Genomic DNA, 242,207 nt, shown 5'->3' on the forward strand with positions numbered 1-242,207 from the left:
AGAGCCTTCCTGTCTGGATGGACTGAAAAGCAGGCAGGAGAATGATTTCCAGTTATAGCAGAGAGGGCATTCACACTTGACAAATCCTGACATTCTTCCCATGCTCTGAATGGTCCTTTTCTGCCATTTCAATGTCCCAAAGTGCACTAGCTGCCTCTCTTGGCACAAAGGCCAAGTCAGACACGGAGGCTCCTCTAAGCACAACCAAAGGATGTGTGAATGTGGACATAAGTTGGCATAAATGGATGCTTTTTTATAGCTAGTTTCTTTATAGAGACTTCTAGTTTATGCTTGCAGAAAAACACTTCCCACCAGATGTTTTGGATGTGGAGGAATATGGAAACACTCATCCCTTTACTTTGCCTCTTGGAATGACCCTAAAGTGAGTCAAGGAGAGGAGAGGCAGAAGAGATGCAGAGCAGTTTGGCTTCTCTCTGTAGCCATGAATTACTCTTGAACTAAAAGCCAATGTGAGCACCCCATGCCCCATAATTTCATAACCCCATACCTATGCACTTGCTGATAAAGGATTTCTGTCCTGTTGTTGACTCATGCTTGTGATTAGTTTGGTGGAGACAGAGAGCAGGTTTGAATTTTTCTATAATTTAATCCTGTAAAAGAAAAACCTGGACTGCTAAACCTTTTTACTCAAAGAGTTAAGGCTGCTCATCCAGTCTGAATAAATTAGAATTTAAAAAAATAAAGCCCCAGTGAGGTTTTCACAACAGTAAAAACAGTAACCATTTCTTTGGTGCCTGAAGAGCAGCAGCCCTGTCCATATAAATGGCAGCTACAAATGGGAGATACCAGAGGAAGAAAATGCAGAATTCTTTGATATCTTCTAACCTACAAATAGGTTAATTTTTAAAAGTTGTTGGCTGACTTCCATCACAAGAATAGAAATAAAATGGTCTACAAGTATTTTGTCCCAGCTGTATGTAAGAGAAGGTCTTTCTGAACAACCTCTTCTTCTCAGGCTGCCTCAGGTGTGGGACACGTTTCTGATGACACCAGTGCTCTCATCTCATCTGAATGTAGTGCTGGCATCCTCACCCCTCCGGTGCAGCCCGGGGACTCCCGCTGAATTACTTATCTGCTGGCATTTTGACCAGGAAGTTTGCGTTTCCTCTCGAGCCTCCAATTCCTGCAGTCATTGCCAAAATCCTGTCAGAGAGGCTGGACAAGGTCACGACTGCAATTCCTCTGTGGCTGGAGAAACCATGCTTCTCAGCTCATTGCTAGACTCCTTAGTTGTCTTTAGGAAGGTTATCATCTCAGGGAATCGCTGCTATCAAAAAGATTATTCTTAAAAGCTGCGGAGTTACTTATTCAGTCTGTCAAGCCTCGTTACATTAGAAGACTCCATGACAGAATATCTAAGAAATTTATCTTTTTGTTCATGGAAGGAAAAGATGGTCCCACTAAGGAAACTGCAAATTTAATTATACAGTAGATTTCCTCACAGACAAAATTTCCAAGGACCTCAGTATGTCAGCACTTACTTTCAAATCTTAATCCTCAGCGCTGACTTTGGTTTTCGCTTGCTAAAACACTTCAAGTGCCACTCTTCACCCAAAGCAGCCCTCCAGGTCCCAGGTCTGCACCCCTAATTCGCTCCAAACTGTATTTGCTTCCCAAGGAGGCCAGGGGATTCCTCATTTAATGTGGAGTTGGTAGGAGCGTGCCCTTAATTGCTGTTTTAAATTCTTTATTAAGCATTATCTGTTGCTGCTGAGCCGAGAGACCCGTGTGCTATTCCTGGCGCCGCTCTGCCTCGCTGTGTGCCTGCAGATAAGTCACTCAGCTGCTCAGAGCCTCACCTCCCAAAATAGAGGCACTTTCCCTTTGCAAGCACTTTCCATCCGTGGTGTGCGCTGGAGTCAAGGGAAAGACTTCCCAAGGTCACTGTCACTGCTCCTGTTTTGTCACAGAGAAACTGAGGCAGGCAAGGGCACAGACCTGCCCGGCGCTGGCGATGCAGCTCCAGGCTCACCTCCCACCCTTTCCAGCACCCATGAGGTCAACCACGTCCCCAAATTATTCCTTATGTGCTAAATCATCAAACTCGGGTGAGGAGTCACTGTTAAACTTCACGTCTTGTTCCCTGCATCCTTTCTTTGGGTATGACTCTGACTTTTGCAATATCCAAGCAGACACTTTTTGAATAGCTGAAAGAATTTCCTGACAGGTTTGAAAGAGAGCCCCTTTGGACAGCAATTGCAAAGCTTGAGCTAACGACCTCCCAGTTGTATTTGCCAGTTTCTTTCTCTCTAGAGAGGTCTAGATTTTTCTCTTGGCTCAAAATCATTATTAATAGATCCTTTTCAATTTGGGTGAGAAAGGTTTAGCCTCTGTATTTGTAATTCTGGCCTTTCAGAGAAAGCCAGTATAAACAGTGCTGTGTCGTGGCCCAAATCCATCCTGTGTTATTAGGGTGGCATTGATTTGAAATCTCACTCCATTAAAATTTGAAGTCTAAAGCAGTTCCTGCTACAAATGGGGTCTCTCAAGATTTATACATTAGCTTAGCCCTCAACACTGCCAGATGGTCAAAAACTGGAATGTTTCACAAATGCTACCAGTGCCCTTCACGAAGGGACACTTTCAAATTAGTCCCCACTTCCATCCATTTACTGTAAGGTGGTACTTCCCATATGTAAGTAAATGGTGATTCATTACTCTAGCAAGAAGAAAACATATTTTGTTGAAAGAGGTTGCTGGGATTTTCTTTTTTTAAGCACACGAATAAGCATTTTTCCACCTTCCATTGGGTTTTTTTTTTTTTTCAGATCCCTTTGCATGCTGATTATCCTGTCCCTTCCCAGTGTATCAGAAGAGAAAGGCGGGCAGGAACTCCCCAGTTCCTTCTGCAGTGGGTACAGAGGAGGGTGGTCTCCAGGCAGGGGGACCTGCTCCCTCCCTCACCCCAATTCCCTGGAGACCTTGGTCTGACCAGGCTCAGTGCTCCCAAATAATCTCATTTACTTTTCTTCACTATGAAGTTCATGTTTGAAATCTACATAAAATTAATTTGAACAGAGTAGATTCCGCTCTATTTCACAGGTTATCATGATGAGTTTTTTTAATTTTTAGTTTATATTACTTATTTCTATATATTTACATTATTTCCATAAAAATTTGTTTTTTTATTTTATTGGTTTTAATTTTTTTTTTTTTTTTCCACAATGGTCCCACTGTGACTGTGGATCCTCCCCAGAACTCTTCTCCAGGACAAGTGGATCCTCTATGTTGACAAAGCGATGCTGGTATCACATTTATTCCTGTCATATTCCCTCATTTCCACTCAAGCCACAGAGCCCAAATGCTGAAGCTAAAAAACTCGGAGTATGTTTGCTACCCCTTCCCCATTTACAGCTCCTACCTGATAACCTCTGTGTTGATGAGGTCTGACCTTAATGCAAGCAGACATATTGTCAAGTTCCCAAAAAATTCAGCACTCCAAAATGTAGAGAAGCTGTAATTCTGAGTAGGTTAGTGTATACCTGTGTTGGTTTCTTTCTTTTAAAAACCATTATATACTGTGTGGTATGTGATGAAGCAAGAAATTCCTGAGCTTTCACTGTGTCTAGCTCATTGATTTTTAAGAGTCTGGGAGTTTGGAGCCTCTGGAAGCAGCTTGACACGTAACGTGAAACCTGCAAATCCTGCCAATCGCCACGGAAATGTGAGAGAGGTGAAAAAAATCATTTTACACTGTAGACTTTGGCTCATTTTTTGACACTGAGAAAACAACTTCTGCCAGCAAAAGCTGCAGAGCATGGGGTGGGGAAGAGAAAGCCAGATAGATGGAGTTGCACTTGCTGCAGTCCCAGGACCGGCCATGTGTGCCTTGTGCACCCTGAGCACTGCAGCGAGGGCAGCCAAACGTTCTCATGCAGACCCCAACTGCTTTTCAGACCTCAGCAAGATTTTATTTGCAGAAGGAGCCTCTGAGACAAGAAGGTGACAGGGGCTCTCAGAGCCTGACACACTGCAAGGACAAGTGCACCACATTTCTGCCACGGGAGCTCCGTGTGGCTTCGTTCAGTTCAGCATTAACCTAATATTGTCTTTAACAACCACGTGCTGGGCTGCTTCCCTCTTTGAAACAGCTCAGGTTATGTTTCTATAATCTTCCTGCTGACAAGGACTGTATCATTCCTTAACCCCTACTTTCAGCATTATCCCAGTGTCTACCTTTGACCCCTACTGATGACAAACCTTGCTGCAGCCCCTTTAGGACACAGGTGGGACAGTGTGTGTAGGCAGTGATGAGATCTTTCTTTACATCCAGTGGAAGAGCTGAAAAACATTATGCAAACTTTTTAGTGCACAGGTAAAAAAATGCATATGTTGCACTAATGAACCTGTCTCCTTGTGGAACTCAAAGCACTCCACAGAGACGAGTAAAATGACTCAGCCATTTCTGTGTGATTTGCTCACCCACCAAAATGCATGGAAATTTTTGTCTCCTGCTTCTCCAGGACCAAATTTCCACTGCTGTGCAGTAAAGCTTTATTTCCTATCTCGCTGCAATGCCAGGGAGAGAGGAACAAGATAGAATCTCTTATGTGTAGGGTGACTCCTCTGACAGTACATTAGGAGGGGAAAGGAACACCAGTTCCAAGGTGCATCTAAGATGAAAAATGGAAGACTCTTTTCTTCTTAGGGTAGAGGGAACTCAAAATCAAGACCCAACTCAAAAAATCTGAGAGCAAAGTATGCTCCTTTCACAAGAATTATGAAATGGTTCCTGTTGGTACAGGGAATGGCATCATTCAGGTGCTGAGTTCCCTGTTTAAGTTTCCCACCCCTGCCTAATTTGGCACATCTTTCCATGTATCTGCTTTTAACAACTGAAGATCTTTGGGGCAGGGTGTGTAACATGTCACATTGATACTAATTTCAATGGCATTTTAGCATGAAGCCAAATGACTGTACAGCATTTAAACAGTACTGATAACTACACAATTGTAGGCAATAATATGATTTCTAAGAGCAGACTAATGCTGAGTATCCTTTAAGGCTGTCATCTTCATCTAGAACTCCTGGATCTGTGTGTGCCATGCAGGATAAAACCCTCTTGTTGCAGAGCTTTGAGAAATCCCCACTAGAAAACGCTGCAGTCGCACATATGGCAGACGTAACCATTCATGTCCCAACTCCAAATCCACTGAACGGATTGTTCTTGAGACATCTTTTGTTTTTCCTTCCTCAAGAAGGGCAATAAATCAAGCTAAGTTAAAAATTTTATAGCTACAGCTGGTTTTGACTTATGCAAATGCAACATTTCAATCACAACATATGGGAAAAGCATATTTTTTCTGTTCTCTCACATAACTCAAAAGCTGTTATCCTGATTTTTTTCTGAAGCTCTTCAGAAATTATCATATTTGGGTGGAAGCTTCAGACAGGAGGTACAACCCAGCTCAATTTTTTTTCAATTGAAAGACCACTGGGCAAATGAAGGGAGTGGAATTGGAGATTTTAACTACTATTTGTTTGCTGACAAGAACTGTAACCAGGAAATATTTGTACGAGAGCTCAATTTCAGATTTCAAAATTATGATAATTTATTTCCTGGGCTTCTCCATAACAGAGCACGCTTGAAAGAGTTGCAGCAGATCAGTTTGATTTTCATTACTTCTCCATCTCCTCCATTGCTCATTGTGCTTAAAGATGCTTTGTGATGAGATTTCTTTGTTGCAGACACAATTCAGAACCACACAAACTGAATTGCTTCTTGATGGAAGTGACTTGTCACTGTCTGCTCTTTTCCTTTTGAGGCATCAGTACATCAGAGGGTCTGGGAGCAGTGGGGATGGAGTGTGTCCTGACTGCTGCCCCACTTTAGGGAGCACTGGGGCTGCAAAAAGCTGTAGGACCAGCACACATCCAAAGCTCACTTGACTCCATGGGTTTTTTTCTCCTCTCTCTTATTATTTGATTATTCCAGAGCTATTCTGGAGGATCAAACCCTGCAGCACTGGAGCACATTCAATTACAGGTGGACTAATCCTGAATAAACTTGTGCTAAAACCTCATTCCTGGGAAACTCCTCCACAAGCTCACCCAGCCCTGGCTGACAGTACATTAGGAGGGGAAAGGAACACCAGTTCCAAGGTGCATCTAAGATGAAAAATGGAAGATTCTTTTTTTCTTAGGGTAGAGGGAACTAAAAATCAAGACCCAATTCAAAAAATCTGAGAGAAAAGTATGCTCCTTTCACAGGAATTATGAAATGGTTCCTGTTGGTACAGGAAATGGTGTCATTCAGGTGCTGAGCTCCCTAAAGATTCATTCCTGGGAATCTCCTCCACAAGCTCATCCAGCCCTGGCTGTCTCCTCCAGCCTGCACAGGGAGAACAAGGGACAGCTGGAGCTCGTTGGGAGGGGATGGTGGCACGAGGGGAAAATCCACAGAATAAACCTGTTTCTGGAATTACAATGGTACGATTTATCATTCCTTTGCACCAACAAAAATCCCTATACTTTTCTCTGTGCCAGAGAAGTGGCTTTTCCTGAGAAAACCTCCTGGTGACAGTCCAAGGGCTGGTGCTTTCACTAGGAGTTCAGCAAAGTCAGCTCTGGGGCAGAGAGAGGAGGGCAGGAGGTCATTAACCACCAGACACCTTCAGAGATTAAGCAGAATATGCCCAGCACAGGAAACCCAGTCCCCAAAATCTGTTCCTTCGGCTGCCTGTCTCAGGACACTAGCCAGTGGTCTGGGTTTCACCAGCCACAGCTTCTGGGCAATTCTGGATGAGTGAGGCTGAGACTGCGAAGAGGGGTTGATGTCCTTGGTTCTCACTCTCCAACCCTATTTTGACTGGCAATAAGTTATATTCATTTTCCCCAAGTTAAATCCAGTTTGCCCATGAAATTGGTAAGAGATCCCGAGAGATCCCGTAAGTTTTCCATCTCCATTTCTCTCCTGCCTCGTCCAGGAGGTGTTGGAGCAGTTGGGTGGTCAGCAGCGGACAGCAGTGCCCAGCCCAGCATGTTCCCCTGTTCTCCCAGTGTCTCTTGGGAGAGTCCAGCTGGACTCCAGGCCCAGCTGAAGCACTAATCATTGGGAATGCAGAGCACATGCTCACGAACTCCTTGGTACAGGTTAGAGGAGAAACTGCATCTCAGGTTTCTTCTACACGTCTCATTAGCTTGTAACACATAATCAAAGCGTGGGGCCCGTTCTCTGAGGCTGCCATTTGTTTGTGGGTCCAGATGGAATTTAAACAGGCATAAAAGGCACAGGTCTGGCCGCATGCTGTGGGCTGGAGGCAGCTGCTGCCTCAGGAAATGCTGAAACACCGACAGGGGAAGAAGATCACTGTCTAGAATGGGGACAGCATGCGAGGGAGGCTGCTCAGGACCATCCTGCCCTTGCAGGATGCCTTCAGCATCACATATCAGCCCATGCCAGCAGCACGATGCTGAGCTAGACAGACCTTTGATCCTGCAGTTTTATAGCTGATCTTGCAGTCTGGTATTGAACAAGAAGGTTTCTGTATGGCTTTTTGTACATCCCTCCACTTGGAGCAATAGGGTTCAGCCTCTCTAAGATGATTTTTGGGAATTTTCTGTTTGTCATCCATAATACTGCGAGAGTCCCATTTGGGACCTGGAATTACAAAATAATATCTTCATAAAAATATTAGTATTGATTTCTTATTGTCAGAACTAAAAAGCACATGAGACATCCAGAGTCACACAGGCACGTGCATTCCAGGTTTGCCTGGCTCCGGCCAGCTCCCATTCTGTGATGGATCACACAGATCTGTGTCTGTGGGCAGCTGAACGCCCGTGTCCAAAGTGCTGCCACCATGGGAGTGCCTGTTCCTCCAGCACACACCTGCTCCAGCACAGGCTGCTGTGCTGCTGTCAGCATGAACCCTCTCTGGCTGCTTATTCCCAGCTCCAGAGCCTGAATGTTAGTCCCTTTCCTCTCTTTTCTTCTCAGCTTTGGAAATTATCATGGTTGGAACCATAGGGCTGTGTCTTCACAGCTGCTGTTGAAATATTATTTAGCTAAGCCAGTGTTAATTTGTCCCTTACAGGTGAATCTCATACCACACCTGTGTTTTCACATTTGTCACAAACCTGAGGAATTAGCAACTTGCAAAGGATCTGCAAGACCAGCTGATCTTCATGTGGAGCAAACATTCTGTGTTTTGGAGGGTGTCAGCTTGCACATCCTCTTCCCCCACCACACACCCCAAATGCTGGTGCTGAAGTGATGCTGCCAGAGCCCATCCCCGGCCACTCTACCTCTGGCTACAGCTCACTGCTCCAGTTAAAAAAAAACTCCCCACATTTTTACCTCCCTGTTTTTCCCTCTTTCTTTGCTCACTATTAAGAAATGGCAGAATTTTCCCCACAAAAGTAATATCTAGCTCCTCACATAATAGAACAGCTGTATTTACTTGACTTACGAGTCTCTTTACTGACAGATTTATCCTTTGAATCATAAAATACCTATTTGGGCTTTAAAAAGTGCACTGGCTGCTTCTTTGAAGCTTGCAGCAATAGACCATTCTCATTTGAAAGACATATTATTATCCCAAAACTAAACATATTATTTTATACATCCCAGCCACCCTGATCCTTTGTGCCTGAGGGCCTCTGAGCAAAAGGTGTCATTTGGAGCATGCAGCAGAGAAAACTCGGTTATGTAGATATTCCATTTCTCTGCTCCTTCTGTTCCAGAAGAGCCAGATCCACACCCCTCGCTGGGAAGCTGCTGGGTTTTTCCTGTCTGTGTTATTTTTGCCGGGCACACACTTCACACTCTTAGTGCGAAGAGCGGGAGCTGGCAGCCTCTCATGGCTTGGGTTTGCCATGAGCCAGGTCCTCAGGGGTCAGGGTGGAGCATCATGAGGCTGAGGGGGAAACCAGGGCAGAGGGACGTGGGGGAAGAGGCTGGGCAGGCTGGGGCAAAGACAAGGCTTGGCTGGAGCCAGGGGCTTGGCCTGAGTGCTGGGAGCTCTATGGTCAGTGTGGCACTCGCCTGAACCCCGCTGCCCCCAGAGCCACAGCCCTGCCTGTCCAGCCCCACCCCTGCAGGGGGGATGCCACAGAGACCCCAAAACCCGGCAGATTTCCAGCACAAGTGATCCCATGGATCCCTACGGCCACAGAAGGGAGGGAGTGGGGTTGGACACCCTCCGGCTCCGGGCCAGAGCGAGAGCGCGGATGCTGCTGGTGAACTGCTTTGCCTAATGAACTGCTCCTTTCCTCTGCAGCAGCAGATAAGAGCAATTAAACCCTAGATAGCAGATTAATGATTACTGCAACATCATGCTAGCTCATGGTGACAAATCTGTATAAATATTCACCACAGTGGTAGGCGAGGTGTTCAGGCGGTGATGTGCCCTCTGTGTGGCGAATCACTCAGAGACGATGCAAAGAGAGAGCGTCTGCTGCTTGTCACACACATTAATTTTCACTGCAGATGAAACTGGAGGAAAGACCAGCTCAAGTGGATTACATTGCATTTGCCAAGGGTTGTTTTGGGCCCAGCTGCCACCCAGCAAACAAGGCAGGCTCTGGAGGTGGAATTTCCACCTTGGGAGGATGCTTGTTTTTGTGGGGTGAGGGTATGCAGCCGTGGAGTAGCAGCTTTCCTTACAGCTGGCTTGAATCTTTGGGGTTTTTTTTGGAAAATATGAGGAGAGTTATGTGATGACACATTACACCCATGGCCTCTGGCTCCTACCTTCCTTTCTGCTCACTTCTTGCTTGCTGTTCCTGCAGACAACAAGCTGGACTAAGTAGATTTGGGGTCTGATGCCATCTAAGAATGCCTGTTAATAAAGAATGGAATGAAAGAGTTGAACTTTCTGTCACTTAAATTGAAGTGCTGGCTAAATTATCTCTCTGGATTTTAGGGACTCTGATATACAGCCCTAGTAGTGTTTGAGATACCCAGAGGGTGAGACATCACCTGTGCAGAAATTTAGAGAAACAGACTTGATTGTAGCCTGTTTCTTATTGCACACAAAACACCTCCAGAATACTGGCAAGGCAGAGAAAGTAAAACGATAGCTGGACTGAAGAAATCTGGATTCCTGAGCTGAAATCTCTGTTTGATCAAGAGATTTTACAGAGCAGCTCTATTCTGAGGATTCTGGATTTTGTTCCCTGAAGAGTGATTTGCTAGAGTTGACAAAAACCATGTGTGAAACATGGGTAAAGAAAATGATAGATTTCTCTAATGTGTTTAAAATATTCAAAAATAATTCAATTATTTTAGCTGAGTTTATGTCTGAAAAGCCTCTATAACAGTGTCCTGGTGTGCAAGACATGGGTTTCAGCACACTTTGTCACACTGGCTGCTGGAACATCTCACAGGCTGGACAGGGCAGCCAAAAGCATGAAGGGTTATTTACAGCATTATTTATAAATCTTGCCTTTTTTTTTTTTTTTTTTTTTTTTTTTTTTTTTTTTTTTTTTTTTTTTTTTTTTTTACAGCAGAAACTTCACCAGTGGTTCACCAACAACCACAGACAGCAGCTGGGTTTGAACCAACATCACAGTCACCTCCCAGAACATTTTATGCACCTATATTCATATATATTCCATGTAACAGAGAATTTAATTAGATTTATTTCTTTACGTGTCAGCTACGTCCCACATCAAAGGCATTTAAGTCTTTGCAATATCTCCAGTCGTGTTTGGATCTGCCCTGTGATGGGCACAGCACTGAAAACAGGCAGCCCCTGAACAGTGGCTGGTAATAGTATTTGAAAAGATGATTGCATTTCAGAATGAATCATTAGATCCTATAAAATGCATCTGTCACTGTGGTGTTTAAACTCTGCTTTCCCCACCCTCTCCCCACCCCCCCCATTTGCACTAATTAGTGTAGGATGAGCTGTTGCCTAAAAATTAAGAATCCTCGAATATTTAATTGCTCCTAGTCCCAGTGAGTGCCACGCCTGAGGAGTCAGGAGCAGGGAGCCACGTGAGCATGGCACACACAGGGGCTGCACTCCTGGTGCCCCCGGAGCCAGGGAGCCCAGGGTGGGGCTGGGAGCCCTGCCAGGCACCCGCTGGTCCATGGCCCAGCTCCATCAGCCCCACTGGCTCTCCTCCCGCTCCCCACCCAGCCCCAGCTCTCAGAGTCCTCACACTGCAGGTGAGGGTGCCTCACCCAAAGCCCCCCGAGGGAGGAGTTACCTGAGCAGAAACGGCCTCCTGGAGGGAGGAGGTGTTTCAGTGTAGTAACTTTTCAAACCCTGCTCTTTAGGATGCAGAAGTTGCCCAGGATTATGAAGTTTTCCTCTTAAAAGTGGCACAGCGTGGAATCATGCTTATTGCACCCCAGTGGCTCTCCCCTGAATGTGCTCAGCCGGCACATAAAGATGTGAGCTGTTTTTCACTCATCAGCCCTGAAAATTTACCTTGGCTTCTTGCTTTACCATCCGTAATTACCCTCCTTGGCTTCTTGCTTTACCCTCCGTTTTAAGGGCTCCTCTGGTCAGGTCGTTAGCGGGAGCCTCATCCCGGAGCGCAGCGCACAGAAAGCACTGTGTGTTTTCTGTGTGTGTGCCCCAGCTCCCCTCCGCAGCGCTCCTGTCTGACAGCCAACATCCCCAATGCCCGGTGCCCTCCTGCCGGGCACACCCCGGTGCTGCTCCATCTGTCACCCCCCGGCACCCACGGGGGACCTGCAGGAGTTATTTGTGATTGGGGGTGGCTGTCCCTACGCCCGACAGCCCCAGCTGGCGGAGTGCGAGCAGGCAGGAGGCGCCGAGCACGGGAGAGGAGGATGAGGAGGATGGTTTGCTCTGCTCAGTCCCCATTCCTAGCAGGGCAAATGGACCCCCAAGCCCTGTGGTGGTGAGGACCACAGCAGAGGTAAGAGCAGACTCATCTTGCCAGTGACTCCACAGTGCAGAGCTGAGCACCTGCAGGCTGCTTCCCAGAGAGCCCAGAGCACGAGCACCCCGAGATGGCAAAGTGGAAATGCCACACAAATTGGGCTTGGTCTTCTGTTTGCGTTCGGCTCAGGCTCTCTGCAGACCTAACCCCCACAAAGGCGACGGAGCAAACAGTTTGGCAATTTGATTTCATTTAAATTCTTGTCAGGGCTTTTTGCTGGCCTCCTTGGCGTCCCTGCTCCCCTTGCTGGGACAGCTGCTTAGCTGGGCTGACAGGGCGTGGGGCTAAGAGGGCAGGCCCAATTAACTCTGCGGTGATCACTTCTTCTGTCTTAAAATCCCACACGCTTCCAAATTAATTTAGAATAAATTCAATCATAGTCATTTACAAGGTCTGTTGCTGGGCGCTGCGAGGAGCAATTTGCTGGTGGGATTCTCATTCTTTGCAGCGGCAAATTGCCTGAGTTCACCACACCACAGGGATAAAAAGCTGGAATTTAGACCTGAAGTGGCTAAATGCTAAATACGTGCATCTGTTTACACTGAAGCATACCTCTGGTACCCAGGTGAGGTCAGAGGCTAATGCCAGACAAGGTCATAGAAGAACAGTTTAATTTTCCTTTATCTGCAGCTAGGAAGGGGCAGACATAAACTCTTGGAGGAATATGTCTTGTAGCACAGCAACCTTCCCAAAAGTCCTCACTCATACCTCCATTTCCTTAAGCTGTGACTGTCCACAAAACAAAGCCATGCACAGCTCGGCATGTGCTATCTTCTTTTTTCATTACACCACTGTCTTCAGTAAATCTCAGGCTGAATGCCCATGTGTGTGCTTTGATTGCAAATGCCTGTGCTTTGCCCTATAAAAGAGAAGTGCCCTATCCAGCCCAGCTTTCCTCTTTATGTGCTGCTCAAGTATCACTTCTGCTCTGCCGTGTCCAGGCAGGTTGACCAGCTTGGGCCTCTCCTGTGATATGAAACAATTCCAAAATAGAAACGTCTTCCTTGTGAAATTGATCTCCTCGCCACAACCCTTATTGTTCGATTCCCCTGTTGCCTTTTGTTCCTTCAGGGTCTTTCAGCATGTGAATTCAAGGGTAAATAATCTCTTTTTTTGTTTGGTTGGGTTTTTTATATGTTTTATACCCAACTGATGGCAAAGCTCTAGTTCAGGACACAGAACTTCTCTGGACATCAACCAGCACAAAACATGTGCATTGGAATTGCCTTCTCAGATTAATAATTATCATCTAATTTCTACTATTTCATCTGCCACGTAGCTACTGAAGTAAGGAAAGATCATTCATCCTATCTTAAGCAGAAAGACTGTTAAGCAGACGTAGGTAAGGCAAGTCATCCTACTTGCACAAGGAAATATTTCCCACCTCTGCTCCTGACCCCTTCCCTCACACTTTAAGTGCTGGATGGGAGGCAGGGGGTGCCTGGAGGCTGCTGTGAGAGGGGGTGTCCCTGGCAGTCGGGGTGCACAGGGAATCCCCACTGCCTTGGACGTGCGGACAGTGACAACGGGCTCAGGTTTAGGGCTTCTCTCTGATCAGCTCTAATGGCTTCGAAGAATTTGCATCCACTTGGCTGAGAAAATGGCCAGGGGTGAATGAATGAATGTAAATGAGGCAACTCCTCATCCTGTATTTCTTTATCTGAGGAGCAGTTTATAAATTCAAGGTAAGTATATCTTTCCACCAGCTTTGCACATTTCTACTCTCTCAGGGTGAATAAATTTTTTTGATGGGTGAGTTAAAACACCATTATTTTTTTCATTATCATTGTCATCAGTATAAATGACAGAGGTGTAGGGGTTTTGCCCAAGCTTTTAAATTTTCATGACAATTTTACTAAGCTGTTTTATACGTTATTAAACACACTCGTGATTTGTTTCAACCTATACCTTAATAGGATGTTTTAAGAGAGTGTTCCCAGAAGAGGGCAAAGGTATCCTGCACACCAGGGACTCAGCTCCAGCCTTGGGCTTCTCCCCTGCTGGGGCCCACAGACAGGGATGGCCAAGAGTGCTTATTTCTTTCACTGAGGTTTTTCTTTTGAGATTCTTTTGAAAATCCCAGCCTAAAGGATTAACAGTGTTCATCATTCTTGAGAATCAGGACACTGGTGTTGTTAAGACTCAAAGCTATGGGGTTTTGCAGGTTTCTGCTGGGAAAAGGAAAAAAAAAAAGGGCTGCAAATCGAAGGTCTCATTTACCCAAACACAAGTAACTCCTTCTTGTGGCCATTTCTAGAAACTGAGGTCAATTCTTGTACTTATTTTTTGAACAAGACTCTTTAATGAGTTTTTATAGACAGCTGCTTTTTTGTAAACCACTGTGAGAGAGCATGGCCACCCAAATTTCAGCACAACTCACACAGTCACGTTTGGCTCGGGAGGAGCTGAATGGCCCCCACTCCTGAGAGAAAGTCTGTTTGCATGACATGATGCTGTCCTCAATACTCTAATGGCCATATTTTTTGGTAAAATACTGATTTCTGTAATTTGCAATGAGCTTTAACACACCAAACCCTGAATAGTGCAGTTGTTTGTCATAAATCTCTGAGCACTCCAGATCTGCCTCTCTGCATTGTTCCAACCACACTTTCCAAATGTTGGCTAGTGCTCTCTGTGACTGATGCACGTGGAACTTTGCTAGGATCTAATTTTTATTTGTTTGTAAAGGAAACTGACAATAAATTTAGATTCCTGCTTTCTGTAATTTTTCAACTATACTAAATCTGAGTATTTCTTTTAACTGTTGTTGTGTAAAAAATGTCATCTTGCACGTACAAATTACTGCCCCTTCCCCTCTCCCCAGCCCTGATTGCTCAGAAATGACCAAATCCTGAGCATTTTTCTCAACTCTGCCTGCAGTTAATATGAGGTTTTTTCTGTTAAAAACTTTCTGAAATGTTTAGGGACTTCAGGATTAGATTTGAGTAGTGTTCAGAGGGCAGGATAATGCATCATGCTAGAGGCAGATTCTGGCCTCCTAATCTAACTGGACATGTCTCCAGTCTAAATATAGAAGCTTCCCCATACTCACCCAAGTTATTATTTAATTTTCACCACATTTCTCCTTCCTTCCCCATGTATTTTTGTACAGGCACTCAAAACACGTGTCCCGTTTCATTACAAAAGTGCCGGTTTTCTATCAGATTATTCCACTCCCCTTCACCCCTATAATGTCTTGGGTTTTTTTGGTAAGAGATTTCAGGCATAAAGGTATTTTCCTCTTCTTTTATGCTGTGTGCCACGGTGCGTCCACCAGGCCCTTCAGATCTCAGGCACACCATTAGAAAAACCTAACACTCCGTATCCCAAATGGGTCACTTCCCAAGCCTAGTGCTGAAATCCTTTTAGCTAATACTGTTCAGGTGACTTAGTACTAAATTATATTTCAGAAAGATATGGTCTGCCCTTTACTTTTTCATGGGGCTACCATTCAGTCAGTTTTAAAGCCGTAATTCTTTTTCAGGTTGCCATGGAAACAAGTTAGTGTTCCACTGCCGCCTTGTGCAAACGAGCAGAGTGCTCGTACATCATGTTACTGCTGCTGGCTCCTTGTGCGGCATGGCTGCTCTGGGTTTCTCCTCTCCCACGCCCACCTTGGCAGGGCCAGAGCCCTGTGCTGCTTTAGCTCCTCTCCCCTCCATTCCCTCAGCGGAACCAAAGGAATATTGGAACTGTGGATGCTCCGCTCGTCCTCACTGTTGTCACCAATCAACGCTGGCCCCAGTTTGGGGATTCCTGGCCTTTGAAGAGCGGCTCTGGGAGGCCTGGGCTTCACGGCCCGTAGGGAAGGGATTGCACTTCACAGCAGGTTCCATCCGCGCGGCGATGGGGGCGAGTCCCCGTCCCCAGCAGGATGAAATGTCCTCAGCATAAACCACGTGCCTACCACACAGCACACGCACTTCAGCAGCAGGCAGACCATGAGCCCAGTGGTAAATAACCTGTTGACCCAGCTGACCACTGTAACAGCAGCTTAGCAAATGCTCAAAGTTCGTAGCCTTGACCTAACTATTCAAAAACTGACAAAGCTTTGAACAAGAAGCTTTGCCAAACACTAAACTTTAGAAAGAAAGCCCCGCAGTTATCTCCACTATCTCTGTGTGTGCTAGACATACATCTAGTGTGATAGACATACCTCTAGTTTATATATGCCTTTTCAAAATTTATCTCTAAATACATATATTAAATATATCATCCTGATAGTCCATTATAGACTGATACCCTGCCTAACACCGCAGCAATTAAATTCTTCAAATGGCAGGGTTAACACTCATTATCACACCCTATTGTTTTTAACTTTATCTCAGAAAAAAAATTATGCAGGGGAATATTTTGTAATTTGATTATTTTATTTCTTCTTGACATACTACTATAAAAAGACATGGTCAAAGAAAGGTTGTTGTAGTTTTAGGATTTCATGCCATAGACCTGAGGCTTCTGGGAACCTGGGGTTTCCTCAGAAATCTTCCAAGAAAATACCTGATTAAAATCTTTTCAATGCATTGCCAAAACTCTGTTACTATTTAAGATGACAAGAAATTATTCAGGGTACAGTTGTGACATTACTCTTATACTAGTGCTGGTTAGGACTGCAGTTAAGGTAAGAATAGGAGCTATTTGTAGGGAAGGTGCCACATTCAAAGACCAGGCTTGAAAGCATTATTGAATGTAGACACACACAGCCAAATGAAGTTCTTTCCTGGGCCCCTCAGCAAGGAACCATCAATGAGATACATTAATATTTTATCCTCTCGTCTTACCATTAAACTGATGGCTTCCATTGCGCTGGTTACTGATGATCAGATGTGAGGCACCCCTGTGAAGGACTGCTTTAGCACGAGCAATCTCACTGCTTTTGCAAAAAATGATTAACAAATGAAAGGCATGGTGAGGCAACATGGCCATGTGCTGCAGTACAGACACAAAGCTCCCCCAGACATGGCTTAAACAAGGAGAGTGCTCCCTGTTCTTTTCCATTTCGTTTCATGCCCAGAGTGCTCCTCTCTTACAGGAATGTGCAATACCTGTGACTTTGACGCAAACACTCCAGTTACCCTGGCCTCTGTGTAAGAGGAGCAGGCTGATGGCTGCATCACGTGGATGCTGTAGTCTTAGACTTAGTTAAAAGTTTTAGAGCTGACCAAGCGGTTTTGGACCCAAAAGGTAGAGCTGTACCAAAGCTGTACACAGAATAGTTGGGAAGCCAAAACGCTCGGAATGGGACATTGCCTGTTCACCTGAGCTGCAGGATGAAGTTTTCCTGCACCTAGGAGGGAAACTTGACCCTCACAGAAAGTGACTACCTTCATTTTATGATTGTAATGTACTAATAGCAACTCATGGTATAACCTGCAGGGCTGGAAATAATGAGGGAACCGAATACAATACTCCCAGGGCATGGGCTTAAAGTGATAACTATTCAAGCGTAGCCTTTGACTAATGCAGCTGCTCTTGCGCACCAAATAATGTCAGAAATGCCACGCTCCATAAGAAAGGGCTATAAAGCTTCATTGTGATCCTTCAGCCCAAAAATTCACGCTCAAAAAGCTAAAAAAGTTTTTAAATGTGCTGTATATCATGTAGGGAAATGGACACAGGATTGGAAAACATTCCAGGTCACCTGTGTTACGTTAAAAATGTGTTCTCCTTGTCAGTGTTTTCACAGAAACGTGTCCGCACACATTGCTTTTTTACTTTAATCTCTACAGTTTTGTTTCTGCAGTATTAGATTAGCCAGATAAGGCTACTGGAGGGCAGCCAACAGTGATACCTGGAGAGCAGCATGGATGCCTCTTAAAGCATTTGGATGGTTTTCTCCTAGCAAGCATCTTGCAGCAGTGACTGATCCATCATGAGTTTAGCCATGTTGGCAGCCAGGACAGTAACAGCTGAGGAAAATGCAAGCACAAGCATTTTCTGCTCGGCAAAGGACTAGGACACCAAAATGAGACCTCAGCACTGATTCTTGCAAGGAAAACCACCTGCTTTTGTTGTGCTTTCTGGGGCAATTCCCACGATAATGATGGTGTAACAGAAATAGTCATTCAAGGGAAAAAACACATCTCAAGCATGGGTGAAGCAGCACGTGTGCTTGCCTGGGGTTCAGGGAGCACAAAGTTCCCCTGTCACTTGCTTTCCAAACCAGCTGCTAACTGTGCCTGTGGATGGAGCAGGTATTTCTGAGGGCATGCTGGCCAGCCTGGGAGCTTAATAAGACATTGCAACCCCTGTTCCTGGTAAATGGCCTTGAAGTCAATTAAATGCAGATGTTGATTTTTCTCTTTTGTAAAAAGATATTCTGGTTTCTTTTGTTTTTTTGTACCTGGTAATTTGTATTTTAAAACCATTTATAACTGCTAGTACAGGTAAATGAATTTTCATGTTTACCAAAACTCAGAGGTTCCAGTCTGGAATAGAGAGTGCCTTTTTATTTCATTAAGAAAGTTCAGGCAAGCTGTTTTTTGCCAGTTGGCTGCCGCTGGGAAAGCAGCACTTCCCTAAAGGATGGTGGAGCACGTTTAGAGCTGCCGTGGCAGGCAGGCGCCCTGACTGCTGCACCATGCACAAAGCTCCTCTCCTGGGCCCATACAACCCAGGTGAACTGGGCAGCTTTCCAGAAATACAATGGAATGATCCTAAAAGGCCACAATTTACCAACACTTGCATTGCATCTTAAATATCCAGCTTTCCCTAGAGATGAAATAGGCAAGCTCTTATTCTACCTTAATGTCTGACTTCTGTTGTCATACAATGCGCCCTATTCAGCAACACTCCAAATACTCAGGTCCAAAAACACAATTTATTTACCCCTCAAGGGTGATTTGCAGTAACTTCAAACAACTAAACAACTGCTTGCTCTTCTCTGCAAGTCATCTACTGCAAACAACCCTTAACCTCTTCTTCCTTCCCCAACACGTAACCACGGGTTGCTGCAGTTCTGGCTCCTGCTACCATCAGTAAACACCATGACTTCCTAAATCACTGCTCCTGAGAGGCATTTCCCAGACTTCTACGTGCTCCATAGGATGGAGTCAGAGGATTCTCTTGCTTGTTTCTTTTTTTTTCTTTTTTTTTTCTTGTTTTTGACAAAGCAAAAAAACATTTCAATGTGCCTTTATTGTTGGTTAACGAACTACTTTTTGCAAAATAAGCATTTCACAAGAATGAGCTCAAAATCTGTTTCAAACAATCCATTTTAGCATCCAAACACATTCCATTCCCAGCAAGAGGTTATTCAGCTCTCTCCCTGCAGCCCCAGGAGGAGGGCAAGGCTCTGCCCAGGAGTTTGGGGAACCCTCTGAGGAACTCTGGGGATGCAGAGCATGTCAGGAGTCCAAATCTTGTTTTCACCTTTCACTCCTCTACATTTTTTTTCCTGGAAAATATTCAATACTGAGGCAATCATTTGCTCTCTTTTTTATTACCGTTGGCTCTTCTCTGTTATATAAACCAGCTAATTTTCAAAGTCATCTTCTGACACAAAGACATAGACAAGCTGTGCACAAAAATGCTCTGGGCAACATTTCAAAGCAGTGGCAAGGCTTCTTGATGGTAAAAAAAAAAAAAAAAAAAATTTAAAATAAAGGCTCTCTTACTCTTCCATGCAGTGCCCAATTTTTTGTTTTGCTGTATAATACAAAGAAAAAATTATTTTACCACTAATGCTATCAGTAGTGCATTAAGTAAGAAGAAAAACAGTGGTACCTTTGAAGGGCTGTTCTTCTCAGAATCATGAACATATATGGGTGGTACAGTGACTCAAATTCATGCTTGGCCAATACTTGCTGGTGTTTACCCTAGACCATTGCTACAGAGACAGGGTTCTCTGTGTTCTGCATATATGTGCATATATATAAATTTTATGGAGTTTTCTGGGTGAAATAAAACCAAATACTCCCTAAGAGCTTAAAGCAGAAACCTCATTTCAAACCTTCCCTTTAGGACAGTGAGTTAAAACCACCCTGATGGTCACATCCTATGTATTAATACACTTTTTCATTTGAAGAGCTGCTAAGCTGGGCTAAGGGACTAAACCTATTGGAAGTGCTACCTTTCAAACACTGCTTCTTATTATTGCTGCTTTCTTTTATTGTTGTTGGTGTCTTGGTGTGTACCAGGTGTCATCATGGTGGAGAAAAGAGAATGGCAAAAATCTAAACCTTTCTTCTCAAAGGACCTTGTTATAAAATACCAACTCTTGAAGACCCAGTAAGGGAAAAACTTTTAGGAACATGATTGACTAGAAGGCTGCAGCCAGAAAAGCTTTCAAAGCATCCAAGCTGGGCCAGTGACTTGTAAAATAATATTTGTATGCCCTAGAAAATGCAGGAGAAAACATATTTATTTGTGCATGATTGTTTCTTTCACTGACTTTTCTTATATGCCATCAAATATATATGGCTTTGTAAAAAATTAGTGTGTCTATACAGGCATTTACAAAAAAATGCCTCATTTTAAGGAAAAAAAAAATAATTCCAGACTACTAGTGGGCTGAGTGCAGTCATTAAGGATTATACACTGATAGCTTATTGTTCACTTATGTGATAATTTTACTTCCAATTATATCTGGGTAATGAATAAAGACAGTTAAGACTTTAACCTATTTTCAGAAACCAGAGTTCTATCAACACGCAGTTATTTATGCTAATGAAAATAATGATCTTTTTATAGTGCTTGTCACTGAAACGGAATGATGTCCTGCCAACTGTGCATGTTTGCCAGTGGCTACAAATTAATCAGCTAAACTGGAGTGGTAATTGGAGTAGAGACAAGTCAAGGGGCAGCCAGGCCAGCTCTGGCAGAAAAAGCTTTTGAAGATGAATGCCCTGTTCAGCACACAAAACAAAAGAACTTGTTTATATAATGCTGTTGTTTAATTAAATCTAAGCAGCTGTTTCATTAAGAGGTCTCTGAAGATGAATGTGGAAGGTGATGGGCAGGGGAATCAAAATGTGATGATGATTGTGTTATACAGGATTAGGCTGTACATTTACCTCACACCTCACACCTGCCTAATGAAATTATTTCATCGAGCTCCCGATTATAAACTGCAGACAGACAGCAGAGTGCAACCCCTGGCACAGAACACACACATTTGGAGGGGCTGACTGAGCCTGTGCACAGCTCCACCTCGGTGGTCCACGAGTGACTGCCCATGGCAGATGTCCTTGTGTACCAGCTGACATCCTCACTATCCTCCCCTGGTTTATTTTGGCTCCCTGTTGTAGTGGTAAAACATGGGAAGTGCTTGGGCCTTGCTTTGCTCAGCTTTTTTTTTTTTTTTAACCTTTCTTCTTTTCACCTTTTTAACTTCTTGCCACCTTCTCTGCTGTTTATTTACCTTGTAGGCACAACTAGCAGTTGCTCTGTGCGAAATGTGTGACTGTGCTGGACATTTCTCTGCATCAGGGGTGGATTCCTCCTGACAGCCACAGCACCGTGGCTTGGGGAGAAGCTGGCACACAGTTCCATAATGTGCTGCAGAAGAGGGACAGAGGAAACCTCCAGAAATGTATCCTCATGGGCTGAAAACCACTCTGTTCTCCTTGAAGTTGACCCAGTCTGGAAAATTCCTTACTTTTCATCCCACCCTGTGCTTGTGCCAAGAGCTTAAGCAATTATATAGGGAACGTTCCTCAGCTGCAGGCTCAGAAGCTCTGGTTGGCTGGGTTGGAATGAGCAGCCATGGACAGGAGCCTGGAAATGTCACAGGAATAGAAGGAATTTGATAATTATTCAGGCATATGGCATTTTAAAATACACTGTTAACCTCCACAGTTACAAAGGAAAAACTGGAAAACACGGCAGTAGTCTCCTGTAAGGACTCAGAAACCATAAGACAGAGAAAAAATACACCAGACTTTCACATTTCTAAAGCATCCTGTGATTTTCTGCACTGACTTTCTATTAACACAAAATTCAGAATTTTGCCTCCAAAGGAGTTTGGGATCTGGATGGTGAAGGCTTCCCTTGATTTTTGGTCCAGGCTGCAGCTCAGATCTCATCAGTAACTGCAGACTCCCTGCCTTGAGAGCCACAGGCAGCAAGGATGCTCACTGACACCCTGCTCCTTGCAGCCTCTGATGTGCAGGTCTTGCCACATCTAATGAATATTTTGAAGAGTTTTCATGGGCCCATTAGTAAAAAATACCCACATTTTGTTGAAGGGTCTGGTCTTGAATTATGAGATCCTTAAGTATTTTTGCAGTATAAATAATATAATATTTAAAAACTGGCACTGGTTGAAAAAGTTTTCACAAGGGTTTAAATTTCATCCAGAAAAATGTATTTTATAACATTCAAGGCACATTATGGGAGTATTCCATTTTTACTTTCTTTTATACAGTGCAGACTCAAAGAATATTTCCTCAATGACAGATGTGGAAGCATTTTGCCTAAAGATGAAAAATAAATTTACAAATTTTAATTTTCCAATGAAATGTATTACAAGCAATTTATCTGCGAGTCATTCAGCCACTTCCTCTTGACAAAATGCTTACATGATGAGAAACTTACCCCGGCCAGATTCAATAGGATCTTTGTAATTCCTTCCCATTTAAGAGCTTTCTATAGCCCCATTAAGACCTTCCACTGCTGTGTGTTGTTAAAGGCAGAGGCCCCATTGCATCCCAGAAGACATTGCAAGGCATTCCTTTGGGAATGTCTTTCTTTCCTTAATAGGTCAACAATTTTGATCTGCTCTGGATGGGAAGGAGAGCAGGAAAAGGAGCTCACCATCCCTATTTAAAGAATGTTTAACAGGCTATTGACAAGCCACCTTTCATCAGGGATCACCAGGAGTCTTCTGCTGTTAGAACGCAAATCCTGTTCCTCTTGCCATACAACACCACTCCATTTCAGAGGTGCTTTGTGATCCTGAAGTTGAAGTGCCTTTCCCAGTGTCTCAGGGTGGAGAACAGCAGGTATCCCCCAGCCCCGTGCTCAGCGAGACCGTGCTGTCCTTTGTGGGCATGAAGGTGAACTTCTGAAGGATCCGGCCCTATTTGAGTAAAGCACCGTACCATATCCTATTAAATTGGCACCCCTGACTGCTTCTGTGAGCTTGGCCCTGTGGAATTTTCAATAAAATGTAATTATTTTGTAAGGTGTATAAAGAGCTTATTCATGGCACATGCTCATTAAGCTCTTTCAGTCGTCATTAACATCAGCCCCTAAAGGACAACAATGGCAATAATGCGAGATGGGGCTCAGGATTGTGGCATTTCTTAGGAGAGCACAGCAGAGGGATTCAACAGCACTCATCCTCTCTCCCAGCCTTCTTTCTGCTAAGGCCAGGAGAACATGGATGCTCAGAATTTTTTAATGATTCTTTTAATGCTCTTGGACTAATCTGGAAGCTTGGCATTTAACTGGGAAGAACCTAGCATTCCAGATGGATCTGATGGTGATACACGAGAATGAGTGGTCATTTCAGACCAATTTGAGAGGCCAGGTGAGCGATGCTCTGTTCAGACAGCAGAACGAGCCACCATCGCTCCAGGGGCCTTTGGGGGCCCTTCAGCTGCAGAAGGGCTGGGGGACAGCTCTGCATGTGCAGGAGTGTGGAAAGGCTTCACCCAGCGAATTCAGGGAGAGATGGAAGGCTGACTGCACACGGAGGCTGGATGTGCTGCCATTGGTTCTTCTCCACATCTCAGAATTAACAGGCTGTTCTGGGTTTGCACTGCTGTAACTGGGACCAGGTTCAGCCCTTCAGAGCTCTGTATCATGGTGGTCCCCAAATCATCATGGCTCAATGTCCTCATAGCTCTCTGCTGTGAGCTCTCAGGGACTAGAATGAGGTCCTGGACCTTCTCTTCCTTCCAGTTTGGAATTGGAGTCTCTCAGCTTGTTCTCCTCTGCCATTCCAGAAAGGGAAGAGAACACCATCATGGGTGTTATATCCTCCTGACCAAATTGATCTGACTCATTTGATCCACTGCTCTCAGGAAAAAAAAGCAAGGTAATTCCTCCTTGGCTCAGAATCTGTAAACATTAAGACTCCCTGAAGACTTCTCAATGAGTTATGTACTTCAGAGGAAAAGAAAAACACATGTACATTTCATTTCCTTGCATTCCTGCCACCAGAGCAGTGTCCATGGCCTGAACCCCCTGCTCTCCCACTGCCTAATCAGATACACCAGGCACGCCTGGCACCCCAAACCTGACTGCCTCCTTCACTGGGGACTTGGAAATGTATTTTGATTCCTGTACTCACAACATGGACTTCCTCTCTTGCCAAATGTTCCTAACAGACCCTGCAGGCATCCAAGCCCTGACCTCCTCCCCTGGCTGCTCAAAGGAGAGTCCCTGTGTGAGCTGGCTCAGAAAGAGCTACAGAAAATTGTACCCCTGAAAAGGAGAATTGTTCTCTCTGTGTGAGCATTGATCCCCAAGCCCACTGGGATGTTATCTACAATGAGAGCTGCCTGGCCACCATCCAGGCCTGTACCACAGCTTTGACCACTCAGTGAAAAGCAGAGGCCAAGGCGCAGACCTCATTCTGCAGGGACAGCTCTCTGGGTATTACAAGTTTAACAAAAAGTCTGGATGTTTTTTATTAAAAGATGAGGAAGGAATAGAGAAGGCAGGGGAGGACCATTAGAAATGGCTGAGACAGGAGAAGTAGCAAGACCTGCCAAGCCCTGTGCCTGTCCAGCACCTCCAGCAGCACCCAAGAGACCTGCAGACACCTTCACCTGCAGCTCAGCACTCACCTGGCCTCACTCCCTGCTGCCTCCCTCTCTCCCATCAGGATCAGCAGCACAGCCTCTCCTGCACATCACAAGGAGGAGGTGGCTGCCAGGGAGCGTGCAGCCCTCATTAAGGAGGGTGGACTAATAACGAAAGAGTGGGAAGAAACCTCCGCACTGCTCAACTCTAGCAGAGCTTACAAACCCTCTCCCATGACTGAGAGTGTCCTGCCAGAGGACCCACCAGAGCCCAGAAGGAGAAGCAGCACTATTTCCCCACCTGCCTCCTCTCCCTCCCCAGCCAAAACTCCCTGCCCAGCAGAGCCTGAGCACAAAAGCCACTCATCAAGTTAAAAGCCAGGCTGCAGAGCCAGAGGAGGGGCTGGCAAGAATCATGTAGGATTAAATTCAGCAACAGGAAGGGACAAGTAATGAGGGTTAGGAGCTGAACCGAAGGGTCTCTACCCATTTGGCTGCTCCAAGGTTGGCCTCTTTTTTTGTTTCCTCCGGTGTATCTTTAATATCCTCCTACCTCCCTGATACAAATCATTGATTCCTGCTTGGGTACTCAGCTCCTGTAAGATTTTCGAGCAGAGCTGAAGGCTACAAGGTTACTGAACAACAAGTAGAAACTGCTTTATTGCCAAGCATTTAATATCCTGTTTCCAGCAGTGGAGGCTTAGGGGGAAAGTATGGCATGAGACTTCTGCCAGCATATCCACTGTGCCTCCAGCACAAAGGTGAGGAGAGAGGGTAGGTTCAGAGCCATCAAATAAGTCCCTTTCTCAAATAAATCTGCCCCTGAAAAGCCTTTCACAGTCAAACAAGGCCAAAACTGTTTTCAGTTATGTCCCTCACTCTCGATCTCCCCTCTTGCAAATTTATTGCATATGTGCAGTATTGGATAGTGAGTGCAATGGGACAAAGAACTATTAGTCTCAGAGTTGCCCACAAAATACCTAAAAATTTGAACCATTTTTAAAACAAATTATAAATACATTGTGTGAAAAAAAAAAAAAAAAAAAGCTTTTTCTTTCTTTCTTTTTCTGTTTCTACTAACTGATTCTAGTTTTCCACTTTTTGCTTATATTATGTCTAGCTTTTGGGAAAGTCTTTCACCTTCAAAATAGAGGTCACGTTGTCCAAAAATAATTTTAATTTTATTACTTCCAGGCCACATGCCGGTTTGTAACACGGTAAGGTGTGCATATTGCACATTCACCACAGCTCGCCAGTAGCCTTCCCTGGCACACCAGCATTACCACAAAATCTGTTGTGTTTTAGGAAAGGGTTTGTAGGGGTCTGAATGAGAAAACTGCTTGTATTAGTGAGACTGTAGACTGAGGAATGAATAGTTAAAGATGGCTGGGGGTTAGATTTTGTAATGCTGTGGGTTTGCAGCAGCTCGTGGTCCCTGGAGCTCGTTTCCTGGTGGGATGCTGCCCGGGATGCTCCTGCTCTGCTGCCTGTTGGTTCCAGCTCAGCCCTGCACCCCTGGCACACGAAGTTCCCTCTGTGTCCCGGTGCCCGGGGCAGCTGCACCCCAGCCCCAGGCAGGGGCTCCCCACAGCGCCTGCACATGGCCCTGTGCCTGTCAGAATCATCCCCAAGCGATTTCCCCAAGTGCAGCCATCGGGGATGGCTCTGTTTCAACAAGGTATTTAACCATCTGCTGAACTAATCAGTTCCTTCAGCTGCAGTGTGCAGCCTTTGGTGCAGGGGAAGCACTGCACCCCACGGCAGATCACATCTGACCTTCCCAGAGGAGAACTTGCCAAGTTCAGCAGGGATTTTGTGACCCCTCTGGAGCAGCTGCCTGGCCTGCAGGGGAGTCCCCTGTGGCACTGGCACCACGTTGGTTGGTGTTGCAGATCATGGATTTAACTCTGGAAAGCTCCAGCTCATGGTCTTGGCCAAAATGATTCACCACATCTGAATCAGAACTCCCTGGGTCACTGCTTCCCTGCAGACTCCTCTGCACTCAATTTCTGCTCGGCTGAAGGGGCTTCTACAGCTGAAAAAAAAAATAAAAAAAGCTTACTTTGAGTAACATCTCCATTGATATTCAAAACAAAGCTATGTATGTAGTTTGTTGTAGCTAAAGATTTTTATTATTAAAAATATTTTCGGCTTACCACTTTCCATTCTCAAGGTGTTCATTTATGGACAGGCCATTATGGACTGTATTTAGCAGTAAAAGTGAATTTGGAAAAAATTACATTTTAAAGTAAAATGTGGTGAAATTTATTACCCAGAGAAATATTTATATAGCTATAGATTAACAGGCAAAAGAGATTGTAACATCTCAGGGCACGTGTGTGTGTGAAAAGCTATGCATGAGTCTAAAGAGACAGTGCTGAATAATACAAATACAGCTATATGCAGAAATCCAAGGAGTAAAGACATCCAGGCCTGAAACAATGCATATATTTTTGCTTGTGCTTCCATTGTATTTGGAAAGGATCACTCTAAAACATGAGACAACCCAAGAGACACAGGTGCACATGTAGATGCAAGTCTGCACACAGCAGTGGTGGCAAATTGACTCAGCCACTAAGGAAAAACCCCTTGCATGTTACATGCTGTCTTGGTTTGGGACAAATTTGGGAGAAAACTCAATATACAGCACAAACAGAACAGACGATTGGGGTTACAGGCATCATAAAGTTACCCTAGGACACATGCCGAGTGGTTTTCCTTGCCCTTTGTTGAAAGTATCTTTTCCTGGTTATAAAACCACAAAACTGGGGCAGTGTTTGTCCTGTTAACACTTTGAAACCTGTACAGGCAGGTGGTGGTGAGAGAGATGTTCTGCAGGAGTTGGATTCAGATTCTGGGTATGTTTGCCGATCCTGAGCCCCTCTAAAATCAGGCCCACCTTTAAAGCAAGCAGATTTTTCAGGGAATGAGCATTTAGCTAAATTAATAAATAATGCTTTCTAAATTGTTGCTGTTTTTCCAGCAAATTCCCCACTTCTTTCCGAGGAAATTAAGTCCTTAGAGCTTGGACTTCCTTGCAGTTCTCCCAGCAGATTCACAAGCAATCCCACTGGAGCTCTGGGCACACTGGGGGATGTCTGAGGGTGCCACAGATGAGATGCTTTTGTTCCCTTTCCTCACCTGTGAGCCCCTAAATACTGTGAGCACCAGCTGGGCATGGCCTGCCTGTCTCAGCCCTTACTATCTATTAGTTAGATGGGGAAGAGAGCACGAGGAGCTCCATGCCATGCAATATCCCCAATAAACTGGTCAGTTATAGACAATAAATAATAACTTATAGGAATAATTTAAAAAGAAGCATATAAGTCCATACTGACAGCAGAAATATTCAGAATTTACCATACTGAAATCCAGCTTAGTCCCAACTTGCCATAGCAGACAGAGAAATCTCAGGGAGCTCTAGAGAATGTTGAGTTCTAGGAGGCCAGGTCTCCTTTAGATCTGGACATCCTAATTCAGCACCAGCTAGTGCCTGGGGTATGAATAATTCATTAGTATTTCTCAGTTTGGAACTAAACTTCTCAGAGAATTTAGTAAGTGTGAATGTTGCTGCAGTAAACATATGCCGATTATTTTTTTTTAGAAGCTAGAAAATGAGGTTACTCCCAAAAAAAGTGGGTAAAATAATTAAAATGTAAATTGAAATAAATTATTCACACTACTAAATTTAAATAAATGACTCGAACACCTAAACTCAATTAAGGCAGTGGCATGTTGTTAGTTAGAATACTCAGTATTGTACAGCAGATGTACAAAGCCAAGAACTGGCACCAAAAAAGTGTTCAATGTGCATGAATGTTTTATAGGTAACTGAGTGTATACCCTAAGGGCCTTGAATATTACATTAAATTATAAATTTCTAATAAAGCAAACATAAATGAATATGGAAAAAAAGTCAACTTTCAGCTAAAAACCCCAAACACTTCTTTCAAGTGAGAGCTTTACCATTGCATAACAGTTGCAATATTATCTTGTTTAATAGCTTAAGCACTGTTGTCAGCTAAATAACTGTGTGTATGCTCGACAAGGCATAAGTGCCATTGGCAACTGTTGCGTAGTGTTATGGAAACCATTCTAAAATAAGACCACATTTACTGTCACTTAAAAATCTTTTAAAATTTTAATAGAAGTAACATATTCAGCAAAACAGACTTATTAATTTGCTGTAACTCTTCCTGGTTTTTTGCTGTGTTTTTCTTTTTTTTTCTTTTATGGCTCACTTGCAATCCCAAAAGGAAGCTACTGTCAAAGCCTAGCTGTAGGGATGGAATATTCCTGGCTCTACAACAAGCTCCTAGTGTCAGGAGCAGGACTGAGGGGGAGGAACCTGGCAAGCAATCAGAATATTTTCTTTGACATGGTTTTATAAAATACAGAATCACATGGTGAAAGTTCATGTATATGTACTATTTAAGCCTAGAGCCTAAGCTCCAAAATAGAACAATTTTTTTTTTTTTTTCTTTTGGCTGAAGAGGGGGAAGAGCAGCTCTAGGGAAGCTTTGTTAATATTTTTTTGACATATTTGGATGCTCAGCCTGACTCCACACTTTCAGTGGGATGGGATGTTCCAGGTGTGCAGAGTGAGCAGAGAAGGAGCCCACGTCAGAGAGGGGAGTGCAGAGCTGGGCATGCCATGGCCCAGGAACAGCTCCAGGGACCACTGAGGCACTGCAAAGGGCCAGGAAACGTGTGTTCCCTCAGGCAGCAGGGCTGGGGGTTGGTGGTGTGGCATGGCAGGGGCAGCACTCACTGTCCCGCCGTGAAGGGACCGAGCAGCCCCTCTGCGTGTTTGCCTTGACGCCCACCTCCTGAAGGCACACACGAAAACCCAAGAACTTCCAGACACAGAGGAGATGGTGCACTGGGAAAGAGCTGCTAAAAGAGTTATTTTTCTCTCTCTCTCTCTAATCAGTTAAGATGTAAGCCAGTTTTGTCCTTGCAAAGCAACAGAACAGATATTGACCTGGGCCCTAATTGGATCTGTTAACCGCCTAACGAAGCCACTGCACGTTAACCAGCTTCCATTACAGCAGCTTGGAGTAAAGCGTGTGGGAGAAAATCTGTGTGCAGACACTTCAGTCCAGGGTCCCAGACTGAACAGGGTCTTTGTTTTGAGACCATAATATTGGGCCATAAGGAGAGGAGGAAATGGGGAACATCAGCCCTTTCTCTCCCTCAAAAGAGCAGGATCCCAAACCTGCTCCACACAGATACAAAGCCTTAAAGTGGTTGTGCTGTTGGCCAGCAGCTGAGTGAATAACTGCAAAGAAACCTGCAAAATGCAGCCCTCTAGAAAGCCAAGCTCTGATCCTTTACCTCCACCATTAGCAGAGACTGGAAGCCAGCCCAGTGCAGAATTCACTGAGGAGAGCTTTCCCCTGACACCAGGAACCTTGGGGTAGAACCCATGGGTTGAGAATGATTCCTTCCTAAGTCCTACGGCCCCCATCAGACGGGTGATCAGAGGAGAGTTAGTGTTCTTTGCCTTGGCAGAGGACACCTCCCAGCTGCCTGTCCTCATTTCAGGGGCTGCCAGGGAAGCCTGCCATGGCGGAAGGAGGAGGGAGGGGGAATTTGTGCCTGGGCCCAGCTGGAGGGATTTGCCATATCCCACAGGGAGCTATAAAACTCCTCTGGTGAGGCTGGCATTTCTCCTGGTTTAACTCTGCAGCCAGGTCTTTCCCGTAGGAAAGATGAGGAACCTTTCCCAGAAAGGAATAGCTCAGTGTTAGGAGTGAATGAATCAGTTTTATGTGTAATTTTTGCCTAGCTTTGATGTGGCCTTCACTAAAGGGGAAACACCTACACCAAGTACCAATCTTGGCTTCATTATTGACATATGAGGGGTAATAATTCAACTAATATTGCTATATGCAAGGAAATTGAAGTTTGAACCAGTACAGAGTACAGTGGTGCCTTAAGAAAGTTGGCTTATAAAGCCAAAAAGCATTATGAGCAAGATCAACTGGCAGAAGGAAATAAGGCAGAAAATATGAGAGCTTTGTAAGAGCAACTTAAGGATATCTTATTTAAACAGGAGAAAGAAGGCTGTATCTGTGTAAAAAAACCAACAGAATAAACTCAGCATAATAAATCAAAAAAACTCTGCAGTAGGAAGTAAATGCAGCCATAAAAGTAAGTCTTACCGATAAGGACAAAAAAAGATGAATGCGATAGTAAAAGAGGATAGATAATTGACAACAGAAACAAAAATGTGTCATTGAGAACATTAATAAAGGAGCAGGTTTTGCAAAACATTTCTGGAGTGGAAAAAAACTCACTTGAAAGACACCAATAGGTCTGTTCCCAAACAGAACAAACAGCAACAACAGATACTTCCTTTTTTATTTAGCAAAAATGAAAAACAAAAAAAATTGATAAAGATGTCTATTCTGTATTTGGAGGAAAAGATGAAGTATTTGTTAGATGATGATGGTAATATACTTTCTATTCCTACTGTAACTAAAGAGGAAATTAATCAACAACTACTGTAGTTAGACATACTTAAATCAGAAGTTCTGGGTAATTTGCATTGAGAAATTTTAGCACAGCTGGCTGAGAAGCTTTTTTGGCAGGTAGTGTTCATTTTTCAGTAACCCATGGACAGGAGAGAAATACAGAAAACTTTAAAAATGCTAGTTCCTTGTTAGTTCATTAAAAAGTATGGGCAAGGTGGCTGAGACAACAGAGCCTGACAGGCTGAGTCAGTGTGGGACGACAAAGGAAAAGCTCATATTTAATTCAATTAACAGAGACTGGAAAGTGCATACTATTGTTAATGCTGATCAAGGATAGAAAATATATCTGCTCAAGGTAATCGTAGAGATTATTAGCCTGGTTCACTTAGGAAGAGCATTTAATAAATACACTAAAGAAAACATTGCTATACAGCTGACAAAATAAAACCATGGGCTTGGGAAGTTTAAAAGAAAATAAATCAATAGGTGTACTAAAGGTCAAACAGAAAAGAAAGACACACAATAACTTGGCTGTAGAGTAAATAACTGGAAAGGTAAAAGCCACCAGAAAGCAGAAACCTCCGCTTTCCTGCTGAAAAGGAAATCTGTGGTGGAACCAAAATTGCTTCAACTTCAGGCAACCTAAATTTTGTATGTGCTAGCCATGCATTTCAGGCTGCTAACAGCGATGCCTCCTAAGTAGAGGAGCAATTCGATGAAGGTTGTGATAGTTTTCAGCCATCTTTCTATTAGAGGTGGATATTTTCCCATCTCAGGCTTTAGTTCCACTGTCACTCCTGGAAGGTAATAAAGCAAACAAAAAGTTCCAAGCCCAGCAGGACCTGCAGTTTGCCCCTGTGGCTCTAGATGCTCTGCAGGGTTACAACATGTGTATTCCACTCAGAGATTCTCACCTCTCCTCACTTTCTTTTCTTCTAATTGCCTTTTTTACAGCCTGTGGCATTGAATCTTGCAACAGTATCCTGAAAAGTTTATTTAAAATGTACTAAAAGTTGCAATCTTTGTAGCTGAACCATATTTACAGTAGCAGCATTCTGGGTGATGAAACTGTAGTCCTCCAAGCTTTGTGAGTGATTCTTTACTTGGCTTGGGTTTTTTATTTGAACTCAAATAGAAAAATGTTACTTGTTTTGCATCAAACAGTGGGAGCAGAATAATATTCTTCAGTGCTAGGAGATACAAATTTCAGCCAGCCATACAAAATCCGACCTCTTTCCCGGGTGCATTTCACTGCCACAATTTGTGACTCTTAAGAGGTAAACAGATGCTGAGCATATGAGCTTTAGGGACAAATCAGCTGACCTTTAATGATTCCCTAAGTCCTTCCCTCACTTTCCATCAATAGCATACTTATTGATCACAGAGCTGGCTGGTACTGAATTTCTCTGGAGAAATTCTGTATCAGAAAGGCTAAGAAAAATCTTTAAAGTGCATAGCTTAATTCTCTGGTCTGTTGTCATCAAAACTGAACATCTGAAACTAACTTTGCTAAGCAAAATGGAGTCTCTTCCCTTACCTTACCCTCTTGGTATTGCTGCTTTGGCTTCCAAAGTAAAATCTTCCCTTCTACTTAAACCTGTTTGTAGGCAGGTGATTCAGCACGACTTCCCAAACTCACATCGCTGTTTGGGAGCTGGGATGCATCAGTTCTTCAGGGAATCTCACGGGAGAGTTATCTATGAATTATGTTCATCTGAGAAGCTCCAGAGAAAATGCCACTGCTGTGATGACTTGCATCTGTATAAGCTTCCCGTGAAGACAGCTGACAAATAAAAGAAATAATGAATAATTAGGGATGAGAAATATCTCTAATTTTTCCCTCCAATTACTTGTCCATCTGCATGCATACCAGGTGTAATATCATACCATTATTGCAGAAGAGTTGGTTGGCACTCCCTAAATAGTTTACAAGCCTTCTGGCAGTAATCACTGCCTTAGGAACAGGCTGAGAAGCAGTCACAAATTAAATTGAAAGCCTCCTGACCCTGACCTATCATGCCAGGGCCCTACATATCATTTTACTGTATTAATACTACAGAGGTAATCAGCCGACATCCCCACATGGCAGAGCATGATGTTGAAAACCTGGAGAGCTGATTCCCAAGCAGTTCCATTGCTCCAGGGTCATAGGAGTCCAGCCTAAATAATCCTGTGATCCTACTCTATAATGGTTTGCACACTCACATTCCCTTTAGATTTTAAGTGTCCAGTGAGTAAGCAGAGCCCCTTTCTGCAGTAGACATTCCATATGCAGTCCCTGCTCTGTTCCATATGCACGTGCTGCATTATGTCAAACCCCGTGTTCAGAGGATGTACAACGAAATTTGCCTCTCCCACTAATGCCTAAACTCCATTGCCTGCTGATGTATGGGCACAGTGCATGGCTGGAGTGATGAGGATCTGATGGGATATTGCCATCATTTATTACTGGAATATTATCACTGGCATATTATTGCAATGTATCACCAGAGCAGCAGCCAGCAGGGATGGAGCTGCAAGAGAGCCTTGTATGTTTTATTAATTCCTAAGTGATAGCTGTTGGATTAGGATGTCACAGAATCAGCAAATGCCCTGCTTTCCTCTCCTTCACGTGTTTGCAACATCAACTGGAATATTTTGTTTGCTGCTTTGTAGGTGTGGATCATTTCCTTGCTGAAGTTTTAGATTGAGACCTTTAGTCTGGAAGCTTTGTTAGCAATTATGAAATAACGAGGACCAAAAGAAAATGGAAATCTGATCTTGTCTGTCTTGTTTTATCATGTGTTTTATCATGGTCTCTATCATACATTTTAGGATTATTTTGTGGCTCTGATTATTAATACCCAAGGTATTATACAAAGACTTAGAAAATGGACAGTTCATTAAGGTATGACATCTATTTTACAATGATTTTTTTTTTTTTTTTTTTTTTTTGTATTTGCATGAGCATTTTAATATTCAGTATCTCATTTGCTGCCAAAATAATATACAGTATCTTCCTGCCACTCAGCCCCTCAAACTGGCAAAATGACATCAGGTATTTAACCATCTTGATGAAACCTGCATGTTCCTCCTCCCATCAGTGTTAATTCTGCCTGTCTCACCATGCTTTGCACAAAGCAAGAGTCTACTTATATTACAGTGTCTCTTCCACAGTCATTGCCTGGAGGAATTCTGAAAGCTCTCCTGCAAATGTCCCCTGGATTTATTTCATTGTACGACCAGAAAATAACATTTGCTGCAAGCTTTATATAGAGCAACTTCTGCAAAGTGATGCCAGTGTCAGCCTGTCTGATTCAGTCAGGACTCTGTTTTAGTTAGTGATAAGGCTCCTATCTGCATCCCACTAGGATCAGACAGAGATATTGGATAACTACAGTTAGTTCTTGCTACTCACTGGAGGATTGTATTCATCATATCTCTGCTACTTCTGGCCATTATCTATCAGTACATAAATATCTTCATCTTCCTTAGTATCACAGGTTTTCAGGATAAAAATGTCTCTCTGGTAGACCCCTTCAAATTTCCATCATTCATTCTTCCATCCCTGACCTATTGTAGTAGAACATTAGGGATGAAATGTAGAGCTGCATTTTTTTTTAAATGCTGATCTAGTTTCAAGTTGCTGCCCCAGGTGAGACACTCAGCTTGCTTGACCAGGGCTGTTCAGACACACAGAGCCAGGACTAGACAACCCCGGAGAGGAGCCCCCTGTGTGCTTGATAAGCTGTGATCCCAAGTTAGAGGTAATCCATAAGAGCACAGCACCTTCTCTGGAGTTTGTTTTTGGGTAAACCTGGTACTGTAATAAACCCCAGCCCCCAGAAGATCCTGAGCAGTAGAGCAAACTGTGAAAGAAGGGGTGGGCAGCAGTAGATGAGGAGCCAGGGGGGCACAGACTCCCTGGAGAGATGCTGAGGAGCACTTTGGCAGGAAGGAGACTTTTCAGTGGCACATTTGTGTCACCAGCTCCCTCAGAGCACCACCCAGGGCTGGCCATCGTCACTGAAAACACAGGGCATGGTAGTGGTGGAAGTGAAATGTCAGAGGTTATACCTGGCTGGCTGAAAACAATTTCTTATTTCTGGAGAGACTGCACACAAAGCTTTTTAATCCTTCCTTCCTCTCTCCCAAGAAATGGTTAATGCTCATGTAGCAGCATGTAGATCAGGAGGTTAATCCTAGAATGTGCAGTGTATTAGGCACGATAAAAGTGAACAAAACAGCAACATCTGTTTCAAATGACAGCTTCTCATTAATCTGCACAGCCACAGCTGAAAAATATGGATTACACTCAGCAAGAACTCTACCTAGATTAGTAGTTTGGAAGCCCAAGTCCTCTTGCCTATTTTCAGCTAGACTGCCCCTTGCTGAACACATTGACTTTCCCAGGACTGACTGCAATAATAATGGACATTCATTTAATCACGTTGCCTGACACATTGCAGGGAATTCAGTAAAAAATGGTGGAAGGGATACAGAACTAGCAAAGATTTAATGTCTTGCTCTTCTTTTTGCATATGTTGGCTGGAGGAAAGTGTTTAAGCTCAGCCTCAGATGTTGATGTCATTCTCTGACCAGAAGTAGCTGTTCTCTTAAAACACAGTGTGACTTCTGCCATCACAAGAAAACATCTGCAGGATGGCATAAGTTTTGGCATCCCTTCAGAAGGGTGTTTAAAACCTTTTGTCTCCTTTCCCCTCAAGAACTCAGTGCAAGACTAAGAAATGCTGGGTTGGGAATTGAAGGCAAGTCCTGAAGCAAGTCTGATTAGAACTAGGGGAAAAAAAAAATCCCTAAACCCATACAACATAATTTGTACACTGCTACCACCTAGTGAATTAAAAGAAAACAAAATCTCCCTCTAAACTAAGATGAACCAAATCTAAGGGTGTGAACCTTCCTCACTGAGGTCACTGGGACTTTTGCCATTGACTTTACTTGCAACAATACTTAATGGGATAGGCCATATCAAACATCAGACATTTGAACTTGAAGGGCAATTACAGAGAGTACCAAAGAACTTTACATATATTTGTGATCTAGATAATTGCTATAATTTGTCCAGAATAACACTGAACCAAAAGCAGCGTTAGCACTTATTGCTGTAACTCAGTGCAAGTAGGTTGAACAGGATGAAAACACCTTTTTGAAGACTGGGAAAAAAAAAAAAAAAAAGGAGTTTTTCATGAGTACTGCATTTTATTTTTCAAATTAGGTGAAACCTTAAGAAAGAAGTTTACACAGCAGCTCTGAAAACCTCGGTTCTACACTGGTGCAAAGAATTTCTCCAGAGAGTTTGGCCAGCTTGCCTTCTCACTCCCTGGTGCTTCCCCAGAGAGGGAAGGAACCAGTCACTCCCACTCAGTCTTCAGCTCTGATTTAGTGGGCATTTTTCTCAGTTAGATTGGCACGTGGTAACTCATCTCCCAAGTCAGTCATGCTGAAATGTCAGTGCTAACATCCAGTGCTATTAAAATCCACACTGATTTTGACACTTCCTCCTGCAGAGTCAGCATTTTATTTACCCCAAGGCATACTTTCACTTGCAATGTGAATCACAGTACAAAGTGTCAGGATTAAATGATTCATACCTTATTTGCAGTACTTGATCCTTCCTTCCCTATGCTATGCCAAGAGAAATCCCTTCCAAACTGATCTGCAGGATAGATATGAAACCAGCTGACTTATGCCCCTGCTCTGCTGCCCTGTGACTGTCTGGAGATGCTAAATGTAATCATGGCACACGGCAAAGAGTGCAGAAGAGGGTTTTCAGCACTTCTGGAAATGAAGGTATCAGTGTCACTGTGATTCCTCTCACTATCTGTAATAACAGCTGGGAAGAATGCAAGGGCCTTAATTACCTAATATTAATAATACAAATGCATTTCTGTGCAACCGTGCTTTAATCACTTTCACAATATTTATCATCGTTAGGCTCATGTCATAGTTCAGCAAAGATCTGAAGTGCATTCATAACTCAAAGCACCAGTGTTTTACCCTTTATTTCTCAGCCTTAGAATGATGGGCATTATTTGAGGCTGAGCCTAGAGTCAGACCTCACAGCAGCCCTACTTCTGTCCCGGTTTGGCTGTGTTTATTTGGAGCTCAGATATATTCAGAAGAGAATCTTTCTAACAGTAGAACACCCAATTAATTACCTCTCTCTTTTTTTGTTAACAATGGAAATTGCTCATGTTAAAGCCAGTTGCAAAAGAGCTCTGTGGAACCTTCTGCAAAGCAGTTTTTGGTCACAGAAAAAATAAATTAATCTTGCAGTAATTAAACCTTCCATAGGTTTACTATTTTAGAAAGATTAAAATTTATGTATCATAAAAATCATGCTTTAGAGGAAGAAAAGAATGCTAACATTTTTTCAGTATTAGTCTCAATTTGAAAGCAGCTTCTTAAATGGTGTGTATTAGAGAACATGATGTTGAAAATAAAACCAAACCTTTGTTGGTTTGGCTTTTTTTTCTGATTTTGTTGTAATGTAGGTTTCATAATATAGGCTGTGTCTCAAAAACCTAATTGTGATAACTTAAAATTTCAGGGGGAATTATAGAGTGTACAATGCTCCTTGCATCGTCCTCCCAGCTTCCTTTAAAAATCCTCTGCTTTAAGCATCTCCTTCAAGCCTGTTAAACACCTTCCCAGCGGCTGCTGTGCCATTTCACGGCAGCCCTGGCTCGCTGGCTGCCTCCCCCAGAGCCTCCTGCGGTGCCTCACCCACGTTCGTTTCAACTTGTACTTTGTGTTGCTACATAAAGCATTATTCTTTTTTTTTCCCTTTCTTCAGGGCAAATGGATGGGATCTGTAAAGCAAGTGATTCTGAAATGCATTTTAACTTTCAGATCAGCCTTTGAGAAATTAATTTCCACTTAGTTTTTGGAGTCGTTCCAACTCATCCTCATGAGTGAAATATGGGCATCAGAAGGTGGAACAGAAAATACAAAGCTAATGATCTGGTTCATGTTAGTTAGTTCTCTCTTAATCCTTTGAAAGATTGCATTTCCCGTCTCTGGAATTTCCTCTCACTGACGGTTTTTAAAAGAAACAAGACAATATTTGCCATGCATTATATATCAAGATTAACTCAAGAAGCGAAGATGATCTATTCACCATCCCTCTAAGCCTCTCATAATTAGGTCTACCAGCTTTCAAGGACAGTACTGTCTGAGCTTTAAGAATAAGAATTCCCATTGAAATCTAAAATGTCTCACAGAGTAAAGGTTAGAAAGGACAAAAGGGACCTAGCCTTCACCCCTTATCCACTCTGGCTGGCCTGAGCTGTGAGTACACAAGGGCTGCAGTCACTCTGCTCCTGGAAGGGGACCCTGCTCCTCCCCCGGCAGCCTTGGGCCACAGATTCTTCATTTCTGCTCAGCCCCATAGCAGGGACATTTAAATTCCCACCCACTGCAAGCCTCCCAAGCATTGTAGGATTTTCACCCCACTTTTTTGTAAACTTGCATTACCTTCAGCTGAGCTACCTACAGTGTTTTTGACAGGGAGGTAGGAGGGGAGGTGGGAGTCCATGCCCAGCCTTCCAGCAGTGCTTGGGGGTATTTGCAGGGTGACCCTGTGCAAGGCTAGGAGCTGATAGCAGCAGTACCTGAGGACATCTCTGCATTCCTGCCCTCGGTGGGTACAAGAGCAGGTGACACAGCACGCTGTGGCTTGGTGGCCCCCAGTCCTGCAGAAGGCTTTCCTGCACCCAGCATTTCCCAGAGAAAATGGGAACTTTCCAGTCGCTCAGGGGAGTATCCTGACAAGTCCTGTCCCCTGCCAAGGCCCACAGGCTGCTGCTGTGACACAGGCTGGACAGCAGTGGCCTCTGGAAGAGATGGGGTTTCAACCCACACTGCTCACTCTGTTTTCCTCTGCAGCTGGCTCTCCCCAGCCCCGTGTCAGTCCCAGCAATGCAGAGCAGAGCAGCCACCCCCATCCTGTCCTTCTCCAGGAGCAGCCACCCTCATCCTGTCCTTGTCCAGGAGCAGCCACCCCCATCCTGTCCTTGTCCAGGAGCAGCCACCCCCATCCTGTCCTTGTCCAGGAGCAGCCACCCTCATCCTGTCCTTGTCCAGGAGCAGCCACCCTCATCTTGTCCTTCTCCAGGAGCAGCCACCCTCATCCTGTCCTTGTCCAGGAGCAGCCACCCCCATCCTGTCCTTGTCCAGGAGCAGCCACCCTCATCTTGTCCTTGTCCAGGAGCAGCCACCCCCATCCTGTCCTTGTCCAGGAGCAGCCACCCTCATCTGGTCCTTCTCCAGGAGCAGCCACCCCCATCTTGTCCTTCTCCAGGAGCAGCCACCCCCATCCTGTCCTTGTCCAGGAGCAGCCACCCCCATCCTGTCCTTGTCCAGGAGCAGCCACCCCCATCCTGTCCTTGTCCAGGAGCAGCCACCCTCTCCTGTCTTGTCCAGGAGCAGCTCTGCTCCCTGGAGCACATCTGCTGCTGCCTTCAGAAGGTCCAGTGCAAACCCCAGGTACAATTCTTAGGAGGTTTGAAACACCCCTGCAGGTTGGACAGAGTTGGTTTTGATGGGTATCATGGAAATATATTTATTAGGAGTGTATCTGAATGAGAAAGGAGAATTTAAATAGTATCAAGTATTTTTTCCTGCTGTCCCCGAGTTTCCTTTACTGTCTAGCCAGTTCTACCCTCAGAGGTACAAAAATAATCTAGGAATGTAAGTTAGCAGCAGTATTACTGATATGTAAATATAATAACCAACATTTGGTGATGTTCTGAAATGAAGAGTGGATTTAAAGGGATAGCAGGATCTTCTGTTTACTCACAAATATGTATGCAGGGAGGGGGGATATTTGCATGAAGCCATCCCAGACATCATATTTTAACTGCCATGTTTACAGTCCTGCAGAACATTTTCAGACAACTATCCTCTTAAAGAAATAGCATCCTATCACAGTCAGCTGAAAAGGGGTAAATTTGAAGAGACGGTCTATTCAATTTTGTTCCAATAGAATTGCAAACACTTTGCTTTTGTCTACTCTTATTGCAAATGTTGGGCTGCAAAATTCAGTCCAGTTCCCAGTTCTGGAAATCAGAAGCTGCAAAGAAAATGCATTCATTTCTTCCCAAAGAGTAAGGAAGATTTGGGGTTTTAAGTGAATGAAAGTTTCTTGTAAACAGCAAATTTCAGTGTTTATTACTGCAGATCAAGATTTAGCATGGAGAGGCTTTTGTAATTTCTCTCAAAAAAAGTAGCATGTTTAGAATTTCAGAATTTCTCATCTTTTTCCTCCCTCCTCCCCCCACCCTTAGAAGATACAGGTAGTGTCTAAGACTATAAAATAAGGCATTAAATCAGAGAGCCTGCATTTGTCCTATTTCCTTCTCTTTTCTACATTCAATTCCACGCTTAATAGGAGGGAAGACAAAAGAAGGGGACATTTTCAATACTCAGACCCTAATAATATCCCTCTGGGATTACCTGCAGCTCAATACATCTTTCAAAAGCAAAGATTAAAAGTAATAGTCACGTTAATATCATTTCAAAATCCACAAACATAAATCCTCATTTGTTATTCATGAGCTTAACACACACACCTCTTAAGGAGCAAAATATTGCAGCATGTGCAGAAAAAGGGAACACAAAGTAAACAGTGAAGGGGAGGCAGACAACTTTATAGCTCATTTAAGGTAAAGATATTGCAGGTATGTTTGCAAGCAGAGTGGAAGTGTTCCTGCCTGCCTTTGATGATGCCATCTTGCAGAAGCGCTTACTGTTTCCCTAATCATGACTTAATCAGATCCTGAAGTGCCCACATCCTAAGTGTGTTGTTTTAAAGTGATGGGTGCTTGTGGGATGGGGTGCTGGAGGGCAGCAGTGCCGTGCACATCCCCTTCTTCTGGGGTGACAGACCCAGGAGTGGCACACGATGCCGTGGGTGAGATGGACTCCCCTGCTGGAGGAAACTCACCCTCCACCTGCCAGGGTATTTCTGCTTTCTGCATGGGCAGGAGCTGCTGGTCCTGAGCTCTGAGTGCCTCCTGGGCTCAGAACACACTGCTCCCAGGCACAGGGCTGTTCCCACAGAGCCTGCAAGCAGCAGAGGTCACAAGGATCACTCACAGGCAGCCATGGCTGGGTCCAAACGCCCCATCAGAGGCACTTACAAATTCAGAGCTGAATTTTATTTCACAAGTGTCCTCCTCCAGGTGTTAGCCCATCCCTCCACTGCCCACTGTGTGACCCCCTGAGCTCTGAGGAGTTTGAGACAAAGCCGTGGGGTCTGTAGGTGACACACACAGCCTGCCATGGCTCTGGAGCAGTCCAAGCTTGAACCCCAGCCAGGAAACACGTGCACAGTCCTCCTGATGGTGGTTACTGTAGAAACAGAGAGGAAACTTTCTCTCTTATTTCCCAATAAATAGCAGCATCTCCCCTAGAAACTATATCGATCTCTAGTTGTTCAAATAACTACTATTACAGAAGTAGATGAACTCTCCCCTGATAGACCTGTCAGACTCCCTGCTGATGAGAAGCCTTCCATGCAATCCATATCCACAATTGCTTTGGAAGTCGACAACTGATGTTCCCTCCCTTTTCCCCCTCCAGCTATATCCCTGTAGCTTTCTTCAGTTTCAACCTCCTATGCTTTTTTAAGCTGATACTTGTTTTGAGAAACTGCTGGAGTTGTGACAGAAACTCTTGAGCTCTCCCCGTAATTGGCCTGTCTGTGTGCAAGGGAGGGGTTGAGAATGACAGTGCAAGGGAAGAGAACCTTGAGAACTTCTCGTCTTGGGAAGCTCCTGCCACAAATCAGGTGGCGTTTGCACGAGCTTGCCTTGCACGTGCAGTGCTCTGTGAGCATTTCCTCTCAGTGTCTTCTCACATATTCATAGATACATGGTTTGATTTTACACATTAAATCTATTATGTCCATGTTTTTTATTTCTATAGCTATTGCAAACCACTTCCTCTGGCTCAGAGGAAAAAGGCATTAAACACACAATTTGTTCAGCTGGAACAGTTGCAAGTTTGCTGACGAAGACTCACACAGCAAGAGTTACCCGGTTCAAGCAGAATCTCATTATTACCTGGAACTACCGAGAAACCTAATGAGTTAAAGCATTTTGTTGTACAAGGCTTAAGCAAGCATTAGCACAGGCTGTCTCCTCAGCTGTCACAGGCTGCCAAGGTTGCACTGATTGCTCTGGAACAGCGCTGCTTTATGGAGCACAGACTCTGGCCTGCAGCAGCCCTGTCCCAGGCGAAGACAATCTGCATTCCTCCTAAAAATAATTAATTGAAAGCTGTTTGGTAGCTTTCCTGACAGATGGGTAACACAGTCCACTGCCTGATTTTCTGATGCTCATGGAGTGACCTGACTGAGCCAGCAAAGTTCTTAATACTTCACCAGCTCGGCACTCAGGGAGCATCCAGCTTTCACACGTGTTCTTGTTTTGTTAACTGTTGAGTGTGGGAAACAGAAAATGAGCTCTGCTCATGCTCCTCTCTTCTTCTGACACAAGGGATGGATGAAGAACACCCTCCTGAGCAGCTTTAATGGCACAGTCTGAAGGTGGCTGAGCTAGAGCTGCCAGGTTTGCTGTGCTCTTGTTCAGCCCTCCCACATCTGCCCTGATGTGGCTCAGGAGGGCAAGGGAAGCTGCTGGACACCATCACCTCAGCTTCCCAACAGCTGTCACCACACTGAGCAGTCAGCATCCTGAACCTCCCCACAGAAACAGCTGCCAGTGAGGTAACTGGAAAAATCAGTGTACTCATCTGTCACCTCTAAGTGTAGGTAACAAGAACCTTGGGAACTCACCTTGATGCTGTTACCTCTGCGATTGTCCTCAAACGGTGCAGAAAACTGGGTGTGTGCTGGAAATTTATTAACTTGCAAAGGAGGAGGATACATTGATTATCCAGTCTCAAACATCGTTGTATGGAGTTGGGCAAAGAGGAGATTGGAACAATACCATCACAATAAAGGTTTCAAATTCCTCAGGTATGAGCCACCTGCTGACAAGCTCCCTACTTAAATGTCACTTAGCAAAGCTTTTGGCACTGGTGTTTTCCTAAGTGTATTTCCCTATTCGTCTTCCAGATAATTTCATTATCTGCCTGAGTGAGGCTCAAAGAAGGGCTTATGTAAAGGTTTCTCCTATCAAGACACATCCCAGTTTGAAGCTGGCTATTCCAGATGTTTTTAGGATTAAAACCAAGTTCTCACTCCCAAATTTTCCTTTTCCAACATAACAGGCATCCCTTTTCCACGTTTCTGTTTTCAAATGTAAAGAATATTGCTGCCAGTCAGCTATTGCAGCCTGTCCCTCTCTTACTTTACAAATGAACAGCTCTAGTGTAGAAATTACTGCTTTCAGACACCAGAAAGGATCAGCAGATACCTCTCCAAGTTTTTTGGTTTTGTTTAAAGTGACATCTGCTTGAAAATTTTCAAGTGTCTGGAAAATTGCAATAGGTCTCCTGGGAATGGATTAATAGGCTGCAGACATGCAAGGCAAAGCTAAATGCTGAATAAAATACCTCACCTAGCACTGCAGTTCATCAGCCGGGTTCCCATACCTGCAATAAACCTCTCCCATCTGTGCCTGCCCATGCAGCTTTCAACCTTCACCAAGGAGGGAACTCAGTCACAATCGACCTGGCACAAATTCCTTGATATTATGAAGTACTCAACCCATTTAGCAGAGAAATGTTGACTGTGTCTCTCAAAAGTAGAATAAGCAGGCAAGGATTAGGTTTTTTAGTCACTAAATACTCCAGAAAACAGAGCTCCAAAGCCTCTGCATGTTAATGAGCTCTGGTTTTGCCAAAAGGCTACCAAAGTGTGCAGGCTGTAATCTGAAAAATGCTGTCTCAATATTTGGTACTTGATTACTGAGTGGAGATGGGGAACAAGCTCTGAAAAGGAAGACAAGCTGTAGGAGGAAAGGCGAGAGAAACTGTCCCTACAGACAGACCTAAATGAATGGACAAAAATCAAGGCTTAGGTCAGAGCTGCAGGAAAGAGTAGGGCTCTTTTCCTCCTTTAGTTTAGTAAGTACAATTAAAATAATTACCAGTTAAAACTTTGTTCATTCTATGGTGACCACAACAGAGCAGCTTGGTAACCCAACTCTAATGTCACATGGTTTGTAACACCCTGCCACTCCTTGGAGAACGGCAGGAATTGTGGCTGCTGGTTGAGATGCTTGGCTTGGCAATTCAGAAAACTGAGATGTGAACATCAGAGCAAAGTGCACACACAGAGAGCACAGGGAAACTGGGCTGAGCCTGCCTCAGGCAGCCCAAGCCCATAAGAAAAAGGAGAGTATTTATCCTGAAGAATGCTCAATGCATCCATCCCCACACCAAGAGCCTATTCACATCCTTGTATTTAAAATCTGTATATAAGTACCTTTCTAGACTAAGCACTACAGTGCACATTCCATGTCAAATTAAACCTTTACTATGTGATTTACTGCTCTATTTTGCGAATATTTAAAAAAAAAAAAAAATCCCTTCTACTCTTATGTCTTTTTGTGTTTTTATATATCTATCTTGTAAGATTCTTTGTGATTCCCATATAAAATGCTTCATATGAGAGAGATTTCAACCTGACAGGAAAATTCTTAACTCAATCCTTATCTGCATCACTGGTCTGCTTTAAAAGCCATCCTTAGCCTGCTGTTTTGTCATGTACCTCTAGAGAGTGATGCCACATGGACACAACTGCACAGACCATGTGGCAGGAGCCACCAGGTGACACTGGGAGATGTCAGCAAGGAAGGGAAGGGACGGGAAAGGGAAAGGGAAGGGACAGGAAAGGGAAAGGGAAGGGATGGGAATGGGAGAGGGAAGGGATGGGAATGGGAAAGGGAAGGGATGGGAATGGGAAAGGGAAAAGGACAGGGGTAAAATGGAAAGGGAAAGGGAAAATGATAGGGGGAAAATGGAAAGGGAAAAATTGAAGAAAGGTAAAGGGAAAAAAGGGAAAGGGAAAAAAGGGAAAGGGGAAAAAAAAAGGAAAGGGAAAGCAGATTAAGATGCTTGAAGAAGATAAAAACCACTGGATTTTATGTGTAAATCTCAGTGCAAATAAGAGACAGGCAGAGAGAAGATTTTTTGGTAAATTCAGTTTGGAAGCCAGCTCTGTGATTTATTTGATGATGGCCATCACACAGGTTATGCATAACTAAGTGCACGTGTGGGTGCATGTGTATATAATACATAACTTTTTAGTTTGACAATATTGATTGAAATCCTTTTGGTTTGATGAATGAGTGCATTATGCAGTGAACAGTGAAACCAGCCTTGATAAGTCATTGGCAGGATTTTCCCAACTTTTTGAAGGCATCCTCTCCTGTGGGCTGAAAGTCAGAAATGTCCTCCCAGTGTGTCTGATTGAGTTCAGTTTTTGACTGTGACAAGACAAGCCCAGGTATTACTTCAAGTCTGTCAGTTCCTCCCACCTCTCCAAATCCCTCTACACCTACCCTGATCACACATGGAGGATCAAGGGATGGAAAGTCTCTCAGGGTTCATTTGAACTTGCAATGCAGCTCTTTCATGTTAATTTTCCTTTTCGTTTTCCTTCACCTCAATTCACTCTGACGCCTTGCCACAATATTGTCAGTCTCAGAGAAAACAACAAGCCAAAGCAGATGTGCTGAACACATGGTCACCAACAGGAGCAGTTCCCAAGCAAAGTTAGCATGTGAAATCATTCCAAAAGAGGGATGTCTTATCCAAAAAATAATCGACATCTGCTCCTGTTGTTTGGTGTATTGAAAAAAAAACCCAAACAACTTCCATGTCTAAGTTTACAGTTTGAATTTACCCAATGCTCTTACATTAGGAGTGCTATGATTTTAGGCAGTCTGATACCATTATAATGGGTTTCTGTTTCGTTGATTAACAGAGATATATTTCCAGTGTTTTTTTAAAAATAAATGTTATCATATTGCAAAGGTCCCTTATGTTTTGGTGCCACAGAGCTGATGAAGGGTAACACCATAATTCTGTAGAAATTCTAAGAAAAAGAAATCTGATAAAAAAAAATCTTTGAAAGAAAGATGTGGTTTTTCAATTTAAAAAAAAAAAAAAAAAAGGCTACTTTACTTACAATGTTTCTTTATTAATTTCTTTTGTCCTATAGAATTTAGGCAATAACGTTAGACTGAGCTGTGACCTGATCCAAAGACAATCTATGGAACAGCAATTGGACATTTTACTGCCGCTTCTGTTCTGTCTGGGGGGATATGAGTAAACACCTGGAGAAAAAGATACATCTGGCCAGCTCTAAAGACAAGCTCAGCCTGCCAAGGAGAGAGCACAGTGCCAAGGCCTGGCTTGGGTCTGAGGCTGAGCAGGACATTTCCTATCCAAATCTTGACCTTTCAGCTGAAGGTTTGCACTGGATCAGCCCATTCACTGTTCTCCCTGATAAGAGCCACCCCTGCCCTGCAATACAAATAAAACAGGTACGGGAAAACAAATAACAGTTAAAGAAATGTGACAGCAAAATCCATGCCCGTGTTTGGGAGGAGCGGCCAGGAAACTCAGACAATCAAAGCCTGAAGCCTCTGAGTCACTGAGAACTTGTCCAACTTGAACACTCCGCCCTGAGACACTTGCTCTGCTTTGATTACCCACACGTTCACACTGAGTACATCCCACCTGTTAACACAGAGAACAAAGCACTTCCACCAAGAGCATTTGGTAAATAAATGACTTGGAAAATATTATTAAGCTCAAACCCAACATTTTACCGTGTTTGATTTGCCACCAGATGCTGTGGGATCTGAAGATACAGAGAGAATAAAAAAATGGCAAACAATGGCAAAGAGAGACTAAAATACAAGAAAAAGGGGGGGTTTGTTACAGTCAGAAATAAATGCAAAGCTCTTGTTCTACCCTGGACTATGTCACGTACAACGAATATTGCCTTTTCAAGGAAGGTGAGAGTCCCTGGCCGTCCTTATACCTTATGGAGGGTATTGTGTCTCACTCAAAAAGCAAATAATACATGAAATTGATATTATTTTCTGTAGTGCATTACCCTACATGCCCAGACATGCTGATGTACAGATTAGTGGCAAGAAGGCAGTTTCTCCCACTGAAGGCAGGAAATAAGCCTTCGAAGAGTTTTTTACTGAGAAGACAGATGCCAGAAAGAGCAGCTGGTGCTAATGCCAGCTAAACTTTCATCTTTTTTCCCCTTCCCCTTTCCTTGAGGAGGAGGGACTGTTAGTATGAGCAAGCAGCAACATTCCTCTTAAATGCCCTCTTTCAGTCTTAGGGGCTCCTTCCTTCAACTGACAAACATTTCCAGCCTCCCTTTGAGAATGACAAGTGTCTGTGATTAGTGGAAAATTCGATTAAAAGTGTTAATAACCTGTCAAAGCCTGTGGCTAAAAATGAGCAATGGCCATTGGAAGGATCCAGTCAAAGCTGATTGAGTCTTCCCAGGTAATCCTGCTTGGGGTCTTTTCACCCTAAACTGAGTGGGGCCAAAACCCCATCCCATTCCAGAGAGAACCTTTGGAAAGGCCAGGGTCCAACTGATGTGCTGCAGCCTGGGGAGGGAGATTCCCCCATCCAACACCTCTCCCATTCTTCACAGGCACTGTGCCTTCTCCAGCAGAGGAGTGTTAGTATTGGACAACTCAGCCATAGTATCACTGAATTCTTTCACAATTCTTAGCCTAAATCTGGGCCCCAAATTCAGCTAGAGCTCTAAGCACCAACAGCAAATTGAGTGAAATCCACCAAATAGCTTCAAACTGAGACATGTATTAAGGTGTTTTATTTTAAGCTGATATTCTGTTTTGCAGGATCACACCAGAGAGCACCAAAAGCTCTGCCCAGGAGCATGTGCTTCTCATCCAGCTCAGCTGGCTGCAGAGACCAACACCAGCTACTGTGCCAGTTTATTTCCTCTCTTTTTATTATTTTTGAGCTGAAAGTTACTCCAAATCAAACCACTGATGGGGAGATGAGGCACAGTGAACGTGTGCTAAGCAAATCCATGAAAACCAAAACCCTCGCTGGAGTCCTTGCTGTTTCCAGGTCATGGAGTACTGCACAAGCATCCTGGTCCCCAGCAGAGATGACACTAAGAAATAATATTGCTTCAAGTATCCAAGTTTTAAAGTTATCCAGTCACTTGGGAAGGGGAGGTTTTTTTTTTCCCTCCCCCTTTTGCTTTCAAGCAAGTGCAGGACGAGGTTATATGACTACTTGGAATCAATGCAGGTTCTTAATGACGCGTGAAATGAAATATTGCTGTCCAGTGCACAGTGAATATTCAGAGTTCTGCTCTATGATAGATACATCCTGTGCTGCTCTGACAGGGCAGAAACGCCCCCCACAGCAGCTGCAGCTCTGCCCTGCACCCCAGCCTGGATTTTGTGTCAGATGAGTTGCCATCTTCTGTTGCTCCTCTCTATTCTCCAGGCTCATACATCTGGCAGCCAGTTAAATTCCTTTAGCCAAGGGGTAAATAGCATTTTCCATGTTGTGATTCCTGCCTAGGGAAACAACAAAAAAAGTCATGGGCCTTACAGAATTTCTAAACAACCACATATTATCTGGGACCTCCGGAATTCTGGCCTGATTATTTGTAGATGGTAGTCCCGGTTTTTGCTCTCTAATAATAGTGATAACATGGCCTGTTGAAGCTGGACCAAGATGAATTAAAGCACTGCTCAGTCGGGGCACACACATCTGTAGCTCAGATACTGAGTTTCTGAAAGCTTTTCACGTCAGAAGGGAGAAGCAGCATGGAAAAGATTGAGTATTTATAATTCTTGTGGAGATGAATTTGGTATAAGTGAAAAAATAAATAAATGAGAAGAGAAAGGTGTAGATTTCCCTTCAGCAGAGCCCCATCTCCGGTGTAATTTCCTTCTTCCTAAGAGTGGACACAAGCAGCCAGGGAAGACAAGCTCTTCAGGAGCTAGTACCAAAACCAGCCCCCTCACCTGATGCAGGTTGCTGTGTTATTTAGATTTGTTACCTGTGCATGGCCAGATGGCTCTGAAGATCTGCAGTCAAATCCTAAAGTGAAGGCAGGGAGTTCAGAAGGAATCCACACGAATTTCAGAAAGAAGAATTATTGCCTTTTCGCCTGGGGTGTACCGAGGCAGACTGGGGCAACTGCAGCAGAAATCTCTGCCTGCACGTCTTTGCCTTGATTTTGTGGGATTCAGCTGCCCAGGGCAGCCAGGCAGGACTGTCAGAGCTGGGAGGAGCAGGTGTGGGGCAGGCAGTGGGGCAGGCAGGGGCACGGAGCACTGCCTTCAGCTCTTTCCCGAAGCAGCAGGACTGCTCCATCTGATAAAGCCTTTGATCAGTGGATGGTGCAGCACCTAACACAACGGGAGAACCTATTCCCGGTGCCTTTCATGTTTAATGGTACACACAGATTTCCATATTCCTCCTGCTCCTGTTGATAAATAATCTGGATGCTCCTTCCCGTTGCTTTTATCCAGACACAAAGGACAGTGCAAGCTGCCTGCTGTGCCTCATCTTTTCTCCTGATCGGCTCTATTTAAAATGAAAATCCAGCCAGCAAAAGGACACCGAGGGCTGCTTGTTCAGTATTCCCTCTGTGCTTAGATGATTACACCAGGGAAGAAAAAAAAGAGGGACAGCAAAACCAAACAGTAGGAAGCCAGGATCCAGCAGTAGGAGAGAAGAAACTTTTTATCCCCCAACTATTGCGGAAAGTCAGAAGAGGATCTGTTAGTGAATTGCAATTTGTTCTCTCCTGACCCTTATCCAGGGAGGACTGTAGTTTTACCACCTCATTTTCAAGTATTTCAGCCAGTCTATGTTAATGTTCCTCTCCACCCCCACCAAATCTTGTTCCTACACACCTGACTTCAGCTTTATCTTCATCTCTTAAAGCAGCTTGAATCACCATTCCAGACCCACCAGATTTATGGTTAAAATTAAAGCTTTGGCAAGCTTCTGTCACTACGTTGCCCATTACCGCGGTACAATATAATGTAATTAATGTTTTTATGTTTAAGGAAGAGGAGGCACATATGTTCCTCAGCTGCTGATGAACAGATTTATAGGTAACACGTCTGAGTCAGTGCCCATGTTTAGACGTAAGCCTGACAGACCACTAATCATTTTCTAAAGGCTGTGCACCGCTGCCTTGCTTCCCTGGATTTGCAGGCAGGACTGTGCTGGGATGCCGTAGTGAGATGATAGATTTCAGGTGACACAGGGGGAGGAAGCAAAACATCAGTAAATGTTTCAGCATATCTATCTCTTCATAAGCAGATGTTCTTGCTTAACACGTACCATTAAGCTGGAGCACACCGTGTGCCTTCTTAAAGAGAAACCCAGCCTGCTCAGGGCAGGCAGCTTGCAAAGGCACCCCAGGCAGCCTCTCTTCGGGCCTCAGAAATTCAATTTGCTGCTCTATTCCCAACAAAATCCTTTGCATGGAGGAGGGGAAGCTGTCCCATCCAGAGCAAGCCAAGAGGACTGAGCTTGTAACCTGGAGAGACCTTTCCCACCCCTTGTTACCATTGCCATTTGGGCTGCACTCAGCTGGGGAGGACAACTGCTGGAGCCAGGTGGCACCAGTGACCCTGGGCAGGAAGGCAGGGCACACTGGTGTGGATAACCAAGCCTCCAGCTGCCTCAGCAGGATGTTCCAGGTGAGCACCAGAGCACTGCCCGATGCCCGTGTGAGGGGTGGGGATGTTCAACCACCCCCAGTGTTCACAGCATTTCTCAGACCTGCCCTGACCTGAGCAAGGTGAGGCTCAGCAGTGGCCCAGGCCACTGTCACACCTCCCTCCTCCACAGGGAATAGAATGGAGTTCATGGCTCAAGATGAAGAAGGGAGATCCCTTCCCAGCTGCCATCACAGGCAAAAAAAGTCTTCGCTTGGGGAAGATTAATCTGATTTATTGCCAAATAAAAATAGGATTGTGAGAAATGAAGAGAAACTAACACACACACACACCCCTAGCCCCCTTCCTCAGCTTCAGTCCTTAATCCAGGACCCTGCACCCCCTGTGCCCTGCCCTGCTTGGCTCTGCTGCCCCTTCTGCCATGCCCCAGCCAGGGCTCCTCGGGTGGGATGGACACGTGTGGCACCCACAGCTGAGCACGAGAAAAGGGTGGAGCTTCCATCTCATTTCCAACAGTCAAGTTTTCCTTTAGATTTGGGGAGGTTTATGAACTCCAATAACAGGAGTCAGTAGCACAGGAGTTCCTTTCCCTTCCTGCTCTGTTCCTAGGGATCAGGGTACGGATGAAAGGGGAAGATCCAAGGCCCCAGCCCACTGTCCTGGACTTCAGAGAAAGGAATTCCTCTTCTTTTGAAAAGTGCAAGACTAAGCTCTCCTTCAGGGATTTAATTAGCCTGAAAAATGTGAGTTTTCTCCTTTACTTATAGCTGGGGGCTGCTTATGCATTTTGGTGAGTCATGCTCTACTTCCAAGCACAGGCTCTCTTTCAGAGCCCACTGTATTCAATCTACTGGCTACTGACTTAATGGCATTAAGAAAAAATAACGCAGTTTAAGAAAATCTTTGCACAGAGCAGATTTTTTAACCTATACTAAAGCCCATTCTGGGCACTCTCATTCAAAATTAAAGTGGTTTTAATTCAAGTTAGTGTTTGAGTTAAATCTAAATTAAATTTGAATTTAAATCATTAAGTCTGCGCAGGGATTTAATGCAGTTTACATAATCAATTTTAGGTTCATACCCTTCATTAATTTGGATGACTATCATCCAGTCTTTGCTTACTTAAAAATAGTTCTAATGCATTTATTAGCATTATACTTCTCAAACTGGGTTATTCTTGAAGAAACAGGGAGTTTTGAGCTTTCTTTGAAGTTTCACAAAATGAGAGTATCTTGCTGAATAAAGTAATTTTGTCCTCACGCATATTAAGGGCAGGGAGGGCTTTTAATTCCACTTAAAGAGCTTCTGTGTTGTCACAGGCAGTAAAGCAGGCACAAGGAGCAGGGCTCTTCCCTCATTAGCAGCAGCAGGGGAGCCCAGGCGTGTGCTGCACCCACGGGGGACATCCCAGCCCAAGGACCAAACACAGCAGTGTGCACCAGGGTGGGCAAACAGCACATCTGCCACCTCCTGAATGAGGGTGTCTGTGAGCACTGGGGATCCCACAGCACATCTGCCATGTCCTGCAGCAGCCCCCAGACCAGAATGAGGGTGTTTGTGAGCACTGGGGATCCCCTCTGACATGGTTTGTGGTGCATTTGTGGTGAGATTTTACCCCAGCCAGCAGCAAAGAACCAGCCTGTCCCTCCCTGTCTGCCCCTGGGCAGCCTGCAGCAGGACTGGCAGAGAAAGGGAGCAGTAAAAGTGAAAAAGCTCATGGGTTGAGATAAAGAAGACAAATCAAAAGCCACGTGTGCAAGGAAAGCCAAACAAGGAATTTGTTCCCCATTTCACATGGGCAGGCAGATCTTCAGCCATCCCAGGAAAGCAGGGCTGTGTCACAGGTTTGGGAGGACAAACTGTATCCCTCTGAAGGTCCCTTCTTCCCCCTTTTCTTCCCCAGTTTTGTCCACTGAGCATGATGCCATATAGTCTGGAATTATCCCTGGCCATCCTGTGTGCCCCAAAGTTCTTGTGCACCCTCATCCACTTCACTGGGTGGGGTGAGAAGCAGAAAATACCTCGATGCTGTGAAAGCACTGCTCAGCAGGAACAAAAACATCTCTACAGTATCAATTCTGCTTTCAGGGCAGACCCAAAACACAGCCCACCACCAGCTACCGTGGAGAAAACTGACCCTGCCCCAGCCAAAGGCGGCACATTTGGAAAATGCAGCCATTCATGTAGAGTCCCTTCTCCTTCCCCTTCTCCATGAAGTGCCAGCCATTTGTGATTAGACTCCCTCCTGTCACCAGATTTCAGAGGAATGCAGAGTGGATTCATTTTACAGTATCAGAACCAGCTGCTCACAAAAAATAGCTTTTGCTCTCCCAAGGTCTAGTAATCACTTCAGGAGACAAGCAGAGAAGAGGATATCTCAGCTGACACCGGAGAGCACAAATGTTGACACAAATATGAATCTGAATTTTCTGACAGTAGCTGATTGTGTTGCTTTAGAAGGTTTAACAGACATGCCACTCAGCTGACAAGGCCCTGTTTAATGCTTCACTTTAAGTATTTGTACGATCTTTGGGGTTGTCAGCTCTGGGAATTGCAGCGCTTTGAGAGCCGCTGCAGCAATCTCCCCGTGCGCTACACCTGCTAGAGCACAATGCCCGCTTCCTTCTCAGCCTGGGCTGCTGCTCATCTGTGCTGCTAATCTTTTCCATGCTTTCCCTGCTTCCTAGCAGCTCATTTTTGCTGAGGCCAAGTGCCCACGGCACCAGCCAGGTGTGTGCAAATGCAGGTGTGTCACAGAGGAGGTGCCTGGCCACAGGCTCCAGAACTTCAGCTCAGATCGCACATCCTCAGGGCCTGTCACTAGGAATCTACTAACCTGCTCTGCGTTGCTTCTTATTGTCAGTTGATTGGAGAAATCTAATTTCAAACAGTACAGTCAACATTGGAATATTTCAATACAGTGTGTTTTGTTCTGCCATTTTATTTTTTTTTTTCATAAATTCACAGATAGTCCGCTCAAATTAGAATTTGGGGGAACTAGAACGTTTGGATGAAGGCTGGACTGCTCCTAGGAGAACTGAACTGCTCTGTTATACTTGCAAGCTGCATTTGTATATTGCTTGCTTCTGGGGATCTGAAATTTCATGGGAATGCATTGAAAATTATTAAAAATTAAACTTTGTATCTTCTCTGTGTGTTCAGCATTAATGTTGTCTTTCATTGTCTTCTAATAGCGATAATTAGGTGTTGCATTACTCTTGGGTATGTCTTGTAGCACCCCTGGGAGGGCTTTTATGCACAAGATAAATACTGAATCCTGTATACATGAAACTAAACTTTGTTGAGATAAAGCCTCTGTTGGTTTCATTTTTATAATGCTCACTTTCAACTTCTCCTTCCAGACCCACAAGGCTGTCCTAGAATTTTCCTTTATCAGCTGTTTTTTATTCCTTCTACATCCAAGGTGCTGTTTATCTCAGGCCTTTCATTCTGCACCAGTGTCATCCTCACCACAAAATGAGAAGCAAACTCTTCTCTCAGTAAATACAGCAGCATTTTAAGTGCCAAGGAGTGAGAGCTGTGAAAAGTGATTTGGGGACAGGCTGGGCCATCTCTGTATGGATGAGCATCTTCTACTGCAGTCCTCGTGGTCAGCAGTGCTCTTCACTGGGGACAAAAAATAGAAATTTTGCTGTATGCAATAATAATAATTACAATGATGTTGATGATGATGGAAATAAAAATACGAAATAGAAGAAGAAGATAGGCCAACAGTGATGGGTATATATAAATTTTCAGCATTTCTGGGCATTTAGAGATTTTCTTAGCCTAACTTCTGGCCTCCAGTTTAAAATTGCCAGTTGTTACATGGCAATCTAAATTCCTCACATATACCTACACAGACACAGTGTCATAAAATGCTCCAACTGAGTGACTGTAGAGTTCTTCTGCCAGGAGTGGTGGACACAGGGAAGCCAAGTAGAGAGTTAATGTTTAGTGAAGCCAGGATAAATGCTCTAAGAATGCTGCTGTCATACATCCCTATTTTAGAAATTATTGCTATAATTCCTAGATGTTTTAAAATGGGTCGTGTATTCCTACTTTTAGGGTTTACAATGCTCTAGACCAAACTAGGTGCTGCAGTCAGGTACAATAAAAAGGCACCCTGGAGCTCCATGAAAGTATCTATCTGATCTGAAGGTCTTGACTACAGGGATACAGGGATATAAATCCTAACCTTCAACAACAGAAAAATGGAGAAAATGATGATTTAAAAAAAAAAAAAAAAAAAAAAAAAAAAAAAAAAAAAAAAAAAGCTGCAGCAGTAATTGTCTGAGGTGACTTGTAAAAATGGGCCTTCAGCATTCAACCCCCCCCACTCCATGATAAAGCACATGGGCTGCTGGGTGCTATTTATTTAGCATTATTACTGCAGCTATTGTTATAACATGGAAGCCTGAGTGACCACCTGCTGTTCCTGTTGATGCTCAATTTGCAAACAGTCAAGTAGCATTTGGTTTGTGCCAGCTTGCTGCATTACTTCAGCCATAAAAGATATTGTGTAACCTAACAGCAGCTTTTTAACTAAAAATAGGTGTTCTGCTTATATCCAGCGGAAACTGGTATTTAATGATTACAATACAATGTATTCAGATTCTTTCAGCTGCTTCAAGCTGTAAGAACAGCTTTTTCAGCTGCAACAAATGGGGCAAACCTCCTTAAAGAAAAATTTAGTAACAGCAGCAAACTGAGAGACAAGACAATTGGCCAAATTTACTGCTGCCATAGCTCTGCAAAAGGCTGCCCGTGTGACCTTGGGCAAGCCTTCACAGGTGGCTTTAGAGAGGTTAAGGATTTAAAACTCCTCCTGAAGTTACTAGCAGGCCCTGGGTCTGAGCACCTATGAAAAGCAGAGCCTTTAATCCTCCTCATTTGTCATTCTGATACCACGGAAGGCTAAAAGGGATCTTCTGCTTTGCCCTCAGAGAGCCAGACCAGGCCCCCGCTTACAGGGTCCCGTCTGAATTCCAGGGGTTTTATTTTGCTTATTATGACAGATCACCTGTCCACAAAGAGGTCACTGAGTGCAGTTACCTGCGAAAGGAAGGGTGATCTTCTGTTTACAGGGAGAAGCTGTCAGTCAGAGCTCTCGGGAGCTGCTGTTATATCACATTATGGCTTTGGGCAAGAGGCTTTAGCTCCTGTCTTTCATCCAACCCCCCTGCAATGCTTCCAGCCCCCGGGTGTGGTGATACTTCATCGTTATTTATAAAGTGCTCAGGGATCGCCGGAGCTTTAACCACCCCATAATTAAACCCACAATTATTTGCCGGGAAGGCGCAGAAGAAGGGATGTGTGTCAGGGCAGGCAGAAAGGCCGCTCAGCCGGGTGAACTGCACAGACCGTGTTCAACCGCAGCAGCAGACGCCTTCCTCATTCATTATCAGCCTCATCGTGTGATGAAAGGAAAGGCAAACTCTGCGACCATTTTTTGCTGATGTTAAGGATTTCATGCACATAATAAATTACACGTGAACCTTGTTGCCACGCATCCATCCCAGAATGCAGCCCCGGGGGGACTCAATCACGCTGCTCTCCTGTAGCTGGGAATACCAATGCACGGGAACAACGAGCTAAACCTTGGTGTATCTCAGCAGGGCAGGCGACGAAGAACACAAAAGGGGAGTGAAGGAGGGTGGCCCTGGCTCCCCACCTGCCCGGGGGAGAAGGTTCTGCCCTCATCACCTCGTGTAATAGACACCGTGCAGGTGGGGAGCTGCGGCACAGCCCTGAGCAATGGCAATGAAATACAGCACAGCACATGCAACTTTCATAAAGATTTCTGGGCGGGCAGGTTCTGGTTTTGATGAGAAGGAAGGAGGAGGTTGTGTGCCCAGGGAGATCGGGGCTGGCAGCACCAAGCCCTTTCTCACAGCACCCTCGTGTGCTCCCTGCAGAAAATGCTCTGTGTCGCTGAAGGACTGCTGTGTCTTTCAGCAGCGCAGTAACTTGTTGAAAAAAACTAATTTAAATTAAATAGGACAGCCAGTACATATTAATTAAGTATCAATTGATTCTTAAAAGAGTACTTATTGAGGGTTCTCAAGTTGGGAAGGGATAAATCTGGTTGTCATGTAATTAATTCAGAATGACACAGGCAACAAATGCATATTACATGGTTTTCTTCTGAATATTAACTTGTAAAGAATGTTTACATATTCAATTAACATTTAACAAGATAACCTTATACCACGTTAATTAGCTATCTGCTAATTAAAAATGTACCAAAATTAATATAGACATTAGAGTCAAGTCAACTGTATAACTGCTTATGCATATGGGGAAATCAACATGAAATATCTAAAAAGGTTCTTTGAGAGAAAATACGTGAGACTATAGACCTATTATGTCCCTGCTAATGACTCTGGAAGCCATCATCTGACCAAAGTAAACAAGGAGGGTGGAGTTTATTTTGCCTTATGTACACAATTAATAAAGTCCTTTCCGGCCACACCTCAGCCCAGTGCTTTTGTGTCCAGGTTTTGAAGGTTTATGAAATTAGACTGGATGCTTCTCTTTGGCTTTGGAGGATCAAAAAGTGGGGATTTTCAGAGATATGCAAAAGAGAGCTAAGCAATAGTAAACAAGAAGCTAAACAATGGCTTGACCCCTTCAGAAGATGACCGCTGCACACATCTGCCCAGCCCTGTGTTCGCAGTAATGCATCCTCCACACAGGCTGCAATAAGCCAAATGCTCAGTGAACAATAAAAGGAAAATGAGTGGTTGTCACCGTGCTTTAAAGGACAGAAACAGTTCTTACCCATTAAAATAAGACATTGGATAACACTCATGTTTGTGCCTCTTGCAGTGATTTTACTATCTGACCATGTGTTTTGGCACCTGTGAAGAATTGTAGGAGGTCATCCTCTGAGGCATTCTGCCTTGCCTTTACCAGTAATTGCAGCTAACTGGAAAATCAAGCCTGTTTCGATTCTAAAATGGGCTGTGGTATTCTGAAACAGTGTAGATTGTCCTATTTTTAAATTAATTAACTCTGACAAGCAAAGCAGAACTACAAAAATAAAAAATCACCTCTCTTGCACATAACAAACCTCCTGCTTCCGAAGGCCCACATAGCAGCAGTGCAGCTTCCAGCCAGCACACAGATGGGAATATTTGCCTGTGTGGATATTTCAGTGCGCCAGAAACCTTTGAAAAATGTCTTAAACTCATCAGTTTAACAGTCAGCTGCATGGGGTTTATTTCTGGGTGTGTATCTGCACACATGCATGTGTACTAACACACACATGATCTTTCGGCACAGTCACCCTTTCCAAACTGTAGCACTCAGTAAAGTGCTTTGAGATACAACTGGTCTCTTGTAATGCAATTGTTGAGCCATTTACATTCAAACATTCCCATATTTGGTTTTCATCTGAGTTTAATCATAATATGGATATAATTTAATCCCTCTTGTAATAATTTTAAGACCTGTGTAGTTCAAAACGATGAACTATAATAGAAGTGAAGAAGAGCAAATGCAAAGCAAAGGGAGAATTAGGATTTCATAAGGAAATAATAAAAACAATTAAGGACAGGCGTAGCAGTGAAAGGGAGTGGGGAAAGATGCCACAGAAAGTGAAAGCAACCGGGATGAGAACAAGACAGGAGGTGGAAGATGTGTGCAAAAATAATGGGAGAAGCTGAAAATAGAAAGTGGTTCTGCAGACTTTGAGTGATCAGCAGAAAGACAAGGAGGACATGGGAGGGAAAGACAGATGTCATGTTCTTGTAATGGAACTGACTGTGCTAATACCCCTGCGAAGCCTCTCAGCACGCCCCTTGTAAATGAGATGTTTTCAGAAGCCTGAGATGATTCAGACAGAGCTGACAGCCTCTGTGGTCAGAAAAAAAACCCTGGGTAGAATCTGTGGCCCCTCTCTGCAGCCTGCTGCTCCCCAAATCTTACAGGAAAGCACAGTCCTCCTCAAAAGCCTTTCCTGAGCTATAGGGACCTGGGAAGAAATGTGAGGATTCCCAGATGCACTGCTGAAGAAGCCTCTCAGCCATTCCACTGCCATATTTTCAGCTGTGTTAATAAGCCAGTGACCAGCTCGGTTCCAGCTCAGTGAAATTCAAGCAGCTGGGTTAAACAGCAGTGTCAGGCTGGAGAAATGTAACCAGATGTTGGAAAGTTACAGAGCAGTGCTGAGCCCAGAGAGCGAACAAAGGCTGCTAGTCAGTAGCTCTGAAAAGACAGAGATTAAGGCTGGCACTTGGAAGGACTTGACTAACAGAAACATCATTCTCCAGGGAATAGCAGGGACCAGCAGGCTTAGCTGGGGTTAGAGCAGCACCAACATTTCTGCAGGGCCAAGCATCATCTGCCTGTTTTCTGACAGCAGAGCAAAATTACTTGAAACAACACGAAGAGCTAAAGCACAAACCGAAATTAGAAACAGACCCCAGATAAAACCATGGCAGCAAGTATGAGGAGGAAGCAAAACTCAGCAATTCCATACAACAACAGACAAAAGTGCTTTCATAAATGGTGAGGGCATGATTTGGGAAATCCCTTCCTGGAGGCAGTTAGTGGAAAAGGCATCTTTGTTAAGGTTCCACTAGGTTCATGTGGCTGCTTGAGGTGAATATGACAGTGGGCACGCTAGACCTCTGGCCAGAAGAAAACAATTTTTCACTTCTCTAAATGAGGAAGGAGAAAATATACAAAGCAAGCCTTGGCCTTTCCCCTGAGGAGCTGCTAAATCCTGATTATACATTTGTAAGTATTGCATATATTATATCAATGATATTGATATTATTGTATTATATCAATACAGTTTGTGAGTGTTACCTAGGACTGCTATGTAGGATGAGATTCTAGCGCTCAAAACTCCAAGAGCAAAATCATTTTTATTGAGAAGAAAGATGCAGACAAATATCTTAATCTGAAGTCTCTTACACACCTTAGAAGGTTTTACCATCTTCTTGTAAGAGCAGTTTTGTCCTTCACCAAACTCACCGCAAAATTCAGCTTTCAGCTGGGTGGCAGCCTTCTCATGGACCTTTCAAAGTATGCAACAGTTCAGTGGTCAGTAATGTAGGAATTAATCTAGAAGATTGTGCCTTTCTAAAACACTGCTTCAGAACCATGGAACTCAGTATGCTCCCCTTTGAGGGATTAAGCACCCATTCGGAAAACAGCAAGGAGGCAACAGGATCTACAGTGTTGAATTCTCTTACTAGGTCTAGGAGAGAAATACTGAAAGAAACTGTCATGTAACTGGGCATGGATACTGCAGTGGGGAAGCATGTTAGCTTTTGGAGGGTTGCTAAAGGTTTTGTTACAACTGAGCCTGGTCTGAGAATTGAGATCATCTCAAAAATCTTTGGTGCTCTTTACAGCCTCTGAATTAAATTATTTCTATTTTCCTTGGGGTGTTCTTGTTCTGTGTATTGCAGTGTGAAACATGATCCTGGAATTTTTGGGTGTGTTATTATTCCAATAATTTCAGGCAGTGAACTGAGGTAACAAGATCATTTAGTAGTCTGTTGGGGTTTTTTGGGGGTTTTTTTTTGCCTTAACACATGCTGCTTATTTGAGTTTCTTGGTCTCTCTGGATGCCACTTCCCCCAGCTGAAGAAAAGAAATAATGATATCTACTTACAGATGAGTCATCAAGAATAGTTATGCTCATGTTTGTAAAATTCTTTACAGACACAGAGTGTCTTGGCTTATAAAACCCTTTCCTATTATTAGATGTTCTGCGATCCTTTTTTCCAGAAATATACGTGAACATTTTAAAACAAAGAGGGTGAGCTGCTAAGCATTTTTAAAACATAATATATGTACATAATCTGCTGGATTCCTCACTTCTCAGCTGTTCTATCCACTTTCTTATACTCCTACCAATCCCAAAAATGGCACAATGAGGGATTTTCAATTGTATCTTTACTTGGGGGGAAAAATTCAAATGAGAATGTCCCTGGAAACAAGGGAGCAAGAAGTAGAGTGGAAAGACAGAAAAATAACAACATTTTTCAGTCCTAACACACCAGCAATTATTGCCTGTCAGGGGTTTTTAAACATGGAATAGCTGGGAGGAGCAGGCTGCTGGGGATTTTGAAAGTGTCATTACTGCTTTTAGGCAAAACTGTGTAAACTGAAGCAATCTAAGATTCCAGGCTAAATGATGCATGTTCCAGTGTTTTCCCCCGGAATTTACGGTAGGTGTGTGGTCTCTCACACCCCAGCACAGAGCAGGAGGTCTCCTGTTTGGAAGCATGATAGCTGTGGTCCCAGAGGAGACAACAGTCGTTTGCTATTTACTGTTACAGACGCTGCATTACAGCGGGGATTTAAGGACATTTAGCACAACATTTGCACTCCATGAGTGAGTGAAGATGCCCTTTTGCAAACACATCTTCCCCTCTGAGGTCTGCCTGGAGCGCTGAAACTTTCAGGCGTTTCCTGACCCATGAGTGCTGATACCTGTTCCAGGGGAGCAGATAATTCCAGAAAGCTGTCATTTCCTTCTGCAGCTGCCATCTCACCTCCCGGGCTCCTAAGGGCACTGTCACCTTCATCACGGCTTGCACTCTGATGGAAACCACAGGTGAAGAACCAGACAGGTTCCAGACTTGCCCAGAGCAGAACTCTTTATTCCCTGGGAAAAGGATGGGGGGAAAGTGGGGAGACAAGGGAGAAAATGCAAATGTGCTACAATAGACAGCTACACCAAAAGCAAGTGAGCATGAATAACTCTGCTGTTGGATTTTCTTCCTCATTAATTCCTTTCTCCATGTGGAGTTCAGGCATACTCCCACTCCAGGCAAGAATCATGGTGTCATAAGGGTTGGGTTGAATTAAATGCTTGACTTTGCAAGACAGAGAAATGGATTTTCATCCAAGGACTCCAAACCTACCTATGCCGGCTCCGTTCGGGCCAACAACAGCAAAACTCTGATTTTCCTCATATTTTCAGGTGCTCACCTTACATTAAAACTTTTCTTCCACTTGGGTATCTCCATGGAAACAAAAAACAAAGTCCAGAAGCCAGTGTTAGGACAGTGTAGGCCAGACTCCTCCATCCACATCCATTAAATATTTGGCAACTATGGCTCTGCTGAAGATGGTAAACCTTTTTGTGGAATCTAGGCGTCAATAATAATTCATTACTTCTAAATTAGGGCTTAATCTAATGTACAGATTTTGGGACAGTTACATGCCTCTCAGAAGATAAAATTAGATTTTGTAGAGACAAGGGTCAGTGAGATAAAGAATTCCCTCAAATTTTGCAGAGTGGAGCTTGGACGGGCTATATGTTACATTAATCATTTTTCAGGTTCACAGGTTTGGCATCAGAACTCAAATGTTTTATTTGATCAAATCCAGCATTCGATGAAGGATTCTGCAGACACAGCAAACTTCACCCAATAGCTATTGAAAATAATGTTCAGCCCAGGCCTGCTCAGGATTCAGACCTCAGCCCCATGTAATCATTTGTGCTGGGAGTTGAATACAGTTTTCAGGGTCTAACCTTACTGCAGGAAAAGCTAAGGTAGAGAGAGATACCCTTCTCTGAATGTCACTCTAAACCATATTTTCATTCTGTGACATTAAAAAAAAAATAATATAAAAGGCACATTCTGGAGAATAGTTTGCCTAATTTAACAAAATCTGTAAGAAAATGCTCCCACCCCAGGATTATGTGAATTTGCTGAAACTATACAGTGCTTGTGAATGACTTGGTAAAGACTCGTGTTACCTTCAGTGGTCTCTGGATCTGATGCTAAGTGAGGCAGCATAAATAGATCAGTATCTGGAGGAAGGTTTATCTGTGCACCGTCAATTTCATAGCACCTTTAAACCAATATTTACAATAGCTAGTATCAAGTGATTCACTACTTAAAAGGCTCCCAAACACACTATTGACAAACCTACAATCTGCCTTCCATTTCCAGACTCCTGATGGGTATTTCTAGCACCCCTCCCCACCCCCCTTTTCTTTTTAAATATATATTGACACTTAACTTTTTCAGCACAGAATATATATTGACGGAGCCATCAAGACAGCAGACACATTAAACATAAAACAACAAGAAAAAGCTCTAAATAACACAAAGCTGGACCTACAAGCATGCATGCTGAAGAGCTTTAGGTAACTGGGTCTGCAAAGAGACCCTCAAGCTTCCATTTGGGCTTTTATAGCAAACAAAGCAAAAATAAATCTTGCAATTATACAGACACCAACAATTTATGGTGTCAGGTAAAGACCAGACTTGGCTTCTCTGGCTCCAGCCATCCAGGAGTTTGTCAGTCACACAAAGAACTTGAAGCTGTTCTGAGCTGCCTTGCTAAAAACTTCTCCAGCAAAACCTCTGCAAAGATTCTCATCCCGTAAGACCAGGTATGACTGGTTTAAATGCTAATTCCCAGCTCAGCCAATGGACAAGGCAAAGCACAGCTCTCCCCTTGCCCAGGATGGACCTGCAGTCAGTCAGGCTCAGGAGCCAGAGGGCATCAGCACTCTATTATGCAGCATCTGTGGCTCCCCAAGGCCCCGCTTTCTCTGCCAAGGCTTTTGCCTGAGAGGAGAATCTGGCCCGTGGTTTTTGTCAGATTTCTCTCATCTGTTACTTGTGGGAAAGAAAACAGCTGCAGGCCAAGAGTTCTCGGGGCAGTGCAGCAGCAGGGATCACCCCGATGCTGCGAGGGGAGAGCAGGACATCTGCCAGGACTCGCCCCTGGGCAGCACAGGAGGAGCACACCACAGCACAACACAAAATGCAGGCAAAGGTAAAGCCATTTTCTCACAATGCCTGAAGGAGGACGGACATTTTCAATCCTCTGCCTTCAGTTCTGGTCTTTGATTCGCTTCTGCGCCTTTTCAGTCCTTCACTCCGCTCGGCAATCCTGAGGCAACCGTTTTGATTGCCCAGCCGTGTGTCTCTTCTCCTTTATAGCTCATCCCTGTCTCAGTAGGATGCAGTGTTACAGCCCAGCCATTTGCTTCAGGAAAGGGTTTCCTTCCCTCTGGCAGTATGATTCTCCTCTCATGTTTGTGGATCTGGGCTTATGAAATAAACATTGGTTTCGTAACCTCAGAAACAAAATTCCTTGTTCTTAAGCTGCATGAGGAATTCTGGCCTGATTTTAGGCCTCTCAAAGGATAAAGATTATAGCTGGAGGTTACAGGATATTTTCTTTTTGGCATTTTCTTCATTTCTGTGGCACAGGATCTACAGGTTGAGCATGCAGAGGCGCAGCTTCTTCATGCAGCCAGAGAGGTGCAGGTATTTCTGTGTCAGCGCAGGCATTCCCAGGGTGGGGACTGGCAGGGCTCAACATTACAAAGTTGGCATCTGAGCCCTACTACCGTTAGTGGGGCCCTAGGGAAGGAGAGCAGAATGCTTTTCTCAGATTTTATCTCTTCTGCAGACTGGAGATGCGGGAAAGCATCTGTGAAAGAACTGTAATCATCACAAATCAGGGCAGCAATATCAGGAAAAGCGCAGTGGCATGGGAGTCATCGTGCACCACACAAACCTGGCAGGAACACAGCCACTCCACGCTGCAATGTGTCCCTCAGCTGGGTGGCTGGAAGTGGAACTAGATGAGTAAACCTGGCTTGAGAATGTACACACAGCACCTCGGCGTCACCTGCAGATGAAGTGTGGCTTCCTCCTTCTGATCCCAAGCCCATGGACAGCCAGCCAGGTAATGAATTGCCTTGCCAGCAGAGTCCAGTCAGGCTGCAGCAGGAGGATCTGGTCACTGCAGCAGGAGGATCTGGTCACTGCAGCAGGAGGATCTGGTCGCTGCAGCAGGAGGATCTGGTCACTGCAGCAGGAGGATCTGGTCGCTGCAGCAGTCACTGGTGGGTTGGAAGCACAGTACGAACACCCATGGATGGGGAACAATTGCTTTCAGAGTGTTGAGTGCCACAGAAGGTCTGTACTCGATAAATAATTTTCAGACAATGTGGGAATTGCTGAAAACCTAGGGAAAAGCTGTGAAGAACTAGAAACATGTCTGTACTTTTAGTGGCAGGTACTGGAAGGGAGTGCTCAGTGCTACACAGCTTACGTGACCTGACATAGCTGATGACAAAGCTTCCTTGGAATGTCATGTTTCTAGAAAAACACCTTTCAACCTTCTGGCTCTACAGTTATGCCAAACTTGAACACTTTAAAATCACAACATAGCACTCCAAAATCTCCCCTTTTCCTGAACGGAATAAATGTTCCAAATCTAAGAAGAACACGATGTTGCTCTTGCAGTTATGTCTGAGCACTTAGTGCCTTTGGTCTCAGCTCCCACAATAACACCATCAGCAGGTGTCATTGCTGCAGGACTTCGGCATCAAGAGGTTCAGTGCCCTGTCACACTTCCCATGGAGAGCTGGCAATTCCCAAAGGATCCGTGATCCCTGCCTAGCGACCACTCTTTTTTACACCTTTAAGGGAAAAAAGTTGGATGGGTATTTTTCTACACAGGCAAAGGAAAAAGGGAAAGCGAAACATGTATGGATGACCTCTCCTCTGGGGAGAAAAAAACTGCCCCTCGGCTTCATCCCTTGGTGTGTAGCACATTTTCCACCCTCGAGTGACAAGGCGAACAGAGCTCTCCCAGGAGCGAGGCTCTCTTGTGTGGAACAACAGTGACGTGCAGTGGCTGCTCGGGCACGGCACAGCAGCGCAGGGCTGCCATCCATCACCGGGGCTGCTTCTCCGCGGAAAATTACATTCACACACAACAGCTCCCACTAAGCCGGGCTCCCCACGCCGTGATAACAGCTCACAAATGAGTTTGGTGAAATGCCAAGTTATGATTATGTGCGTTGCAAACCCCATTTCAAGCACTAATTTATACTGTATGCTTCTCTCTCATGTAACAGTGCTATTTAGAGGGTAATCACGTTTTAACCTAATTTCCAAATTAGTAGAAAATATTTGTATTGACTTGCAGTATATGTATGGGTTGCAGCTGACAGTGCAGACTGAAGTCTCCACATAAAATGAAAGAAAATCTGATTGAAGTTATTCAATCTTTAAATGACCTGGGGGTGGGCTTAGTAAAGCCAGTTATCCAGCTTGAGGCAGTTCATTGGGTAGGAACACTGCCATTAGAGGTGGTGAAGCACAGAAACTGATTCCGTTAGTCCTGGGTCAAAAAGATAGTAGCTGAGTAATATTTTGGGGTTATACTTGTCATTTTGGAGAGACATGCTGCTTTCTAAGAGTCTTTAGTGTTTTAATGCTTGTCATGTCGCTAGATTCCAAAAGGAATCTGCAGTTACAAAGGCGATTTACCGTGTGAGAGGTTTGCTCTCTGTGGGGTCATTTTCTGGACTCCTTGGGGCACTGCTCCCCCGGGCAAACCCACGACGACAGGGTTAATCACAGGCTGAGCTGGTCATTGAAAAGACTAAAGCTTTCCTGTATCCAATTCTCTTTCCAAATGGGTGAGTAAATGGTTCATCAGGCTTTTGGAGATAAAATGGCAGAGGCAGCTTTAGAAGGAGCGGGTGTGGGAGTTACTACTCCAATAAAGAATGGAGAATTGCTCAGGGAAGGATTGATGAGCTCTGGATGGTGTGTAGGAAGAAGCCCTTGAAGTTAGAGAGGGCAGTTTGAATTATAAGACAAATAGCCCCGTTGTTATGGTGACGGAGGGTCCCCATGCACTGCTATCACTGCCAAGGAGGAGTGAAAGTACTTTCTGGTGAACAGGAAAGCAGGAAAGTGAGAACTTCTGAAGGACAGACCTGTGTCCAGGAGAGACTTGGAAGCAGGAGAGTGGTTTTCCTGCTGGATAGCTGTATGGGGAGTAGATTTTTTTCTGATATTGCTGACGTTCCTGCCTACCCACACAGACACCCCTGAGGGGGAATAACAAATCCTGTTTTCAGGGAAGCCAGCCCACCAGAGATCCCTGCACAGACTTACAGTCCTGTGTCTCTCTGCATGCTAATGTGATAAGCAAGTGGTCACTAAAGAAGGACCCTAAAGGCACTGCACTGTCCCCTTTCTGTTAGTGAGCCCATCCAGCAAAGGTGTGGATCAGCTGGATTAGTAGCAGCCCCTTCCACTGCCAGGTTCACCCGTGGCAAGGCACAGCAGTCAGGCAGAGCAGTTCTCCCAGGATGTGATCACCAGTGGTGGAGTTCCCTCTGCAGCTGCTGGCAGCTGTTATTGCAGTGGTGCCTCAGGACAGCCCGGAAGAGCTGCACCAAACCCTCCCTGCTAGGAGGTGCTGGGTACCTGCAAGTGACTCCAGTGGGTCTGGGGCATGCACGTGGGCAGGGGGCTGGGAGATTGAAGGAAAGACCTGCCACCTGTTCAGCAAAATGAAACTGCCAGCAGTGAGTGCTGTCACTTGGGCTTTTGCTTACATTCTAATAGGCGCTCAAACAATGAATGGATGGGTTTGAATCAAAAAGACAAGACTGGGAATGTCGTGATTTTCATTGGCTGAGAAAGCAGCCGTTTGTTTCTTCTTTTATTTTCATTAAATATTGTGTTATTCTTGTGTTCTGAAAAATAAATATTTACACTTTTTCATTGCACACTGTATTAAATAGGCGCCTTATCTGTCTCATAACTGAAGGAACCAGACCTGGGCTTCTCAGCAACTTATGTAGAACTTCTCTGTTTTGTCAGACGTGCCTTGGAACTAATAAAGGTCTTGTCATCCATGAATTTTGCCACAGATAAGAAGGAGATGCTGCTGCCAAGTCTGCTGGCTACAGCTGTTGCCATGCCTGAAGGTACTGTTCATAAAAACAGAAAGACAGACAACTCAAAAGACTTGTTATTGCACATCCTAAAAAGTTTGTTCCATCTGTGGATATTGCTTGACAGTTACAAAATTCTTTTTTATGGTGGGTGGTTTTGTTTGGCTTTTTGGTGGGGTTTTTTTTGCATAATTAAATGTTTCACTGTATAATACTAGTCAAGTGGGAACTGTGGCAATAAATGGTTTATGATGCCAAAGGATTTTCACAGCACTAATGCAGTCAGTTCCAAAAGGCTGTGAAAATAGAGACTCCTCCACAGTGCAATTTAGTTCAGCCTCTCTGGATGCTACAGGCATTACATAGAACATTAGCTTATAAATATTTGAGAAGGCCAGGTTGGATGGAGAAATATGTTGGCCCCATCAGCAGCCAGATGTGTTGTCCAGAAGCACAAGCCATTAGCAAATGCTCTTCAGCTGTTGGCACAAAGATTCCTTTCAACACCTAGGGAGTATTACACTGAGAGGATCCCAGCCTTCCACGACAAGTGTTTGCTTTGTCCTTGGCAAAAACAAAAATGGTAAAATTACGAGCCAAAAGCTCTTCAGGGAGCTGTCTCCCATCCCTTCAACCCAAACCAAGGTGTCTTTCAGCTGCCTTTGAAATGAGGCAAACAAGCAGATTACCACCAGCACTAAAGTGTTACTTTTTAATGCTTCACCGCTCATCAGCTCTGGTCTGTTCCAAATGAAATATTAAACCCAATAGCTTAAACCATTATGTGAACAGGACCAGACTGGAGAGACGCTGCGCTGAATGAATGCATTTTAACATCCAAGAGTGATGGGAGGTGGCTTGGGAGCATAAATGCATTCAGTTGTGACAGCTTGGCTGATAAGCAGTAACACATTAACTGATGAAAACTTGCCTTCTTAAAGTCCCATATCCCTTTCTTTCTGGCAGTTTTACAAGTACTGACTTTAGTGCCTTTTCCTCAATGTTTATGGAACCTGAAAGGTTCCTGTAAGATCACAAGGATGGGTTTTCTTCACCAGTAGACTGAGAAACTTGATCACACAGAAGAAGAGATTTCAATCTGTCAATGACACTTCAGTTACAGTGGGGTATGGCACTGCTTCCCTCTTCCTTTCCCTCTAATACCTGCAGATTCTAAACCAACTGCTGTTCTTCTTCCTGGGGACCACAGTCCAGGGATAAAGGAATTATCCCAAATAGTGCTCATCCAACATGTAAGTCTGGCAAATCAGTGCTGCACCACAGCTAAGAATATTTGGTTTTTTGGGGTTTTTTTCAGGAGATGCTCTACCCTAGTCATTGGGCTTGGGAGAATTACAGCTCTGTCTGAAGAGTCTGTGCAGATATATTCATAGCTCCAGAGTGGATAATGCTGCCACAGTTACTAGGAAGAGAAGACTGAATCTTATAAATGTGAGAGACTAGATTTGGTATCTCCTGCTTTGACAGTTGCTTCATAGTTTCAAAATTTAGTAATGTTGGGGTGTTGCTCAGCTCATACTGGGAGCACAACTTCCTGACTGTCTTTATTTAAAAAAAAAAAAAAAAAAAAGGTAATTATTAAGAGCTACAATAAAATGTAGCACATTGTTTCCTCCAGAACTTCTCTTAGATTGTCTGGACCAATCCTGGAGTCAGGTTCAATTGTTCAATTCTTAGACAGTCTGTCTATAATTATATATTATAATATATATATATAATATTATAATATATGACTATTTTTATATAACTATATTATATATAAGTATATGTATAATTAATATCATGATTATAGTTATTATAGTTTTTGTAATAATTATTTATATTGTTATAGATAATAAAAATATTATGAAAATAAGCTTTTATATAAAGCGGGGGAGAGGGGTTATTGTTTGCATCCTCAGATATTCAATTTTATTGGCTCCCAGTAATAATGTCAACATTTATGCCACAAATGTATTAAAAAACTGCTGGCTGATAAAATCAAAACATAACCATCCTTGGAACAGCTATATCTCCTAAGAACAGCAGCATAAAAACCTTTAAGAACATTTTGTGTTTATTTTGTTTCAAAAAGATGATGGCTAACGGCACATTTTCCAACACCTGACATTTTAACTCCAGATGGCCAGCAGCTCAGAGGTGTTGCTGACTGGGATTCAGCAGTTCCTAGATGAGAATTTCTCACACCGTGTTTAAAACAGAGGAGCAAGGCTGTAGCGAGCATGACAGTCTCTCCTGCTCTTCCAACCATACAAAAATTAGCACAGCATCACAGAATAGTTCAGGTTGGAGAAGACCTTGAAGATCACGAAGCCCCCTGCCTTTCATTAACCCACGGTGGCTGTGCCCGCCTGGCTGTCCTGCCGGTGCTGCAGGCACAGAAATGAACGGGCTCCTCTGAAATAGAGCCAAGCTCCAGCGCAGCCATGAGATGTCAGCACAGACCACTGTTTGTGTGCAAACCTGGCCAAAGTCACACTGATCAGCGCCAGTACAAATGCCGAAGTGGGATGTGACCCCGCAGGACAAACTGCGAGCACCCAAAATTGGGTGTCACAGGGACACGGCTGCTGAAAACACTGGCCAAAAGGGAGGGGGGAGTTTGAGGGCCTCATTAGGGTTAGAGCTGACGTGTAAAGCAGAGAAAGCTACTGCAGTTAAACAGCACTATAATGCTTTAGTAACAGGAAAAAGACATCATTTTTGCAACTTAACTAGAATGTAATTTAGTAATTAAAGACCTGTCATCTAAACCAGGGATAGATAAAATTCTGGACAGAACCTGGCCTTTAAGAACACCTGACCAAATTCCTGCCAGCCCATCATTGCTGTGCTAACAGCTGTGCCCACTTAGAAGCACCAGGGAACATCTCTTGATCATGGTTATATCAACTCTCAGGACAGTTTGACTCTCTAACACAAAGCCAGAGCATTTTTTTCTAACTTTTTTCATCCTGAGATTAGGTAATTAAGTCTGTTAATATGGAAATGACAGGAGGCCAGGGGACATGGGGTTTTTTTTAATTGATATATCTTGGTTAACAAGGCACTGCTTCACTGCAACGAATTTACAAAAGGAACCAGAAAAAGGACATCTTCATTTATGAAGGAGGCTCAGATTTCTTCAGGTTTTGTTTTTCTGCTTTAAATAGTTGAGACCGTTGAATTTCATTTGCAAAACAGTGCAAACAAGCAGTAGAATTGTTTTGGTCTCTGTAATAAATACGATTCACCAAATTCGATAAATCAAAATTTTGGAATTTTATTGAGAGACAAAATGACAGTCTCGGACAGCCACAATTAAAAGGACAGCGTGGAGCCCGGGATCGGCGCTGGGTGAACACAGTAACACACTTAGCTATTATGTTACCCCCCAAGTTCACATTTCTGGTTTGGAGCAGTCTCTTTTTATACACTGGATCGCTGAGAGAAACTCGGGACTTCGAGGTTCCTCCTTCTGAGGCAGCCTCATTAGACATTCATGTTCCAGTTCTGGGATTCTGAATAGGGTTGCCCAAGAAGACAATGCCTTTAATCGTCGGATCCAGGTGTGGCGTGAAGATGTTAATTTCAGGAGGAGACGGATGAGATATCGATCTGATGTAATCATCTGGTTCTCTGGGCTCCCATCTCCTTTTTCCGTTGTCTTTGTTCTCTCCTTAACGATTCCCGGCAGAGGCATCCTTGTGTCCCCCTTTTTGTTTTGGTAATTCCGATCATAGTTTCCTCGTGTCCCTCTTATGTCTTTTCTGGCAAAAGAAATTCCTGTACCGTTCTCTGGGCCGCTTTCGTCTGAGTTAACTCTCAGTATACTGGATTAGAAACAAAACTTATATTTATAGGGGTTGAATTACATCTTACATCATTTAACACGAACTAACTTTAGGACATATATCACAGTCTCCAACCTGGATTGCTTCTCCATCTGGTAGCAGGAAACTTTGAACCGCCTGTGTCTGCAGAGTCAATTGTGTTGTATTGGTTTTACACGGCAAGGTTTGATGGCAGGGGGCTGCAGGGGTGGTTTCTGTGAGAAGCTGCCAGAAGCTCCCCCATGTCCGGCAGAGCCAAGGCCGGCGGCTCCAGGCCGGGCCCAGCAGGGCCGGGGCAGCGGCCCAGGGACGGCAGATTTGGGACCGGGGACGAGCGGCCGCGCAAGGGCAAATGGCAGCCCGAGAGAGGAGCGAGAGCTGCGGAGGAAGGGCTCTGCAGAGCCCGGGGCAGGGCAGAGGAGGGGCGGGAGGAGCTGCGGGGCCCGGGCTGAGATTGCCTTGCTGTGGCCCCGCAGCCCGTGGAGCTGCCCGGGGTGCAGAGATCCAGCCGGGGCTGTGGAGGAGCCCACGCTGGGGCAGGAGCAGGCCCAGGGGAGGCTGTGATCTCCTGGGGGGGCCCTGCTGGAGCAGGCTCCTGGCAGGACCCAGGGAGAGAGGAGCCCAGGCTGGAGCAGGCTCTTGGCAGGACGCAGGGAGAGAGGAGCCCAGGCTGGAGCAGGCTCCTGGCAGGACCCAGGGAGAGAGGAGCCCAGGCTGGAGCAGGCTCCTGGCAGGGTTTGTGACCTCACAGGGGAGCCCAGGCTGGAGCAGCCTGTCCCTGAAGGGCTGCAGCCTTTGGAAGAGCCCCGCACTGGAGTAGTTTGTGAAGAACTGCAGCCGTGGGAAGAACTCACATTGGAGAAGTTCACGGAAGGCTTTGTCCTTTGGGAGGCACCCCATGCTGGAGCAGGGGAGAGTGTGAGGGGTCCACTCCCTTCACTCCATCGCTTCACGAGCAATGTGTGATGGCCAGACTGAGCCCCCATTCTCTGTCCCACTGTGCCATTCAGGCGGCAGGAGGTAGAGAATTGCATAAAGTTCAGCCTGGAAAGAAGGCAGGGGTGGGGAGAAGGTGTTTTTAAGTTTTGGGTTTATTTCTCATTCTCCTACCCTGGTTGTAATAAATTAAACTAACTTCCTCAAGTTGAGTCTGTTTTACCCGTGACTCAAGTTGAGGAAATCAGTTTAATTTATTTTTTACCCAAGACCTCTCCCTGCCTTTATCTTGACCCAAACTTAGTAGATTTTCCGTGCCCTGTCCAGTTGAGAAGGGTGTGACAGAGTGACTTCAACAAGCACCTGGCATTCCCACAGGAATTACTGGCTGTGGATCAGTGATAACAAATTTGTGGGGCTCCTTTAATTGAAGCTGTGTCCAAACGAGTGCTGTCCCCCTGGCCATCAGATGTGGGGACACTCTGCAGGAGCCAGCTGGGGGTCAGCACAGACACACACTGAATCCTTGTGGATTCATGTCTGCATTACATTCACCAGCACGGCCTCTAAATATCTTGTGTATCTCCACATTTCTCATGCTCAAGGATTCTTCTGATTTCCCCCATCCTTCCCTGCCACCCCTCAAGGAAGTCCCTAAAGGAGTGCCTGGGGTTGGGCAGGAGCTGTGTGCCCCCTCAGACACGGCTGCTCTGCTCTGTACATCTGTTTTTCTTCACTTTCGATGCGGCAAATTACCAATGAGTTTGCAATTCACCAGAAAGTAATGGGAGCAGTCTCTCTCCTCATCTCAGTAAATTATTTGGGGGATAACACAACAAAGAACATGGCATTAAATAAACATTCATTTCAGTCAGAGGAAGAAGCTGATAAAATAATTTGTTTCAAATTACATAAAGTCCTTTCTAGGATGTTTCCTCTTCCCAGTATAATTTTTCAAAATGTTCAATGCTAATTTAACTATTCCAAACCATATTTTGTTCTTTGTATTCAGAAGGAATTTCAGAGAAATTCAGGGGTTATGCAAATGTTCAGGAGCAGAAGATACTCTTTATTATCATTGTGCCAGATATTGCAGGAAGCCAGAATAAGAAATTTAGGAAAGCCATGGAAATGAGAATTGCTCTAATTCAATAACAGATTCATTGGCTTTCTAATTAGATTTGATCACTTCAGTATTTTATATTGTAGCTGTGTAAATATCTTTTAAATACCTACCACATCTGACACAGGAACTTCAAAAGCATCATAAAAAACAGTAGAATAAATCTGCAGAAAAAGTTAAAGAAAAATAAATATCTTAGTTCTTTCATGTCTTGGTAAATAATTCCTGTTCTGAGACACCATTTTATTTAATTTTATAACACTCAAAACCACTTTAAAATGACATCTGTAATAAATATTCAAAAAATAACTCAGATGATATTTTATTATTACACCTTACAGTATTGTCTGAGTAACATCATACAAATTGCATTATTAATAGTTTCACCAGCACCAAAACAGAGAATTAAATTTTACATAATTCGCTTAAGCACATGGAATTTTGACTACAAAGGATTTTTTCTTACAGTTCTTATAGAGCTGATTTGGTATGCTTTAACTTGTAAAATGACTCAAATACATGGTCCCAACATAAGGCAACATAGAAAACACCTGAAAACCAATGTTGGAGCAACTAAGAATTACAAAATTACAGACTAGTCACAGAATTTCTTCTGCTCACTCCATTCAGGATTTTGAGCCTTATTTAATTCTGACAACAAGCAAGATCTGACAAGTAAAGTCTTAGCCCAGGATTCAGAAACTCAGGTTTCATGTGACCTTGGATAAGTTTCCTGGCTCAGTTCTTCATTCACAACATGGCATTAAAATGATCCCTTATATCTCCAAAGACTGTCAGCTCTCAGGAGCTCCCTGCCATGATTTTTTCACAAAAGAATTGGTACTTTGGGAGCAAGATTAGAGCCAAGCTCAGTAAGAGTGAATGTGCAATCTTTAACACAGGGCACACTGATAAAATTGTTCTGGTGTTTAACAGAGGTAGGTGAATGATGCCCTTTGTGCTGCTGGAGAGTGTACTAGGGACTTGCCCAATGACAGAGAGTGCCTGACACAGCTCCTGAGTCACAGTCCTGCACTGCAGTGTGCTGAGGGCCTCCAGAAATACGTGATCTAACAGAAATGTAGTGAAGCTGTTATCACATTCCAGTCTCTATTCAGCACAGCAGTCAGGAGGAATTTTCTTCAGTAACTTCAGTGGGCACTGAAGTAAATGTTCTCTTAGATGCTGCTACCCAGAGGAAAAGCTAGAATGCTTGGCACCCAAAATTAAATTCATGTGTCCTGCCTGATCAGTTTACTCAGCAGTTTCAGCACAAGATAAACATTCTAGCACAAAGCATGTGCACAAACTTTGTGAAAAAGAAGCATCAATCATCACAAAACTGCAAAGTGAAAACTGGAAAATCCATCAGATATGTCTTCTGCATTGAAGAGTTGAAAAAGCAGTTAGTAATAAGCTGAAGGAGAGAAGTATGTAGCCTGATCACTGAGAGATTGGGGCTGTCTCCAGCAGTTAAACATCTGGAAACAGCTGTATCCTCCTCTTGCAGTGCACTCACCACTGCACCGCACTCAAGAACCTCAGCATCACAGCCACTACCATCCGCTGGACTGCAGGATCCTGGAATGGTTTGGGTGGGTAAGGATGTGACATATCATCTAGTTCCAACCACCAGACCCCTGTCCAAAGTCCAGCTCTCCTGGAGCCCCTTTAGGCATTGGGAAGGGCTTTAAGGTCTCCTCAGAGTCTCCTCTTGTCCAAGCTGAACAGCCCTAGCTCTCTCAGTCCATCTCCAGAGCAGAGGTGCTGAGTCCTCTGAGAATCTTCATGGCCTCCTCTGGACTCAATCCAACAGCTCCACGTCCTTCTTAGAACTCTCAGGAGAACCCAAAATCTGGCCTGCAAGGTACTCTGAGGCACTTTGCTGAGACAGCAGAAAAGAGAAAAGAAAGCAAGAGATCTGCCTTGTTCTAAGCAATGAATGGAGATGTCTGATGAGCTGCCAGCTGAACTTATTCTGGGAATACAAACACTGCAATGCACTTTCTTCTAAGGACACAAGAGTTTCCTAATTGACACCACCTGGAATGTTTCACTGATTTACCAGAATCTTTGTGTTTTATAGCCACCTGTGAGGAAAAAGGCTTACAACAGCTCACAAGATGCTAAACCTTGCCACTCTCATTACCCCTAGTGGCCAGATGGACCAAATAATCCAAATTATCAGGCTCTGCAGGGCTCTGTTGTTGCAAAGGCACCTGTTGCTCATAAAGCCTGTTCACGATGCCGTTTCAGACCCACCACTCTTGCTGCCAGGAGGAACACGGCCCCAGTGAGCACTTCTGCCACAAAGGAGATCCAGACTAGTGCCAGGGACCAGCCAAACCTGATATCGATTTCCACCAGGAGATCCTTGCTCCTCAGGAGGCAAACAGCTTCTTGGAAGGCAGCGGCTGAATATGCAATATAGACACTGATTCCTGTAAGGGTAACAAGAGCTGAAAAGAGAAACATGTTCAGCTACTTAGCAGCCACTGAAGAAACTGAAAACAGTCAATTGGATAGATCTTAGAGTCTCTTTGTCACTCCTTCTATTCTAGCCAGGCTAGATTTACAGATTATCTTTGAAATCTAGCTGAGGTGGCTTCTTGTGGAATGAGGGTGAGAGGGAAGTAAAGGCAGGGTTATTTGTGTCCATGGAGGATAACATGCTCCCACTGTTAAAAACTGAATCACAATGTCTGGCAGTAAGCCTCCCACAATAAAATTCAAGTCCTATATTTTACAGATACCTAATGCATGTGCATCTCTGTTTTCAGTACTGTATTATAATATATCCTGATTCCTCACTGCTGAGCACCATGTACAGTTGTGTCCCTGTATGCAATAAAGCCCATGGAGACCCAGATTCTTGTATTTCAGGTCACTGAATTGAGGCTGTTTTCTGAGTATTGTCAGTTTTGAGTGTTTAATGTCAATTTCTTGGTCTTTACTATCACCTCCCACCAAGGGTTGTGCTGTCACAACTATCCATCACTTCCAGATACCCGAGTCAAAGACATCTTTGGGACGGACTAAAAATAAATTAATAAGGGCACCCAAACAAGGAGCCAGATGTGTTCAGAATGAAAGGACTGTTCAAAAGGTGGTAAATCTAGGGAATGGCTTTACTGGGTCAGCAGCAAAAAAAATCCAGTAACAGGGCCCTGGATAAAAGGACTGCAGCCCAGAGAAAGTAAATACTGAAACACATTCAGGACAAGACAGTGTCTTATCTGATATTGAGGGAGAAAATTTTGCTAAAGCTTTCTGTTAAATTACAGTCGATCTTCATGAGTCTGCCTTTTTGCCAGAAATATATATTTGATTGGGGCAAACCAAGACAAAAGAATATTGGGCTATCCATCAGTCCAAATTCATACTCATATTCCTGATTTTAACCATCCTATGATGCCTGTACTTTATTCTAGCCCACTGCAAGGAGGGGAAAAAACAAAAAAATCACTTCATACCTTTTGTTAGCAGAAATGGAAAAGACTGATTTGTTGACATTTGTTGACATTTTCAACAAGGTGCATTGAATTCTGTGATTCGCTTTCTTAAAAATGGGGAAACATATGGGATGTCCTGACATGTGGAACAGTTCTGAGGGCTTAAAACCCCACAAACCTGGAATAGCATCTCCAAATATCTCTTTCTGCTGAGACAGAACTATCTAATACTCAACTTTGTGAATCTGAGTGTCCTACAAAACCGTTCTGTGCATCCAGCCAGAGCAGGATGGGGGGCTGGTCTCAACCAAAGGCCACCCCACACTCTGTCCATGTTCTCCTGGGAAACTGCTCCAGCTGCACACCCAGAAACTCCTCAAGCACCCCTCTCCTGACACTGTCTCTGTTTCCTTTCCCTCTTTGCAGCCCCAAATGGCTCAGAAATGCCCCTGGGATAATCATGCTTGGCACTTCACAGCTTTTCATTTTTCACTGACTATCTGGAGCAGTTTTCCACCAGCCTTTTCAGTGAATACAGCTTTCTGCTGTTCCGAGGAATTAGAACTTGCTCTTCTTTTTAGGAGGCAATCACAATGGGGAATGGTTGGTCTGTGTTACAGCATTTCAGGCTAAAAAGCTCAGTCAAGGATTTGAGACAGCAGCATTTGCTTCCAGCAATCTTTTAGCATTTTCTTCTTAAAAATAGAACTGTATGAGCCGTTGATGAGAGCCAATTCTGAGGATCCCCTTTTCTGTCAGGAAAATATTCTGTTTTAAGTTACATTGTAAAACAGCACTGAAAATCTGTTTGGAACAGAAAATGCAGATTTAAATACAGCTTTCCTACAGTGACAGAATGTGTTTAGGTTTTTCAATTCATAAATTACCTTCTAAAACACAGTGGGTTTGGATACAGCAAAAAAAAAAAAAAAAAAGGAAAAAAAAAAAAGAAAAACAAGTGTAAAAGCATTTTGCTTGCTTCAACTTGAAATGCTACACTCTAACTAAAATAACTTCTGGGGGTTTTCTTTTGTGGCCCACAGTTTGGGGACACCGCTCTAGATCAAAACTAGCAGTGAGGCTAACCCAGGAATACCTAACAAGACCCTTTTCAGGAACTCAATGCAAATGCCTTTTCAAAAACATCCATTTTCTTAACAGTTGCAAAATCTGTGCAACCTTACAATGTAGTAATTCCACAGTCTCTTTTCCATCACCCCATTACCCCATCTGTAAGGAATTTGTGCAGCGTGCTCAAAAGTCATTAAATCTTTTGTGTTAATGAGCACAGAAAACACAGATTGTTCGAAGGGTGCCTCCCTCCCCAAGGAGGGATATTTGCCTCTCCTAAGCAGCTCTATTCCAGAATCAGGACCCCAGCAGGCACCAGGTAAATGAACACCAGCATTATTCTGAAAGAAAATTCCGGCTTGGCTTTTATTCCCTGGGAAACAAAGTGATGTTTCCCAGATACAAGCTCTTGTTATCTAAAACAGTTAGGCCAGGAGTTTGATTGAGTACCTCCAAAAAGGAAAAGCAGTCCTGTCATTAGGAGCAGTAGGTAGGCCCTGGCAAGAATACTGATGAATCCAGTCATTCCTCCAAAAATCATCAGTATCAGGCTGAGGGGCATCAGGATGACAAATGTTCCATGCATGTCTGAGGAAAAATGAAGAATGTTAATATTGTAATATTTTATTATGGTGTCAGTGGATGTACCAATAATTATTAAGTGCAGATCCTCTGATCAGGATCAAAGCCTCATTCTGTGCTGCACAAACAAGAAACTGGACAACCCCTTGGGTTTTCAGAGTAAATCAGCAGGACAAACACATGGTATGGAGGAAAAGGTAACAAGCAAAACAAACCCTCACAGGATCACAGCCTGTGTTTCAAACAGAGACCACAGATAAAAAGGATATGTCTACACGGATATATATGAGCAATTAAACTGTTCCCAGCCCTTGAGCCAGCTGGATATCAGGTGATGCACTGCATACCAGGTAGGCACTGGCAACCTTAACAAAAAGTAACCCTGTTATGTGAATCACACCGTTCTGTTTGGGAGGTGACATCCAGCCATGCTTTGATTAAAGGTTTCTCTTCTGTCACGTGTCTTCTGCTGCACTGATGTAGCAAATTGTTGACCTTTTCTTTTGCTGCAGCTGACCATCAACTACAGGTAAATTTTCCCAGCCAGCTCTGATGCTGTCACTGCTTTCTACAACAGCTTCACTAAGTGCATTAACCTCCCCTGCTTGCTTCCTCCCATGCTAAATGTTTTACATTAGTCTTTCTTGATCCCTATAACATTTTAATAGCTGTGTAAACAGAGGGTTGCTATGTATTTTTTCATATCACCCTGTTTTTTCCATCATAAACCATTATTGAATCATTGTTACCTCTGATGCAATCTATCCACAACATTCAACCCAACCTTTTCTTCAAAATAACCAAAAAAAAGAAAAAAAAAAGTAATTCCAGTATCATTTTGTTTCATACCAGAGTAAAGTGCAGAGTAACTGAGAAAAGAAAATGTAAAATCCATATTCTGAAGAGGTCTACGCTTCATTGTCTCATTTAATTTCACAGAGAAACAATACACCATTAGCTCAGGAAAAGGAATCACTTACAAGCTCACAGTTGATGTGTGATCAAATGATCAATTTTTTTCAAGTCACTGTAACTGCCCACAGAATTGGAGGTACTGCATCTGCCGCTGGCTAAGGATCCAGCTCATCCTCTACAGCAGCATTATAAAGATCAGACACAATTGTGTTCATGTCTCTGCTCAGTTCCAGAACCCTGGAAGGTTAGGAAGGGTCTGCATGGCATCAAGGCAGACACCATTGATGTCTTTACTTCAGTAGAATGTGGTTTCCAGACATAATTATTTGTTTTGTGTAGCACAGAACATGCTCACAAAAAAAAAAAAAAAAAAAAAAAAAAAAAAAAAAAAAAAAAAAAAGTGGCAAATGACAAAGTTTTGGGAGGTGACCCCTTTTTTTTTTTTTTTCTTTCTTTTCCCCCTGCTTATTTACACTGGTATTATATTTTCATATTCAGTCCCAAAAATTGCTCTCATCAGGACCAGCTGATGCACAGAAATCATGAATTCAACATTCTGCATTGAAGAGAGCACTTACCCTCTTTGATTCTAAAGCTGAGGACACTCCCTGAGCCTTCCTTCAGCAAAACTGGCCACGGCTGCTGTTCCTGGCTAAGGAACACAGACCTAAAGCAACTCTCAGTGCTGACAGCCAGATCAGTCCTCAGCTCACTGGGAACAAACCAGCATGTCAAAACTGCCTGCAAATCTTAGCCAAATTCCAAGATGAGAAATAGCCATGGAACTTAGTTCAGGAAGGTTAAAAGTGGGTGTTGGGGATGTGCTGAAACTCGATGTGACAGAATAGAGGCTGGGCACCCAATTCAGTTCTCATATTCTAGAGAGGCAGCGTGGTCTTCAGCCACATTGGAGCTTGCTGAGTGTTATTTGGTCTCATTTTGATTATTCCCCACCATTCTGACACCCATGTGTCCTCTTAGATTTGGTCTTGCATGTAAAAGATGAAAAAGCCTTGGGAGAATAAAATCTTCAGAGGCTGCAATTAACATCTCAAAAGTATGAATGTGAGAATGGTGCAACCCTGTGCTCAGCCTGGCCTTGCTGAGAGAGAACAAACACACACAAATTCATGGCTGGCTCCCAGCTTTGTGATTTTTCAGGTGTCCCTCACCAGTCCAAGCCGCTGCTAACAAACTCCAGCTCAGGCCAGCAGCACTAACTTGCCATTTTTTTGACTTTTCTTGACATGGTGTGATTTCAGCTACTGCAGCCCGAGCCAGGACACGTGTGGGTGAGCAAAACACAACTCTGAATGGAACCTTGTGAAGGAAAGGGAAAGGAAAACGATTCCAGAGCATCCTTGGGAGCGTCCTAGATTACATTAATGATCTGTGACAGTTGCAATATCAGAATAACTCTGACTGTTATGCCCTCTTTGGTGAAAATATAGGGTTTAGGGACAGCTCAGATGAAACCCACAAACACCACTGTGACAGAGCCTCACTTTTCCGACACATTTCTCATTAATCACCTGCAGCTTTTTAAAAATCAAATATTTAGTGAATTCTATTTGGTCAAACAGTACTTTTATAATCTCCAGTGTTCTAGTTCAATATCTAATACTTATTTGTATTATGAAATCTGCAACTGCCTGGAAAACTTATTCTAAAATGCTGCCATGGAAACCACTCTGGAATCTGAATTCATGCCATCTGGCATATGATATTATGCCATTATATTCCTTGATTAGAGGAACAGAATTAGTTTATAGAAGAACATGACTTAAAATATCTTTACTGTGTTTCTGTCTTCAATAATAATCTGTGAAATAAGTTAAAACATTAATTTTGCAGTCATTTTAGTGATTTTTTAGTTTCTGTTGAAATATGCATTTATTCATTATGTATTAAACATATAACTGTCTTCGTATTGATGAAATTAATCCAGTATTGGAAAAAAAACACCCTAAGCATTTTGCAAAAGAAGAAGCATGCGCACTTTCTTGTAAAACAGAATTTAGTTTCCCACATCTCTTCCTCAACACCTGAGTTCCCTGTTGGTCCAACATGAAAGATCCAATGGTTTAATCTTGGAAATACTGAAACAAACTCAAAAACTTTTGAAAAACACTCCCTGTTTTTGAAACAAAAAATAATCAAATTGTTCAATCATAGTTACTGAAGTTGCACATTATCTAGCCAAACCTCTTTTACTAGAGGTCTGGCCAAGTATCTGTAAGAGTGACATCTGCAGTGTGTGTCCAGATCTGAGAATTTGGCAGGCATTTCTAAATTACCACTCAACGCAGTTGTTGAGGAGTTGTTTGTGAGAGAAATCTGTGGAATGAAATAGAAACACTGAGTGGTGTCAGAAGTAACCAAGTGCAAGCCCAGCAGTTTTGTTAATCATCTCCTGTTAACATCCTGGAGCTTAATTGCTTCAAACTAACTTTGGATTTGTTTGCACAGCTTATAACAGCAAATAGTGCCTGGAAATCTGTAATATCACCTCATCAAAAACACTCCAAACGGCATCGGCTCAGAAAGCTTAATTAAGGGCCTGTTTATCTTACCCAGCAGTAACTAAAGAGCCAGTTAGAAAGAAAAAGCCTCCAGCTGAAACAGACTCCTGGCAGTTGTTAAAACCAATGGGGCTGCTCCAGAAGGGCTTGATAAAGCCAGGAAGAAGCAGTGCACAGAGGAAAGCCTGACCACCTTGCTAGGAAAAAAGCAAGGGAACAAGTTAGAAAACCAATAAACAACTGAAGAGAACTCGTCTGTAGCTAAATGTGTGTCTTCTGGGCTTGGGCCACAGGGACAGGAAGGCCTGGATTCCCTCCTGTTCAACAGAGAAAAGGTGGCAGAGGAGGATTGCTCATAGAGTTCGGGGTCAACAGGATGATTAGCCAGGCTCTGGTCTGTGGGTAGTATGTCTGGGCTTCATGCTTGTCTCAAAAAATCCCTGAGCTAAACGGGGAGACCAATTGCCGATAGCAGAAATAAAATTATGCTAGACCTGCAGCTGGTGGCACTGACAAAAAACTCCAGTAGCAGGAATGGGTAGAATGATGAATGCGAGCGATGCGCCGTGGCTCACATTCTGCTGCTGTGGTACCAATGAATCTGAAAATGAGAACATTCATCAGAACTTGTCACTTGTTAGGCCTCAGCTGCAATGGTGCTGCAGTTATCTCAGATTTCTGTATATATTTACTGTAATATCTACAGTAAGTACTGAAGCAGATGTTCACTGGCACCTCTCAGAAGGAACAGCGCACTGTTGCTCAGAAACAGGTACACACCTGCCAGATCAATTAAACCAGAATTTCTATGTGCATCATCTGGGTCTTATTTCACTTGGCCTCTGAAACGGCTCTTGCTCCAGCCCCAGCTGTTCCCTTCTGGTAGCTTAAAACCAAAAGAAAATTTGCAAAGATCTATAAATCCCTCAGGAAAAAATGTCACGGTGGCGAAAGAATAAAGCATTCCTTATAACATTATAAACTGCAACCCAGTAAAAATGAAGCAGGACCATGAGGAGCAGGGTGAAGTGTGAAAGCAGCTGGTGCATGACAGGTTACAGGGTCCATCCACATGCTGTAAGGAGACCCAGACAAGTTTATCTGTACTATTAAACTCATTTTGTTGAGGAAGAAACCAAGGCAGCTGTCACATTATCAGCTGAGGTATCAGCTGAAACGGGCTGCCTCTGCTGCAAAGATTGTTTCCCTGCAGGAAGCATGAACTTGTCTGCAGCCTCATGGTTCCGGTTACATTAATGTCTAAAAAAAAAAAAAAATAAAAATACTCTCGGGAGAATACTTGAAAGCAGTTGTGCATGGGCACAATGGGCACAACTGGATTTTATAACAGGAAAAACAATATGAATGGAAAGCACATCCATTAAGTACTCATTTCTGGATGGGTCAGGAAGAGAGGAGAGCACTAAAAATGGACTTGTAAAAGGAACCCAATCACTGGCCCTGTTGTTCAAGTCTCTGACGAAAAATCAGGATTGCCAGAGGCTTAATCATACCTTGTACCTAATGCAGATGGTTTGTGTGTCACACAGACTGTAAGAAAGAGCAGCAGTTCCTCTCACATTATTTTTCACAACTCCAGTCCCAGCTTTGCAGCAGCCGAAGTACAAAGCTGAGATTCAAGAGAAATTGCCTGGTTTTGATTAGAAATATTTACAATATTTTTCATTTTGCAGAGATTATACTGGTGTTGCCTTCAGCTAAATCTGTACTGGTATTTACCCATTATTAACAACACAGTCTTTGGCAAATGGAAAATATATATATGACAAAAATGCCTAAGAGCAACTTTTCACCAGTGTAACATGTTAAGGTTTCTTGTTTGGGTTTTTCTTTCCTTTTAAGAAATTCTTTTAAAAAGTTCAAACTCTTGGGGAAAAGTTTTCAGCTGATAAAGCACTGCCATTCTTTCTATTCAGCAGCTTCCCTCCCTGTGTGACCCTCAACATCTAGATTTGGGACATTACATTTCTGCTACTGGAAAATGGCGAAGCTGCTCAGAAGTCGATGCAGCTGCCTTTGCAGTCACTGCTATCCTTATTTTGTCATTTAGAGAGAGATAGATTTGGCTCACCATGACAAATGTTGCTCTTGCAGCTTGTCTGCCGTAGCTGGCACAGGAAAACATATGGCAAGACAAAATACTAGACGTGTCTTTGCTGACAAATTTAAATTCTAAGGGAATTTTTGGAGGGCTGTCTTCAATCCTAGTAGTCACCAAGAGACTCTAATAACTGTCTAAATTACAGAAAGTGATACACTCATTTTACTCCTGTTTGGGCCAGAGGAAAGTGTCCATCTCCAGTGAAAAACAATTTTATTAATGTAGAACTTTCAGAAAAGCTAGTGGTAGGCAGTGGAGTGGTGTTTTTCTTTAGACAGTGGCTGATGTTTTAAACAAATAAATAACCAGGCTATGCTGTAATCTGTAATAGGGAAATAATTTATCCATCGTGGGTTTGAGGGGGAGAGAGGGTACACACTGCATGTTCAGCTGGGGGGAGTGGTAAGAGAAGAAGTGGAAGGCTGATGTAGAGGAGAGAGTGTGTTTGTGTGCAATCCATTAGAGGAGTAGCTCAAGACTGCTGCTGTGATATGGAAAGACATCATAGTCCCAGGCTTAACTAGGCCTAGGTTGATTGCCTGGGTAATATTGCTGCTGGCACAGGATTTTAACTTGGGCACCCAATTATTTCAATTTGCCAGGAGCTCGATTTGAAGTACACAATAAGCCTAAAAGGAATCTGCTGGGATGAATAGGGGAGATATTGGAAATGTGGAGGAAAGGACTGTGAGGGCTTTTAATTCCCTAATGAAGGGTTTGTCTTCTGGCAGTGGCCAGCACTTTTGTTCCCACTCAGGCCCAGCTCTTTGCATTCACATACAGACTTTCTCCAACCTCTATGGCACTTGTGTCTAATTAAGATGTGACAGAAAGTGCATTCAAACTCAGAAAAATTAGGGATGTGACCAAGGTGTTACTTAAGAGCCTACTTTAGGAGACAGTCTTTTTAAGTCCTTTTAGGAACAATCAGAAAGAAACATGTTTGATGTTGCCAGAGCTCATGAAATTCAGTGCCAATCAGTGAGAAATACGTGTGTACAGCTAGATGGAATGAGATTAATCCCATGTGACTGTGCCTCACAGACACCTTCACAGGCACACAGAGAGAAAAATGTAATTTTTTTGAAGTAACCTATTAAAGCTGTGCAATTAGCTTGTTTCCCACATACAGCAGCAGATGAAGAAACTGCTGTAACTACACTGCAATCCATGACCACAGAATTTTCCTCTAAAATTCTTGTTAAAATATGGTGTAGATGAAGATGTTTTGCCATGATCTGCCTAAATATGATGCAGTGGCCACAGTCAGAAACATTTAAGTGATAAGAGTAAGGCTGATGTAGAAGGTACTATCTCAGGACCTGATGAATCTAGATCTCACTCAGAAATATCTGTATTTCCTAGAAGGAAGAAGTACTGACATGCTACTTTCTATGTTCAGCTGCTGATGCAGAGGATCTGTAGCCTCACCACAGTGAAACTGCATTGAAGCTGAGCAAAAAAAAAAAAAATCAAAAATTTAACTCAGTAGGGCATTCCAATCAAACCTAGCAGGTTCTTTCAATTGAGGTATCTTTGATTTCTTCTCTCATCATTTTTAGGCAGATTACACCTGGTTAAAATAAAATATACAAGTGTCTTTGCAGACCTGAAGTCTTTTTCCAGGAACACAAAAATAGTACTTGATGTGAAAGTGAGAGAAAAAAAAATCTCCAAGGCCCTGAAGAGTCTGTAAACATAATTATTAATCAAATTTTTATTCATTTCCACTATTTTCTCACACTTCATGGCTCACAAAGAGCCGTCCTTTGTTTCCAAGCCAACAACATTTTTACAACCAAAAGAGCACTGCTTTGTGGTTTTGTTTTGTAATTTAAGTAAAGAGCTGCACTCTCTCACCTGAGAAAAATAACAGCCGTACCTTTTGCAAATATGCAGACAACTTTTGGAAGGCAAATTGTTTTATCTTGAAATGCTGAGCTACCACCAGCATAAGAGTGGAGGTGCTGACACCTAAAACATGATCAGGCAGGTTCAGTAAATGCTGACCCCTCACTGGCTCGAGCGATCCGGCAGACAATCACTCCCACTGATTTCAGTACCATCAAGCAGCTACAGCCCTCTCTTTTGAGGATGGAAGATGAAAGAAATGGCACTTCCTATTTGAAAGCACAGAGAGACACCCTGGGCTGTAAGAAGTGAACCTGTTGATGTGTTTATCTGGCTGCTTCAGCAGCCCACTGGCATCTGCCCCTCCTGTTCCTTCCCTGTGACACAGCCCCAGCAGCACCAGCACCTCCCAGGCTTCCTTTGTGTGCTGCACCTGCAGCTCGATCATGAGATGCTGCTCCAAGAAGCTAAAGACACTCTAAGCCACTCTGGAGCCCAGGGAATGGCTGGTTTTGAGGGAAAAAGTTCCATCTTAAACAGGACAAATGCATGTGTTCTGCAGAGTCAGGCAGAAGAGATGGGTAAATTAAAAAAATTATAAAAAGCGAGCCCACACACGAGGATGTCTAAGGAAAGGATTGTGCTGAATATATGATGCAAAGCCAGTAAATCATCTTCTAGGAGATGCCTGTAAGTATTTGAAAATGTTCTATTTGGACTTTTTGAAAACATTCTGGCATTGACAAATGAATCTAAAGAAAAAGAAGTAAATATATTACAAGCTTAATGTTTTTGAACACCATGTTCTTCAAAGACTTTGAACACTGCTTTTGGTCACTGATTTATTTTCTTAAATTCTCACATAGTTAAGTCGTTTATCAGTGCCAGGAATCCCACTGAAAAGCTAGAAAAGTAGCTGTGATAAAGATTAGTTTAAATGTGTTCTTAAGCATTTTCAGTGACCAGACTCCTTTGAGGTGATTGTGAACACTTTCATTTTTAACAATTGTGTACCTTCCTGTGCCATTCCAGTCAGAGAAGTCTTGTTCCTGTGGAAGAAATTAGCTGAACTTGTCATGAAATAGATGGTTATTTCAACAGTAAACACACTTAAAGACCACAGGCAGTGATGGATATTGTACAGAAGCAGAGTCAAAACACTTTCTCATTGAATTCCCCCTCTGAATCAGAAATGAGTCCCTGTAAGTGGCCAGGGGGGAGGGAAGGGTGAAAGGAAATATAAAATAATATAAATGCTACTCACACAAAAGCTGTTTGTGTGAATCGGTGATGTTCGCATTCTCGTGCCAGAAGGGGTTTATCAAAGGGTAACATTCACTCCTCACTATTAGAAGAAGGGGAAAAACAATGAGGAAAACATTATATCTGTTTGCTATACATAAATTTGATTTTTTGCATGTACATATAGTTCATATAATACTAGCTGCTTCTAAAACAGCCATTCCAAGGAAAGAAATGAGAGGATTTTTAGCATGCAGCATCAGCTGCTCCCATGGGGCCTGACCACTGGAGTCTACAGGGAAACGTCTGCTCATTGCAGTGGGGCTCAGTGCACAGCAAAGAGAGAATTCCTGTAACCTGCTCTTTCTCCTTGCTCCTCTGGAAGCAACGTCCTTTCTTGCCTATGGCAAACATTACTCACTCCTGGCTTTTAAAAGTGGAATCAAAGCCAAAAGTTAAATGCCTAGCATATCAATAAACTACATGGGGAGAATCCTATATATTGATATATAGGATTATAATAATCCTATATTATGATACATAATAATACTTACATTTAAATTAATTGTATTGTATTGTTTATGTAAATAAACAATCGTGTTTCTATTTCTATTCTTTATATTATTATTTATCATTTCAGTGGCTTTAACCCAGAACTTTCGCCCCTTAATTTCCTGAACCAAATGAAAAGACATCTCCTTCCTTCTAAATGGTTAACGTTTATTAGATTATCTTGAATTAAAAGTTAATGTAAAATTAGGTTACCGTAGCAGAAAATTCGCTCTCCCAATGTCTCCTTCGGCAAGTGACACGGGAGGCATTGACAGGGCACTGCCTACGGGTCCCGGGCACGGCCGGGGAGCGCCGGAGCTCCGCGGGCAGCGGGCACAGCCCCCGAGCCAGACCCCGCAGGCGGACGGACACCCGCATCCCCATCCCCGCATCCCCGCATCCCCGCATCCTCGCATCCCCGCAGCCGGACGGAGCACCGCATCCCTGCACCCGCATCCCGCACCGGAGCCCGCAGCCCCTCAGCCTCATCCCCGCACCGGAGCCCGCAGCCCCTCAGCCTCATCCCGGCACCGGAGCCCGCAGCCCCTCAGCCTCATCCCGGCACCGGAGCGCTCCGCTGCCCCGGCCCGCACTCACCGCGGCAGGTCCGCCAGAGCCCCGAGTGCGAGCTGAGCGCGTCCGTGCCGTTCCGGGACGCCTCCAGCTTGGAGGCATCGATGATGTACCAGAAGTCGGTCGCGATGGCCACCACGAGGAAGATGAAGCTCGAAAGTCCCACCAGGGCCACGAAGAGGGAGAGCGCGCCCAAGTTAACCCTCATGGTGCCGCCGCCGCCGCGCCTCGCCCGGCCCCGCGGCAGCGCAGGTAGCGCGCCCCGAGCCCCGCCCCGGCTGCTCCGCGCCCCGCGGGCGGACCGGGGACCCCCCGCCGCCGGTCCGGCTCCGCAGAGACCCCGCTGCCCCCCGGCCCCCAGCCCCGAGCCCCCGTGTGCGGAGCGAGCGCGGAGCCCCGTGCGGTCGGGCGGGCCAGCGCTGCCTCGCGGAAAGGGAAAAGCCGTCCGAAGCACGGCCGTGGGGATCCCCAGGGATCCCACAGCTCCGGCATGGGCTCACCTCCGAGGGGAGAAAGCTCCCGCACTCCAAACACCGCTGCCTTTGAGGGGAGGAGGAAGCAGAAGCCGAGGTGTGGGGAGCAGAGGCAGTGTTGGTGTTCCTGCAGCCTTTCTGGTATATTTACAAGAGATTCCCTCTTGTTCCGTGCCTTCCAGATGCCGGCCCCAAAAGGCCAGTTCTAACCTAATTTGGAAGGGGTTGTGAGAGAAGGCAGTAGCGTGGCATTTACTACCTGCTGCAGTGATGTCTCTACCCTGCTCAGATCATTTTCCTGTCACGATGGAGGGAAGGACACAAGCTCCTTCTTCCAGAAGCTATAGTTATGAAGGTGTTCATGTTTGAGCCCTGAAGCCACACTTCACCCAGCCTCCTGCTCATCTTCAGCCTGCTGAAATCTGTTGAGTAACAAAGTGGATTTCAGTTATAGAACCTTGTTTTCAAACCTGCAGAGAATTTACTCTGGTGTTTTACTGTGTTTCTTCACTGGCATAAAGATACTGTGCAGGTAGGGTCAACAGGGCATCTTGTTTTCTTCTTTGTAATTCACTTCAGGCCTTCCAGGGAATTACTAAGTAACTCTGAGTAATTAAAAAAGTCATTCTCATTTATTTTCTGGCATGGACACTGGGCAGAATGTGTGACATCATTACCCATCCATGGCAACAAGCTATCGTGAACCAGTAGGGTTTCAGCAGTAGGATCAGTTGAAAGGAACATTTTCCTTGAGAGAGAGTGTTTAAATAAACACAGAAATCATCAACACTACAGAACACATTTTGCTCTGCAAAACTACTGAAATATGTATATGGCTGGGAATATAACAGTCTTTATACTCAGGAATACACTGTTAAGCAGCTATAGCATTATTCTGAGGTCTTGCCATCTATTTCTCACATCTCCAAGTTGTATTTGTAATCTGTGAAAATGCCTCTGTAGTTCCACAAACCAGGCAGCTGCTAGCTCCTTGTAATTGCAATGTTTGGGTAATACAAAGTTCATTAAGTGAAATGTTTTGTTAGACTAGTTAATGCAGTGAGACAAAATGAACAAGCCTCGGGGCACCAGTCTCAACTGGGATCCCAAGCTTGTCTCTTTTTTTTTTCCAACTACATTTGCAGAGTTACTTGAAAGTTTCAATTATGCCCACAAATACCATGTGTTAGACAGAGGTTTTATCAGTTCTCTTCTTATAAATCTGCACCAGAAGCACTCATACACCTGAATCATCACTCCCCTGCAATGATCTGCCACTGTCATCTCCCAGTTAAATCCAAGGGAAAGCAGAGGGTATAAAACTGGAGGAACATTTAACCCAGCTGGGCACAAGCTGTTAATTGGGTGTTGTGCAAGATGCTTATCAGAGCTTGGAGAGCTGTTGTTCTAACCTTGGGGTGCAAAAGGTTTGTACATGTGCATATTTTTAGAAACATTCTTAAATAATCTATTTTAGCCATCAAGATGTGTGGAGGTCCTTGCAGACTCTGTCTCGACTAACTTTACAGTAAACCTAAGTTAGAGCCTACTAAGCCCAAATCCTTTTTTGACCAGACTCCAATGACAAACATTTATATCAAGAGTAAATCATCTCTACAAAAAGGTTTCATTTCCACATCACCATAATTTTTTTAGGCCTTCATTCCCATGCTAGGGAACAAATAATTCCTGCAAAGTGAGAAAACTAAAAACATAGTTAACAAAACAATTTCATGTATTCATTGGGAAATGTCTATAATGAAAGGGAAAAGCCAGTAGTGCAAATTAGTTTCTGTAGAGACTCCTGAGGTCTTTGAATGTTAAACTAGGATCTTTAGCATAAAAGATTCAAAATTTTACTCTGGGCTTAGCTTTATGGAGAAGGAACATTTTTCTTTGCATAGACTAGGTGTTGGTTTTATCAGCCAACATCAATCTGCTACTCGGAATAACAAAGATAATTCAGAATATGCTCTCAAAGTTTCAGTCAATTATCACTCCCCAGAGTGTGATGCAGTGAAATTATCAGCCTCTTCCAGCCTGAGCATGGCAAAGCTTGTGTAAGTAACTTCTATGCTCTCTGTTCTGCTTGCAGGGTTACTTGGGTGCTGTGGGATCCAGAGGGCATTGTGCTCTGGGAATCACCAGCTTTGCTTCCCAGGACTTTTCCCAGATAAAATGCATCTCTAAGGCAGTTCCTTCTCAACTTTTCTGAACCTGTGCTGTTCAGGGGAAGCAGAATCCCACTGAATTCCTCAGTTTTCCTCACTGTTTCTTTATTTCATTTCCTCTGCCCTGTCTGTATTTGTGAAGAGGTGACAGCATTACTAGAAGTAAAGTATTTGTAAACTACATAAGGGAGGGATTCCCACAATGTTTAGCCACCTAACTGTAGGAAAGCTAGTCAGTGCAAGTGTGCACCAATGACTGTAATTAATCGCTGCCATAACAACAATCATAATCAACACACCTAATTTCTTTCACAATCCCTTTCCAGGAAATATCAGGGGTTTTTCTCCTGTTTGTTTGTTTGAGGGGGGTTGTTTGTTTATTTTGGGGTTTTGTTTTGTTTTTGTTGGGTTTTTTCTTGTTCTTTTTGTGGAATGAAGAATTAAATTCAAACGCAGTTTTACCATTCAGCCTTCCAGTAAAGCTAATGGGATTCTGGAGTTTATGGTTCTTTTAAACTTACCACAATTACTTCCCCTGTGGTTCAAAAGAGAAAAGCTGTTAGACAATATACACAATTACGATTTTCAGATTCACTGCGCTTGGAAATTACAAGTTATTGGCTGGTTTGGCTATTCCTTCTCAGATTTAATCTTTTCATCATGCACTAGTACACATCCAGTTTGGAAGAGTCACAACCCGCAATGAATTCTAAAAAAAGACTGACCAGTCACAATCTATCAAGGATGAGAGACTACAAGACATACAATGTCCTGACTCTTACTCAATATTACCTGATCTGCAAAAAAAACCCATAAAGCAAAGCATCAACACATGACATTGAATTCAAAAGGGGATTACAGGAGGGACATACCTGAAGCAACCAGCACAGCCAACTTCTTGGGACTTGATCAATGGATGAAATGGGACTGGCCCAATTCATCATTTCAAACAAGCAGTTAAACCTCAGTAAAGTCTGGCATGTGAGGTAAAGTTGTCTGGCATGTGAGGTAAATTTAAACAAATTCCTAGGTCACATGGCTGTGAGGAAGACAGGAAATGTAACTGGGGTGCATCCTTAAAAGAGGTACATCTCAGGAATTTGCTGTCGAAGCCTTCTTGTGTGTAGTACAGAAACTGCAGCTCCCTAAACTATTTTCATTATCACCCATGTTACAACATCTGCAGTCACAGACCTTCTGCAGCCACAAGATATTCCTGCTTTGCCCAAATATTATGCATATGTATCAGCACTTCTTAGAAAAGCAATTGCAGCAGCTCCATTTCTCACGTAATGTACCTTTGTGTTTAAAAGCCCTCATGTAATGCAGCTTTTTAGCTACTCCTCTAATTATACTAAGCCCGTGTACCAGTAAGTGCCTCTTGGTGCAGAATGGTGAGATTTTGTGACAAATATAATCTGCTTTGCCTGCTTAGCACTCCATAGCAGTGAGGAACATGCCAGCAGAGAGAGACATTGCAGTAATAATTTATGTGGTCGTGTATCACCACGGGAAGTAAAATAATGTTCTGCTCTTTCACAAGAGCCAGATAAAAGGAGAACAAATCTCCAATGAATTTCTATCAGATATTCATCCAACAGAATTCCCCACAGAAACTCCAATGAGATATCTGAATGGCTTCTGTGTTTTCCATTTCATTGCCACTCAAAATTCTTGACTGTAAAAATAGGGAAAGATTATTTCATTCTTTTAATAATTATATTAATAATTATTAGTTATTGTTGAGGGAGGCAGATGATGATGAGACATCTAGAAATAGATACAGACTATATCTTATATTCCCAAGTTTTTTTAAGCATTGACTAATACTTCCTACTACTCAAGAAAAATACAAGGATCATCTATAGCAATTCACATTAGCATCATTTGACAAGTAATTAATATGTAAATTCCCACTTTTGAACACGACTCTCCTGCTAAAAGATAAAACATCAACAGCCCCGGCAGACTTGCCAAGGACGCAAGGAACTAGCCCTCAGATGGGAGTTTGGAGGGCACCTCCGTGTAATTTTGCAGAGGGCTGGTCAGCGTGTGCAGCTGCTGAGGTGTCCTGTGCCCACATCATCTGCGTGCTCTGCACTGAGCACACAGCCCCAGGGCCGCGCCAGCCGCCAGCTCTCACTGTAGATGAGCTCAGATGGGAAACGACTGCCTAAAACACCACGGTCCAAAATGCAGATACTAAAATCTAACTAGCTAACTCTGTTAGACAAATTTCTGTTGTTAAAACCCCCCAAAGACTTTGATTATGATGTTTCCACTCAATGCTTAATTCAGTCTCATTTATTTTATCTGGTTTATATGTAATTAAAAACTCTTCAGATTTAAGTAACTAAGCCCCCAGTCCCCAAACAAGTGAACAGATGTTGCTTCAGCTAATCTTACAGTGGTACCAGAATTCTGGTATCATCTGGACTAAGGAAGAAACGCCTATTTATCTCCGCAGAGGTTTTCCGACTTTGTTTTTCAAGCCATTTGTAGATTTTGCATGCAATTACAGATGAACCGAGACAGGGCAAGTGATGTTAAAAACAACAAAAGAACTCGAGTAGGACACGCGCGTTGAAACTCCGAGCAAGCCCTGCGGAGGCTTCGGCGCAAGCCTGAACTGCGCCGCTGGCGCTGCCTCTCTCCGCCTCCCCTGGCAGGGTTTTACCGAGGCTTTCGTGCTGGCTAATTCTCAAACACAGCCGATCCCCCCAGCACAGCGCGCACCCCGCAGCACCCGCGGGGGCCGCCGGGCAGCGGCGTCAGCGGAAGGAGCCGGAAGGAGCCGCCACCTCCGCAGCGACAGCGGGGCGGCCGGAGCGGCCGGGAGAGGCGGGACCCGAGCGGGGAACCGGGAGAGGCGGGACACGAGCGGGGAACCGGGAGAGGTAGGACACGAGCGGGGAACCGGGAGAGGTGGGATCCGAGCGGGGAACCGGGAGAGGTAGGACACGAACGGGGAACCGGGAGAGGTAGGACACGAGCGGGGAACCGGGAGAGGTGGGATCCGAGCGGGGAACCGGGAGAGGCGGGACACGAGCCGGGAAAAACGGGAGAGGTGGAATCTGAGCGGGGAACGGGGAGAGAGGTGGGATCTGTGCGGGAGGAAGGCGGGACGGGCGGGTCCCACCGTAGGGACGTGGATCCTGTCGGGGGTCGCGGGTCCCGCCGTGGGCACACGGGACGGACTGGTCCCTCCTGTGCTCCTGCTGCCGTCCGGTGCCCGTGGAGCCTCAGCCGGGCCGCGCTGAGCCCCGCGGGGGCTCCGGTGGATCCCGCCGCAGGGACGGGAGCCCCGCAGCAGGGACGGGAGCCCCGCAGCAGGAACGGGAGCCCCGCCGCAGGAACGGGAGCCCCGCCGCAGGGACGGGAGCCCCGCCGCAGGGACGGGAGCCCCGCCGCAGGAACGGGAGCCCCGCCGCAGGAACGGGAGCCCCGGAGCAGGGACGGGAGCCCCGCCGCAGGGACGGGAGCCCCGGAGCAGGGACGGGAGCCCCGCCGCAGGAACGGGAGCCCCGCCGCAGGAACGGGAGCCCCGGAGCAGGGACGGGAGCCCCGCCGCAGGGACGGGAGCCCCGGAGCAGGGACGGGAGCCCCGCCGCAGGAACGGGAGCCCCGCCACACGCACTGCACCCGGTGCGGCCCCAGGGCACTGCCCGGCAGGATTGCGCTGGCTCCTGCACCGAGCCCCGCCGGGAAAGGACAGGTTTGGAGCTGGCAGAGGTTAACAGAACGGCACAGCTACAGATTGACACTGCTTCTAAAGCCTGCCGTGTTTGGGGTGTGGATACATGTATGATGGTCCAGCAGGGAGCTAAGTTGATCACGGGTCTGGAGCATCTCTCTTTACGAGGAGAGGCTGAAGTTGAGGAGAGATGACTGAGGGAGACCTTCTTAATGTGTATAAATATCAAAGGGAGGGCTCAGATCTGCTCCCTGGGGCCCAGCATTGGGGCAGGAGCGAGGGGCAGGAACTGATGCCCAGGAAGCTCCACCTGAACATGAGGAAGAACTTCCCTGTGCAGGGACCAAGAACTGGGATGGATTGTCCACAGGGAGTGTGGAGCATCCCTCGCTGGAGATATTCCAGAACCATCTGAAGCTGATCCTGTGCTCCAGAATGACCCTGCCTGAGCAGGGATGTGGGACCCGATGTGCCACTGTGGTCCCTTCCAGCCTGAACCATTCGGTGATCTTGTTCAAGCACAACTGGATAATAGCAAATTTAGCATAATTATTCAAGATGTTAATGCCAACAGAGGAAATGGCCTTAATCCCTTTGAAGACCTTGATTTAGCATTGTACTTCTCGCAGTCATAGTAATGTTTGGTTTTTTCAGAGGAGGTTGTTTGTAACACAAGCAATTTAGTAGCTCTTCCTAAAATACACAGTGGCTGCCACTGAACTGCTAACAGTTAAATACTTGAGGATTCTGTAGAAGAGAGTATTGGAGCATTGCTACTTTATTGAACAATGTTATCTGATTTTTATCTTCTGAAATACTGCTGGAGCAATGTTCAGACAGTGTCAGGCTACCACTAAAAGCTGCCTGTGTTTGGTTTTAGGTTGAATATCCTCATGAGTAACTTGTCTGGGAGCATGGTGGAGTTTGCACGGTGAAGTTCACACGATCACACCTTCTCAGAAATTATGTCCTGAGGTTCCCTTGGTGAGCAAAACTTGCTGGATACCTGTGAATGGAAGAGGATGGAATCCCTTTGTGGCAGCACTGCATAAGGCACTGTTTGAGCACTGCAGATGTTCCTCTCACCAGCACCCCATGGTAGATCTGGCAGAGAAGGAGATGGATAACCCCACGTTTAGAAGTGACACTGTGCTGTCTGATGTTCACTTGCACTGCCCAAGCAAAAGACACCTCATGGTGCGACTGAATGCAGTTGGACAGCCAGGTAAGGGGTGCTGACACTGATGGAGCTGTAGTTTGACTCTACTCATAGCTTTGTAAGGCTGAGTCCTACGCTAAGTGGTTGATATTAATAGTTACATATTTTATTCCAGTTATAAGCAGAATCACCTCCTACTCAGGCTGTAGAAAGAGGGCTAGCTAATGATGAAACTAACTCCAGAAATGAAAACTTGTAGACAGCCTGTCTTAAAAATTCAGCTTTAAATTTCTGAGAAAAAGTAACCAGATTTACTCACTTGCAGGTTTAGTTTAATGCATTTGTTCATTGAGCAATAGGGTCAATATAACACTTTGGGAATCATGATTGAAAATAAGGTTGTGATGTTTTTTATACACAAACAAAGTATGAGAAACCAGGAGTTTTAAATAGTTTAACTTAAGTTTAAAATAAAAACTATCAGTAATTAATTTATCAAGTTTAAATAAATGTTTATGTGATGATTTACCATCTATTCCAGGGGAGCATAACAGCTTTCTTTGGGTTTTGTGGTGTTTTTTTTTTTAATTTTGAATTTGTTTGTTTGTTTGTTTGTTTGTGGGGTTGGGTTGGGTTTTTTTGGAGGGGGTGTTTTCTTCAAAAAAAATGTGGACATGAAAACTCAAAGTAGCAGTGGCTTTTATGGACATAGAATTTGAAGAGTCAAGGTTGTAGAGGAAATGAGTTGGCAAATGCCTCTGGCTGATTGCCAGCTTGTAGGTTGCTATAAAGTTGTCAAGGGAATTGACCTTAAAGCTGGTGGCATAATGTTCTGTACCAAAGTCCTGCTGTGACAGAAGCGTTAATTGTTTTTTCAAACCCAGCTGTGACATAAAAAGAGCAACTTCTGCAGCTGTTCTGTTGTATGACAATGTGAAAAATTATCAAAGTAGGCCTGACAAAGAACTGAATAATAATTCTGACCCTGTTCAGTTCAAAACCCAGGTAATTAATTAATTAATAATTAATGCTATGGTGGGTCTTCATGCTCTTTGACATGTGTTTGCTGTGATTGTACTTGGTGCAAAGAATCTTTCAACAGAAAGAAGTGACCATGTGTTCCACCTCGTCTGAATGAGCTCTGTCTGGGAAATTCCTCTGCTTACTGAGACAGGAATTGGATTATAGTATGACAGCCTTTAATGCCATAACAATCTACCAGTGCCACTTGGCTGTGTTTTGGGGAAGTTTATGGGGGTTTAATCTCTTCCCCTTTGAGTCAGCTTGACTTTCCACCTTTTGAATGCTGTAGAAATGCAGAGGATCAGAGTGGACTTGGACAACCAAGTATTTCATTCACTGATGGCATCCTCTAGTCCAATCAGTTTCATCTGGCTGTCATGCAAACAGTGGAGACTTGAAAAATTTCTCATGCTAGGACAGGCATTAAAGATTTTATTAGATCTAGCTAAAAATGGTCTCACTGGAGAGGAACCTCAGTCAGATTTCAGTGGGCCACCTTGGAACATCTTGCCTACTAAAGAAACTGGAATAGAACTCCATAAATTGTGAAGTTGTTGAAAGCAGTGGTGGCAAGGACTTTATCTCTTCCCTTTTGTCGGGAATGAACATAGATGGAAGGACTACAGAATGTTTGTTCTTCCTTATGTATGATATTCAGGCAGTACAGATTCCTGTAATTATAATTGCCAGGTCCATATTTCAATAACTTAATTTTTTAATAGATGCTGATGTCACTGAGTGATTGTTGTAAAAGATTTTTAATTAATTGGTCACTGAGAATAGCTTCAGTTGTTTAATCTCTGCATAATCAGTTTGAACACTTCAAAAAAGATCATAGAAATGTCAGCTTTGCCTCCTGTGCGCTTATTTCTGCTCTTACATCTTGAGCTAATTTCAAGGCTTGAAGTTGCTTGAATTCCTAAAGACTTTCAAAGCAGTAAACAAAAATTCAACTTGCATTTTACTAGAACATGCTTCTTTCTTACAAGATAGGAATCTTAACCAAAAGAAATTAATTCTAACTTATATTAATATTGCTTTCAACTTAGTTTGAACTTCTGTCAACAGAATTTTTGGAGGATGTAAGAAAGCATCCCCTCTGCTAGTAGTTAAAATAAATATTACTAAATCAGATGAACGTGGCTGTTGTGGCTGTGCAGATGCTGGGTCAGCCAGTGAACTGTGAAAGTGCTTCATTAATTTCTGCTGACAGGACTAGAAAATACAAGTATTTCTTCATAGCAAATAAAACTATATTTCAAGTTACCTTGAAATAAATAAAACTATATTTCAAGTAACTGTTTTCAAGTTATCACCTTTTACTCTATGGATTTTTAATACATGTAATGCATACCAAAATCTCATGCATGTGGAAGTTGTGCACAGATTCTGCCTCATCTGGTGTTTAACCTTTGCCCCCCACACTGTGTCCTTGCAGTATTCCTGTCATATTTCAAACTCCTTTGGAGCACAGAAGATTTGGCATCTGGGAAACACGTGAGAGAAATTCCCACAGGAGGAGAACACCAGTGCAGAAGTGGAGATGAGCTGTGTGACGAGGACAGGAGTAACGTAAAAAAAGAAGGAGAATTAAATAGCGAAGGAGTAGAAGCTCTGCTAGATGATGATGGAGACTTGGAAGTGGTCAGAAGGCCTCGAAGTGCCTCTGATTTGCAAGCAGAGGATCCTTTGAGGGATATAGTGTGCCCTGTAATTCTGATGAAAGGGAAAGAAGATGCTTTTGAAGATGAAAAGCAGGAGTGCGCTTCCAGTGATGTTGTTAAAATAGGTAAATAATAAGTTTTCAGTCAGGGAGAAATGCGGCAAATATGTTTCTGTAAAACAAAAGAGTAATAGGCTTTCTTTAGAAATAGAACAGCAGTTTGTTAAGTGGAAGAGAATAATGAACACAGTTCTGTGATATTGCAAATAAAAAATTACCTTTTTTCTCTGGAAGTGATTGGGGCAGTTGTAAACCATGGGAAACTCAGTGCTCCTTAGTTCAAGTGGGTGTTTGGCATTATCTAGCATTATTATATGGAATGAAGTGTTTAGTTCTATATTTGAAAGGGAAGCACAGCCTTAGTTTCAAACTTGCCACTGTGGAACTTGATGTGAACAGTTTAGAGATAATTATTTTCTGCTCTACTCTCATTTCCACAGAACACACTATGGCAACCCCCTTAGAAGACGTTGGTAAACAAGTACGTGTTCTGCCTTGAAGTATCTTGATTTTCATGGAACGTGCTTCAGAACTGACTGAGTTTTAAGTGCTTCCCTTGTCCCCAGGTGTGGCGTGCTGCCTTCCTTCTGGCTGATTACATTCTCTTTAAAAGGGAAACGTTCAGGCGTTGCTCTGTGCTGGAGCTTGGAGGTGGCACTGGAATTACCAGCATTATCATGGGAACAGTTGCCAAGAGAGTTTATTGCACAGGTAAGGTAGCTCTTTTCAGTTAAACATTTTCATGAAACTTCCCAAAGCAGTGCTTTCATCATGGTATTTTCAGACTCATCTGTTCAGTTATAGCTAATCCTTTTTTATTAATGCATATCAATTTGTGTTATTTACTGAAAAATAATAGGAACTTTCTCAAGGGGCTGAGAAGGCTCAAGAGTTCAAAAGCAAGATATGTTGCAGTGAACTCAAGATAGTGTGTCCAGATTAAAATAGGTAGTGTAGGGATCCAGCTTTTTTCTTCAAGGGCTGCTCAGAGCTTAGAACTGAAAGACAGAAGGAAGAAGATACTAAGGAAGCACTCATCAGTGGACAGAGTGGCTCTGAATTTTCCTTAATCTCATGGACTTGAGGGAAAATTTGAGTATTAGTCCGAGAGGCATACATGGCCCACAAAAAATATTCTTGGTTTTAATATTGTTGTTGCTTCTTTTCCAGATGTTGGTGAAGATCTTCTGGGCATGTGTGAGCAAAATATTGCATTAAACAAGCACCTGATGGAGTCAGGAGGTAGGTGCTGTATGGTCAGATTTTGACTCTTTAGCCCAGGTGCTGTCTGAAAGGCCATTTGTGACTGATGTGATCTTTCTTCACCTCCAGGAGGGGAAATTAAAGTGAAAGAACTGGATTGGCTGAAAGATGAATTCTGCACTGGTAGGTGTTTATAATGGGTTAGATTGGGCTTGGTGTTTGGTGTTACATATTCAAAAGCCTCTTCTTGGGACTCAAAGACAATTCTGGTTAATGATAATATTTGATACTGCCAGTCGAAAAGATTTTATGTTTATTAGACTTTCATATAAAGATTCTTTTAATGAAGAATAAATTTTAAAAAGCATTATAAAATAGGAAGATTAATCAAAACTTATATAAGGGTATCTGGGGTTTTGTTTAAAGGTGTGTTTGCTTTAATGTATTTAAAGTTATGATCTTGCTACAGGACTATGAATTCTGAAGTGAAAGAAAACTTTTTCTTGCCAGTCAGCCTTGGGAGGGTTGGACATAGTAACACAGAGAAAGCAGAGCACTGGGGGAACTTCAGAAAATGAACAGGGAAGATTTTGATTTCCCTTGAGTGGTGTGCTCTGTTTATGGAGTAGCAGCTGCCCACAGGAGCTATGAACTTTTCTCCAGTCATTTGAGATATTTAATCATGTACAGCAAAGCCATCTTCTTTCTTACAGATCCTGAAGCTCCTTACAGCTGGTCTGAAGAAGAGATTGCTGATCTGCTTGATCACTGTTCTGTGATAATGGCAGCTGATGGTAGGGAAATATAAACAGTAAGCTTTTACCTCAAACCCTGCAGCATTGTGAATAATAATTGAAACATACCTAGTTTGCTTTTTAAAATCTAATAGGTCAGATCCTTATCTAATTTGCCAAAGCTCTGCCCTAAGTGTTCCTGCCCGTATTTTTCTTTTCTAAAGGCTTATATTTACATTCTGAATTAACAATTATGGGAACAGATATTGCAAGCTAGTAGCTCTTCCTTTCCTTTGGTGTGTTAATTCTTTGTGACTAAATAAATTGCTCAACACAATCAAAAGTAACTAAGGAATCAGAAGAGTTGTGTTGTCCTATCCTTGTCTTGTATTACGTAACTTCTGTGCAAATAATGATAAACTAGATGATAGACTAAGATTTTCTATAATGTGCATAACAGTTCCAGATGCTGCGCTTTCACATGGAGTCTATGCCTTTGGATATCGCTTTTCTGCTTTTTTACTTGCTTCTGTGAAGGACTTTAAAATTACAGGCTAGCTCATCGGTATAGGAAAACCATTATTTTGATCTATAAAGGAGATAAAGGATAAAGGAGAATTGGGTTTAGTTATGATACTGAAAGGAGTTGCAAGACTGCTTTCAAAGGAGATTTGGTTATAATGGTAAATTATGGCCTGGTGTGGGTTTTTTGTAAGAAAAGAGACCCTCTAATATCCTGGGTTTTTTTAGTTTTGTAGTAAGATTATTTGCAGGCTGAGAGAATTCTTGTCAAAGCTTGTAAATTGTCTGACAAATGATTCCCATTCTGATGAGAGAAAGCTTAAAGAAAGCCTGGCATAAATAGCAGCAGTGAATACTCTTACTGGGTCAGTTCTTGCTATTAAAAATGTACTTTGCACTTAGATAAAAGAGAGTCTTGTTTGACTGGAGTAATCAAACTAAGACCTGTTGTTTCATAATGGACACTTAAGTAAATTCTATCCTTAATTATACATATGCTGTTAATCTTGTTTTTTTATAGTGTTCTATGATGATGACCTGACAGATGCCTTGTTCAGAACTCTGTATAGAATCACACACAACTTGAGAAATTCTTGCACAGTTTACTTAGCACTGGAAAAGAGGTGAGTATTACCAAGAACTTAATATAAAAAGCACTGAACACTTTGTGTCTTTTAATTAAAGGTTGGCTTCTGATTTTCATCGTATCAGATTATTACAAGCTGCAGTATATGCTCAGGACAAGCTTTTTTTTTTTTTTTTTTTTTTCCCCTACATGCTTAATTTTTATCAGTTCAGAATTTGAGTTTTAACAAGAGTTTGCCTTTTGTTGTCCCACCTTTGCCTCACCTGAGATAACCTCTGTGCAAATAGGAATAAATAGGTGGCTAGATTGATGTGTTCTATAATGCCTGACAACATTTGCTATATATTTTTGAGGTCACAGGGTGGAATGAAGTGGCTTAGAATTAGGGTATTTATTTCCTAGCTTGAGCAACGCGAGAACAGTTTCTCTAGTTTGCTTTAAAGAAATCAATGAATGTTTTTAAGTAGTTGTGCCTTGGAGTCCATTCAAAAGCTGATACATCTCTAGAGATATGTAAGCAATAACTCTTCCTGTGGTTTGTTGCCAGGTGTTTGAACAGGAAGCCAAGCCAATGATTCTGTTGTGGCAAAGTGCCCTAAAAGCAATGGAAAGATTCATCCGAGAGTTATTGTGTATCGATGCTGACATAACATCTTTTCTGCTTTTCAGGAATGGGGGATGTACATTATTTTGGCTGCTGAAGGGAGTTAATTATGCTGACAAGACCTATTTTTTCATTAGCTGAGGGATGTTACACACCCACTTAAGATGCCAGTGCAAGAGAGATATTCTAAATGAAGTACTCTTTTGCCAGGCTGAACTTCACTTTAAGACATATGGATGTTACCTGTGAAGCCTACAGCCACTTTAGAAATACTTTAAATGATTTGGAGAACCTTCAAGATGGAAAAATGAAATATACAGTGGAGCCCATTAAGCTTGATTTCTGCCAGTTCCTTGTTTATGAGCGAATTGAGCAGTTGGTAAGTGGCATTCATGAAAATAAATGTAATGTGTCAGGCTAATCATCTCAAATTAATTATCAGCTGTTTATGTAACATGAAGTAAGAACAGGAGAATAAACATTATCTTTTATTTCCATTTAGCTTTTTTGATTTAAAATTATCTTTGTTTGTGCTTCCATAATCTGTACTAGATTGACGTGTCCTGGTTTTGGCTGGGACAGAGTTGATTTTCTATCAGCACCAGTGGAGTGGCTGAGATTGCACTCAGTTCCTCAAAGGATAAGAGCCTTCTACTTTGTAAAATGTCATTTTTGTGACTGAACTGGAAAATGGGACCAATATCTCTTCTCATTTATTTTCTTGTAGGAGAGCTTTCATTTCACACTTGTAGTAATTCCTTTCCCAGTTCAGAGTTCAGAAAATAATATTCTAATATCTGTGAAGAAGTCAATTAGCTATAAACTTCTGTTATTGAGAAATATGCCAGATATAATATTTCTGGTTATCTAATTGCCTCTGTATTTTTTCTGCTCCTACAGGAATTGTGGAAGATCATGGCTGAACACCTGACATGACAGGCCCACGAGAAAAGAGAAGATCTTTACCTAAGAAGGGCTATTTGATGTTCAGTTAAGACAAGGAATTTCATCCTAAGAAAAGCATCTTCCTGCTGGAGTTCTGTTCTCAGAAAGTATTGCACTGCAGTTTTGCTTTACTTTTTGGTTTTGGCGCTTCATTTTTTGGACTTGTACACTTGGACATGATTTCTTTGATATTTCTGAGTACCTGCTGGATGTCAGACAGTGGCAGTGACACAATGACTTGCTCTTTGGGATTGATGACTTCCCTTAGAGTCTGGCAAAGAAGTATTTAGCCTTTTCCATGTGACTGATTTGCAGATGTCATGCAGTTTCCTTTTTAGTTTACACAACATGGACACCGTTCTCAGTCTTAACCCAGTTCCACACGTTATTTGTATTTATGGACACTTGTGAAAAAATGTTCTGGACAGGAATTGTTTGTCATGAATGAAGTTTTCTTTAAGAAATTTGTTTATGAAACTTGGCCCTTAATTCTCAGTTTGTCCTATATATATCACTCTAGTTTAGGGCCACTGTCCGAATTGAAAGGAGACAAGGTGCATTTTGTTTGAGCCTCTGAAAATACTCCACAGAGGTTTTGGAGTATAGGAAGTCAACCCTATATTGTCCTGCAGGAGTTTTAAGCTCTTCTGTCCTAGGTAGGTTGAGGGTGAGAAGGTACCACATAGAGGGAGATGGTACAGCTCTTGGAATAGTTGGAATTCTACCCTCAGCATATACATGTGAGGTTGGGGATAAGGAAGTGGCCAAGAATGTCTTGCCCACATGAAAGGCATTTTTCAACATCTTACTTCTGGATTAAAATAAAATATATTTATTAAATCTCTCCTATGTTATTAATGAAACCAAAAATCTGCTTGTACTTTTATAAATGTTCTGTGCCCTGTTGTGTTTATATCACTTTGCCATATGTACACTGCCATGGAAATCCTTGTGCCCACTGCATTCCCCAGCACCAGGAGAGTGTCAGTGATGGAGCTTTTCCTCCTTTGTGGGAGTGTGCAAGATGCTCATTAGAAGCATCTGATGGACTTCCTGAAAGCCTGTTTTACATTTGGTGTAAGTTCTTTCATAATGTGTGTGAAGACCTATTTATTTGTGTTCTTTAATGGGATGAAAGGTGATTAGATGATGGTGGCCATTCAGTACAGTCAAAGTAAAAATTACATTATGTTAGTACATATCTGCATAGATTAATATAAAACTTCTCTCTCAGAATCCTCATTTGAACTTCAAAGATAAAAAACTGTATTTTAATCCAAAGATTCCCAAACTGGTGTTTGTTGGTTTGTTATGTAATGGTAATAACTTTGGTAGATTCAGCTGTTTTTGAATGTAGCTGCTTATTTCAGTAGTGATTTTTTGAAGGCTGTAGAAGAATCAGTTTGAACTGATGTGAAATAGCGTGGGGAGTTAGGGAATCCCGTGGTTTTTCTCACACAGGATTTCTCAAAGTCTCCTTGGAATTATCAACAGAAACTCAACTGCAATTCCTTCATTTCTATGAAGGAAGGAAAACTAGGCACTTAATTTAAAACCCGTGAATATTCCTACTCGGCTGTGGAGATAAAGTTTTCATTTGGAAAAGTGACTTTCTCTTTTGCTAAATAAAATCAGGCAGATGGGAACATTCCTGGATCTGGTTGGCAAATCCAGTGGTCATCCAGATGCATCATTTTCTGGAGAGAGGAACATAGAGGAGGTGAAGGGGAACCTGCGGAACCCTTGTAGTGCACTTAGTTCTGATAAAAGGGAGGAGTGTCCAAATCTTCTTGGGAAGTATGGTAATGGGTAGATAAATGATCTTCCAGGATGAATCTGGTTGGAAACATTGATTTTCACTTTTGTCACTGCCATATGGTGAAACAACAAATACCTTTTCTCAGTTCCCACTCCTCTCCTTTTATCTGTCTTAAGAGAAGCAAAGGTGACACAATTATAGATACTGTTCAGGAGAAGACATTGAACTTTCATGTGACACCCAAATAAACATTACAAACTAACTGCATTTCTTTTAAATCTTGGTTGATGTGAAACTGAGAGTTGCTTTGTTGTGAATGTCAGGGTGTCATTTTGCAGTAGAAAAAAGTTGAAGACACTCCCTTGGTGGGATAGATTCTGTATATTTGTCATTGGTGGGTGTTCTCAAGTGTAGGTGGCTATTTGTAGGCCTTCCTTGTAGCTCCATCTGCTGTACAACACTTCGAGTCAAAACATTTTACAGTTTGTTCAACACCCTGCTCCTTTCTAGTTTGACAATACTGTATTTTGGAGTAACAGTTTAGGTGGCATGCGTGGTCCTGCACTTCTCACCTAGACTTGCAGGTGAAGTTACAGTGGAAATAATCCTGGAAAAAAGGTGGTGATAATTGCCTACTTTTTGACAGTAGCTTTGCCTCCAGCAGTTTGGGGTTTTCAGGAAACATTGTATGAAAAAGTGGATGTACTTTGTGTTTGTATGTGGTGGGGACTTAAACTGGATCTCAAAGTTTTATAGAAGATAACTATCACAAGATTGTCTGTTAATTAACTCGACTGTTTGTGGACTTCAACATCCACCACTAGTTCCAGTCCTTTTCCATTTTCACCAGAGGATTAAGGGCTTTGTCTCTGGCAATTGCATTTCTGGCTTTTGTTTTGTTCGCTTTGTTTTTTTTCATTCTGGTAGACAACACCTTAAAACTTGGAGAAATAGTTTTGTGTGTCTGAGATTTCTACTTGCTGAGCATATTTTGTGTTCCAGTTGTATATTTCCCCTGTTGGTTATAGCAGTTTGCAATGTGAATTCTGATGTTTTTGATTCCCAGGAAACCTAATTGCAAGTGTACTTCTGGATTGGATCAATGAGACGTAATCCTACTGACTCCTGTGATCCACTCAGGGCCATCAGGGGGATCTGTTGCGGGGGTGTAAGGAAAGAGCAGACCAACTATTTTGATGGCAGTGGATATCTAGGTCCACTTTGGACTTAGGTGTAACTGTGCTCCCAATGTGGCAGTGCAGGGTGTATTAACAAAGCTGATTTTCCTCAGTCCTGTGCCTGAAACCACATTGTCCAGAGTCAGACTGCCATGACCGTGACAGCCAAATGCTGCTGCTGATTTTAAAGACAGTTACTAGTGCTGAGTGTTGGGTACAGGAAACTGAAGGCTGCTTCTGAAAAGTGGGTGCTGAATTTCTGTCTGCTTGTTACGGCATGGCAAGGACAGCTGCCTGTCTCATAAGCTTGCAGAGATTTTTCAATCTGCAAGTAAATCGAGAATTATTCACTTAATGCGTAGCAATTTGTCTTTAAAATGCAGTTCACCTCCTGTGTGTGATCATGGTATTTGTAACCTGAACGTTTTAGAAGTTCAAGTGAAGTAGGATTTGAAAATGAGCTACTTCTTGCTGCCACACTGTCATGCTGTGATATAGGTCCAGAGGTTTGTGTTCTTTTACAGACTCATCTTGACCCTGACTTTTTGTGTGTCCTTTGCATCTGTGCTGGAAGTTGGTGCATTAAGAGAATAAAGCTTCCTGTTGAGAAATAACTGCCTCTCTGCTGCCGGCAGTGCAGTCAGCTGTGTCAGTACAGCACACTGCCTGAGAGGAAGTTTCCCCCAGCAGATGGCACATGGAATTTCTTTAACAATACCAGCATCTAAAGGCACTAATAAAATGGCTACATATATATGTGTGTGTGTGTGTGTACATGTGTTTATTCACACATTTCCCAGGCCAGCCCCACTTGTGTGAGCAAGAAGAGATGCAAAGGAACACTTCTAGCTTGGGAGCAAGTGTGTTCTCAAAGCTGCTTGAGCAAATATTTAAAGGGGATACTTGTCAGATAGAGAGTAAGATATGTAAGATGTTAATAAGAATTAGATGTAACATAATTTCTGCCTCAAAGTTAAGTAAACATACATATAATAAATTAGGCAAGAAAGTTGACAGAGAATTGGACATAAGATAGCATGAAAAAAAGTAAAGTTTACTGCTCTGTTCTTGTTCTGTGGGTTGTCAGTTGCAGGTTTACATTGTAGGATGATCAGAATGGGCACCAAGAAATTATCTGCTCTATATTCCTCTCAAAGCAGAATCATTTTCATATGAGAATACCTTGTTAAGTGTTTGTTATCAAAGTCTCCCATCATGGAGATCCTGTACTTCTCCCAGTAATATGTTCTAGTGCTTCCTTATCCTTTATCATACAAATGGCTTACTGCCATCTGAATGGCTAAACTGCCGCCTCTCTTGAGATTTTGGGACAATTAAATCTTTCTTACTGGAATAAACTGACAGACATAAGGGTTCTGGGCAGGGTAAGTGGAAATGAGGAGGCGTAGATAGCCTAGCCTTGAGTGGTGTGTGCAGGGACAGAAGGATGCTGTAACACCATCTGCAAATTGATGGTGTTGCAGCACAAGAGAACAGCTCTGGCCTCTCAGAGCCCGCAGCGTTCCTGCCTTGTGTCCTCTCCAGCTCTCCTGTCTAGGGGCCTTCAGCTGCTCTGCCACAATAGCTGCTCCAGGATACTCCCTGGAGCCTTCCATGGGGGTACTGGAGGGCTGAGCAGGGTCTGACAGCTCCCATCTCTTGTGACCGAGCGTTCAATCGTTATGAATCCCGGTTCTGGGAAGTCACCTGCACAGGGAGAGGGTGTGTGTGTGTGTGTGTGCTGCTCACAGGAGAGAGGATGGAGGTCTACATTTCAGAAGCTTACTGGCCCTTTGTAGCCAGTTCTTAGGTTTTGAAGAAAACCAAGACTGTGAATGAAACGTGGAATTCTGTAAGATGAGAGTCCAGGTAGGGTGCAACACACTTGCCATAGGCTCTGTTGTGGACGAGGTACATCATAATATTTATTACTGGGTTGGAGTTTCAAGGGCAGCACTGTGGCTGCACATTGCTGTAGCAGAACCAAGAAGCAGCTGAGAAGGGCTCATTATGGGATTTGAGCTGCTTCAGTCCACTACTGTGCACAACAAAAACAGGTTTTGTCTAGGCCGGGTTTAAATGTTGGTGAAGCTTTGGGTTTCAAATTTGGAGTTTGACATCACACTAGGTTTAATTGGAATTTCTAATCAGAGTTAGAAGATCAAGAGACTTTCTCAGCTGCTGCCTTTGCTAAATGAAGTATGTCCCAAGTGGCAGCAGGTAAATACGAGGCAATAAGGACGGTGGGTCTTTGTGGAGCTGTAACAGTGCAGGCAGGGATTCCCATGCGGTCAGGAAAAAGGCTCCGCTCCGCTGCCCTTGTCGCGAATGCATGGTGGCTCACGGAGCAAGCGGAGAGGAGGGCGGGCAGCCCCTTGCCCAGGGGCCACCGACGCTCTGAGTCTCGGGCCCCGCCGGCTCTGAGGGTCCCTGCCGGCCCTGAGGGTCCCCGCCGGCTCTGAGGGTCCCCACCGGCCCTGCGGCGCCCCGCCGCCCCCTGAGGCTCCCCACCGGCCCTGCGGCGCCCCGCCGCCCCCTGAGGCGCCCCGCCGCCTCTGAGGCTCCCCACCGGCCCCGCCGGCTCTGAGGCGCCCCGCTGGCCCCGCCCCTCCCAGCGGGTGCGAGCCGCCGCCGCGCTCTCCCATTGGCCACGGCGGGCGCGGGGCCGCAGACGGCGGCGCTGATTGGCTGCGCGGCAGGGCGGGGCCGGGCGGCGGCGGGGCCGGCGGGAGCGCGGCCGGCCCAGCCCAGCGCAGCCCGGCTCAGCCCGGCGCGGCCGCCGCAGGAGGCGCAGCCCCGCAGGACGCGCAGCCCGCACCTCCCGGTGAGCGCCCCGACCGCGCGGGGCCGCGGACGGGCCGCCGCTTTCGCCGCCCGTCGCTCCCGCCCGGCAGCGGGACTCCCCGCGGGCCGCCGTCTCCCGCCTCCTCCATCCCCGCATGCGGCGATGTCCGCGTTGCCGGGCCAGCCCCGCGTCCCCCGCCGGTCTCCGATGCCCTTCGGCCGGGTCCCCGGCCCGGCGCACTCTGCGGGGAGCGGGGCGGAGCCGGGCTGCTACCGCGGAGCTTTTGCCGGCGGGCAGGGGTCGCGGGGGCCGGTGCCGTGCTGGCCGCTCGGGGGCCTGCCCTGCCCCGCCGGACCCGAGCCGGGGGCTGGACCGTCCCCGCAGACCCTGGGGACCGCGGAGCGCAGGAGGGTTCGTTGTTCCCCGCGCGTTCGGCCGCACCGGGAGGCGGGTTTGGGATGCTCCGCGCCCGGGCAGCGGCACCGCCGACAGGCGGCTGGGCCCCGGCACGGACCTGCAGCGGGCAAAGGGGGAAAAGGGAACGCGAGGGCACAAACCCGTGAGAAAACAGCTGCGTGCCGTGGGGAGAACGGCACTGCCTTTGCGTGGAGGGCGCCCCTGGTTGAGGTGATGCCGGCAGCTGAGTAATGGTGTTAGTGGAGGCCTGGTGCTGCACTTCAGCTGGGGTTCAGCTGGGCTTTTCAGTTTCCTGTTCTCCAGCTGGTGATGCAAAACCCAAGCCAATATCTCATGTATTGGTTTGATACATCTTTAGCATCGCTTCCCTTACAGTGCTTAAAGTAGCACGGGGCTCTTTGGGCAGAGCTTTGCCTCTGCTTAGCCTGCCTTTTGCTTGTGTGGTTGTCCATCTCTGTTTATGAAATAAACAGAGAAGGAAATGATATGTAAAGAAACTGAACTACTGTGGGAGATTTCCAAGTAATTTTGTAATCAGTAATGAATGTTCAGCCTTACAAATACTGGATTTTGCCCTGCAGTTCAAAGGCACACTTGATGGGTATGGGCTCTTAAAAGGGTCTTTGCTTTTACAGTATGAAGCAAGGGATTTGGTAAAGGTTGAAAGCTGACTGGTATACAAGGAGGGTAATAGGGTTACCTTCTGGAAGCTCTACAGTAAGGAAATTACCTATTGAATCATGTTATGATCTCTTTATTGCATTATAAATTGAATTGGCAGATTTGCAGTGCTTGTTACATTGGTTTCTCATAATTGCCTTTTCTGTAGTGTGAGTATTGGGCAAATTCTGTCTGGCAGGCGGTCTGTCTTCTCTGACTGGAGTTATAAATGGAGACTTGGAGGTCAGTGATTCAAATGCTGGATCACAGCTCACCATACCGAAGCACAGCATATGCAAAGAAGGACAATACCTGGATTTTGTAGTGTTTCTCATCCTTAGTGTTTAAGGCACTCCTCAGACATCACTGGTCTGTGCACATAGGGAGGCTGACAGAGATACAGGGAAAGAAAGCTGTTACTGCAAGTTACAGGCTGGGTAGCCTTGTGGGCTGGGAATCAGTGTTCAGGTCTTCTGTGTCTGCAGTCTCTGTGTGGCTCCTCCTGGACAATCCTGAGTGCAGAGGACAGTGATTCAGAGATCTGCAGATAAGTGGAGACCTGAGTCAGTATGTGTGCAGTGTTATTGGATGAGCTGACCTCTTGTAAAATATATGTGGAAAAGTGCAATAAAATTGTTTTATTAATCTTTCATTAGGCCTTTAGTCTTCTGAGGGATGACAGCCTCGGAGGCATGCTGTACAGTGAAGTGTGTTGTGCATCCAGACACAAAGTAAACTCAAATAAGTGGATAAAATTGGATATTTATGCCCAGAGGCAGTAAGCAAGCACAGCATGCAAATAAACACCAAGCAGATCAGTAGGTGTCCTGCTGGCAGCTGAGCTGTCATTGGGCAAGGAGAACGTCCTGATCTGGATTTTTTCAGAAGCAGAGAGGAATTCGTATTCTTGCCTGCCACGTGTATGTTCATTCAAACCAGCTCTTGCTGCCCCTGCCAGCAGCTTGGGGGTCTCCAGGTGGTTCCCCTTGCCCTGTCTGTGGTGCTTAACAGCCAACTTTGAGGGCAATTTATCCAATGCCTTGTGTCCCCACAGGCACACTGGGCAGCAGCCCAGCTGTAGCTGCCTGTGTGTGCAGGTGCAGCTGCACAGGCACCACTCCTGCCCTGGGAGTGCAGAGTCTTCCTCTGGGTTTGTGCTGAGTGTTGGGCCTGAATTAAAACAGCTCAGGTGATATCATGATGTACCTCTGCCACTGCTTAGCCTCAAAAATTCAGGGATTATTAGAATTCACAGCTGCTCTGTGGCCAGCTGGATCTGTTTCTTGGCTTCTGAGCTTTGTTTCATGAATTCTAGGATTGAGAATCCATTCCAGAAACACTGTTAAATTTTTTTGTCTGTTTCAATTGCAAATGAAATTCCCTTCTTCTCTTACCCAAATGAAAACAGCTTGTGGAAGTGTCTCGAGAAGGAGGCTGTTGAGTGGCAGTATATGTGTGTGCTATATGAACAGGGTAGCGCTCATTGTTGTATCTCTGTTGTAAAGATACAACCCAGTTGTATCTTTAAATCTTGCTGTATATCAGAAACTTTAAATCAAATGGGGACTCTGAACTTGGGTGAATCTCCTTTGCTTTTGGCTTTGCCTTTGTCAGAAGGAACAGGGAGGAGAAAGGAATAGATCTTGAGTAATTCTCAGATTTCATCTAAGACCTTTCTCGTCTTTATTGTTTTCAAATACATTTCTGTTCCTCCTTGTAGGTTGCACCTTGTCCGTGTTCATGACTTTTGTTTGAGCAGGCTTTTCCAGTAGTGCCTGTTCTTTTGCCGTTCTTCTTAAGCTCTTAAGAGTTTTTCAGGCATACTGATAAGTCTGAATCAAATAGTGAGGTATCTTATCCCATTTGAAAGAATAAGTAACATGAGGAGCTGGGTTCCATCAGAAGGAAGGCAGCTGGGGCTGGTGTAGGGAGCTGTAAAAGTACAGGTAAGTAATGCAAAAATGACACATCAGGAGCAGTGAAGCTTAGAGACCAAGAATCCACCACACAGATAATTATCACAGTGGGCCCATTGCCTGTGGAAGGATGGATATGCTTTAAAAGTTATGTAACAGATTTATCTTTCCAGAGGCTGAAAACACCCTATTCTTTTTACAGATGAATCTGCTTTCAGATTTCTTTATGTACAAAAGAGGTTGCCTTAGGGGTCAGAGCTGCTAACAACTAAAAGTAGATTAATTCTTCCAGCCACTGTTCTGTGGCTTGAAAACCACCTCTGTCCCCTCTTGGTTTTCTGAATGTTGTGATCTGTTTTATCAGATCACAGTCCTGTTGCCTGGAATGACAGCTATGGTCCAGGAAAACAGAGAAAGTGATATTTTCTTAGCCATATGGTGTTTGTGCAAAAATAACAGTATTCTGGGGGTTTTCCAAAGCATGCAAAACAGAGAATATTGTTGTAAACTATTTCTGTGGCTTTCAGGCTCTCTTCAGATCTGTGGGAGTAAGGTTCTGTACTGTATCCTTGTACTAGATTGTTTGTCTTTCACAAAATATTTTACTCTTCATTTTCCATATTTGGCCAGTGCTAGAAATTCAGAAGAAGAATGAGGCAGGAACCTTGCTTTTGTGTTGCAGCTCTTGGCTGTGTGGAAGAAGCAGCTTGTTTCTCTTGCTGTCCAGTAGAGATAACGTCTACCTGGAGCAGGGAGAATATTTTCGAAGGGTATGATTTTCTTTTTGAAAATAAATCCCACTTTTTGTAGCATGAATTTAGGTTCTCTTTTCCTAGTTTTTGCCTTTGGATTATTTTGAATTTTGTGTGTGACATCTTCTATGGCCATGAATTCTGGAGATGGATGCATGTCCTAGCAAGGCTGGACAGTCATGGCACCAGCAAGGAACTGATCTCACTAAGTGCCTTTGTGAAGGGTTAGGGTTGGGCACCTGCAGTGTCCAGGACACAGGTCTGCCCTAGTGATGTACTCAGCTTTTATAAAATGATAAAGCTGTGCTCTCCTGTTTGATGTGAGAAAGCACTGAAGTCACTCAACTAAAAGTACTGCCTTCAGTAAGTGAATGCTGTCAGCTTGCAGAAATGTGAACTTAGTTTTTCATACTTAATTCCCCTTTGTAATGTCTTCTGCCATTATTTCAGTGAACGTCTCTCAGTTTTTATGCAGGAGATAAAGTATTTGTGTAGGAAGTGCTTGTATTGTATCCAACTCCTTGGGGCTCTGGCTGAAAGGCAGTGTACTATAGAACTTCCATGGCAAGGTGCAAGGCACTCTGAAGGCAATAAAACTTCAGATTTGGTGACTTTCCCATTAAGATTTTGTGATTTTCCTGAAATGCAACTTGGCATTGGCAGGGAGTGTTTGCCTTCTTGTGACTCTTGGGAAACTCGGTCGTTTAAACACTAACATCTAGTTCTGCTGGTATTTCTGGGGGATGTTCTGCAGTTTGCTAAAGAATTCATGTAAAAAGTCAGTATGTCTCAAATACACTGCAGGTGACAGGATGAAGTGCCAAATTTACTGGTTTAACTGTGTAGCTGTAATTCTGAGAGTAGAAAAAACTTCTAAGCCTATCTCATGCTTTCCCTTATCTCAAACACTTTAAAATATTCCTTATTCCGGCAGGAATTTCCCTTGATGTTTCCAAGCAAAGTTGTTTTAATTTTACAAATGAAAATAATATTGTTTTGTAGCTGTTGTGCCCATATATAATTCTGTTTTGCTTAGGAATTTTTTAGCAATGGCCTCAAAATGCCTGAAGTATGAAACCTGGTGAGTTCAAGTACCTTGAAAATTGGCTGGATAACAGCAAAGAAATTGGGCAATCCTTACCTGGCACCTGCTGGAATATACTAATCCAATTTAACCCTGGCCTGCTTGGGTTGTGACTTTTCCAAGGTGTGGGCAGCTGATGGAACCCATAATAGGATCACTGTTGTGGGAGCGCATCCCTGAGATGTCTTCCCAAGCAGAAAGCTGTTCCTTTGCCTCAGGAGGGGGCTGCTGCTGTGGGAGAAACCTGTACGTGCTTCCTTTGCTTTATAGTGCATTTGTATTCGGTGCTGCCTCCCTTAGGGTGCCTTCTGCTGGGTCCCTGGAGAGGTTTGGGTTCAGGTTCCCATGTCAGAGTCTGCTCCCTGTTCCGCACAGACAGTGTCGTTGTCCCAGCTGTATGGGCCATGCTTGGGAGCATGGATGATCCTGGAATTGGGATCAGAGCTTCTCTCATGCATTTCCTCTCATCTTTTCTGCCATCTGCATGTCATGAGCCCCAGATTCCCTCTCTGGGAGCCTTTCAGCCTGCCCACAGTGTCAGTGTGGTGTGCTCTCCCCTTCCGCTGTTCTTCCCACACAGCTTTCCAGCCCTTGTGTCTATGGTGTCTCAGGTCTGTTTTAAGAGCTCTTAGTCCTACCTGTCAGCTCTAAAAACAGATGCTTCTGCCTAGAAGACCATGATGGCTCTGCAGGAGGCACGGCAGAACATGCACTGTCCTGCTGGGTGAGGGAGCTGCTGGTGTGAAAGGGAAGCAGCGGTGGGAGAGGTGCTGCCCTGCCCGTGGTGTCAGTGGGCAGTTCAGCCTGGAGCACACAGCCTGCCTGTGGGTGGACTGTTTGCAGGAAACGTGGAAAAGTGTTACCCAAGAGTGTGGATTGCCAGCACGAGGTTTTATTTCTAGATGTTCGTTGGGGTATTGGGCTTTATTCAGGCCTTTTTTCTTTTTTTTTTTTTTTTCCCCTCCCCTTGTAACCTTGGTTTCATCACTGGTTTCTCACAGAACAGAACAGTGGATGTTGAGAAAACACATAAATTAGTGATGATGTTTTTGTAGTGTCCTATTTTTGATGTTTGGCTCAATTTTTAAGCATCCAGGTTCCATCAGTAAGCGTTGCACTGGGCAAAGCAACAGGGCAGCAAATTCCTCATGGAAATTTCTTCCCCAGTGCTGCCTGATTTCATGCTGGCTTTGTTGCCTATACTCTTTGATATAAAACCACCTCTTCCTCTTTCCTCCCAGCAAATTAATAACCCCACAGATTTATTTTTTTTCACAACAGATACCGCCTCTTGACCATCCAAGCCTTTTCCTTTCTGAATGAGGTAGTGCAGGAATACCGGCTTAAGAAGCCACTGAGGAAAACAGGAAAAGAAAATGAATTTGCAGGGAAAGGAAAGAATAATATCTCTCATTTGTATTTGTAACTCATCAAGCTCAATTTTGATTAAAGACTTTGAACATCACCACAGCACGCCAATTTTGGCTTCCTCTTTTAGTGAGAGATGGAGTGTGCGGAGGTTCTTGGCAGCATCTCTTGCCAACAAACACAAATGAAATCAACTCATATGTTTTAATTGGTGTGGCAATACTATAGAAATGTGCATAAGTAACAAAAATATCATGAAAATTAAGTGTTTTAAATAAACTTGGTGTAACCTAATAGCAATAATAACTTCTGTTTGTATTATGTTTCCTCCCAATTTCTCTGTCAGGTTCCTTATCAAATAATGGGAACCAGCCATCTTGTTCTTCTCTGTTAACTCTCTTCCACATCTGTCATGAATACACATTTTTTTTGCAAGGTTTTTGTTTCATATTGATGTTGTGATGTTCACAAAAAAAGAATTAGGACACTGGGAGCAGGATGGAGGTAGTAAGTTTGTATTGAAGCATTTTTAACAGCTCTCACTGTATATATTTGATTATATAAATGATTGCCTCGGTGGGAATTAGAGAACATGAAGGTAAAAAAGCTGTTAGAAACCAAGCCAATGGTTTGGATGGATTTCAGGCATAAGATGCTTTATGGCAACTGGCCAGAGGGTAATCCTGCCACAGAGTGCTGTGGCCAGGCTGCAAGCCGTGACTTCTCCATCCTTAACAGCTTCATCACTTCAGGCAAAGCTGAGCACACACACACTGATGTTCCCCTGTGGCAGGTGTGAGGGATGGGATTTACCTGTATGGACCATACTGCAGGTGTGAGGGATGGGGTTTACCTGTATGGACTGAGCTGCAGGTGTGAGGGATGGGATTTACCTGTATGGACTGAGCTGCAGGTGTGAGGGATGGGATTTACCTGTATGGAGTGTGCTGCAGGTGTGAGGGATGGGATGTACCTGTATGGACTGAGCTGCAGGTGTGAGGGATGGGATTTACCTGTATGGACCATACTGCAGGTGTGAGGGATGGGATTTACCTGTATGGACCATACTGCAGGTGTGAGGGATGGGATTTACCTGTATGGACCATACTGCAGGTGTGAGGGATGGGATTTACCTGTGTGGACCATACTGCAGGTGTGAGGGATGGGATTTACCTGTATGGAGTGTGCTGCAGGTGTGAGGGATGGGATTTACCTGTATGGACCATACTGCAGGTGTGAGGGATGGGATTTACCTGTATGGACCATACTGCAGGTGTGAGGGATGGGATTTACCTGTATGGACCATACTGCAGATGTGAGGGATGTGGTTTACCTGTATGGAGTGAGCTGCAGGTGTGAGGGATGGGGTTTACCCTGTATCGGCTGAGCTATTCTCTGTCGAGTTCTCCCCTCTCAGTTCCAGTATAAAGCAAGCCTTGTTTTTTGCTCCACAGCTATTGCTGCAATGCAGCTTCCTGGAGAGAGAAATAGGATTACACAATCAGAGTGTGCTGGTGAAGGTAGGAAAGCAGAGGATGAGCTGGGCTCGGATGAACACCACATTCCTTGTTTGCAGGGTGGTTTTGCCAGGTAATGGATCTACAGGGGAGCAAATCTTTGTTCTGTGGTTTGGGCACTGGGTATTGGAAGGGGCTGCTGGAACATGCTGCTTCTGCCTTGGCTGTTGTGAAAAGCAGCTGAAGCACAGCATGGAAAGAGCTTGTTAGTGTTACAAAGGGAGGGAGTAGGGGCAAGTGGGGGAGACAAGTGAGACAGTGACAAGCAGTGCTGGGGGCTGCATTCATGTTATGGGGCCTTTGGCTGGCAAGGACTTTACTGATTGCAGCAGCAATCTGTGCATTGCAGTAACTATCACTGACAAATCTTGTGCTTTTCTTCTTTCAATCATGAAATTCAAATGCCATTTCCTTTTAGCAGTAACAGGAGACTGCTGCCTAATTTCTCATCAGTAATTTATGTTTTTCCTTGGCCAAGAATGTGTTTGGAAAACACCTCTTGTTTCTGATGCAGGCTGTAAGATTCCTGCTGTTCATTTATTCATAAAAGTTGGACTGTTACCTGACTGTGTATCAGTTTAGAGTTTGTTGTTTTGCTTCTCTGTAGATTTTGGTGTAGTGGGACTTGATTCAGTCTAAGTGGTAGGACTGACCATGGCCATGGATTTCAATAGGGAGTCAACTGTGGTGGCTCCTCAGGGTGGACTTCTTGTTCCTCATGCTTCCTTTCAGTGGTTTGCTCTGAGCTGAACTTGTGACTCCACTGGACACCAAGAAAGGTTTGGTGATTTTTCTTTCCCAAATTAGGAGTCACTCTGGTGTGGATGGGAGACTGAGTGGTGGGAGCAGGTGTCAGGCAAGCTAGCTCAAAGTGGGGCTCTTCAGAAAAGAAGCTCAGAAGGTGCAACTACCCTGCAAACCCTAGGCCGGTTGCATCATTTTGGGATGCAACATTTGCATAAAGGATCTTTTTTCCTCAGAAAATATGCAGAGAAAATGAGTTTCCAGAGTGATCTGATAAATGACAGGAAATGGCTCACAGCTTCACTTTTGTTGTTCCAAACGGAAAAAAGAGGAGAAAGGAACTGTTTGTTATATCTGGTCAAAATCCACATGCAGCCTTGCATAACTGATCCTCTGCTCTGGCTGGTGAGCAAGATTAGCAGGCTTGTAGTCACATTCCTCTCATCTCTTGCGAAACTCCAACCTCTGAATATCTTTTACTGTCACTAGTTAATAGCAAAGAGGGAAAAGGGGCAGCTTAACGTGATACTGACACTAACCAAGCACGTGATGTATCTTCTGTGAAGAATTACTTGATTACTGATAAATCCTGCAATTGCATCCATTTGGTAAAACCCTGATTTTATGAAGGAGAAGGGAAATGTGCTGAGTTTATTTTCCTGAGCTTTTGTGACAGGGCCCTGTTGTGAGAGGTTAAATACCAGTGAGGGGAGCACTCTGAAGGGAACCACTCCCTGTCCCATTGTGCTAATGCTGCTTACTTTTATAAGCTTCCCTTAGGACAATAAACATCTCCCATTAAAGGTTTTTGTTAAATAAATTTAAAAAGCTGTTTAACCTAATTACTAGCTTGTTATCCCATACTGATTGTACTCATCCTTGAGTAATTATCCTGGGTTCAGCATCGTTCATCAGTTTCTTGATTCCAGGTCCCTCTTCTCTTACCCCAGCAAGTAAGCTGGACTTGTATTAGAACTTCTATAAAGATTTGTCCAGATCTTTTTGGAATTTTTGCCAAAACTGGTGAACACTTTTTAACTACCTAAATGGTGCGCAAAATCTCCACTTGGATGTGCCAGGCTGAAGAGCAGAGCACAGTTTCTTGTGGGTGTCAGTGTTACCATGAGAGCTGAGGGTGCAGGAGAGATGTACCTCGATGGGCCTTCACCAGTCAGTTTAGCCATTAGCACACTTAGTAAGGTCCAATTTATCTCCTCAAATTTGTATCCAGGTATTTAGTACCAGTGTGATAATGCAGCTGATTCATTAGTTTGGTTAAACAGGCAACATATAAGGAGCAAATAAACACAGATCATGCAGCAGCCTTGTGGATTTTTCCCTGGTGGGTAACTTTCAGGTTTTGATCACAAGAGAGTCTTCCAGTTCCCAGTTTTTCTACCTTGCCTTTATTTCAGCAGAGTCCTTTGGCTCATTCCCAACTCTAGTTTTTGTGAATGGGCCCAGTGAAGTAAAAGGGACCACTCGAGAAACATATATCTTGCTGAATCAGATTGGCACTAGTTTCTTTCTCCATCTGGAGCCCAAAAATGATGTTCTAAACATACTAGAGAATTTAGTAACAGAGTCTTTTTAACACTGTGTACATAATCTGTGTTTTCGTAACTGTTTTGAAAGCTCCTCAACTGCTGTTAAAGGAAAACGAAGACTCCTTTTTGCCTGTTGCCTGAATAAACAGGAAATAATAGGACTTTTGAATAGTAGAATTTCGTATTAATTGTGCTTAATTCCTATATCCCTTTCCTTCAGAATGTGCAATTCTCATGTTTAATGGGAATTAAAGCAGTTGACATCTGAAGAACAAAGGGAGGTGATCCCCCTGTCCCTGGGTCAGTGTGAGTTAAGCAGTTAGTGACCAGTGAGTAGTGCAGGTGCAGTTCAGGTGTGCCCTGCACACGTGCAACCTCTGACTTTTTCAAGCTCAACATCTGCCCACCAAATGAAATCCCTACAGTTAGTGGTATTGATTGTGCTGAATTCCACTCTGTTCATAAGCCTTTTAACTTCTTTCACAAAAGAAAAACTGCCTCTGTACATGGAGTGTAACATTATCGGATGTGCTAGGGTAGGAAGCAGCCTTCTGTCTAGCCACAGGCTGGAAAGCTGCAGTGTGCTGGCCTTCCCACAAAGCTAAGCAATCCCAGTTGTCCTTTTTTATTTTGTTTTGCCCTTCATGGTATTCCTCTTTGGCCAAATAAGATCCTTATCCTACTGTATGCAAATAATTTGCTCAGATTTTTGTAATTAACTTGAGGTCAACATTTATATAGTCTTAGTTTGTTTCCTTCCTATATTTTTAGGTGAACTTAGTGATTACTGTTCACAATACCTACAAGCTGATATGACACTCCAGCTTGTGCTATCTTCCTTTTCCAAATACAAGCTCTTAAGAGAGGCATTGATTTCCCTCTTTATGCAGGTTTGGGGTCCTGAGACCCTGCTGCTGAGTCTTGTGGCACTTCTGTTTTTTGAAGGAGGACGAAGACTTGGTGCTGAGTATCCTGTGTGCTTTGCTCTTTGCTTTGTGATTCTGATGTGTTCTGTTCCCATTTCTTGCAGACATGTATGACATTTAGGATTTTGACATCTTGTGTTTACCCTGGAGCTGCTATTTCTGAATACTGAGTTCTTCTCAAGTATTGTAGCTATGTTTTTTTAAATGTTTTGTTTTTCTTAACAAAGTGTAGCAGATGCTTTCTAGGGTGTGAGGCAGGGGTTAAGGAGGGCTGTAGAGTTGCTGCTGGAATTTGCCATCATTTGCAGTGAAATGCCCTGGTAACATTGTAAACCTTCCAATATTTTCCATAAAAACAAAATATCTTTGATAGTAGCGATGTGTTTTGACTTGGTGTTGTGGACCAGCCTGGCCCGAATCTGATCCCCATTTTGCTTTGCATCATCATCATGTATTTCAGAAGGATGTTTGTAGCATTGATACAGAGAAATATACTAACAGTTGGTTCTACTGAAGCTGGAGATTACTTTTTTAACAGTGGAGGATTGTGTCATGAGTGAGTCTTCCCTTGACAACTGCAAATCAGAGCAGAACTTGAAGGTAGTGCAGGTGGTTGGCCACATCCTTTCCAAGGACAGACTGTTCAAATAGATTTGATTACCATTGTTCTCTTGATTAAATCAAATGCAAGTCCATGGGGTTTTTGTTACAGCTCCCACTTTTGTGAGCTGCAATAATACATCTTAGATAATTTTAATACACCTTAGATAATTTTTTAGTAGTTATAGTTGCTTCAAATCACTGACATGGGACTTCTAAGTTTTTTGCCCTGCAACAGGATGTAAATGGTCATTATCATCCTCTTTGTGCATCCAGCCTGCCAAGTGGGGTAATTGTGGATATGGGGGATTGAAAGCAGCCAAACAGAACAGCAGGGATTTAGGCTCTGCCCAGGAAAGGGCACTTTGGTGTTAAGCCATTTGATGCAAGGGTTAAAGCAAAAGAAATCCACTACAAAGAAGAGTCTACAATGGATTTGTTGTCTCTCTGCAGGATGGGTTTCCAAGCAGTTGGACACAACATGACTCAGCACGATGGGGCACAGTGCTGACTGGAGTCTCTAGGTGATGTTGCCATATAACTTGTTAGCAGCACAAAGTACTTTTCATCTAGCATCATTTTGTTTAATGAGTTTAGCCTCACACCATCCAAGGCAGCCTTCAGCAAAGGCACAAGAGCCTGAGTCTTCTTTAGGAGCTGTAATCCTGATTATTACTACACTGAGTAAGTGTTGTGATAAATCACTGCCAAATGAATTGATCTTGGTTTCAGTGTTTTATACATGATGTGTCTAAGCACCTATAGCTTTTCTCAGTCCTTCCCCCTCTGTTTTGTGATGTGTACCTGCATTAACCATCTGTCTGAACAGGACTGTGGTAATTTCTGTGGTAGATTATCTGGCTAACAGGTTCAATTTAGAGCCGCCAGTTTGCTCTAATGACTGGTATAGGCCAGTTTAAATGTGTTATTTACAGTCTGTGTATGTAATTAATAACATTTTAAATTATGAAGAAGGTGAGGGATGAGGTTCAGTTCTTATTTTGGATCAAATCAACTGCTTGTTATGGGATCTGTCTTAAAAATAACTGCAGTCTCAGCTCCTTTCTTGGCCGTTGGTCACAGTACTCACATGAGATCCTATGCTACAGTCTCCAGCAAAGGAGAGAGGAACTAGAACAGGATTAACCATGTTGAATTCTCCTCCTTGTTGATGTTAGTGGCATTTTGATTGGCAGTTTGTCTGGATGCTGATCAATTGTCCATTTTGTTTAGAAGAGCTCTAGAAAACAACATGGTGACTTTAAAACTTGTACTCCTGCAAAGGGTGTAAATGGGTTGTGTGGATGCTGGTGTGGCATCTGTTGGTGTGTAAATGACCTGGGGCAGTAGTGTTACAACAGAGACACTGCGGAGTGTGTCTGCTCTGCCTGAACAACTTTGTCCCTCACTGTTCCTGTGTTAGCACAGTGGCCATCACACCACCCACCCCAACCGAACCAGTGCTGCTGCTGTGGCTGCTCTGAGGGAGGGGGGAGAGGAAAGTGAGATGCTGCAGGAGCAGCACACACTGGAGTCACTCTGTTTCCAGGGTCACTATCTGCTTCCTGTAAGCATTGCATCTTCCATCTTTGTCCCTCGCTGCTGCTGTCTGTCCTTGCCTCTGCCTGCCTCTGCCTTGTGCCCCACTCTGCTCGTGCTGAACCAGCAGCACAAGTGTGGGGCTCACTCTGGCTGCTCCCTCATCTCCCCCCTTGCAGGTGGGGTGCAACATCTCAGTCTGAACCTTCCTGTGCTGAGGAAGCATCCTGCCCAAGTGTTGCATCCTGCAGCTGGAGCCTGCAGAGGCTAAAGCAGGACCCCCAGTTCAGATCTCGTGCCTGGCTCCCTGCTGCACTGCAGCTCTGCCTGTTGGGGGGCACGAGCACCCCCTCCTCTGCTCGAGCCCTTTTAATGCCCTGATTACTGAAGTGGGTAAGTCACCACCTCGCTTGTAATAATTACAGATATCCTCTGTGATTTTTCACTCGTCGGTTGCCACAGCAACCGTGCAGTGGCTCGGCCGAAATGCTGTCACAGGGATTTAAATCTGAAGCGGCTCAGCCTCTCTGCGTTCTGGCACATCTTCCCCCTTGCCCCCCGGCACCATGGCAACCTGGCGATGGTAGCCCAGCCTCGGCCGTGCTGCTCTTCCCTGCATCCCCGTGCCTGAAGGGGTCTGCTGGTGTTCTGTGGGTATCCACATCCCCCCATTCCCGTCAGGAGCAGTGTGCAGCGGGAGGTGCCGCTGGGATGCGTGCTGCCTGCCGTGCTGCCTGCGCACCACCTGAAGGGAATCGACCAAACCAAGGTTATTTTGTGACAGTCGTGTGCTTGGCTGTCACCCTCAGGATATTTTCAAACCAGAGTAAAAATAAGGGGTTTAGGGACAAAACCTGTTCTTCAACTTCCACAGTTGTTGGAAACTAAGGAGCCATTTCAAACCTTAACACAGTCTGGCTGTGTGTCTCAGAATTTGTTCTCGGAAAGCTGCCGAGGAGGCTTTCGGATGAACTCGGACACCCACATTCCAGAGGCAGATGCTCTCAGGTTTGAGGTGAGTCGGGTGTTCCTCTCTGCTGGCTTTGGCTGAGCACAGGCTGTAGCTGCCAGGAGCTGGTTCCATTAACCTTCATTAACTGGGGCATCCCCCCAGCTGAGCTGCAGGGCTGCGGCTCAGGGCTTCCTCTGGGTGATGCCTGTCCCCGCTGCGCGGCTGCTGGAAGGAGCTGGCAGCAATGGCATTCCTCACCAGCGCAACCAGCAGCAGCCTGCGCTGAAGGGAAGCAGGCAGTGAAGCAGGGAGCAGCACTTCCAACCCAGGAGCTGCCTGTGGGGAGCTTGGGAGCAGCACTTCCAACGGGAGAGCTGGAGTTGGCATCCAAGTCCTGTAAGTGCCTTTGCCGTGTGCCCGCGGGCGGTGGGGTGGGCACAGAGACCGGCCACACTCTGTGCCCAGGGGGGAACGTGGGAATTGGTGTTTGAGCAGGAGGTGTGTGTGCTTTTACATGCCATGGTTATGCAGGGATAGCTGCTCCTGGTTTATTTTCTGGACCCCTTGAACAAGGAATCTCCTGCATGGCTCTGCCTTTCCATGTCCTCGGCTGGAATGGGGGTCACCTTGAGAAACCAGAGCTCTCGCCCCGGCTTGTTTCCCTTGGTTTGGTGCAGGCTGTCTCCAAATGGGCTGTTTTATGTCTTACGACACAGGAAAATAAATCGTGCTTTTATTTGATGCTATTTATCTATCTATTTTCCTGGTCTCTGAGGAGGCAGCAGTATGATGCTACGAATAAAATCTTACAAGGAGTATAACTGAATTTCCTTAGAAATACCACTTGAGGGTATTTTGCAATACTTTCATTTTTTCCAAGCTACAAAATGCTTGTGGAGCAACTAATCTGAAAAGCACGGCTGTGCCATATTTTGTTTAATCCATTGTGAGCTGGGCTGCTTTGGTCTGGGAAATGTGTGGAAATTAACAGGCATGGTTTGGATATGTTGTTGCCATCTGCATTTAAAATAATGGATTTAAAATATGCTTGAAAAGATGTTTAATGTAGGCTTTAAGAGATGTTTTTATATGTACCTTACTGGTAAAGTTCACTGAAATATCAATGTGCAGGTTTTTTTAGAGGGGGGAAAACTACTATGAAATTCCTAAAAAAAGTTTAGAATTTTTTAGCTAATGTAAGTTTAGTTGTTCTTGGCTTTGATCAGCATTTCTGTACCATTATGCCATTTATGTAGGTATTGCTGGCTTTGCATCTGGAATTTAGCCAATTTCTAGCAGGTGCTTTTTGAATTCCATTTTTTCTTTTCCTGAGACAATGTATTTCTTTCACAGGGAAGGTATAGGCACATCTCATCCTACCTTAGCTGTGCCAATAGTTCTTGGATCAAAAATGAGCTGCTCAGAAGTTTAGTGGATCACCTGGCTCCTAGTGTGCCATAATCACAACATTCCTACCTGTTCATATTCATTAGTTTAGGGACCAGGAACCTTGCCTTGACCCAATATTTTTTGGAGTGAGGGTAAACAGAGACAAAGGCAGAAAGATTTTATTTTTAGAAAAAAGAAAATAATATATTCATATCCAGCCATCAAACCCTGCTTAGAGGGCACCTGAAGAGGAGAATCTAGACACATGAGTGTAGTGAGACTTTAGACTGTAAATGAATTTTAAAACTTGATGGAAGTTTTAAGATGAGCCTGTTCTGGATTTGCTGCTGGTTCAGCCCTCACCTGAGTGCAGGTACCATGAAGCAGGTAGGGATTGCTGTGTCCTGGTGGATACTGGGCAGTACTTCCAAGCTGTAGGTGTGAGGTTTTCATTTTGTGCAGTGCAGCTTGGTTTGTGCTTTTGCTGCAGTGCTCACAGCAGACTGACTTTAATGCCAGCTGCATGTGGAGGGAGAGAAGGGAGCTGTGCAAGAAAAGCAGTTTATTATGCTTGTTTACTGTTATGTCAAGACTTGAAGGACAAAACCTCTCTCCATTTCCATTCTTCTGAAGACTTGGGGGACTGTCCAATGCTGTTGGTGTCGATAAATAAACAGGCAACCCTGAATATCCGACACTTGAGCTTTACTTGTAACTATGACAACTGTGTCCTTGACAACTTAAGTACAATCATGGAGTTTTCAATTACATCCTGTTCTACACAAAGCCATTAAGATTATTAGAGGCATAAACAGCCTGTCAGCGTGTGAAGTGGTTTTTGGCAGAATCCGTGTAGGTGGTAGGTACACGTTTCCATTGCAGGTCTGGTCCTGGTGGGAATTGCCTTGGTGAGCTCTGCAGGCACAGGCTCGCCAGGCCTTGGGCAGAGCCACATTTTGCTCTTTCTCAGCTGCTGCACGTGAAATTGGGCCACAGAAATGTTGAGCTTCAAAGTGCTCAGGGCTCTCTCTTGGCTGACTCCTGCAGACCCAGCACACCTCCTGAGTGTCCATCTCTGTGCTGACCCTGCTGTGTGGGCTCCATGTTGTGGGGTGCTTGTAGCCACCTTCCCTTTTGGAGTACGAGGCTGTGGCCCTCGGTTGGCCAAGGTGGGGGATGAGCAGCTTCCTTTTCTTTGCTGTGCCCTCTCATGAGGATGCTGCCAGGTACTGTTCTCATCAAAGCTAAGGGTTCCAGCTCTGTTTTGTGCTGAGTTTGTATAGACACTTAATGAAAAAATCGAATGCCGGCCTTTTATTAACACTAGATGTGAATTTTCTTACAACTTCCTCTTAGCAGGACTTTTCGTTTCTATTTTATTTTATTTGAGATAACTTTAGCCGAGCTTTGACTGAATTTCTAAATTCATGGTGTTTTTCTTACAGACTTCTGCAAATGCTGTTGTAAGCTAATTCAAATTTGTTTTAGAACTATAGTCTGGGATAAAACCCCAGCTGAAGTAAAAGGACCTGTTGTGTTTCATTGTGTGTACCCAGGCTTTCATAAATGCATAGTCTATACTGGCCTCTTAACTCTGCTTCTGGGACCATGTGAACTGCAGTTAAATACATCAATATATTGCCAGGCCTCTTTATTTGTATTGTTTACTACATTTAAGTGGCTAAAGCTGCAAGTCAGGATTTCTAACGTCACCCTGTGCTCTGTCACTAACTGGTGAACTCATTCAGATGTTTCCTGCTTTGATCTGGATATTGACCCCCAAAGAAGGGTGGGGCTGTGCATTTTCAAACAGTAAGTGCTGTGTCCTTTGGATCTTTTTATGCAGACCCCGTGATGACATTACATTATCTGACTCTTCCTCAGGTGCAGGGTAAGGACAGACATGGTTATGTTTAACAGATGACAGCCTTGACTGTCTTCTACCTTGACCATACTTACGTTTCTTTGTGAAACTGTGGGGATCTTCCAGACTCTGGGATCTCCTTGAGCTGTTCATAGAAGTAAAATACCTGAGCTAAATCACCTATGTCATTAAAGATGCTTGTTGGAACACTACAAACCAGGAGATTTGCACCCCTTTAACAGGTCCAGGATGGACCTGGGTCCTGCCTGACTTTTCAACACTGGCCTTTTTAGTCTCAGGAACCACTTGGTTCCTCAATTTGCAGTCCCCTCCACTGTTACAGGGCAGATGCAGAAAGGGCAGTGTTAAAGCACTCGAGCTGTGAAATAAAGACCCTCGGAGGGACTTGCAGCCTGTCTGTGCCAGGGCAGGCTAGCTGTGGGGAGGGAGGCTTGGCATTCAGGGACAGCGCTGGTGCTGCCAAGAGAGGGACAGGGCTCTGCAGCCCCTGCACCCACCAGCAGCCCCTGTGCAGCTCAGTGTGCGAGCCTAGGCCTGGGTGCACATCCAGGTGGATCCAAGCAAACAGGACCAAGAGATAGAGATGCTTGAAATTTCACAAGTAGCACTTAGCATGGCTATACCCTTGCTGTGCAGCCTAGAAAAGTCAAGCAAAGGAAAACAGTAAAAAAAGGAAGGCATTTGTCTTTAGGTCCCCCCCTGCTCCCCAGCTCCCCAAATCCACTTTTTGGAAGCCTTGTGAAGTAATTGCCCAATGCAGCTTGTGCTGCCGTTTCTAAACCACTTAATTGTTCCTGGTTAAATGGGTTTGGAGCAGCTGAGGGACAGATGAATGTGCCCCCATGAATTTCAAGCAGATTTCTGTGTCATTGGCAGAGTTGCAAGAAAGAGATGCAAATTTGCGGTGCTGACTTCTCCTACGTTTGCAGAGCTGACTTCTCCTCCCATCCTGCTGGGTCTGAGTTTTGCCTTTACCTTTGCGCCTCCCCAGAGGATGTTTTCCAGGGCAGGTTTTGTGAGCTGCAGCCTGGCATACGATGTCATGCTGCATTAGGTTCTCTGCTAGGGAGTAAGATTGCTGCAGGAACTCCTAGTTTGTCTATTTTCACTCTTGTATCTGGATCAAGCCCCTCTTTCGAAAACTTTTTCCTGTGTTTCCCCCCCAAGAAACACAATTTTGTTTGCTCATAGAAACAATACTTCTTTCTGTGTTCCCAATAGGCTGTTGCTGCTGAATGACTTTCGTTGTCCCTAGTAACTAGTATTATCTGTCAGAAATAATCTCTTGGTACAGAAATTTAGCAGCTGCTGTTTAAAAATAATACATCCAGTTTCACAGCATGCATTTAAAAAATCCACATATCCTTATGTTTCATGGGTGATAAACTGGACTGAGCTTCCTCTTTGAAAATGAAAATAATTTTTCTTACTAGAACAATGTGGCTGTGACTTAAACACATGCAGTGGCAAACACAGTTTATGTAATGCAAAATTACAGAGAAAATTATGCGAATGCCTTTGGAAAATTAAGGTGCTGAGATTCACTTCAGAATAGCAGTTCTGTGGAGTCATCTGCACCGATGCCCTGCTCCAGCTCAGACCATTGCCCATAAAGAAAAAATGTTTGGGGAAGATTTGTGGCTTTTTCTGGAAGGGTGTCACATCTTTGGGGTCTGATGGTCCTTTGCATCCCATTTCCTGTCAGATATCTGAAATTGGTGGCTGTATTTTGCCTGGATTTCGGGAGTTGGTGTGTCCGCAGTGGCTCCGGAGCAGCAGCGGTGGTGGAGCGTGGCATGGCTGTGGCTCTGCCACGTGCAGGAGAGCTGATTTCTGCTGGATTGCAGACTCTGCTGCTGCTGCTGCTGCTTGCAATGCTGGATCGGGCTGGGCCTGTGGGAATCGATCAGGAGATGGGTTATGGAAGCAAAACTCAATTGGTTATTGCGATAACCAAATAATGCGTGCTTAGACGGAGATAGCAATCACATCAGCTGATCTCCTGTGAGAGCCTGTGTGCATAATGGAGATGGAAAGGCACTGGGTTTAGTTACACTCACATGTGATATTACATGATTTATTCTGACTCTGCACTAGAAAATGGTAAAATTTTTTATATAAGAACTGTCAAGGAAAATCAGGGCTAAGCTACTTTATTTTTAAGCCTCATGCAGTAATTTTTTTTCCTACGAGTAGTTCAGAAAGCCAATATCATTTCCAATTATATTTTTCAGCCTCTAATGAATACTGTAGTTTAGCTATTAAAGGACTCGAGATAAACAGTAAATATAATTAGAAATAAATAACATTCTGGAAGCAGGCATAGGTATGGTTCACCTAGGGAAGGAAGAAGAGGAGAAACCTGGACACTGGTGGGTACATCTGTGGAGTGTGACTGGAAGGTGTGTTTGATTTGGATGTGAAGAGGCATCTCATCCTTGTGGAGCAGGAAAGTTGGGCAGCTGGCAGCAAAACCCCCATGAGGGGTGACTGAAGGGCATGAGAACAAGGAGTGAACCTCTGTGGGTCATTAAGCATGTTCGTACTGCTCCTTTTGTGAGTTCCTGCAAAGCTATGTTCACCTTTTAACAGCTTCCTAAAGACTGAAAAAGTAATACAGAGCAAACTTACAGAGAGAATTGGAGATTGAGAAGTATAGACCAGATAAACAGCTCTGAGCAGAGGATATCAATCGTGGTGCTGGGCATTTTCCTCCTGACTTAGACTGGCATTTGGTTTTTGTTAGAGTGTGGTCGTGAGATAAGAAATCCATGGTGTTGGGATATTTCTTCACACACTGGTTGTGCAAAAGTTAACACAAGTAAAGAAAGAAGCTGAGAGAGAAAGCATAATGAATGAATTAAACTAATCTTGTCTTATAAGTGAAGTTACTCTTTTCTGAAAGCAAAGTTAACTAGTTCCCTCTGTACTTGTGACCCAAAGCCTTAGGAAGCTAATCTTGCTTTTCCAGCGTGTGCACAAATGTTGTGCAAGTGTTTGCTCATCTTGGCGCATTGCAAATTACCTTGAATTTTAACTTGAACTTAGTGAAACCAAGTGCTATGTCAGCTGTCTGGGGAGGCACAGGGAATTGGTTTTGTTCCCAAGTCTTAATAGGTCTATGAATTTATAAATCTCTGTAGGCAAGGAGTTTTTTTTTTCTTTTATATATTTTGAAAATGCTCAAGTGTGAAGGAGAACAGATAGTATTTTGCATAAAGACAGTACAGAAACTAAATTTCTGATGTTTTAGTTTTGGATAAGAGACACTTACTATCATGGTAGCAATAGTTCAGCTACTTCCCTGCATCTGGTCATGAACATCTGCTGGCATGTTTTATTGATGGCATAGGACTGATGGAAGCTGTAAACTGTGATCTCCTTCTGCTGAAAGATCAGCTCTACACTGAGTGTCTTTGTTAAATAGAATTTTTTCCAGGTTTATGGATAATAGTGACATTTTGTCACTTGGACTGCAAGCCTCGGTCCACTGCCGCTCCATGCTCTGCGTCCAGCAAGGTGCAAATGCCAGGCAAAGGGCTCCAGTGTCCTACACAGAACACAGGGGGCCATGCTGATAAGTGGGAAGTTTGAGTTTAACCTGTGTCCTGGATAATAATTCAATGACAGGTTTTATCTATTCCTGACTTCTAGCCAGGCTTTCTGCACAAGTGAAAAGGGAGTCATGTTATCTTTCATGCTGTTTGACTTTCCAAGGTATGTAAGCAGCTGAGGTAAAACCACAAAATGGCTGAGGTTGGGAGGGAGCTGAGGGATGTCTGGTCCAGCCCTCTGCTCAAGCAGTGACACCTAAAGCAATCTGCTCTGCACCATTTGGGTTGTGGATATCTCCAGGCGTGGTGATTCCATGTCCTCTCTGGGCAACCTGCCAGGGGTTTTCCTGTGTTTAGGTGGAGCTCAGAATATTTTAGTTTGTGCCCATTGCCTCTTCCCCCATCACTGGACACTCCTGAGAAGCTCCTGCCTCCTTCTTTACTCCCTCCCATCAAGTATTTATTACACATTGTTGGGATGCAACCTGAGCCTTCTTCAGGCTGGACAGTCTCAGCTCTCACATTCTCTCTTCACAGAGTTGTGATTAATGGGTAAAAACTGGTTTTTCAGGGGTTGATTTTCTTTTATTTCCTAATGCTTGCTCTGCTGTCTTTTGTATTGGATTAGATTTTTCTCCTAAACTTAAGTCAAAACAAAAACAACAGCTTTGGCTTGAGTGACTGACTGGAAACAATTTTTTAAAAGTTCAACATAGTCTACATATACAGAGAAAGTAGAGAGGAAGAGTAGGGAAAAATAGGTACTGACCTTTACCCCTGGCCCTGCTGAAGCTAGGACATCAACTTTAGCCTGGAAGTCATTTTCCTTAGCAAGACCAAGCCAAGAATCAGATGCGAGGCTCAATTCTGAGACTGCTCTGAACATCAGCATTAATCTGTCAAACCATGCTCTTGGTGTGTTTAGATGGAAATTAATCAAAGGGGGAGTTGAAATGAACAGTAATAGTGGCTGCATCTATAGGGACGTGAATAAGTGTTTCCTTCTTTTTTTTTTTTTTTTTTTTTTCAGAACATCAAACGGAAAGGAATCTCTCAAGATTGAGTCTTTTTCAGTAAAGAAAGGATAAAATGGCAGCAATGTTGCTTAGTCGACAGCTCACCTGTTGTCTGCAGCAAAACTCCAGACTGCTGATATTTGGTAAGTGTTTCCTTACATTTTCTTGCTTAGTATTTGGTAAGTGTGTCCTTGCATTTTCCTGCTTTGTATTTGGTGTTAACTTTACACTGGCGGGACAGAATTCCAATTTGAACATTGCTGGGATTTGTCCTATGGTGTTGAGTCTTTCAAAACCTGAGGAATATGGATGTTCTCCTCTTAGATAATGATGCAGTTGTAGTCCAAAGTGGACCACAATTGTAGTCCAAAGTGTATCTGATTTTTTTTCATTCTTCAAACAAGAATGTATCAAGTTAATAATTTGCTCTGTGAGCATGCTAACTGAAGTAAAGCTCTTCAGCCCTTGGAACTCTGCTTTTACTCTCTGGCACTACATGGTGCAGAGATGAGACAATCATCCATCAAAATGAGCGTCTCTTTGTGCTGTGTAGCACAACTTTACCTGTCTTCCCTTGTGAAGAGGTTTTGTGTGACTGGCATGAAGATGTGACCCTCACTGGGGTTATGTGTTTCTGCCTTGAGTGAGCTCTAGTGTGAAATAAAATCTGCCACATGGCATCAAACTACTTCCTCCTAAGTGAATAGCAAGTTTTGGCTTGGTTCTTCCTTGAAATTTAGCAGGTGTATGTGTATATTAAACCTGTAGTCTTTGTGAAATAGATAAAAAAGCTAAATTCCTGTTGATTGTGTTGGACGAAGTGGTGTGGTGTCTTAAGATCATCTATTCCATGTACTGTTACACTGAGTACAGTATGGCTGAATGGCTTTTTTGTGACTGAGTAAATCTTAATTTCTCCTGTCCTTCCACCCTCCTTCTGCAATGCCATTGTGCTCCTTCTGCCACTGCCAGGATAAACCAAGCACACCCTTCCACTTGCTCAGAAACTTGAACATCATTGATTTCCTTTTAAATAATACACTTCAGGGAGCAACTGACCTTTGACTAAAGAGCACCGAGTCTGGTCTTATAACAATTAGAAAAGATTAGGTCAGTGTTTCAGTGCAGGATGCGCTTCTATTTATGGGAGTGACGCACTGATTATCCACTCTGGGCAGGAGCAGGGATCGGTCGCTCGATCGTGGGCAATGGAAAGTGCTTGCAGCAAGCAGGCCTCGTTAGCTGTCAGTCCTTTGAGCTAATCTGTCACCTCAGCATCACCTAATGCTCCCTGTCCCTCCCAGTGCACAATTCCATGCTGCTTCCCAAGCACTGTAGGTGGGCAGTGGAGGGCAGGTGCACAAGCTCCTCTTCCTTTCTCACCGTCACTGGGGGAGTGTAGATCCTCGTAAGAAAGGAAAACAGCCCTGGACTCCATTAATCCATCCTTGCTTCCAGGAAACTTCCAAGCCTGCTGAAACACTGAAGCAAATCATAGAGGGCCTTGGCTGCATGTTGTATAAGGGACCATGGCCTTTGGGTCTGAACAGTGTGTGAGTGAGCAGATGGAAAGATGGAACAAGGGGAGAGCCGTCCCCTGGAGGAGCTGTGTCCTGTGACAGTGCCGCCTCTCACAACAGGCAGGAGGCTCTGATGGCTGTAGCCAAAGCTGGAGCTCCAGGCCTTTTTCCTGAGCCCCAGTTCAGGTTGCAGTGCTGCTGAGCTCTGTGGCTTTTAGGGGAGTGCTGAGGGTGACATCCAGGAGCTCCCTGCTCCAGAGTGCTTGCCTCCAAGGTATTTTTAAGCACTCAAGTTCAGAGCTTTACAGGCTAAAAAAGTGACTTGTACATTACTCCCACAGAAATCCTGCGGTGCCATTTGGGCTGATGCTTTTTATTTTTTTGTGAATAATGAAATGACAGGGTTGCCAAGAGGGGATGAAGGTGGAGAGGAGGGTATAGATTGCCTCTCGGTAGGTCTCTGTGTCTGTAGGCTGTCGTGTTTCAGTTGTATGTGTGCATTAAGCAAATCATCCTGTTCATCTTGAATCTATGATAAATTTATTTGCACAAAGAGATTTTTTCATCCTTGACTATTTCTCTAGCTGGAAATTCCTTATTACTTAACCATTGCATACTGTTCTCCTCACTTACACAATGCTAATTCCTGCCAAACAAACTAGAAACAGAAAATGCAAATCATTTAAGTTGATCAAAATGCAAAAGCTAAGCAAAACACATGAAAGTAATATGCAACTTAAATCTTACCCAAAAAGGTGAAGCCTGTAAGTATCATGCCCCTCTTGAAAATAAGCTCTTAATCAGGTGTGCTTTTGTTTCGTTCTCTGTTTGATCTGCTTGATAGTTTGCCCTCAAAGATAAAGTTCACTAGAGTTTGAAGGGTGGCAGAATGACAATAGAGTGAGTAACCAATGTAATCTTCCTTTTCCAAAGCCTTCTGCATTGTTCTGTCCCTGGGTGTCAGCCAGGCAGGGCCAGGAGAGGCTGCTGATCATGGAGAAATGAGGGTGTATCTTGGTAACCATCTCACCTGAATTGAGTCATGTTGTTCCTGTCAGCCTGGTGTGCTGCAAGTTGATCACAACTGGTAGTGTGCATGTAAATGTTTATTCCCTTTGTGCCAGCTGTGTTTTTATCAGCTGGGCACTGCAGCAGGAAAGCTATTCTGGCTCCATGCTTTGGAGGCAGCTGGTTGTTGGCTGGTAGGGCAGTACCATAGCTATGAGGACAGGCTGGCACTCCAGAGACGTAGTTCAGTTTCCTGCTGATTACCCAAAGGGGTTGAATTTGCCTTTGAATCCAGCTCTGAAAGCATGGCAGAAGGTCAGGCTGCTGCCTGAAGGTAGCATCAGTTTGCATTAGTGCATGCCCATGCCCTTCTAGGATGCTGATCTCTTCTGCAGCTTCTTCAGCCTCCCCAGGCAATTTGCTTATTGCTGAACTGACCTTACCTTTAAAACTTCTTTTCTAGTATTTAGCCTAAGTTTCAAAACAGGAAAAATAATCAAGTCCTTACTATTTGTCCTGCCCTCAAAGGACCTGGAGGCTGGAGTGTTTATTTTTTCTTTGCAGCAGCCTTTTACATGTTTGATAACTATTGTCTCCCCCTAGACCTCATACTTTTCCCTCTGCCGAATACTCTTTGAGTCTCTCCTTGTAGGTCCAATTTTTCTCCTCCAGAGTCTGTGCCCTTCCATTGCAGTGCACTAAGTAGACTAGCAATTGTTGAGGCTGTGCCTCACCTAACTCAGCCTGTTTGTTGTCTCTCTGGAGAGGATAATAATGTTTAGCTGCAGTAAAGTCTGAGAGATGTTCATACTAGTTATTGACTTGTCCCCATCACAGTTACCACAAAGAGGCTGAAAGCCATGAGAATGATTGATTCTCAGTCACACTTTTGTCTCCAGTATTGATCCTTGCTAAGACTTTTTACTTTTTTTTTATTTGGTTTGTACATTAAGAGCCTCCCTAAGGAAATCAGAGAGAACAGCCTGGATTTGTGTGAGGGATGTGTGGCAGAAGCAGAGAACAATCCCCTTCTTGGGATTGTGGAGGTCAGTTTGAGGTCAGCTTCAACTGAAGCCGTGGAAACTGGAGTGCCACCTCTCCTGCTGGACCGAGGAACCTTTACTTTTCTGTCTGATCAAACACTTCCACAAAAAGCTGAGCTATATAAAAACAATCACATAAGAGCTGTTGTTGTAAGCAGGCTCTGGTACAAGGCAGAGTCCAAGCTGGGACTGCTGTTCTCGGTTCCTTGAGTGAATGGGATGTTTCTATGCAGTTTTCTTGTTCCTTCTGTGCCACAAAGGGTGGCCGTAGCAATGCTGGCTGTTCTCCCACCTGGGTGTTCCTGTGGTTGGTTGTTCGCCTCCAGAGGTGTCCTGATGAGCTCTGTAGCTGTTGAACTGTTGAAAGAGGGTAGATGTTATGAGTGGTCCAGATCACAAGAACTATGAGACCAGTGGTTGGATGCTCTTGTAACTCCTGAGGAGTTGATCTGGAATTGTGCTGGGATGGCAAAGGGGAACTTCTCTTGTCCTTTCTTACAGAAGTTTCCACTTCTTTATGGCCTATGTGGTATTAGATTTTTTCCTTCATCTTTGGAGACTCCAAAGTGTGTATGTGGGAGTGCTGAAACACAGATAATCTCATGTGGAAGAGCTTCTGATCTTGCAGCATAAGCACTCTGTAAATAGCAATCTCAGTTTTCACAATGTTGTGCAATAGTGATGTTCATTTCCCAAACATCTCTAGCTAGCCTGGCCTTTTGCCATTCCCTTTCAAGATCTGTTAGTAACAGATTCTACTTGTAACACATAAAAGAGGACTCGGAGGAAATCACAGTCCTCCTACCTTTGGCTGTCAGGGCCCCCATGCTCTAAAAATTCTGTCTGGAGGGTGGTTTGATCGGCACTGTGGAAGGGAAGTTAAAGGCAAGGGAGATTGCCTGTGTGCACTTGCACAGGGCAGCAGTGATGTGGCACATGGCATGTGCCTCCCTGGGGACTGCAGAGCTTTCCCTCTGCACCCCTTCACAGCAAGACACTTGTGCTTGAGAGCTCTAGTTGTGCCAGCAGGGACTTTCATTCCTCTTTTCCTTTTCCTTGGAATTGTTCCTCGTGTTCACTACACCGATGTCCTTTCAGTGCCTCCACTGGAGTTTCTCCCAGGTAATATCCAGCTGTACACTCAGGCACTGTGCTAACGTGAGTGTTATTTTTGGTCAGACACGTGAGAGGTTCAAGATCTTTCTAGCCCTGCCTTGTTTGTAGCTCTGTTATCAGAGAGCAGCACTCAGCACAGACCTGCCAACAGAGGTGCTTTTTGTGACTGCCAGCATCACCAAATTAGCAGGGTGCATTTATATTAATTATGTTGCTATAGCAATGTGGTACTTTGTTAAAATTGCTGACTGGGACTCCTGGTGAGCACTGGGGGCAGCGAGGGGAAGCAAAGTTGGGAAATGAGCTTTTCTGACTGCTAGCAAGTGATGACATCCTGTTGGATGAAAAGGAAGGATGTGATAATTTTCTGATGTTATTCAAGTGTTCAGAAAGATGGTGTGTGATGAGAGCTTTGAGAAGTCTGCAAGAAAAGTAGAATTTAACTTATTGTGCCCACCTTCTTTAAATGGGATGGGTAGAAAATTCTTTGCAAATTGTTCAGCCCTTGTGCTCTCTGAAATGATGTTCATTAACAACACCTATGCTTGTGTTTTGACTTTTGCCATGATAAGAAGAGACAGCTTTGTTTACCAGGGAAAAAGGGTGTTGTTCTTGGTCATGTTAGCTAAATGTAATTTAAGAGCTTTGGTAATGCTTTTTTAGAGAAGGACACTTGATTGGAGCCCATTAGCTAGACACCCTTTTAAGATGAGAGCCGAGGTTATGTCATTTGTTCCTGTTCTTAAGATAATATAACAGAAAATCCACTTTTTCTAAGTCAGTTTGTTCAGATGTCAACAAAAAAATCAAAGGATTACCTTTTATTACAAAGTTAATGCTGTTAGTTGGCTGTAGGACCAGCCACCAGGGATTCTCAATTCTTGAGAATCTCAGTTTCTACCTGTCGCATTTCTACTGTCTTTTTGGGAGACAAAAACCCAGACCTGGCCTGCAAATGCCCAAAACTCCTAAATATCAAGTTGGAGTAGCCTGAATTACATTGTGCCTTGTATCTTCAGGGTTTCTGTTGCAGGGTAAGTTGATATTAAAAAGTCAAATGGGAAAAATTTGGGCTGAGTTGCAAAGCTCATTGATTGAGTACCTTCAAGACAGAAATGCCAGCTGAGCAGAGCCTGCTGCAGTTTCCCAGGGGATGAAGCACTACAGTGAGTGACCTGATTTATTTGCATTTTCTTGCACCATTAGCAGACTGTGGTACTGATGCTGGGGGGAAGCAAGGGAGACAGAGCATGGCCTGAAATCCTCCTCCAGGCTAAACAAAGCAGGTATTGATGCAGCCATCCATCACCATGACCAAGTGCCTGGAAAAGCCTTTGCAGGAGAGCAGCCACATCCCAGAGCTGTGCCGTGAGCAGGAGGCAGCACCCATGTCCTGCCATTCTTTGGGGCCTGGAGAACAAAGCATTGCAGGGGGTGTGGAGAGAGGGGTGCCAGAAAGCCAGGAGTGCCCAGGCAGGGGTGCCCAGGCTGCCTTTGGCAGGGCTCTGATGTCCTCTGTGCCTTTGGAGAGTGGCCTGAGCCCTTGTTTGGCCTGCAGAGCAAGGGCAGGGGTGGGGCTGGGAGGGAATGGGCTGTGGGAAGGGGAGCAGTGCTGGGGCCATACCTGTGCTCAGAAAACTTGTCTGCAGCTGAGCTGGAGTTCTCAACTGCTCCAGACTGCTGGGCTTCTTTGCCTTTGTCACTACAGGACTTTGGACAGGTTCCTGAGCACCAAGGGAGCACTGGGCTGCAAAAGTCTCAGGCTGTGTGGCAGTAAGAGAGTTTTTGTCTGTGCTTTTCGGGTGCCCTTAGCCAGGAGAGTTCCTTGTGTGTGAGTGCTGTGGCTGGCACAGCCTGGGTGTGCCCTCAGTGTCCCCTGGGTGTGCCCACAGTGTCCCCTGGATGTGCCAATAGAGTCACATAGAGACAGCTCAGGAGCCACCGATTTCACTCTCAGTACAATTTCTGATCAGAGTCCCAATTCACTTGAGTAAGAGTAGGGAAAGAAATAAAAAGAGTTAAGAGGGGGGAAGCAGAGAAACTTTTTTGTGTTCTTAAAATTTGGGTTGTTTTGTTTATTTTTAATCAGTGAACAAGTATACCTATCTGATGAGTAGTGGAGTGAGGTATTTGGAACAAATCCACTGACCTTGCTCGAAATTGTGTGAGTTTATGCCAATCATTTATTATGCTCTCTCAGGGAGAAGAGCTTCACTAAAAGAGAAAGTTTGAGGATTTACTCCGCTTTGATGTAGCTTTTACTACCAAAGACTTTACTAGTATATTGCAGTGTTGGCTTTTGATGAATAATATATTATTCGTCTTATACCTAAGGAAAAAAAAACTCACCACTTTTCAAAATCCTTTGATCTGATGACACAGGGCATTTTTTGTTTTGTTTCTAGCAAGCTGTTCCTTCAGATGCCAGCCACAGTATTTGCCTGAGCCAGGGAGGTGGAACAATGCTGTGGCAAGTGTAAGGTCAATAAATGTGTCCAGTGCCATTATACTGGAGTTAATAAAATGAGACATTCTGTGGGCTCCTGAAAACAAGTATGTGAAATTAAATTTGTATCAGTAAATCAGCCTAGAAATCATTTGCCTGTAGAGCCTGATGACCTCTAGTGTGCTTTAGGAGAAAACAAGCAAGAGCAGGGAAACCTATTCACCTCTGTTGCTAAGTTTTTAACTGGCTCTGGTTCACAGACTTACTGAAAATTATTGTGGTTTGGAGAAGCTGCTCCTGAAACCTTTGCTTAAAAAAAAAACCTCACAAATTGACCAACATGACTAATTTGATGAAAAATATCTTTAAATCAACTCTTCTCCTAGGAAAACCTGTATGTTTTGGTTTCACTTGATCAGTCTGAAAGCCTCTCTGTTGACAGACATGAGCTATGCCGGTGTGAAGTAGTGCAGCACTGCACAGCAAGGTGCTCTTCAGTTTTGATAACTCAGATGTACCTGGTTCAATGTACCTGTGCAAAAGAGACTGTGGCATAACCTGTTGCAATAAATGCTGAATAAAAATTTACAAAGCAGACTGACCCACTTGGGTGTTTGTTACCCAGCCTGGCTGAAAGAAGCAACCTCCTCTTGACTTGTGCTGTTAAACAAGTTAGGGCAAGATTAAAATATTCTCCAACTTAAGTCCCTGTTATACAGCTCTGTAAATATGAATTTATTTGTAAGAGAGGTCATGCCGTTTGCAGTATCAACAACAAAACTTGCTTAGAGAAATAATTGAACTTGTGTTCAAGTTAGCGTCCTTATCTGTTACAATATTTCACAGATCATCCTTCAGGGAAGCAGAAGAGGGGGAATGTCATTCAACCCTCCCAGGTGGTGGCCAGGACTACTGCTTTTGAGCCTGGCAGTCAGGATCTTGCAGGAATGGCATGGATGTTTGCAGAAGAGGAAATCTTTAATCATGGTCCAAACAAGTGTATTTTTGTGAGAACTCAGTTGAAAAGAGTAAGGAAGGAGGTGTTCTCCAGATGAGAGGATCCTGGGAGATGAGCAGAGAGGTTGTGGTGGCACCAGGCAGGGTGGGGAGGAGGAGGGTGAGGTCTGTGCATGCAGGTTATAGCTCACCTGTCTTAAATCTGTAGCTGTGTCAAACAATTCCAAGTCCAATGCTGGGTTTCTGTATATTTCCTGTTAGTGCTGACTCCCAAAATGTCCTTTACATTCTGTGCCTCTGGGTGCTTTCCTCTTTGTCACAAGAAATAGCACCCAGAGCCTGGGGGAGGGAGAGAAGGGGACATAGGAGAGGCAGAAATGTTTGCAGGTGGTTTGGTGGGATCTCCATTGGAGAAGGAGTGGGTGCACAAAAGGGTAAGTTTGGTCTCTTCTCCTTTTAGACTTTAGAGTGTGTCCACAAAACCTGCAGCCTTATTGCCTATGAATTGAGGAGATTTTGATTTTTTGTATAGAGTAGCTTTTTCCCCCTCAGTGGAGCAGTTGCCATGCAGTCTCCAATATACATGAATGCTAAAGAGAATGACACAAAAATGGTGCTGCTGTAACAAAACCTATTAATAGCTTTGCAGAGAGGCACTGACACATCTGAATTAAAGCCGGGGAGAATAATCATCTTTGCAGGCTAAGTTTTCCCAGGATGAGCAGTGACTTTAAATGCTTAGAGATGCTTTCAAAGGGTGGTGATTTTCCAGATACTTTCTTGAAATCAGGCTTGCTTGAGACATCCCAGCTTGGGCTGACACAAGCTGAGGCAATTGTCACAAGTCACCGTTGGAAATTTCGGCTGAATGGCTGTGCTCGGAGCACTGCCGAGCACTATCACAGGATACCTTCCGTTTTCCTTGATAAATATTTGGTTTATTTAACAACTGTTACTTCCAAACACAAACCATGTTCAGTACATTGCTGGAATAGAGCTCTGGCAGTGAGAGGTGGGTATGGAGGGAAGTGCAGAGGGGCTGGTGCTGCCAGGGTTTCTGGTGGCAGTGCTGCACCCCAGGGATTTCCATGTGTTTGGCTGCTGGCCTGCCTGCACAGGCATCTCCCTCCCTGCACCTCTGCCAAACTGGGGTGCACTTGAGTGGTTTAGCACCTGGCAGCACGGCCCTGGCACAGCAGGATATGGTGAGTGGCACCTTCAGACCCTGCTGCTCTGAGTGCCCTGGGCAAGAGCTGGTGTTTCCTGACTTCCCATGCTGAGCCTGGATCTGAACTGCAGCTTGTGACAAGGAGAGATAAGGACCTTCATTTTGGGCCATCCAAATTGCTCCAGCTTAAAAATGCCTATCACAGATATTAAAAGAAGTTACACTCTCTTTTTTCAGGTCCAAGTGTGATACCCCCAAGTTAAGAGCATTAAGATCAGTTTGTTGTTGATACCATGCTTGGGTAGAGGCTTGCAGATGCTCCATGACAAAAATGTAATTTCCAAGAATGTTGGTTTAGTTCAACTACAGCTTGCAGAACAAGTTCATAGTCTTGCTCATCGTCTTGGTAGAGCTTTGGTGTCTGTAATCCTGTTTTTGCAAATGTACAATCCCCATTTTTTCCCATAACTCCCTTAATGGAATATGTACCTATTTGGAATGCGTGCTTACCAGAACCGTCTCTGTCATAGGAGGTTTGCCTAAACACTGTGTATTAAAGCAGTTATTTCCAAAAGGGAAGCAGAGTTTGTTATTGGTGAAGCACAGGAGATTTTTGCATTTTTGTTTTGATTAAAGTGTCAAGTTTATTATGATTCCCTACGCATGTGGATAAAATCAGCAAGATCAGAAGGGAATTTGGCACTGATTGATTGGCACTCAGATTTCAGAGCTGCACTGCAGAATGCTGGTTTCATGTGCAACAAGGCCATTTACCTTTCTGAGACCAATCTTTCCCAAAGAGTGTTCTTTGAGCTATTGAAAAACATCACATTGGATTTTTCCGGTAGACTCCATCAGGCTTTTTGGTTATTACTGGTGGTTAACAAAATTATCTCTGTATAGGAGTGGGGAATTTATGGCACAGGCTTGCACAGGGCATAATGGACAGACTCAACAAAAGAGATGGAAAGAGATGTGCTCTCTATTCCTCCTGTGCTTTACAGGAGGATTTGCCTCTGTTTCTCTAGGGTTGCCTTGTCATTTCCCTTGGAGTTTTTTGCTTTTATTCTTTTTTAAGCCACCTCACTGGTATTGGCTTTATTTTAAGACTGGTCAAAGATGAGATACGAAGTTCATTGCAGACAGTTCAATGTAATTGGTCTCATCTGCCAAGTGTTCTCAGTCAGGCAAGGTATGGATGTATCTTCTGGTAGGAGAGCACAGAAGATATGGTCTGTACTCAGGTTTTCATTATTTCTTGCAGGACACAGGTATATCAGTCAAGCTGCAGCTAAAATTGATGTGGATTTTGATTATGATGGACCTCTGATGAAGACAGAAGTTCCTGGACCACGATCTAGAGTAAGTTTCCAAAGTATAGTAACTCGGTTTTGCATCTTTAGCTGTGGTCTAACTTGCTAGAAAACAGATTTCATTTCAAACCTTAAATCTGACATGAATAAACATGATTCCACTTTTATCAGGAGGTTGAGAACGAAAAGCTCATGAATGAAATACTGCTCTCTGAGAGGAAGATCTGAATCTCAATTGCAAAGTTCCCATATGGAATAATTCAAAGCAAAAGAGCATCATTTTCATAAAACTTCTCATCAGGCTTGGTCACTTGTGTTCCTGCTAAAATAGAAACCTCTTATGATGTGAAATAATGCTTTGGTTCTGAAATGAGGCAAGAGTTTTAATTTTCTGGATGTTGTTTTACTCTGGCAGTTAGCATCTATACTTGTGGTGGGTTTTGGTTTTTATGAGTTTTTTTCTGTTGTTATTTTTAATAAAAAAGAGCAGCCTTTCTAGAACCAATGTACCAGTATGCATTCGGTGTGACTCTGCTTCCTTTTATTTTCTGATTCCTCTCTTGTTCACTCAGTTCAGTTGGTCAATATAGAAGAGGCAGCTTTTCCTTTTTGGAGATTTACAGTTAAACTATGTTTGCAGCCCCTCTGCATGCCACAGGTCATAATCTTGACTGTAATATTTGCAAGATGTGCCAGGAAAGTTCCTGTGGCAGGTAGAGTTGCCTGGTAAGCATACAGGACTACAAAGTTTACATATGATTTATGGGGTCATAAAAAAAAGCATACATTCTCAATCAGTATTTGCTAATTACACACCTGAGACTCTGACATTTGCTTTTCTGCAGGAATTAATGAAGAAGCTGAATGGCATTCAGGTAATTTGTCAAGTTTTCTGTGTTTTGGGGGGTGTTAATACTTTGGTTTCAGAGCTTGTTTTAAAATCCTCATTTGTATGTTTGTGCCACCAAGAAAGGTGAAACACTTACTCTGGGTTTCCACACTGAAAACACATTATGTGTGGTTTATATGTGCATTTGAATAAAATCTTTTGTGGTATATTTTCAATACTGCAGGATCATTTTGCTGGTATCAGGGGTTTTTCTTTCAACGTGTGTTTAAACTGTGTGTGTTTAAAGGAAAACCTTGGAGTTGTTACAGGGTGGCCAGTGAAAGCAAGGTTTATTAGGGCTTGAGTTTAAAAGTATGTCAGCCTTAGTACATAGTGCCTTCCTAAGATGAGCAATTTCTCCAAGTCTGGGCTTCATTTCTGTAGAAAAATTAAAGACTTGCCCTTTTAACAGTCATTATAAAAATAGCTGTACAGTTATTCCCATGCAGTGAATATAATGTGTCCTTTTATCCTAGCATTAGATATTTTTATCAGATTTTGCTGTATAACCGTTAGTTGCACCTTCCTACATACTGCCACTTTTTAAAGCAGTAATTGGTTTTTTTTTCCTTGAAGAATGCAGAAGCTGTGCATTTCTTTTGCAATTATGAAGAAAGCCGAGGGAACTACCTCGTTGATGTAGATGGCAATCGTATGTTGGATCTCTACTCTCAGATTTCTTCCATCCCAATAGGTAGGAGACAGTTGTACCAAAATGTTTTGTTTTGTCCTCAACCTGTCATTTCTTATCTCAGACACTACCAGGGAAGTTGGTTGATTAATTAAAAAACCCAGAGGTGACATAATAAATACCTTGTTGTGATCAAACAGCTCACTGCTGTGTATTGTGTAGTGCTGGGTTTGGATACCTGAAGAAACTGCAAATTCAATACCTAAAGCTCACTTAAAGTGCATATAGTGGTGCCAGGAAGAAGCTCAGGTATTAATCTCAGTTTGAATGTGCAAGTTCCACAATTCAGGTTGTGTTTGTTGGCTTGGATTCATGCACTTGGTGATTCTGTAACAATATGCTACTGTTTTAAACATTAACAACCATAATGTAGACATTTTAACGTGAAATTTTATGCTTCAGTTAACATTTATATCTCAAAATAAGGGAAAAAAAAAAAAAGAAAAGGGAGTGGGCCGTGTGGACTGCAGCAGGATGAAACAAGGCCAGCACTGAGCTGTGGTACTGACTGAAAGCAAAGGTGGCAGCTCATTTGTCTGAGGGCCTGGCAAGAGACTCAGCTGATTGCTTTGGGAAGCCTTTCAAGCAGAGGCAAGGCACAAATGTGAGCCCCAGCTGCAAGGCATACAGGCTTCAGTAGGAGTTCAGTTCAGTCCAGTTTGTTTGCACCTCATCCATGGTTCCTCTCAGCTGCTTAAAAATACACCTCTGCAGAAGCAAAAAGAGCAGAAGTGCTGGGATAATTTCAAAGGTAGATCTTGTGCTATGTATAGAAACTGTGATGATTCAAAATCATCCCTACAGGCCTCCTTTCCTGGGAAACAATTTGATGATACTCAAGTTATGGCCAAACTTTTGGCATCTAAGACCTTGTGACTGGGATGGATGTTCACTTATCCCAGTCTTCTCTGCAGCCAATGGTTTTGCTGTCCTAAAGCACTCCATCAGTGTAATCATTCCAGAACCCTACAAGGTCTGTAGCTTATTTCCCCCAACACAAGTTCTCACTACTTCGAATCTTCCAGGAGCATAATGCTTGTATGCCAGTGAGCTTGGATTTTAGGTTTCTAGGAAGGGAGATGCATTTAGTGTTTAGGCTTCCCATTCTTCACACAAGAAATTGATTTGGAGAAACAAGTCTTGGTCATGTAGTCAAATGCACACTCCAAAGTGTGAAAGTCAGTGCATACTCCAAAAGAATGAAATTATACAGACTGTGCACTGAGGCTTTCTGACCTTCTGGTGCTGGATGCTGCAAGAATACCTCCTTTAATATAGTCTTGTGTGTAAAATATTGAAGTGTTATGGAGGAAATATCTTCTTAATGGGCAAGGGCTCTGCACTTTACTTTCTCTGGTTGATTGAAAACGGTGACACAGGACAAGACTGCAGTGCTGTGACTGACCCTCCTAAGCCATGTAGTTCCTCCTTCACACGAGGCAATGCCTTCCTGAGGACAAGCTGGGTTTTTATTCTAGGGAACATGTTCCTCAGTCCCAAAGGAGCTGCAGTACAGTGCTTCTTGCTCCTTCTCAGGTAATGGCTCTGGGATGTGCAGCACCCCAGAGTAGATGGAAATTTAATACTTACAGGCTGACCTAAGTCCAACACACAACATTAATTTATATGTTTCAGTTGTGCTGAATGACAAGATTATCTGAAGCTGCCCAGGTTACTAATAATGTCCCTCTTGGTGACAGAGGTAGGGCCTGGATTGGGAAAGCAAAACAAGATCAAAAGGTGCTTGTTAGTCATCTGTGCTTATCTTTCTGCAAGTAAATCCAATAAAACCTTGCATGAATCTGTCAGGACTCCCCAAGATTTAATAATGATCTGTTACGCTAGAATATATTTATCAGCAGAGGTTGAGAAGTAATAAGTGCTTGCGTGGAGAGATAAGAAATAAAGTATAAAAAACCTCTAGGCAAAGATGCTCTGGGCTCTCTCTTGCTGAAAAACAAAAATTAAAATAGTTTTTTACCACACTTTCATGGGCAGTTGTAGCACAGCATAGTTCCTTTCATCCTGCATCTATTCTGTCTAATAGAGTTAGAAACCCCATAGAGCCAAATGCAAGAGGGATGTTATTGACGTGTTTGCCAGCAAACATCCTGGAATAACAAATGAAACAATGCGTTTGTCAGTGCTGGGAAGGTCACTTATGTTTGGGGAGATGCAGAGAGGTGTCGTTTGATATTATTGACAGCAGCCTGCTGCTCAGTTCAGATGATTCTTTGGGCTTTCTCCATCTCATTATTTTAGCAGGCTCCAGTTGTTTTTCCTTTTGCAGACAGGCACATTCATGAGCCTGGAGGCCATGTACGTTCCTGTCACACTGCTCCAGACACACAGCAAGAGTGATGGAGCAGGTGCCCTTCCTCAGAGCCAGCTCAGTCACCTCTGAGAGCGCATTTGTAACTCTGCAGACTCTCGTGCTGGTCATGGCATTGAAACGAGTCAGTGCCTGTTTGCCTTGCCAGCCTGGAGCTGTTTGACTTCTCTGCCACAGTTATATAATGGTTATTCAAGCATTTAGCTCTTCCTGGTGTTAGCTCCTGACTGTGAACCCACATGCCAGCTCAGCTTCTGTCACGCTGCCTGACTGCCTCGGCGGCTGGGCTTTGAGGATCCTCCCTCCCTTCACTGGAGCCCCTCTGAGGAGGCACAAGGATGAGGACCAGACCACCTGGCCTGAAGGGAAGAGAATGGAAAAGAGATTCTGTGTGTGTGCAAAAGGGTAAATCAGGGGTAATAGAAGTTGGTGGTATAATAAGAGAGGATACAAAGATTTTTCACATATGGTAACACTAACAGCAGCATTACAAATCCTCACAAGCAACACCAGAGCTGATCCTTGAGCTTCCTAAACAATAGCAGCTGTTTATAACAAACTTCTGTGCACTTTGAAGATTTCTTAAACACTTGATTTACTCTCAAAGGGGCTCTCAGGGACAGCCACAGGTGCAGTTCTCAAGCATGCAGCTCTCAATGTGTCATTCCCTCTAGCTGAACAACAGCTCTTCCCATGACAGCAGATGCCATGCAGATTTAGTTGATCTGTGTCCCAAATAGCCACTGTTATTATCTCTTCATAATAATTTGAACAGATTCATCAGCACAACATGCTGCTAAAACAATATGGATAGTCTCTTGTTTTCAGCTAAAATATTCAAAATTGAATTTATAATGGATTTGTTAACACAGTCAGCTAATGCTCCATTGCTCAAACAGGATAATCAGGGCTGTTGTCATTCCACTGGAATGGGGATTCAGAAGCACATAAAGCTTTTGTAACAAAATTACTGTGGTCTGACTTCTTGAGCAGTAGGGAAGATGAGATTTCCAACTGTTTCTACAAGGAAATTTAAAACATTATGTTAATCTCTGGCACTGGCATTTTCGTACATTAGAGATCAGGCTTAAAATGAATTTTTTGGCTTCCTTTGAAGATTATTTTTTTTTAACAGCAAATAAATTGGTTTTGCCTCTAAGCAAGCAAGTTACCCTGTAGACTGTCAATGGGTATAAATTAAGCACCTTCATTGCATTAAAACTGAAGCTATCTTAGTTTCTTAGTAAGAAATATAAACGGTTGCATCTTTTTCCAAGCAAAACTGTGTCAAAGTAAGAAAATGGGTGTGCCACAGCTCCCAAGAGCAGTGCTGTGCTGGGCCCTGCATCCAGCCAGGCTGCTGAGGAACAGAGAGCCCAGAGCTTTGTCCTACTTCAAAAGAAATCCCATTATTAGTAGTTAAAAATACACAAGTTACACATAAACAGTCAAGCATTAGCTTATGGTTATTCTCTTGACTATGCTTTGCATTGAAATTGGATAAAAACTGCTTGCTTTCTTCCTTTGTTCTTTTTAATTAGGTTACAGCCATCCCTCTCTGATAAAGCTTTTACAGCAGCCACAGAACTTGGTAAGTGAATTAGAACATGAAGTACGTGAAGGAGTTCTCTCTCTCTTTGTTGTGGGCTTTCTCTTTTTTTTCTTAGATTGATAGTGAATGCTAATGGTTCCATTTAATGTATGATAGGAACTGCTTGCTTTACTTCTCAATAGATGAAAAGGGCTTTGTAGTGTTTAAGAAGACACCAAAGCCTCTGGGAAGTTTTACAAAAAGTAAACATTTGGGTGGTGCAAGTACTTGATATATTTGCAGCCACATTTAAATCATAGTTCAGATATACTGTCTCAAGTTAACCATTTAAGGTTTTCTGACGATTTTTGAGCCTGAAAGCAAGCCCAAAACCTTGAGAGAGGATGCAGTGTCTTGGCCATGGTGCCCTACATCTGGAATGCTGTGGGAAGTTCAGGGGTTTTTTTGAAGCTGGGGATAGTGGCTGATTCCCATCTCCTAAGTGCATTCCAGCAGGACAAAGAAATGCAGACATTTGACTTTCCTGAGCTGATTTCCTTTATGGAGCAGTCATGTCTTCAGGTGAGAAATTCTGCCTTTCCCAGGACTAAAGTACTTCAAGAAAAAAAAAAAAAAAAAAAGTACCAGGACTAGAAATGCTGGAGTTATCAGAGGTATTAAAGGCAGATCTGGATATTTTAGAAGGTCTAGTATTTATGAATATTTATATTAACTCATAAAGTTGATTCCTGAGAATATCTTCACTATAATGCAGCAGTGGGCAAAGTCAGATTTAAAAAACAAACAGAAAAAAAACCCAAAAATCTCCAAACCAATTAAAAAAATCAAAAAGCCCTGTTACTGGTGGCAGTTGTTGATCTGCCCACTGGGTGACACTCCTGGAAGCCTGCAGTGAAGGAACTCCTCCAAAGTTCCACACGAGTGGCACAACTTCAGTTAGTGTTAGCAGAGGGATTGTGGTGTTTTCCTGGAGGAAGATTTTATTTGGTTTGTCTGGAATGCTCCACATACCCTCTCTATAGCCAGCTATAAACACAGAATGTGCATCTGTTTCTTTGAGCCCTTGGCAGCTTGATGTCAATGTTCTATTTTTCTCAGTTCTGGGTACCTCATTAACTACAAAAGAAAAGAACACTTCTCTGCTTAATGGCAAATGTTGTCAGTTGACTGTGACAACCCATAATCAAATTCACAACAAATTTGTGGTCTTCTCTTTTTGACTTGATATGAAAATTTACTTCTGAACTGAGATAAAAAGTCAAGTAATATTTCTCATAGCCACTAAACAAAAAAATTGTGTTAACCTGTCATTAACGTCCTTGCTTAGGTTTTCTTTTGAGCCTGAGTCTGTTGAAACTGTGTTTTTGAAGTAAGACACTTAGTTTAGAAATTCCTAGCTCATCCAGAGTTGTGTCTTGTGTGATACTTGGTTTTTCCTAAGAATCCTGAGGAAATATCCTTACAGGTGCGGTGTGACCACTTACACCTCTTGCTGTGCCTCACACGTCTTGGAATGAATATTTGTGTTGAGGAGGAGGACTGAAGGATGCTGATAAATGTGCAAGCTTGAGCTGCACTGAAAATATGAGTGTTTTGGGAGAGGCTGTGTGTCCCCTCTGGAGACACATTGAGACTTAACTTATCAAAGCTCAACCTTTAATTTCAGCCATTACTTGTTCAACAAGAAAGGCAACAAACAAAAGAAAAGGGCAAATAAAGCTGCTTGGCAGTTGGCAAATTTATTGAGCATGTCCTTCTCTGAGAAAATTTAATTTAAAATAAAGAGTAGCACGGTATGATCAAATAAGATTACCCACAAAGACTAAGAGCAGCAATGAATCAACTTTAATCCGTGACACAATTTAAATTAATGGTGTAAATGTGACATTCATCTCCATTAGGGGACTGGGGAGGCTGAGGGGCTTTTTCCAGAGCTGCTCCTTAGAACCCCCTGTGTGGGCTGCAGGCTGCTGTTCCCTGACACCAGAATTACCTTTCCCAAAGGTGTGAATCCTGATGTGGCCAGTTCACAGCACCACTGAAGCTGGGAGGAACCTCAGGTGGTCTCTTGGCCAACCTCCTGCTCCAAGATGGGTGGCTGTGAGATGAGACCAGGGTGCTCAGGGCTTTGTCTGGGACCTTGAAGACCTCCGAAAGAGCAGCTTATTTCACTGCTTCACTGTTCTCTTCCTGCAAAACCTTTTCCCTATACCCAAATCAGTACTAATGATGCTTTGATTCGTGCCCATGGCTTCTCATCTTCCATTGAAGAGCCTGGAGCCTGGTTCCGCCTTCCCAGTGTTCCAAAATGGTCTGTCTTGAAGTTCAACAAGGATGAAAGTGCTGCTAGCCTAACTTAATTTAGCTACTCAAACTGAAAGCAAATAATAAAGATTTTAAAGCATATTTGCTGTGTATAAGGAAAACTGAGATTGAGCAGCTAAAATGGCAATATTGAAGAGGAAATTCCAGTGTGAGTTAGTGTGCACCTTTCCTAAGGGGTCCTGCAAGAATAAAGTAGTAAGGATTAGACAGAAAAACATATGCTAAGGCAGGAATAGTATTCGCTAGCTTAAAACTACTTGTGCCATGATACAGATTTCTGCCTGGTATTTATAATCTGCTTTGATATCAACATATTTTCCATGTGATAGTAAGACCTAACAATTCCTCTTCCTTTGTCTTTTTAGAGCACTTTTATCAACAGACCTGCCCTAGGGATTTTACCTCCAGAGAACTTTACAGAAAAGCTGAAGGAGTCTTTGCTATCAGTAAGTTTGAGATACCTGTGGACTGATCACTATTATTGTCATTGCTGTTCTTTTCACTTTGCACTACACTTGTGCTCAATATTTCAAGAGTAATTTTCTGTCTTTGCTGACAGGTGGCTCCTAAGGGTTTGTCACAGGTGATAACCATGTCTTGTGGATCGTGCTCTAATGAAAATGCCTTTAAAACAATATTCATGTGGTACAGAGTAAGTAAAACATTAGGATATTTTTGTAGGTGTAGATGTAGAAATGATGTACTTACTCATAATCAGAATTGTTACTGCAAAACAGAGTGAGGCTTGGGGGTTGTCTTGCTCATGATGTTCTTTATATTCAATCTAGTATAAAATCTTTATTAAAATGTCTTTATCTAAGCTTTTACTTTTTATCGACACAACTTTAGAAGTTATAAAGGAAAGGAAATAAAGAAAATGCAGATTGTAGTCAGCGTGTGAAAGTCATAGTCAGGGTCTTCCTTGACTCCAGTCTTGAATACCAGCATTACAGGTTTGTGGTTCAGCCATAAATGCATTGGTTACAGCTACAAGAACACTCACGTTGGGTTGTTTGGGTTTTTTGCAGAACAAGGAGAGGGGCCATAATAATGTCACGAAAGAAGAACTAGAATCTTGCATGATTAACCAGGTAACATTTGTTCTTTACCACACCTACAGATGTATCAGTGGTTTGGGCTTGGAAGGGAAGATTGGGAGGAAACGTTTGGTTTGCGACGTGTGAAGTGGGATCTGGGCTTTGTGCATTTAGGAAATGGTGAAATACAGACTGCTCCCAGCAAATATCAGGGACTCGTCAGGAATGCATGGGGTGCAGCACAGGGGAGCCCCAGCCTCTCCTCACTGAGCCCCCACAGCCCCAGTGCCACCCCACAAACCTGTGCTCCTAATCTCTGTAAAAGGGGGGTGTGAGCTCACCTGTGCAGTGATGTCAGGCCAACATAAACCACCAGGGATTCATCCGCATGAGTGCCGGGGTCTGGGAGCTGGGGTGGGTTTAGGGGTGACCAATGTACAGGGTTTGGGAGCTGGGGTGGGTTTAGGGGTGACCAATGTACGGGGTCTGGGAGCTGGGGTGGGTTTAGGGGTGACCAATGTACGGGGTTTGGGAGCTGGGGTGGGTTTAGGGGTGACCCATGTACTTGTTGAAGGGGAGGCTGTAACAGTTTGTGGTGCCTGGTGGAAGAGGGGCTCGGGGGGCAGTGAGGGGGATGTGAGCTCCTCGCTGACCCCACTGTGTGCTCTGCTTGCAGCCCCCTGGCTGCCCTGACTACGCCATGCTCTCCTTCATGGGCGGCTTCCACGGCAGGACCCTGGGTAAGCTGTCCCCTGTCCCCCCTCGCCCCTCAGCCTGCTGTGCTTGTCCTTAGACACATTGTACCAGTGGAGAAGCTGTGGGCTCATTAGGTTTGCCTTGGAAGCCCCACCAGTACTGGAATGTTTGAGTGACAGTAGAAATTGATTTTATGGTTTTTGAAAAATTCTTTTCAGACACGGTCTGACTTTCATTCTGAATCCACAGTTTCCTGTCTGTACTCATGAAAATCTAACTCCTGGGGTAAAATCACCACAAACATGCTGTCATTTACGTTTACTGGTTTATATCAGCTGAGTCCCTGTTCTAAGCATGTTACCTTGAGAGTGCTGTAACTGTGAGCTTGGTGAGCAGTTGTCTTTGGAGGGATGAAACCCACCTCATCTGAGCAACCTGTTCAGACTGACAGAGGTTCTCCTGCTCTTCTGGAGCAGCACATGTGGAAACTGGTGCTTAAAATCTAGAGCAATCCATTTGAGTCTGACTAAATCCAACTACCCAGTATTTCAGAAGACAGTAAAAACAGAGCAGTTAAGAGAATTCTACAGTCTGGCCATTTTTCACCTCTTGGTAGCTTTTTTCTTGTATTGGCCCTAGATGGGTATTATTTTAATTTTTCCCTCTCTGGGCTTAGGTTGCTTAGCTACAACTCACTCTAAAGCAATTCACAAACTGGACATTCCCTCACTGGACTGGCCTATTGCTCCATTTCCAAGGCTAAAGTATCCCCTGGAAGACTTTGTGAAAGAGAATCAACAGGAAGAAGCCCGTTGTTTAGAGGAGGTAAAAAATTCCCTGGCAGCTCTCTGTTGTTTTTGATTGGAAATAATGAATAGTGTTGGTGGGATTAGAGCTTTTCACTAAAAGAATGTTTTCAGGATTGGAACAGCCTGTGATTGGACCAGCATTCAGTGTTGTTTACAGTCAGACCCTTCTCCCTGCCAGCTTACTGGAATAAAGGGCTGCCTGAGTGACACCAAAGTGAAATTTCACCCTCAGAACTTCATTGTATCACAGTGACCTCGTCTGCCAGCTCTTGCCCAAGGGCCATGGGCTGAGAGCACAGTGTGGATAACCCTCTCTGCAGAGAGAACCTCTAACAGTATTTCAGCCTTTCCAGCTTTTCCATGGCAGATTCTGGCGGAAAGCTCTGACTGTGCAGGGCTGGACCTGTGAGTCCACTTAGCCAAACCTGCCTCACTCCAGAGAACACAGAAAGCACAGCAAATGGCTTCCCTGGGGCTGCTCCAGGGTAGCTTTGGTGGGAGAAATGCAATGCTGGAAGCCATTATTTTAAAAACAAACAAACAAACCAAAAAGCCAAACGTTTTCTTAGCAAGCCTGTGCTTGGCTTACTGGCCCCCTTTGGAAACCATTGCTTTGCTCAGCCTGCAGGGGCTGTGAGGGGGATTTCAAGCACAAACACACCATTAATTGCAGCAACTGGCATTAGGAGGTTAATGAGAATAATCTATCAGCCCCTTACAACAACAGGATTTTTGCACTATTTCATCTGATTAATTTTAATATGTGTGAAGTGGGTGACTGGAAATAGTGAATTTTCCAGATTATCTCTTCTAATACATTAGGAGAGTTTTGGTTTCTGCCACAAAACCCTTCCATATCACTTAGGTGGAATGACAGCAGTGGCACAGTGAGCCACAGTGGAGCTCAGCACACTGCCAGCTGAACCTGGCTAGAGCTTTCACAACACTGTAGGTAAATGTGCAATTAGTTACAGTGTGATTAGGACATGATTTAAACCAATTCAGCAACAAGAAGGCAGTGTTTAATGCTGGAGGAACCACTCGTTAGTCCTTTGTGCCACCTGGTACCTTTATAGCCAGAAACGTCCATGCAAAGTTGAAGTTCTGATGAGATTTAATCTGGCTGGGAGGAAATGTACAAATGTTCTGCAAGGAGGATGTACCATAAGTGTTTGATTTACAGGTGGAAGACCTGATTGTAAAGTACAGGAAAAAGAAGAAGATTGTGGCTGGAATCATTGTGGAACCGATACAGTCGGAGGGTGGGGACAATCATGCTTCAGATGACTTCTTCAGAAAGCTACGAGATATTGCCAGAAAGGTAATAAAACATTTCTCTGGGCACTCAGAGCTACTTAGTGGTAGCTAAACATCACCCACACATTGTGGGTGTGTCCAGAGGCTTTGCACTGCCCCAGGCTCTTGGAGGCCTCCTTGGCAGCAGTCAGGGTACAAGCAATCCCTGCTCTCTTCCATTTGATTCACATCTAATGGTTTCCTCAATCCAATAAATTACCTTCTCATTTCAAACTGAGAGAGAAATTGCTCTGATTCATTAGCTATGAATTTTGCAGGTGCATTCTTTAGGTGATCATGCTAGTTGGTTGAGGAGGTTCTCATTTCTGAAGAAGCAGGTTGTGAAAAGTATAAATTTTTAATGACATGCTTTTAATTGCAAAAACAAAAAAGCTGAAACACAGCTTGAGTCCAGCCATAATGCTGATGTTCCAATAAAACAATGAAAAGGACAGATGTCTTGGTACTTGGAATGTAAAGTCATCTATTTAGAAGCTGTGACCCTCAGTAATACTTCATCCAGCCTTTTCTTTTCCCTCAAAACATCTGTGTGCTGAAGAGATGCTGCCAAAAGTACTTAGGCATTGTTTTTAAATACAGTATTATGATATAGCTTGCTGTCCCTGTTAGAAAGTTTGGACAAAATAGTCCTTCACATAAAAACCCCACATTGCCAGCTCACATGAATAGTTCTTCCAGCAGAGTTGTCTGAAAAGGCAGCTTCTCATGCCCCCTAAACTGCCCAGCTCATGCTGCTGGTACTGCCTCTGTGCCACATAATGCCCAGCTCTGACTGGGGGGAGACTTCATGTGTCAAACAAACAAAGCCCCTAGAAATGACACTCTGCTTCCCTCAGGGGCTTTGAAAATGCCACCTCTGCTCCTCCCAGATGTTTTCAGGTATCCTCCAGAAATAAAAACATGTACTTGATGAGTATGGGTAGAAAACAAGTTTCTAGTGCCTTCCTAAAAAAACAGCTGAATTTTTAACTGTGAAATCTGACACGAGTGGCTGTGGTGGAGGGGTTGAGGAGGGGAGCTTGGGGCACTGAAGGGAGAGGAAGGAGGGGTGTTGCCTGTGCTTGGCTTGTGTTGATGTGTTCTCTAAGGGAGGTGTTTCTGGTTTGGGAAGGAGAGCTCACATTCCCTGCTCCTCACTCTGTCTCTGCAGCATGGCTGTGCTTTCCTGGTGGACGAGGTGCAGACAGGAGGTGGCTGCACGGGGAAGTTCTGGGCACACGAGCACTGGGGCCTGGATGACCCAGCTGATGTGGTAACATTCAGTAAGAAGATGATGACAGGAGGATTTTTCCACAAAGAGGAGTTCAGGCCAAACGCTGTAAGATTTTTGATGAAACTTGAACTCTGTGCTAGTTGGTGACCCCCTGAGGAGTGGCTGGATCCATGGAAGGGACAAGGTTTCCTCCAGCAGTGCAGGTTCAGCTGGATGGGACTGCTGTTTTACAGAAACCTGCTGTGTGCTCAAACAACAATTATCATCACCTCTTCACCTTTATTCCAGTTGTTGTCAATCACCAAGGTCATAAAGCTGGTAGGGGGGAAGAGGAGAACTGCGTTAAACCTAATGGAATAAACATCAGTACAAAATCCAACCACAAACTGACACCTTCTCCTGCAGGGCAACTTGGGAATTTCAGAGCTTGTATGTCAGCATTACAGATTCTGTCAGCAAGATTTCTGCTTTGCACTAATGACATTTTAGATGTAATAAATAAAAATAAAAATTTAAAAAAAAAAAAAAAAAAGTCAAATTAAGGAGAAGAACATAAAGCTTGATGTAAAAACTGTATAGATGATGCTGATTTCCGGTCATCTATAGGTGTGTTTGAGTGAGATGTCAGAGTAGCAAGACAGAGTGCACTAAATGAGAAGCATGAAGTAATCGCCCTGTGTTTCAGCTCAGCAATGGGATTTTGCTTTACAACATAAAAAACGGGGGGGGGGTTGGTGAGACTAGTGCATGCCTTTTCATAAACCACGTGTTTGTACTGCCAGTGTGATGCCTTGGTTTTCTTAATTTATAGTGATTTGCCTGTTAACATGTTCCACAACTCCTTTTCTGCCCTTTCCCAAGCCCTACCGGATTTTTAACACCTGGCTTGGAGATCCATCCAAGAACCTTATGCTTGCTGAAGTCATTAAGGTTATTAAAACAGAAGACCTTCTAAACAATGCAACTCACGCTGGGAAAGCGCTGCTGACTGGGCTGCTGGATTTGCAGGTAAGTGTTTGGAAGGATTGTAGGTAAGAAGGAGAAATTAGCTGCTGAAGGAGGATCTGACCTCACCCAGTTTAAACACTTGGACCGAGAAACTCCAGCTGGGGTCTAGACCGTTATTAGTAACTTCAACACAGGCCTGAATAACTGTGTTCCATTTGGAATTAAAGTAAACTTTCTTTTGCTGACTTAAAAATGCTAGGTTTATGTAGCTTAATCCAATATAAAGGATGATCCCCAAAATATCTGGTACTGCTAGAAGGTTTTGTTACCGTAAGCAGCTGGTATTTCCTTGTCCTGAAGTTCTTTTTAAAGGAAGGTGCTTTCATATTTTGTTCCAATTCTGCTGGGCTGTTGAAATAAGAAAATTGTATCTTTCCCTCCCTTGTTTAAGGGAAATTCCTTACAGCTTCTACTGTGGAGCTCTACAAACAGGCATTTAAGGATAAGCTTGCAGGTGCTCACCTCTCAAAGGCATTTTGCATAGAATAATCCCAAACACAGTCTCTGCTCTCTCCACACCTTTAAAACATAGCAGGCAGGAGAACAGAAACTACTATAATCTCATACTTTGGATGGCCAGAATACAACTAGCCCTGTCCAAAAGATTGCTTTTCCAAAAGATGAGGATTATGATTGAGATAAGTGATGCAGATGCTACTGGCAAGTGTCTCAGGGCAGGGTAAGAATGAGCTGGTTTGTAGCCCCAGTGCAGATGGTTCATGCTCAGGTTTTCCACTATAGATGTAAATAAGGTGTGTTACTTTTGTTCCAAAGAATATTTTACTTGGCCCAGCTGATGGATCAGATTCATTCTCCCTCCCTGCTCTGTGCTGGGCTCTGCAGGCTGAGCAGGACATGAGGCCATGTGAGCCATGCTCCACTCCAGCGGAGCGAGGAGGCAGCAGGGTTTCCACCTGGCAGAGCCAGGCTTGCCACCAGGTGCCCTCTGTTGCAGCACCTGCCATGTGCTTGTCTCTCCTGTCTGTGCAGGCTCGTTACCCCCATCTCATCAGCAGAGTGAGAGGAAGAGGAACATTCTGTTCGTTTGACACTCCAAATGATGCAACTAGAAACAAGTTAATTACAATAGCCAGAAACAAAGGTAAGAAACATTGTGTGTGGATGAGCTTCATGTGACAAAGCATTCACATGTGAAGGTAATGCTTCACATTTCCCTTTTTTTATCATGTATGAGTATTTCAGTATCACAGGACAGTAGTGGAATGACAAAGTTGGATTTAAACTTTTCTGGAGATACTTGTTGTCAGAGACCTCAGAGCAGTCTGTTGTATGGTGTGCACATATTTACCAGTCTCTGCAGGTCTGAGGTTACTGGAAGAGGTCTGTGTAGGGCATGAGTTTTTGTGACATCAGGTTCAGGGTCCTCTGCAGTGAGTTTAGGTGCCCATGGACTTCTAGAAACAGGGAAGTTAGAAGATAGTTAATATCACTCAGGAAAACACAGGGAGAAGAATGATGAGTGTTATAAATACATCATTCCTATACCTAGGAATACCTAATAATGGAGTATGAGTGCCTAAAATGGGCACAGATCTACAATGACATCCCTCTTTTCCCACAGAACTTAACAGCTGCAGACTGGCCCAGGTATCAAGAGGGGAACCTTGGGTTTTAGAGTGTAAAAGACACATTTTTTTCATTCTTGGGAGCTAAGCCAGCAGGGAGAGAAGGCAAGTGGTTTGTTTCATGGTAAATCAGGGGTCTGCTTTGAGGCAGGGTAAGCTCAGTTTAGTAATATGTGTTCTCGTTGCTCAAACATTTCTCAGAATTGATTTTGGGCTAAAAAGTGCATTTAAAGCACTGCAGGGAGATGTTTACAGGCACTATCATTAAAACTTGTCATTAGAAACTAATTCATTTAAAAACCAATGCTGAGAAAACCTCCTGTGTCTTGTTGTGGCACCAAGATACTTGACCAGGAAAGTACTGCAGCTCTGAAGTCTCGGATGCTGTTTGAGCTCTGTGCTGGATGGATTCTTTCCCTTGCTGTCAGGATTAGTCCCAATACTCCACGTGTTTTACAGAACAGCTCCAGGCACTCACAGTGTTCTAAGCTGCTGTGAAGCTTGAGGCCATTCACACCACAATGTGCTGTATCATGGTGTGGCTAGCAGGATTTGGGGAGCTTCTGTTGGCCTTCCACAGCGGGGGTATCCTCATTCAGAGACCTGAATTTTTCTGGATATTTGACAAAGATGGAAATGACTAGATGGGACCTATTCTGTTCTCATTTCAGGTGTTGTTCTGGGAGGCTGTGGAGACAGATCCATCCGTTTTCGTCCAACACTGATCTTCAAGGATCACCACGCGCACCTCTTTCTGAACATTTTCAGCGACATCTTAGCAAACTTCAAGTAAAAAGCAGTTCCCTCGCACTGAACAGCTGATTATGAAATTAGTTTGCATTAATTCATGTCTTCTCTACTTACAAGATAAGTGTAAAGTCATAAACTGAGGTTTGTGTTCTGTCTGTAATCCTGCCCAAGGCAAGTTGCTCCATGCACACGTGCCCCAGGCAGAGCATTGGCACTGGTCACCAGCAGGTACATGCAGCTGTCCCTCACTGTGCATTCCCTAGAAAATGTGGCCTGGTGCATTCCCTAGAACCTCCCTCTTCTGGCCTGGGCCATGTTAACTGCAGAGTCCTCCCTACAGACGTGTCCCTGACTCTCCATTGCCTGAGCAGGACCTGGTACAGTCTGTTTCCCCAGGTGACCCTGGTAGATTTGTGTCCAGAAGCAGCAACAAGGGTGGCCAAACACTCAGAGCCACACACCTGCCACACAGAGTGCCGTTCTCTAATGGCAGCTGGAGTAAAATCAGTGTTTCAAGGAAAGCTCTGCTTTCCACCACTGCCAAGCACAGTATTTTCCAGCTTTATTCCCTCGAGTACAGGCATGTGCCACACCAACTGTGTCAGGGCACTGTCAGCTCTGCCCAGCCTGCACTCAGTGCTTCACGGGGCGTGGTGCCCTCAGCCACACCTACAGCACTGCAAGTGGCACTGAAGCCCTTGTCCTTTCATCCTCATCATGGATGGGTTTTAAAACTTTTGACTTCTCTTACAAGCAGACTTGTACGAGAAAACTCTACCCTGAAGTATGTAATTTGACAAAGCTTAGAGAACCATGCAAAGCACATTCTTCCACTTCTGCCAGCAGTCTAGAATGATTCCAGATTATTTTATCACTTGCCCAGAACACACAATAGCCATTAATTTATCTATTATAACTTCTACACAAATACTTGAGGTATTTTGTAAAATTAAAGCAGAAATGCCATTATCTGGTATCAGAGCCACTAGTGAAGGCCTAGACCTGACTGCACATTTTTAATGCAAAGTAATTCTATTTTTGTTCTAATAGTATATTCTAAGTCATCGATACTTCAGAGATCTTCTAGAAAGCCACAGGATCAAAAAATGTGTCAACAGTTCATTAATTTGTTTCTCTTCAGAGAATTGTTTTGGATGTCTCTTTACTGTTTGCTGAAGGCTGACTTGAACTAGATCTGGTGCCTTTCTTTTTCTTTGTGAGCACCTGGATTTTGTTTACTAAGTTTAACTTTTTGTTGTGCACCAAGAAAACAGGGACCACAATGGACTTTTACAGTTGCCCTTTCAGGACCTGACGACAATTTTTAAGTTCATAATAAGAGACAGAGAAGTTAAAAGATTTCCATGTTTAATACAGCTACCAAAATGTGAAAAGGTTCCTTACCTGCTTTGAGAAGTGTTAATCATGGTTTTCCCATTTTAAAGTACTGGTATTGGGAAACTCAAGCACAGTCACTTCTGCCAGCTTAAACCCAGTGGGATTTCTGTAAACCTCTGCAGAAAGCAGAATTCTGGTGCCAGCTGGGCAGAACCTGAGCAGGTTTTTGAACAGAGGTTGTAGAAATCTGGGGGAAGGACCGGTAAAAATTGGTGTTCAACGAAACTTCATTGTCATCGCTGTCCTCATAAGCAAACTATCAGCAAAAGGAAAGTCAAACCAAGAATTGGATTTGACAGCATTTTGGGAATTAGTTTGTTCAACATATCAGTGCAGTAGTTTTAGTGAATGTCTCTAGCAAGTCTTGTACTTTTACAGAAGCAAAGGTCCAGTAATTTGAAGTCTTACCACATCTTCACTTTTATTATGACTACTCTAGGTGTTTTTATAATTTTTACTGACACTCAGTAACTGTATAATTGTGTACAATGTTGATGAAATCATTAGAGAATACATAGAAAGCACTGCAGCTAAAGCATATAAAGTTAATATTGTTTACAGCATACTGTGGACAGTGCCAAATAAATGTTTAAACAAATACTTAAGTACACTTCATGGTGTAACTAGTAACTGTACACAGATTCATAATAAATGACATCAATCATGTGTAATCAATATTCTTAAATAAAATATTTATAATTGAACTTCTCCAGGGCTTTTCATTTTATACACAGTACATGCCTAAACTGAACCATTAGTGCACATTAAATACATTCTGATGAAGATAAACCTCAAAAAAACACAGTGTTACCTGTACAGCCCACTGTATTTTTCTGCCATGGTGTTTATGCCAAGGAACATTAGGATTTATTTTGATATTGCTGTGCTGCATAGTGTCAGCCAAAATTTAAATTCACAGAACCCCATTAGGAAAAGTTCAACATGAGAAATAGTAATTCAAGGTTACCCCGTGCACTTAAATGACAATCTTACTTAACTGCCTTTGCTGATCTGCCAAGAAACAAGTGTCACTTCACAAGAGGAAGAAATAAGGAAAGAACACTCCAGATTGTTGGTGAGAGTCAGTTTATTCACCAGTTTCAAATGCAGTTAGAACTAGAAGAGGGGTGTAAGGAGTTACTTTGCTTCTGACAATTCAAAAAATGTGTTACATGTTATAGGTGATAGGTTTGGTTCTTTTGTGGGTTTAAATTCCTCATTTCTGCTGAGGTTTTGGAAAAGGAGAAATCAGACCAGTACCATGGAATAAGACCACAATCCTTCATGGAGAGAGGTGCTGCTTTTCCCGTTCCAATGAAGAATGGCAATTTCTGTAAGAAGCTCCTGAAATACTCTCCCAGCCTTTAACTTAACAGCTGAGCTACGCAGTGTCTCCTGCAGCACACACCTTTGTTTTGCCCAGTTCCACTCCCATCCTGGAGGACCCTCTGAGGCCAGGACACCTTCCCAGTTCCCTCAACTGCATGAACACAAGAGCATGTCCCTCTCTGACATTCAGCAGTACCCATCATATGGATGTACCAGACCAGCTTTAATTTCCAGAGGCTTCCCAGCCAACCTGAAATTAGCTAAAAGAAACACTGAGTTTGAAGTGAAGATGCTCTGGCAGCACCCGCATTTTGTTTCAAGAGCTTTTTCATGTTTCATAACAACCAAAGAGGCCAACTGAAACTGACAGCCAGGGTCAGCCCCAGCAATCTGGTCTCCTACAGCACAGTCCAAGGACAGTTCAGGCTTGGAATGCTGTGATGTTACTGAATCCGACATGGAACAGACACTCCTCACACCATACACAAGCTGCAAATCCTTTAATCCAGTGGGCTGTGCTTTACCACTGTGACTTCCTACACTGGGTGCACTTACAGCAGGCTTTCCAGAGGAAAAGGACAGAGGTGTGTAGTTTGGTAAAATAACTTCATGGAACAATAAGCACAATGAACATGCAACATGAAAAGTCATTGGAAATGAGCTGCTGCGTCACGAAAGTTTTCCAAATATTTGAGTAAACTTCTGTTTGTCTACAATCTGGCCATACTTAGTTGTAAAATACAAAGTATCTGCACTGTTAGACCGTTTGAACTGGTGAAGTAGCTCGTCCTTGCTATCTCCAACTTCATCCAAAGTCACCACTGTCTCTACTGGACAGTAAATATCATTACGTCTTCCCCAAAATGTCAAGTGGGCCACTCTGACGGTTTGTCCAGTCTCACTTAAGTAGATTAATCCAATAATTCTTCTCAAAAAGTAGCTCATACCATACAGCATTGCCCCAGCAAAGATGGCAATGCCAGTTGTGTATAAGAGGATATTCTGAGACACCTGACCCTGCAGGTAGAGGTAGCAGATGGGAGGCAGCATGACCATGGAGGTGGCAGTCTGCAACAGCTTCAGTCTCGACAGGACCCTGCAGTATTTTATCCCTGGGAACCTGTAGACCAGTTTGAACTCTTCTGTCCTCCCATCCACAGCCTTCTGCTGGACCGCAGCAGCCGAGGCCGAGTGGGACAGACACACAGACTGCTCTCGTGGTCTCCTGAGATAATTATCGACACCATGAAGTTGACGGGTTTGTGACTGCAAACGCTCCCACGAACCAAAACTCCGGGGCAAGCGAGCATCTTCCCTTCTCCATGACCTTGTCCAGAGCTCCTTCTGTAGACATCTCCCAAAAGCTAGTGCTGTGCAGGCTTTAGTCCTAACTGTGCAGAGCCAAGCCTGTAAGGTAAGATTCCCACCGGTCATCATTTGAGTCCTCTTTAAAACCCAATCGGTGAGCTCAGAGTTGGTCCCTAGGGCGCCTACAGACAGTAAAGCACAAACCCCATCTCACTGTAACACTAAACCAGTGTTCTGATAGGGAACTGGTGTTTGTGCTCGCATCCCTCCCTGCAGACCGAGAGGGAAAACTTTGCTAACACAACTGCTATCAGTGAGCTCAACGACCGACCTTTACACACCCCCTGCCGCTCGCTGCCTGAGCAATATCGCAGTGAAAGCCTCTTCTCCCTGGTGAAATCGGCGGCTCGTTAAATAACTACTTATCAGGAAATTCTGGGAAACAGAAAAGTGGACTAAGCAAGCACGGTAAAGGGGAGGAGAGCGCGAGCAGGCCGAAGGAGGGAGCAGACGATGGGAACGCGCAGAACTGAAGAGAAAAGGCAGGAAGGGAAGATCCGCGCTGCCCCCGCCACGCTGCAACACGCGCGCACCTGTCCGTGCAAGGACCCGTCACCGAGCGGCCCGCGGCGGAATGGAGACAGGGATGGGAAAAGGGAAGCAGACGGGACAGGGGAGAAGGAGGAGAAGGGGGAGAAGGGGGAACAGCCCGGCCCAGCCCGGCCCAGCCCGGCTCCCCCGCGCTCACCGCCGCCATGGCCCCGCCGCCTCACCGCGGCTGCGCCCCGGCCCGCGCGCGGCCCGCCGGGAGGGGCGGCCCCGCCAGCCGCAGCCATGGCGCCGCCGCCCTCAGCGCTCTGCCTCTTCGACGTGGATGGCACCCTCACGGCCCCGCGGCAGGCGAGTGCGGGACGGGCCGCGAGCCCGCGGGGAGCGGGGCGGATGGCACACCGCGTCCCGCCTTGAGAGCCGCGGGGAGCGGGGCTTATGGCACACCGCGTCCCGCCTTGAGAGCCCGCGGGGAGCGGGGCGGATGGCACACCGCGTCCCGCCTTGAGAGCCGCGGGGAGCGGGGCGGATGGCACACCGCGTCCCGCCTTGAGAACCCGCGGGGAGCGGGGCGGATGGCACACCGCGTCCCGCCTTGAGAGCCCGCGGGGAGCAGGGCTTATGGCACACCGCGTCCCGCCTTGAGAGCCCGCGGGGAGCGGGGCGGATGGCACACGGCGTCCTGCGGGGCCCGGTGTGTGCCGCTTGCCGCGGGCACACTTAGCACATTTAACGCTGCTTAAAGATCCGCGCGGTGCTGTGGGTTTATGCTGATTGTTGCGGAATGGAGGCGCTGGCCTCTGGCAAATCTGACCGCTCTGTTTTGGACCCCAGAAAATCTCGGCGGAGATGGCGGCGTTCCTGCAGCGGCTGCGGCAGAAGGTGAAGGTGGGAGTGGTGGGCGGCTCGGACTTCGCCAAGATCCGCGAGCAGCTGGGCGAGGACGGTAAGGGCCGGGCTGATGCAATCCGCGCTCGGGGGCCCGCGGGGAAACCGGGAAGGTTAAGTGGAGGTCGGAGCCCGTTCATCCCTCCCTTCCCTTGCTTTTATTTTTATTTTATTTAGTTGTCTTCCTGGTGGTGTTGTGTTGCACTCAGGCTGTGGAGAGCTGCTAATCGGCATTTGGAAAGCGCAGCCTGTTTGCTCTGTACGGGTATCTCGATATCAAATTAAGCTGTCGTTACTAATGGTGAAATCCTGGCTTGGTGACAGAACCTTGGGAGGGCTTTTTCATGCCGCTGTGTACAGTGGAGTCGTGTATGTGACATACACGTGTGGGCTGCTGAGCTGTCAAGCTCATCCCTCGAGGACCTGATTTTTTTCACTGTGGGGTTATGATGCAGCGATGGACTCCTGCCTTAGTACTTTATTCTTAATGGTGTTTACTTAATTGATGCCACTGATAGCGTCCTGTAGTGCCCAGACAGCTCAGAGTTTGTTTGCCTTCCAAGTGGTCTCCAGTAAAGCATATCATCTTGTGTTGTGCTAAAGACTCACAACACCCAGACATATGCTGAAGATTACAAACCTAAAAGGGCAGTATTTGACTTGCTCTCTAGCCAGGCTGTGTGCCAGGTTTTTGTAGTATTTGAGGTGTTTGGTAATTTCTTTATATTTAATGCAAAAAGTCATATGCTTCTAAGTAAAACCACAGGTAAGTCAAACAAATAACTTTGTGTGATTTGAGGTGTGCGTTAATCATAGTGAGAAATGGGACTGGTGCTGATCTTGTGCTTGATGCTGTGCTGCTGAAACTTTCATACTTTAGGAGCTATTGTTTGCTGTATTTTAACCTATTTAACATTTAAAACAATTGTACATTAAGCATATAGGGGAAGTGGTGAGTTACTGTCTTTTTGCTTGTTTGCAGTGATTGAAAAATATGACTACGTGTTCCCAGAAAATGGCCTGGTAGCATACAAAGATGGGAAATTCTTGAGCAAGCAGGTAAGTGTGAAATTTCCAATAGTGGGAAAAATGAATTTTCTAAATAAGATTTTGATTTATTTGTACAGTGTCGTCCTCTGTAATCACCCTTCCAAAGACCAAAATTACTGTTGCTTTCATATGTTAGTCCTGTTAATGGATCATTCATTTGGCATGTAATGTTTAACATAAGTAATGGAGAGTAAACATTTAAAAGAGGTCCTGGCTGAATTTGCTGCCTTGACCAGTGGTTCCAGTTTATTGCAGGAAGGAGCTCCATTTCTTCATGCTTGCCTGTAGCAGACATTAAGTGCAGCTTTTTGTTTAGGGCTGCTGCCTGTGGCACAGAGTTTCCTTTTGAAGCAGGTACAAGTAGGAATCGTATCAAAGGACAGTTTGGTGTTATAAAGTGAACAAAAAGACAAATGAGAGCCTTTAGTTAGTACCATGTGAGCATCAGCTGATGTGATGATGATGATTGAAGGCATGTTTTTTTCTCTGTGGTATTAACCATGCCTGATTACCCAATGTCTTGTGTTTTCCATGTGACTTGCTTTTAGAATCTCAGATTCTGGACGCTTGGTTGAATGGTGTTTGTTTTGTTAGAGCATTCAGGGCCACCTGGGCGAGGACATCCTTCAAGATGTCATCAACTACTGCCTCAGTTACATTGCAAAGATTAAACTTCCAAAGAAGAGGTATGTGCACACGGACATCTCTGTGGCCATGTTCTCCATGGGGGAGATAAGGCTCAGCTCAGGGTGCTCAGCAGAAAAATGAGTAATTTCTGCTTAGGGAACAGCGCTGTGTGTGTGAAACAGAGCTCCATCCATGCATACAAAGACAAGTTCCCAGCTGGAGCACAGGCTTTGAAATACTCATTCAGCACTTTTATGTCAGAGGGAAGGAGATTCAGTTTTGAAGTAGGAGTGTTCCCTTGCCATGTTTGGAATTCAGCAGCATAGTGTTTCCAGAGATGAGAAGTGCAGCCAGACCGGCTCTGTGTGATGTGTGAGGTGCAGCTGCTCCAGACGCTGAGATGCGCCGTGTGAGGCAGGGCAGAACATTCCCCATGTTGCTGTGGATTTTGCAGCTTCACCCCAAAAGTGACTGCCTGGCCTGTCAGGCTCTGAGGTTGGTGGGACGCTCCAGTCACACTCGTTAAACCAAGTCATACTTCTAAAAGTCAGTAAGGATGATGTTGAGCTTGCCACATTCAAAGTCCAAAAGACTTATTGGTTCCAGAGGTATCTGCATGTTTGTGGTTTATGCATACCATGAGGCAGCTGATTCCCACTGCCTTTAAAATTAAATGGAAAATAACTGTGATATTTAGTGGTTTCGGCAATTTTCTCATCTGTTTTCTGTCTTGTTAATCAATTCCCTTGCAGAGGCACTTTCATTGAGTTCCGAAATGGGATGTTAAATGTGTCCCCCATTGGAAGAAGCTGCAGCCAGGAAGAACGACTTGAGTTCTATGAACTTGATAAAGTGAGTTACCGCTCTTGAAAGATACCCAGCTCTCCTGGAGGAGGCAGTTATGGCCAGGTTATGATTTTTAAAAATCTTTTATAATTTGTGCAATTTATTTTCATTTTAATTCTTTCCATGTGGCTTAACTAATTTCCTCATTCAGACCTCAAGCAATAGACTTTTTTTTTTGCTGGAATAGCAAAGATTACTTGCAGAAGGATGGGTTTGGCTCGTGTTTTTAGTCCAATTTCCAGGGTACTGAATATCGTGCTTCTATACATGGGGTTTTTTAAAAACCTGTCCTAGGTAAAACCTTTCTTTGTAACCGGCCTGGGTCCATTCAAGTCAATAAAACCATTCTCTTGTAGAGGTGTTTTGGGGTTTTCTTTTCATTGGTAAATCAACACAGCGTGTTACTGATGTTTGGTTTTGTTTTCCTTTTCTCTTAACAGAAGGAGCATATAAGAGAGAAATTTGTAGCTGATCTACAAAGAGAATTTGCAGGCAAAGGCCTGACATTTTCTATAGGTAATACTTTGAAAGAATGTAATTTAAAACATCAATTAATTTAAATTTCATTTAAATCATACTCTTATGTCTGTGACATCCCATCCCATTTGTGGGGTTGGTTCCAGGCAAGACTGAGCCTCTTTTTCCTTTCAGGCTTTTATTGGGACATTTTAATTGAAATCCATCAACAGAGAGAACTTCATTTCTTGTCATCAGTTCATTGTCCTTTAGTGTCAGTTGTGTGACTGATTCTGCTCATATTTGGAGCATATTAGATGCCTCAGATTAGTCAGAGTTGTTTCTGTGAATCAGCTTTGATCAGAACTACTCCCTCTGTGCTGTTCCAGTTGCCCTTGGATCTTCAGCTGTACCTGCATTGTGTGGGAGGAAGGAAAGAATCCAAAAGCAGGCTTAAGGAAAAAAAAATTATAATAAGGGAGAATTAATTTTTGATGCATTTTTTTCTTTTTTACCCTCTTTCCTAATATATTTAATATATTATCACACTCCTGCCTTTTATTGTTTTTCAGAATTGCAAAGTATGGTTGGCATTAGTGCCAGAGCAGTAAGGGAAAAGTGAACTGCAGTGTAGTTGTTCTCTCTCCTTTATGTTCTAAATACCTTTGACACCTGCTTCAGTTGGGAATCATGCTCTAGGTATTGGTGAAGGCCAAGGGTTCAGAATTGGAACAGCTGTTGTCCTGTTAGGGTGTGCTGAAATGGCTAAATGGCTGATTTCTTCCCTTTCCTTCTCTGAAAGCCTTAGGAAGTCTTTGCCTATGATTTTATGGCTGTACATATATCAGTGTCTGTGTTCCTGTGTCCTTCTAAAAGTAAAGAGGTTAAATGTTATTCTTTTTTAAAGGTTCATTTGGATAGCAGTGAGTATTTGGGAACATGCTCAGACTTTATGGAATGGTTAAATAATCTCTGAATCACAGCTGTAATAACAGATACCCTATAAAATACTTTCTAGACTTGAAGGATTTAACTCCAGGGTCTGCACAACATTTCTGTGTCTTCTGCAAAGCTCCCTCTGCCTAAAATCTTAGTCAGTTTAGCCTTTTACTTCCTTTCTCTTCAGAAGTACATTCTGTTAATGAAACAAGTCTTGGTTCCTCTCTCTCCTAGGAGGGCAGATAAGCATCGATGTGTTCCCAGATGGCTGGGATAAAAGGTACTGCTTAGGAATTGTTGCCAAGGATGGATACAAGACTATTTACTTCTTTGGAGACAAGACCATGCCAGTGAGTACATTAGTTTGATATACTAATTTGAGAGCTGCTGTAGTTAAACCTCAAGGACTGTAGGTTCTAACCTTATAACCTTAGTCCTGACAAGAGCTGGGGTCAGGATATAAACGTGTCCGTGTTTACCTGGCTGCAGCTGGGAAGTTCTCCTTCTGTTTCCTGAAGTGAACACAGGGTTCTTGCCTTAACAGAGGTTGTTTTAAAAATGAACTTCTGTAATTCTGCTAAGCTCTTAGGTGACATGACTCTGTGAACCTGATTGTCCTGCTTGGTCAGTGTAGATTTATTCTTCTTGTTGGCTGGTGTTTAATAAACATGTATTTCCTGTCCTGTTTAACACTCTGCCTTGCTCACTCTGTCTTCACCCTGGGGAACTGAACAGATTCCTTTGTTCCTCATCATGAGGCGCTCTGCAGGGCAATTCAGAGGCTTTTAAAAATCCTGAACAGAGACCTGACAAGAGCTTGTGAGGGCAGTGTCAGGCACAAGGACTTGCTTGAAATTAAAGCTGTCTGAATATGGCCAAGGCACAGTGTCAGGCTAAGTTTTATAAGAAAAGGCTTAGTTTTATAAGAACTCGCAGTTATAAAACTCTTAAGTTACACAGGACTTTATACATTTTAAAAGGTGAGGTTTTATAAGAAAAAGACAAGCTTGAAATTAAAGGGTTTTTTCCTGACATCAGATATAAAAGTCACTGCCTGTCCCTCTGGCACAGAGCTTACAGACAGTTCATTTTAAACCCTCTAAGTGGCAGTGCAGCATTTCCAGAGCATTGAAGTACTAAGAGCTGATGCTGACTCAGTGAAAGCAGTGTGGCAAACAGGAATTTGGGAATGAAGCTATGGATTTTGGGGACCTCTGCTCATACAGGGGCACTGCTGTTTGTCACTGAGCCTAATCACTGCAGGCCCTTGGGAGAAGTCCATTCTTTCCCTGTTTCCCTTCATGTGTCCCTTTTTGTGACTGTTAAATAAGTCCCTTTTTGTGACTGTTTTGCTTTATGTTAAATAAGATTAAATCCTCTTTTTCTTCCAGGGAGGGAATGACTATGAAATTTTCACAGACTCCAGAACAGAAGGCCACAGTGTCACATCCCCACAGGATACAAGAAGAATCTGTGAAGAGCTGTTTTTTAAATAAAAGACTTTGACAGTTTGCACTTCCAAGACGGTTAAAACAGCAAAATACCTTGAAACATCATCTTCATTCTGTATTGGTTTTTTGTAATTGGTCTTGAATAGCAGGTGCTTTGCAGGTCAGTCATTACTGAAGGGAAATAATTTAATTGCAGACCCCTTGCTGACTGGGGGAACACAGCAGAGCTCATTTAGCAGCATCCTTTCAGTTTCCAATCGCATAAATTGTTTTCTTTTTGCTTGGTTGTGGGGTTTGGGTTGGGTTATATTTTGGGTTGGTTTTTAAGATACCTGTTTTAATTAGTTAAGGAAGTTTTTAAACTTCCTTAACTAACTAATTACCATTTAGGGAGGGAACGGGAGGCATAATCTGCCTCTCATTAATTCATGGTCTCAAAATTGCCTGCAAGGTTTAATCCCTAGGGGTTTTTTAAAGTTGAGGCTGTTTTTTAAAAGATATGGTTGTTGTTGTTTTTTTAAATACTTACCTTGTGCTATATGAATTAACAAGAAGTACAAGACAGTTGGGATTTTCTTGTCTAAAACTGGAAGATGAGCAGAAGGGAAAGGTTTTATTTCTTCCTGGGGTTGGGAAGATGGCACTGAAGTAGAAGTTCAGAGCCCTGACTGCCATCCCTGGGAATGCTGGACCAGCTGTTGCCAAAGTTCCCTCCTCAGGGTGGATGTGGTGCCAAGGTACCAGTCAGGTCATGGTACCTACGTTCTTTGCAGACCAAATCTAAAAAATCATTTGTAAAAATTAATTAAAATAGCTTCAGCACATTAGCAAAATATATTTCTGTCATTTTCTGAGATTCCTGATTAAGGCATTAAGTGTTGGTGAGATTTTTCGTACTATAAAAATGACCTAAATTATGTTTATATTAAAATTCAAGTCAATGTCTGACACTCTGTGTAACTGTTAATATTATTTTTCTCATCTGGCATTAGAATAGTAATCATGAGTATGAATGGTTTGATTTAGTAAAGGAGAATAAAATCATGAAGAAATACTGTTTCCACTTGTCATTTTGGTAAATAAAATACTTAAAGCAGACTTGTTGCATGCTGCCTGTCTGTACAAAGAAATGGGTAATTTAAATCTTTCCAGGTTCATGGGATACTTGCACAGTAAAAAAACAGAGAATAGAATCTTTGTGTACCATATGAAATCCCCAAAAGAGCTTACAAAAAAAGAGGGGGAGCTGCCATGCACCTCATGCACCAAAACTGTTTTGTCTTCTAGCACACTTCCCTAGCTCATTCCTGTTTTAAATTAGGGGGCTGACTTAGGACCAGAACCATCCCTAGTGTAGGAATGCTGTTCAGGGACTGGAATTTTAAGAGCTGCTGTGCTGTGTGTACTCCATGTCCTGTACCTGAGACTTGGTTATTTTACTGCAGGCTTGGTGCAGTATTGGCAGAAAGTTACCAGTGCAAAATACCCTGTGCAGGACCAAAGCCAGGTTTGTTTTCAGCCCCAAACACAACATTTCTGGCTGCTCTGTTCTGGGAGCCTCTCCTGACATGTCCTGGCTTTACTATTTCCTAATTGTTCTGCTAACTGCAGCCAGTGGATGTGAAAACATTTCCTTAAATCAGACTTAAATGTCACCACATTGGTTGCATGTGCAGGCACCTGCGTTCTCCTTTAAAGCTGATCCCCTTCAGCACCAGCTACCCAGGGAGCAGACTGGAAACACATTAAAGCACTGAAATTGTTGCATTTATTGTAAAGGAAGCAGGGGGTGATACTCCCAACACACTGCACAATGATAAACCCACCACTACCAAGGCTCATGGGTCATAAAAAACAAACCCAAACCCACTACACCGTGGTGTAACACAGGTACAGCTAAGGGAAAACAAGCCAGCACAGCACTTCTGACCCCACACCCCTGTGCTGTCACATCACACCTCGGAACAGATCAGCTGCTGTGAAAGGCTCAGGACAGGTCCTGACAGCGAGCACCTCTTGGTGAAGCTCCAAATACACAACTGAAGCTGCACAGTTTTATACAACTAACAAGAGCTGTTCCTTTTTTTAATTTTTTATTCGCAAAGTCAATAAAAATCCACTGTTAGGAACATGACAGAGAAAAATGCTTCATTTGAAAAAAAACAAGTGGAAGGCAAATAGGAATGAAACCAATTTAGTAGCACTACATCTACATGAAGAGTCTGGGGAAGGGTGGCCTTATCACATCCTACCAAACGAGTTTGCCAGGGAAACAGAGGCAGAATCTACTTCACCAAGACAGCTGAGCCTGTTGAGTAACTCATACAGTATTTAGCACACAGGCACCTGGGCAGCACACACCTGCTGTGCAGCTGTGCTGCCTGCCCACTGGTGCACCATGGCAGTCAGCTGTGTGCACTCGAGAAGGCAAATCATCAGCCTTGTCACAATTCAGACACTCAGAGGCTATGAAGTATCCACTACTCTACGGTATTCTACCACTCACCTTGAAGCAAATTTAAATTTGGGATGGATTTTTTTCTTTTTTAATACTGGCCTATAAAATCTGTTGCTAATCAACCATCAAGGCACCTAAGTAAATTCACAAACAACCCCAGCTTCACCAGTTCAACACAGTTTCCACACCTGTGCAGCCACACTTTTGCAGTGGTGCACCTGTTGGGCACTGGAGCGTAACCACCTGGTGGAGATTTTCCACCCTGTGGCAGCTGCTCTCTTTGTGAACTTCCCTCCATGAGGAAAACAAATCAGCAAGGAACACCTCTGTCTGTCAATCCAAGGCATTCAGGCACTGTTATCAGCGATAAAGGGACTGCAGCCCCAGAAGAGCAGCCCAAGGGAACACAGGGCTCACACAACACCCAGGGCTCAGAGCTGTGCTTGACCACCTGCGCTAGAAGAGCTCTCCTGGAAATCTCTCCCCCCTTCCCCTGGGCATTTCCTGGAATCAGTTCACAAGACAAAAGAAAACCCAAACCTCCCCTCCTCCACCAAGCACACAAACTAGGTCTCTTTAAATACATTTCTTGTAAACACATTACGCTAGATATTTTTTCATCAGCATTTGAATTGCCTTTTTTTTTTTTTTTTTTTTTTTTTTAAATCAGGCCAGCTGTAAAAAAAAATGATAATTTTGGCCTGCTTCTGCTTTATTGACAATGCAGTATTTCCTCACGCACAGTATCCTTCAGCCAGGTCCTGCAGCCAGTTGTTGAGCAGAGCCCGCGCTAGCAGCGGCGTTCCAGGGGACACCTCAGGAGCTGATGACATGGCCTGACCACGTCTCGTGCTTGGTGCCAGGGGCCAGGTGGGTGATCACCACCTCCACTGCCTGCAGCTTCTCGTTCTTGGGAGGGATGGTGCACATCTTGTAGGTGACCTCGTCGCCTGCCACGGGAACGTACTCGCCTTCAATGCTGGGGAGGGAAGCTCCAGTTAGTCACGAATCATGTAAATGCTCGTTCTCTTCTGCAGCTTACTGAAATTTTTACCGTAGTTGTTATCTTAGGTGCTCAAAGTACTTCAGGGATTTTAAAGAGCCTGCCATCCATCAAAGTCTGAGGTTGATTTTGGTTGTCTTGCAGTGAAATCCTACAAAAATACTACAAACACCACCGTGGCCCTAAAAAAATCAATCAAATACAAGAAGTACAAAATAAAACCCAATAAAACCCACAAAAATCCCCACTCTAATCTGCCTTAAAGAATACTCAGGTGAACCCAGGCTTGCGCTGAGAACTGTGCACCAGCACCTCACCTGCAACAGCACTAGAGGGCAGGGCTGCCACTGGCTGCCACTCCCTTTGAGGACAGGTTTTTAAACTAAAGAAAGTTTGATCTCTTTTGGGTTGGTTTCCCCCCCACTTCTCACTTAAGCTTTTGAAGATTCAGCTTGTTGTTTTTTCCCTTTTTTTCCTCAAAAAGAATTGTACCACATAATGACAAGATTTTACCTTTCAGTTACTCCAGTGTAACAGAGTTTGTGGTGTGAAATAAAAAAGGAGCCCAAGTGACATATGGTATCAAATATTTCAAAATTACTTGCTGTGAGAAAAGAGAGTTCTGCTATGCTCATGTGTTAGCCTGCAGAAACACTTGCCCAGCACTCGGGGAGATTTCCAGGACACTCCTAGCTGGCGTTCTCAGAGTGATGCCAGGGGATGCTGGAAGACCTGCTCTGTGCTACTGCACTGTGAGTCCGTGTTTGAATCAGTGGGAGATACCAAAAGGGCTTCTGAACCTTCTGATCAGAACAAGGTGCTGATGAAACAGAGAGCTGTAAAGTGTAAGAGCCTTCCTCACCTCCACCCAGTGTTTGAGATCAGAGCTTTGTAATAAAAATCCCAGCGTGTGCCGCTGAACACGGCAGAGATTCCTCCTGCATTGCCATGAGGCTCTGACAGTACAGAAGATTTCTTTCTTTAAATATACCTACATGGGCCCATGCTCAGCTTCCCCTGCCCTGACAGCCTAGGCTATGCAATTCTCATTGAAGGTTTTCAGTGTTTCTCACTGTATTTGGGAACAGATCAACACTAATTCAACAAATTCTACTGGATGCCAAATTGGTGTGATTTGCTTGTGGACTCCTGTTACACTGGAGGTAAGATTTGGGTCCAGGAAAGGAATAAAAAAAGTAGTCTAGATCAAAAGTTTGTAGTGCACCCCTGAATTTGGTATTTCTCTTCTCTGAGAGCACGCTGGCAGCATGCTCACCCCACCCAGGAATTTTACCCCATGTTTCTGTTAATAGCAGGGAACTTAAAATTTACCAGTGCCCTTTATATCCACTCTCATTTTGTGACCCATTATTCTTAGGGCTTTTCTATTGCAGGAAAGGCTGGCAGGGCTGATAGGAGATAAATACACTGGCCTCTACTACCAGTTCTAACCTCACATCAGAGTTTGCTTCTCCTCACGGTTCTGCAAAGCTTCTCCAGCTTCATCTCCAGCACTGCCCTCCCCAGCCCTTTCCCCTTTGAGGGCTCGTGTCTGACTGCTGCTCTGCAAGTGCTGCTCAGGGAGCTGGTGCCAGGCTGTGGCGGAGCAGGAGCAGCCCATACCCAGGGACAGGACAGGGCCACCAGGCATGTGCAAGGGAAGCTCAAAATGACCCCTAAATCAAGACTTCTCCCATGGGAAATTCAAAAGAAAAGTCATTGTTTGCTAACTGATTGTATCAACATGATATTGAAAATGCTACTGTATCTAAATATGAATCTAAAACCTGCCATGAGGAGTTAAAAGCTTTCCCAAGGCCTGTGGCTTGAAATTCATGTCCTTCAAACTTTATTTCCTTGGAAATACCTCTGCTCCAGAGCTGCCTGTGACTGTGGCAGTCAGACACAGGAGGGCATGTCCTAAACTGAACCCTTCAGAGCAGTGCCTGGGAAAATGAGAGTAAATTGAAGGCAGAAGAAATATTTACAGAAAAATCAAGATAAAGCCTCCTTCATCAGACCTGACGGCCCTTTCCAACCCACGCAGGCTGATCCAACTGACCTTTATTTACTTCCAAAGTCTCCAGGCCATCCTGTCTGCCCAGCCCAGTGTCTCACTGGACAGGCTCCCTTCAAGCTCCCACATCTGACCTTTGTTGTGGCTCTCCTCTGCAGTTACTGCCTCCATTTATGCCCCACTTCCCCAAGTTGCAACAGGTTTAAGATCCTTTCAGGTATGGAGGGATTGCACACCTTATTGTCCTCCCAGTAGCAGAAAGGAATTTACCTTTCCTAGTGCCAAAGGAATTTGCCATCAAAGACCCAGAAGTTTACTCTGACTTTGAAACAGCAGATTTCTAGCAAGGATGTACTGGAACCTGATGAGGAGACAAAGCCCCAAGAAGAGGCACAGGAAAGGGGTGAAAGGGTCAAACCACAAGTGAAAGTAGGAACGGCATATAAAAAATATGACATCACCTTCCCTACTTAAACCTCTTGATTCTTGAGGAGCCATCAAGTGAGAGAGAAATACATCTTGAGCATTAAAAAAAGATGGGTGTTTTGTTAGGGTGTGTTTCGTTTAAAGTTGAAACATGAAAATTGAAACCTGGAGAGGTTCTGGTAAGACGTGTGTTTCAAGTACACTGGTAACACAGTGATTCTGGTTTTCCAAGAAGTAAGGACAAGTGGATCAGTGCACGCACACAGAACTCACCTAATGTACAACACACTGCAGGCAGGGAGGGGAGAAGCAAAGGGCCAGGGTGCAGGACACACTCAGCTGTCACTGGGAGCCACCACATCCCTCAGCAGGTGACTGTTTGGGGCACTGCCTATGTAGACCCTGGTCTGCCCAGGAAAAAGAAAAAACTCAAAATATTTGTTGACCCACATTTCTTATGCTGAATCATGAGGTTAAATACTCATGTTCCTTCTACTGAACAGATCAGATTATCCTCAGAATCTGCACAGCCCTAAGCAATACCCAGGAAGGTGCACTTCTCTCTGCTAGAGCATTTCTTGCAGGGCTGAGCATTATGCTGACAGCCTCAGATCCTTTCTTGGTTTCATTACTTATCCAAGCTGACACTACAAGTGACTGGAGCATGTGATAAAACCTCATTCAACCCCAGCATGGCTTCATCTGGTCCCTACTTTGTTGTCTCTCCTCACTTGTTGGGGTGACCCTACCCCACCAAGCACAGCTGTGTATAAAGGTTGTGGCCACACAAACATCTCCAATTTCATTTTCTGCTCTTGGCCTTTAAACTTTCTTCCCACAGATCAGATATTCTTTTGTCCCCTGCATTTTGTGATCACTAGTTATTCCTGGTGCCCAACAAATATGAGATCATTATCTCCTTGCCCCCAGTGCCCACGGAAAGCAAGAGGACAAAGGTCCTGGTCTGCAGCCTGACTAGACCTGTGAGTGAACAGTGTCCCCTGGCCAGTGTTTGCCACCAAAAGCTGCTTCTGGCACAGACACAGACTTACTCCAGCCCTGCTATCACTACAAGTGATGCTTGGAAGCAGAAACAAACAGCATCCGGATTGTGCAGTGTTTCTAGTGGCATCCAGGAAGAACAATACAATGGCACTCGAGAGGTGATGAGATGGTCCACTGCAGGCAGAGCCCCACACAGAGCTGGGGGAAGTCCTCCAGCAGGAAGCAAATGCCTTAAGCACTGGGCAGGAAATGAAATGGAAAAGATCAGAGAGAGTAAAGAGAGTTCTTGGAACAGATACAGCCTAGAACAGACATTTGGTAAACAATGAAAATACCTGGAAAATTTGGTAAAGGAAGTTAAATGTGGACTTTTTTGATGTTACATACTGATTAAATAATTTCAGATCTGTATTTTTAACTTTCACCCTACATATATATTAAAAGTTGGTCTAGAGGAATGTGGAGGTTTCCACTGCTATTTGAGATACTGGAGTGCACTTTCAATTCAAAATAATGAACATCTACATACCCAGGAATCTTAAGACACTTCAAATTCAAGCTAAAAATAGGAAATGCTTCCCTGATGTTAGAGTTACAGAGAGACACAATAGAGTGAGTTTTAGATTACCCAGCAACTCCCATTTCCCAGCTCAGCGCCAGTCTGGTATGGTGGAGCATTTTATCCTGCACTATTTTTAGGGAACTGGGAGGTTATTAGGAAATTACCTAAATAAGGAATGTTCTAGTTCTTCCTTCTTACAGCTGCTATTCATTTTCCAGGGCTCTAGTTAAACCTCTTGGGACAAATCCAAAGTCACGTGGAAACATTTTGGAACAAGAGTTTCCAGTGAATTCCAAGCCTTGCTGGTCACCAAGCCTGCCATGGATGACACCATAGAGCACTTCCATGGGTCACTGGGCTCTATTACCCCATGGGCTTCTTAGAGTTCATTTAACACCTCAACATTTGTCTCAAGAAACCTGAGGTTTTTAACAGCAAGATACAACAGGATAATGAACATTGTGAGTTACTAATCCCAAATGCCCTCCTGTGCAAACCCTGGGCAAGCCAAGGGCCCCAGCACCACCAGCAAAGCCAGCACTCACCTTCTGCAGCTGGCTGGCAGGAGCAGGGCTGCCTCTCCCGCCAGCCACACTCGTGGCTGGGACAGACGTGTGTGAAGAGGCTCAGACACTGCAGAATCCCAGCAGTTAATATCCAAGGTCTCTGCTCCAGGACTGCCCTGGTCCCTGTGCTCTTGCAGAGAAAACTTCCCAGGAGCTGTGCTTCTCTCCCAGTTCAGTGGATGCACCATCCTCTTGCCCAGTTCTCTGCTGGGTCATGGTGTTTGAGTCCCCATTCAGGGTCAGTTGAAGCTCTACCTCCAGCAGTTAATTCAAGCCCAGCCAGCACAGCACACCCCGTGAGGAAGGAACGGGAGAGAGCTTTCCAAGGATGCCTGTGTGGGCTCAGTCAAAGACAAAGAAGACACCTGTTCCTGCAAACACCCACCCTGCAATCCCACCTGCGGTGCGCACCTGGAAACCAAAGCCCAGGGCAGCTGCATGCTGTGCTCACTGAGCACCAAGAACCCCCATCCTCGAGTAGCCTCTGTCTGCAGTGCCCAGCCCCTGGCTGAGAGGGTCAGCCTTGCTCTGATACAGTCATATCATGTAGGGGCAGATTCTGGGAAGACTTAGCTGCAGTAATGACCACAGCAACCTGACTCTCCTGCATGCACCACTGCAGAGTGAGTTTTATGAGCCAACTGGGGGGATGGAGAACCCTTGGGAAAAAGATTATCCATATTCTATTAATTTCCAAACCCCTCTCAAGAAAGATCTGGAATTCTGCTGCCTCTCCTTCCTGCCCCAGATAATCTACTTATTTCAGACCCTTCACTCTGCAGCAAAGCATCAGAAAGGGAGCACATCAGGGAGGATGCGTGCTGTCCAAAGCAAGTAAACCATCCACTGTTTTGAAGGCAATCAGAAAGCTGAAATTTGGCTTCCCAGCACCCCCAGAGCAGCTGGTTGCAGTCAGCAGAAACTATTTTGCTGGTAGTTCACAGAAAAGCCAGAGAGGCCAGAGAAGTTTGTTCTCTCAGCTCAGATTCTGGTCCGAGATCATTTAGAATTATCAGGTAATTTCCAACCCATATCGTTCCACTCCACCAGAGGAACAGCACCACAGAGGAGCCAGGAGATGTGACATTAGCACTTAGCACCGAACAGTGATCTGGCAGAAAATCAGAGGAAAGAAAGGAACATGAAAAGATGATCTCTCTGTGGGCACAAATAGCTCAGAGCCAGCTCCTTGGTGCAGCAGGGGCACAGCTGGGTTCTCCTTGCAGGAAGATGCAGCTGACAGAACATCTCCAGCATAGCCAGCAGCTGGAATGGGACCATCCCCACCTGGGAGCCCAGCCAGAGCCCTCAAGTGTTCAGCACTGCTGAGTTATAGACACTGGAGCCGTAACCTGAGGTCACACCACAAAGCCCAGGTAAAGCACAGCAAGCCAGGATCTCCCTGGGGACCCCGGGGTGCTGTGTGTCAGTGTCCCTGGGGCCAGCACAGCATCAGCTCTCCAGAGCCATCATTACCAGGGGTCAGGAATGCAGCCTGAAGGACAGCCTGAAGGCCTCTCTGCAATGCAGCATTTTCCCCTTCAGAGCCAAGTGCTGGCAAACCGCAGAAAACCCACAAGCACTGCACGTTTCTTCTCTTTCATTAGATATGCTGCTTTTGCAAAATAAAAATCCTTAAAAAACCAAGAGTGTGGTCATTCATCCATCACTGCTCTCTGGTGAGCCACCTCCTTGCCTTGCCCTTGCAGGTACACAGGTTTCAGGCCAAATCCCAGATAAATGCAAAAGCCTGGAGCACAAAGCAGGCTCCCTCGTGTGCCCGCTCCCAAATGCACTGGGGAAGCAGAAGAGTGGGTGCAGTGCTCTAATGCACAACACCTGATCTGCTGCTACAGCTTCCCCACCTCCCCCATCCCTCAGCAGCCCAGCTGGGAAGGGAAGCTGACGTGAAGCTGTCTGTACAGGCAGCACTGCAGGGAGTCCCTGTCTGCTCTCTGGGAACATCCCACAGCTACAGGTGGAACAGCAGGAGAGTCAGAGGGAGGCCACCAGAGCCACTGCGTGCCAGTGACAACCACACCAGTGACTTACTCCTAGGATGGAACAGGAGCCAAGGAGGTGACATACAGGAGGATAGAGCCCTCACACCTGTGCTGTAACACCACCATCAGTTTGGTGACGGTGGATCGTCTTTCAGGCTGGTGGAAATGAAAGCATTAACAGTACATGTCGCTAATAAAAATGTAATTATGGGCTTTTTAAAGATTTCACTCCAGGCAAATGAATTTGCCTTTGCTTCCTGCTTTCCAGAGATGTTATCTGGAATTACTATCTCAGCAACTCCTCTTCCTCCATGCTTGCCAGCTAGGGGTTTGTATTCACTACAGCACGCACATTTTGTCTTTGTTCTAGAGAGGGGTGAAGTATGAATCTGAGAAAAACAAAACCTCATCACACCAAAGAGCCATGACATTTCCCCAGCACAACCCAAAGAGCCATGACATTTCCCCAGCACGACCATTTATACCAAGTTGAGAACTGTCTCCAGTAAGCACAGGAAGAAGGACTCACTTGTACCGATGAGGTAAAAAGGAGAAGTGGCTCCACACAAGTGCTGTTGAGCACCAAAACAAATCATCTCTGCAGCCTTCAGAGCCACTCACTAAAGCAAAGCCAGGCAGACAAACAGCACCTTTTGAAACCTGTGCTGCCATTCATCCAGACCCTGACAGGCTGGAGAACTGGGCAGAGAGCAGAACCTCCTGAGGTTCAGCAAAGGCCAGTGCAGGCTCCCGCAGCTGGGGAGGGATAACCCCAAGCACCAGAACAGTCTGGGGCTGACCCACAGCAGAGCAGCTCTGCAGGGAAGGGCCTCGGGGCACTGGTGGGTGACAAGCTGACCACGGGCCAGCAGTGTGTCCTGGGGCCAGGGGGGCAATGGGACCCCGGATGCATGGGAAGAGTGTGGCCAGCAGGTCAGGGAGGTGACTCTGCCCTCTGCTCAGTCCTGGTGAGGCACATCTCCAGGTCTGGGCTCCTCAGGACAAGAATGACAAGGAGCTACCAGAGAGGGCCCAGCAGAGGCCACAAGGATGGTGAGGGCTCTGCAGCACCTCTTAGGAAGAGAAACTGCAGGAGTTGGGCCCGTTTAGTTTGGAGAAGAGAAAACTGAGAGGGGTTCTCATTAGATTTAATTATCTCAAAGGTATATGCCAGGAGGATGGTGCCAGACTCTTTTCAGTGGTGCCCAGCAACAGGACAAGGAGCAATAGCCATAAACTAAAACCCAAGAAGTTCCACTCATCATGAGGAAGGAATTCTTTATTTCACAAACTGGAACTACCCAAGGAGGGGATGAACTCTCCCTCTCTGGAGACATTCCAGACCCACCTGGATGCATTCCTGTGTAACCTGCTCCAGGTGACCCTGCCTTGGCAAGGGCCTTGGACTGGATGATCTCCAGAGGTCCCTTCCAACCCTAACAATTCTGTGATCCCATATTTCTACCCACATCTCACAAGTCCAACACAACAAAGCAGCTTTGATACAAGTTCCATTCAAAACATGTCCACATTAATGCACAGATACACAGAAAATTTTGCAGACATCAAGTGAAGCTTTTGAATGCCACATGTTTTTGACTTTATTTTTGGGCCAATGCTCACTTATAGAAAGGAAATGCCAACCTAAGTGTTATTAACTTGCAAAAGAAAAAGAAACTTACATGAAACAGACATTCCATCCTATGGAACACGTTTTCACTAAAGTGTAACCTCAGAGCTCCTCAAAGCTTAGGGAAGAAAATAATATAATTCCTCAATTTAAATGTTTATGTTGAAAATCATAATAATCCACAAGTTAGGCAGCTGGTCCTAATGCTTAAAGCCTTCTCTAATCATCACAGCTTTGTGATGCACACAGAGAAGCAGTCTATCTTGGCAAATCCAAACTGGCATAACCATTTTATCCAAGTTCCTGAAATCCCAGCTTTTGGGAAGAATTCGAGAGAAACAATCCGCTTTCATTTCACAAGTAGATACCTATAGCACACTGAGACAGTGAGCAGACTAGCACTGCTCTCACTGTCAGATTTAACTGAATAAACAGGTAGAAAAGAATGACTTGATAAACATAAGGAGGATGTCAAAACACACTGTGCAAACCAGTCACTGGAGTCCCCTGAGCCACAGCCTGATTACAGAATGCTGCCACAAAAAGCAATTCCAATTAATAAAGAGCAATCTATCAAATTCACTGTGAAATAGACTGAAATGAAGGGCATTACTAATTTGTACTTCCAGTGTTGCCTTGCATCACAATTAAGAGGGTGATACCATCACCCTCCAGCACTAAAAGCTGTTTCCAACAACTCAAATATACTCCGAGTAATTAAAGAACACAATGTGCTGAAACCTTCAGTACCTCAATAATAGCACTTTGCACTAACAGGTTGAGGCAGAAACATCAGCTATTTTTGAACTGAAGCTCTGAGGCAGTACCTACATGTGACACATTTAAAACAGTGGCCCATTCCTGGTACAATAGAAAAACTGCTGTTGGCTTCAAGAGAGCAGAATTGACCTAGAGAAGCTGTAAAAACACAAAACACTTCAGTCCTACAAAATCCATGTGAACTAATCTTGCTAAGATGTTTCTGAAAGAGCAGTGAAGAGTCTTTGAACACACAGTTTCTACAAGAAGGCCATGGTTTGCCTGCTGTGGAGATGGGAGGAGAAGGGAAGGTCCATAACGAAAGCCAAGTGAGGTAAACACCAGAAAGGGCTCAGAGCCAGGTCTGTTCGTGGCAGGAAGGGAGGCAGTGGACCCTCAGCTCGGGAATTGCCTGGCATGGGTTGGGCAAAGCCTCTTTGAAAGGCACAGGTGCCTCCCAGCAGTGGATGGGGCACAGGAGGTTCTCTCCAACCTCCTGCTGCAGTGCAGGGATGTCACAGCGTTCTGCAGCCTGCTCCTGCTGTGAGCCCTGGGTTGGCATAGGCTGAGAACAAAGAGCCGGGCTGGTCCCGTGGGTGGGCACTGGGAAGCTGGCCTCAGCCTCAGGGCTGTGTCCAAGGGCCAGAGCCTCTCCCCCCTGCCCACAGAGCAGCTCTGCCCCTCTCAGCCCTCGTCACCCAGACAGGGGCTGTGTGAGGGCACGGCTGGGCGAGGCTGGTGGAGCAGAGAACCTCCTGCAGCAGCACAACAAACACGCTGAAATCACCTCAAGAAGCGTGGCTGGCCATAAACTTCTACAGCCTGGGTGACTCCTTCAGGAGTGCTGTGGGATGGAGGGAGCGGGCAGCAGGAGGGGAGGGCATGGCACACAGAGGGGCACGGCACAGCGAGGGCACAGCACGCTGAGGGGCACAGCACAGCGAGGGCATGGCACAGCGAGGGGCACAGCACACTGAGGGGCATGGCCCAGCGAGGGCACGGCCCAGCGAGGGCACGGCACACAGAGGGGCACAGCACACTGAGGGGCACGGCCCGCTGAGGGGCACGGCACAGTGAGGGGCACGGCACAGCGAGGGCACAGCACACTGAGGGGCATGGCACAATGAGGGGCACAGCACACCAAGGGTACGGCACACCGAGGGTCATGGCACACCGAGGGCATGGCACAGCGAGGGCACGGCACAACGAGGGCACGGCACAACAAGGGTCATGGCACAACGAGGGTACGGCACAGCGAGGGGCACGGCACAGCGAGGGTACGGCACAGCGAGGGCACGGCACACCGAGGGCACGGTAACTCAAACACAGCTTACTGGCAGCTCCCAGTCAAAGCAGTGGGAGAGCAGATGGGATCAATAGGCCCAGAGCACGGCCCACCAGAGGGGACTCCTGTCACAGGGCACCGAAAGTCACAGCACGCTGAGTTATTTTCCTAATGTCATTTGGGACTTGGGCATAGGAGGCGTATGGGAGCCTTAAAGAGGGAAACAGAGAAACCATCCCTGGAGTTTCTACTGACTGGAGGGGAAATGAGGGCAGGAACACCTTGTGAATCAAGTCCTGGGCTTGGGCCAAGACAGAAGGCTGTGTCAGGCCTAAGATAGGAACCTGAAAGAGCAGCTCACCTTTTGTACAGACAAACAAGACAGCAATCAAAAAGTAATCTCCAGGGGTTTTTAAAAGGATTAATTTCACATAACTGAAGAAAATTTTACTGAACTAATTGGAAGGGAAAATGTACAGGGGAAAAAAACAGGACCAAAAATAGACAGTTCTTTAAAAGGAATTCATTAGAAGGCTGAAAATTCATGTTTCTGCGAGGAGGCTGTTGTAACTAAACCCCTGATGATCAGTAACTGTATAGGTCAGACTAGATGTTCACGGTTAAATTTTTTTAATTGTGACATAGGAAATGCTATTTTTAAGTTATTCAGGAAATGAGGAAAAACAGTGCATTTGCATTAGTCAAAAGAGAAAGGAGACATTAAATGACACTTCCTTGGGTTGAACACAAGTCAGACCACTGAGCCTATCTGCACCCATGAGCCCAACAAAGATTTGGGTTGTCACTGCCCATGGTGCAGTAACAGTCCAGAAACCTGTAGGAGAGCAAAGTGCTCCTTCTCCAAGGACATGTGCCGCACACACAGCCAGGAGAGACAGCTGGGGCAGTGTGAGTAGGTTTGGTAAGGCTTTTGTTGACTTACCACTGGATAACCACTCTGAACAACAAATAGGGATTATACAGCTTCAACAGCAGGAACAATAGGTAAAATAAAACTGGTGATAGATCTAGAAGAGGTTACAGGAGAACAAACATCGAGCAGCCCTAACACACAGTCCTCAGAGCCCAACAGCCCCAACACTGGTCAACATCTCAGCCCAGGAACAAATATTACAATTGCTCATTAAACCTTGCAGATTAGCCAAGTCATAAACACCAAGGGCAGTGCAGGCAGAGGGTGTGCTGGGGATTCCTGGGCAGGCAGGGCCTGTCCCCGCGGGGTGTGCTGCTCTGCCACCAAACCAGGAGTCACACAGCCAGCAACCAGGAATGCAAACACGGCTGGGAATGCCAGGCTGGGTCTGGGACTGCGCCAGACTTTGACACCACAGACGATGCTGAGGTCACAGCACGTAAGTAACTCTGCAAAGACTGGGGATAAAGGGCTAATGGGATTATGGGATGTACAGAGAGAGAAACAGAGCAGAACTGGAAGAGATTTTATCTCCTTACTCTGAATGTGTGTGCACAGTGTACAGACTTAAAATTATACGTAAATTCTTCAGTCTCTTTTCTAACTATGCTGCAAAGGCTGGCTTAGACTGGAGAAAAATTCTCAGCAAGGGACTTAAAAAGCTTTATCTGCTTAGTTTATCAAAAGGTAAATTCAGAGGGGGTGGTTCTCAGTGTGCTCAGGACAAAAAGGGCTGAGGTACTAATGAACCCTTTAACAGAGAAAGCTTTAACTATAAACTGCTCACAACCTAAGCTAGATAAATTCAAGGAAGTAATAAAGTGTGACTTTTCTCAACAGTAAAGGCAATTAACCTTTAGTTTAATAATGGTACAAGCAGTGCAAAGTAAAAGTAATGAATTTTCAGTGTTATAAATCTTTACAATAAAACTAGACACTGCATGGAATATTTGCTTCAGGTGAATGCAAGTTTCTAGGTCTGGGCAAAACTCATAACTTACTCTAAGAGATTTAAGGATCATCTTCTAGTTTTTAACTTAACATATTTGTAATAACACAGGAAAAGAACTCCATAATCTATTGCTGCCAGGAACATCTGCATAACCCCTCTTTGCTGGGGTAAGGGTGGCAGATTATAAACCTGTCTGGTGTCTGAAATGTCAGAAGCTTGAGCACATCCAGAGGAGGCAGCGAGGCTGGTGAGGGGCTGGGAACACAAACCCTGAGAGGAACAGCTGAGGGAGCTGAGAGTGTTTATCCCGGAGAAAAGGAGACTCAGAGGTGACCTTATCACTCTCTACAACTCCATGAAAGGTGGCTGTGCCCAGGTGGGGGTCGGGTTCTTTCTCCAGGCAGCGACTGACAGAAGGAGAGGACACAGTCTCAAGCTGCCCCAAGGGAAATATGGGTTGGATATTAGGAAAGAGTTTTTTTACAGAAAGGGTGATAAAGTGCTGGAATGGCCTGCCCAAGGAGGTCATGGAGTCACCATCCCTGGATGTGTTTAAGGACAGACTGGATGTGGCACTCGGTGCCATGCTTTAGTTGAGGTGTCAGGGCTGGGTTGGGCTCAATGATCTTGAAGGCCTCTTCCAGCCTGGTGATTCTGCAAATATTCAGTGAAAGCACTGGGTAATGAAGGCGAAGCAGAGCTGCAGCCCTGCTTGGCCGCAGACAGAACTCACTCGGAGATGTGCACGAAGATGTCGGGCCCGCCGTCGGCGGGGGTGATGAAGCCGTGGCCCTTGGAGCGGCAGAAGCACTTGCAGACCCCTTTGTAGACGGGCCCCTGGGACGCTCTCACCGTGCTGCAGGAGGAAGCACAAAGAGCGGGTCAGGGCTCAGCACACCGCCTCGTCACCAGAGCACACGCAGCAAAAGGCACAGCGGGCCAAGCACTCCCTGCCAGCGAGCACTCTGCTCTGCAGCAGCTGCTCGGTGCTCGCTTTCACGCTGCACGTTTTGCCTGGGGCCTTTGGAAGGGACACAGAGATGAGGATGATGTTTGCTAGCGCTGTTATGCATCAGTTGCCATCTTGAATTCAACTGCTCCGCCACTGCGCCAAATTCTCCTCCAGACACCATCCTGAATGTGAGAATCTTCTACCTTTGATGCGTCTGGGAGTAGCAGTGTGCACCTAGGGGTTGTGCTTTCACAGATTTCACAGGAAGTGTCAAGTGCAGTGCATTCTAGCAAGACTCATGTCTGAACTCCCCCTCCACTGCCACTGCACCTGTATTTTAAAATGAGACACATTTGCAGAACCACCTTTAGGGTGACTTACTGCCATCAAAAAAAACAACTTGGCCTGAAAACTGTGTGCTTAAATCCTTTTCTCCATCCAATATACTGAGCGCAACTTCCAGGGATCCAAACTCACTCAAACACTTCCATTAATGAAAACCAACTGGTTTAGGCATATTATGGGGTTTACTCAGAGCACTGCTAGACCAGAACCTTCTTCATGCCAGGAGTGTCCAGGGGGTTCCATGTTAGAAGAGGATTCTGGTGCAATTTGGTTACATGCATCGTGGCAACTAGGACATCACTGTACCAAATGTTTACATTTTACTGAAGTCTAAGTAAAATTGTTTTAAAAAAATGGTAACTGTTTTGTTCCTTAAATCAAACTAACGTAAAGAAATGCAGTTGAAAGTGCTAAAGAAAGAAACCTCCATTAAATCACTTCATTTCCAGCTCTATAAAGCTGTCAACACACCTGATCCCACAAGTGCTTGTGACACAGAAAAGCACTCACTGTCCTAAACAAGCTGTTAAAGTTCAATTGCATCTCTCAAAGAGATAAGGAGCCGTGGGGGATGAGGCCCCCCACCTCCAGTGAATCAAAATTAAATAATCCCATTGGACAGTAAGCCACTTCCTGTCACATTCATCTCTTTATACAACTGCTCACCTAGAGCTCCTCTTGTTTAAAGAGGGGACACACACACACACACACACACACACACACAAAAAAAAAAAAAAAATCAGAGTTATTTTGGTTTTCAGGACAAGCAAATACAGCAAGATTCCTATGCTAATTAATGGTTAAAGAACTGTGGAAGCCAAATAAAAAATTCTTTCTTTTTGTAGGAACCAGACTAAGATTAACAGCTGAGAAGATTTACAAAGAGTTCATTATTAACACAGCACTGAAGCACACTAGTTTGGACTTGCTTTTCAAGGGCAACCCCAATTATTAAGTCAATTATGTTCCTTTTAGCAATCTACTTCCATCAGGAAGTTCAGGGTATTTGAAGGCTTTTGGAACTGGCAACACATAAAATTTTCTTCTGCTCCTCTTCTTTTTTGCCTCATTTTGAATTCAGAAATAATAATATGAAACATAGTGAGACTGTTGTTATTTAAATCTTCATGGATAACTCTGGAAGAAAAGAGCTGGATAACACTGCAAGAAGCAAAAGGGGCAAAGCACAGCAACCAGAGCAAGTGGCCCAAAATAGGCTGGCTGTGGGGCTCAGCTCCTACTCCCACGGCGTTCATTCAGCACTGCCAGACCTTCCTCATACAGAAATAAAGGGCTGGGGCAGAAGCTTCACATTATATCCTGATCCAAAGGCTCTGAGATGAACAAAGAAGCCCACATTGCCTTCTTCAGGTCAGCCCCTCACAGGCTCTGGGCATTCTCTGCAATGGCCAAACTCGGCCACACCGTCCTCTGCTGCTGCACTGGGAGGAGATTCCTTTGGACAGGGCTCACAGGAGCCTGCTCAGCACCACGGGCCTCAGGAAAGCTCAGGGAAAGCCAGCTCTGCTGAGAGATCACTACCTCAAATAACTACAGAAAGCAACAAATATTACCTCGTTTCATGGAAAACCTCATGCAAAAACCTTAGAGAAAGAGCTCAGGGGTCACAGCCTGATAACCAGCATATCTTTAACAGGTCTATTTGAGCAATCTTAAAGTGAAGATAGGATAGCTGAATAAGAAAACAAGGAAATACTTTCTTTTGAAAAGTGATGGAGTATCCCTAAAATGTAACCTTGATGACGTTAGCACAGGTGTCAGGAGTAAAAAAACCCTAAAACTTCCAGTGAGGTTTGGTCTAGTGCTTCAGGGGCAGTGAGAAGAGAGAACATGCTAAAAAAAAAGTCCGGACCTGAGACGGAAACACCAACAGGAACTGGTCCTGGAAGCCACAACCCAATATTTGAAGTAAAGCAAAGCTTCAGACAAGCCACTTTGTTGCAAAAAATCTAGGTATATTTTCCCCTCCCTGTAAAACGCTTGTCTTGAAGAGGCTTTGAACACCCTTTGCTAAAACAGAGCACTGAAAAACTGTAGTGCATTTGCACTACGAGTCCAAAGGCATCAGAACCTCAAGGAGAAGAGTAACACACCGAAGCACCTCGGGATACAAGCACCCCTCCCAGCCTGGCAGTGCCTGGCGGCTCGTGGCAGCGTGCGAGGCCGGCGGGAGCGCGGTACTCACGCGGAGAAGGTCCTGGTGCGGCGGGTGGGCAGCGGGCTGGGGATCAGGTACCCCCGCATGGGCGACGGGGAGCGCTCCCGGGGCCGCCGGCTCTCGGGCAGGCGCAGGGAGCCGGGCGACGCGGGAGAGGCGGGCGACGGCTGCGACGAGGATGAAGCGGGCTCCGAAGACATTCCTGAGGCCTCAGAGGAGCCTGCGGAAAGGAAGAGATCTGATTTAGGCCCGCATGGGAATTGTCACAGCCGTCGCAGATACGGGCAATGCTGATTTTGTAAGAACGTGACTCACTTCCTGCAGACGTAGGACACGGTTCCACCACGAGCTCCTGCTCTGGAGCAGTGAGTTCATGTTTTGTAAAGTTTATTTATTTTTAAATGTCGCAGCTTTTGTCAGCTGGGCTAGGAAGCTCCGCTGCAAACAGATTACTCCGTAACTAATGTGTTTGCTCACTCCTGCCTCACTCCCAGGCTCTTAAGGCACAGCTGAGCCCTGGCTCTTGGTCTTGGTTCTCACCACACACCTCCCAGACCGATGGGCTTTGACCACAGGCAGCACCGAGGAGCTCCTGCATCTGCACACAAACACACGTTACAAGAAAGAAGCCCTTGGAGAAGAAATGCTGAGATAAAGCTGCACCTCCACTGCTGCAGGTTGGTTTTGCTGTGTGATCACCATGATAACTCCCTTGCTGCTGCTGCTGCTCACTTATTAACACAGCTCTGTCAGCTCATAACACCTTCAGCTTGACTGTGAGAAGAGAATCAGAGGATAATTCCCTTCAGTCTGAGCCAGCCAGGCAGCTGATTTACTCTGCCTGGGACAGGAGCTCAGACAAAGCTGGGAGGCAGTGGCCAGCCCTGAGGAGGTGATCCCTCCTGCCTGGGCAGATCTGGCAGACCCAGCAACCCCTTTGGGAGGTCTGAGGCTGCCACAACCTCCCAGCAACTAAGACATCTACATTCAGACCCCCAGCAGCCTCAGGTTTGCTCTTGTTCAGGTCCTAGAGCAGAGGAGGGAGAAGATCCCCTTCTCAGCGCACCAACAGCCATACATAATTTATCACACAACAGGCAGAACTCCCAGAATCCTACAAAGGGCAGCATCAGAAACAGCAGCACTTCCACACACACAGATGCATGGCTTACAGCAACAGTGGCAGAAATAAGAGGAAATGATCAGCACTGCTCTGACATTACTGTGCAAGTCCCCATCCACGCTGAAAGGGGAAGATGATGTGCAAAAATAACCAATAACCCACTACAGTCTTACTTAAAAGACTAAAAATATCTGGTTATCTGGATGAGTTTGCAAAAAATGTGGCGATCTGAGTCAAGAAAATATGAAGTCAAGAAAAGCTGCCTTTAAGACCAATAGTTTAATTGAACTGAAATCTCTTATATCCATTATGCACCCTCCTTTTGACACCCACTCTCCCCAGCCCATGAATTATGGAGTGGATCCTTCACATGACATTTGAGAGATGCAGCCTTCTTGTCAATGACAAACCCATATTATTTCTTCCTGAAAATAAAGACTAAAATTAAAAAGGCTTCTTAAGAATGAAGTCACCAGGGAACAAAGGCTTTTGTCTTTAATTGCTCAGGGTGCTCAGAAGATAGAAGTGAATAGTCAGTCATACTCTCTCCTCTACCAGCTTGAGCTTTCCTCGCTGTTCTCAAGAACAACTCAGCTGAGAACAAAACCCCAGCTTTAGGGATAGCATTTCAAATATGGATGGCATCTGTCACCCATGAGCTAATGCCCTGCCCAGTGTCACAGCACAGTGCTCAGCTCAGACCAAGATGATAACACCAAAGGGTTGGGATTTTCCAAACTTCCTCCTCCTCAAAAGAGGCCTGCTGTGCTGGCTGGCACAGAGGAAGTCTCAATTTTCTCTCCTTTGGACACCTTGCTTTCAAGGAATGTGTTTGACATGGCAGGACCATAGCCCTAGTAAACCACAGGAAAAATGAGCAAACAAAACCTAATTCTGATAACTCAGCACACACGGGCTGGCCTCTGCACAATGAAAACTCAGCTTTCAGAATCACATGCTTTCTCTCCTCATCTAAATATAAACCAGCTTGTCAGGTGACAAGCAAAATGCAGAGTATTCACCCATCCACTGCAATACAACCACAGAGTGCTGCCCATTCCCTTCCTCAAACAAGGCTCGAGAGGCAGGAGAATTTTCCCTCCTTTCTTTAAAATACAGACAAACCACAAAAATATTTACAAACAAAAACTCACTAAATTGAGTTATAAGTGTGCTACTGTATGTTATTGTTCCCGTTTATATTATTTTGGTGCCCTCTGCTCCTTCAACATGAAATAGAACAGCAATGTAGAACACTCAGTACCATTTCTCTGTAAAAATACCCTTTTTGTTCTCTGCCCATGGCAAAGGCAGGTGAATAGCCTCGACTCTCATCACTTCTATTACACGAGCCCTACACTGTGCTAAGGGCTGGGTGAGAGCTGACCCAAACACAAAACACACAAACCTGGGTGAGAGCTGGCACAAACACACAAACGTGGGTGAGAGCTAACACAAACACACAAACACATAACTGGGTGAGAGCTGGCACAAACACACAAACACACACAATTGGGTGAGAGCTGTCACAAACACACAAACCTGGGTGAGAGCTGGCACAAACACACATGAACACACACAGCTGGGTGAGAGCTGACACAAACACACATGAACACACACAACTGGGTGAGAGCTGGCACAAACACACATGAACACACACAACTGGGTGAGAGCTGACCCAAACACACAGCTGGAGGCAGGCAGTGGCACCCACACCTGACTCATCCCCAGCACAGGCAGAAGGGACTGCGAGACACGGGGGATGCAGGCCAGCAGCCAGGAGAAGCCTGTGCTGCAGCACAGTCTGTAAGGGCAGCATGTTGCATCTCTGCACAGGAGAGTGCACTGACTCATCCCTCTGCCTCTTGGGCTTCTCTGGCAGTTGTAAAAATCAGGTGCAGTGAGAAGGGTCGGAGCCTGAACCACCAAGTTTTACTGTGTGCGTACAGCAGGATGTCAGCAGCTCCTCCTCCCACGACCCTCAGCAGAGGAGCAGTTCATCTGGACCTTTACAAAGATGAAGGTGCAGCTTGGCTATTTCATTTCGTGCTGGTGTGACCACTTCTTGGCGTTGTTCATGCGGGGATTAGCTCCTTTCCCTCGGCAGCCCTCCTGCAGGAGCAGACACTCGCCCCGCTCGCAGGCGCAGCCGGAGGCACTCGGAGGCCGGGCAGTGTTGACATAGGAAGCCTACGGCAAAAGCTCAAAACAAAACAAAACCCACGCCCCAGCCCTCCCAGCCGCCTCCTCACAAATGCTTTGCCTTCCTAAGGCGGTTACCATCTCTTCAGAGATGTTTTCCAGATGTTGCCCTGGGTGCTGAACTGACTCCCTGTATATCAAAAATCACCCCTGGGACGCGGACAGCTGCCTACCAGCCCTTCCTCAACACCCACAGATTGCTTCCTCTCTTTTTGGCTCTGAGACTAGCTGAACAAACCCACTTTCCTCCATCTCTCAGAAGCACCCTACATCACCCAGCCCACTTCCACTAGGTTTTCCCCTGTCCCTCCAGCCCAGTCACCACTCTCCACTTGGCCAGACACACCCCGGACAGCACCAGCAGTGCCCCCAGCCCGAGCTGGCAGCAGCATCCATCCCCCTGTGCCTGCTGAGGGCAGCCAGCACCCCACAGCACCAGAGCAGCAGCGCAGAAAGCCCAGCAGTGTGAGATCCCAGGCTGGCCAGGGAGCAGGGACAGCACGGACAGGATCTCTCTGCTGCCTGAGCCAGCAAAACGTGTGCCTGCGGGGATTTACAGAATGAACGCAACACCACGTAACGTGGTGATGTTTTCAGGCTCTTTAGGAAACTCCAGCCACGTGCCACATTACCCAGAAATATCCCCATATTTCAACATGCATCATTTATCTTTCTCCAACACGATTTTTTTTTAATATTTATGTTATGCATTTAGGAATGCACTGAACTGGAATATAAATAAAATAAATTACAGTAGCATCATGGAAACAATAGAGTAATTTATCGTTTCAAAGCAGTGATATTTTTTACCATATCTTTTTTAGAAAAATTGGCTAATGTGTGCAGAAAGAGACCCCAAAATATCATCTGTAACAAGTGACCTACAAAGCACTGTAACAAGTGAACTACAAAGAACACGATACATGCAGGAGAAATTTCTGAAATTCTCCATGAAAAAATACTTTTAAAAACCATTGAAGTGATAAGGTTGGGAGCATGTAAATGTCATCATCATTTCTCTATATATCTACACATCCTATTTCTCCTAAAGTCTGCCCCATACCTCTAGGAATACCCCAAAAATAGCAGGTTTGGGGAAGTTCTCCATTCTGACCAGCACAACACTATTACAGCAATCTGGTCTCACTTTTAATTAATGTAAATGCCTGGAAATATTCCAAACAGATGTGGCAGGGTGACAGACTCCATGAAATCTCTCCATCTATGAATGGTTTCTTTGTCACATCACAGACTGCAACACTTCCAGTGAACAGGCACAGAGCTCATCCCCAGGGAATGTTGCTCTGCATCCTTCAGTGCTCCAGCGTGGAGAAAATGCATTTTTCTGGCCTCCTTAGTCTGGAAATGACCCTGTCTGGAGGAGCTACTTTCAGAGGGTACCACAATGCTCCATGAACAGGACAGCACTGGCTATGTTTGCCTGGAAAATGAGGGATTTTCTCAAAGACAGAACAAAGCTCCCCAAGAGCCGCTGCTTTCAGATGCAGGTTCTGCAAGTTCTCTTTCATTTCAATCTCTGAAAGCAATCTGAAAAATACATCTAAAAGACATCTGAAAATCCAATTGTTTTCTGGGCTTTTCCTGGATTTAGAAACAACACCAGAAACTCTTCTTACTTTTTTTAATTTTCACTTTCAAACCTCCTGGTTTCCAGATTTATTCTGCGCAGCTGCATTTCTTTCCTTCTCTAGGGAAGCTGTGCAGATAACCCGCTCAGCTTCTCCTGCTCTTCTGCTGACACCTAGAAAACCTCTTCTCAGCCAGAAAATCCACAGCCCCTGGCTCCCATCTACTGAGAGAGTGAAGGCACCAGGACTCCCTGCTCCCTGCCCTGATCGAGGTGAGGGACTGGGGCTGTCCCAGTCCTACAGCAGCTCCCTGAGCACCAGCCACAGCACTGGCGCTCTTTCCAAAGCCCCTTCTGGCAGTGGGACCCCAGCACCCACATGGATCCCAGCACTGGGAGCATCCCAGCACTGCACCGCAGAGTGAAGCGCTTACAAAACACAAACAGTTATGAAACTCCCAGAGCTTCCCCTTCCAGCTTAGTCTGCATGACTAACTTTCCACAATTAGCGCCGGTATTTCAATTAGCACTGAAACCCAGAGGAGTTGCAACACGCGTGTGACATGTCACGGAGGATTACGGTGTAAACATGACGCTCGTGGGGGCTGCAGAGGGGTGCCCACACACTGGGGGGATTTCTCAGTTCATGGGGACCAGGACATTGCCCAACCACGTCCAGGAAAAGCCTGGTTGTAAGGTAAGCGAAACCCAATGAGGAAAATTCCTTATAGCTTGTTTGGGTGTACAGATTAGTTTGGATTAAAGCAGGGTTTAGTTTACAAACAGCAGCAGTTACTTCCAAGCAATCTGAGCACTGAACCCTTTGTCCCCAAATGCTGGGGGTGCCCTTCTGCTCCTGCAGTGAGCAGTGTCTGTGTCTGAAGGAAATGCTGCCCGGGCAGCACGAACCCACCCTGCACAGCAGAGACCTCAGAGAGGGATGGGGAGGAATTTGGTCATCATCAGCCTATACAGCACACTGGTAGAGATCAGGACTTCCTGCAGCCCCATATTTTCTGCTGTTCATGAAAGCTGATAGGTACACTTAAAAAAGAAAAAGAAAAGTTTAGGTGAAGGAACTGAGTGGTTAGTCAGATCGAGTACATGTTTCAACTGGTTTAGGATTATACTGAAGGATATATGGTGATAGCCTGTGGCTCATTTAATCAAAAACACAGAGGAATCAGGATCCCCTCTCCCTGGATATCCAGTATTTGCCCTGATGGATGATGCACAAACTTGTTGCTCCAAACTGCCTGGAACAGAGCTAGCCTTTCCTCTGCCGGAGTGTGAGCACAGGAGGCTGTAAGCAGATGTCCTGCCAGCTGCCGTGGGGACAGCATTCACCTGGGTTTGCTCAGAGTGCACAACCGCACGGGAAGGACCAGCTTCCATCCTGCCTTCAGTGGGAGCAGAGCACAGCAGCAGCCGGTGGTAACTCCCCCAGGACAGTGCTGGGAATGGCACGGAGCTCTCCCAAAACCACACACCTTCCTTCTCACTCTCTCACAGGAGAACTCCAAGCCTTCAGTTTGCTTATGAAATCTCACTTATCCAACTCCTTTTGTTTAAAGAACAGATTACAAGAGGTGGGAAACTCTCATGGCGAGCCTGGACAAGCTGTGACGAGTTCCAGACAAGCATCGTCCTCTGGGAGCTCTTCCCAGGCAAGGATGAAGGCGATGGTGGAAGATGATGGCGGTAATTAGGTGCAAGTGTTGCCCAGTAACTTGAGTCGCTGTGCACCTCTAGTACTGGCTAATGTAATCAAGCATTTAAATGACAACAGGAGAAGGAGGAGTCTCACCTGGGCAGGACACCACAGCCTGTCACCGACCCAGCAGCTGGGAGTGTCCTGTGGGATGAGGGGGGTCCTGAGGGATGGGAGTGTCCTGTGGGGTGAGGGGGGGTCCTGAGGGATGGGAGTGTCCTGTGGGGTGAGGGGGGTCCTGAGGGATGGGAGTGTCCTGTGGGGTGAGGGGGGATGCTGAGGGATGGGAGTGTCCTGTGGGATGAGAGGGGTCCTGAGGGATGGGAGTGTCCTGTGGGATGAGGGGGGGTCCTGAGGGATGGGAGTGTCCTGTGGGGTGAGGGGGGTCCTGAGGGATGGGAGTGTCCTGTGGGATGAGGGGGGTCCTGAGGGATGGGAGTGTCCTGTGGGATGAGGGGGGTCCTGAGGGATGGGAGTGTCCTGTGGGATGAGGGGGGGATCCTGAGGGATGGGAGTGTCCTGTGGGGTGAGGGGGGGTCCTGAGGGATGGGAGTGTCCTGTGGGATGAGGGGGGTCCTGAGGGATGGGAGTGTCCTGTGGGGTGAGGGGGGGTCCTGAGGGATGGGCTGTTACACCCAGCCCTGAGCAGCTGATCCTACAGCACGTTCAGAGGCGCTGAGCCAGCACCAGGCTGGGATGAGATGCTCAGCTCTTGCCTTGCTTTTGGTCAGCCAGCTGCTCTCTGTGTGAGCTGCCAGGCTCCAGCCTCGGCTGTTTCTGTGGCAGCAGGGACACCGTGTCACTGCCCAGCTGCTCCCAAAGCCACTGCCAGCCGCCCCACAGTGCCAGAACCCGGAGCAGACACAGTCACCAACTCCCAAAGCCCAGCTCCAATCCCTGGGCTCCTTCCCTGGAGCCAAGGACACAACAGGTCACCTCCAGGAGCGAGTGTTGGTGTCCCCAGTCTGCACAGAGCTGTGATAAGGGCACAGGGAAGTGTGAAAGGAGATCACAAAGGACCCTTGCAGTAAAACTGGGGAACATCAGGATGTTTACTTGGCCCAACACTGGTAGCCAGGTGTGGCTGCCTAGGTCAGAGTTAAATACAAGGTGAGTGCACAGTGGTGCTTGCTCTCAACACCTTTCCCTTATCCTCATTTAAAGAAATGGCAAACTAAAGGTTGCATAGTGGTGTTTAATAACCTCATGTGAGATTTTCAGGCCCTTCCTGAGCTCATATAATCTTTTAACCTCTGCAGTATCCTATGGCAAGGAGTCCCACAGCTTCAGTGTCCATGAAAAAGAGCCTCCACTCCTTTTAGTGGACAGCAAAGAGAGGTCCCTTTTACAGGGAAATTAAGAAAGTGAGACCAAAAGGCAACAACAAATTAGAAAAGGAGAGGGAAGGGAAAAGGAACATGTAAAGAAACAAATGGGAAAACCCATTAGCTTAGAGGAGCACACAGGAAAGGGTATACAGACTTATTCATAAATCAAACCTTAAATTTTCTAGAAGTGACATAAAGAGGGTAGAGAGCAAGAAGAGTCACAAGCTGTTTATGGTGTTCTTGCCCCCCTCCCCCCCTTTAAATTTCCGAGTACAAATGAAAAACCTTATGCCTTTCTAAAACAAAGCACTCCCAAATTTGTCACTTGAATGGCTCCCACGACTCTTTCTTAGACAATAAACCCTACCAGCATCAAGTATTTCTGAAGACTTAGCTTTGTCAACAAGTTAGCTGGCTGGGGCCAGAAAGCAGATATCATCTATTCAATGTTCTATGGTCCCCAGCACAGAGCCATTGTGCTGGTCACTCCAAGTTCCTGCTGCCTTCATCACTCCTCCATTAGCCAGGGCTGGGAACTCTGTTCTGGGATAGTAGAGGCAGCACTTCATATATCTCATCCTAAACTTGTTAACACGCTCAGTCACAGCGAGCTGACGTGTTTCCCAGATAAAATACAATGTATAGCTGAAAAGGGAACTTTCTGTCCCTTTCTGTTCCAAAGCTGGAGAGCTTTGGAACCCAGCTCCTGCTTCAGCACTTTTGCAAGTCTGAAGCTTTCTCTCTGCCATTGCTTCCATGCTGGAGCATCCCCTGTGAATTTATTCCAGAATTTATTTCACATTGGCAGAAAATATTTATACCAAAACATGAAAATCTCTCATGTGTCTTGCGTCTAAGCATCCTAAGGCTCATCTACAAGGCAAATGGGTTATACAGTGTCATACTATTATAAAGAAGTTATACATATGTAAATCCCTAGACACTTTTGAAAAGTTCTCCCCTTTTCAGCCTCCTCTCACATCACAAAACTTCAGGCACAATTGTAGTTAAGTTTTTTCATGTGCAACTTTGACCCTTTTAAGGCTACTGAAATCCCCTGAAATATTTATGTGACTCAAGTGTTACTCAGAACAATTATTCACTGTGTTTCCTCCCTAATCAACATTTTCAATAGGGGAGAACGGTTCACATTACAGAGATCTATAACCATGGAAATTTATGAGGCATACGTGTACTGGCAAAGAAAAAATAAATCCTCTGAGGGTATTTCATCTGCCAGCATTCCAGCATGATGCAGTTGGCAGGGTACAGAGTAAGAAACCACTCACAAATAACTTGATCCTCACACCAGTTCTGTGAGGCACCCAGAGATCCCAGATGCCCTTTTGGACAGGCAAGGCTTCACTTTCTGCTTATCCCAATGCACAGGACACATCCCAGTCTCACTGCCTGACACTTCTTTGCATGTTTTTAAGCATCCCAGGCTAATAACCGGAGTCTATTTCAAATGGATCATTCAGAAATAAATGAAACAAAAGGTTTGTGATTGAGACAGAATTATGAACCTACATCAATATCAATTAATGACCAAAAGATATAAAACTGACTGAAATAATTTCAGAAACAGAAAATGCTCTTCATCTGATGGGATGATAGACATACATTTTAATGGAGAAACTTACATATATATACATGTATGTATTTGAAGATTACTGGCCCACTTAGCAATTGCATTTCTGTTTTTCCTTCCCTCAACACAATTTCCAGTATGTTTCACCATGCTGTGCACAAGTTTGTGCTCGTGACCCTGAGACCCCTCTCAGTGTCCTCATGCTCCAGCAGGAGGCAAGTGCTCCATCAACACTGTAAAAATAATGGTTACCTTCTAACCCTCAAGCTGAAATTGCCTTAATTCAACTGGAGTCTATAAGTTAAGAACTATATAAATATACATGTTCCACAGGTCTGGTTTTTCTTAGTAACCAAACAACTCGTGGAACAGAGAATACGTAAGCAAACATAGATAACCAAACTCCTTGGCTGAACAGAAAATGCTGCATTTTAGCTCACAGACCTGCTCAATCCTGACAGCACAACTATCCCCACTGCCAGCTGCTGCTCTACTGAGCTCTGTGTGACCTACTGCACTGTCAGGCAGTCCTGTGCAATGAGACCTGTGATGCACCCAGAGCACACCCCACAGCTCCCAGCCTGCAGAGCTGCTCCAGGGACACCAGCCACCCCAAGAACCCCTCCAAATCCTCCGGCAACCACACGTGGTACAAATCCTCCATCACATCCCCTCACATGGCAGCTTGGAAAACACCACTGATGATGCACTTTAGGCTTCTAGGAAAAAAGCACTTTTGAAGCGTCAGCAATGCTTACAGTTCCCCTGGTCTCTCCAGCCTCCTGCACGCAGCACATGGTTCAGGGCTGACTGGTGAGAAAAAGGACCTGTGGGGAGTGTGGCTGCCCTCCCTGGTTATCATGTGTGCACAAACCAGTCTTTCTGGCTCAGCACATCCACCCTGTGCTCACAGGTAAAGGAGCCCTGTTGTGCTGCAGCGCCCGCAAAACCGCAGCGCCAGCACGGGCACGCGCGCGGGGCTCCATGTCGTGCCTACTTACACATCAACAAAACTGTTTACTGAGCTGTGATTTCCAGAGCCACGGCCCCAGGGCTGTGCTGAGCAGGACAGAGCTGTCCAGAACCACAGGCGCTGTTGCTGTTATTTGTGGCTGCTGTGTTGGAGCTCAAAAGCAACGCAGACCGCAGCAAGGGAATGGGCAACTCGAGCTTTTCAGGGGAGGTAAAAATCAAATGATAGAAGTTGAAAACAAGCAGGCAAACCTTGAGGCATGTATGTTCTTCAGGTATAAAACTAAACCCTCATATAGGAGCACATGTTCAATAGAAAACTGTACTAAGTGTTGTGTTAGAGCAATCACTACCCCAAAAACTGCATCTACTTCAACTGCATCACAGAGGGAACGAGACACACAAGCAGAGCAAACACTGCACACAGGAACAGCAGTGAATGTCTTTATGAAAGGTTGTTTTGATTCAATTTACTTGTTTAACCACCTGGTGATGGTTCCACGACCTTACAAAGCTGGGCCAGACCCACTTCCAAGAGAGATGTGAGATCAGGAAAAAAAACAAAGAGAGGAATATATTTATAACAGTGCCCTTGTTATTTTTATCTGAAGAGTTGGCGTTACACAGCTAAGAATCCTCAGGGTCTGGCTGCCTCAGGAACAAGCCCCAAGTCCAGAACAAGCCATGTCATAGTACAGGGGCATGCACATCCTGTGGGCTCAGCCTGGTCCAGGCGGCCAGGAGATCCCAGACTGCACAGCCCCACATCACAGGAACCAGAGAGAGTTCCTCCCCAGGATCCCTGCCAGGGAAGAGGCAATGCAGCCACACTAAAATGTTTAAGAACGAATTTGATTAGAATCCCAGACCCCAACTGTACCAGTCTAGTGAGTGTGAGTGTCCAGCAAAACCACTTTTGTCCCCATGGGGCTGTGAGAAGTGCTGAGACAGCTCTGCACTACCTTTGTTTCTTATTTTATTCCTCTGGGATGTTTTTCAGGTGAGGTTTGTCTACCTGAAAGGCCTGAGGGATGGAAGGGAAGGTGAGCCTGTGAAAAATGGATGGTGCAGACAGCAGCATGGTGATATGATACTGGGCAGCTGCTGGCAGTGCCTGGGCAGCAGCTCTGCCAGATTCAGCCTGGACTGGGTTCCAGCAGTGAGTTTCTGTCCTGAAATTCTGTCCCTGCTGCTGTGGGTAAAAGATGCTGTGGTGTATCACGCACCCCCAGGGACAGAGACCATTTTTGTCTAAGTCTGGTACAGGGAGAAAAGAAAAAAATTAATGTAAAAAAATAATATATCAGAAAACAGTGGGACCACACAAATATTTAAGTATATTAAGATACTCTTTCTACTCCTGGTGTCCTAAACGTCAGTGAGAATAATTTCTAGGACTGACACAGTTCCCAGGGTAGGGAAAAACCACCCTTCTGCATAGAAAAAAAAAAATATATGTTTATTCAGAAACTGAGACCTGAATAAGATTCAAACACACTTTCTAGAATACCATATAGCAGAAAATCAATATTCACGCTATTTTCTGTTTCTCCTACCAGTAAAATGAAACCCCCACTACTTTAAATGGTTTGAAATAACTTTAGGAACTCCTACTACCAGTCTCCATCACAAAGAGGCTCCATGAAAAGGCTATCACCACATTTCATAATTCTCATTTCTAGATTTTCTTCAGATATTGAAGAAAAATGTCAGAGTCTTCACAGCTGAGTAAATTTTGCTTTTCCTGGCTGCGGTCAGCAGAGCTCCTGTTCTGAACCTCCACTGCACAGACAGGCACTGCCTTGATGAGCTGGGTGAGAAGATCCAAATCACGTATTTAATGTGTATTTAAACTCCGGTAACAGGTATAAATTTTGTAAACAGGAAATTCTTTGACGTTGCTTTCTGGCAGTTTCATTTACCCTTTTAAGTAATTGTCAAGAAGTTGCAATCACAATCGTGACTTGCTTTTATCAAGTAACTGATGTAACTGAAAACAAACCAATGCCTTTGACCAGGCTTCTGAAATCATATCGTGAAGGGAAAGCCAGCAGACAATAAGCACTGAGAAGGCAGGAGCTCAGAAAACAATATAGTCCATGTCACCAGAGGGCCTCCGTCAGCGTGACCGGCTGTGCCATGTAAATAAACTGAACATTAAACCAGGACTGACTCAAAAAAAATCCTTCCCCACTGGGCAGGCGAGATTAAATGTTTATTTCCTGGACAGAGTCTACTCTTGGTCTGGGCGTTCTCTTAAACAGCAAGTGGCAGAGAATTTGGAACTTTGGGAAAAGCAGTGCTCCTGGAAAACTTTCAACATGCAGAGTTGTGCCTGGAAGAACCCAGTGGGATTCAAGGCAGAGAATTCACCATCCCTCCCACCCTGCACTGGGAAGACAAGGTGAACACCAGACGCAGAATGGGCTGCAAAGCCCCTTATCCCAACAGCCAACTGATAAAGAGTCTTTTGGAAGCGGAGGCTCCCACTCCAGCTCTCAGCAATTCCACGTTTTGGTTTTGCTGTTAGCCAGCAGGATCTGCAGTTGCAGCAGCAGCAGCTGCGTCTCCACTGGCAGCCTGTCCTCCACCATGGCACAGGCACACCATGGCTGGTGTGACAAGTGGCTGGGCAGGACAGACCCTTTGCCAGAGGCTCTGCAGCGTGGCGTGGGAGCTCTGCCCGCGCTCCCCTGGGGCCTCGTGGCAGCAGCACCATCAGTGCCCCATCCAGCCTGGCTTCCACCCAGCTCCAGGCAGTCCCCACAAACCAAACCTGGAGTAGCACCAGCCACGCTTTTCTTCCATCCTCGGGACCAGCCTGAGTTCTCAATGCCCTGCCACTTCCCCAGTCATGTGCTGCTCACGAGGCATGGCAAAGGACCAGCAAGGTTTAATATTCTAGAGAGACTACCAGGTCAAGGTTCTCCGTTTTCCTTGGTCCCACACAAAGCGCTCTGTGATCAGATCAGGCACGGAGCCTGGAACAAGGGGCAAGGAACACACGGTGTGCACAGGCCCTGGTTTTTTTTTTTTTCCCAGAGAAAGGTAATAGAGCCCTCCCTTGCAGCTCACAACCCCCCGAGGATTTAACTGCAGGCTGTTTTGTTCTCTCTGTGCCTTCACCCCTCTGCTATCTGATCCCAGGAAGGCTGCAGCTCAAGCCCAGGTTTGCCTTCCCAGACCCCAGTGCTGGGCAAGAAGTGTCGTCACAGGCCACCAATTATTGCCCAAACAGCTGGGCAAGCACCCAAATGCCAAACTCATAATTGCTGTCCTTGAAACACCCTAGTATTCAAATATCTGTTGAGACCTTGACTCTATCACCAGCTCCTCCCTGCAGAAATACACAACTCAAGATGAGCAGAGAGCCTAACACTCACCTCACGGGTCAAAAATTTAATGTTCATTTTCTTTAGACTTCTATTCAGTTTCCAAATTGCATTAATAATGCAAGAACCTCAATGTGAGTGTCATTACACCCAAGACAATCGTTATTTTTTTAAAGATTTGATAGGTTACTTGGTTTTATATATATATATATATAAATAATCGACCCTATGAAAAAAAAGCTGCTGTGCAAACCAACAGCAAATAAAGAACCAGCAGAGCCTTGAAATCAATCTGTGGGACTGTAGCCTCGGAGGAAGCACACGATGAAGCTGATTTCAGTGGAGCAGGACGGGTTTGCAGGCTGTTGAAGCCCTGTCCATTAGCGAGGTCCGGCTCCAGGGCAGCGCCCACGCCCCACCTACCCCCAGGCACTACAGCCAAGCCTGGGCAGATGCGATTTGACTCACATGGTGTTTTACAGGGTCCCTCAGGGAGGGATAACAACAGAAACACCACTTTAGTGTGCTCCACGCGCCCCAAAAAATGACAGAAACGAAAGCTGAGTGTCTTCCTGCGCAAGGCAGAGACAAAGAAAGCGTCAGATCGGTTCCTCTGCCGGCTGCCACCGAGGGGGGACGGCGCTCCGAGGTGTCACCTCCTGTCACAGGGGATCCCATCTCTGCATCTTTCCCACCTTAGCCACTAGCTGAGGGGGGGAAAGCTAGATCTCGGCAGAAAGTGATCTCTCTTCTGCTCGATTACAAAAGCCGAGAGGCTCGCGTTTGTTCTCAGGAAGGGGAGGCAGCGGGGAGCGATGGCGAGAGCGGGGCTGGCCGCTCACCGCTCTCGCTGCCCCCTTCGGGCTCCATCAGGCCGGCCACAGGCACACACATCACGGGAAGGAGAGAGGGCACACGGGCACATCCCCCGAGCGCTGCTGGGTTCGCTCGGAGCAGCACAAGCGCAGCGGGCGAGGCGAGGCTGAGGCGCCCCCGGAGCATCCGGAGCCGGCGGGGAGCGGAAAGCAGCCGCAATCAGTGCGGGGGGAGGCAGCAAACATCAACATCACTGAGCTGTCCAGGGAGTTGCCTCAAAAACGAGGAAAAGGCACGGTGAGAGAAGGAAGCAGAACAATTGCCTCTACCCCGCTCTGAGAGAAAAGGCAAAGCAGTTAGTCAGATGAACACTTTTTGTTTTCCGTTTTATCTGCGCTGTGCTGGGGAGTAACATGGCATGCAAACCCAAATCACCTCTCTGCGTCTCTCCTTTCTTTACAATGTCTCAGCTGGGGGTTTTTGTTTGGTTTTTCATATCAACCTGTTGCAAAAAGCAGGATTTGAGTTTTTAAAACTGATGTGCAGGAAGAAAAGCAATCATTTCATTCCTTTTTTTTTCCCCCTCTTCAAAGACCGCCACCCCTCTGCTGTGCATAATGCTGTTGCCAGCCTGCTGGCCCACAGGAGATGGCAGCTGCCAGCCCCAGGGAAGGGATGTGATCCCCACTCCTTCCCCTTGATGGGGTTTACACTTTTCAAACTGATTCCTCTCCTTAGTCTCTGCCAGCAACCTTCCAGATGAGGGGCAGATTAACCAACAACTCTCACCACCAACATCCGGAATATTTATCAACCTAGACTTGAACAGTAACAATATCGATACATTTTGCTAATGCTGATCCCCATGAGTTTTCCCAAAGTTTCAGCTACCATCAATCCCTGCCAAGTCTACTCCATACATAGTGATTCAAAAATGGCTTCTTATAGAAACTTGAGACAAAAATAGGCAAAAAGGTGCAATAAGTGACTCCAGCTTTCACCCTGAAGACACCCCAGCCACAATAAAAGAGATCCCAACTCCTTCTGTACCCCACAGCCCACTCAGGGTGAAATGGAAGCAGCAGCAGGATTTATTTACTCCTGTCACTGTCAGGCTTGACACCAAGAACAGCCTTGCTGCAGCCTGCTGGTCCTCTCACCTAGAAAGAACCCCCCACACTGCATTTCCTCCCAGGAACCACATTTGGTGTGGTGCACGAACAGGGTCTGGCAATTTGTTGTGAGGGAGCTGTACTGGCAGCAGATACATTCGTGTTCATGGTGGGTTTCATTCTTTAACCGAATATAAAACCTGGATTCACCCGAAGGACAGCACTTCCCAGAAAGCCACAGCGGTAAGAGGAGACAGAAGGCAGCAGTACCTGGCCTTATCTGGCTAATTTCAAATCACCTGCAGATCAACATTTCTCTGCTTACACGCATGTGAGTAAAAGGTGAGGATGGCGCTGGTCAAAATATTTACAACCCGGGCAAAGCACGGCAGCAGAAGCTGGGGACAGTGCAGGGGCAGCAGGTGCCCAGGGCAGCAGCACAACCACGCACGGGGTTATGTCACACGTGGGTGTCACAGCACACACGGTCACACGTGGGTGTCGCAGCACCGTGGGATGAGCTCCTGCCTCAGCTCTGCCCCTGCAAAGGGCCACTTGGAAGAAGCGTGTTTTCTCTCCTTTACACCCCCACGAAAAATGTGAAAATAAACCCATTGTCAGAGAACAGGCTCATCATCTTTCCTACAGTTTCTTTGGCACACACAAACTTTTTTTCCGGTAAACACCCAAAGCCTTTGTATGAGTTGGGGTGGTTTTTTTTAACTTTTTTGCTATATGTTAGATAAGCCTCTTTAAATTTAACAAGATACTAAGATATGTTTGTGAAAGCCCAAGCCCTCTGCAGCTACGTTCCCAGGCCTTGCTATCTTCCATTATTAATAATCAACAGAAGGAAAGTAATTATGTTTGCCAAACATAAGATAATAGTCAGAAAGTAAAGGTTACAAACAGCAGTCAAAAAAAACCCTTTCACCCTCACAAAAATTACGACTAGGAGAGTCACGTCAAAGCAGCCTGAAAGTTTTCTGACACTCTCTAAGAAATCAAATCTAGCACCACAAAAGATTTCGCAAACATTTCACAGAAGCAGCTCGACCAGCGCCAGCAAAAACAACGCCAGAAAATAACTCCAAAACCCCTCCTTGAAAGCCAACATCAGAGGCACAGATTCAAAACTCAGCCTCGGAGTCTTCTTTACAAGAGCAAGAAGTGACACGCACACACGTCCGTCATGCCAAGAGAAAAGGGTTGCCTCCCCCGTTTTTTCGCTCTGCCCGTGTTCCTGAACAGAAGTGCTGACTGTAGGAGCGGGCAGCTCACGCTACAGCAACAGAGCCTTTAACGAGGCTCCGAGTCCTGCAGAGCCCCTCCGAGCAACCAGTGCCGAGTCCTTTATCTTCCTAGTGGTTGGGAGAGCTCTTAGCTCTCTTTGTCTCGCTCGTCATTGCTAAAGCAAGCCGTTCTCAGAGTAACAATGTCACACCCCCGGTTCCAAAGCGCAACAAAAAAGCGAAAGTGTTGCAAAACGAAACAAACAAAACAAAGGAAACTAGCCCTAATCTGTGAAGCGAGATAAAAGAGGAGATAGGCGGCACCGCACACCTCCCGGGGGCTCTCCCAGCCCGCTCCCCACAACCTCCCAAAGGATGCTCCCTCCTCGCCGCACCGGAGAGACCCCGCTCACCTGGGCAGGGCAGGGCAGGGCAGGACGGGCTGGCGGCCCCGCTCCCCGGGCTGCTCTGGGGCTGTCCCCGGCGCTGTGCCGGGTTGGGCCGGGCCCGGGGAGCCCCGCTCCGCCCCGCTCCGCCTCGTTCCGCCCGGCTCCGCCCGGCTCGGCCCCGCTCCGCCCGGATCGGCCCCGCTCTGCCCCGCTCCGCCCCGATCCACCCTGATCCGCCCGGCTCGGCCCCGCTCCGCCCGGCTCGGCCCCGCTCTGCCCCGCTCCGCCCCGATCCACCCTGATCCGCCCGGCTCGGCCCCGCTCCGCCCGGCTCGGCCCCGCTCTGCCCCGCTCCGCCCCGATCCACCCTGATCCGCCCGGCTCGGCCCCGCTCCGCCCGGCTCGGCCCCGCTCTGCCCCGCTCCGCCCCGATCCACCCTGATCCGCCCGGCTCGGCCCCGCTCCGCCCGGCTCGGCCCGGCTCTGCCCCGCTCCGCCCCGATCCACCCTGATCCGCCCGGCTCGGCCCCGCTCCGCCCGGCTCGGCCCCGCTCCGCCCGGCTCGGCCCCGCTCCGCCCGGCTCGGCCCCGCTCCGCCCCGATCCACCCTGATCCGCCCGGCTCGACCAGCAGCGCCGCAGCTTGTCCGGGGTCTGCGGCCCCGAGAACGCCGGCCCGAAAACAGCACCGCAACAACCCAGTGGAAAGGGTGCTCAGGAAAGGATGGCGCCGCTGAGAGCGCAATAGAAGCGGGAGAAGTCACAGATGAATAATCGCGGTAAATCCTCCCGAATGTTGCGATGAGGACGAGGATCGGGGCTGCCGAGGGAGCACACGCGTGTGCCCTGCAGTGTCACCGTTTGGATGTGCTTGGCATCTCCTGCGTGAGCCAGAGCTGTCACGCAGGGCCTGGGCTGGCAGCTGCAGCAGGACAGATGATGGCACGGTCCAGGCCAGCAGTGACCACAGGCTCCCAATTCACGGTCACAGACCTTACTGGGAGCACAGCAATCACTGAGAGATCTTGGGACAAAGTGCGCTGTCTTCATCCAGCATCCAGTTTTAGCAATGCTTTCATTTGTGCGTTATTTTCCCAGCTGATAATAACCCACAGTATTTTAAAAGATGGTTTTACAAAGAGAGCTTAGAAAGTGAATCCATTCTAGTTCTTTTCCACTTGGAGATACCAGACAAAGCATGTCCTCACATCATTATGAAGGTAAGACTCAGGAGAGAGAAGTACACACTCCTTTAGCCAGCCATAATCACACAAGAAACAACACTGAACAATTTGTGATAAAACTGCCTCACACAGATCTTAGCTGGCATTTTATTATATATTTTTAAGAGGAAACACAAACAGAAGATCCATAACAGAGTGTGTTTGACCACAAATGGTCTCACAACATGCAGCAACCAGCTTTCTATGTCAACCACATGGTTGTCTTCCAAGATACTTTACCTCTCCATCCCATTCTGTTCCACACAAGATCTCACCTCTTTCTAAGATACAGTTACAGGACTGATGACTTCGTTTGCTTTAAATATTAATTAAAGCTACAATTAAATATTTATTCCTGGAAATGTTTTTCTCCTTTGTTTTGTGTGCCAGAACTGCTTTTTCCAAGGTGGAGGAGGATGGAGGCACTGTTCAGAGCAGCCCCCTCAGCCACACAATCTGGGGTTACAGCTGTGCTTTCCTCGAAGGTTTGGCACTCCTGAGTCAGCTTCCCTCTCTCCCTCTGCTTCCCAGGCAGAAATGTACAGCCCATGGGAGATCCACGGCATTCAGGAAGAGCTGGGGGGGTTGAGGAACCTTGACTGTGTGTGTGTCCGAGCACGGGGGAGGGGGGTTTGCGTGTGTGTACCCTCAGCTACCACAGTTAGGAAATGGGATTTTGCCTGCTTCTTTTTTTTCAACAGCTGCTGGAGACAAGAGAGGCTCCAGCTTCCCCCAAACTGCAGCTTGTCTCCCTCCCCTTCTCGTTTCTCTCGGTACAATTGCTGGCCATCAGTTAATCATTCCCAGCCCACGTGCCTACCTTGTTCCTTCTGTCCCTGGTGTGGGGTGGCCGGCAGCAGGGTAGCTCCTTCCCAGGACGCAGACAGGGCTGGGGATGGTCCCCAAAGCCGGTGCTGCTGGGCTGGGCCAGCAAGGAGCACCTCACAGCTGGGAGGAGGGCAGCAGGAGGTGCAGAGCCGCAGGAATCGCCTGCCTCTCTCCTTTCCTGCTGGATGATCCCCTGCTTACTCAGACACAGCTCTGGGCTCTCGCAAGGACTGAGCACTTCCCTCAACAGTCCTGACAGAGGAAAAAAAATAACAAAAAAAGCCCAGAAGGATTTCTTGATAGCATAGCATCATTATACCTCTTTTCATTCATTTAAAGTATTTGAAGTGCAATTACTTACACAAATTGAGTCAAAGAAATGAGTGTGTAGGGGGAAAATGTGTCAGGTAATGTGATTCATTAGTAATGGTGGGTGATACGTGTCCCTGTGCAGAAAGGATGAGTTGGCTTAAACAACTTTTAAATTATTAGCTGGGTGCTGCGCGTCAACATGGGGCAAATACTGCCCACCTCTCTTTAAAAGGCATGAAATGGTCTAGGATTGCTCCACACATCACAAAAGTCCTGATTTCCTATTCCAGACTGGGCTTCAGAACTCTTTAATCTAAAAGCTGTGGTTGGCACAAGCACAGAGAGTGTAGGCTGGATATGAATGAGCTGTGCCTGGAAATTAGGAACAGGCTCTTAAAGATTAGAGCAATGAGATTGTAATAGAGAATAATGGGAGGAAAAATATCCTCAACTCCTTGAATATGTGGCATATTAAGTATGCTTCGGTCCAGAGTGCTCTATTGCACTTCATGTTCTCACATCCAGCCCCAGTGCTGGCTGGAACCCACCGCTGTGCCAGCCCCAAAGAGTGGGATCTGCCTTCCACTCAAGGCTGTTTACTATAGAATGGGATACACTCATTCTATTTTACCAGATCAGTTTTTTTCCTACCAGGCACCTGACAAGTTATTGTGTGCTCTCACTAACTTAATCATCTGTAATTTTGAATCATGCTTCAGATGAACTCTGTTCAGTTTGCAAAGCGTAGGAACGGAGGATATCTTTGCTGTTCTCAGATAAATCATAGCAGCAAGACCCAGGGGGAAAAAAAAAATGCTCATAAAGAAACAAATCTTCCTCTGTGGTTAAGATTAAAATTCAATTCATGTTAACCAAAGGTACAAATAACCTTGCAAATTGTTTACAGAGATTTGAAGCAATAAAAACAAAGCCCCAAATTGCCATATAGTCATCAATAGCACAGTGTGCTAAAAGTAGCACTAACACAACCCTCTCAACAAGAATTTAACAAACATCTTTCCACCTTTCCCTCAGGAGAGGATTTAGCCCCCAGACTTAGTTATCAAATGCAGAGCACTCTTGATAGCAGGGTGAGAAATTAGTTCCTGATCTCCACAGCCAAGGCTGTGGGGACACAATGTCATGGACAAGAAGTAGGTCAGCTCCAAGTTGTAATCACCTCCCATTCTGTCATCCTGGAAGTGTAGCAAAACCCTACCAAACAGGTATTGCTTAACCCCTCGTCTGGCCAGCTGGCTATTTCATTTGGCTAGTGAAACAGTGAGAGCTGGCACAAGCTGGCTTTGAGCAGGGGCACTTCTTGTGTTCCTTTTTCTTTTTCTTACACTAAAACAGTTTCAGGTGCTTTATTAGGAAACAAGGGACTCCATACCAGTGCAGAAGGCATTAGTGAGCAGCTTGGCAGGAGGCACAATCCATCCAGTTTTTGCAGATTATTTTTTCTCTTTGTTAGCTTTTTTTAAGGTTCCACTCCTTCTAAAGAAGTATTATGTTTATCATGAGCAGAGGAATCTTTTGATGCGTTACATCAGTCAGAAGCTACACAGCTACCAAAGACTGTAAGGTCAGTCAGGCTGTCTCTCTGTTGGTCCTGATACAGTCACCAGATATTCAGCTCTGAAACCTGATTTTTCGGATCGTTTGTCTTCACAGTCAAAAGGATTTTTTTTTTTTTTTTTTTTTTTTTTTTTTTTTTTTTTTTTTTTTTTTTTTTTTACTTCAGGGAAAATAACATCTATGGATTCTGCTGAAGTAGAAACACAGAAAAGCTGAGCTTCTCAGCAAGGTAAGCTCCAGGGAAATTGGGGTGTTTAAAGACCCTATGTCTTGTCTTTTTTGGTGTTTTTACGTCACATGCCATAGGCTTCCTAAAATAACCCAAACCCATTCTAGTAGGAAAACACTGCCTTAGAGAAGAACTGTTTCTCCATCATTTGCTTTTTATTTTGTTAATATTGACTGCCTGTCAGAAACATAATACTGTCTCCTCCTCCCTGCTCTTCGGCTGCCATCTTCTACCCCTTCCTCCTGTTTGCATTTACTCTCAGTCCTGATCACCAGCTGCCTCACTCTGCTTGTCCCGTGGAGACTGACATCCCTGAGCCTCTGTCCTTCCTAAAATCTCCTGTGCTTCCAGCCATCCCTGACAAGCTCAGCATGGCAGCCACCATCAGACCTGTTTGCCACAAGCTCAGCATCAGGTGCCAAGGAGCTTGCTTTCCATCCTTTACTGATCCACAGTTTGCATTATGCATGTGGAGGGCCAGGAGCTGGGCATTAACATTTGAAGACAAGATGCAGCATCACAGCTGAAGTTTCCTTTCCAGGTACAGAGTGTTACCAAGGGTTCATCTACAAGGGCAGTGCAGAGTAACCACAAGCACTGAGGAGTGGAGAACCTTCTGAGTATGCACTCTGTGCCTCGCCAGTGCACAGCCCTGACTCAGACAGCTGCTTTTTGGAACACAAAATATAAAAGCAGCTGCTCAACAAACATATTGCTATGGCCTTCACACAAGTTTCCAGCTTTGAACTGGAGCAAAGATCAAACTGACTCATATTTTACTAGTTCTGACAGCTGTCATGATCCAAAGATGGCAGCAAGTCAGGCTGCTGAGCCACGCTTTGACAAAAGTGCATACATAACATGTGGTGTTATCTGCAGTCATTTAAATGCATTTGTTTTACCACACACTGGATGAGAATTTTCATAATTCTCAATGGTGAAGAATGACGATAATGATCACATAATTTGTGATGATGACATGCTGATAGCTAATTATGGAAAAAAAAAAAAATAATAACAGCAGCTATGCTCTGTCCAAATGAACACACAGGAAAATCTTTGTGGTGAAAAAGAGCCCACAAAACAATCCTCTCCACACGTGGGTCGGGTTGTTGCTGTGACCTGCCTTGGGAGATGGCAACTGCCTGGAGGGAGACCACCAACACCGAGCGTGTAACCAGCAGCACCCCTCGAAGCTGTGACAGCTGCAGCTGCCAGGAGCTCCATACAAAGGCTGGGCATTGCCACATTTCTCCTTCCCTCACTACCTGACCCTCCTCAGATTATACACTGCTCTCCTCTTTTCCCAGTCTGTCTATTCTGTTCGGATCCCCAGCTGCACACAGAGGTCACATCTGCACTTGAACTCTACATCCTGCAAAGAACTCTGTTCATTGTCAATTGGTACCTCATCATAACTGTGATTAAACTGCTACAAATGTATTTTTATTCCTTTTAGTGAAAGACTGGCTCTGATTAGCACTAGGAATTGACTGGACAAATGGATTCTTCCAAAGCACTTGTAAATGCAACACACTGCACAGCAAGAAAAAATTATCAACAACTGGATTTTTTTTCTTGAAAAGAGGCTTAAATAAAAATTATCTAGAACTATTAAGTGAATGAAAACAGAGATGGAAAATAATACAATGGAGACAGATCAGTACCAGGCTCCAATGTCCCAGCATCCAGAAGGTTCTGTGCTCTCTTGTTTCCAGAAGTTTGGAACAGAAACAGTCCGTGTAACAAGATGCTATTTCCTGTGTTAATGATCAATGTGATATATGGGTTAGAATATTTGTGTTTGTTTAATTTTGGGCAAGGATCCCATCAGCATTTTCACTCCCACACAAGGGAGGGAGAAATGCATTCTCCCAGTTGCATTTCTTAATGGTTCCTTCAATTAATCCGCAAGACACAATTAAAGGCCCAGTCTCTGTCCTCTTTTTCCCTTAAAAAACTCTGGATATCAAATCTCATGAATACATTACGTCAAGCCTTCTGAAAACTGACAACAGCAAGTTAGATCTGGCAAAACAAGGGTGTTTTCAGAGGCTGGCAAGCCTGCCACTCTTGAAAGCCTACCAGGTTTAAATATTTAATGATCAGACATAGCATTCATCGTCCTAATCAATTCTTTTTTTAGATACAAGTCTGTAGAGTCTCAGAAAGCGCAATCAGGGTGTGCTGGAGACCTGCAGAGGCTTCTCACACCAAAGAGTCAATGGCTACACTTGGTAGGAAAAGAGCAGGAGAGGCAGAGTTCTCTGCCCTGTTCCATTAGAGGCACGCAGAAGCCATAAAAGGGGCAGATTGCCTTGAGATAAATTGGCTTTTACAAAGCCTTTTCTTTACATCCTTCATGTTGGTGACATTTTTTTACTTAGAATTGAATGAAATGGAAACTTCTACAGTGTTGAAGTAAGGAGAATTCTTTCTTGGAAGGCGGAGGACAGATGTAAGCCCCTCACATGCAGAGGAACTGTGCAGCGGGTGCATGTGAACACTGACAGGATTTGGCTTCAGCCCAGCAGTGGGGCACAATGTTTGTTTTAGAACCCCGTGGAGCACATGTGGGGCTATTGGAATATAAGAAATGAAACTGACAAATAGTCAGAAAAGGGTGTCTGGAGTCATCTTTTGAGAAGAACTGAGGTATTTCCTGCCAAATGCTCCTCCTTCTCTGACTGGGCTTCCCAACCCTCCCTCCCTTCAGGAACCAAATATTTACCCCATTCCTTTCTGCAGAACGATGGCCAGAGGGGGATTGGTGCTTCCCCTTTTTTTAGCATCCTGACCCATCCCAATGAATGTGGGAACCTCCAGCAAGCACAGTTCCCAGGGAAGAGAAACTTCTCCAGAGTCTCTCAGCTGGTCTCTGTTGGCCCAAATGTACAAGTCATCTGAGGGAGGGCTTGAGTACTGGGCTCTTCTCATCCAGAAGATTCCTCTCATCAATAGAAGATCCTGTAATTCCTTCACCATTGGATTAATAAACTTTGGACTGTTCTTAGCAAAAAGAACTGCATTGACTGAGAGCTTCAGGACTGAAGGCCACATGGATCCCCAAGAGATGGACATTCCAGATGTAGACTCAGATAAATTCAGACAGAAAAACAGACTAAACCCCCCTCCCTCCATAATTTTGGTGAAGTGCTGAGGTTTATGACACCTTGCATTGCAGAGAATAGTTCCTAGGAAATGATTTTGCTCCAACTGAAGCAAATGAAGCAAACTGAAAAGTGCTCCCTACCCTGGCATTTCCCTTACAGCCCCATGGCCAGGCTGAACGGCGGGAGGTTGTTAGCACAGCCTTCCCTTGGGCCCAGGGCTCCACACCCTGCCTCTGATGCTTAGATGATGATGCACCATGAACATCATGTCTAAACAACAGAAATCAAAAGTGGTTTGAAAGAGATTTAGTGAGAACTCTGGTTTTCAGGAGGAGGGGAAGGATGTCTGCAAGGATAAAAGCCTCTCCTTGCAGAGCAACAGGATTGATCTGGCTTGTTAAACCCACCCAATAAAGAGTGGTGCTGTTGTTTTCTAACTGCAGCTTGTCCTTATGAAAGAAGCCTGTTTATGTTTTCCACAATGTTCATGGGTTCTTTTTAAGAGCTGAATAAAGATTAGGAAAAAATGTAGCTGTGCTTTATTTCAAAGGGCTGCACAATAATGACAGTTGCACAGTCCTTTGGGTTAGGTCCAGGACAGCCACAACTGATGGCATCTTGCAAACAGATCAATAGGATGAGCTGATAAAGGTAAACGTGTTTAAATGTGATTGTGACATTCTCAGAGAGTACTTTTCTAGATCAGATGAGTGGTAAGAAAAGAGTCCTTCGTATATTGGGATGGAAAATGCATGGGAATATTTTCACTCATTCTCTTGCAGAACTGCACACTTCTCCATTTATACTGCTGCTGCATTCCACCTCAGAGGAAATCCCTCTAAACATACAAAAGGTGTCCCAATACAAAAAACACATTTAATCCTGTAAGTCAATTTTTAGTTGAATGCACAGGAACCACATGGAGTGGGTAGAGATGTTGCTCACTCTGTATTTTATGTTGAGAGGAATATTCACATGTGGTACAAGCAAACATAAACAATCCTTGATGCAAGGAATTCAATGTATTTTCTGCAAGTCTGAATGCAAGATTAGACCAAATGCTGGCAAAGAACCTGTCAATTGAAAATAATGAATAGAAATTGTTCATCTGCCTTTGAATCTTCACCAGGAGCTCAAAACCAGAAAAAAACGGCTCCAAAAATGTGTGCATGGGGAAGGAGTCAAGGACAGGTCAAACCCTCTGTACAAATTTGAGGGAGTAAGGGAGTAAATGCATTAAGTAACAAGTAAATAAGATTTCAGATCTGCAGGCAGTGCCGTGTCCATTAGATGGATGTGTGCTGAGGCTCCCTGCAGTCATTCTGGGGAAGGATCTAACGGGGGTCAGGCTGCTGCAGCTCCTGCAGGAACCCCTCAAATTCCACCTTGCCACTGTGACCTTGTTTGTGCTGCAGTAGTGAGCCTCCAGAGCATCCTGCAGCAGAGAGGGCTGGTGAGTTCTGCCCAGCTCTGCTGGCCATGGCTGTGGAGGTGTTGCACCACATTTCCCAGCACTGACCCCGCTCCCATCACCAGGAGGAAAGGCTTCCCAGCCCTTTTGTTCCAGATAAAGCAAACAGGAAATCCTCAGCTACCTTGCTCCCAGGCTTTTGCCATCCACTTCAGTGCTTCCTGCCTCTGCCTCTTCTGAGAGAAGAGTTTTAGAGAATTGCTTCTTCCGCAGTTCAGGTTTGGCTGGCAGAGGCAGAGTCAGTGTCTCCCTGGGTTCTCCCTCCTCCTGCCCTCAGGGTGGGGAAGGGGCAGGAGCAAAAGGAGGATGAAACCAGGAGGGCTCACAACATCTGCCTCTCTGAGTTTTAGCCTTTCCTCCCTTTCAGCTGAGGGCTGTTTCTCATTGCATGGAGAAACTGTTCATGGACATTCTCTCTGAGTGACAGGCTGGGATGCTTTGGCAGTGGGAACTGCCCATGTAGGGGCAGGCATCACAGTATTTTTTATTTTAACTCTTTAAACTGACGGTTCCAGGTGTTTGATTTCATTAGTTATTTGAGCAGAGTCCACCACTGGCTGTATATTTTTGAAAAAATCTAAACAAGACAAAACAAAACCAACCAAAAAATTTAATGCAGCCCAACAATTTCTTGTTGTTTTCAGAAAATTTTGAGGCATTAATGGAAAACTGAACAAATGAATTCCTCTTTGTGCGGTAAATGCAAGAAGGATTTTATGTTTGTATCTCACTAGTGTATGAAACGGGGGAGGACTGGAAACATAAGAGAGGTGTTTGCACAAAGATGATAGCTTAAAGTGATTGTCCTTCCTGCTAATGATGAGCTTCAGTGGTGCAAAAATGTCACATCTTCGTCGGTTTTTAGGGAATATTGAAATTAATCTTATGCCAACCCCACGGCAAAGCCAAACTGGGGGTGTTCTGGTCAGGGAATTTTCTATAGCTACTCTCTTTCCAGCAGCCATATTTCCTCAGGATGAAACAAGTCATTGGAAAATATTAAAATTCCCACTGACATTGTTTGAATTAAATTATATTCATTAAAAGAAATCAATATAACACTACTAGTTCATCAAGTCAGTTTGCACCTCATCCTTCTCTCCAGATTTGCAGCCACATAGCTGTGTGTGTGTTTGATTCCTTTCTGCTGATCTCTAATTATCTTTTGACCCTGGAGAAGGTTTCACAGTCAGCCCATAGAAAGTTGTTCCTGTGCAGTGATGTTCAAGAACAACAACCCTGATCCATGCTCGGTGCTGTGTGTGTTAGTGCCAGACAGCTCTGGGATGTCTCACATCCTTAGGCCTGGGGAAAACAGAGTACACATGAGGCAGAAGCACTTAGCAGCTCTGATTTTTTCAGAATGACACTCAAGTCAGCATTTGGTTGAGTTAAACTTTCAGATGAGTCCATGTCTACCTCTAGTTTCTGCTGAGGTAAAGAGGAGTGAATAGGAATAAATAGGAATCAACATCCCAGATCATAAACAATAAAGAAAGAAGAAGCCTCCTGTTCTTTAGGGTTTTTCCAGGTATAAGCTGGAGAAATATGTATGTAATATATGTATCCAGGTAACATCAGTATTGCAGCACTGCTCTTTGTTTCTTTTTACAATTTTCTCCTGCAACCTTGGGCTCTTCCATTAATCCTCCGCTTGCAGTCTCAGATTCCAAACTGATGGACTAGAATTTGCTCTATAAAGGATGATTTTATTAATCATGTAATTTTTTCTACGTGGTGCAATATTTAACCTAGACACATAAATGTTTCAGTGGACATGAAAGGAATAAAATCTCTGGGCTGACTTGGAAAGAAGTGCTCACTAAATTAATTCCATGAGCAATGAGGTGATTCCCCATTCAGATGTTAAATCTGCTGCAACTCCACCAATGCTATCACAGCCTCTGGCAATACCACCGTGTATGTAATAGGTGTAATAGGTGATAGACAGTGATTTATTATTATTATTATTATTATTATTATTATTATTATTATTATTATTTTGTAAATGTCTTAAATGCTGCATCATGGCAGGGATGCTTTATGCCAAATGCAAGATTCCATTTAGTGCAACCTGTATTTTCCAACTCAGTCCATGTTTTGTTTTGAGCTGATTCAGAGTGAAATTACTTCCAGTTTTTCACTTCAGCCAGGCAATCGAAGAAGCAGCCCTGCAGCCTCACCACTGTGCTGCCACCAGGTACTGAATTGTTCAGGGATGACTTACAGTCTCACTTTTCTTTTGAAGAAATTGTTCAGTCTCAGGTCTCCCTTTTATCCAAGACATTCACAATCTATGCATGTGAAAAAGGAAAAAAAAAAAAAAAGGCCAAACAAAAAAATACAGACCAGATATTATTTATATTTTCAAGTTCCTAATGATGTATTCAGATGCTTTCATAACAAAGAAAAATGCGCTGGCAGAACAGACTTGAAAATATAGAGATTTAATCTTGTTGAAGCTCAAATACCCCAGCAACCCCTGGTGTCTCAAACCAGGAGTCAGCAGAAGCACTCCATGCTCCATGCTCGTGGGTTGCAGCATTCACTCTCCTAATTTCCCATAACTGGGTAAAGGTAAGCAGTCTGCATCCCAGCTTTTCAGAGCACGGTGAGGGAGACCTCAGGAGGAAGATGTGAGCAGCAGAACCTGCTGAACACACACAGCTCCCTCCCCTCCCATCCCAGGCCACAGCCTGGTGCAGTTTTTCCATCTTCTCAAGCTACACACATTTCTCAGCCCTTTGAACACTGTGCTGTGTCTCAAGCATAAAATCTGAGGGCAGCCACTTGTTTGGCACAGAGAGCAAAAGTGTCAGAGGAAAAAGACAACGTAGAAGCAATGGCCCTTGGACAAAGCAGCTCCACAGCTTTGATGTTTCCTCTCTCTCCTTTTCCCTAATTAACTCCATGGCTACTCTCTGCAACAAAAACTAAGAAATGCCCTTGCATTGGAGCAATCTTGGTATTATTTTTGGGCTTCTCCTCTTGCCGTGTGTGTCTAGACCACAGCAGTGTTTTACAGCCTGTGGTCTGCAGAGATGATATGGACTATGTCTTCATTCGGGGTGTTGGAATAGGGACTATTCGAGATACTGTGGGCTGTTTCTTATGGTGACACGGAAAAGTACAACATTGGCAGTTATTCCAAATCCACTGTCCCAGGGCCAAAACTCAGCTATTTCCCAGTCACAAGAAGCAGGAAGCTGCCAAGCCAGGATGTCTCCATTTCTGCCAATGCTGACACAGGTCAGGTCTTTCTATCACCCCAACACGCAAATATTTACTCTGTGACTATTGTTCCACCTTCCAAAAGATCTAAAACTCACTAGCAGGCAGTGGATTTTATTTTAAACAATGTGCCTGTCTTGTGGCTCCATTCTTGACTGAGAAGCTGCTTATATTGGTTTTCCCTCAAGGGCCTCACTTACAGTAAACACAATTAGGGCTAAAAACATTATCTAACATAAATCATCATTAGAAACTGCCTGTTGCTTTTAGCTTTGCTTTGGGTGCAGTCTGCTGTAGACACAAGCCATCCTTCAGTGATTAGGATGCTGCAGCTCCACATCTTAAAACCCTTCTTGACCTTAAGGGCTGGGCAGCATTAGATGCTGCAGACTCTAAGTCACAGGATAGTGATTTGACTCAAAAAATGCTGCAAAAGATTTTTAAATCTGGTTATAAATTTAAGCTGGGAAGTCTGTGCTACTGCTGGCTGGAGCACCAAGCTGGCAGAGAAGGGGGCAGGGTGGTGGTACAGGGTCCCCAGGAATGTGGAAACCCATCTTTGCATTCTCCTTCTGCACCAGCTTTGGTTTTGTGGTGAGTGCTGATGAGTGACTTTGTCAGGAGTAAGAGGCTTCAATCAACATTTCCTGGCTTTGTCCTGGAAGTGACTTCATTCCCAGAGGATGCCACTGGACAGGGTACTGATAACCAATCCTTCCAGATCAGCTGGGAGGGGTAGAATTTTTCACACTTTTTGTGTTGCAGCCCCTCCCCATGAGACACTGAGAGCCCAAACCTGAACTCTCTGACTCGGTGCTGCCCAGGGAACACCCACAGGTATTTCAGAGCAGAGCAGAGCAGAGCAGAGCAGAACGTGACTGATCAGCCCCTACAAAAGCATTGATGAGGCAGCTCTGGGTCTTTCTCTGCTGTCACTCTTGTCATTTGGGTTTTGTCAGCTCTGCTGATTAATGTTGTTACAACAATCCAGAGATAGGTTGCGAAGGCAGATGGGAAAATATCACAGCTGACAGACAAAAAAGGGGGGAAATAGTATTTCTGTGCTTCTTAGTGCACTGGTCTGTCTGACTGCTCCAGGAAACACTGAGCCCTTTTACCATGAGCCACTGAGAGCAGCACTCCACCAACAGCACAGCAAGAGAAATACTTTCACTTGCTCTGCAGAAAAAAATCTATATTTCACAGCAATGCCACTGGCTGATCAATTAATCAGTGATTTGACCATTTTCTGAGAAATAAAATTAAATGGATGCCAGGAGAAAAGGGGTCAAGGAAAAAGACTAAGTTCAGCCATAAAAGGTTTTATCATCTTTTAATTACTTGCATAATGTTGTTTTTGCTAATTGATAGAGGCACCACGAAACAGATGAGTTATAATATATTTCTCTGACCAGTAATTTTGCAAGAGTTAATGAGGGACAGAGCAGTGCAAAGCATATCCAGAGGTACTTAATCTAACTCACTCTTGTTTAATTATTATTTTTTTGAGAAGAAACACTTCCCCTCCAAGCAGGGCTTGAGAGAAGCATGCTGTGTTCAAATCAATCTACTCCCTGACCTGTCACTTGCATGAGTTCCTTATGCTCTGAAAGTGAAATCATTTGGTTAGGAGCACCAGTGTGTCTCTTGAGCTTTCAGTACACAACCACTGGGCATCTTGCCTGGCAAAATATCAGAGAAGCAAATAGAGCCCGTCACGTACAGCACAGAAATCCTCCTGAAAAGGGTGTCCAGTAAAACACGGCTGACTCAGGTCAGAGTTCTGTGCTGAAGGAGTTCTCTGTATCTTCTTTTTCAGACTAACGTACTCAAAACCACTTAAAAATTAAAAATGGCATTACAGAGTTTCAGCCACTTCGAAACTAAGCTAAGCTCAGAACTGACACGCTCAGCTTGTGCTCAAGATCCCCTGTGCTGGCACAAAGTCATCATCTTCTCTCCCACAGTGCCTCCTGACTACACTCACACAAATTACCTTTGGATGTGCTCTGCTGGTGTTATCTCCACCTTCCTGGGTCAGGATTTTAAGAATCTTCCACAAAAACAACCCAAGGAGTTTAGAGCACAATAACTCTTTCTTTGACTATTCTTTTGCCTTATTCTATTTATCTTTCTGTCCAGGCTCACACACATAGCCAGGACAGTTCCCAGTTCCTGCACTGATTGGATTACCCAGCCTGGTCAGCCCTTCAGTGTGTCTGACTCCTGCTCCGTGGGGGTGGCTTTGAGTTACTCTGCAATCACCAGACACAGGGATGTTCCCTGGCTCACTCAGCAAATTGGGACAGTTGCCATCGAGTGAAGGACACAGCAGCCCAGGCAGCTGGTACCCAGGAGAGCAAACTGTGCAGGGACAGAGAGCTTGTCTCCTCAGGACAGAAAAAATAAAGCTGGATCAGTCTGGTTTTCCCCTGAGCACGGCGATCACAGCTACCAACATCTGCAGGGTACAGGGTTGCTTTTTCACATGGTTTGCAGAATAAGGAGTGCATTAAAAAAAAAAAAAAGGTGGAATTTCAGCAGTAATTTGGGGCTGAAACATGAAATGGCAGAAAATGGCTTTCAACTGAGCAAAAGTGACTTGTAAATTAGAAGGGACATACCCCAGCATAAAGATGGGGTTTCACAGCCTGACAGGAGAGCATTAAGCAAGTTCTACAGTACAGGAAGTACCTTAACAACCATCCTGCTTACAGCTGGTTTCAGGATAATTCCCTCCCTGATCTCCTGTACTACTTCTGCACACCTTTAACTCTCTGCAAGTCCCTCTTGACATAGTTTCAGACACAGACTGATAAACATCTGGACATTGCTGGACAAGTTTCATTGTTCCAGCCACAAGACTGACTTTCTGCTGTGTCTTTTGTTTCCATCAAGAAAAGCAATGCGTATAAAGTAGAAGGGATCGTTTTAATTAGTAAGGTTTTGATACCTCAGCTCTTGCTCAAGGCTCAGAAATAGGGTCATTCAGCTATCAGAGAGCTCCAGGAACAAGTCCAAAAATAACTTTAAAGGTACCTAGATCCTGAGGAATGGGATTATGGAGGACTGCAGGTTCTGGCCCCAACTTCAGCTACAGAAGAAAATCCCATTATCCCATCCCCACAGAGATCTTTGGGTGGCCTACTTTGAGCTCAGTGATGGAAAGGATTCATTGCATTTAAGCTGTAATCTTCAGGTAAGAGATGAGATACTGGATTACAGACCTTGTGAGAGACCATTAATAGGCATTAATATTTCTTGTTATATTTTCGATGGAGTATGCGATAAAAGATTTAAGTAAATGGCTCTGGGTTTTTCATTACTTCTGTTTGGTTTTGTAATTCCCTAATTTTGTTAACTATTCTGTAAAACCACTTGGAAGCAGATATTTTGGGGTATCAAATACGAACACATTTTAACCTGAGGTTTCTAAAACCGAGGAGCAGAGGGGACGGAGCGTCTCGGTTCTGTCAGTGCCACAGCCCGGAGCTCCGGAGCTCTGCAGGCTGCGGAGGGCAGCAGCCCCTAACCCAGCCCCAGCAGGGTGAGCTGCGCCCAGGACAAAGGCAGTGTGTGCTCCTGGGGCTGGAATCCACTCCTGCACACCGAGAGCTCTGGGATCTCTACAATTCCAGCCAGTTTTCCATTTCAGTGCAATATTGGTTCTACTTATAACGAAAAGATAATTGTGCATTTTGGTTTTTGCCTTTATGACATTGCTCTTTACATATCATGGTCACAATCTCATCAACTGAAGTTGTATATTGTTATATTTTGCATGTAAGTTGTATAAATCATTCTTTGGCCAACACCATGTTTATCGAGACACCAGGCACACAGAGAAGCTGCTTTGTCCTTTGTGCGAGTCAGAGTACAGGGAATGCTGCTCTCCCTCAGTGGAACCTCTTTTCTGACACATTTTTTTGTTAAGAGCTCTAGAAGCTCAATCAAGGGAAAGAGGTAAAAAAAGAAATGATTATGAACTATAAAAGAGGAATATATGTTCTCCTCTAAAATGTCATTCTCTACCCTACCATGCAGGTGAAGCAATCTTCCAAGAAAATCTCGGCATAGAAATTCCAAGAACTCTTTGCATTTCCAGGAATTTACTGGTTGGTATCTGTATCTTTGATTATGTCAGTAATTCAGCCATTAACCAGCCACAACTAACAGCTGAGCTCGTTCCATTCTTTCTCTCATAGAATCTGTGCTCTAATATGCTGCTTCTTTCAAATGAGGAAATTGAAGGAAGGTCCAGGTGTTCAAGATTTAAATTTAATTCCCTTGGAAAGAAAAAGAAAAACAAAACAAAACAAAACAACACATAATTTTCAGATAAATATATTTGCTTCCAGAAGCTGAAACAGAATATTGCAGGTTGGAAGTGACCTATAAGGATCATCAAGTCCAACCCCCTGCTCTTCACAGGGCTACCTAAAATTAAACTTAGGGATCACAGACCTAAAAAACTAAAACCAAATCAAACAAAAAAATCTGTTTAAACTCATAAACTGTGGATGATCAAACAAAAGGGTGCATTTGCCAGTGCAGGGCCCCATGCTGGGACTAAGGTTAATTACTGCCCCAGTTAATTAGAGGACTCTGGAGTCTTCAGGAGCCTCCTCCAGGCTGAACCTGCAGCAGCTCCCTTAGCTCAGACTCCTGCTGGCTGCAGGGACTTGAAATCCTCTGATGAGAGGGATCAGGCGCTGCGAATCCGTGTTTTTGTGCCTTTTGCATCCCTCGACCTTGCGGTGGGATCAGGAGTGCACCCACCCGTCTGTGTGCAGCAGCTCAGCACAGTGTGTGCACAGGAACAGATATCCTTGGCCTATTTAAACTCTGTTCAATCTCCTTCCCACGTTGCCCATTTTATAATCAAAATAAAATAGAGTTATAGAGTTCTAGGGACAACTGGAATGCTGAGATGCTTATTCTTCTGGCTGCACCAAAGAGTGCAATTAGGCAATAATTCAGGCATCTGACCACAGACGGTTTCTTACATCAGAAACATCCCAGAGCTGCAAACCAGCTCTGCTGATCAGCTCTTTCCAGCATCTCAGTCCTCCCCACTGCAGTTAATTACCTGGATCTGGGTAAGGAACTTCCCAAATGACCCTGAGGGTTAAGGGTCCACTCCTCTTCCTTCCCAGACCAGCATGATGATCTGTAAGGTGTTCTTGTCACGTGTGTCATGTGGGTGGCAATCCTGTTGATTCCCATTGCTAGAAAAATCAGAAAGCCCTTAAATTCAAGCAGAAAATGTGACACGTCTCGGACATGCCAAGCACAACCCAAGTGTATAATCACCACTGTCAGCACCACAGTCACGTCAGCACAGCAGGCTTTGCTCTCCCTGCATGAAATTACACAATTCCCTATTTTTTATTTTTTTTTTTTTTCCCAGCCTGCACATCTAATCCTTCACAGTTCTGGCTCCAGCAGTCGAGAGGTGTGACAATAACCAGGAGATGCAATTCCATTCCTGTAGCAGGGTGTCTCTGCTCTGCCCCATCCCTCCGAGGCGCCCAGGGCTCAGCAGCTCCCAGGGGTTCCCTGCAGCTCTGTCCAGGGCAAACTGCGTGCTCCAGGCTGAAAGCACAAGGATTTCTGCTGGAGGCAGGCATGTATTTGCAGGAAAGCAGAATTTATTGTGAGTGCAAGGGCTTCTCACCTAACAGAACAGTCTCCTCTTGAAAACCAGTAACAGCCACGGTGGTCGAAACCAGCAAAAAATTTAAAAACTTATTAAATTTTGAATTGTTCTCACTGACTTTTCCCATGTACTGTTTCCAAAATTTCTAAATACCAAGTTATAATAGTGGATTTTTTCCAAAATCCAAAATAAAAATTAAGAAAAAATCCAATAAAATACTTTTCATAAAGTACTTTTCATATTCCTTGCAAACCAAGAGGGACATTCACTCATTTTCCTTTGATTACATGATTAATTTTGATTTAAACTACGTGTCTTCTGTCTCACATCATTGATGAGTAAGACTACATGGATGTTATAACCATCTTTCTGACACCAAGGTCAGAGCTTTTTAGACTGTTATTTTAAAAGGAAAAAACCAAAAACAAACAGCCCCCAAAACAACAACAAAAACAAAACACATGCATGCACACACATTAAAAAAAAAAAAAGGGAAACCCCGTGACTTTTGTGCTGTTAACAAAACTAGTTAATGGCTGAGGTCTCAGATCAGATGTGTTGCAGAAGGTACAGAGTGATTTTTCAGATTCCTGCATGGTGTGCTGTTGGTGCTCTTTCTACATATTATTTCAGTAAGCAAATTACCAGGAAAAGCCAATGTCCAATTTGTCATATTGGCGATAATTTTTCCTGTGGAAAGCATTGCGCAGAAGTGGTTTCTGCTTTAAGCTATGTGCCACGTGTCTCCCAAATATTTACTTTGCACATCAAACCAACTCATCCCTAGATCTTATCTGAGGAGAATGGTGTTTCATATTTGAGTCACTCTTATCCTTCTTGTGCAATCAGTGTTCCAAGAAAACGCTGCATTCAGGTACCAGACAGGCCAGGTGAGTTCCCAGCCGAGAGCAGCCGTGTTCGCCTGTAGTAAACTGACATTTTAACTGGGAAAGGAATTCTTTCACCCTGCACTGCATTTATGGCAGACAATAGCAGGGATATTCACAAACACTGAATTTCTTGAATTACAGAACAGGGCTCCAGATAGCACCGACTGCACACAAATACCTGCTGGTGTAAACAGGGGGAGAATTTCACAAGGTCTCTGCTTTCTAAAACTGGAAAAACCGTTTAGATTTTTCTCCAAGCTTTAATAGCAAAGGACATTTACCTATTGTTAGTTTTCCAGCAGCAGAGAAGCTATATCAAAATATGAGTTATCTGTAATGAGATCTCAATTCAACATTTTGTCATGCTTTAACAGAGGTTGCAGTCAGCTGGGCTAGACCTGAGCACAAAACAGCAAGAAAGAGACAGCCTCGCTCCAAAGAACACATGAACTATTTAAATGGGATCAAAGAGAGAATTCAATCTCAGTTTCACCCAGCTACAAGTCAGGAGCACAGCGTGAGCCACTTGTCTGAGGCACCCCTGAAGTCGATGGAGAGCCACAAAAATCTGCTTTGTGCCCCATCCCACCTGCACAGGCGGGTGAACAAGGTCTGTCCTCACTGCTCTGGTGGGTGCTCTGCCCTGTCCTGGGCCAGCCTCCAAACCTCCCAGAGCTTCCCCAGGGGCAGCTTCCCCCACCTGGCTCACGTAGGGCTTGATATCCAGCAGTGCCCTGGCTCAGCAGAAATCCCCAGGTGAGGATTGGCAGTCCTTATCTCACACAAAGAGAGTGTGTGAGTCTTGATCTGAACTCCACAGTTACAACATCCACATCAGAAGCAGGGCTACCAGCTTCATGCAGGGGATAAAAATAAATAGAAATCTTGAATCCAGTTTTCCCCATCCTATGAGAAGCTGTAAGCAAAAATGGGAAAGAAGCCTCCAGTGATGGTGAGCAGCTCCGACTAGCAGCTGTGGCTCTTTTTTACAGGATAGGAAAAGCAAACACCACTTGATGGACTAATTTATGATGATTATTGCACCCTCGTTTGTCTCTGATAGCAAACACGATATTCAGGGGGCTGATACAATCTCTCTCCTCCCAAGTAGCACACTGTTTCTCCTGGAGCAAGCACGGTAATTTAGATTGGGAAACAAAGCCTGTAATAGGCGTGTAAACCAAAGTTTAAACCACTGACTTCCCCCACAGGCTGGGGAATCCTTGGCAGGGGAGCAGGGCAGGGACAAAAGCACTCTGGTAGGAGGCAGGAGGATCTCTGCACCCCCAGCTCAGCTGCAACCGAGGCTGAAGGTGACAGAGCACCCAGTGCCACCGGGAGCAGGGGGACAGGGGGACACTGCCTCCTGCACACCTGCAGAGAGCCCCAGGGCTGTGCCAGGGGCCAGCTTGGCAGCACTGGGTGAATTAAAGCCCTTGTCAATATTTCAGTGCTTGCAGCCACCCCACGTCACAGCCAGAATTTCTTGTGCGTGAGTCCTTCTGGTGCACTCGAGATTTCATCACTTCTGTTCCTCTGCTGTTCAAGGACAAGGAAAGACACCCACCCCCTAAGAAATGGCCCCTTTCTCCCACACTGATTTCCTGGTATACAAATATATAGAAGGATTATCCTTAAATCCATTTTTTTCCTGCAGATATTACTGTTTTGACACATCTCCCTTTATTTTTTTTTTTCCTTTCGGAGCGTTTTCCCTAGACCTTAAAGCACCTCTTTAAGGAATAGTACACTGTGGTATGAACATGCAGTGCCTTTCCTAAGAAAATATTGTCAGAATAATGCCTCTCCACAAAGAACTTGTGTTTCAATAAGGCAGCATCTTAACATTTCTATTAAAATTGATTTATTATGATCGGTCTATTATGTTTCTTTACATGAAGACAACACAGAGGAGTGAACAACTTGCCCAATATCACATAAGAAACCTGTGAAAGAGCAAAGGTTTGAAAGGCAGAAGTGGGATCAGCCACCATTACTGTCAGCCATCCTTTCATATTTTTAGTTTAGCCTGGAGATGTGACTCTTGTGAGGTGAGTCTGCAGCTGCTCTGATGATGTGTGCAGTGCACGAAGTGCTGAGCCTCCACTTTGGCAGTGAAGCAGATCTGAGTAAGTGCTCTGGTCCTTCATGTCTGGAGGAGAGGCAGGTGATGTGCTGTCACCATGAACAGCATCCAAACCCACCAAAACATCCACTGACAACAGCAAAAAAAATCCCTGTTTCCAGAGTTTCCAAGCTGTGGTGACAAAAGGGGCATAAAAACTTGGAATGCACACAGTTCCCTCTCTTCTTCCTTTTCCCATGGCAGTTTCCCAGCTGTACTGGGAAATATAAAATATTGTTTTGCTTATTATTGTGCAATCCTGACTTTCCAAGCTCAGGGGCTTCCTGCACTGCTGCAGCCCTTTCTTAAATAAGATTTTGCCCAGGAGCTGAGCCAGCAGCTTGTTCTGTGCTGGTGATGTGGGTCTGCCAGGCAAACCCAGGGCATCATGCTCCATCCTTGTGGGAAGCACTGGGGATGGGCTCCTCCTGTGGAGGGAGATCTTTGTGCAAAACAGTTTTGCAGGAGGTTCAGATGAATTAAAACAGTTCTTACTGGGAGGGTCACACGGCCACTGTTACACTTGGAGGTGCCAAATGTGTGGCATCTGATTGGAGGTGGTTTTGTCTCTTTCTCACCTTTCAAATGTATTTTAATTGGCAATAAATTCAGTTAGCTTTCCCCAGGTCAAGTCTGGTTTGCGTGGGATGGTGATTGGTATGTGACCTCCCTGACTTCATCTCACCTGAAGAACATTTCCATCTTATTTTCAGTGTCGAGGATGAGAATAAGAGCATCTGACAATGCACCACAACGCATCTATTAACAAAAATCCAGCTCAGCTACAGACCTGGTGACAAAGAAGATCCCAGCTAAAGCACCAATTGTTACCAGCCTGCAGAAATCATTGCTGATCTAAACACACTGAATGGGTCAGAAATTTGAAGTGATCACTGATCTCAACAGTAAAATATCAGAGCCCCAGATACACCTATACCTGTGGCTTTTTATCATCCTTTTCTAGCAGAGAAGCCCAACGGGTGAGGATACACACTTTTCTCTCCACTGCCCCCGAGTTACTCCTGGGCTGCTCCTCATCATCTCCATCAGCTTTCAGCTTAGCACAAAGGAGAATTTCTGGGATATTGGGAATAACACAAAGCAACAAAAACAACCTCTGGCGCAAGCCAGTCGCACAACATTCCTTGTGTGACGGAGCAGGTGTGAGCAGCAGGCCGGGGCTGTGGCAAACTGGGGTAATTATACCCTGTGCAGGGGATGTCACCGGGGCAGGAGCCGGGGCCATGTCACTGCTCAGCCCCGGGCTCCTGCCCCACGCACACACTGCGCAGGCATGGATGAGGTGAGCGCCTCCTGAAGATTTCCTTCCCTCCCCGGATTTGCCAGAGCTACAGAAAGGTAAGAGCTTTCCAAAGGTCGGGGATCAGCGCTGCGCTCGCTCCTCAGGAGGCAGAGAAGGGGGGTGATGAGGAGTGAAGCAGACGGGGAGCTCGGGGAGTCTGGCAGCTGTGGCTCTCTGTTGTCAGTGTTAACTTCTCGTGATTAAATTGTCGAGCTCTGAAGCTTCTCTCGTGCTCCTAAAATCCATAGGCCGAGATTTTTCTCAGGGTATTTTTCTCTTTCTCCTAGAACAGATCAGAGATGGAAGAGAGGAAAAGGAGCTTTCTGTGAAGGTGGAAATGAGAGCAGTAATAAGGACAGGAATTCAAACTAATGCACCACAGGAAAGGGCTTAGCTCACACATAAAATCACGGCACATACCTGCTTGCTTCAAGTGAATTTATCCATAATAACTTTGTAAGAGTCGCTAAACCAGCTCCAGATGCTGTAGGACATATTACTCGAGCTGCTCTATCGGCTTTCATTTGAAGGACAAGTTTTGGACATTACTTTTGAAATGGTGTAAATGAAATGCTGGCTAGCCATGATTCAATGCTGTTGGTGAGGGAATGTTCATCTATAAAGGAATTAAATTAAAAGCTGGCAAATTTCAATTTGTAAAGCAATGATGAAGTGCTGGAAACAACTGCATAAGGCTGCCCCCAGTTTTGAAAGCTAAAAGGGAACTTGAAAAACAAAATGATGTTCATAGAGGACAAAGGCTGGATCTAAAATCAGCATTTCCTGTCTTCTGTCTGCTTAAGGCATAACCAAATGTGACCATGTCACAGCAGAATTGATGCAACATGTCCCCAAAACAGCATTTCTGTCCACAACAGAGCTAAGGAAAACCAAGATTAATTAATTGTTAAATGTCACTGTGGCAGAACAAGAACTGAGCCCATTTTTTTTCCCCCAGCCCAGGTTAGTGCACAAACCACTGGACAATACCTCCCTTTAGTGGTTATTACTCTATTTTTGGAATGGTAATTAGGGAGGGGCAAGTTCTAATGCAATCCCAGGGCTCAGCTGTGCTCACCCTTCAGAGCAAATGCCCTTTAAATGTGAATAAAGTTGGTCAGGTCAAGGGAACAAGGGATTATACTTCAAACAGTAAATTAAGGAACAGGGTTTAATAGATAAACCTGGTTTGCATCAAAGGTTAGCACAGAAAGCAGCGATGGATCTTATTCAGTATTTTAATTAAAAACCTTGGCAGAAATATAGGAGTGGCTAATAAAATGTACGACTTAAGAAACACATTATGGAAGCAGAAAATCTATTATGGGGAATGAGAAAAGTTATAGACCTGCTGTGGCAGTATTTGTGTGCATTGTAATGTAACAAAGCAGTGCACTTAGAAAACTACCAAAAATTTCAGCTGCAAGCTGGGAGTTCATTAGTGCAGAATGACATTGGGGGAGAAAGACCTGCTGCTGGTTAATGACAACTTAAATACAAACCATCAGCATGAGGTGGCTGAGAAAAGGAAATAAGTGCTGCTGGATTATTCTGCAGATAACTTTTCCATTAAATATGAGATGACATTCATAGCATTCCATAGGCTGAGGACAGAGATCACAGACCGTTCATGGATGAGAAGGATGAATCCACTGCACAGAAATGAAAAGGACTCAAAACCTTGCTTAGTCCTCTGAAGGAAAGACTGCAAAGGGACAGGAATGTTCTCTGGGCTGGCTGGAGGGGAGAGGGTTTTCTGTAAAAGCATGATTCTGGCACAATAGCACACAGTAAGAAACTACTATTAATAATTCCAGACCAGAAGGTCTGTGAAAGTTCGCAGTGTTTTGAATTGCTTTAAGGTGAGAGCAACAGGAGCAGTAAATGCACTGAATTATAGACCGGGGCTCCCTTCATGAAGGATTAACCTAACATAAACATCTGATGTGGGACAGGACTGGAAAACCCCGGCAGTGCCTGCCTTTCCAGCAGCCTCGTGAGTGCACGTGTCAGGGAGGGAGTCAGGGCAGTCAACAGACAAGTAAAGGGAACCAGGAGAAGAGTTTGCAGCAGGAAATGTGGAGCATATTCAGTCAATCCACTTCAGCTACATGCTCTCCATTTGAAGGGGCTGGTAACCTGATTCAGGCTTAAAACCCAGAATAACTGTGATGTTAAAAAATTAATTTCATGAGTAAAGAATGGGGAATTGGCAGAGCATTCTTCATCTCCTTGTAAAGGTTGTCTACTACAGATGTAATCAACACTTTCTAAAGTCCAGCTTCTCATTTGCTGCCAGCAGTCCTCTCTTTTAGCTTCTGTATAAGAATGAGAATAGACAAATATCTGAGTGCTGCTCCCCAGTTATGTTTGTCTGTATTAGAGCTGGAACTATGCCTTCTTGAACATCTGAAAACCCTCAGCACATTGTGAAAGTTACCTGAAATGACCAACTCAGGTTAAAGGGAAAAGATCTCTGCACTGAGGAATTCAGTGTTTTGTTGCTAGCCAAAAACTGGAATTAAGTGCTTCAATCAAGTGAAACAGGCTCTTGATATTGTTCAAGCCCCAGATGTAATTGCATGCCAGCAATGGCATTTTATGGCCACTCTTTAAACTATCAGAAATCTAAATTGCCTCATGAGCACAGCTGGAAGGGCTAAATGCCCAGGAGAATGTTAAACTAATGATGACAGGAGAACCAGAACATATTACAGCAAACTGAAAGCCTTTGGGCCAGGACCCTAGGAGCCAACAGGTCACTGGAGAAAACTGCTGTTCCTCCATGTCTGTGAAATGTGGAGATCATTTACTAGAATGTTTTAATGCTCATCTTCCAAACTCCCAAACTTTTGAATGTAGTACCCTATGTTCTTCAAACACCCAAATCTTAAACCTTCCTCCCAAATTCCATGCTCCCTTTTTTCCTTCTCTGAACGCACCCTCGTTGAATGGCAAATCCCACACTGACATCAAATGAAGCTGGAATGGAGATTAAACGCTTCTTACAAAGCGTGTTTGCTGAGTTGCCATCCTCGAGAGCCAGGTATAACCCTGAAGGAAGTGTTAGTACTGCAGGGAACTTGGATTTTCCAATGAAAATCAAAGCACCTTTTCCAATCAGCGATGACAGTGCCCGTGGCCCTGCAGGCACACCGGATTGATCCCGGCCATGGGGTTATTTAGCCAGCAGGGACATCCAGGAGGGACCTGCAGTGCTGCGGGTGGGAGCTGGAGCGGGGCTGTGCCCTGGAATTTCACAGCTCATCAGCTTTGCTTGCCTGCACCGGGCTGCTCTTCACACCCAGCACCAGACCCTGGAGCAAATCAGAGGAAGATGATGGGAATCGCCTGCCCATCCTTCCCTGGAATCTCTCCTCCCTGGAACAGAAGGGCTTTGTCATTTGCACCTCACTTTCACCCAACTGGCTCTTTGTGCATCCGCCTCGAGGTGTTTTTTAAAATACTGATTTCCACAGGACTTCAAGGCAGCTTTATTTTCCAGTGCAAACATGTTGATATCCGTATGTGGACGAGATTGAAACCTGAGAGAAAACAGGGAATTGTTTCGGTGGCCCTGGGATTGGCAGTTCTGCCTGCAAATCAAGCAGTTGGCAGTAGTTAGAGTCACTCTGCTTCGGACAAAGGCAGGAGACCCCCAGGGCTGCTCTGCCCTTGCACAGAGCTCTGTTCGCTCGGGGTGACTGCAGAGAGGGCAGCTCACATCACTCCTAAGCTATTAATTGTGACCCTCCTGGGTGTTACTGTAGGCAAGTTTATAGGGCATTTTCCTGCTCTTCAGGAACTTCTGCCTGATATTTCTCTGCCCTGTTTTCTCCCATATCTTCCTCACCAACATCTGAAAAAGAGGGAAATCTCTTGCTCTATTTTAAGGCAACAACACCTAGAGGTTTGGGAGTCCCCGCCCTGAAGGGCTCTCAGCACCTCGTACACGGCTGGAACCGAGCACTGAGAGCGAGCACTCTGTGCCAAACTCAGGGGCTGCAGAGCTGCACAAAGAGCCCTGGAATGCCTTTCCTGGAGCTCTGGGCGTGCAGCAGCCGGGCCCAGGGGATATCCAAGCGCCCGTGTCTGTCCCGCACAGGCCGAGGAGGAGCTGCGGCAGGCTCTCCCTGCCAGCACCCACCGCTGCTGCAGCGCGAACCGGGCACGGAAAGGGAGCGAACTCAGGGCTTTCTAAGAGCCCCAGCGCACAGCAGTGCGGCAGATCAGGCACAGACCCGCGGCATCCCCGGCTCCGCTGCTGATGCTCTCGCAGCTCGCGTCCCACGGCTTCTCCCGGCGGGGTTATCCTGGCACCCGCATGGGTGGAGCCGGGATTAGTCAGTGCCCGCACTCAGCAGTTCACTAGACAAGTTCTCTCTGTGTTAGCCTTTATTATTCCCTCCTACCCTCTGCAGGTGCCTGCCTGGGCTTACAGGCACCGGATGGAATTCAAAATCCCTTTCCCCTTTTTCCTGTTTCACAGCGAGATGGATTCTGCAGAAGTGTCACCCAAATGGACACCGCCCAGTATTTAGTGTACCGAGATAGGAATAAGACAAAAACTTGGAGACTCCCTGTAATTTTCCCCACTAATCCCCATCCCAGGGGAGCAGCTCTTGGCCAACACGGGCTAATGAAACATTATCTATCACCACGCTGCTGAGCCCACAGTCACTGCTGACAAACTCTCTTTCTTCTCCCTTGGCTCCCACAGCTTCACCCGACCCAAATTCCCTCAACTCTTGCCTCTTTTCTTCTCAGTGGGATCCTCATGAAGCTTCAACAACATCCCTTTAATACCTCTGCCATTCCCAATCCCCTGTTTTAGCTCCTCTATAAAAATTACACTGAGATGCACCTTTCTCCAGCCACCCTCTCCAATCCATGTATTTGCAATTTCTTTCGGCATCTTTGGCCTTAACGTGGCCAATGATGTATTTCTGATTTTTTTTTTCCCCCACACCATCCTACTTCTTCCCTTTATGATTCATTCTGCTACCATTTTTCATTTCATCTGCCCTTCATCCAGATTTGTGAAAATTCCGGCACATCTTCCCTGGTGATATTTTCAAATTCCTTTTTTTTTTTTTTTTGGTCTCCCTGAGGGGCTGATGCTTTATCTCAGCACTACTGATGCTCTCTCTTTTGTCCTCCCCCTCCAACACTCCTTTCAAACAGACCTATTGAGACCACCCTGCCTTGCCCAGTTTTTCTTCGACCTCGTACATTCGGGCAGTTTGTGCATCCGTGCTCCTTTTCCTCAAAACACCTCCCCAAATACTCTCTGATCTGTGCAAAAAGGCAGCGCCTTTCCTCCGCAAAGGCCTCTCACGGTAAATGCTAGCAGGAAATCACCGGTTCATGCGGGTTCAAGGGGCAGCTCGGAATAATTAACGCCTTTCCGCTGACAGAAATACAACCACACATCTCCATCCGCGTCCTCTTCCTCCCACCCGCCTTCCTTGCGAGGATCGGCTCCTGTTAACACCCGCGAAAATCCCATTTTGTGGCCTCGTCTTGCTCAGAGCCTCGGGCAGCGCAGTCACCCACAATAAGGATGTTTCCCAACAAAAGCCCGTCACCTACCGATGAGACAATGGTTTCACAGGTCACGATAACAGCGATGAGAAGGTTGCACAATGACCCGAAGAGAAACAAACGCGAATTACCGCTGATTGCACTGACTTAATCACACGTGAAGGTTTTTCACAAGTGCCCCAAGTGTTCTCTTCCCTTCCTTGATTACTTTGACAATCCGTAGGAAACAAATACAGGTTAACTCTTCTGCAAAGGCAATTCTTTCAGTCAGGAGTTTGCACACTTTCAAAAGTGTTTTCCGGGGGAACATTTTTAGCTTCCCAGCACAAAGAAACACTTTAAGACGGTATTTTCTGCTCTCCACCTTCCTCGTCATGAAGTGTGACAGGAACTGACTGCTCTTCAGCCCACAAAAACAAAACAAAACAAAACAAAACAAAAAAAAAAAACAAAAAAAAAAAAAACAGTGTGAGAATTGCTCTAAACAACACCTGAGTTTGAGGACTAGGAACTACATAAGCAAATGCAGGGCACGAAGAGTCAGGCACAGAAGGTTTTGTGGGCACAGAAGGTTTTGTGGGTAGAGAAGGTTTTGTGGGTACAGAAGGTTTTGTGGGTACAGGTTTTGTGGGCACAGAAGGTTTTGTGGGCACAGAAGGTTTTGTGGGCACAGAAGGTTTTGTGGGTACAGAAGGTTTTGTTTTGGCCTCCCACCGGCAGGTGAGCAGCAGAGATGTCCGGAGAGAAGCATCGCCGGGAGGTGCCCACCATCGTGTACGAGCCGCACTACAGAGCGGAGCCCTCTGCGCCCCAGCTCGGCCAGGAGGGTGAGCAGGGCTGGGAGAGGGCACCCGGAGCGGGACTTGGGCTCCCTGGGGGTGGTTTCCAGCACATCACCCCGCACATTTGGGGCCCAGCCGTGCCAGGACGTGATGGGTTTAGAAAGCGTCTGTGCCAGCATGTAAAACCCAGGGTTGGGATAGGATCTCCTAATCGAATCGTCATTAAAACGGCCAAAACAAAACAAAAAAAAAAAAAAAAAAATTATTGGTTTAGTTAATAATTTTTTTCAAGAAACACAGGCTTTATTGCAGCTGCATTGCTACAGTAATTGCATATTCCTAACGTGCAAATGTTCGGCTAGCACACTGTACGTGGATGGGCCGTGTGCTGCTTAAATTGTCATCCAGTTTTACAGAGGTCTGGCCTTTTCCCTGCCACCCTGCTGGCCAGAGCTGCCCTCCCCGGGCCAGCTCTGCAGCCGGGCTCTTGCGGGGATGAACAATCCCTGCCCGTGGGGAAATGCTGACAATTCAGCCCCAAGGCTGCAGGAGAGTGCCAGAGCTGCTTCTGAAACCGGGCACCGCTCTCACAGCTACACAGGTACCGCACAACACTGCCCATCTTCAGCGATGGTACCTTCCTTACCTTCCTGCTGCTGAGGAAATTGCCCTTTGCTGGACAGGACTGGAGAAAAACCCAAATGGGAGATCAGGGAGTGACAGATAAGGTTCGATGCGTCAGTCCTGGGCCTCCAAAGCTGACTCATTTTCAGAGCATTTCACTCTGATCAGCTATCCCTGTAAATATTTTTGTCTTCAAAGACCTCTCTGGCCTCTTTCTAAGCTCAGCAGAGCTTGCAAGAGGCTGGGGAGAAGGAGTCTCACTTGTGAGCCACTCAGCCAAGGCACAGGCATGCACACATCCAGCACTGAGCTGCAGGGCTTGTCCTTGTGCAGGAAACACATCCTTCACTAACACACAGCGAGTGGGAACTCACTCGTGATAAGCACATCCCTTTTCTAGATCAGAAGGAAATGATTTAGTTTTTATTTTTTACAATTTTTTCCCCTAAAAACCAAACAAAAAAAATCAAACAGAGAACTCAAAGCCAGAAGCTAACCACCACCCTACCACCATGAAACCCAAATGCCATTGCAAATCTTTACCACTTCTGGCAAGCCGCTCAAGAAAATATTGCTAACTCTTTTTTTTTCACCTTTTCCCCTGTATTTTATCTCACTCTGGAAAATTCTGGGTTTCTGTTCCATTTGTCTCCCTGTGGGCTCATTCCCTGGTTGCACTCACATGGTTTGTGAAAAGCTTGAGCTCAGGCTGGACTCCCAGCTCTGCTCTGCCTGGGGGTGAGGGTTTCTCCAATGCTGTCCAGACTTGACCAACCAAGATTTCTGTTCTCCTGTCCCAGACCAGTCCTGTTGTTTGGTACCACATCCATGCTAGCTGGCTTTAAAGCTTTTAAAATGGATTTATTTTAAATGTATTCATAAATGTATTTTTTTTTTTAATACAGTCATTTATTTCACCTCAGGTAGGCTGATTGCATTCTTAATTTGAAAGATTAGCAAAAGAACTGAAAAAGCTCGAGGTGTCTTAGTCACCAGCTTCCCTTCTCCCCAAACAAAAGGGAAAAGATATTTTAACTTTCTTTTTCTAGAACAAAGATATAATGAAATAACTTTGTTGAAAGCTGATAGAGTTTAAACCCGTAAAAAGGCTCTAAACAGTGGTAAGGGTAGTTCCCACTGAAGGTAGAAGCACTGTGGGTCCTTTAAGTGGAGTCCTTAAATTAAGATTATGTCAGTGTTATGCTGGAATGATGGAGTTGCTGCCTTCCCTAAAAAATGCTTTGGTTTCTCAGCCTCTGTTATAAAAGTGAGACCAGGCAGCCACTGCAGGCTCTTTTGGCTCTGCAAACCCACAAATCAGTTCAGTGGCTGCTTCTCCCTGTGCTGGGTTTGGGGTTTGGCACTCCTTCTCCTCCCCCCTCTCCTCTCAGTCCGTGGGGCTTTGGGGGGCCAGAAGCTGTTTGCACTCACACATTTTGCCCTGTTTTTCTTTGCACAGGGGGCTACGAGTATCCTTCTCCCCCACCCTACTCCTACCGAGAGACCACCATCGTCGAGGAGCCGGGTGAGCACCGGGGTTGTGCATTCTGGTGCTGCAGGCCAGCAGAGGTGCCACGGGTTCAGAGTTACATCAGCAGAGAGCGTGGGGCTTTGCTGACCCAACCACAGTCTCGTAACGTGGAAAACTGCCACAGAAATGTCAGAAGATAAATTAAGACAAGGGACTTGATTTTCCAGCGTTAGCCAATCTACGCAGGTACCCATAATAAAAAAAAAAAAAAAAAAAAAAAAAAAAAAAAAAAAAAAAAAAAAAAAAAAGGCCAGAAGCCAGGACTTAAATCATTCCAAGGCCAGTGTTCCTGTTCTAGTCACTTTTATGGAAGTGTAGAAGCTGAGGAAATCTTTGAAGAACAGTCAATAACACATTTCTAAATATGCCTTAAACCAGAAGGCACTTGAACTCAGACATGCTCTATCCTATCTATGTAAGAGATACCTTCCCACTCCTCAAGTTTTGCCTCAGGCTACAGTGTGAAGCTGTACCCTAAACATGTTTTAGGATCCTTAAAATGGTAATTTTTTACTGAAGACATTTCTGAAAAAAATATCCTTCATGTAGCTATAAGGGGTGTACCCCTCAGGGAATATGATAGTCAAGTCTAGACTGCAAAAACATGAGATAGAGACTAACTGGGGACAGCACCAGCAGCTGTTTGATGGCATTTAAGTGTAAGAGGAACTGCTTTGATGAATTTCTCGTAACTACTGAAAAGTTGTTCCAGAAAGTTCCCCAATATCCTTCAAATCTCTTCTTCAGGGAGAACAAGCATTTCCATAACATTTGAAATATCAGAAGACAAATCCTCAGTGTCAGAGTACATCCAGCAGAGGGTGGTGGGGACTGCCTGCCTGGGGATTATCCCATGGACAATTCCCTGTGTATGTCCTGATCTGAGTAAACACTGACTGGTTTAATGTATTGGGATACACAGAACAACCAGCACAGTGGTTCTTAGGAATACATCTGAAATCAACAATGATAACACAGATACCACGTCAAGAACACACATTCTCCCAGTTAAGGCTTTAAAACTTGCAAAATATTTCCCATGCTTCTAATTTGTCTGCTTCTCCTCTCCTCCTGAACTCAGTTTATTTGGTGCCCCAGCCTCCGATCATCGTCGCAGGGATCTTCTCCAGCAAACCAACATCCACAATCTGTCCTTCCTGCCGCCAGCACATCACCACCCAGGTCACCTACAGACTGGGCAAGCTGTCCTACCTCCTGTGCACCAGCCTGTGCATGGTCGGGTAAGTTCTCATGGGCACTGTGCAGATTCAGCATAGCAGAAGGTTAAAAATGAGTAAGAATTAAAAATCAAAGTTCTAGTTAGCGCTTAGACAGACAGTTTGCCCTTCTGCACTTGATGAGAAGCCATCCTGCCCTTTCTAGATTCAGTCATCATGGCTACAGGGGATGCAAACTTGCTAAATTTAACCCAGTATGTTTCACTTTTCATAAGACAAGCAGAAATTAGTACAACGTTGTCTACTCCCCAGCTGTAACTTAGAATCAGGCTCAGAAACAGACTCATGCATAAGATGTCAGAAATGAAGAAGATTAATTTTTTGGAAGATACGTTAAACATTAATAGACTTGGGAAAGAAGCGGATTCACGCAGTGGAAAGGCAGACAGAACAAGGCAGGGGAAAATCACAGCTGTGGCCAGCAGCAAAGGAAAGGCAGCAATCATTCTGTGTGTGTCCATCTCCCCTTTGGCTCTAGGTGCTGCTTTGGATGCTGCTTCGTCCCTCTCTTTGTGAAGATCTTCAAGGACGCAGATCATTACTGCCCGTGCTGCCATTTTCACATTTATAGATACAAAAGACTATAGGAAAAAAGTTTATGTGACCAGATGATGTCAAGCCTCCATTTCCTAATGGCATAAGATTCTGCACATAAAACTACTGCTAGGAAACCCACAGGACTATGCTTAGGTTCTGCAACTCCCTTGCTGGTGAACCCACCCGGTAAACTCCAGTTCACCATCACATGCTTGGAGTGGCTTTAAAACTAAAACCACTTTGAGACTAATTTGCAGTGTCAGTTAATTTATGCTCTATTTGATTCGCTGCCCTGTGCTGTGAAGTTTCCAGGTGGTGAGCTGGAAATGCACCCATTTTTACTTCAACACCTACACCACCCCAGCTCCTCTCAAATCTCCCACCTAGCTGGGACACAGACTCCTCTGGACCTCTGAGCCCACCACTAACCAAGGTCTGGCCATGGATGTTCCAGAGCAGCTCTTACCCTCTCTGCACTGGAACTGGCTGTTTGGGGTTTCATTTCTCTCTGCTCTTCTCCCTCCAGGATCTGCCCCTGCAGGGCTGTGGGTGGTACAGTGTAGCTGATTATTTATTAACAAAACACTAAGTTATGAGACTGTCTTTATTATGTATGAGGTAAGAAAATAAACCTGTTATTGTTCACAATACTGGTAAAACATCTGCTGTCTGCGTTGCTGCCATGCCCCACTGCACCCAGAGCAGACATGCAGGTCACTGGGACATCCCCTTTACATTAACAGACTACAATCCAAAAGGCAAACACACAAAGAAAAATCAGCAAACACAGCTTGAAAAAAGTCACCACAACATAAAGCCTTAATTTTACCTTTCAACCTTCTCACTGCAGTGCATCATCTCCCAAAGCAAGACTTATTAGACTTTACCATTACACAGAACTCTACAGTCACTTATCTTGTGAAATCAAATATCTGCAACTACAATGCCCAGACCCTTCTCAACACTGATAGCAGCAGCAGCTGCTGCAGCTTATTGCTGGCTGCAAAAATCAGCAGAGGAAGAGAAGAAAGTCGTGTATTTCCATGTTATAACATCATGAATACTTTCACACCGGCACATTGATCACTGAGGGCAGGGGGGATGTGTGGCAGCAGCACCAGGCTGCTCCCCAACCCTGCTCTGGGCACTGGCTGCACCACCAGGCACTTCAAGAACTTGGAGAGCTCCTTATCCAAACCCAGTCCCTGTAGTGACCAGTGTCCCAGTCCCTGCAGTGACCAGTGTCCCTGCAGTGACCAGTGTCCCTGCAGTGACCAGTGTCCCTGTAGTGACCAGTGTCCCTGTCCCTGCAGTGACCAGTGTCCCTGTCCCTGCAGTGACCAGTGTCCCTGCAGTGACCAGTGTCCCTGTCCCTGCAGAGACCAGTGTCCCTGCAGTGACCAGTGTCCCTGTCCCTGCAGTGACCAGTGTCCGTGTCCCTGCAGAGACCAGTGTCCCTGCAGTGCCCCTGTCCCAGTCCCTGCCGTGACCACTGTCCGTGTCCGTCTGTCCGGTCACTCACCGACCGCCGTCCCGGGGCACCGCCCCCTGCCGGGCACGGGGCGCACTGCGCGCTCCGCCCGCGGGGCACCGGGACAGGGATATCGGGAAAGGATCAGGGATATCGGGAAAGGATCAGGGATATCGGGAAAGGGTCAGAGATATCGGGACAGGGACACTGGGAAAGGGCAGGGACACCGGGCAGAGCCCAGGTGAGAGCCCCCAGCAGCTCCTCCGGCGGCTGGCACTGCGACCCAGCGAGGCCAAGTCCCGGCTGTGGGGCACCGGGGCTGAAGGCTGCCCTAGAAAGGAGCTCCAGAATTGGCCCTGCCCACCAGGCCTGTCACCCTAAGGCAGCTGTCACAGTCTGCATCACAAACTGCTCCCACTGAGCTGATCCCACGGTTTAGTTAAGCTAGGCTGGGCACATGCACTCATTTTTACTTCAACACCTACACCACTGCAGCCTTTAGACCTCAGTCTTCAGACTGAGAGATGTGAAAAAACCAAAATCGAGCTATGTAAAAACTGTTAAACCACCATTTTCCCAGCCCTCCATGAAACCCGGAGCCAACACCCAGGTCATTCCCAGAGCAGCTGCCCCAGCTTTCACTCCTCCGTACCACGATCAGTGACTGTCCCTCCCCTGGTCACCCAACCCACTGTGACCTAACGGAATACACACCCACAAGGATTAAAGGCAGCCACACAGACGGCAGCACAACGGGTTCTACCAATTCAGGCATCTTTTTTAGGATGTTAGGATTTTTCTTCATTTTAAAATCTGTGAAGCCACAAGCGTTGCTGTTAATTAGTGGTATATATTGCACCAAGCCCGTGACATTAATCAGTAAAGGTGCAAAACCCAAATCCACACGAATACAGACACAGCAAAGATATTATATAAACATATTACTTAAGGTGTGCAAGAGGTATTTAACAGTAGTTAGTATATTTTTACACCACTATTTGTAGGTACAGTAGTTTTACACAATTATTTAATTAAAAAAAAGGCTTCCAGCCATAGCAGATTTAATTTCCTGCTGTGCTTGGTATACAGCTAACTTCAACATCACCTGGGGCAGAAATTATATAGAACACAGATTTGGAGCCAGATTAGGACATATCACATGTAAACATTTCCCCCTTTTTCCCACCTTAACGATGAGGCAGGTTTAAATGCCAACAATAAAAGACACTTGTGGCTCTCACATCAAACAGTGACATTCTCGACTTCAATACCAAAATATTCCAGGCAAAACAAGGGCTCAAAACGTGGAAGGTGACATACAGGTCAGAATTTACCTTCTGGCAAGCAAACTTCACCTTAATTCCATTCCCAACACACAATTTGGCTGAATCATGCAAACTTCATCTCCTTGATCTAACCAAAACCACTCTGAGTTCTGAGCGACCCAAGAGCTGTAAACTCCCACTCCTCTCCAAAACGAAGAGCCGAGACACCAAAGCAGTGTTTACCCCAGGCTATTTTATTTACAATATGTACAGTTCCTACAGAAAACGATTTCTCACAGAGGATATCAAACAGCAACCCCCCAGCGTGGCTCCGATGTGGGCGCTGCCGCCCGCAGCCAGCGCAGCGCCGCGGTCCGAGCTCCGGAGCCGGGTCGGGGACGCTGGCACAGGACGCTGGCACGGGGAGCTGGCACGGGGAGCTGGCACAGGACGCTGGCACAGGGACGCTGGCACAGGGACGCTGGAGGAGCTCCGGAGGGCAGCAGCTGAGGTAGATCCGGGATGCGGGAGGCACTCGCTCTGCTCGTCCTGCGGCGGCACGGCCTTGGCGGGGTGGCTGTGCCAGCCTGGCCCGGTGAAGGGGGCCGGGGCTGGCTGCCACTCTCTAGTCAGCAGCTATCACCGGGGTGACGTGCTCAGATTTCATAGAATGCTTTGGACTCCTTTAGGATAAAAGGCACTATGTAAATCTACAGGAACAACGCTCTATTTTCGTAGGGAGAGTTCGGATGGGCCCTTAACAACATGCTGCTCTGGTGCTGTGTACCGTGACATTACACATCCTTATTGCTTGACACTCATATTACCTTTACCACTGTCTATTATCCAGTTAATTCCAAAATCTGAATAAAGAAATGGAAAGCATGGCAGTTTTGAAGACTGTATTTTTGTAATTTTTTTTTAAATTAACTAAACTAACATACTGCACCTGAGAAACCCTCCTGTCCTCCTCTTCTCTACAAAAGTGTTTCTACATTTGAGTAACAGGTTTCTTGTGCTCCAAAACTTTTTTTTTTTTCCCAGAAAATCATTCAGCAATTGAAAATTGCATATGGAATGCCTCTAAGTATGGACTTCACCAAACTAGTGTGGGAATAGCACAAATACTGAAGCACATAAAATCCAGTCATCTAAAGCCCAAAAGGCACCCAAAATCTACTGTTAGCGGCTTTTTCTTCTGAAATAGAAAGGATTGTGTTAAAATCGTCACTAAAAGCTGTCACCATCCCATAAATTAGTGTGAAAACTTAGTGACATTCAGACACAAACTCAATTTTATATCAATCTAAACAACACTAAATATAATTAGGGCTTACTGCTGCTGACCAGAGCCTCTGATTCACAGAAACAGTTTGGAATGTCAGGAAATAAATCCTGACACTTACTGAAAGCCTGCAGAGACAATCCAAGTACCAGTAAAAACACCCCTGGGATGGTACAATTCTCACCAGCTTGATGGAAATGCAAAGCAAAGGAAAGTTTTCTTCACTTAAGGCATGCCAGCTGAGCACTTCCCTCTATCTCTAACCTACACACTCAGACAACAAAACAAAAGTAAACAACCAGTTTGCCTTGACTGGAAATAAAAGACAGTTAAAAGCACTGCAAGATACAAACTAAAGAGAGAATCAAACATACCTAGAACTTGCTCCTTCTGTTTTGGTTATGAATACAGGGAACACATTACAGAGGGAATCTATTACTCTATGAAGAGACCTTACCTTTAGAGACTCCAGATTTCACTTTACACCATTTATAATATTAGACTTGAGAATCTGGACCACAAAATTGTGTACAGGCAGGAAGAGTCCAGTCTACCACAAAGACTCTACTACAAACTTTATAAACAAACTAGTAAAATAATTTTTCCATTTGTCTTTTTTGTACATGGCTCCTTTCCTGGAAAACCTTTTATTTTTTAAGCTCAAATGTGACTAGTTAGGACATAAAAAAAACCAAACCCCAAAAACCCCTCCAAACCCGAAAACTATTAAACAGAAACCCCCACAAAGTTTCCCCAAAACAACCAATGAGGATTATACAATTGTCAACACTTAAGGAAAAAGAAAACCACACCTTCAGCAAAGTCTCATGAATTAAAACGTTTCCCAAAACTCTATTTCCAAGGAGAGGAGAAATCTTCTTCAATGTCCATGTCATCACTCATCAAAAAAAATTTTATAGAAAATTTTATTCAACATACAACATTTTCCAGCAAAAAAAGGCAATATACAGGAAGAGGAGTTGTACACTGCGGCTACAGAAACAAAATAAAATACTGGAAAAAAAATGTAAAATTAAGTGTGAATTGCTGATTCTATCTTTACTGCACTCAAAACTAGACACGCGGCTGGCATTAGCTCCAAAGAAAAGGAAGCAGTCTGGGGACTGAAATAAAACTACACACAATGAATATCAACATCAGTGAAATTCACTTGCAGACTCACCCAATAAAATTAACCTCCAAGTGTTAAATTGTACATGTTAATTCATTAAATATACAATTTCTTTTTTCGTTTTTTTTATTTTCTTCTTTTTTCATTTTTTTT

General features: G+C 44.8%; 7 protein-coding genes across 14 annotated transcripts; 4 read left to right on the forward strand and 3 right to left on the reverse strand.

Moving 5' to 3' along the window:
- Window positions 1-73,672: 73,672 nt before the first annotated feature.
- Window positions 73,673-88,378, reverse strand: TMEM114 (transmembrane protein 114). Of its 2 annotated transcripts, none has more exons than XM_058422606.1 (4): window positions 88,195-88,378; window positions 87,068-87,148; window positions 78,262-78,399; window positions 73,673-75,747 (listed from the first exon to the last, which is right to left on the reverse strand). In XM_058422606.1, the coding sequence occupies exons 1-4, from the start codon at window positions 88,376-88,378 to the stop codon at window positions 75,515-75,517; spliced, it is 636 nt and encodes a 211-aa protein (XP_058278589.1). In that variant the 3' UTR covers window positions 73,673-75,514. The 2 variants fall into 2 exon arrangements, with proteins under 2 accessions (XP_058278589.1, XP_039935188.2); XM_040079254.2 differs by having other exon boundaries at window positions 75,380-75,729.
- Window positions 88,379-93,609: 5,231 nt separating this feature from the next.
- Window positions 93,610-106,628, forward strand: METTL22 (methyltransferase 22, Kin17 lysine). Of its 4 annotated transcripts, none has more exons than XM_040079480.2 (11): window positions 93,610-93,711; window positions 95,389-95,733; window positions 98,129-98,479; window positions 98,854-98,894; window positions 98,980-99,124; window positions 99,584-99,655; window positions 99,746-99,799; window positions 100,330-100,410; window positions 101,393-101,495; window positions 102,273-102,441; window positions 102,963-106,628. In XM_040079480.2, the coding sequence occupies exons 2-11, from the start codon at window positions 95,604-95,606 to the stop codon at window positions 102,996-102,998; spliced, it is 1,182 nt and encodes a 393-aa protein (XP_039935414.1). In that variant the 5' UTR covers window positions 93,610-93,711; window positions 95,389-95,603; the 3' UTR covers window positions 102,999-106,628. The 4 variants fall into 4 exon arrangements, with proteins under 4 accessions (XP_039935414.1, XP_039935418.1, XP_039935416.1 ...); XM_040079482.2 differs by lacking the exon at window positions 93,610-93,711 and adding an exon at window positions 93,776-93,795 and having other exon boundaries at window positions 102,963-106,622; XM_040079483.2 differs by lacking the exon at window positions 93,610-93,711 and having other exon boundaries at window positions 95,478-95,492; window positions 95,582-95,733; window positions 102,963-106,622.
- A 2,062-nt stretch (window positions 106,629-108,690) lies between these two features.
- ABAT (4-aminobutyrate aminotransferase) lies at window positions 108,691-159,473 on the forward strand. Of its 4 annotated transcripts, none has more exons than XM_040078758.2 (16): window positions 108,691-108,768; window positions 130,610-130,738; window positions 141,118-141,215; window positions 142,012-142,041; window positions 142,632-142,749; window positions 146,620-146,669; window positions 149,321-149,401; window positions 149,515-149,607; window positions 149,984-150,046; window positions 150,669-150,732; window positions 151,365-151,513; window positions 152,681-152,818; window positions 153,965-154,132; window positions 154,889-155,035; window positions 156,026-156,137; window positions 157,293-159,473. In XM_040078758.2, the coding sequence occupies exons 2-16, from the start codon at window positions 130,669-130,671 to the stop codon at window positions 157,412-157,414; spliced, it is 1,503 nt and encodes a 500-aa protein (XP_039934692.1). In that variant the 5' UTR covers window positions 108,691-108,768; window positions 130,610-130,668; the 3' UTR covers window positions 157,415-159,473. The 4 variants fall into 4 exon arrangements, with proteins under 4 accessions (XP_039934692.1, XP_039934695.1, XP_039934694.1 ...); XM_040078761.2 differs by lacking the exon at window positions 108,691-108,768 and adding an exon at window positions 116,417-116,516; XM_040078760.2 differs by lacking the exon at window positions 108,691-108,768 and adding an exon at window positions 122,334-122,814.
- Window positions 159,474-159,841: 368 nt separating this feature from the next.
- Window positions 159,842-162,174, reverse strand: TMEM186 (transmembrane protein 186). The gene is made up of 2 exons (XM_040078762.2): window positions 162,155-162,174; window positions 159,842-161,505 (listed from the first exon to the last, which is right to left on the reverse strand). The coding sequence occupies exons 1-2, from the start codon at window positions 162,161-162,163 to the stop codon at window positions 160,768-160,770; spliced, it is 747 nt and encodes a 248-aa protein (XP_039934696.1). The 5' UTR covers window positions 162,164-162,174; the 3' UTR covers window positions 159,842-160,767.
- A 41-nt stretch (window positions 162,175-162,215) lies between these two features.
- On the forward strand, window positions 162,216-169,327 carry PMM2 (phosphomannomutase 2). Its single transcript, XM_040079493.2, has 8 exons — window positions 162,216-162,306; window positions 162,790-162,901; window positions 163,826-163,902; window positions 164,488-164,579; window positions 165,273-165,372; window positions 165,807-165,882; window positions 166,996-167,111; window positions 168,153-169,327. Exons 1-8 carry the CDS (start codon window positions 162,241-162,243, stop codon window positions 168,255-168,257), a joined length of 744 nt encoding a protein of 247 aa, XP_039935427.1. The 5' UTR covers window positions 162,216-162,240; the 3' UTR covers window positions 168,258-169,327.
- Window positions 169,328-170,288: 961 nt separating this feature from the next.
- CARHSP1 (calcium regulated heat stable protein 1) lies at window positions 170,289-204,816 on the reverse strand. The gene is made up of 4 exons (XM_040079181.1): window positions 204,709-204,816; window positions 187,316-187,508; window positions 184,546-184,668; window positions 170,289-171,649 (listed from the first exon to the last, which is right to left on the reverse strand). Exons 2-4 carry the CDS (start codon window positions 187,486-187,488, stop codon window positions 171,487-171,489), a joined length of 459 nt encoding a protein of 152 aa, XP_039935115.1. The 5' UTR covers window positions 187,489-187,508; window positions 204,709-204,816; the 3' UTR covers window positions 170,289-171,486.
- Window positions 204,817-232,782: 27,966 nt separating this feature from the next.
- LITAFD (LITAF domain containing) lies at window positions 232,783-237,267 on the forward strand. The gene is made up of 5 exons (XM_040079548.2): window positions 232,783-232,847; window positions 232,884-233,016; window positions 235,055-235,120; window positions 236,208-236,367; window positions 236,843-237,267. Exons 2-5 carry the CDS (start codon window positions 232,923-232,925, stop codon window positions 236,949-236,951), a joined length of 429 nt encoding a protein of 142 aa, XP_039935482.1. The 5' UTR covers window positions 232,783-232,847; window positions 232,884-232,922; the 3' UTR covers window positions 236,952-237,267.
- The last annotated feature ends 4,940 nt before the right edge of the window (window positions 237,268-242,207 follow it).

The sequence above is a fragment of the Hirundo rustica genome, chromosome 15, assembly GCF_015227805.2.
Source record: "Hirundo rustica isolate bHirRus1 chromosome 15, bHirRus1.pri.v3, whole genome shotgun sequence".
NCBI lineage: Eukaryota > Metazoa > Chordata > Aves > Passeriformes > Hirundinidae > Hirundo > Hirundo rustica.

Excerpts from the sequence above, each read along its gene's own strand:
- PMM2 (XM_040079493.2), top strand. The coding sequence starts at position 162,241 with ATGGCGCCGCCGCCCTCAGCGCTCTGCCTCTTCGACGTGGATGGCACC. Across the intron at positions 165,883-166,995 it reads AGGCCTGACATTTTCTATAG|GAGGGCAGATAAGCATCGAT; the intron begins GTAATACTTTGA and ends TCTCTCTCCTAG. Across the intron at positions 167,112-168,152 it reads TTGGAGACAAGACCATGCCA|GGAGGGAATGACTATGAAAT; the intron begins GTGAGTACATTA and ends TTTTTCTTCCAG.
- METTL22 (XM_040079480.2), top strand. The coding sequence starts at position 95,604 with ATGGTAGATCTGGCAGAGAAGGAGATGGATAACCCCACGTTTAGAAGT. Across the intron at positions 98,895-98,979 it reads TAGAAGACGTTGGTAAACAA|GTGTGGCGTGCTGCCTTCCT; the intron begins GTACGTGTTCTG and ends CCTTGTCCCCAG. Across the intron at positions 101,496-102,272 it reads TACTTAGCACTGGAAAAGAG|GCTGAACTTCACTTTAAGAC; the intron begins GTGAGTATTACC and ends CTCTTTTGCCAG.
- TMEM114 (XM_058422606.1), bottom strand. The coding sequence starts at position 88,378 with ATGAGGGTTAACTTGGGCGCGCTCTCCCTCTTCGTGGCCCTGGTGGGA. Across the intron at positions 87,149-88,194 it reads GCTCTGGCGGACCTGCCGCG|TGAGGAGTGAATGTTACCCT; the intron begins GTGAGTGCGGGC and ends TTCTTCTAATAG. Across the intron at positions 75,748-78,261 it reads ACTGCTTTTCCTTTTTGGAG|CTCTTGTTACCCTTACAGGA; the intron begins GTACTCAATCAA and ends TTCTCTTTTCAG.
- ABAT (XM_040078758.2), top strand. The coding sequence starts at position 130,669 with ATGGCAGCAATGTTGCTTAGTCGACAGCTCACCTGTTGTCTGCAGCAA. Across the intron at positions 146,670-149,320 it reads TACAGCAGCCACAGAACTTG|AGCACTTTTATCAACAGACC; the intron begins GTAAGTGAATTA and ends TTGTCTTTTTAG. Across the intron at positions 149,402-149,514 it reads TGAAGGAGTCTTTGCTATCA|GTGGCTCCTAAGGGTTTGTC; the intron begins GTAAGTTTGAGA and ends CTTTGCTGACAG.
- LITAFD (XM_040079548.2), top strand. The coding sequence starts at position 232,923 with ATGTCCGGAGAGAAGCATCGCCGGGAGGTGCCCACCATCGTGTACGAG. Across the intron at positions 235,121-236,207 it reads CACCATCGTCGAGGAGCCGG|TTTATTTGGTGCCCCAGCCT; the intron begins GTGAGCACCGGG and ends TCCTGAACTCAG. Across the intron at positions 236,368-236,842 it reads ACCAGCCTGTGCATGGTCGG|GTGCTGCTTTGGATGCTGCT; the intron begins GTAAGTTCTCAT and ends CTTTGGCTCTAG.
- CARHSP1 (XM_040079181.1), bottom strand. The coding sequence starts at position 187,488 with ATGTCTTCGGAGCCCGCTTCATCCTCGTCGCAGCCGTCGCCCGCCTCT. Across the intron at positions 184,669-187,315 it reads CGCACCAGGACCTTCTCCGC|CACGGTGAGAGCGTCCCAGG; the intron begins GTGAGTACCGCG and ends TTCCTCCTGCAG. Across the intron at positions 171,650-184,545 it reads ATCTTCGTGCACATCTCCGA|CATTGAAGGCGAGTACGTTC; the intron begins GTGAGTTCTGTC and ends TTCCCTCCCCAG.